General features: G+C 42.4%; 2 protein-coding genes across 2 annotated transcripts; both read right to left on the bottom strand.

Annotated features, from left to right (window-relative positions):
• Window positions 1-3,046: 3,046 nt before the first annotated feature.
• Window positions 3,047-5,011, bottom strand: GJB2 (gap junction protein beta 2). The gene has a single exon (XM_063444904.1). The coding sequence runs from the start codon at window positions 4,960-4,962 to the stop codon at window positions 4,210-4,212; it is 753 nt and encodes a 250-aa protein (XP_063300974.1). The 5' UTR covers window positions 4,963-5,011; the 3' UTR covers window positions 3,047-4,209.
• Window positions 5,012-80,277: 75,266 nt separating this feature from the next.
• CRYL1 (crystallin lambda 1) lies at window positions 80,278-270,558 on the bottom strand. The gene is made up of 8 exons (XM_063444903.1): window positions 270,425-270,558; window positions 214,870-214,977; window positions 209,790-209,916; window positions 116,068-116,229; window positions 110,538-110,732; window positions 104,534-104,639; window positions 98,220-98,326; window positions 80,278-80,849 (listed from the first exon to the last, which is right to left on the bottom strand). The coding sequence occupies exons 1-8, from the start codon at window positions 270,463-270,465 to the stop codon at window positions 80,736-80,738; spliced, it is 960 nt and encodes a 319-aa protein (XP_063300973.1). The 5' UTR covers window positions 270,466-270,558; the 3' UTR covers window positions 80,278-80,735.
• Window positions 270,559-288,358: the final 17,800 nt, after the last annotated feature.

Raw genomic sequence — 288,358 nt, 5'->3', positions numbered from 1 at the left:
TAAATATACATAGGGATTAAGGAGAAAGCGCAGGTAACATTTTCTTTTCTTTGGTTTTTACTATATATTGGGGCTGATGTGTATTGTAGTCATTGCAGCTGGCCCAGCAGTAATGGGACTAAGCGCAGGACTTCTCTTTTTGTATTTGTATTTACTTTGTATCACACAGCCTGGTTACAATGCTGCTGCCCATCCCATGTGTTCCCTATTAAGGGTTAATAAGTATAGGGGTGTGTATAAAAAATACCCCTTTCTGTCTCATTGGAGATATCTTTGCCAGAAGCTCAAGGAAGCAGGCTGAAGGGTCAGTGTTAGGACCCGCTTAGGGGGGTCTGCCTTGACATTGGCAGGCGGGCATTCCCTCCAATGGCCATTGGAGCAACTAAATGACCTCCATTTGTCTAAATATACATAGGGATTAAGGAGCAAGCGCAGGTAACATTTTCTTTTCTTTGGTTTTTGCGAAATACAAATTGCAGCAAATTGAAAAACGGAAGACAGCTGATATAGGGAGATTATTCCTCCGATCAAGAACATAGAAGATCTACACACCCACTGGATCCACCAATGGACTTTAGGGATTAGCCCTATGTAAGGACACAGGGAGGGGGGGATTTTTTAAGGATATGTTTATCTTTGTATTGTATATTGATACATTGCTATTGTTTTAACTGTAGTCCCTGAAGAAGTTCTTACAGAACGAAACGCGTAGGACGAATTCTTTTTTATTATCCATATCCTATGCTAAAATAGTGACTACACTTTTTATTGAATAATAATAAAAAAATATTTTTTTTACCGAACCCTGACCTGTGGATGTTGTTTGGTGGAATAAGGATCCTGAGGTGATAAGAAATACCAGCTAGCCCCCCATTACATCGGGAGAGGCACCCTAAGAGCGCATATACCATCTACATCTTGTGAGTGCAAAAGATTGCTGCGCAAAAATATTGTGTTTTATAACAATATCACACTATGTCATGTTTTATATTTCTCCTGTAGATTTTTACAGCCATATCCCGAATCCTCTTTGTTTTTGGTCTACCATATATGATATAGGTCGCTTATTTGGGTAGCGACCTAGGGAGGCTGTAACACTTCTTTATAAGCTAAGTATTATTGCTTTTTATATATAATTTTCTGTATATTGTTTGAGATATACCTGTTGGCTATTGTTTGTAACCCTTACACTACCTGATCGATACAACATCATACCTGATGTTTTAAAGCACGTTATTCCAAACAATTTAGGAATGTTAGGTGATTTATGCCCTTTATGGATTAAAACCAGACTCTGCATCAACTATGTAATTTTCCATGGGAGTTTTGCCATGGATCTCCCTCCGGCATGCCACAATCCAGGTGTTAGTCCCTTTGAAACAACTTTTCCATCACTATTGTGGCTAGAAAGAGTCCCTGTGGGTTTTAAAATTCGCCTGCCCATTGAAGTCTATGGCGGTTCGCCCGGTTCGCCCGTTCGCGAACATTTGTGGAAGTTCGCGTTCGCCGTTCGCAAACCAAAAATTTGATGTTCGCGACATCACTAAATGCCATCTATCAGATAGCAATGGCATTGTGGTTTCTATGGTTTTCTGTGGAGTGAATAAACCTTGTGGCTTAGTTGCACTTGTTAGTAAATAACATTTTTTTCCAGTCTCAACTTCCATCACATTTTGATCAGTGTGTTTTAAATAGGCAGAATGACTATAAGAGGAAGGATGCAGGTATAAAATCTTTCACCAGGGTGATACACCACCCCCAACCTTTATCCCCCTCCTACCCTCCTACCCCCACAAAAAGAAATGATTTGGCAATATTTGCATATACATCTGTCATAACATAATTTACCATATGATATGTTCCTTAAATAATTCTAAATACAAAAGTTAGTAAAATATTTATTTATTTCAATGAAAACATACAAAAATGATGTGTCTTCACATTGACATTTTGTACATGAACAGCTCCACCTTGTGACCTATTATTGTAAATACAGTTTTAATGTCAGCCTTCTGGTTAGGCTAATCTAATTTCTCATCATTTTCTATATAGTCTTAAATGCATTTACTTCTTTTGGAGCCTAAATACAAAAAAAACAGTCATTTGTTTTGGTATCAACAAACTGTAAGCCTACACACCCTGCCTAAAACATATGAAATAAAAAAAAAAATACACACAGACACACAATAAAAACAAAACAAAAAAAACAGACAAACCTACAATGCAGTGGTTTACTGAGGATGAATGCATGGGGAAGACAGTGTGTACAGTACTCTCATTTCAACCATCTCCACCCCTTTCTTTTCAAAAAATCTAAATATTTACATAAAGAAACATATATGAGATTTAGTTTCAAGTCTAGAATATTGCTTACCTTTTTTGTGTGTGTATATATTATATGCATGCATGTATATATATACACACACACGCAAACACACACCTGTGCTCTGTCTGACATATCTATAGATAATATTGATGTTTTTCTGGCCATTGGGCATGTGCTTAGCAGAGCGACATTGTAAGATAGAAGAGGAATTAAAATGTGCAAATGGAAAATGGTCCCCCGTCAGCTTGTTTGAAACAGCAATGTGTCTTTAAATGTCTAGAATTGTGTTATGACACAGGTTTTCACTAACATGTGAATGTTGCATAGCATTTCTTCATATAGTGTTAGATAGTGTTCATAGTCTTGCTATTAAGGCAGTGTCAAAGTTGAATTCCATTTGCTACTTGCCGCAAAAACAATTTAAGCTGCATTATTCAGTTTTAGAATTAGTTGCAATGTGGGGTTTGTGCAAACACTTTGGCCTAATTTTAAGAAGGTTTCTACATGATTCAATACTGTTAGAATATATCCAAATGATTTATTTTAAAAAACTTCCCATAGGCCTCAGTTTAATATTTTTGGATAAACTTTTAAAATTATTTAATATTATAAAAACATATTTTAATGTTGCAATATTTTGATATTTTTTCGATATAATTATGTTCTTTTTGATGTATGATATATTTTGATATGTAAATATATATAAAACAATTTAAAAAGTTTATCCAAAAAATATTAAATCCTTCGAAAAGTTTACCCAACAATTAAAAATCGAGGACATAGATTTTAATGGTGACTTCTGTAGATACATTACTTGGAAATTTTTCTAACAGTGCCGATTCATTTTTAAAATTTTATTATATGGAGGCTTTTGCATGCTTTGGCTAGTATTTGTTATTTCCTGTGGTTTTATTTGAAAACATCTATAATTATCTCTGACAAATGTGAGAGCTTCCACTTAGTCATAGATTTGATCATACATGGAACGTTGGAGATTAAAAACTTTGCACGTGAAAACTTCCCAAGTTTGATCTGAAAGCTCTGGGTTTGGCAGACGGCTACAACGGCTGGCAGATAAGCAGCCTGAGTCTTTGCCTATAAACATATTTGTCCCAAATCTGAAAAGGTCAAATTTTCTCAACACATGACCATTCTTATCTGGCCAGCCATAGCCTTTGTCCATGAAGACATATACTTCCTTAAGTCAATACAATAAATTTGTTTGTCCATCAGAACATTTTTCCAGCCCCCGTAGGGGAAAATATCTGTCTTCCTCTTCAAATGAAACAATAACTTGACATGTATGCATTTCTTGTGAGCTTGTTCATCAGCACATTGTTCATCTCCAAGCAAATTTCTCTCATAACGTAATCTTAGGAAGACATTGTGAATACTTCATGTAACTTCATACACCTCATATTCAACCCCTATCCATTTAATTGCACATTTCTCAGTTCCACCCATACTAAAAGTGGCAGTGTTTTTATTCAAATAATATCACTACATTTTTAATTACAAGTTTTAATAATTCATTTCCCTACTAAAACATCTTCTTGAACATAAATAATAAAACATAACAACTCATAAAAAAACCTCAGTCAAGTAAGTCCCACTACAAATTTTATAAAAAGTTCCCCAAATACTTTTACAGTGTATAATTCCTCTTGAGAAAACTCTTGAGAACATCTCAAACACCCTACTGCTTCCTATAGAACCTCTCAAATGGTATCAAGCTCATCTTATTCTAAAGTAGCATGGCACAGAAGGGTTACACATTTCAGTCGTTAATGTGCCTTCTGTGTAATCAACACTATATAAATTAAAAGAAAATACATTCTTGGAAGAATATTGTAGTTTGGTGAATGGCAGCCACGGTACCAAATTTATTCTGCGTGAGCCAATTTCTTGTCATTTATTTTATTTTGCTCTTCTTCAGTTCCCATGATGGCTCTCAATTGCTTTGCCCTTTTCCTTGATCTTCTCATAAATGCCTGGATGATCAGATAGCACAATTCCGCAACATTCAGAACCATGCAGATACCAGACACTATGATCATGAAGATAGTAAATACAGTCTTTTCGGTGGGCCTGGAAATAAAACAGTCAACCACATTGGGACAAGGCCAGTTGTCACACTTCACAAGACGCTGCATATGGAATCCAGTGTACAAAAAGTAGAATAAATACATAAAAGTAGCTTCAAAAAGGATTCTGAAGAGAATGCTTGTGGTGTAGGTCCACCACAGGGTTCCAACTATCCTCATTTTTCTATTCTTTATATCTTCCAGGTCTTTTTCCTGACAGTTTCCTTTCCTTTGCAGCTTCCTTTTCTCTTCATGTTTAATATAAGCCACATGCATTGCTACTAAAAGGGCTGGCGTGGCAACGAAAATAAGCTGAAGGCACCAGAGCCTGATGTGAGAGACTGGGAAGTGATGGTCATAGCAGACATTTTTGCAGCCAGGCTGTAAGGTGTTGCAGGTGAAATCAGATTGTTCATCTCCCCAAACACTTTCAGCAGCCACCACCAGTATCATAATGCGGAATATAAAGAGAACAGAGAGCCATATCTTGCCAATACTTGTGGAATGTTTGTTAACTCCTCCAATCACTTCATAAAGAGATCCCCAATCCATGCCTTTTGATGGGGGTTTCTGGAAGATGACAAGAACACATATTAGATGTTGGGTTCCAAAGTAGAATATTGTAAAACATTGACAATATAGGCAAAATAAAAAGTTTTATTGTTCAGTTTATCAGTGCATCTCATACATCTTTGGGGCATTAAAAGTTTAAATATTGTAAGCTAAATTATTATTCCATTAAAAAAATCATTAAAAAACAGATTTCCTACAAAATAGGAACACATTCCAATATATGTTTAGACTGTATGCAATATAAAGGGTCCCCGTTGCCTCATTTATGTAAATGTATGGTCTTCCATGGTCTTCCCTACTTCTGTGCAGGAAGTGAAGCAGAGAAGACCACAAAGACTAACACTGTCCGACCCAACGTGCATGTATATGGCTGAAGGATCTTGTCATATAATAAAAAACGGGAAGAGTTTTTCAAAAATGTTAGTTTTTTACAAATCTGTATACTTTCAATACTTGATGAATGGATCATTACATTAAAAAAATAGTTTAGGATGACAATTGTCCTTTAATTTGAAATATCAAGTTACTTTACAGAACTATTTACTAAATACCATGATGTATGGGGAAAAAGTTAAATGATAAAAAAAAAATACATCTCGCAGGAAACCGAAACTGTTAAATCTTACAATTCTTGCTTTTGTTAAGTATGAATTGTTAGGCATATTTATTGAATTCAAAGTGAATTTCACAAGATAACTGAGCCGAAAAGATAGCTGAATTGGAAGATGTATTTCTAAACAAGCTATTTGGGCTTAAAATTAGAAATTCACTTTGAAAAGTCACAGTTCAGTGACTAACAGTGATCGATGTAGATATTTATTTGTAGAATGTGCACTTTGCACTCCTTTTATCAGCAAAAGAAAAGACGTATCTTTGTCATAAGCCAAGATAAATATATATATATATATATATATATGTGTAGGTATTATTTGCTCAAATATGTTATTTGTTAAAAGATATTAATAAGAAAAAATACATGTAATAATGTTCATCATCATTATTTTTGGCAAACTTTAAACATGTACTCCTGGGAGACAAACCTTTTTGAAATCTCAACAATTGTGATTGGGAGAATATTTGTAATTATTCCAAAACCCTAAATAAATATTTATGGATAAAAATTGTGAAGTAATGTAGATTTCTATAGTTTTAGGTTAAAGGGAATATGCAGACACAGGTGAGCTGGTAGAGTTGTTTCCTGGACACTAGGGGGCGGTATATAACTATGGTGTGGATCTCATCCCTGATGTTAATATTTGACTATGATGGTGGAATTTACCCCTTATAACCTGCGTGTTCAGCAAAGTAAGAACCAAATATATGACTCATTAAAATGAAATGTAATTTTAATTTTCCAGGATTTATTCTCTTCTTTTTAGCCATTGTACAAATAACACAAGTGACACAGGGATGTGTCAGGTCATCTGTTAGGTAATATGTAACAGCAGCAATCTTGCATCAAACTGTTTATATAAACCCGGTGATCAGTATGTAATTATACCACAAAAAAATTGGATGGGAATTTACCAGGAAATGTAACATTTTACATCAAACTTAAAATCCCCAACTTTGCTATTTTTTCCCAACAGCCAGCTTGACTATTTTAAGCATAAAATTCCTTGTCAAAGTAACGACTATTCCCAATTGAGCAAACAAACCTGCAAGTGTGTGTGATGTCTGACATTTTATTGAATAAGACATCAGGCTGACTGAGCATCTATGTGTCTAAGTGTGTGTGTATATGTGTGTCACGTGATTTTGAATAAATGAAATCTGGTACTTAAAACCAAGGTTTCTAGAAACCTGTAGTTTTGTTAAAACCTATAACAACCCCTGAACAGAAGAAAAAAATAATACGTCACTTAAGGAGTGCTCTATCACTTTAAACAATGGCAGACCCATTCAGTTTTTTTCTACTTTTGTGGAATTTTTGTGGCTGGCTCAGAGTGAGTGTGTCTGTGTGGATGAGGGCTGGTGGTATTGTGATATGGAATAAGATGCAAGACTGACTGAACCTTGGGAGAAATAAAGTTTAGAGTCACTTAAAGCTATCGGTCTAAATCAGGCTTCCCCAAACTCCAGCCCTCCAGATGTTGCTGAACTACAACTCCCATGATTCTCAGCCTATCTATTTCATTCATAGAATCATGGGAGTTGTAGTTTAGCAACATCTGGAGGGCTGGAGTTTGGGGAAGCCTGGTCTAAATAAAAAGTGAAAGTCAGGTATACATTCTTAAACTAGACACTTAACTACACCCATGCCAACCCTTTTAAGCTTAAGTTTTTTGTTTTGTTTCTTTAGTGCAAACAGGATAAAAAATACATTTATCATTTCCATAATTATGTATTCATTATATTCCCAAGCTAATTTTATTGTGAGTATTTCTCAAACATTCGGACAGTTTAATTGAAGTTTTGATCATCTTACAGAGAGGATGATCTGAAGGTTTGAAGATTCTTTTGCATGTTATAAAATTATCATATAGAAGATTACAGATCCAGATGCACATAATAATGACTAGGTATGATGCAGCATCTTAAATCAGAACTCACCCAATATATTACAGGATGAAAAACCAGCCTGTCTACTATTACTCCAGTTCACATAATTGTGTGCAATTAATGGAAGCAGGAAGGCAGAGAGTTCTTTTGGGTGTTCTTTCAAAACAAAATAATGCATCACTAATATTTACATCAGATGATTTAAGATTCTATAAATGATTCAGAGAAAACCACTGATTGTTGATAAATGGTTTGGCAAAAACACATAAAAGCAGGAAGCTCCCACTAGAAGTCCTTTAAAGAGTTAACAGGTCACAATTCAGAGAGAAATATCAGCGAGCATGTCTAATAACTACAGACATACCTAATCAGGGTTTATAGGAACTGATGTCACCTCCAAAAGAAGCCCATGCTGACACCTTGATCATTTATGGCTGATCCTAAAATGCTTAGCCAGCCTTTCATTTCATACTTTGTTGTACAAGAATCATGGGAACTGTAGTCCATGGCAGCTGGCGTGGCAAAGGGGGTTGCAATCACAGTATTTGGTTTAGAGATTTAGTCGATAAGCAGTAAACCCTTTTCACTTGCGACAAACAAATCAAATTCCTGTTAATCTATACCCGAACGAATCGATCCGTGCGGAATTTACGTGAACGGATCAATTCATTTGGGCGTTACCAGGAGTACTATTTGTTCGTCACAGGCAGAAACGATTTGTGCACAAGTCTAAAACACAATGAGCTTTAGTGAGGTAACCACTCAACGGAGTCTCAAACAATATGCCAAAATAATGATGGGATTTTTTTTTTTAACTCATTGTTTAGAGAACTAATTAAAACAAATTAGCTAGTTGAGAAAAAAAAATTATTAAATTCGATAAAGCGATGATCGTCAAATGAGCTGGTAATAGGCCAAGCCACATCTGCCCCTAAGGGAACATCATGATTATAATCCACAGAGTATGTCCTAATACCTTTCAGGTTTGGTCCCACTAGGTATATTTCTGTTGGTGAATGAGCTCTACCGCAACATGCACAGTAGCCTACATGAAGAGATTTATACTCCACAGTAGCTGAATTAACAAAAGTTGCTTTACTGTGGCCCTATGCATTATGCCTTATCGGTGATTAATAGTGCTGTAAATCAGGTTTTTATAAGATAAACACGTATGTAGTGATTTTAAAGGAAATGGTACTATGGAGTATCCTTATATGTGCGTCATTGGAGCAGTGTTGTGGCAATTTCATCACGCCAAAGTAAACTGCTACCACAATCTCTCTCTCCCACCCTCTGTGTAAAGAAATGTGCTAAATGGGTATTTCCTGAACACTTTGCAATGATTTCGTATAAATCGATCTAAAGTTATGAGCAAGCATAGGCAATCCCTGACACCATCACACACTGGCTGAGCAAGTATATTGTAAAACATTTAGTTTAGTCTATTCAGTAAAGATCAGTATCAAAATGAATTACATTTAGCGAGCAATATAAAATATATAAGTTACTTATATAGTATTATTTGCTCTATAATTAGAGTCAGTCTCTTTGCATAAAAGGCCCCTTACGGTGGCACTGTCACTATCTGGGGAATTTGCCAAATTTGCAAAGATCCCTGACAGTAATGTCGCTGCAGGGGGTCTGCTGACCTGAAGGGGTTCGCAGGTAAAGGTGAGATATACTTACCGGAACATGTCCCTCATGGGCACCGCCACCTTCCTCCGTCTGCTCCTATTCAGTCCCTACTTTGTCTCTGTATATCTTTTGACCGGGTTCGAATTTCAGTGAAATTCCAACAAAGTCAAAATGAGTATTTCATAAAGATACCATCTCTTCAAAATATGAATTTTTTGTCAAGGGGGTGACAGTTCTGCTTTAAAGTGATCCTGAGATCCAGAAATTTTGTAGATGAGGTCACGTTCAAGTAAGTGTAGATACAATCTATATTGCACTGGCAAAAAGTACCAGAGAGTCTATAGATTAAAATCATATTAAACTGAAGACTGCTCCCGGCAGACAACTACCAGTGTGACCCCCCCACCCCCGAACAAGATAAAGTGATTGGACTTACGTCTGTCTCTTAACACACATATGACACAAACCTCATCATGCAACTCCTAGTGATGGGACCCTGCCAGCTGGGTGAAGCATTTCGTGTAGAGTCAGTGTAGAGGTTACCTATGTCTGAAAGCATCAGATTGTCCTCCCTCTCCCTCCACCATCAAATCTCATGATGCATGAAACTGGGAGCCATTTCAAACAGATGGGGCAAAAACAAGACTTGAAGTTCTGCTAATTGACACACATTCTGCTAATTGTTTAACCCCTTAAGGACACATGACATTTGTAACATGTCATCATTCCCTTTTATTCCAGAAGTTTGGTCCTTAAGGGGTTAAGCATTCACATAAAAAAAAAAAAAAACCAAGGAAAAAGCAGATCAAAGCAGTTTGGTGTGTCAAATGCCTAGGATGGGTTAGACCACGTGACCTGGAAGGAACATTGGATACATGAACCTGTAGTTGAGGTGTGTCTTAAAAACTTTAAGTATGATGGTTCTGTTGGAACATGTAATGAGCTTTTGGGCTGTGATACAATCAAGTGGAAAAGTAATAGATTAAATTATCCTCCTTATAATTGTATACCTCCCGCTGCCAATTATATTTTATTTAGCTGGGGTACAGATAATCCCCATTAGCATACAGACACATAGTGTTCCTCTATGTAATCCTTTGTATACCTACTGCAGGACTGTATATCTTCTCTACTTAATGTAATATGTAAAGTGCCAAGTACATCTGCAAAATGTATAGTTATAAAATAGATGTACATGCACAGGTATACGTACTGCACTTACACTACCTCTCCTGTAACTGCACCTGTACCCCCCAGGTCTAACACATCCATACAACGTATACATTATAGCCACTGTACATACTATATTTCCCATCTACTATTATGTAACATGTACAAAGCTAAGTACACACCAAGTAAACTATACATACTGAAGGGATATGTCCGACAATACTACATAAGCATTATGGCTACTGTACATACTGTATCGCCCCTCTACTATAGTATACTATAAACTATGAGGTACTAAGTACATCTTATAATTCTATCCAAGAAACCGATACATACCACATAAACATTATAACTACTGTACATACTGTATCGCCCCTCTAGTATAGTATAAACTGCCATGTGCTACTTACACCTGTGTTGTTAGTACTATAAAACCAAAATACACTTACATATAACTAATGCACTTATTCTAATCCCCTCCACCGCCCCCCCCCCCACTCCCCTTACTGTAAGCAGTAAAGTGATGATTGCACCGGTAAGGTATACTACACATACACAAATACTACAGACACTTTAATATATACTTTATAACACCTGTGCATAGGGTTTATTATATATATATAATATGTTCTATTAGTTTATACCAGTAATTCTAGTTTGACATCATAGTTAAAGCAGTCCACCCCAGCAAACATGCTATCTCTGCTAATTGATGTTTGATTTTGATGTTTGATTGATGTTAATTTAATTCGAGAAGCGTGCATTGTGCCAACAAGGGTTTCAATAGCGCCACCTGTCTAATTTGCCACATTTAATTACATACCTGATGGTTAGACTGCTCATCAAATCTGTTTTGAAATTATATAACAATACTTTATTCTAAAACTATACCACCATGCAATTTATTAGGCGATCTCTAGCAAATAAAAACATAAAAATCCACACATTAAAGTGAGAATTCAAAGTGAATTTCAAATTTAAGATCAAATTAGCCTAGATGGAAAATTTATGGAAAATGGAGTCAACTAAGCTCCAATTCGACTACTTGGCCTCACATTTAAAATTCCCTCTGAAGTCACTTTAAATTCTCGCCCTAGTGAGTAACCCTGGTTGTGTCTCACTATATCGCAGATCTTTGTGGTTTCCCTATTGTACACCATTCTAGTATATGTCAGTGACTTATTTTACAAACAACTTCTAACATATCAGAAGAGATACAAAAAAAAAACACCATGCATTCCTTTCTCTCATTCCTATTGTATATGCTACTTATAATTAAGCTGTACCAATCATAACACAATGTGATTATATTTAATTAATAATCAATGTAATAATAATGATAATAATAATCACTTTGTAGCAGATTATACAGGAGAGCTTTATGAACTTGTCCCTAACACAAAACTGTGACAAAGTTCGATAAGTCACCAAAGGATCAAATAACTCTGCAAGAGAAATTCCCCTTCTGTGAGGCTATTGACTAAACTCAAAAACTCGCCCCAATTTTCTATCAGTTAACTTTTTTTTCTATACTTTTTGATAAATCTCTCCAATGTGAACGAATGACCACTCGTTTTACTAATCGGATCACAACACGGAATGCCTGTCTCTTTTCACACCATAAGCACAATCTATGACTGTAGTATATCTAATAAATCCGCTGCCGGTTTAACCCCTTCAATGCCACCTACAGGTAAACAGTGCCAGGGTAGCAGTGGGTCAGTCTAACCTTGGTCCAGATAGTGGATTGTTTCTCATCCTCTAGAGAATCCATCAAGTAGTATCTGACCAGATCGCAGGTGAAATATAAATATATAGACAGGTACCCATTTGATCCCTAAACTTCTCCACGTTTTTATCAATGAATACATCTTTACGCATCATAAGGAACTGTTTAATTGGTTTATTCGTAATTTGGTATTTCCTTTCTTATGAACGAACCAAATATTCGAAAACAAGGAACCTCTGCTGCTGACATTAATACACGTGATTCACCACATTATTATGCGTTGAAGGTAAGTGATCACTGGTGCCAGGCACACAGGAGTGTATTCACATTAAATCCAAACAATACCAACAACAATCAGATATTTAGCCATCAAAGTCATAGCACATCGTGCAATCTGTCAGTTAGAAGTCACCATTGGACAAGGTGAGAGGAAGGCTTACCTGGTGCTTCTTTAGTTAGTAAGAAGTTCGAATGGAATCTGGAACTGATACAAATGTAACTCTTTATCTACAGTAGGATCTGGACTGGGCTAGTGATCTCTTCCCCAGGCTGAGTGCTATGGAGCCCCCTGAGAGCCAGCTGGCTGTCCCAGAAGGCACCCTGAAGATAGATTTTCCAATGAGTGCTAAACTTGCTTCCTGCTACTGTCTCGGGTAATCTGTTCAATATATGTCAAAGGGACACGCCCCCCCCCCTCCGTGTAGCCACGCCTTACAGGTAAACAGGGGTGGATTTGGACAGTATTTGCATACAATATGTGACCCTCAAAGCCTTTAATGATGCCCCATTGTTATTGCCCTTATTTATTTTTCTTAGATTGGAGCCTCTTACCCTTGATTGCTAAAATGATTATATACCCAAGGCTATTGTGTTAAAGCTTGATAGTATCTATCTAGAACTGTGTCCTTTATTATGTATCTTTTATGCAATCCAAATATTTTTCTTTTTATAGTCAATGTTCTGTTAAGCCAGCAGAAAGTGATGGGAGTTTTAATCCACTCACTGACAACAGCTAGGGGGTGCAACACACAATAACAATGCAACATTCATTACAAAAACAGTGATTTATTTTTTTGTGAGATGACAGACACCCTGCAAAATATAAGGCTAAGTTAAAATATAATATAAATATAAACTTAGCCGAGAGTAGGGTTTTATTTAACTGCTGAACTTTTGATCTAAATTTTCTAGTGAATTGTTAGCATGACATGAGAGAGTTAATAATCAATGTAGGAAATACTAGCTTTAACATAGTTACAGTGAATATCATATTTTCTTGCAGGGTTATTCGCTAAATGTTATGTTGTCTGGACTCTGGAGTTCATAAATCTGTCATTGAGAACTTCAGATTTTACCCAAAAATATTACATCTCAAAACATACGAAAGATGATTTAAATGCTAATTTTCCCAATTTGGATTTCTGGTCTAAAATTTGAAATTCATTTTGGATTTCTGACAATTCCCACTTTATTAAATAGTCCTTTGTTCTGCACGTGATCTCTGCGCAGCTTTAGTACATAGTATGTACGGCGATTACCTTCAGACATTTTACTGCAGAGAAATCTGTAAGCAACGCCTAAAAAAATTAGACCATGGTTGCTTTGATTTAATTAGCTCTCATGGAATCCATATAAATTAATCTGTAAGAATTTAGTTGGTCCGTCAAGGGCAGAATTTCATAAATCAGAAAATAGGAAAATGTGTTTTCTGCCTGGGAGTGATAGCAGTTGCTAATTTACTCCATTAAACATGTTTTGCAAGTTTATCTCATGGCGCATATTGCACTCTGAATATCGAAATAGTCTTAGTGGACACTAGACTTGCGCACAGCGCAAAACAAAAACTTGGTTTATCCAATCGATTTGTCTGAAAAATAAAATACGGACGTGGCGCTTCGATTTAGACAAATTTTGTTCATGCAATCATTTTGGGAAAAATGATTTGGCCTAAGCAAAAAGCGTGCAAAAATTGACCAATCAGTGTACTGCAAAATTTAAATATTGCATATATATATTTTTTTCCAGTAAACTGATGGCCACATTTTCATTGCATTTGGTTCACAGATCAAGTGAGAAAAAGTAACTAATCGGGAAAGAAAACAAGAAATACTAAAAATAAATCTGTATTTAAATATTTTTACAATATATAATACACAAATATCATTTTTTTTTTTTTTTTTTTTACTGCTGCTCCTTCTACTGTCTCCCACTGTTGGCCACCTTGGACTTGATCTGTAGATAAAATCACACTTACTGTCCCTCCTCTAACAATCAATCAACGTTTCTTCCATCAATCATGATTTTTCTTTGTGGATTATGTACATAGAGCAATCTTATTGATTCATTGTAAAATTGGTCCAGTCAGCAGAGATATTGTTTTGGATTTCATGGCATTGCTTAATTTTTAATAAAATTTCTAAAGCTTTGTCTGCAATGACTGCTGCAGTATATGTGTCTGAAACACTACACGTTATTATAAAGCCTTTTGGCTAAATTCATAATGACACATCTTTGGAATCACACTGGGGTTTATTCACTAAACAGTGATTTGAGATTAATTAAAAACTGAATTGCAAAATTAAGGATTAAATATACATGATGTGAATATAGCTGAGATAGATGATTATTTTTAAAACTGTTTAGCGGTTAAACCATAATGTGAGTCTGTGAATCTGTATTAACCATCGTACATCAACTGGGAGAGGAGAAGGGAAGAGGTCTCTCTGCTTTGTCCCAGTGGATCAAAAGGAAAACAAGATGTCAGATGTGGGGGTAAAAAAACACCAGGGGTCAAGAGTGATGGGAGACCTCTTTGTGTAAAGACCGGATAGCAGGAGTTACCGCAAAGATAGGTACCCCAGGGGGAAAAGGGGGTGATTAGCATTGGTGCCATCATAAATTCTGCCATTTGTTAGGGCTGGGGGAGTGGTTTGAGGTTACATTTATGAAGCTAGTGGTTAAGGAGGATTAAGGTTTGGGGCATCTCGCTAATACACCCTAACCCACTCCTAATCCTAATTTAATGATGTAGGATTACAGCATGAGACACCATTGCTGTATGTTGCGCATTGTAATGATGCACACCACTATACTTTGCACTATAATGGACCTGGCGACTTTTAAAGTAATTTTTTTACTGTGCAATTTTTTAAAATCGCACTGTTTTAATAAAGTAGGGGTTGAATCACTAAATATGAATTAAAGTGAATTCAGAATAAGCAAAGAAGGCCAAAATAAGTGTGAAAAGTGGCAAATATATATATATATTATAATACCCACAATTAACACTAGACTTGTGCATCGGGTTTTTGATCTGAATTTAGGCTGATACTTCCATTTGTCCGAAAGAGGAATGTTCAAATCATCAAACTATTTAGTGAAAAATTGTAATAAATCTAAATGCTTCTGTGCAATTTGTTATTCTTTTTATGTTGTTTAGTTATAAGGAAGGAGCGCCGAACTCGCTCCTTGCAATTTATTTTATTTTTAAAAGAAAGTAAGAGACATCACCGCTGTGCATTGAATCCCAACCTAATCCTTTCTGTTTAGGAATAGGGAATAATTTTTTTTAATATGTAATGATCTGGTGCAGAATCCACCCGTTGGAAGTGGGTGAAAGGTTAAAAAAACAGAGCTCCAGCCACTTCCTATTACCAAAACATGGGTTGTGAGATGGAATCTAGTACAAATTCAGGGTGTATGGCCAAATGTCCCCTGCAGTATTAGGATTGAATAGGCTTCATGGGGGCTATGTGCAAGAAGACTCCACACTAGACTTTCAGATAAGTTTTAGGCCGCGCTGCAATTTGGACGAGTTTGGGCCAATCACTCGGAGCCAAAATGTATCCGAATCACAGACCGTGAAGAATAATTAATTAATAAATCAGTTGAAGCTGATTGGTTGAGATCCACCAATATTCATTGTGTACACAAATAGAAATTTAGTGTCAAATGCCAAATGGTGATTTCATTTGAATTAGATTTTAATATAAATGTTTATTTTGTAATGTTTCCAAGGAGGAAGCAGTATTGCATTTTGTTTGCATTGAAAGGGATTTAAACTTTACACACGATAACTTTTTTTTTTTTTTGCTCTTATACATATAGAGCAGGCCGAATGGTTTTCTTAAAGACACAGTAAACGCTGAATTAGCATTCAATGGTGTGAAGGAACAAGGAACTGGCATCTCTTTGAAAATGACAGTTCCTCTTTAACACAATCATACAATGTACAAATGTCATGGTGACTTGTGTTAAGAAATCAAGGACATAACTTCCTTGCCAAATTCATACTAACACTTGGAGTGACAGAGGCGTGAGCACGGTTTGGCTTAGCAATACCAGCTTACACCCTAGGTCATTTGAATCAGAATCAATATTTCAACATTTCCTGCAATAGTGGAGAGATAATACTTAGTTACTGAAAGGGTTAAGATAATTCATACAATATTTTTCATATTCCACTGTCTGCTTTTTGTCTCTGTCTTTCTATCTGTCTGTGTTTTACCAGTGCCGAAGATGGTTATAATAATGTCTGAATTGTCTCCGTGACTAAACGTGTTTAACATTTTTATTACTCAGAAATAATCCACCATAAGCTCATTTTGATACAAAAATTAGGCGTCTGACATGTCCCTTCATGCTGCTCCTCCTTGTGAATATTTTTTATTTTTCTTAATGATATTAACAGCATTTAAAGTAATAATACTTACACACTGTTCTTCACGTACATCTTATATCCCTTATAATCTGCCCTAAGGCTTAGGCATACTATGTAGAATGGAGTCAGGGGATTATAAGCAATGTATAGACTGTACACCATGTATACCATTAAAATGCACTTTCACCCGTCTGCGTTTTAATAAAAACATTATGCTCACATAGCTCACATCAACTCACTGGTTGGTGAATAAACCTTTATTTAACAATTTATTCATTTGATGCCAGAGGGAAGTATAATCCAGTCTTCAAACCTACAGCACCTAAAGGGTTTAAGTACACTATAGTTAAAGGGAAACTGTAGGCACCCAGACCAGTTCAACTCATTGAAGTAGTCTGGGTGCAGTGCCCCTTTTGCACTTAATGCTGCAATGTAAAGCATTGCAGTTCCATAGAAACTGGAATGTTTACATTGCAGCTCTAGGTCTGCCCGCGGTGGCTGTCAACAAGACAGCCGATAGAGGGCTTCCTGAATTGAAACGGACCTCTGGTCCGGTATCTGACGCTGTACGTCCTCACGCTCTGCATGAGGATCCCCAGAGTCAGATTTTTCCCCATAGGAAAGCATTGATTCAATGTTTTCCTATGTGGAGGTCTAATGCATGTGCTGTTTTTCAAAGAAGTTATTTAACAAGGACTTGACCCAAAATGGTAGATGAGTCGGCCCAAAATGCAAAGATAAAAAAGACACTAGTCGTAACTGAATGGAAATTGAGCTAATGGTTTGGATATTTTCAAAAGCAACAGTAAAGTACCATTGCAAGATGTAAACCAGGGGTAGGCAACCTTCGGCATTCCAGATGTTGTGGACTACATCCCCCATAATGCTCTTACACCCATAATGCTGGCAAAGCATCATGGGAGGTGTAGTCGAAAACATCTGGAGTGCCGAAGGTTGCCTATGCCTGATGTAAACTATACTACACGGTCCAGAAATGACTCGGGATATAACATAGGTGACACTTACATTGACACACTAAAGGTTAGTCGCTAAATAAGGAATTGTGACTGATAAAGAAATTGCTAATTTTAAGCTGAACTAGCTAAAAGGGAAAAACAAATACAATTTTGCGATTTTTCCAGGTTGGGTATTTTGTCATAAAATGTTGCTTTTCTCTAATCAGTTCTTCACAATATCTGGTTAGAGAATAAATCACAGAGAATACGTTTATTTTTAGAAAAATCTGTTTGTGTCCGCAGAAGGCCTATGTGTTCCTGATGTAAAATTCTAGGCTTTGTATCAACAATGAGCAGAAATGAAACTCTTTGTCAGTGTCTGTTATTAAAACTAGCACTGACTTTTGGTTCCAACCCCTTTTCTAAAAGAGTCCCCCAAAAACTACACGGACCATTGCCATTGCAGAGAAATATGGAAATAGAAAAGTGGGGCCTTTGTTTAATGAGTTTCCTTTAATATGTCCATGGATATTCGGTAGAGTTATCACACTGATACTTTACGGACCAGCAAAATAGAACAGATATGTTATACCTGAGTGCTCTGAGTAGGATTAACTCAGACTAGGACTGTTTAATAGTGAGGGTTACTTTTCTAAATCCATTAGTTTTGGCATTGCCATCCACTTAAATGACTAAATGTGACCTTAACACTTTATAAATCCTTTGCTGCATTACTTTGCTAATACACGAAATTGCCAAGTTCTTTACAATAGTGGCACAATGTCTCCATCCAAAGTTTGTCCAAGCCAACAGAGAATCCAAGTCTCCTTTCCTGAACAGGGTGATCAGATGTCTGATCCTGAGCTTGTAACTTATTATCCCGGAGCCAGAATCTGTGATGTGGTCAGCATTATCTGCTTGCATGTTTTTCAATAGCACAAAGACCGCACAGTTTTTTTGCCTCTTTCTTCGTTACTCCAGCCAAGAACCCTTCATGCGGATGGTATCAATTTCCTCAATAGTCAAAGATATTAATCTCTGGTCAGGATTATGGATACAAACTTGCCACAGTGTGGAAATATACAACTATGTGACCCTCGTGTTTACCTCCAATGTCCCTTATATATATTGCTTATTTATTTATTTCAGATTCTTAAAATACAAGTTACTTAAATATATCTAATCAGCAAGGAAACCAGTGGAATGCTGATAATGATTTCCTAGTTTTTTATTACGATTTCTTCAATTTTCAAACTTTGCTTCTTCTTTTTTAACATTTAAATATATTGGGCAACATATTCAATTATCTCCATACCAGTGCTTTACCCACTCATCTGATCCAAATTTTGTTTGTATAATTTAATATTATTTAATATTATTTTAACAATACAAAAGCAAAAACAGTACAGTATATATGACAAATAAAAAAAAGAAGACTATACTGTTTAAATAGTATATGGATATCAATAGCAATGCAGAATATTTAATTTCACTGTTTATCATCCATAATTGGAGAAACTTTACTAAGGGTATGAACAGTCATTCATTCATTTTATAAAATAATAAAAAAAAAAATAATAATAAAAAAAAAAAAAACATATTACACACTAACACAATAAATACCAAAACATTAATGTTACCGACTAACGTGATACAATCTGCCCGGTTATGTGTAGAAGCCATGTCTTCTTATCTCTATTCGTTAACTGCATTAACATTCAGGATAATGTGAAGGCACACACTAGCTGGTAGAGACTGGATGGGTGTTTGTTTTATCAGCTAGTAATCTAGACAAGGCTCTGTAAACCTTCATTGTTCTTTAAGGTGTCCTACAAGGAAAATACAATTTGAAAGAGATTTGGTTGTTATCGTGTAAAACATCAGTTTCTCTGAATGGGCTTAAGTCATCACAATAGCACCTCTGTAAATGTGCTCAGGAAATCACTAAAACTGGGCTTAAAGTACCTAAATTGCAGAGACCACATTTGCACGTGTTTACAGAGATTTCTGTAGCTGTGTAGAAGTGATTGGTAAACAACATCCCAAGGTTGTTTAAACTGGTTAAATGGAAACCAAATGCTTTGTATATTTGAACAAAATTATCGAAACACAATTGAAACTAACAGCCAGAGCAGTTTAAATACAAATAAACGCACATCACAGGAGATATCTGTTAAAATTTCATTGAATGTGTTTTCCTGATAGAGAACTTCCTAATTAGATTTAAAAAGGCTAAAACACGTGGGTTATCCATTAGTTAGAGACATTTCTTTACACTTTGTTATATTTTCTATGTGTGAAATCTCAAACTAGAAACAAGTCTGGATGCTTTTGTCTATATTTTTTTGATGTTCAGTAAATCAGTCCAAAACACTAGGGGGTTACTGTGATTTGTGAGAATTTGTTAATTTTTTTTACCAACATTAATATAAAAAAACAAAAACACTCAGCTATTTTGGCCTGCATTGCAGAAGTCCTTATATAGATATTCCAAACCTATGGTTGATTAGCTTAGAGCAGGTCAGCAATCTATGGCACAAGGGGAGCCTTTGTATGACTCATGAGGCTGCTGAAATAAAATGGGCCAGTGTCTGAGATCAGAGGATCTCCTTAGCCGGCCATGGGGGCCCCAGTGCCGGTAGGGCAAGGCAACCTGTTGTGTGCACCTTCAGTGTGTGCAGACACCTCAGCTTACTCTCCTGGTGACCTGGTTCAGAGCACTGGTGTGGGTTACCATGGCAACATCTCACCAGAAAACCATCAGAATGTGGACAGAGGTACAGGTGGTACTCATGGAAGGTGCAGACCACAATATATACACACTGGACAACCAGGGATTAATGAAGATTCACACATGCAAGTGCTACAATTAACTACATACAAACATTTACATTACAGACAGCCCACACACATACATAAAAAACAGGCAGCCCACATAAACACAAACAATGCTACAAACAGCTCACATACACACAACACAACACACCAACCCATAGAGACACACTTATCTCAGGCAGCCCAAACACATTCATAGCACTAATAGCTTGCACACATTCATAACAAAACAGGCAGCCCACAGACACCAAATACCCACATACATACACACACATAACACATAGATAAATACTGCAAACAGTTCACACACATACATAACATAATAGACAGTCCATACTCACAAACAATACAACAAACAGATCACATACACATGCATGCACACAATACCAACATACACTCGCACAACACAACAGACATCCCCCATACATTTATCATGCACAAACACGATACATACAGCCCCCATACATTCACAACACCATACACAGATTACATATACACATAAAACCTTACAAAGCCACACCCATACATAACACATACAGAATTCTCCTGCATACCTAAATGTTGACTTAAAGAAAATAGGGCTAGCTTTACATCGGCACAACATTACCAAAAGGTGGCTTAGAGATTGCTTAGGAAAAAAGAACTAAGCAATTCTTCAGTTATTCCAAATTTCTATCAATAAGTTGACCTTCAGGCTATATCAGCTTCTAGGCCATTATCAGATAAATAAAATAAACAATAATTAAAGACAAGAAACAGCTTCATTGCAGCTAGGCTACAGGATGTAGAATAAGTACAAATATTAGCAGTCAGGAGAACCAATATACCTACTAGAGATATCCTAAAGATTCCGCCTGTCTCCTCACCAATGTGCTACTAGCGTGGTCATTAATACTTCACCCATGTGAGGTATTTTTTTTTTAAATAAATTTTTATTGAAACATTTTCCTTTTTCACAGTAAAAGACAATTATGCTGGGTCTTAAAAGATTCAATTCATATACAGTGTTACAAACAAATAAATGAATATTTGAATAAATTATTTGAATAAATTATTACACATTATTTGGCATTGTACAGAAAGATAGTGTCACAATGATCCCGTATGAACCAGCATAAATAACAAAAATACAATAAATTAAGAAAAAAAACCATCACCAAATTTTGGAGCAGATAATTTAGAGCACATAATCATATATTAAGATCCACATCTATTTTATATTCTGTTTGATTTATCCCTTAGTAAGGCCAACAAATACTTCACAAATATAATAAACTATCTAGCTAGAAGAGTGTCCGAATAAGCCCTTGTATTTTTTTAACCAATCTTTGTACCATTGTTGCTTCTTCGACATAAAAGTCGAATTGTTGATCAGCGCATATTCCATTGACATTTGGAACATGATCTGGTCAATCAATAGTCGCTTGTCAAACGGCTTTGATGATTTCCAATGTCGCGCAATAATAATTTTAACAGCGACTAGGCAATGAATGGCAAAACAAACATCCTTCTGGGAATTGAAAGTCAGGTTTAGATGTAAGAGGGCCGCAGCGGCATTTTCCTCAATTCTATTTGTCGTCATGGCAGTAAAGATATTAAACGCCCATATCCACAAATATTTAACCGCAGGACAGGTCCACCATATATGTGTATAAGTACCTGGCTGACTTCCACATCTCCAACACGTTGGATCAGTAGAATCATATATTCTGGCCAGTCTGGCTGGAGTATAGTACCATCTATATAAAACTTTAAAATGGCACTCAGACAGGTTAAGGCAGTGTATGTATTTATTTACCATAGTTAGAGAGGAGTTCCACTCCTCTACAGAAATCTGCAAATCCAATTCTAGTTCCCACCTTTTAATCAATCTGTGAGGGGATTCTTTAAGCAGCTCCAACAAGGACGCTGCCACAGACGAAATCTTTCTGATGGCTTGGCTTCGAAAAATAAATTCCAATTTCTTTGCAAATATATTAGATGAATTAATAACATTTTTGTGGATGAAATTTTTTAAGCGAAGATAAGTAAAGATTTCTCCACCTGGAATATGGCAAGTATCTATAATGCTTTGGAAAGGTACGATCTTATCTCCCTGCATTATGTCTGCAATCCTCAGTTTGTCAACATTATTCCAGTGCTTTAACGAGAAATCTTCTATCATTAATTCCAATATATCAAGCGTACATGTTTTCGGTATGGAATTATTTATGTTTAGTTTTTCCTTAATGTTTAGCCATTCTCCCAGCATCTGGGATAATATCAACGAGCTAGTTAAGGGAGAGTTTTTAAGGGAAGTCTTTGTAGTTGTCCACAAAGAATGTTGTAATTTGTCCAAATGAGCCACTTTGGATTCTATAATATACCAGGGCTCAGAAACCTGTTTAGGATCCTGGAGAAGATAAATATGCCTAATAATATTCGCTTGGTAACTATATACAATGCTAGGGAAATTTAGACCGCCATTGCTCAACTTTTTAGTTAGGATCTTTTGAGTAATTCTGGGTTTTTTATAGTTCCAGATAAAATTGTTAAAACTAGATTGGATCATTGCCAACCAGGGTACAGGGACTGTAAGTGGTATCATGGAGAACAAGTATAGCCATTTAGGTAAAATGTATGAGTTTATAATGTTGATTTTGCCCTGCCATGAAGTTTCTAAATTTCTCCATTTTTTAAGTTTAAGATTCATGTTGCGGATGCAAATCAAAATATTCCTCTCCATTATTCCAGCTGGGTTAGCAGTTATAACTAGTCCCAAATAATTTATTTCTGAATCTGTCCATATAAATTTGTAAGTGTCGGCTAGGGTTGTGACTTGTTCACTGCTCATATTCATGAACATTACTGTGGATTTATTAATATTTAATTTAAAATTTGAGATAATGGAATATCTGTCAATTTCAGACATTAAGGATTTCAGAGACGACTCTGGAGAGGAGAGCGTAAGTAACGCATCGTCCGCATAAAGAGATATCTTGACATCCAGAGTATCCATTTGAACACCTCTAATTCGTGGATTGTTCCTGATATTAATAGCCAAAGGCTCAATGGACAAAATATACAACAAGGGAGAGAGTGGACACCCTTGTCGCGTACCATTTTTAAGAGCAAACCACCCTGCAGTAATGTTGGGGCCCACAGTGCGTGCAGAAGGAGCAGAGTACAAAGCCATAATGGCATTGTGTATCCAACCTGTAAGCCCGAAAGCAGTAAGAACTTCAGCTAAGTAACCCCACCCGACCCTGTCAAATGCTTTTTCGGCATCTAAAGACAGGGCCAGGAGGGGCAACTGGTCTCTATTGGCCAAATCTACAATATCTATTATTCTCCTAGTGTTACTGGATGCTAACCTACCCGGTACAAACCCAATCTGGTCCGGATGGATCAGGGTCGTAATTATAGACTTGATTCTCTCCGCGATTATAGCCGCGTATAGCTTCATGTCTACATTAATTAACGCTATAGGTCTGTAATTGCTGGGATCGGTACTACTTTTATTTTGTTTTAGTATAGGAATGATATTTGCTTGTAGTAGTTCGGTTGGAAAAGACTCGTTTATGGCTATTTGATTGAACATATCCGTTAGAGGTTTAATCAATAGAGACTGCATATGTTTATAATATAAATTTGTAAAACCATCCGGACCCGGGGTTTTATTTATGGGTAATCTATTTATTTGGAACTGAACTTCGTCCTCCGAAATGGTTTTATTTAAATTTAATAAATCCTGATACGTAACTTTTGGTATTTGCGTGTCAAGTAAATACTTTTTAATATCATTAACCTTAGGGGACAGTTTTAAATTATACAAATCCTCATAGAATTGGTTAAATCTTTCCCCTATTGAAGAAGGGGTCGAATAAACCTTTTGACCGTCTGTCAATTGTTCGACTCTATTTTTTGCGTTGGAATTTTGTAGTCGTTTAGACAGATTTTTATTTGCTCTGTTCCCCGTATAGTAATTATTTAGTTTTAATTTATGAATATTTGTTATAATTTTCTGTTCAACCTTTAGATTTATTTGTTTTTGTAACCCTTTTAACTTTGTGTTTATTTCTGCAGAGGGATTCTGTTTATTAAGTTTCGATAAATTATAAAACTCAATATACAGATCACTTAAGGTCTTTCCAGTATTGATCTTCATAATGTGGGCTAATTTAATTAAATATCCGCGCATAACTGATTTATGTGTACACCAATTGTTTGCTGGAGATGTATCGGAGGAGCTGTTCTCCTGCCAAAAATATTTTAATAATTGGGTTAGTTCCTCCTTGCTCTTTGGATCATTAATAAGAGCATCATTCAGTCTCCAAGTATTTCGGACTGGGGGAGATTTATTTCCGAGCTCCATTAATATAAAACTATGATCTGACCAAATACTGTCTTTAATTTCACTTGTGTTGCATAAAGAAATCGAATTTGCATCCAATAGACAGAAATCAATCCTAGAATATGATCCATGTACACAAGATTGATGAGAGTAATCTTTGTCGGTTGGATGCAATATTCTCCATATATCATGCAGATTGTATTGTTTGCAGATAGTATGAAGTTTTTTAGCCTGCTTAATAGTTCTTTTATCAGTTAGAGTGCCCAGTGTATACAACTTATCCATTTTAGGGTCACTGACACAGTTAAAGTCCCCAGCTATAATTAGATGGCCTTTTTGCACTTTATCAACTTGGCTCATTATAGACAAAAATGTAGCCATAGGATCTACATTCGGCAGATACACGTTGACTAAGGTATAGACCGTATTATCAATGGCACAGACAATAATTATAAATCTAGCTTCTGTATCCAGTTCAATATACTTAATTTCAACATTGAGATTACTATTAAAGATAACTGCAACCCCTCTTTTTTTATTATTCGTTAATGAAGCATGAACAATGGTGGGAAACTTGTCCCCTCCCCATTTCTGGGTACAATCCTTTAACCAATGAGTTTCTTGTATAAATGCCAGTTGTATATTATGTTCCACTAACGAGGCATACAATCTTCTCCTCTTTCTATTTGTATTTAAGCCTTGTACATTTAACGACATAAACTTAATCATATTTTTCATGTGGAGTTTTCAAAAATATTTGTTGTGCTTGGATCCCACGTCTAAAGTCAAAGAATTGGACAGCTACCATCATCAAGAGTTTTTCCAAAATATCATATGCTCCAAAATAAAAACAGAAAAAACAAATCAAATACAAAGATATACCACCCATAATAAAACAAAATTGGATCAAAATTGATCCAATAGCCACAGACAACATATAACAAATATAGAAGAACCTAGTTCCCTAGTTCTTCCCGTTTCCTTCTTGTCCCTCTTTTCTCTCTTACACTGTGAATTTCAGATGGTACTAGAAATTGACAGAAACGATGTAGTATCACTACACCAAGAGGGGCAACCTCCCAGAGAAGACTAACAACAGCCTCTTAGAGTCTTACGTCCACTATTTCCATTTAAGTCGGGGAAAGCAGGGTACCCTTAAACTAGTCCCGCCTAACGTATTCTGTGTGTTTTAATGTCAATACAGTTAACCAGACAGGGTCATTATATAAATGCAAAGAGGGGAAAAATTTGATATGCCTATCAATTATCTGTATACAGAGAAAGAGATAAGGGTATGATTGGGTCTGGTATGATTTCCAACAACAAGGGCATCGGCCATAGGAGATAAAGTTTACCCGTAGCATTTATCGGGTTCTACTGTGGGGCTAGTTAATTCAGATAAGCCTCCTATGACCAACGCTTATCCAGAGTCGACTTATCCCTTCACAATATATATCACCATTAGGTAATCGTGCCATGATTTCTCAACTTCATATTCTAATCGGCTGCTTACCCGTCTACCCCCACATCTTAATAGAGTAAGATAACAATGGGTATAAATTACATGCTTCAAAAAAAAAAAAAAAATCTTATTTTACCTTAATTCATGTATCCCCACCAGCATTGCCATTTTAAAGACTAGAATTATCATACAAATATAATACCATTGTGCCCATGCAGATTATTTGTGCACATTTATATGAGTGTGCATAGCAGATTTCTATCTAATCTGTCCCCGCGAACATCCTTCCATATTTATTTCCAAATAGTGATAAATTTAAACTTTGACAAATTAAGATTCTTTTCCCTTTACCCATTTTCATATTTACACAGAGTGTTGTCTTGTGGTAGTAAAACAAAATTCAATGACTATAACAATTGTTTGTATTATATAATACCGTGTCTAAATATATTTAGGCCATAGCAGTTTAATTTGCAAATGGCTTATAGAGTTACTAATGTATATCAACTTGACTATACCAATATACCGTGACTTCTTAAGTTTATCTGTGAGTTTACAATTTCTAATGTGAATCTGCATTAGCAGAGTAATTATTAATCTGCACATACAGACAAATAATGAAAAAATAGATAGTGAATCTATATTGAATCATACATTTAAATCATACTTTTCTTCTAATCTAGTGAATCGTCTTAAACACGTAGAATCCCAATCACCTTATCATCCCCCCTGTTTATAGCTATTGAGTAACCATGGCTAATTGTGATAGCTTTATAGTCTGGTCCCCTATGGGGCCGTCAGCCTAGACGTTCTAATAATAGTGAGTATAGGTAAGTAAACGTATCATACAGTATTATCTAATGGTAGTAAAACAGACTACCATAAGTATATCATTTATAATATATATAGGCTGTTATATTCGGGGAGTGGGATATTATCCGTATTGTAATACCATTGAGCAATTGTTTAAGGGAGTTTTTTCTTTTTTTTTTCCCTTGTTGCCCTTATCCCCTCTCCCCCCCCCTTCGCCCCCCTTCGCCAGCGTTACACTTCATTTCTCCCCATATGCGTTGTATTCTTAACCACTTAATGGGGCTACTGCATTAATTTCTTGCCCTTAAGCCATTCAACCAAGTCCATATTGGTATCAAAAGTCTCTCTTTTGTCTTCATATGTCAGCGAAAGTTTCAAGGGGTGTAGCCACCTGTATCTTATATTGTGAGATCTAAGTATTTGGGTTGCAGAGCTAAATATTTTCCTTTTCTGTCTGGTTTCAAAGGAGAGATCCCGAAGCACCTGTACATTTTGATAACAGCCAGAATTGATTTGATTTGTTCGAGCTGACCGCAGAATAGATTCCTTAAATTCATATGAAACAAAACTAGCAATGATATCCCGTGGAAGATTTTTCTGAATTGATTGTGGTTTAGATAATCTATGGCAACTGTCTATTATTTGATCGTGTGGATCAAACACAATACCCAGAAATTCTACGAAATCCAGCAAGGTTTTTTTTAGATCTTCTTGTGAGTCTTTCTCAGGTATATTCCTGAAACGTAGGTTTTTACGCCGACTGCGATCTTCCAAGTCAATTATTTTGAGTTCTAATGCCGAAATCTTGGTTTGGGCATTCGTACTTTCTTGCATAAGACTTTTAACTTGAAAATCCATTGCTTTGAATTGATCCTCTATTCTGTGCATATTAGCAGCAAGAGCATTTATTTCTTGTTTAATTTCTGTTTTAATTGCTGCTGCAGTTGTAGCTAATTCGGTCTTTATTTCATCCAAATTCGCTCTAAGGGTAGTTTGTAATATAGTAAGTGTAACTTGATCTGTTTCAACTGATTTTCTGCCCTCATCCTCGGGAATATCAAGGCTAGTGTCTGTATCATTCACTGTCAATTTAGGCTTTTTATTCTGTTGCGGCGAAAAATAAGTGCTCATTGATTTGTCTTGAGAGAGATCTTTTTTATCTTTTCTTGATGAGACCTTAGTGTCATTAGGTTTTCTTGAAGCCATATTGAAGAAAAATAAATCCGGGTTAAAGTTGCACACCAGTAAATATGGTTGCTCTTTAATTATGATTGTATAGACAAACTTAGCGTTACACTTGAAATTACACAGTGGTATACAATTACCCCGTTTATATATACGTTGGCACACAAAAATATGTATGTAAAAAATGTGTAATATGCCCCACACACGCAGATATATGAAATAATTTGGCTGACTTTGGTGGTGGGGTTTAGTTGTACACTAATACACTAATAGTGTGCATTCCCATTCAGGATGTATCAGTAGACAAATAGAGAAAATAGAGAAAAATATAAATCCTTGGTCAGAGGAGCAGTGTTTCCCATGTGGGAGGCGGCCACCGGAACCTTATGAAGGCATATAGGGAGAGTGTTTCCTCCGGTAAATTACCTTTATCTTTTAGTTAAAAAAGGGAGCGGATAGTTCTCTGTCAAAGCTGGAGACAGGGGGGAATCAGGCAGAGTTTATTCCCCGTCGGCAAACCGTAATGACTCCTCAAAGCTGCAGCGGGAGCACGGACGGGTCATCTCGGAACGGCCGCCTCGCCACCCGCCATCCCTGGTGGCTGCCCCTCCTCCTCCGTCACAACGACGCCGCACGCAAAGTACGTCAGCACGTCATAGCGTCAGCTCGGCCAAATTCCACCCATGTGAGGTATTAATGACCACCAGAGTAGTTAGGCAAGCAGCGCTTGCTTCCACATTTGCCTGCCTTTGATGTTAGGATAAATAATTAAAGAATACTTTATATAGTAGAACTCCAAAATTAAAGATAATTCAAATTCATCTATGCATTTTGCTCGCAGAAATGCAACAAATATATAGATATTAACTTAATTTAATACTCTTTAAAATTTGGCTACACTCACCCACCTGCCAACCATTCCTCAGCATAGACCTCTCTCTTTGCCAGAGGTATGAGTTCAGTTTGGCAATTCAGCTGCAATACAGATAACTTTTCATTAAGATGTGAAGCTAATGTGATTGGTTAGGTTTTTTCAGCCAATCGCGTTGCTTTGCTGCTTTGAAGCACAGGTTTAAATCTCCCATGGTACATCAGGTTTTATTATTCAATTACTCAAATCTGAGACATTCAATACCTTACGTCATAGGATTTGATATAATGTGCTTCTAAAACAGGCATACTAAAATCCCTGATTCTTCCCCCGAAAGTGCCATCTGAAGGTCAGTTTAGCATTAATTGAATTTCTAAATTCCTATAGTTCATCCAATATTTGGATATTTGATGCCTTCATTTTTAGCAGACATTGCTTTGCCCAAATAGACAACGCATTTCTGGTTAATCACCTAGTATACCTCTGAATCGCCTCTAGGGAACTGCAAATCGTTGGCGGAGCCAGGAATTGGTGAATTCCCCCATTCTATGTGCACTGAGAATTTGATGTTTACAGTATGGACGAGAAATGCTAGGCAAAACATGCAAGTTACTGAAGAGTGTTTAAAGCAATGATGTATGCTATGAAAGTAATTACCAAAAGAAGTTAACGAATCCTGCAACATAAATATAGTTTAACATTTTCACCTGTTGAAACAGTTATGTATATAGAAGACATAGTAAACTTCAGCTCCCAATATCCATAGCCTATAGTTGGTAGGTCACAAAATCAAGGTAGCCCATGGGAGATGTAATTCAGACACCATCAGATGGATACTCACAAGTTGGACTTCTTGCTATGCACATTTTAAAGTTAAGTAATCCGTTATGTCCCCAGCAGGGTCTATCTCTCAGGAAATTGGCCTCTCTATGATCCTTCAAAGCTCAGCCCCCCCCTATGGAAGGGCAACAGAGCTACCAAATGTTCCTGTGCACAGATCACTTCTGATGCTGGGCTGTGTGTCATCTATTCATATGAGACAGGAAGGAACTCCATGAACTATCAAGAAAGGTTATCACAAAGGAACTGCATTGATTAATTAATGTATTTCCTTTCAGGATCAGCACATCATCATTTTCTTGTATTTTTAACTCCTATGTGCAGTGCTTTTCATGTACTGTCCATCAGCATGATGTTGTCCTATGCAGTGGTGTATCCTGGTTTTGTGCTGCCCTAGTGTAGCAGTACTTACCCTTCCGGGTGCCGGTCGGGGTCCTCTATTCAAGCCGCGCGCGGCTCAGCTGCTGCACGAGCCGCGCACGGCTCATCCGACGGCTGGAAATGGAGGGCGGGCAGTGACCGCGAGAAACAGTCACATGTCCCGCCTGACAATAAGAGCGCGCCGCGAGTCTCGGGCACGCTCTTAAAGGGACAGTGGGAGCCTAATTAGAAAAGGTCTCCCATTGGTCCCTGTCATGCCATACTCCCCATACAATTACCTTTTGGGGGTGTGGATATGACAGGGACCAATCATAATAGATGTTTGGCTATTTATACTTACCTCTTTCCCTTTGTTCTTTGCCCTATAGTGGTTTCTGCTACAGTTCCCTTTAGCGCTTGTAAAGTTCAGTTGTGTTTCTTCGTTTTGACCTTGGCTTTGTATTCTGACTTCGTTTACTCTTCATCCTTATCTGTTCTGTTTGCCGGCTTGCTGTTTACTGTGTACCAGACCCCGGCTAGTCCTAGTTTACGCTGTCTCTTAGTGCCCTTGACCTCGGATCGTTCCTGACTCTGTACTTCTCCTATATACATCGAGTCCGGCCACTCTAAGGACCGGTAGACGTATCTTCCCTCTGTGTTGTCTTCTGTTTAGCTGGATCCTGCGTGTTGGGGTATATCTCGTTACACCTAGGCAGGACAAAACCCAGGCGCCCCCTCCCCGCGCGCCACCCCCACCCAACCCTTCCCCCCGCCCCGCCTTCTAAATACACACACACATTCACTGACAGATACGCATACACTAACAGAAACACACACTCACTAACAGACACTCACTAACAGACACACACACACACTAACAGACACACACACACACACACACACTAACAGACACACACACACTAACACACTAACAGACACACACACTAACACACTAACAGACACACACACACACACTAACAGACACACACACTAACAGACACACACAAACACACTAACAGACACACACTAACAGACACACACTAACAGACACACACACACACTGACACACACACACACTAACAGACACACACACACTAACAGACACACACACTAACAGACACACACACACACACATTCACACTAACAGACACACACACACTCACACACTAACAGACACACACACTAACAGACACACACACACTAACAGACACACACACACTCACTCACATTAACACTTTTTTACTTTAACCCCCCCAGCCTCCTTACCTTTGGGAATGCTGGGGGGGGTCATCTTTCTCCCTGGTGGTCCAGTGGCTGCTGGGCGGTCGGGGGCGCTGGCAGGCGGCTGGCGAGGGAGCACTTCCCCTGAGCACTCTGCTCAGCTCCCTCGTGCGCCGCAGTGAGGCTGGGAGACGGAATATGACGTCATATTCCGGCTCCCAGCCTCACTCTGCGGCGCGCGAGGGAGCTGAACAGACAGCTCAGAGGAAGTGCTCCCTCACCAGCCACCCGCCAGCGCCGCCAGACCACCCAGCAGCCCACCGGCATGTCTGTTAGCCGCAAGGCTAACAAGACATTTGCCTTGGGCATTTGGGGGCGGCTTTTTTTGCCGCCCCCTGGAAAATGCCGCCCAAGGCAAACGCCTTGTTTGCCTCGCGGCTAAAACGTCCCTGGTCCTATGTGTCGAAGACAACCTGGTGGATCTGGATATCATAGTTGTGTTGCAGCTGCCTGCTTGTTTTCTAAATAAAAAGGGCAATTGGTGCCATAGTACAGAGCCAGATAATTTTCCCTGCATAACGTTTTGACATCTGTCCTGTCTCCACCTCAATCATGCATGAGGAACCTATAGATGCATGAATTCATAGCAAGTTCACTTGAGTGTGTGTGTGTGGACTTTGCAATGATACTTGAATTGACCTTATAGCATGAGAGGAAATGTTTGGAAAATTACTGATGGTTCTGATGAGGGGATCTGTGTATTTTTAGGCCTTTGAATATGTCATCTTGTTATTGCTCCTCTCTCAACAAGCCACAACCTGGATGTTACTGTGGTCTTCAGGATTGCATAAAGCACAATTTATCTCCTTAATGTATGATTTAGGCCCAGTATCTCATAGTCAGGCCTCATCCTCTTGTAAGTTGCTGGGAAGGGGAAAAGCGTGATTTAAAGGACTCTGTAGTCAACAAAACAACTTCAGCTTAATGAAGCAATTTTAATGTATAGATCATGAATCTTAAGTTTAGGAGTAAAATCCATTTGGTTTCTGTTTATGCAGTCCTAACCACATCTCATCTGGCTGTGACTCATACAGCCTACATGAAAAACATATGTTTTCATTTTCAATCAGGTGTAATTTACTTTTAAAGTTTTTATCTCCTGCCCTGTAAATTGAACTTTGATCACACTCAGCCGGCACCTGCAGGGTCTAGCAAGCTATTAATAGAGCATGAGATAAGAAATTGTAAATTAAACAGACTTTGTAATAAAGGAAGTGTAAACATTAGATGACTCTTTACAGGAAATGTTTAGGAAGGCTGTGTAAGACACATGCAGCGAGCTGTGCCTAGGGCTGCATAAACAGAGTGATTTAACTCCTAAATGGCAGATAACAGTTAAATACTGCAGCAGCGTCATAGAGAGTTCCTTCGATATCCACAAGATAAGAGCGTGGTGCAACCTTTTGCAGACAGGTTCCCATTCTCCAGCGACCTGTTTGATCTCCAGGAAGCGGTTTCATACGGATTTGTTCCCCAATATTCAGTTCAGGTCAATCCCTAGCAGATGAGTCATATCTTGCCTTGAACACTTGCCTCTTCAGTCGTAACTTTTCTGGTACAACTTGTATAGAAAAAAGAAAGGAAGTCAGCGCCACTAAAAAACACATAAATTAAAAGAGCATAGAATAGGCAGACTAAAATGCAATATATATAATAGAAAATAAGCAAATAGAAGACCAACAACTTGTATCACAGAGGGTTCAAGTAGCTTGTTGGCTACTGGTAAGGAGGTCTTTAGTCTCCTTGACATCAGTCTTTGTGCCGGACTACTATCCATACCCTCTGTTGGAGTGTTTCTCCAATGTAAGATGGCTTTTTTCCATGGGTCTTTACCATCAATTTTAGCTTTTTTGCATAAATCATTTGTACAAGATACCATTTTGTATGCTGATCTCATCTCTGAACGACCAATATTCCTTCACAATTGCAGGTGCTGCATCCTTTCATCTGGCCACCCCATCAGAACTATAGACTTCAGTGCTTGCAAATTTGCATCACTTTCTGTGTGCTGTATGAACTAATGTAGCCGCTGATCTGTGACATTAAGATAGTCTGCTTGATTGACTTTGGCAAAGAAATTCTGTTCCTGCAGCAAACAAACTGCAAGATGCTCATGTTCACCTCTAGGTACCACGTGTTCCGCTGTAGTTCTGCTTAGGGTGTCACTGATGTACATTTCACATTCTGGCTTGCACACAACATTGAGATTGTAATTCTGCAATGTAAGCAGCATGCTCTGCAAATGCTTTGGAGCACATAAAAGCAGCTTCTTGAATATGGCTATTAGCAATTTGTGATCAGTTTCAGCTATGATTGCATCCCGGCCATAAAGATAATGATGGAAACGCTGAAAGGCAAAAACAATGCTTAAACATTCCATTCAATGCTTAAACATTCCTTTTCAATTAGAGCATAATTTTGCTCAGCTGAAGAGAGTGCTCTGGATGCAAATGCAAATTGCTGACCTTCTTGCAATTGACAACATCCTAGGCCATTTTTGCTTGAGTCGCTTTGTATTGCAACAGGCTTTTTTACATCATAATATTTCAGCGCTGTGATCCTCCACTGCCTGGCCATGCTTGGGAAGCCAATGCCAAACTGCATCTCAATGGCTCATACACCTCAGACAAATGTGGCATAAATTTTGCCAGGTATGTGACAAAGCCAATAAAACGCTGCACTGCTTTGTCAATGCAAAGTCTAATCTTTTCAGGCTTCCTAATAACTACTATAGCGGGACACCTGGTAATCCGACCGGTTACCTCCGCTAGTTCCCTTCCTTCAGCCGATCAGGAACTCTTACATGGTTAGGGGACTTAGCTCTATGCTCTTCCTGGAAGAGAAAACACTCCTGGAAGCTCTTAGTCCCTACAAGGACTTTTCCAGTTGCATCCCCTGCAAGCTGGAACAGCAGACACAGTGGTTAAATATCCCTTCCCTCCAGTAACCAGAGGACACACAGTTCTGGAGGTTTAAACACTGACAATCTTTATTTGGAACACACAGCTTTTATGCAGAGACCCCCTCAGGCTCAGGGGGTCACTATTCAGTTCAACACAATCCCAGGCAGGAGGGGGATGTACCAACATTACACAGGGACACACATTAAAACATATTACATACAGAGGGGTAAACTTTGGGACTCAGTGCCCCGGGGATGCAAGGGGTCACACAGGTAAAACCTAAATCACTAGATAGCCCCAGGTCCCATCTGGGATCCCTGCAAAATGCAGGGTGATTGGATGTACAGAGCCTGAGAAATCTTCATATAACGTTTGGGACTCAAGGCTCTGTACATCCCCGAAATTAGTTCCATGAAGTTACTTGGTTTAGTCCGACAAATTCAGACTTTGTGCCTAAACCACGCAACAACCAATCAGCTGAAAGGTGCGAAACCAAATCGCGCAGTCAGCTCACAGGGAGGAGAGGAGTTTCGCCTCCCAATCAAGCGAAAGGGTGCAAAACTCTATTACACCAATCGGCGCTCGGGGAGCATGTAGGCACCGCCGGGTGGCCGGTCCGGTGGCACACTCTGAGAGGGTCATGTAGACGGCGGCCACATTTCATGTAATGCGTGGAGGTGCCGCCGGGCCAATGGCCAGCTAGCCAGTCCGGCGGTACACTTACCAATACTGACAGCCTTGCAGCTGTCAGAGTGCACAAGAGGACTCTCTCTATTCCCTTTTTTTCTTCCCTCTTCCCCTGTGTCTCTCTATTCCCCCTGTGTCTATTTCTCTCCCTGTGTCTCTCTCTCTATTCCCCCTCTGTCTCTTTCTCTCCCTTCCCCTGTGTCTCTTTCTCCTCTTCACCACCCCCTGAGACTGATCTTGTCTGGAGCTCTGGGAGATGGGCAATGACAGAAATGGGCTGTTCTCTCTCTGTCTCTCTATCAAGCTCCCTCGCGGTTCCCACAATTCCCAGCACAGCCACATCATAGAGTAGTGATCATAGAGTAGTGATTACTCTATGATGTGGAGAGAGATACACAGGGGGACGGGGGAGAAAGAGACAGAGGGGGAAGAGAGAGAGACACACAGGAGGAGGGGGGAGAAAGAGACAGAGGGGAAGAGAGAGAGACACACAGGAGGAGGGGGGAGAAAGAGACAGAGGGGAAAGAGAGAGAGACACACAGGAGGAGGGGGGAGAAAGAGACAGTGGGGGAATAGAGAGAGAGACACAGGGGGAGAAAGAGACAGGGGAATAGAGAGAGAGAAACAGGGGGAGAAAGAGACAGAGGGGGAATAGAGAGACACAGGGGTAGTGGGAATAAAAAAAGGGGGGGAATAGAGAGACATACAGAGGGCTGGAGAAGGGTAAAAAGAGATACACATGGACTGGGATGAAGTAAAAGATACACAAGGGGGAACAAGAAACACAAAAAGCGGCAAGAAATTCAAAAAGGGTTTAAGAAGAACACAAGAGAAGATAAATTTTTTGTGTGTGTGTGTGGGGGGTGGGGGGGGGGGGGGGTGCATTTACACCTGTGTCTCCTGCTCTCCCTGCTGAAGAGCTAATTGACAGGTGAGAGAATTAAATAGCTTTTCTTTCCAATATATACATTTTGCTAGCAATCTTGCTAACACAATGTACAAATAGATGAGATAGAGACATGTATTTTAATGTGTGTATTAGTAATATATAATGGTGCCTATAATACTTAATGTACATTTATATATGCATGGTACACACAGAAATGTCATTAATATATAACATATATGTAATGAGCACGTATTGGCCCAGTCTTGTTGCATACTCCAGCACAATAACCTTCAAAGTGAAGAGCACACTATAGGACTTCAAAATAAACAAGATAACTGAATTTTTTTTTACAGTTGTGCGACCACATACATCCAGCATTTCAGTCCCATTACCAAACTTTCCTTAAAGGACCACTATAGTCACCCAGACCACTTCAACTCAATTAAGTGGTCTGGGTGCCAGGTCCCTCAGGTTTTAACCCTGAGAAACTGCTATGTTTACATTGCAGGGTTAATTCAGCCTCCAGTGGCTGTCTTCCTGACAGCCGCTAGAGGTGCTTCCCCGACGCTCAATGCGAAAATCAAATTGAGCACGCAGGACGTCCATAGGAAAGCAATGAGAAATCCTTTCCTATGGGCGTTTTTAATGTGCGTGCGGCTCTGGCCGCGCATGCGCCTTCGGCTCCACTCGGGAGCTGACATCGGAGGGGGAGGAGAGGTCACCAGCACCGAGGGAGCCCGGCGCTGGATTAATGTAAGTGGCTGAAGGGGTTTAACCCATTCAGCTCGGCGGGAGGGGGCCCTGAGGGTGGGGGGGAACTAAGGATTATATAGGATCAGGAAAACGAGTTTGTTTTTTTCTGACACTATAGTGGTTCTTTTATATGTCATGGTAGTTGGACTGAAACATTGATTATATGCAAAGGCACTTCTGCTTAAAATAAAGCCACTATTTTGAAGCCTTTGAGTGCTTTCTTTCACGTTGGAGTAATGGATTTTAATTGTAAAGTGTCTTTTCCACCTCTATATTTAGCGCAACGCATTATTGGGCTGGTATAGAATATTTTGGGTGGGTTTAAATTAAAATTAAAAAAATAATCATCTGTAAATGTGTGGGGGGAAATGTGTGTGTGTGTGTGTGTTTGTCAGTGTGTGTGTTTGTCAGTGTGTGTGTGTGTGTGTGTGTGTCTGTCAGTGTGTTGGTGTGTGTCTGTCAGTGTGTGAGTGCATCTGTCAGTGTGTCTGTCTGTCTGTCAGTCAGTCTGTATGTGTGTGTGTGTGTCTGTCAGTGTGTGAGTGCATCTGTCAGTGTGTCTGTCTGTCTGTCTGTCAGTCAGTCTGTATGTGTGTGTGTGTGTGTGTGTGTGTGTCTGTCTGTGAGTGTGTCTGTGAGTGTGTGTCTGTGAGTGAGCATGTGTTTGTGTATAATTGAGTGAGTGAGTGTCTGTCACTTAATGTGTGTATGTCTGTCAGTGTGTGTCTGTGAGAGAGCATGTGTGTCTATTAGTGAATGTGGGTGTGTCTGTCAGTGTATGTCTGTGAGTTTGTGTGCCTCTGTCAATGGATGTGGGTGTGTCTGTGAGTGAGTGAGTGTGTGGGTATGTCAGTGAGTGTGTGCGTGTCTATCAGTGAGTGTGTCTGTATGTCAGTCAGTATGTGTCTGTGAATGAGTGTGTGTCTGTCAGTGAGAGTTCACGTGTCTTTCGATGAGTGTGTCTATCTGCCAGTCAGTGTGTGTGTGTCTGTGAATGAGTGTGTGTGTCTTTCAGTGAATGTGTGTATGTCTGTCAGTGTGCATCTGTGAGTGAGTGTGTGTGTGTATGTCAGTGAGTGTGCGCGTGTCTGTCAGTGAGTGTGTCTGTCAGTCAGTGTCTGTGAGTGAGTGATTGTGTGTGTCTGTCAGATTGTGTCAAATCAGTGAGTGTGTGTTTGTGTATGTTAGTGTATTTGAGAGTATGTGCCTGTCTGTAAGTGGGTGTGTGAGTGTGTGTCTGTCAGTCAAAGTGTCTGTTAGTCTTTAAGAGGAAGAGGTGTGGCTTTGACAGGCAGGGATGGGGCAAATTTAAATTAGGGTGTGCCCGAGTTCTGTCATGGCTAGGGCAGCACAGATCCAAGATACACCATTGGAGTGGGGTATAGTAACACAAAAGGTAATGGTAGTATTAGAGAAGTACGTAGATTGGAAGAGTAGTATTTACTGATGACTGAAGATGAAATAAGTAATGTCACTAGGCCTTGTTTTAATAAGCAGTCCAAATGATTCAGTACGGTTAGAAAACTTTCCAAATGATTTATCTACAAATATTCCCATATATTTCAATAGTGACTTCTGTAGTATAATAATTTGGAAAGGTCTTTCTAACAGATATGAATCATATGGAAAGCTTATGAAATCAAGACCTCGATTTTTCATATTTTTATATTACATTTTTAAATTATTTAATATTTTAATAAACGTTTAAAAACATTTTAAAATTAAGTATTAAAATATCAAAAAATATATTTTATATAAAAAATATATCAATAGAGGGGGCGGGGCCTGGCCAGCATGGCGGATGGTCGCAACTCACAGGAGCTCTCAAGCACAATGCTCACACAAGCGACGAATCGAGACTCCTGCGGCTCACAAACGGACCCAAAAAGGGTTATACCCGCCACAGACGACGACTGGAGTGTTCCGGTCCGGAAAAACGGAATGCCGGCTGCCAAAAGCATTAACGAGCGGTTGCAGCCTAGCGTGGGTTACGGGCGGGAGTGGCGGCCGACCTCCTGTCCCGGACTCCCTCTCCCAGCAGTACCACACAGAGCTCCGTTCCCCCCCCCTGGGGGGACATCCCGGTCCGTACTCCACTGCCTACAGAGTTGATCTCCCCACTGGAGCCCTCTGACTCGCTTAGGCGAACCTTAACAAGCACCAGAAACTCCAGTGGTTGCGGCCTAGCAGGCAAGATGCCTACCTTACAAGTAAACGCCGCCACGCGGGCTCCCCGCCAGGAACCTATGGATGCAGAGCCATGGCTAATAGAATTTGATAAAATCTGCGCCCGATTCTGGGCCAAGATGGCGGGGAGGCAAGCGGGGAGGAAACTGGTGGAAAGGCAAGTGGAGGCACAAGCCCTGAGAGAGCACCCACCAAGAACACACTCCCGACCATGAGGTACTGCTCACAGGGGGAAGCGAATGGGAAAATGGCGTCGCCGGCAGCGACCCCCCCAGCCAACACGTGGGCCTGAGCGACTACGACCACGGAAAACAGCCCTCACACGGAGGAACAGACTGCCAACGCGCAAACACGCCTCCAAGCTGCAGCTCCAAACGAGAATCAAGGTCAGGGACATGAGAGACTTCCGAGATAGCCACCTAAAGCAGCAAGCCTGGCGTCCCTCATCCTACCATATTAAGGCAAACCCGACTGCAAACCTAGTGGCTGTGCGGCTGGAGCTAACCCCCATCGAAATTACACACCGGGACTCTGAGAGAGACTTCCCTGCCCTGGGCGTCGGCTAGAACACTCACCACCATACCTCTCAGCGGATGTACCACCTCTGTATGCTGGAGACCCGCTCTTAGCAGTTGCTGTCTGGACTATATTCACCACGTAAATATATAATGCCCAGTTGGACTGGTTGTCACACCCCACTAGCTTACAAACCCCTTGCAAACCTATACAGATAGCACTAAGCGAGATGATAGCTCCCTTATCTTTGGACCCACTGTCTTCGCCATCGACTAAGATAGCTAACACTATAAGCACTGTTTGTACCCAGGGACTCCCCATGTTGTCAGTGAATGCCATTGTACAATCGCATACAAGCTTGAACACCATGTTATTAGCCTAAATCACCCGCTCTTAGTTAACGCTTAAGCGTGAATCGTCTATCAATCGAAATCGAAACAGAATATGCAAATTAATATGTACCTAATCGCATTATACTTAAAAATGTGCTATATAATCAAATGCTTCTTAATGTTACGCTATGCCTGATCAAATTTTTGTCACTACTGTTGGGGCATTGACAAAACGACTGTAATTCAAATGCACTCAAAAATAAAGAATAATAAAAAAAAAAAAATATCAATAGAGCAAAAATATCAAAACATTACAATATTAAAATAGGTGGGTTTTTTAATATCAAATCATTTTAAAAATGTTATCCAAAAATATTAAATAATTTCAAAAGCTTATCCAAAAATATTAAATCAAGGTTATATGTTCTGCTATACTGTATATCATTGAACCGTTTTGAAAAAAGGAAAAAACATCTATCATACAAAATAAAATACAAAGAGTGCCAAAGCAATGCCTATGAACCTTTTGGATTCTTTCAAATAGCCCACCTTGCCTTCACAACAGCATTCAAAATCTAAGCTCTTCAGATAACAGGTTTCAGCGGGAGATCAATGACTTGTCTTTCCAGCTGTTCTGCTTCTATATATAGAGAAGTAGGACATGACCATATCTAATCACTGTGAGCCCCAGTTCTTCATATTCATATAATCCAAAGATGTTGGCCAATGCAGTTATAAATCCTTGATTAATATGACACTATTCTAGTCAATTTAGATAACGTCTAATAATTACAGTTATATTTACACCAGACTTTTAATTGATCTGGGTTTCAGACTGAAATCCTCTTGATTTGGGGTACGATTTATTTATCATTAACAAGTAACATTTTTGAATACATTTAGGATTACATATGATAGAGTGAAATACCATCACATATCATTAGTTCGATCAGTACCAAAGGAATGCTGAGAATGGAATTTTAGTAGAAGCAATACTGGGTCAGAGACTTCACCAATCTGGTGCTAAATATTAGCCTGAACCTAATTAAGAAATGTGAACTTTTGATTTTGGCATCTTAAGTTTAGAAGATCAGGAGCCTGACCTTTGCCTGCAGGGCCGTCTTTAACACGGGGCAAACGGGGCAGCTGCCCCGGGCCCAATTACTCCTGGGGGCCCAAGGCAGCTGTCCCGTGGGCCCCGCTGCCCTAAAAAAAAAAAAAATGTTTCCCGGCCGCTTTAGGCGGGCCCCGCACTGTAAGGAGTCCCACCGGGTGGCCCATGCACTTAGGGCCACCCAGTGGGCTTGTACTAGCAGGGGCCCGGTCGGGCGCTGTGGCCCTTTAACAGCGCGACCGGGCCCCTAGCTTTTCGGCAGCGATGGGAGGAAGTGAGTGCCAAGCGTCACTTCCTCCCATAAAGAGCTGCTGCGCGGGAGAAGAAGGACCTGCACGGGAGGGAGGAGGAGGAGGCAGTGAGGATGGGGGCTGCTCACTCACATCATCCTCAGGCAGCACACTGGATCCCAGGGATGCCACCCTCCAGCAAAAGGTAGGAAACTGGAGGGTGGGCTTAACATGTAAATTTTATATGTATGTCAGTTTGTCTGTCCGTGTATCTGTGTATGTGTCTGTGTGTGTCAGTATGTATGTGTGTGTGTGTGTGTATGTCAGTATGTCTGACAGTGTGTGTGTCAGTATGTCTGATAGTGTATGTGTCTGTGTGTGTCAGTATGTCTGATAGTGTATGTGTCTGTATGTGTCAGTATGTCTGTCTGACAGTGTATGTGTGTGTGTTTGTATGTCAGTATGTCTGACAGTGTGTGTGTCAGTATGTCTGATAGTGTATGTGTCTGTGTGTGTCAGTATGTCTGATAGTGTATGTGTCTGTGTGTGTCAGTATATCTGTGTGTGTATGTCAGTATGTCTGCCAGTGTATTTGTCTGTGTGTGTCAGTATGTCTGACAGTGTATGTGTCTGTATGTCTATCAGTGTATGTGTCTGTGTGTGTCAGTATGTCTGCCAGTGTATGTGCCTGTGTGTCAGTATGTCTTCCAGTGTGTCTGTGTGTGTGGGTGTGTGTGTGTGTGTCAGGCACATACACTGATATACATACTGACACAGGCACACTGGTAGACATACTGACACACACAGGCACATACAATGACAAACATACTGACACACAGATACATACACTGAAAGACATTCTGACACACACACATAGGCACATACACTGATAGACATACTGACACACACACACACACACACATATACAGACATACTGACACACACACACAGGCACTTATGCTGATAGATATACTGACACACACACAGGCACATATACAGACATACTGACACACACATAGCCACCTACGCTGATAGAGATACTGTGTGTGTGTGTTAGTATGTCTGTATATGTGCCTGTGTGTGTCAGTAAATCTATCAGTGTTTGTGCCTGTGTGTGTGTCAGTATACGTATCTGTGTGTCAGTATGTTTGTCATCGTATGTGCCTGTGTGACAGTTTGTGTCAGTGTGTGTGTCAGTGTGTCTATCATTGTATGTTTTCATGTGTGTCAGTATGTCTCAGTTTAGTTTATCTGTGTGCGTATCTGTATGTAGTCAGTGTGTGTATCTGCTTGTGTGTCAGCGTGTTTACCTGTGTCTGAGCACCAACAAAAAAAACAAATACACCCCTCCATTCAAACTTCAACATTACATACAAACACACTCCTGCATTGAAAGTCAACACTTCATACAAACACACCTCTGTGTTAAACACCAAAATTATATATAAACAAACCCCTACATTCAAAAACCAGCACTATACTTAAATGTACACTTGCATTCAAACTCTAATACTACATACAAACACATTCACACAAACATACTCCATACAAAAAAAAATGTTTACATACAAACACAGTGCTAAATACAACCCTGCAAGCATGGGAAATTGGTAGAGCCCCAGCTGTCAATACATTGTTGGAGTTGCACGACAGATAGGGTTCTACCTTCTTTCCAACTTTGCAATTGGGGGTCCAAATGAAATTCTTGCACCAGGACTCTTTCTACTTTAGTTCGTCCACTGCGTTGGGGTGGAGGCATGATTGCATGCCAGGGAGTGGTTCCAGGGGGCCCAAGCAAATGCTTGCCCAGGGCCCAATCAATATTAAAGACGGCCCTGTTTGCCTGCAACTAGATTTTTATGCCATATATAAAACCATTTCCAAGTGCACAAACTGGAAGTTTCAAGTAAAACAAATCCATATCCATATACAGGCTGAGGCACAGATACATCTGGTGGGTGAACAATGGGCACAAAGAGTTACTTCCTATAAGTCATGGGGCACATGGGATTTATCAGTTATGGGGCACAGAGGACCATGGGAATGGAACAGAGATTATTATCAGCAATGATATAGTGCCAACATTCTGCACTGCTTAGATAGGCCGTAACTATGTCAGATACAGGCTTGTATATAAATAGTCAAAGCTACCTTTGGCACTATACAGTCAGGTCCATAAATATTGGGACATCAACACAATTATAATATTTTTGGCTCTATACACCAACACAATGGGTTTGAAATGAAACAAATAAGATGTGCTTTAACTGCAGACTTTTAGCTTTAATTTGAGGGTATTTACATCCAAATCAGGTGAACGGTGTATGAATTACAACAGTTTGTATATGTGCCTCCCACTTTTCAAGGGACCAAAAGTAATGGGACATTTGGCTGCTCAGCTGTTCCATGGCCAGGTGTGTGTTATTCCCTCATTATCCCATTTACAAGGAGCAGATAAAAGGTCCAGAGTTCATTTCAAGTGTGCTATTTGCATTTGGAATCTGTTGCTGTCAACTCTCAATATGAGATCCAAAGAGCTGTCACTATCAGTGAAGCAAGCCATCATTAGGCTGAAAAAACAAAACAAACCCATCAGAGAGATAGCAAAAACATTAGGTGTGGCCAAATCAACTGTTTGGAACATCCTTAAAAAGAAAGAACGCACCGGTGAGCTCAGCAACACCAAAAGACCCGTAAGACCACGGAAAACAACTGCGGTGGATGACCGAAGAATTCTTTCCCTGGTGAAGAAAACACCCTTCACAACAGTTGCCAGATCAAGAACATTCTCCAGGAGGTAGGTGTATGCGTGTCAAAGTCAACAATCAAGAGAAGACTTCACCAGAGTGAATACAGAGGGTTAACCACAAGATGTAAAACATTGGTGAGCCTCAAAAAGAGGGGGGGCCAGATAAGAGTTTGCCAAACAACATCTAAAAAAGCCTTCACAGTTCTGGAACAACATCCTATGGACAGATGAGACCAAGATCAACTTGTACCAGAGTGATGGGAAGAGAAGAGTATGGAGAAGGAAAGGAACTGCTCATGATCCAAAGCATACCACCTCATCATTGAAGCATGGTGGTGGTAGTGTCATGGCGTGGGCATGTATGGCTGCCAATGGAACTTATTATCTTGTATTTATTGATGATCTGACTGCTGACAAAAGCAGCAGGATGAATTCTGAAGTGTTTCGGGCAATATTATCTGCTCATATTCAGCCAAATGCTTCCGAACTCATTGGACGGCGCTTCACAGTGCAGATGGACAATGACCCGAAGCATACTGCAAAAGCAACCAAAGAGTTTTTTAAGGGAAAGAAGTAGAATGTTATGCAATGGCCAAGTCAATCACCTGACCTGAATCCGATTGAGCATGCATTTCACTTGATGAAGACAAAACTGAAGGGACAATGCCCCAAGAACAAGCAGGAACTGAAGACAGTTGCAGTAGCGGCCTGGCAGAGCATCACCAGGGATGAAACCCAGCGTCTGGTTATGTCTATGTGTTCTGACTTCAGGCTGTAATTGACTGCAAAGGATTTGCAACCATGTATTAAAAAAGTGAAAGTTTGATTTATGACTGTTAATCTGTCCCATTACTTTTGGTCCCTTAAAAAGTGGGAGGCACATATACAAACTGTTGTAATTCCTACACTGTTCACCTGATTTGGATGTAAATACCCTTGAATTAAAGTTGAAAGTCTGCAGTTAAAGCACATCTTGTTTGTTTCATTTCAAACCTATCGTGTTGGTGTATAGAGCCAAAAAGATTAGAATTGTGTCGATGTCCCAATATTTATGGACCTGACTGTATGTGTTATGTTCCTAGGCCAATTCGGTTATCTGTGTCCTTCCTGTGATTTTTCTAATAGGAGTTTTCATCCTGTTGCATGGAAATATACTAACTTACATCTTTCTAGTGACAGTATTGATCCTGACTGTTGTTTTAGGATGCCCTTTTATAATCCCCAGGGTTCACGTCACAATAATATTTGGACGTTTCTGCAACTGTTTTGCAACAATACTCATCCACGTTAGGTTATTGAAAATGCTTCCAACCTATAAAAACCCACTTCTCCTACAGTCTTATATTCTGCTTTGATTTTCTGTACCAGAGAGGGCATTTATAATGTGTTCTGGTTATTCGGGTTTTATTCCTGACTAATCTGCTCTTGTAATCCCTTGACTTTTGGTTCGTTTTCTCATCCTTCCGGTGTCCCTTGACCCCAACCTATTCTTGGTTTTATCAACTCGGCTTTGATTTTTGCCCTTTTTGGCTTCCTGTTAAGCCCAGCAACCTCTAAAGACCAGTGATACAGTCTTATCCTATTTCATCTGGTTCCTACTAGCAGTTCCTCTGACCTGTAGCTCTGCATTGGGAAGTCTGTGATTAGACAGCCACAGAAAGTCTTGGCAGGATTTGAAGGGGAGGGCTTGCAAAGGCTGAAGACAAAAGATCTTTTTTTTTTTTTTATTTCTCTGAGAATTTCACGGTATGATCTTGGGGTGAATTTTCTAGGATGTCCACTTCTGGAAAGATTGGCAACTGTCTTAAAATATTTTCCACTTTTGAATAATCTTGCTCACTGTAGAATGATGAACATTAAATTGTTTGGAAATGGCCCTTATAACCCTTCAGATACATTTGATTCTCTAAGATAATTGTTGATGTCTTTCCTCCTTGACATTGTGTTAACACACACCTGAATGCTCCAGACCAGCAAACTGCTAAAACTTCAGCTTTTATAGAGGTGGCCATGCTTGCTGATGATCAATTAATCAAGGGCATTTGATTAGCAGCACATGTTTTCTACTTAGCCTATGAAAGTAGACAGCACTTTCCTAGTTTTTCACACATGGCTTCTCCCTTTTGGCTTTATTTTTACTAAATATATCATCATTTTAAGACCTGCTAATGAACAGGTGATTGCTATCATGTACTGGTATGTAAAATTCTAAGATGGTGTACTTTCCTTTCCTTATGACTGTATGAAAAAAGGATCATTTAACAATAATGAGGATAGCAATAGAAAATAGCCAGTACTATATCCTGAGGTTCAAAAAGGCCCAGATTACACAATCCAGCTCCTAAATCCAAAGGAAAGCAGGTCCAGCATGGTACAGTTGTGAAAACCAGTCTGTTAAGAACACTGGTATAATATATACCCTGTTCGCCTATTCCTCCCGAACGGCTGAGCCTGAGTGATTATAGCTGCAGTTCGGGTACGAATAGTTTCAGACGAATGCAGCTTCCAAGTAGTTTTTCCCCAGCAAGTAGATGGTTACCCAAACATGAGCCTAGACTTCATGAAGGGTACAACAGGAATGAGATTTTAATGGTGCCACACTGGCTTTTATGCAAGGCCCACATGGACCTTGTGGGGGACAAAGACACAAAAGGTACAGCCAATAACAGTACAGTGACACAGATTAACACTCCCAATGCAAACAGACAATCCCCTCCTCTCTACCTGTGAGATAATTGAGTCAGCTAACTTGGTAACTCAATTATCTCTAGGTAGAAAAACATATTTTCCCCCAAACTTGAAAAGTACCCTAAAACACATATCCCCATATAGCCCTGATCTGGGTGACCAACATATCCAAAAATCACCCAGATCAGTTCAGGGGTTTTTGAATTTTATGGAAGTCTCATTTGACCGACCGCACACAAGTCTCCTGCCCAAAACAGTTCCATGAATTTAGGCTGTGCGGACGGTCTATTTCAAAAAGTCATAAAAATGAACAAGTACATGAATGGAGCCACCTGGCTGATAGAAGCGATTGTTCCCTTGGTTCGTGGGAACAAAACTACAGAACAGCGCTCTCCTGGCTGTTCGGGAAAAGGAAGCAGGCGTTCGTATGTTTTGACCGGTGTTTGGGAAGTCAAGTGTCCGATTTTAGTTCCAGACACTCCACGACCAAGTCCCGCTGCCTTCTTTCGTGCAAACAAGATGGCCGCCGTTTTCTCTCACACGTGGTGTTCGGCTATACGAACGGCGACCACACATAGAGAGCGCTCAATAAACAGTTCTCTTTGAAGTTAATGAGCCAGGGGGGTGGTCGGTGTTCGGTAGTTACAGCTACTGAACCAATACAACATAAAAAGTCACAAATGGCAATAAAAGTCTCGAATGAAAGGCTCTTTTCTTCACACAGTCAAATTTAGTAATGGTCAAACTCTAGCATGCAGAAAAATGTTTAACCCCTTAAGGACACATGACATGTGTGACATGTCATGATTCCCTTTTATTCCAGATGTTTGGTCCTTAAGGGGTTAAATAAAATAAATGTCAACTGTCTGGGTAATATGTTCCCAGCCCATCCTGATCCAGCCTTGAGTCCTTACTGATGCGAATGCAAATACAATAATAGATTTAAACTAAAGCCAATCAAATGAATTAGTGATTAGTTTCAAATTATCCAGATTATTGAAATAAAACACCAGTAATAGGTACAGTCAGGTTAGGTGTTTTTATGTAAAGGTTCCACGATCTTGGCAAATATTATGTTTTATATTTTTAGGAATCGTTTGGTCAGTTTTGCATACAATCACATTTTGGAGTAAAATTATGGGCAAGTTTCCAGTCCAAAGCTTTGAACTATGAATGTAAAGAGCTCGGACATTTGTGAACCCCATGTATAGGAGGGCAAGAAGCAGTGATTTCTTAAGAATACCTATATAAATGTATTTTTCTTTTTTCAATCATGTTTTTTTGCTTATGCTTAATCTGTTTGGCTCCTATCAATTACTGCAAAGTATTTCACAATTGAAGCTGCTAAGCTTTGGCAAGACGTGGTGGTTATTATATGCTTCATAAGAATATTGAGTTCCATTGAATTTGATTGCAGTTGTAGACGTGCATTCACTTGTTGCTGAATTGCAGTTAGTCCAAATTTTGGCCAACCTGCCAATCCTCCGAATTTCATAACTCCTAATTGCCATGCTGACGTACAACCGAACAAACTACTTGCACAATGGGTGACCATGGTCATTTGATTTGTGAATCAGAGGTAACTTTGTGGCACAAAAACAAAGGGGGATAGAATGCAGAATATTTTTTTTTTTTTTTTTTACTGAATATTGATTCTATTCTCAGATCAAGTGACAAGTAACCTACAGAGGGTGAAAAATGAGAAGCAGTAAAAACAAAATCTATGCTTCCAAGTAGGACAGTTTCAGACACTTTGATTGCAGATATTGTGGGAGACAGACCACCAGACAGGGATGGCTTGGTTTACCCTTGCTGTGCCTTCATCGGAGGTAGCCTGATCCTAAAATGAGATTGATTAAGTTTAGGTTACTGCTGTATCTACCTATCTATTGCCGTGGCACTTGTACCAACTTTGAGTGGGCGATAGCTTGTTTAGTTATCCTAGTGTGAGACTGGTGGTTAGGTTAGTGTAGTGCTGCTTAACCAGTGGCGGATCCAGGGGGGGGCAACGGGGCAATTGCCCCCCCCCCCCGAGATTCTCCACTGCCGGCTAATGCAGGGCTGGCATTGCCCAAGTGCCAGCCCTGCAATGTGCCTGCGGACCGGGGAGTACCCAGGTCAAGGTCAAGTACCCAGGCTTCGTGGTTCATATTTGATTAGAACAGCAAGCGGCCAAAGTCTAGGTTATGAGTAGATTCAGAGCATAGAACACTTGGGCAAATCCACAAACGCAGTGAGAGGGCAAAGCCAAAGGTCATACATGTTTACTGTACGAGAGCGGTTGTAGATATAAGTTGCTGACTCTGAAGCTTGGCCGAGGAAGTCTTAAAAAATCTGGTCCAGTGGAGTCAGTGCAGGAGACTGTTGTTCCCCATAATCCAGGAGGCATGCTGTGTCCGCCATAGTGAAGGACGCGTCTGTCCCTTGGCTGAGCAGATCGACTCGCCCCTGGGCACTACAGCACCAGTTATAGATGCCAGGATCTCTCCCACTGGCTGGAGGGGGAGGGGTGAAAGTATGCTGCGAAGGACCCTGCTGTTATCTTGGAGTCTCAGGGCAGAGAGATCGTCCGCCTCCCTCTTGCCCATGTGTAGTACACCGCAACCATAGCAAGGTCTGGAACTGCCGGCTTCCAGCAGAATTGCTGCAAGATTAGAACCGCTTGAGCTCACATAATTAGTTACATAGGCTGTTGATCCAAAAGAAGGCAAAAAAAAAACAGTTTGAAGCACTTCCAATTTTGCAGCAAAGTAGGAAAAAAATCCTTCTTGACCCCACAATGGCAGTCAGATTTATCCTTGGATCAAGAAGCTATTACACTACATTGAAAAATTATATCCTTGAATATTCTGTTTTTGCAAGGATGCATCTAGTTGCTGTTTTAACATCTGTATGGACTCTGATAAAACCACTTATTCAGGCAGAGAATTCCATATCCTTATTGTTCTTACGGTAAAAAAAACCTTTAGTTTGCCTTAGACTAAATCTTCTTTCTTCCAATCTAAAGCATGACCTCTTGTCCTATGTAAAGTCTGGTTTGTGAATAGATTTCCACACAATGGTTTGTATTGGCCACGGAAATATTTTTATAATGCTATCATATCCCCTCTGAGGCTACATTTTTCTAAACTAAATAGGTTTACATTTGTTAACCTTTCTTCATGTCTAAAATGTTCTATTCCTTTTATTAATTTTGTAGCCCGCCTCTGCACTCTTTCTAGTGCCATAATATCCTTCTTTAGAACAGGTGCCCAAAATTGCACAGCATATTCAAAATGTGGTCTTACCAGCAATTTATGAAGAGGCAAAATGATATTCTCGTCCCGAGAATTAATGCCCTTTTTCATGAATGACAATACCTTACTGGCCTTAGATACTGCTGATTGACATTGCACATTAATGCATAGTTTGTTGTCTATAACAATTCCTAAGTCCTTCTTGTGTGTGGTTATCTCTAATTCGCTTCAATTAAGGGTATAAGTCGCTTGTGCATTCTTGACACCAAAGTGCATAACTTTGCATTTTTCGACATTAAATGTCATCTGCCATTTGAGTGCCTATCTCTCTACAGCAAAGCAATATCTTGTTTACATTGTATCACTTTACAGAGTTTTGTGTCATCTGCAAACACTGAAACATGACTTTCAATGCTTTTTGCAAGATCATTTATAAACATGTTAAATAGAAGGGGTCCCAAAACAGAATGCTGAGGGACACCACTTGCCACCTCTGTCCAGGTTGAAAATGTACCATTAATGACAACTCTCTGTACTCTATTTTTAAGCCAATGTTTTACCGAAGAACAAGAATTTTAATCTAGACCAACACCCAGATCTTTTCTTCTATTTACTTCTTCGTAGAATGCAATCAAGTTAGTTTGACATGACCTGTGCTTCATAAAACCATGCAGATTTTGGCTGATAACCATGTTTTTCTCAAACAATTCTTGAATATTATCCCTTAATAACCTTTCATATACTCTCCCAGCCACAGAAGTTAAGCTCACAAGTCTATAATTTCCAGGAAAGGATTTTAAACCATTTTTTGCCATAAGCGTTTCAAGCTAGGCCAGCTCAATATTATTAGATAGAATTGGATAGTGTAAGTATATTGCTCCCGGAGCTCATCCGAGATGCGTCCAGCCAGCTCGGCAGTCAGGCTCCTCCCCCCCAATTTTTTTAATCCTGTCTATAACAGATTCCTGTGGGTAAAAGGCATGGCATGTTACCTGTAAGAATGCCATTTTTAGATTTAAAAATTATTTCTCGATTTCCCAATTCCACAGTGTGCTCTTTTCAATTGATACAGGTAGTAGGACTGCATATAAAACATTACAAGCATGAATACATCGACAGGCAGTTATTTTTATTTAGTTTGGTCCTTTATAACTTTATCTAAGCTTTCCATTATATTATTTGTTGTGGATCCCAATATATAAGGCATCAAATTTTGTTGTTACAAACATAGCTAGGTGTATTGAAACGTGAATTATTTTTTCCATTGTAATCTGAAAAAAATTGTATCTGCTGCCCAGCACTGTAGTTCTGCTGCATTGTCCTTTAATTGTGTAAATCAGTTGTGCTGTATTGTCCTTTAATTATGTCAATCCATTTTCGTTCATGCAGTAGAAGGATAAAAGGGACATATTGGGTTGCCTGTGAAATTAATATTTCTCATCACATATGCTGATAGGTAAAATTCTCCATTGTTAAATGTGATATCGTAGAATGAGAGCTGCGGCAATGTAGAACTCAACTGGATAAATGAATGAACTTGTAAGCATCATTTATGATTTTTGGATGCCCAAGTGATACCACAATATCTGAAAAAATGTATATCTTTTCATAATCATTAAAGGGACACTATAGTCACCAGAACAACTACAGCTTAATGTAGTTGTTCTGGTGAGTATAATCATTCCCTTCAGGAATTTTCATGTAAACATTGCCTCTAGGGACACCTCCAAGTGGCCACTCCTCAGATGGCCACTGGAGGGGCTTCCTGGCTCAGGCCTGCACAGTAGACAGCCCTGCCATTCAGCGTCCCCACGCTCTGCATGGAGACGCTGAATTTTCCTCATAGAGATGCATTGATTCAATGCATCTCTATGAGGAGGTCCTGATTGGCCTGATTGGCCCAGTGGGAAAGCATTGGATTGGCTAAAAATAGGCCATTTTGATGATGATGTCACAAAGGGGGAGCAGCCAGCACCGGCGGACCCGCGCGGCAATGGAAATAAGGTGAGTTTTAAACTTTTATAGGGGGGCTAAGGAGGGGCAAGGCACCTAAATGGTGGGTTTAGCACTATACGGTCAAGAATACATGTTTGTGTTACTGACCCTATAGTGATCCTTTAAGGTAGTCAGTTCAAGGAGACTAAATATTTCACAATTGCAACACTGTTTTTCCAGTCCATGGTGTGAATATGAGCTGAGCAAATAGTTGTAGGTGTTCATTGGATCTGCCTATAGTACACTCTCTTTTATTTTTGTTATGGCACTTTTCATATTGCCAAGAGAATGCACAATGCAAAGTTTCATCATATAAATAGTGTAGAATATACAGTTTCATTGTTTGGTAACATTTAAATAGGTAGTACATATATTTGTGATCTATTAAGTTATAGTATCTCATAAGTACTGCAGGAGGATTTCCACACTTAGGATGGAAGTTTGTCCCAATCTATAATGAATGCGAGGCTCATCTTCCTGTCTGCCCACACCTCCCAAGCCTCCCCCTCTGTCAGTGCCTATATTGGCTTCCCGTCAGATATCATTTAAATTTAAAATTCTGGTTCTTGTTTTCAAATCTCTACATAATTCTGCTCCCACCTATCTGTCCTCCTTAATACACAAGTATGTCCCGTCTAGAACCCTGCGCTCTGCCGAAGACCTACACCTATCCTCTGTCCGTACTCCCACCTCTGAAGGGCTGCACAGTTGCTGTTGAACTCCCTCCTCCGCTAGATGCTTACCCAGTCTCCACTCCTTCAAAATCATTAATAACCCACTTCTTCATAAAAGCGTATCAATTAAACTGTTAATAGCTCCTGACTGATTCCTCTCTTGCAACTGTCACTAGTCTAATACTATCCTTACGTTTTGTGTCACTTTACCCGACTCCCTCTAGCATGTAAGCTCATTGAGCAGGGCCCTCCACCTCTCTGTTCCTGTGCGTCCAACTCGCCTGGTTACAATTACAATTACATGTCTGTTCGTCCACCTACTGTAAAGCACTGCGGAATTTGTTGGCGCTATTTAAATAATAATAATCATAATAATAATCCTGTGGATATCCTTCTATACAGATCAAAAGGAAAATCAAGCTACTGATGAGGGTTATTCAATAAACAATAGACAAACACATTTTCTCCTTTTGCAGTATAGGCGGAAGTGAAATAATTTTACTATCATCCAAGTCAGCCTTGCACAGAATATTGTGAACTTCTTCCGATGAAATGTCATCATTCTGGCCAGACATATATGCATTATTTACAGAAGTCATAGCATAAATGCACATAGGAGAGGGTTTATAAGTTCACGCCCAAAGGGCTGCTGTGTCTGGTATGACACAGGTAAAAAGATGATTTTATATCACCATGAAGTGAGAGCATGTAACTAATACCTATAAAATCTCACCTCATGGTGGTCACATTTCTCTCTAGGTTTTAACGGAACACTCCAAGAACCATAACCAATTCAGCATGCGTTAGTGGTTATGGTGCCAGGAGTGCCTTGGCTCTATTCCGCGGTAAGTTGTCAAAACCGTCGTAGTACGATAAGAAGAAGCAATTCAGTTTTCTAATAATACAGGAAATCCATTCTCAAATTGAAGTGTCGGTTAAAGTAACACTGTAGTATGTCCTTAAGCAGGGCTTCTCTTTAAGATTAATAAACCATTCTCAGTCCGTTGCTTATTTATTTCTAGAGTCAACCGTGGAACAGCACATGGGTAGATGTGTATGGGGAGCATTCAGTAGCTATAGAGGGTCTTTGGAGATTTAATTATTTATTTGTATTATTGCATCCATGTTTTAAGAACCAGAAAAGTAAACAGAGATACCTGAATTAGATTGCCATAATGATGGTTTTATTTATTGATAATTAGAGACAGCAAGGAGTTTTACAATGGTGAGATAGCACAAATTATTAGGTTTAGCAGGCAACTGAATAACAGATTATTCTCTGCTGATTTGCTTTATTTTTATGTGAATGATTTTTCGTGGTGGATGCTTTTACTGTTGTCTATGGCTAAAAACGTGTTGTCTCCAGTTTGCAATGGCAGATCTAAACATCAAGCCCTCCGACCTTCGTTAGTTGAACTGCCTTTGGCATAGTGAACAATCCAGTTGATTTTTACATTTTGCCACTGAGAAGGGAGTTGTGGGTGTGTTGTTATAACTCCTAAGGGAGTGAAAAGTTGGCAGTGATTAAAATTAATTTTTTTTTAATTTTCTTGGCATGAACTGCCAACCAGTGAATATCAACAGCTGACAGTCTAGCTAAACTGGACTACTATGCTTAATTTACATATTATCATTCGTACATACTAAACAAATAATTAATTTCTTTTTAGATTTTTATGTATCAGAATACAATTTTGTTACATACTAATTTTTTCAAAGGTGATTATAGAAAAATAAATATGTATAAGAGCAAACCATGCATCCACTGGGAATTCTCTGAACACATCAGGAAGGATTCCAGAATTAAACGTTCCTCTATCATTTTGTGGCTTTCTTTTTTAATTGGAGTCAATGTGTCCATTAGAGGGGGCTTATACTTATATGTATAGCTTTACTAGACATCATAAACTACATTTTATTTCAAGACACAGCGGCTCATATTAAGTTTTTCCTTAATCTTTCTTTAAAGTCGAATGTCATCAAACACAAACAATAGGAAAAACGTGTGCAAACACGTGACTTCATATACCCCACGACTCTAGATGACACCACTATATTAAAATACCCGAATCACACCCCCAACTTCCTCTTTCTTTGCAAAAGAGCAACAAAAGAAACCAAAAACCCAACCAAATCAGAGCTGCAGGAACCATTTCAGTGGTGAGGATGAACTGCATCAAACAGGGTTGAGTGCCACCACCATTCTTAACCAATCGGGAACAAACAAACCTCCCAGAAGATTAAACAAAAATCGCCTCATGCTGAACAACAAATGGGAAGAGGAGGGTACATCTCTCATAAAGAAACAAACAAGTAGAATCAAACATGTAGCAATGACAATCAGAAGCAAATAAGTGCAACATAGGTTTACAGTAACACACCCAAATTATCCCAGGCAATGTAGAAACAATAAAAATAAATTGTTACTTCCAACCAAGGGAAGAAATTGTTGCCCTCTATCCCAAAACAGGCTTGAACTGTAATTAACCAAGACAAATGAATATGAAGAATTCTGGATCCGGCCTAAGGTGGTCCAGAAAGAATAAGACACTGCTCAAAAAAACAGAGAACACAAAGTACAGATGTTAACAGGGAACACCCTGAAATACATACTGACCCAGTACAAGGCAAGAACCCTCAATCAAAATCAGACGAGAAGGGAAGGACAAGAAGACTTTCATAAAATCATGACTTTGCATCATAAACTAGCAAAATCATATAACTGTGTGCACTTAGCGTGTGAAAGACCAGTGATAGGGGGCTTATTTTGTTCTGGTATAGTGAATGGGCACATATAAAAAGGAATTAGGGGCAGTGAGGAGTCACCTCAGTACTTTTTACATTTTATAAAAAACAAAAATAAGCGCTCTCTTTCTGTTAGTGAGCTGCAATTCACCAACAAGGTGTTCCCCCAACCTTGTGAAAAACAAGACAGATATTACAGAATAAAAAAGGTGAACAGCGCTAGCAATAAGGAAGGTACATACGTAATATGGGATACTGATCAGTGATGTAGCTTAAAAGAAAAAAACAAAATACAATAATAGTGCAATATGTCATGGCAATAAAGTGGACAATAAAACAATGTTGAATCCACACTCACACTTTAAAGAGCTATATAAGCTCGATTTCAAGGACCTGGACGGAATAATCCCCGTCTAAGGATTTCTTGGTACAACGTGTTCCTGGTAGGCTTAAAGATGTAGACGTTCGTGATATGGAAAACAGATAAAATACACCATATGGTATAGTATGTAGGTATGAATTTGACACAAAAAAGATTATCCTACTTACATATACTAGAGCAGGGGTGTCAAACTCAAATTCATCGGGGGCCGCATCAGCAGTTTGGTCACCCTCAAAGGGCCGGTTGTATCTGTAGGACTATGTGTCCACTCTTTATTATCATAAATTATTGTCACTGCATTCAATTATTACTGTTTTTTGTAATAATGTAAGTAATAACTAGCTCTGAAAGCAGAAACATAGTCAGAATAATGGCAAGTAGATATTCAAATGTACACTATATATTTTGATATAATACACATATATTAATATACATTTGTGCAAATATATAGATGGATAATACTCCCACAAATCACAAAGATAAAGCAAAATTATATATATATATATATATTTTTTTTCAATTTATTTTAAATAAATAAAAAATAAAAAAACAGACAGACACATGGATTTTTAATTAATGAATACTCACATGCACACACACAGGCGTGTAGTCACTGATGCCCACACATACTGACATATTCTCATCAACAGACACTGGCACACAATCACTAATGCATACACACTCCCTGACATACACACACATTGATCCATACTGACATCACACACACACACACATCGATCCACACTGACACACACACACACACACACACTGATCCATACTGACACACACACACACACATTGATCCATACTGACACACACATTGATCCATACTGAAACACACACACACACACACATTGATCCATACTGACACACACACACACACCATGATCCATACTGAGACACACACACACACACACACACATTGATCAATACTGAGACACACACACACACATTGATCCATACTGAGACACACACACACACACACATTGATCCATACTGAGACACACACACATTGATCCATACTGAGACACACACACACACACATTGATCCATACTGACACATTGATCCATACTGACACACACACACACACATTGATCCATACTGACACACATTGATCCATACTGACACACATTGATCCATACTGACACACACTGATCCACACTGACACACACTGATCCATACTGACAGACACACACATTGATCCATACTGACACACACACACACACACATTGATCAATACTGAGACACACACACACACATTGATCCATACTGAGACACACACACACACACACACATTGATCCATACTGAGACACACACACATTGATCCATACTGACACATTGATCCATACTGACACACACACACACACATTGATCCATACTGACACACATTGATCCATACTGACACACATTGATCCATACTGACACACACTGATCCACACTGAAACACACTGATCCATACTGACAGACACACACATTGATCCATACTGACACACATTGATCCATACTGACACACACACTGATCCATACTGACACACACTGATCCATACTGACACACACACATTGATCCATACTGACACACATTGATCCATACTGACACACACTGATCCATACTGACACACATTGATCCATACTGACACACACTGAACCATACTGACACACATTGATCCATACTGACACACACTGATCCATACTGACACACATTGATCCATGCTGACACACACTGATCCATACTGACACACATTGATCCATACTGACACACACTGATCCATACTGACACACATTGATCCATACTGACACACACATTGATCCATACTGACACACACTGATCCATACTGACACACATTGATCCATGCTGACACACACTGATCCATACTGACACACATTGATCCATACTGACACACACTGATCCATACTGACACACATTGATCCATACTGACACACACATTGATCCATACTGACACACACTGATCCATACTGACACACACACATTGATCCATACTGACACACATTGATCCATACTGACACACACTGATCCATACTGACACACACTGATCCATACGGGCACACATTGATCCATACTGACACACACTGATCCATACTGACACACATTGATCCATACTGACACACATTGATCCATACTGACACACACATTGATCCATACTGACACATTGATCCATACTGACACACATTGATCCATACTGATACACACTGATCCATACTGACACACACACATTGATCCATACTGACACACATTGATCCATACTGACACACATTGATCCATACTGACACACACATTGATCCATACTGACACACATTGATCCATACTGACACACATTGATCCATACTGACACACACTGATTCATACTGACACACACACTGATCCATACTGACACACATTGATCCATACTGACACACACACACACATTGATCCATACTGACACACACTGATTCATACTGACACACACTGATCCATACTGACACACACTGATCCATACTGACACACATTGATCCATACTGACACACACTGATCCATACTGACACACATTGATCCATACTGACACACACACACATTGATCCATACTGACACACATTGATCCATACTGACACACACACTGATCCATACTGACACACACTGATCCATACTGACACACACACATTGATCCATACTGACACACATTGATCCATACTGACACACACATTGATCCATACTGACACACACATTGATCCATACTGACACACATTGATCCATACTGACACACATTGATCCATACTGACACACACTGATCCGTACTGACACACATTGATCCATACTGACACACACTGATCCATACTGACACACATTGATCCATACTGACACACACACATTGATCCATACTGACACACATTGATCCATACTGACACACATTGATCCATACTGACACACACATTGATCCATACTGACACACATTGATCCATACCGACACACACTGATCCATACTGACACACATTGATCCATACTGACACACACTGATCCATACTGACACACATTGATCCATACTGACACACACTGATCCATACTGACACACACTGATCCATACGGGCACACATTGATCCATACTGACACACACTGATCCATACTGACACACATTGATCCATACTGACACACATTGATCCATACTGACACACACATTGATCCATACTGACACATTGATCCATACTGACACACATTGATCCATACTGACACACATTGATCCATACTGACACACACTGATCCATACTGACACACACTGATCCATACTGACACACACTGATCCATACGGGCACACATTGATCCATACTGACACACACTGATCCATACTGACACACATTGATCCATACTGACACACATTGATCCATACTGACACACACATTGATCCATACTGATACACACATTGATCCATACTGACACACATTGATCCATACTGACACACATTGATCCATACTGACACACACTGATCCGTACTGACACACATTGATCCATACTGACACACACTGATCCATACTGACACACATTGATCCATACTGACACACACACATTGATCCATACTGACACACATTGATCCATGCTGACACACATTGATCCATACTGACACACACATTGATCCATACTGACACACATTGATCCATACCGACACACACTGATCCATACTGACACACATTGATCCATACTGACACACACTGATCCATACTGACACACATTGATCCATACTGACACACACACATTGATCCATACTGACACACATTGATCCATACTGACACACATTGATCCATACTGACACACACATTGATCCATACTGACACACATTGATCCATACTGACACACACTGATCCATACTGACACACATTGATCCATACTGACACACACATTGATCCATACTGACACACACTGATCCATACTGACACACATTGATCCATACTGACACACACTGATCCATACTGACACACATTGATCCATACTGACACACATTGATCCATACTGACACACACATTGATCCATACTGACACACATTGATCCATACTGACACACACTGATCCATACTGACACACATTGATCCATACTGACACTCACTGATCCATACTGACACACATTGATCCATACTGACACACACATTGATCCATACTGACACACACTGATCCATACTGACACACACACATTGATCCATACTGACACACATTGATCCATACTGACACACACTGATCCATACTGACCCACACTGATCCATACTGACACACACTGATCCATACTGACACACACTGATCCATACTGACACACACTGATCCATACTGACACACACACACTGATCCATACTGACACACATTGATCCATACTGACACACACTGATCCATACTGACACACATTGATCCATACTGACACACACACATTGATCCATACTGACACACATTGATCCATACTGACACACATTGATCCATACTGACATACACATTGATCCATACTGACACACACATTGACCCATACTGACACACATTGATCCATACTGACACACACTGATCCATACTGACACACATTGATCCATACTGACACACACATTGATCCATACTGACACACACTGATCCATACTGACACACATTGATCCATACTGACACACACTGATCCATACTGACACACATTGATCCATACTGACACACATTGATCCATACTGACACACACATTGATCCATACTGACACACATTGAGCCATACTGACACACACTGATCCATACTGACACACATTGATCCATACTGACACACACTGATCCATACTGACACACATTGATCCATACTGACACACACATTGATCCATACTGACACACACTGATCCATACTGACACACACACATTTATCCATACTGACACACATTGATCCATACTGACACACACTGATCCATACTGACACACACTGATCCATACTGACACACACTGATCCATACTGACACACACTGATCCATACTGACACACACTGATCCATACTGACACACACTGATCCATACTTTATTGCCATGACATATTGCACTTTTATTGTATTTTGTTTTTTCTTTTTCTTTTAACCCCTTAAGGACCAGACTTTTTTTGCGATGTTGTACATTTGCGACCAGGCATCTTTTTGACACTTTTGTGGTGTTTGTGTTTAGCTGTAATTTTCCGCTCTCTCATTTACTGTTCCCATACAAATTATATATTGTTTTTTTCAGGACAAAAGGGGCTTTCTTTACATACCATTATTTATATAATCTCATGTAATTTAATTTTAAAAAAATGAAAAAATATGATGAAAAATTGAAAAAAAAACAAGTTTTTTGAATTTTATGTGAAAAATCTTTTACTCATCTACAAAAGCGAATGAAAAAAACTGCTAAATAGATTCAAAATGTTGTCCTGAGTTCAAAAATACCCAGTGTTTACATGCTTTTTGCTATTTTTTTGCATGTTATAGGGCTATAAGTACAAGTAGGATATTGCGGTTTCAAAACATACATTTTTAAAATGTATCAATAGTGACATTGTAACACTATTATCTGTCATAAATTGCTAAATAACACCCCACATGTACATGTTTTTTTAAAAGTAGACAACCCAGGGTATTCAATATGGGGTATGTCCAGACTTTTTTAGTAGCCACTTAGTCGCAAACACTGGCCAAAGTTAGCGTTCATATTTGTTTGTGTGTGAAAAAAGTAAAAAACTAAATTGAACGCTAATTTTGGCCAGTGTTTGTGACTAAGTGGTTACTAAAAAAGACTGGACATAACCCAAGGTATTGCAAATGGGGTGTCTTCTTTTGCAAATGGTATGCCATCATGGGGGTAATTCTCATTCCTGGGCTACCATACGCTCTCAAAGGCAATGTAACCAACCTGGCCATTTTCAATGTAAAAATATTTGACCCATATATTTGACCCTGTAACTTTCAAAAACGCTATAAAACCTGTACATGGGTGGTCCTGTTCTACTCAGGAGACTTTGCTGAACACAAATATTAGTGTTTCAAAACTATAAAATGTATCACAACAATTATATCATCAGTAAAAGTGCTGTTTGTGTGTGAAAAATGCAAAAAAAGTCACTTTCACTGACAATATCATCGCTGTGATATGTTTTACTGTTTTGAATCACTAATATTTGTGTTCAGCGAAGTCTCCCGAGTAAAACAGTACCCCCCATGTACAGGTTTTAGGGTGTCGTAGAACGTTACAGGGTAAAATACAGTGATAGCAAATTAAATTCTCTGGACTTTCGGCCTGGGTTGGCAGGCAGGTCCCTTAAATTGCAATCAATAAAATAACTTAATTATGTAAAAATATTACATAAATACGCACGTAGAATTTAAATATATATGCATATTTATATATTTGAAGTCTACGTGTATATTTATATAATTATTTATGTAATTTTGTATATGGACATATGCATAGTTCGCATTCTTTTAATTTATTTATATATACATAGATATATATATACAATTTCATTCTAAGTGTATTTTGATATAAATATATATATATTAATATCAAAATACAGTTAGAATAAAATTTCAAATACATATATAATTTTTTTTAATTTTTATTATTATTTTTATTTTTTTTAATTTAATTTAAATTATTTATTATTCATATTTTATAATAATATATATACAATATATATAGTTATTATATATATTATATATATACATGTGTAAATTAATTATAAGTGTATTTTTATATTAATATATGTACATATTAATATAAAAATACACTTAGCATGACATTATATATATGATATATAGACATATATTATATAGGTATAATATATGTCTATATATCATATATATACACATATATAATAATATTTTTTTTAATTAACTTTCACTTTAAATTTTTTTATGATTTTACAGTTGCAGGGAGACTGCCTGTCAGCACAGACAGTCCCCCTGCAGGCAGAGACTAGGACACCTATTGTGACCATGTGGTCGCCCTGTTGGGCGATCACATGGCCCCAGGGGTCCTAAACCGCCATGGGGAGACTGTCTGGCAGTCTCCCCACACCGGGAGCACCGCCGATCGCCGCCGGGGGAACGACGGCGATCGGATAAGTACATTTTAAATTTAGGACGGTTCAGGACCGTCGTCGGTCGGCAAGGGAAAAATGCCGATGACGGTCCTGAACCGTCTAGCGTCCTCAAGGGGTTAAGCTACATCACTGGCCAGTATCCCATATTACGTATGTACCTTCCTTATTGCTAGCGCTGTTCACGTTTTTTATTCTGTAATATCTGTCTTCTTTTTCAATTTTAGTAGTGGTTAGTAGGAGGGCCCTGTCGCCTTGCCTATTGTAAGTAGTCAAACATTTTTTAATTGTATAATGAGATATACTCACAGACATGCACTATCAAGCTCACTGACTGACAATCTCACTGGCAACAAAGACTAGACAAGCTCACAGCACACATCTCTCTACAGAAATCAAGCAAGCTCACTACATAATTCTCACTACACACAAACTCACTGATATACATACACAAGATCAAAGAGCTCACTACAGAAAGCTCACTGACACACACAAGATCACCAAAGAAAGCTTACAACATGTAAGTTTCCAGTTACAAGCTCACTACATACAGCTCACTGCAGAAAAGCATACAACATGCAAGCTCACTGACAGACTCACAATCTCACTACACAGAGCTCACTACAGAAAATGCACTACTCACGCAACAAGCTCACTAAACACAGCTCACTAAAGCAAGCTCACTGACACACACACAAGCTCACTGACATACGCATAAAAGCCTACTGACATACACAGACAAGATCACAAAGCTCACTAGGGACAGCTCACTGACACACACACAAGCTCACTACACACAGTCCCTGGTTGGGGGCAAGCTTACGTGCTGGCTTTCAAAAACACTGGTGTTGTGACAGATAGTACACTACCACAGCCCAGGCAAATAAAAAATTTAGCTGCACATTGAGGCTGGCCTCTTGGGTGAGGACATGTGCACTGGTAACCTCTCTCCCGGGTACTGCACCTGTTTCTTTAATGGGGTCCATCAGGTGCCACTGCCTTCCTCCACTAATAATTGTGAAGAGCTGGAAGTTCTGTTAGTTCTCCTAACAGAGAAGTACATAAGCTGCTTTCTCTAAGCCAATGAGCTAAGTTCTGCACTGCAAGGCTTAGCTCTAGAGAGCTAACTGAAGTTCCTGCACAGGAACTTCTGTTTTGCAGGCACTAGAGGAGGAGGCAGGGAGCAGAACACAGCAAAGCATAAGTGTGATGGGCCACCTGGTCACCTTGCTAGGATAACAGACTCCCCCAACCGTCCACCTTCTCTCAAAAGACTGATATCACAATTTCCCTAACTCTCCAGCTGTGCCACCCAGCTTTGGATGCCCTCTTGCCGACTCAGGATCACCAGTTGTCTGCCAAAGGGCCAAAGAGGTACAGTGCACTTGGCCGAGAGCTACCATGAACTCTTCTGGAACTCTATATCTTATTGCAGAACCTAAAACTTTGAACAGAGCGCTATTGGTCCCAGGACCAACTTTCAGAGTGCTTTTTGGAGGCTTTATAGAGGATGTGGCCAGGCATCGAATGATGCCTAGGGCTTGGGGGAGCTTCTTGCATTTGCAGAAAGTGCCTTGTTTTAAGGTGACTGGGAAACTGTACCCAGCACTCTGGAACTCTGCGCAGGATCGGAGGCTATCCGCATCCCGCTGAACTTTGGACTTCCACTTAATTCGGGCTAGCCAGGTCCGTTCCGGATGCTTTTTGGAAAGATTGGGTGCTCCAGAGAGACCTTTCTGGGGATGTATGGCACATGGGGGTGCTTCTGTATGATGTGTATTTTCGGGGGACTTGTATGCTCAGCTTTCTGTGTCCAGGAGATAATTAGTTTAACCGAGAGCTGATAGATTTAACTCCCAGACACAGAGACGTCTGGGTGGGCTTATGTTACTTTGAATGGAGACCCCATGCTGGCGGTCTGTGTATAAATTCAGTGTGCATTGTCTTAATAAACCAGTTCTTCTTCACCCTTCACTAAGTCTCGACTAGTGTTTGGGTGAGACAGAATTAATTTGTGCAGGGTACAATCACTCTGGAGCTATTCACAACTTGGAAGGGACATTTTAGGCGGTAGTAACCCATCTTCTGGAGACAGTGGTGGGATGGTCCCCTTCCTTGGAGCCTGATTAAAACCAGCAACGGATGGATCAGCACTATGAGGGATTGAAGTGCTCCACTCTTAAAGGGCCACTATAGTGCCAGGAAAACATACTCATTTTCCTGGCACTATAGTGCCCTGAGGGTGCCCCCACCCTCAGGGTCCCCCTCCCGCCCGGCTCTGGTGTGAGGAAGGGGTTAAACTTACCTCTTTTTCCAGCGCCGGGTGGGGAGCTCTCCTCCTCCTCTCCGCCTCCAATCCTCCCTTTCGGCTGAATGCGCATGCGCGGCAAGAGCTGCGCGCGCATTCAGCCGGTCGCATAGGAAAGCATTTACAATGCTTTCCTATGGACGCTTGCCTGCTCTCACTGTGATTTTCACAGTGCGAATCACGCAAGCGCCTCTAGCAGCTGTCAGTGAGACAGCCACTAGAGGATTTGGAGGCTGGATTAACCCTATTATAAACATAGCAGTTTCTCTGAAACTGCTATGTTTATAATAAAAAGGGTTAATCCTAGATGGACCTGGCACCCACACCACTTCATTAAGCTGAAGTGGTCTGGGTGCCTAGAGTGGTCCTTTAAGCAGGGCCGGCGCTACCATAAGGCGGCCCAGGCGGCCGCCTTAGGGCGCACCGGCCCTGGGGGCGCAAAATCAGGCTGACCGGAAGGAGGGAAGCGCACTGCGCTCCCCTCCAACCGACGACCTGTTGTAGCGTGGCCGAGCGCCCGGTTCTGCGGGCGCGCGAGGGAGCACTCTCCCATGTGTGCTTCCTCTTCAGCTCCCTCGCGCGCCGCATACTGATACCGGAGCCGGAAGATGACGTCATCTTCCGGCGCCGGCATCCCTACGCGGTGCGCGAGGGAGCTGAAGAGGAAGCACACATGGGAGAGTGCTCCCTCGCGCCCGCCCGGGAGCCAGCCAGCCTGGGAGCCAGCCAGCCTGGGAGACAGCCAGCCCGGGAGACAGCCAGCCAGAGAGGGAGGGAGCCAGCCAGCCAAGGAGCCCAGGAGCCCAGCAGCACCACTGGACCCCAGGGAATCCCTTCAGCACTCCAAAAAGGTAAGGAGGCTGAGGGATTCAATTAAAAAAAAACATGTGTTAGTGTGTGTGTGTGTGTGTCTGCTAGTGAGTGTCAGTGTGTGTGTTTGCTAGTGAGTGTCAGTGTGTGTCTGCTAGTGAGTGTCAGTGTGTGTGTCTGCTAGTGAGTGTCAGTGTGTGTGTTTGCTAGTGAGTGTCAGTGAGTGTGTCTGCTAGTGTCAGTGTGTGTGTGTTTGCTAGTGTGTCAGTGAGTGTGTCTGCTAGTGAGTGTCAGTGTGTGTGTCTGCTAGTGAGTGTCAGTGTGTGTGTCTGCTAGTGAGTGTCAGTGTGTGTGTTTGCTAGTGAGTGTCAGTGAGTGTGTCTGCTAGTGTCAGTGAGTGTGTCTGCTAGTGTCAGTGAGTGTTTCTGCTAGTGTCAGTGTGTGTGTGTCTGCTAGTGTGTCTGCTAGTGAGTGTCTGCTAGTGAGTGTCTGCTAGTGAGTGTCTGCTAGTGAGTGTCTGCTAGTGTGTCAGTGAGTGTGTCTGCTAGTGTGTCAGTGAGTGTGTCTGCTAGTGTGTCAGTGAGTGTGTCTGCTAGTGTGTCAGTGAGTGTGTCTGCTAGTGAGTGTCAGTGAGTGTGTCTGCTAGTGAGTGCCAGTGAGTGTGTCTGCTAGTGAGTGTCAGTGAGTGTGTCTGCTAGTGAGTGTCAGTAAGCGTGTTACTGTGTGTCTCTTACTGAGTGTGTTTGTGTGTGTATTAGTGAGTCTGTTTGATGTCTGTTAGTGAGTGTGTGTTTGTCAGTGAGAGTGTATGTTTTGTAAGTGAGTGTGTATGTATGTCTGTCGCTGAGTGTGTCTGTCAGTAAATGTGTGTGTCTGTTAGCTGGTGTGTATGCATCTGTTCGTGAGAGTGTGTGTGTGTGACTTCAGCACTTACCTTTCTCTAGCGCCGGACTCCCTTGGCGCTGGGGATCCCTCCGCCTCTCAGCTCCGAATGCTCTTGCCGCGCACGCATTCAAACCGCCCATAGGAAAGCATTACTCAATGCTTTCCTATGGACGTTCAGTGTTTTAGAATAGCGGAAGCTCCTCTAGCGGCTGTCAGCGAGACATCCACTAGAGACTGGATTAACCCTCGGTGAAACATAGCAGTTTCTCTGAAACTGCTATGTTTTCAGCTGCAGGGTTAAAACTAGAGGGACCTAACACCCAGACCACTTCATTGAGCTGATGTGATCTGGGTGTCTGTAGTGGTCCTTTAATTGTGTGTGCATCTGCATGCACTGGCGTACATACCGCGGTCGCAGGGGTCACAGCCCTGCGACCAGGTGCCCGCCGCCATGAGTTGCGACCCCGGCCCGCGCAGACTAAGCGCGAGGGGGGGGGCACGGATCAATTTGCGCACTGGGGCCCCATGGGTCATGTGTACGTCACTGCACCTACCCTGGTGTCTGCCGCAGGCTGTGTGGAGGGGGCGAGGATATGAATGACATCATATCCCTGCTCCCTGTGTACCACACAGCGCGGCTGGCGCCCTGTGATGGGGCTGGGCTGCAGGACAGGACTCCAAGGAGCCAGACAGCATGCATACAGGGGACAAGATTGAACTGATGTAAGTATGTAATTGTGTATGTCTCTGTATGTATGTATGTATGTATGTAGGTCTCTGTATGCCTGTATGTCTTTGTATGTATGTTTCTGTATGCATGTATGTGTCTGTATGTTTCTGTATGCCTGTATGTCTCTGTATGTACAAATGTATGTGTCCGTATGCCTGTATGTCTCTGTATGTACAAATGTATGTGTCTGTATGCCTGTATGTCTTTGTATGTATGTGTCTGTATGCCTGTATGTCTCTGTATACCTGTATATATGTATGTGTCTGTATGACGGTATGTCTCTGTATGCGTGTATGTCTTTGTATGCCTGTATGTATGTATGTGTCTGTATGCCTGGATGTCTCTGTATGTATGTTTCTGTATGTCTGTCTATGTATGTATGTATGTATGTATGTGTCTGTATGACGGTATGCCTCTGTATGTATGTCTATATGCCTGCATTATGTCTCTGTCTGTGTCTGTATGTCTCTGTATGATTATTTCTGTGTTTGTATGAACCTTATTTTAAACGAGGGTGGGGGGCACCAAAATGCATCTTCGCCTGTGTAACTAAAAATCATAGCACCGGTCCTGCCTTTAAGGACCTTCCTGGAAACCCGGGGGAAGTCGCCTAGCAACAAGTCTAAAGCAATCCTGCGAGCTGAACTCATGGAACTCGATAACGCCAGCTTGGCAACCTCGGTCCTCAGCCTCCTCCTCCAAAGAGGCATATATGCAAGATTCGGTTATCCTTGATGGGTCCCAATCCTGGAGATCATTCTGCATGTGATGGCTAGCTGTTCAGGCAAAGTGGCTCTACGAACTAAAGCTGGCTGAAGCACAACGACCAGTACCACTGGCAGATTTACCTCTACCAACTTTGACAGAGCCACGCAAGATACCCTTTGCAGCCTTCAAATCCTTCAGCAAAGCCAAAGAGGAGATTGACGTTTATCTGGTCGACTTCGAAAGACAATGCACCCTACACCAGGTACCCCTCTGTGATTGGGTACCTATTCTTGCTGGCAAACTCACTCAATATGCGATAACCCCAGAATCATATCGGCGCAAATTCCGCAAATTGAGAAAAGCCGAAAAAGACTCTTTCACTGAATAGTCATGCCGACTCCATAGGGCAGCCATGCATTGGGTGAACAGATGCCAGACTACTACCGTAGAGGAGTTGGTACAACTGATACTCCTGGAACAATTTCATTAAGTGGTCCCTCCAGAACTTCGGGAGTGGATAAGACACCGATGGCCCCTTACCTTGCTGCAGCCTGGCAGATGAGTATGTTGATGCCAGGTGGTTAGATCGACAAGTCCAGTGAGCAACCCAACGCTTTGAGGCCCACGCCCTTCTACCATGTCCTCCTCACCGACTGACACCATGACCCGTGCTGACCCCACCCGCACCTACCAATCGAGATGGAAATAGCTGCTTCCAATGCCAAAACATAGGGCACATTCGGGGAGGCTGCCCTAAGGAAGTCCTCCGCACTTTCCACATAAATATTTTGACAGTGTATCATGAGAGAGAAGAGGAAGTGGCTGCCCTATGTGCGCCCTCCTCGGATGACCCAGATAGCCTGCCCCTTCCAGACCTCCTGGGCAAGAGGAACCTTGAGGGAGACTTCAAGCAAGTACGGTCAGGGGAAGGGTTAAACCGCAGAGAAAAGGAGCAAGCCAGGCAGTTGTTAACCAAAAAGGGGGAGACCTTTTTGCAGAACTCCGGGTACACGTGGCTAGCGGTCCACGAGGTAGAAACCCCAGGTCAGGCCCCCCTTATGCAGCCACCTTATCACATCCCAGAGGCAATCCGGGAGGGGATGCAGAAAGAAATCCAAGAAATGCTACCGTTAGGGGTAATATAACTCTCCTAGAGCCCCTGGGTCTCGCCGGTAGTACTAGTACCGAAGCGGGATAGAACAACCCGCTTCTGTGTAGACTACCTGCGCCTTAACAACAAATCATTGACAGATGGACTAGAACGTAAGGCCCTTCTACAACTACAAAAAGCTGAAAACATTGTTATAAAGCCAGCTGATAAAGGCGGAGGAATTGTAATATTGTCTAAAGAAATGTATGAGGAAGAAGCTATGAGACAACTTAACGATTGTAAGGTTTATATGAAATTACCACAAGACCCGACCCCAAGAATCCAACAAGTTTTAAACTCTTTTTTAATTAATGGCCGAGACCAAAATATTTTAAATAAACAAGAATTTGAATTTTTAAATGTTTCTCATCCAAAAATCCCTGTTATTTATTTCCTACCAAAAATTCACAAAGATGCTATAGACCCCCCTGGTAGGCCTATTGTATCAGGGATCAATTAAATTTTATCTAATTTATCTGAATACCTAGATATTCGTTTACAACCTTCAGTTAAATGTATGAGATCATATCTAAAAGACTCAATGACTCTACGCCAATTTTAAATTTTTAAATTATTTTATTTGGAAAGACACATATATTTTAGTCACATGCGATGTACAATCTTTGTACACAATCATTCCTCATGACAAAGGTTGCTCTGCAGTTGAGAAAATCTTAAGGGAAGAAAATAGAATTTCAGATCAACAGATACATTTTATAATCCAAGGTATTAACATCATTTTAAAAAATAACTATTTTTGGTTTTTGGACTCTTTTTATCTTCAATTACAAGGGACTACTATGGGGACCAGGTTTGCACCGAGTTATGCTAATCTCTTCATGGCAGAGTGGGAATCCACAGCCATTTTTGCAGAGCATGACTGGCAGGCAAACCTGGTCACATATTTTAGATATATTGATGATTTATTTTTTATATGGGATGGTACCGAAAACTCCCTCAACCAGTTTTTAACCTTTTTAAATCAAAACAATAATGGTATAGTTTTAACCTATGAATATAGCCAATCTTTTATACACTTTTTAGATCTGGAGATTTTTATTCAAAATAATAAGATTAACACGAAAACTTGTTTTAAGAAAGTATGTACAAATAATGTAATTGACATGTCAAACTGCCATTATAAACCGTGGCTCCATGGAATACCCAAGAGTCAATTACTTCGTCTTCGAAGGAACTGTTCTTTAACCTCGGATTTTGAAGCCCAATCCCAAATGTTATTAAATAAATTCTCCCCCAAAAATTATCCCCTTAACAATTTAAATCAAACCATAAAAAATGTTAGGGAGAGAGAGAGATTAGATCTTTTGAAATATATAGAGAAAAAAAACTCTAAAAATGCTCCAACATTGCCAATCATCTTCGACTTCAATAACAAATAAATAGTGTTATGAAGAAGATTATTAACAAACATTGGCATATATTGAAACAGGATGAGACTAGCTGGTATAATTCCCGATAAACCAAAGGTTATATTCAGAGGAGCCCCCAGCTTCAAGTCCATCCTCACAAAAAACTACACTAAATATAGCCATACTACCTCTTCTTCCCATTCCCCTTCCTTTTTAAGCAAACCCAAGTTTTTTTTTAAATGTAATAGTCTGTAAACGCACGGATGCAACTATTAAATCTAAAACCACTTCTTTTAAATCATGCATTACCCAAAGATCATATCCTATAAAAGATTTTATTCACTGCAACACAAATAATGTTTTCTATTTATTAGAATGTCCCTGTGGGCTTCAATATGTGGGCATGACCACTAGAGAACTAAAAACCAGACTAGCAGAACACTGCAGGAATATCTTAGAAGGTTATGAAAATCACTCCTCAAATGTATAGGTATAGACACTTGTAGTATTCCTTGGAGAGGTGGTGATATTGAAAAGATTTTAGGCAGCAAAGAGATGGAATGGGCATTTAATTTAAAGACCCTTGCCCCACAGGGCCTTAATATAGACTTTGACCTTTTTATAATACTCTTTTATTATTTTAACAGTCCCTCTCTCAGGTTCATTTTTATAATTATTTTTAATTTTTATATTTATTTTTATTTAATTTTTATTATATAGTTTTTTATATATATTTCTTTATTTTTTATTTTATTTTATTTTATTATCATTTATCTTTTATTTATTTTCTATTTATTATTTATTTGTTTTCTTTACATTTTTATCATATTCTGTTTTGATTTTATTTCACTCTGTGCTCACTATTAGGTGTATTCAACAAGTTTATGCATTACATTATACATTACAAGAATTAGCATATTAGGCTACTCAACATAATGTAAATGTATGTTTTATGTTTTTTGTATTTGGGGAGTCTAACATTGTCTGCCTTGTCCTGCTTCAAGCTGTGATCTGCTTCTCCCCCTTTTCGGGCTTTGAACATATAGCCCATTATGGTCCCCTACTGGCTTGCTGTCTGCTCGTCTATGCGAGCAGACAGCACACTGATATCGCTTTGTTTTGCGATCAATGAAGGGGCTCCTCCCCTTCAGTGACGCGACCTGCCCGGCCGGCCTCGCATGCGTTCCACCAATATTCCACTTGTCACGTGACGCGGAAGTAATTTTAGCCGCACGTCACATGACCTTTTTCCAATATCGATTAATACCATTTTAATTAACACCTCGTTTTTCAAATCTATGTACATTTTTAACTTGTAAATATGTCTGTTTATTATTCTTATCAATGCCACTCTATTTTGTTATGTAGTCAAAAACTAAGATTAAGATGACGTAATTTTGGCGGGAAATTTGAAATTTCAATACAATTATGGTCTCTTATATAAAGCACTGTTAGTCAGGTTCATGTCCTTTCATTATACTCTACTTGAAGAAGCCTATTCTTGGCAAAACACATTTAGAGATTGTTTTAAATATTTTATTATTGTTACAATAAAGGAATTTTGTCCCTAAATACTTTAGTTGCCATTTTCCTTTTTTAGTTATCTATTCTATTTTTAACCTGACTTTTTTGATTTTACCATCTCATAAGAACACGCCAAAATAATCCTTAGGTGGGGATTATACCGACCAAACGTCATACACCAAGCAGTATAAGCCTTCTCAACATATTGTGAGTACATTTTATATCTTCTTTTAATATTCCAGTTAAACAGAGAGCACTATATATTTTATCTTTTTATTTCCAGATGAAATCACCGTTGGATCACTGTTACTCCATATATCCTTGAGTGGGGATCATTCCACTTCACGCATTTCACACCAGAGCTGGATATTAGCTCTGGAAATTGTGAGTAATAATTTTATACTCTAATTTATCCATTTGTATTTATGTACTGTACCATTGGATTCCTTTTCTGTTCTTCTCTCCATATGGCGCACTGAAAAATTCAACCCACACCTGAGACGAAAATACCGTTGTCCTACAAGAACCTCTCTCACTGTTGACTATTATTCTGGACTTTATTTGTAACTAAACTTGTAATTTGTAACTTGTAATTAAAGGTGCACCCTTTCTTTTATTTTTATTGTTCTATTTTAACCATTTATAAGGGTTTGGAGGGTATTCCCTTGTTTATAGGTGTGCTGCCTATTATATATATTATTATATTTGTGGCACTTTAGCACTGATCCAATTTTGACTTTTTTTTCTAAATCATTGACAGATACCTGGCCAATGCCCAGAGTAGATGAGCTATTGGACCTATTTTCAGGGGACGATATCTGACCATCTACCTATATAAGAGGTACTGGCAGATTCCCCTTGCTGAAGAGGCTATCCCAAAGTCTGCCTTCATCACCCCATTCAGCTTATACCAATTTTGGGTTATGCCGTTCGGGATGAAGAATGCCCCGGAGACCTTCCAATGTATGGTGGATAGACTCCTCGATGGCCTCCAGGAATTTATGTGCATGTACCTGGACGACATAGCGGTCTTTAGTGATACCTGGGAGGAACACTTAGGCCACATAGGGACGGTCTTAGATAAGATCAGGGCAGCCGGCTTAACCTTGAAGTGGACATATGTCACAAATGTCAGGCATGGCCAAGGTCCCGTACCTAGGATACCCGGTCGTGGGCGGGATGTAGCGCCCGGAGCCAGCAAAGATCATAGATGTTGCTAACTAGCCCACCACCTGCACTAAGGTTATGGCATTCTTGGGGACAGCCAGCTACTACAGACACTTTGTCCTAGACTATAGTGCCATTGCCATACCCCTGACAGACTTGACAGAAAAGACCCTCCCTAGGCAGGTCCTGAGGTTACCTGAGTGCGAACAGGCATTCCAATCCCTCAAGAACATCTTAATCCATGCCCCAGTCCTGGCCGACCCAGATCCTAACAAATGTTTCATTTTCCACACAGATGCCCCAATGTTTGGACTGTGGGCTGTTCTGAGCTATGTCAGGGAGGAGAACACCCCATAGCCTACATAAGCAGGAAGCTCCTACCCTGGGAAGTTAGCTACGCTGCGGTAGAGAGAGAGTGTTTGGCCCTTATCTGGGCTCTAAAGAAGCTTACCCCCTACCTCTACGGACGCTCCTTCACGATCACCCGCTGGTATGGCTAAACTGGGTTGCAAAAGAGAATACACGGTTTCTGCGGTGGAGCTTAGCCCTGCAACCATACCATTTTAGTTTTAGTAGAAGACGCCAGTGTCCATAGGAAAGCATTTAGAATGCTTTCCTATGGACTGGCTGAATGCGCGCGCGGCTCTTGCCGCGCATGCGCATTCAGCTGATGACGTCCAAAGGAGGAGCACAGTCCCCAGCGCCGACGGAGTCCGGCGCTGGAGTAAGGTGAGTGTTTAACCCCTTCCTCCCCCTTCAGCCTGGCGGGAGGGGGGCCATGAAGGAGGGGGGCCATGAGGGAGGGGGCCATGAGGGAGGGACCTATTAAAACTATGGTGGTCAAGTCATTTTTAACCCTGCAATATAACACACTGCAGTTTTTTTAGAAAACATTGCAGGGTTAAATCCACTTCTAGTGGCTGTTATACTGACAACCACTAGAGGCCCTTCAGCTGCACTGACAGAGTAAAGCTCGTTTAGAGGCACATAGGAAAGTAATAGAGTCAATGACTCCCTATAAAGAATTGGATGTGCATGCGCCACTTGCCTCTCCTATACGAGGAGAATTGGATTGTACCAAAGCCTGAGGAGGCCACGCCTCCATGATGGTGTCACGCAGTGGCGTACATACCAGGGTCGCAGGGGTCGCGGCTGCGACCGGGCCCGGCCCACCAAGGGGCCCGGCCGCCCCTGCGACCCGGTATGTACGCACGGGGCCAGCCTCTTCTCCTGGGGGGCTCAGGAGCCGGCCACCTCTGGCCCCCCCGAGGCTGGCCCTGCTGTCACCTGGCGGGCAGGCAGGCTGGCCGGTGCGAGAGGGAGCACTCTCCCCTGAGTGCTTCCTCTTCAGCTCCCTCGCGCACCGCACTGATACCGGAGCCGGAAGATGACGGCTCCGGTATCAGTACGCTGCGCGCGAGGGAGCTGAAGAGGAAGCACTCAGGGGAGAGTGCTCCCTCGCGCGCCCGCCAGCCTGCCTGCCCGCTGGGTGACCGGCCCCCCAGGAGCCCAGCAGCACCACTGGACCCCAGGGAATCCCCTCAGCACTCCAAAAGGTAAGGAGGCTGGGGGGATTAAATAAAAAAAAATGTGTTAGTGTTACTGTGAGTGTTACTGTGAGTGTTACTGTGAGTGTTAGTGTGTGTGTTAGTGTTAGTGTCAGTGAGTGTGTGTCTGCTAGTGAGTGTCAGGGAGTGTGTTACTGTGTGTGTCTGTTAGTGACTGTGTGTTTGTCAGTGAGAGTGTATGTATGTCTGTCGCTGAGTGTGTCTCTGTCAGTAAATGTGTATGTCTGTTAGCTAGTGTGTATGCGTCTGTTCGTGAGAGTGTGTGTGTGTCTTCAGCACTTACCTTTCTCCAGCGCCGGACTCCCTTGGCGCTGGGGATCCCTCCGCCGCTCAGCTCAGAATGCGCATGCACGGCAAGAGCCGTGCGGGCATTCAAACCGCCCATAGGAAAGCATTACTCAATGCTTTCCTATGGACGTTCAGTGTCTTAGAATCGCGGAAGCTCCGAGGCTTGATTAACCCTCAGTGAGACATAGCAGTTTCTCTGAAACTGCTATGCTTTTAGCTGCAGGGTTAAAACTAGAGGGACCTGACACCCAGACCACTTCATTGAGCTGATGTGATCTGGGTGTGTGTGTGTGTGTGCATCTGCATGCACTGGTGTACATACCGCGGTCGCAGGGGTCGCAACTCTGCAACCCCTGCGACCAGGTGCCCGCCGCCATGTGTTGCGGCCCCGGCCTGCACAGAGTAAGCGTGCGGGGGGGGGGCAACGGATCAATTTTTGCACCGGGGCCCCATAGGTCATGTGTACGCCACTGGTGTCACGGGAGGCAGACTGATGGACTGTGCCACGGGAGTCTCTGCGCTGGTAAAGGTGAGTATCAAGCTTTATTTTATTACATTTATTGTCTTGTCTCCTAGGCTGGAGATCATCTGGTATAATCTGATGGTCTTGTGTCCCAGGCTGGAGATCATCTGGTATAATCTGTTGGATGCTCAGGAGTTCCTGACTTGTGCTGGTTTCTGACTTTGGTCTAGTGTTTGTGGACCTGATTTCTATTCCAGAATGCTGTTCTTATTTCCTTTGGTCTTGTCTCCAAGGCTGGAGATCATCTGGTATAATCTGTTGGATGCTCGGAAGTCCAGTGGCTGAAACAAACCTGGGAGCTAAGTACTAAGACAGAGTAAATACTGGTGGAAAAAGACTCCATACAAGTGGTTTGAAGTTGCACAGCTATCGGGGCACTGCTCGACTCTTGATACCCTGCCAGAATATTTTCAGATATTACATTTTGACTTTTATACATTTTCTTGCGGTGATCCTAAGTCAAAAGATCAATCATCATTGTGCACTTTACCTCAAGAGTGTCCTACTCCTCTGTACCCGGCCGCCTTGTTGCTCTGTCTACACGTGTCCCTCTTTTGTCCCTTTTTTATGTCTTTTGGAGTAGAAAGTATAGTGCATAGGGTGCAGTTATAAAGGTGGAAAAGAAAATATAACATTGAAAATGATTTCTCCAATCTGAAGGAAAGCTTTCATAGGATATCAAAGTATACAAAATAACTGCTTTATTTAAACAGTCCTTACATAATTACATAAGCTGGAAAGAGACTTGCATCCATCACATGTAACCATTAGCAATTGCTTATCAACTCCAGATTGGTTGTGTAGTGTCTCTCTGCCCCACGGGAAACTCCCCCCCCCCTCCCCATGTCCCAGATTTGTAAAGGCTCAAAAACTCTTTGAACACTTACCTGATTCCAGTGTTGATGTTGCTGGGTCTGGCTCCTCCTCCACCAACGTCTGAGATGGGGGGATCCTAATATGTATGCTCAGAAAGTACGTGCGCACATTAGCTCTTCCCCATAGGAAATGCTGGACTTCATCTTGGAAAGTGTGAGAGTATGTCCAGCGCCGTTTCACAAAGTCAAACTTTGTGAAACTGCCCGGGGGGGGGGGGGGGGGGAGAAAACACTATGGGACAGGGGAGGAACACTATGCGACAGGGGAGGGGAAAGGGGAAGGGGGAAAGAACACAATGGGACGGGGGTGAAACATTATGGGACAGAGGGGGGGGAGAACACTATGGGGAGGGGCGGGGAGATAACTATGGGATGGAGGACCACTAAAAGAGAAAGGAGAGGAACACTAAAAAGGGGGGGAGGAACATTAAGGAGAATGGGGGGGCATTAAGAGACAGGTAAGGGGAACACTAAGGGACAGGGGACAAGGGAGGAAGGGGAGAGGAACATTAAGGGATAGGGAAGGGAGAGGAAAGGAGAGGAGAGGAAAACTAAGGGACAGGGAAGAGGACCACTAATAGACAAGAAGGGGAGGGTAGAGGACCATCAAGGGGCAGGGACGGGGAAGGACCACTAATGGACATGAGGGGAGGAGAGAGGAACACTAAGGGACATGGAGGGAAGAGTGGCACACAGGGGAGCCTGAGAGGGGAGAAAGACACACAGAGGGACATGAGGGGGTGAAGGAAACACAGATGGGCCTGTGTGTGAGAAAGTTCACAGAGGGGCTGGAGATGAAAGCAACACATAGAAGGGCCTGGGGTGGAAATACAAAGGGGCCGGGGATGAAAGAGACACAGAGGGGCTGGAGAAGAGGAAAACGAGATACAAGGGGCTTGGGGTGGGAGATAGATTGCCTAGTGGTGAAAGAGAAACACACAAAGGAGCTGGTAAGAGTAAAAGACACAAAGGGGCTGGGAGAGAAGGAAGACACACAAAGGGGGGTTGAAAGAGATACACAAGGGAGGTGTAAGACACACAATTGGGAAAAATAGGAGATAAGATACACTAAAGAGGGTAAGACATTTAAAAAAGAGGATAAGAAACAAAAGGCGGGTTGAGAGGCACACAGATAAAATCATCTTCGCCTGTGTACTCAAAAATCCTTGCACTGGCCCTGCTTACACACACACACAGCAGTTTATTACGAGAAGGAGTTCTGGTCTGCATATCTATGTACCTGATATTTAAGGGGCAGCAGTCGAGAGCCGTGCACTATGAGCACAGGATACTTCCTGATTCTTTTGGCTTTTACACTGTCGAAGCAGCTGGGTTACCAGGTCATGTCCAGATATTCCTTGTCCTACACAAGCTGTAGTTTGGTGCTCAAGTGCTGGAGTTACATTACAGTAGACCCTCACACCAAGCAGCTTACAGTTGGTGCCAGGCAGAATATTAACTAGTCACAAGAGTAGGCAAACCTTGGCACTCCAGATGTTATGAACTACATGATCCATAATGCTCTTACTGCAATAATGCTGGCAAAGCATCAGGGAAGATGCAGTCCACAACAATTGGAGTGCTGAAGGTTGCCTACCCCTGAACTTGTGACTGGTGTTTGCTTAGGGACAAAGAGACAGAGAGGGACAGAGAGACCAGCAGGGGATTTCACTGTGCTAATTGGTGGCTGAGAAGTCACTCAACATGCGGAGAGTAAAGCCAGCCTGCACATTTATCAGCCAGCCTCAGAAATGTTCATTTGAGCCAAACTTGCTCTAGAAGTGCAGAAAACCGCACATACCAGCAGGTAGCTATGCATATGGCGAGAATGCTACAGGAGCTTTTACCAGCTAGTCAACAAAAGGGATTTATTTAGTTGGGAATTTGTGGCAAATAGATCAGTGAATTGCAAATTTAAAAACTGTCAAAATTCACCAAATCTGTTATGTTTTTCAATGTGCCAATGTTGGAATTGCTTCGTCAGCGCAGTATAACTTTAAAGGGACACTATAGTCCCCAGAACAACTACAGCTTATTGCATTGCATTACTAGTGAGTATGATCATTACCTTCAGGCTTTTTGCTGTAAACACTGTCTTTTCAGAGAAAATGCAGTGTTTACATTACAGCCTAGTGATAACTTCACTGGCCACTCCTCAGATGGCTGTTAGAGATCCTTCCTGGGTCATGGCTGCCTAAAAGGCATCCATTCATTCAGTGTCTCCACCCTCTGCATGCAGACACTGAACTTTCTTCATAGAGATTCATTGATTCAATTCATCTCTATGAGGAGATGCTGATTGGCCAGGGCTGTGTTTGAATTGTGCTGGCTCTGCCCCTGATCTGCCTCTTTGCCAGTCTCAGCCAATCCTATGGGGAAGCATTGTGATTGGATCAGGCTACCACTTCTGCTGATGTCAACAGGCAGTGGGCAGGTCTACAGGAAGCAGAGACACAGCCTGCAGCTCTAGACTTGAATGCAAGTAAGATTTTACTATTTTTACTATTTTATTTTTAGCGTCAGGAATACATGTTTGTGTTCCTGAGCCTATAGTGCTCCTTTAAGTATAAAATGTATAATCTATTATTCAGCTCATACTTCAGCACCCACTGTTTGTCTTCTGCAAACAGGGAGCCGGAGGGAAGGCTATATGTTACTGTATGTCTGCCTCAGTGATAGTGTGTGTCTGAACACAAAAAACTCATGGTAATATTATAGGGTATATTAGTATGTTATGTCTTACTTAGTAGGGCACAGGATGCAACTATTTGTCCATTTAGTGCCATGATCTTTATTATGTAAAAGTTCGATAAACTCCTTCAGATGATCAGTGGATTCCAAACGTATAGAAAAAAAAAACAAATCTGACCTTTCATTATCTGCCTCTTGTTCTTGGAACATATTACCCAGCATGCAACTCTGGCAGCTTATTCGCTTTTGAATCTTTGTAACTGGTAAAGATTAGGAAACAAGTTTAGATGCATGCTCTGAATGTTCCAAGGTGAATCTGTTCTCAATCCACGTATAATTATATCACTATAAATATAATTAATTACAATATATATAGACTAGCCTTCTGCACTCATAAGAATTGCACAATATCCTCAAAGGGGAAGTGTCGCTTCTCTGAAAAATTCACTATAGGTTTATAAAAAAAATAAATAAAAAAACTCTTTAATTGTGTTCAGCCTTCTTGTTTTCATGTGATGCTCTGCTTTCTTTGAAATGCGTATTACAATGTAGCATTTAATTCATCAATGCGGTTTAGTCAAGGCACAGCCAGGGCACATATTGCATTGGAGAATGAGAAACATTGTTTATCATTTACTATGTTTCCTCCTGGTCAATTGTTATATCTGCCTCCATGGTGATAAGGACATTTTTATGGTTTTTTTTGAATGCCACAAAAGTGGAGTTTATAACAATATTTGACAGGAATTCAAGATGGAGTTACCCAGTTCCAGGATATAGGTAATACAACAGTGTGGCTTTCACAGTATATTTTATTTTGCAAACCTCACAAACATCGATTTATTAACTAAAAGAGATATGTCTAAAATTCCTGGGAAGTGAAAACTCCCTGTTATAGAAAAAAGAAAAAAAAGGAAAAAATAACTCATTCATTTTCCGTTTTCACTATATTAACATTTTTTAATTGGACACATTAGCTTTAATTGAAAATGTTTGACATTAGATAATCAGCCCTCATTAAATTGCTCTTCCCAATATTTCTGTAACTGTATTCATGTACTGCAAACTAGGTTACAACAAAGATACATTCATTTCTATGAACAATAGGCAATCATTGCAAGCGAAGTATGTTTTTTTTTTCTTTTTTTTTTTCTTTTAACTATATCCAGCAAAGCCTCATGTTCCATCACTGTTGGTAGAATTAGTGTGCATAGTAATGTATTTAGTGATATTTGAATTATTTATTTAGAAGGGTGTCAACAGTCCACCTGTGACATAAGAGGTGGGTTGAGTATCCCAGGTTGTAGGATGAGCCTTATGAGAGTTTTAAACAACATTTTAAATAACTGCAATGTTATACTTAATTATCACTTATAGATAAGCATATTAATTTTTCTTCATTTCGTTCTTAAGTTTGGCCAGGTGACTCAGACACGTGTTTCTCCATTCTCTCCGTGCTTCAAGCTGACCATTTTTATCATTCTGTTGATCCCACAGTGCCTGGAATTAGGGAAAAAAAATATATAATTATACTTTCCTGCAATAAATCACTGTATAACCATGGAACTAATGGAATTGTAATGTATGCAAACAAAGTATAGTGCCGGTGAAATGAAGCTATATATAAAACAATATTTAAAAATTCTTCGTACCAAAACATAAATATATAAATATATTTGTTAAAATATATAGAAGTTTTTTCACCAAACTCTGGTTTGTAGTAACTTGAAGCCCAAATGTAAAAATGAATCGACTTGGCTATAGTCACTTGTTGGCTATTTTAGCCTGAATTATAGAAAAAGCAGGAGTTCAGCACATTTTCAATCTCAATAAGGTGATCCATTATTAATGGTGTCAAACAAATTTGTGACGATTTGGCCCCACTGGCCCCACTGAACATATCACTTCTCAAAGCTTAGCCTGGATTATATCTTTCAGGTATCAACTCGTTACTGCTCAGACTTCAGTTAATAATCCCTGTAGTCGTTCCTGTCACTTAAATCTTTTAAAAATAGCCTTGTGGAATTTTTTACACATTTGCAAGGAGGTTTTCATTTTGACCCTTCTTATAGGTTCATGAAATTAACTGTTATTCTTTGTTTACTGAACAGTGAATTATGTGTTCTGTAGAATACAAAAATAATTTATCGAACTTTGAGCAAAACTATGGCTATAATTGCCTAGTGATCTAATGGGCATGATGACACCTTACAAGGAAAGTGAATCTGAGTGCAGGGGATGCAATGGGACCTTTCTTTGTTCAAAAATCTGGAGCTCATGGGGGCGGGGCCGGACCGCCGAGCTGGACGGTTTCAAGTAAGACCAGCTCCAGCAACTTAAGACAAAATAAGCTATGAAACAGAGATTTTCGACACAAAAACTGTCCGGCAGCAGCGGCTCTCACCGGGTGGAGAGTACTGGGTACAGGGAGAAGCTGGCCCAATGGGCTTCAGTCCCGTGGAGGAACAATCCTCACTGGCACAAACGAGGCCTACTCTGGCGGTGAGTGGAGTGGACGGCCGCTGCTCTGCTATCCCGCCCATCGGTGCTCAGCCAAGAGCCAGACCCACGAGGAACCGGCCCCGTTCCCCCCCTTTGTCCGGGGGGAGATCCCGGTCCTCACCCTCAAGCCCCGACCGTCGCAAAGCACCCAAGGCGCATCAGCAAGGCCGCTCCGACCCGCAACTAAAATATTACATTCAAGATGGCGGAGGTCGCATGTGATGGCGCAGAGATCAAACGCACCACAAGCTACTCACCCGCATCTGCAGTAAACAGGACTGGGAGCAGGCACCGGCAGCACAGACTACTACTGCAGCCATCCACCCGCATGCACCCTCGCGCCCTAACAAACCACTCATCTCTAGAAGCTGAGACTTGGCCGAGGCTGTACGAAGAAGGACAGGACCGCGACAGGCAGCAGAGAGAGAAGCATAGCAGGCAAAACAAGCTAAATGGAACAGACCACAGGATCAGGAGCCGCAACTTGCCACTACCCCGACTCACCGAGATCCAGAGGTACCCTGCTGAGAGCCGCACGCTACTCCGGGTCTGCCGCACGGCGCCTACCAGGCGACACTGACGGAGTCACACCACGCATGGGCAGCCGACCTGCAATGGGAACACGCTGAGCCCACAGAAGGCAGACTACCAAGAGACATATGAAGACTCTTTGGAAGCAGGTCTCTCTGTCACACAGATTTAGCCTTAACAACCTTGACTGAACAAGCGGTGGGGGGGTTAGGGGGTGAAATCTAGCACTCACCAGCTGTAGCTTAAACTCAGTTAAAGATATGTGTATGTTGCATATCTGTCTAAGCGTGACACACTAGATTGTATGCAAACCCAGCCTAGCATGTCCATCACTAACGATAATATACTGAACCCTCAAAGCTTGTTTAACTAAAAGTCATGGCACGCTTATTACTTCCTGTGAACGTCTGAAGCCACATAGTATGTTAATCCTATGTTATAGCGCGGTTACTAGGCATGTGCATGGGGAAAATATTCCGCTCGGTTCGGCATTCCGAAATTCGGGACTTCATCAATTCGGGACTTTGTCAATTTGGCACTTCGATGCTTCGGCAACTTCGCCACTTCAACACTTCGGCAACTTCGGCACTTAGACACTTCGGCACTTCGGAACTCCGGCATTTCAGGACTTCTCTTGCAGCCGCTTGGTAGATAACTCCCTAATTCCCACGGTATTAGGGAGTTATCTACCAAAAGGCTGAAAGGCCTAAATTGGTCTTTCAGCCAAATTTACTAATACTAAGTAAAAATTACTTAGTATTAGTAAATTTTGCCCCTACTTGCTATACCGCGAGTAGGGGCATGTCTATTAAACAGTGAGCAGCCTTGACTGCTCACTGTTAAAAAAAAATAAAATAAAAAAAGGGTCCCCCCTCCTATGGCCCCCCTCGACCCCTACCCCTGAGCGACGGGGGCCCTAAATAAAAATTGGGGAGACCTAATGTCCTCCCCCCTGGCACCCACCCTTGAGCAGTGGGTGGGGGCCCTAAACTAAACACAGCGTGGGAACGTTTTTTGGAATTTTCCCATGCTGTGTAATTTCACTCATAACTCTCTGATTAGTTACTTAATCAACCAATCAGAGTGTTATTGTTAAACCGCACAGAAAACACAAAATAAGTACAATATGAGATTCGTAGAAAACTAAACTTACTATGCAACTGGATTACTTTGTAATTCTGTAGTTCAACTAGATTGTGCATTAAATTAGATATAAGTATCATTACATAGTGTATTACGAATATAGCATTATGATGTAAAAAAACTATATTTCAACTAGTGCATATAGTAAAATAATTCCTCTGGGTACCATAATATTATGGGTAGCCTTGCTCAAGGTTTTGGTCGGACCTATAGAGTATTTGTCCACAGAATGAGTTGTACTTGTGAATTGTACTGTCAGTTGTATGTTTCTTTTTACATGAGCACCAGATTTTTTTTATTTCTATTTTTTTTTTTTTTGCTGTGCAAAGAAATATAACAACACGCGTGAGGTACCCCAACGGCATTCCGCACGCCGATATTCATACTTTTTAACAATGGGGTTTTTAGAATTACATGCACATTTTTTAATTTTATTTAAGGAAATCACCTTTAGAGGTAACGATAGGAATTTAAGTAGTATATGATTCTAACATAGCTTAGTAGATTTACTGCACTTTCTCCAAAACTATATTGTCAGAGTAGTAACCGTTAGAATTGTGCAATTCGTTTCGGTCCGAATTAAAATTTGGGCGAATTTCGGGTAATTCGGACATTCGGGTGCTTCCGAATGTCCAAATAGCTGAATTGCCGAAGTGCCGAATTGCCGAAGTCCCGAAGTGCCGAAGTTCCAAGGTGTCAAAGTGCCAAAGTTCCGAAGCACAGTTTTGCCTAAGTACTAATATACTTACCCAGTGAAAGAAGAAGAATTTTACATTGTATACAATTTTAAATAAGAAATATACAAACATAGCCAGGATTCAGCTGTAAGCGTTTGCAACACTTACAACAATCAAGTAACACACATTCATATAAAATGTAAGTTACTTAGCCAGTCATGTAATGACAGGAATGAATAAGTAGATAACTCCCTAATTCCCACAGTATTAGGGAGCTATCTACTAAAAGGCTGAAAGACCTAAATTGGTCTTCCAGCCAAATTTATTAATACTAAGTAAAGATTACGTAGTATTAGTAAATTATGACCCTACTCTCTATAGCGCGAGTAGGAGCCTGTCCATTAAACAGCCTGTGACTGCTCACTGTTAAAAAAAAAAAAACGTCGCGGGTGGGGGCTTTTAAACTAAAGGGGGACCTATAGACCTGAGCAGCGGGTGGGGGCCCTAAAGTAAAAAAAGGGGGGAGGACCTATTGTCCTCCCCACCAGCCCCCACCGCTGAGCGGTGGGTGGGGTACCTAAATAAAAATTGGGGGGGGGGACCTAATGTCCTCCCCCCTGACCCCCACCCCTGAGCGGTGGGTGGGGCCCTAAATACAAATTGGGGGGGACCAGAGCGGTGGGTGGGGGCCCTAAATTGGGGGGGGAGACCAGAGCGGTGGGTGGGGGCCCTAAACTAGAATAAGGGGGGGGGACCTACAGCGTTACAAATATAAATGTGTATTTGTAATGCTGTGGTGCTCTTAGATCATTGAGAGGCAAGTGCACATTAATGGCAAAACACCACGCTGTGCCAATAAGACCATCTGTTAGAAATAGCAGAGTTTTGTCAGAATCACCTTTAGCGGCTGTCTGAGTGACAGCCACTAGATGCATTTAAAAACTGCAATGAAAACATTGCCGTTTCTGCAGAATAACAATGATTTCTGCTGCAGGGTTACAACAATTGGTGCATGGCACCCATTACACTGGAACCAGATGAAGTGATCTGGGTGCCTTTAGCGTTCCTTTAAAATTTCACATTGAATGAGAACATGTCTAATGATGGAGGTTAAATGGTGGATACATTTTAACATAAAGGAAAGAGCAGGAGGAAAACAAAATAATAAACTATTCCATGCACCATAAGCACTACAGCACACTGTAGTGAGCATGGTGCTAAAAGAACCTGGTGACTCACCACTATAAGTAATCATACATTTAATACAGCTTAACTTCTTACTTGAGGTCAACCAGGTACTGCTCCATGCCTCTACAACAGCTACAGTAGAACCACAGGCTCTCCTGAAGCCAAGTCCTGCTGTGGCTAATAGCTATCAGCCAATGAGCTAAGACCTGCACCTCCAGGGTTAGCCCAGCCAGATAGCTTCCAGCTCTCCTGTAGTGATAGTGGAGGCAGGGAGCGGCATCTGACAGACCCTAGGTAAGAAATAGATTGACTACCTACAGTTAGGGGAAGCCAGGACACTCCTGACACCACAGTTACTGCACTGTGCTGTAGTGGTTATGGTGCTTAAAGTGTTCTTTAGTGAGTACTCTGTAGCAATCACTTTCCAGCCGTCTCTTTGGGTTTGAGTTACAGTATAATCATCACACTATATATAATAAAATAATGCACTTAATTCCTATATTAAACATGGTCTCTGTAGCTGTTGATGCTGTACTGGCCAGGGAAAGTGTTGTTGCTCTTGTTGATTTGATTTTTTTAGTAACGTCAGGGTAAACTGTATTGCGTTCTGTGAATAGTCAAAACAGTAATCTCCTGCCTAGGTTATATGCCCTTGTGAAATCATTCTTCCTTGATAAAGTCGCAAAAAAAAAAAAAAAATGTTTGGTGGAGCGTCTCTCATTGTTCTGAAGAATACCTTTAGGAGTCTTCATATATCTAGGCAGTGGCATGTCTTCACTGAAGTGTCGGTGGATTTGGGTAGAAAGCAGGTAAAGTAATCTCTGCACAAACTTTATAGTAACACTCCGAGCACCATAACCACCACTACCTCCCCCTTTTTTTTTTTTCAATTTATAATATGATAGGTAGACTTGCACAACTAAGTACTAACTCCCTAAAAGTGTGTCTAAATCACAAATTAAGCAACAACTAGAAACAGAGATTATTAAATCTAAAGTAAAACAATCCAGGTAAGGAACACCTTCAAAATGGAATCTTTAGTCTAATGATCAATTAAGATTTTATCTGGCAATCAATAAAATTACAAACTTATAAAGTGCTAGACAAGACTATGAGAGATAAATCCACCCCGCAAAAAATGAATAATGATAAAGAGAACAATGGTGATAGGATGAGTAAGTTGTATAGAGTGATAGCAGATTTAGATTGTAGGCATGGCTAATTGGTGCTGTGTACATTGTATCTGCAGCCTGTAACAAGTTTTATTGCTAAATGATGTAGCAATTGTAGACTTTATCTACTTACTCATAACTATGAACCACTATCCCCTGGAGATTATACTGCAGGAAGCAAGCTTGATTTGAATCCAATTAAAAAGTAAATAATAAGGAGGAAATTTGACTATATACACAGCACCTGGACAAACTGGAATATCAAGGTCTATATCTCCCTAAAACAGACCTCAAATAAGTGTATAAATCATCAATCAAGGATCAAGTACACGATAAATGGGAAATAATAGTACAAACTGAGCTACAAGTCTGTAAACGGACACGATAGGCACTCAGATCATTTCGGCTCATTGAAGTGGTCTGGGTTCAGCATCCCAGGTCCCTTAACCTTGCAATTGTAATTATTGCAGTTTTTGATATACTGCAACAATTACATTGCATGGCTAACTCCACCTCTAGTGGCTGTCTACCAGAATGCCACTAGAGGCACTTCATGGTGCTAAGGGGACTTTTGGTCGCCTAATTGATGCTGGACGTCCTCACACTCTGAATGAGGACATCCAGCATCAGCTAAAACCCCATAGGAACACATAATACAATGCTTTCCTGTGGAGGAAGTCCTAATGCGAAGCGGAGGAGCAGAGGCGGAGCCCGAACCAGCGCAGAGGGACATTGGCGCTGGAATCAGGTAAGTGATGAAGGCTTTTTTTGTTTTCAGATTAGTTTTCCTAGCGCTATAGTTAAGCTTCTCGTGATGATCCAAGTCTAAAGCGGATAAATCTCCTATTCAAAATATTAATACACCCACAAGGTGTCAGGTAAGTAGGCAAATTATTCATGATACTACCCTGCTGTAGTGTATCAAGATCAAAGTTAGACTAAAATGGGAAAATGAGACTTTAACAGCAAGCAGCACATCAAGCGAAAGCAGAGGAAATATTAACTAAATATTACTTAAAGGGACACTGCATTAGATTGGCTTAAATCGACAAGGAGGCGGGCTGGTTGGCCAATCAGCATCTCCTCATAGAGATGCATAGAATCAACGCATCTCTATGAGGAAAATTCAGCGTCTCTGTGAACGGCAGTACTGCACACTGTACAACACTGCCCCAGGAAGAACTCCACATCTGAGGACTGGCCACTGGAGGTTTTCATATGGGGCAATGTAAACACTGCCTTTTCCCTAAAAAAGGCAGTGTTTGCATTAAAATGCCTGAAGGGAATGATTATACTAATCAGAACAACTACATTAAGCTGTAGTTGTTCTGGTCACTATAGTGGAGAGGTGCTGTAGTAACTATGGCACTTGGAGTTTTCCTTAACAGCCTACAAACTTTAGCAGAAAATCATGATAGTGTTCTCAGCATAGCCAAAGAGAGATGAGATATAAATGAACTTGATTGTTTCTCTACTTAGAGCAATTTCAATCATTCTCTGAAATCAGTTAATAGAATGCTTTGCATTGCATACATGATTGCAATTCTTTATTGATAATGACAATAAGGGACAATCCAGTGCCAGGAAAACAAACCGTTTTCCTGGCACTGCAAGTATTTTCTCCCTCCCACCACCCATCTCGTGTTGCTGAAGGGGTGAAAACCCCTTCAGTGTCTTACCTGAGACCCCCGTCGATGTCTCTCGGCGGTGGTTTTGGGTCCGCCCATGCTCCTCCCGCAATGCTGCGCGCACGCATTAGACCTCTCCATAGGAAAGCATTCAATGTTTTCCTATGGGGAATTGAGCGATGCTGGAGGTCCTCACACAGCGTGGGGACGTCCAGCGACGCTCAAGCACACAAAACCTGTGCTAGAAACCAGGAAGTGTCCCTTTAAGGCAGAAGGCAATGTCTTACCTCCCACAACCAACCTTATAGTAATAGGAGAACCTGGCATGTGAAACCTGCTTCAGAATGTGACCTTTATCTTTAATCTTGAAACATTCTATATACTCATGAGACTTGCTTTGACTCCGCTGATCTGACAATGTCTGCTAATAACAGAACCATATAGAGTCAGGAACACAAACATGTATTCCTGACCCTTATCACCATCTACCCCAAACCCCACCCCCCCCACCTCCCCGATCCCATGTCCCCCATATATAGAAAAATCTTACTTTATTCTAGTCTGCTGCTGCTGTCTCTGCCCCTGATCTGTCTGCTTGGCTGACATCATCAGAAGTTGTTTTCTGAACCAACACAATGCTTTCCCATAGGATAATCACATCTAGAGGTTTTAATAATTTTAATCCTCCATATGAAGGACTTGTGAAAAACAGCTTTATTCAGCAAAATATGAAGTCTTGTTATCATCATAACTAAATGTCTTTCTATATGGTATTCATACTCCCTACACCAGTGACTTTGCATTTCACCTACAATAGTATTATCTTACTATTTATGTTTGTCTAAAGAAAAAAAAGTAGCTGGCCTGTAACGCATTGTAAATACCACCAGCCAGTAGATGTTTGTAGTTTTCCCATTCAATCTGTGTGTTCGAGATCAAAACATTACTCAAGCTTCCACAGATACCGAATACCATGTAGAGTATATCATTTTGCAAAGTATCATGAAATAAAAGGTGCATTTTTTATTTGTTGCCATAGCAGTTCCATCAGGACACTATAAAAGGTTTGCCTAGAGCAGGCATCGACACACCAGATGTTTTGGACTACACCTGCCATGATACTTTGCCAGCATTACGGGTTTAAGAGCCTTATGGGGGATGCAGTCCACAACATCTGGAGTGACGAAGGTTGTCTATCCCTGGCCTTTATCATCAACCTCTCACCTCATCTTGTCTGAGCAAACTTCCCTCATCGAACATTCCCAGTGCTTATAAATAGGCTTTTTTGCTTAAATATACTTACATTTAGAATAAATGCATTATTAAAATGTAAGATATATTGCGAGTTTGCATTATTAACTTGTCTAGTGTTACATCTGTTTGAGGCATGTACATCAGGAGATACATTTTACTGAATAGCATGGAAACTAGTGTTATTTAGATTTTAGATATTGTGCAAACAAGGGGGTTGAAAGGTGACGTTCACCATCAATCCCTTAAGTGGAGCGCTGTATGAATACACTCACCATTGATTCAGGGATATAGGTAATCCAATATACATATATGTAAAAAATGGGAGAAAGGGAAATCTAATGGTGAAGTATGTTAAGTACTTAAATATATAAAAATATAAAAAACAAACTCACATGTGAAGAGCCAAGTATAGGACTGGCTCAAATCACGATCACTTTGGTGTATTTAGGTGACACACTTCCCTCTTCTTGCTTCTTCTCATATACTCAATAGAAAGCACAGGGGGAAACGGGCTTCTTGTGTAATAAGTCAAACACCATATGTGAAGAAATAAACCAAATAAGTTGTGCTCACCTTTGCCAGAGCCAATCAAGCTAACCTGGCTCTGGGTATAAAATTTTGTTACCCACTAAAGGGGGGTAGCCCTTCTTTGTTAGAGGTAGATGGAGTCTACAGCCGATGGGACTAAAATCCAGTTGGATACATGTATTAATTAAACATAAACACAAAGTGAATTAAACAAAACAAAAAAAAAATGTCCACAATGAAGGTCCACAATGCAGGCTTGCTTCGAGACGCGTTTCGACATTCCCTTGGGCTTTCTCAATCGAAATTCTCAATTTTTCTTCCATCACCACTTTTTAATCCATGTTCTGTTCTTTGATTTGTTCAGTCGTTATTTCCCCATCCAATCACACTCGCGGAGAGTGTGGACGTCATCTCCTCAGCTGATGTTACTCACCATCCCGGTTATAGGAAGTGACGTAGTATCCCGTTCATCACTTCCTTTTCTCGTGCGGCCATTTTATTTTCTGGCATCCCTTCACTTACAGGAGTGATTTGAGCCAGTCCTATACTTGGCTCTTCAATTGTGAGTTTGTTTTTTATATATTATTTTAAGTACTCAACATACTTCACCATTAGATTTCCTTTTCTCCCATTTTTTCCATATATGTATATTTGATTACCTATATACCTGATTCAAAGGTGAGTGTATTCATAAAGCGCTCCACTTAAGGGATTGATGGTGAACGTCATCTTTCAACCCCCTTATTTGCACGTGTTGCTTTATTGCAACTCTCCTACAGTAGTCATTCCGGTAGTCACCATATGCTCCTCTAATACAGACATCGAGGCGACCAGGGATACCAGTTTTTTTTTCCTTTCTGGTTTTTAACGCAGCCTCGGTCTTGCACCTTAATAGCAATTTGAGGCTTAGTGGTAGACATGGTCCAGTGCCAATATTCTTATAACCCAGGGCACAATTAGTGCTTTTTTGTTTCATACCTATGGACAAGGATATAGTATACCTTATAGATATACGGTATTATTTGGTGGACAGGACAGATTTCCCCATCAGTGTTGAAGCGGCTTTTTAAGATTGACATTTCGGACATTTGTTTTATAAGCGCCTATTTTTTATGCACAGAGCACTTTTCACGTTTTATTTAGATTTTAGTTTCTCATATTTATATTTGATGGAGATGTTAAAGCTTTCGGTAATCACTAATTATCTGTTATTAATGAACGTTAATTACTAACAGTAGCAACAGCCATTAGAGAGATTTCTGACTCATATTTTCACGCTTAACTCTTAGTACAAAGAGTAACTGTCCTACAGGAAAAGTGATAGGTGATAAAGCCACATGAACAGCTACCGCCAATAGATTCACAGGAAAATAGCACCTCACTCGTACTCTACCATGCTATAAAGGTCTTCAAAATGTTGCATTTGATAAAATGTTTAAGAACAACATGAAGAATTCCAATGCAACCAATTCCCCAACAAATGCAAAGAACACAGAAATATCCCATGAGATTTGGGGAAAGGAAAATCTTCTTCAAAGACAGAAACATGTTTTAGAAGTTCTAAAATTAAGCATAGTCATTCCATTGTTTCCAGAAGTCCTATTAACGAATTCAATAGATGCAATTTAGTGATGGCTGGGTAAATAAATGTAAATAATTCAATCTTCGTTAAGCTGAATATATTGGTATACTACCTTGCAAAACTTTGTTTAAAGTTTATAAATTGTTGATTCAGTGAGGAATTTTAATGACCTACTAGAGTCAAGAAGAAGCATTCTGTAGAGCTGTATTCTCCTTCTCGATCAATAAGAGCTGACTACGTATGTCTAATAGGTTAGTTATTATATGGAAAATGTCCATACACCTCTTACTGCCTGATGTAATGAATTATTTTTAGCATACCTGGGAAATCTGAGTGGTTTATCCACAAATAAAACGTTAGAGCTAAATAATGGAGATGGGAATTTTTTTCAAGTTTGGCTATTTTGGTGTATAATTTTCAATTCCGATGCCAATTCATTACAATTCCTGGTTAGTCAGTAATCTCCCGGCACTACTAGGTTGTTTGCAAACTCCAGTGAGCTCAGCTACAAGGGTAGGCAACCTTTGCAACCCAGATGCTCTTACAGCTTTAAGATCATCAAGGGAAACGTAGTCAACAACATCTGGAGTGCCAAAGGTTGCCTACCCCTGTAGCTAGACCATTGTGTGAATCAACATAGGATAAGTTAGAGAAAGATGGAGCAGCATTTAAACTAGTGGATTGGATTACTTGATTGAGTTTTACTGGTTTCGCCACTAAGCCACTAAGCCACTAAGTCCTCAATGTATCATTCATGTCTCACAGTCTCTATGTACAGATATAATTCCTTTCTGGTTCTATTACGCATTGTGCACTATTGAACCTTTACTCTAAGCTACACATACTTAAAATATGCTTATTAACCAACAAACTGCATACCTTTACTAATATGCAAACCTAGTATAAAACCTGGCAACCGTGTTGCAGCAAGAAATAAGACAGATGTGCACTCGCTGGTCCTCTTTCATTCCCACATCAATTGTGCTTTTATATTAATGACACGCTTGAAGACAAGTTGGCGAGGCTCAGCCTTGCACCTGCTGCAATTTTCAGGTATGATTCTTGAAATGTGAAAAGGGATACAATTTGACATTGTGGTGGAAAAATGCTTGAAACACAATTATAAATATTAGACTGCCATCTGAGGAAGCGGGGATGTTTAACCCTTTGGTTAAAGTTGATCAATGATCATTTAACATTTCTTTGCCTGAACAGCCATTATTAAAACACAAATGGCAAGCATAGAAATTGTCATCACATTTCATTTGCTGTGGACTAAAAAAAATAAGGATTGCGGATTTGTCAAATCATTTTTTTATTGTGGTGCAAGCAAAATTCACAAGTTATGCAGTAACAATACAATCGTATAGTAGAAACATATGTGAGAAAACAGGCATGTAGGAGTATACAGCACCATTTTTAATTTGTGAAGAGTACTACATGTCTTGGGATAAAAGTCACACTGTTGAGCAGCATACCATAATCACCAAGACCACACAAAATGAACCGTAGGGTCACATGAGTATATTGCCGTAAGAGGCAGATGAGGTAAGCAATGCAGGGTAACAACAACCTAAAGAACATTATGCCATAGAGTAGGGCTATAAATATGCACAGACGTGGTGGTCTCTGAATGAGACCAGAGAAGTGTGTGACTGAGGCTTAAACCACGTGGAGGTCATACGCCACTAGGATAGCACAGGTGAAATTATCAGCTTATTTAAAAAAAAAAAAGAAACAAACAGAAACAAAAATATAATCAGCTATGTAAGCATGAGGCCTGTCTAAATGGTAATTAACAAAGAAGTACCGACCCGTCTCTCTGATGGGGTATAGAAAAATAGAGGTAGCTTTACGAAGGGCATGAAGAGGTATTTAATGAAGGCTTATACTGGCACTCCATTTGGAAGCTGGGGAAGGCTTTGGTTGATTTGGACCTTCACTGCAATGGTTGGCAGCCCCATTTCTCCGATCCCAGGCTCCTATGGAAACCACCACCAGATGTCTGTTGGCCTCTTCACACACAGTGTACGGGTAATGGTCCTGCGAGAGTCTCCCTTGGGAGAAACATTCCCCAGGTCATGTACAGTGGTCTGGAAATTAGTCCATTAGGATTCTCAGCATAGAACAAGAGCAAGGGGCTGATACGATGCCCAGAACAGACACGTCAGCAGGAGGAGTAAGTTGGGTTATACATACCAAGATTCGTGCCTCAAATTTTGCAGACAAGATGTCATCTCACCTCCATTCCATTTCCTGGGCTGCGAGGTGCAGTGATGCACTCATGTCATCCATCTTTATTCTGCCACTAGGCCGCAAAATATGTAAGTGGATGGGGTGTTTCAGGCGGTAGGTACCCGCACAAATAAACTCTTATTGCAAAATATGCCTTTACTGACTCTCAGCTGGCCAGTTGGTGTCACTCCCTCTGAAGGTGCAGTCTGAACCCTCCCATGCCCCCGAGTGACACCACTGCATTATTATATGAACCGGTGAGGATAGGCCAACGGAACCCAGAATGGTCGCAGAATTTGGCTGTCCTTAGGCTGGAATATCGGCCATTTCTCCCGTCCACCAAGGTAGCTAGCTGGGATAGGGCTCAATTGCTCGGGTGCCTTTACCCTTCACACAGGTATAATCCAGTGCTCTCACAAGGTTGCCAGGCTTATCTGCACTGAATCCACAGTAGTTGGAGGCCAGTAGCTATAGTAGATATTCGGATTGGGCTGGGTGTTACTGTCAGCCCGCTGGAGCTACAGAAAAACGCGTCCAGCCATCTTGGCAGTCATACCCCACCCCCCAAATATATAATCAACAAATTATATATTGTTGATATCTCCGATTACAAACTACTATCCCTTCCCTCCAGTAAAACTAAAGTGTACATACTGGAGGTGCACAGGACCCCACATAAGAAGTCATGTCCCCATCTTTAAATAGAAAGAACAGAACATGGGTCTCCATTAAAAAGGCATCCCTCCCACTGACAAATTAATGAATAAGGAGGCTCAATATGTGTTCTCCCTTGTCATCTAATCCATCCTCAGAGAGGAGGAGAGTAATCAGATCAGGGGGCAATGGATGTCATCGGCACTGGGATTATTCAGTGATATATACCATGAGAAAAAACGTGAACCCAAGCTGTGGGGCAGCTTCAGGAGCACTGGAGAGGGGTACTGCAGGGATGATTCTAACCAATATGGCAGACTTAAAAATTCAACTTTATTATGGGCACCATAACCACTGTATGGTCCCAGACAAAAATATACATATAGAGAAAGGAAACTTAATATCCCACAAGAGGCTGGGTAGCCTCTGCTTATACATACTCAGCCTTTCTCTACTCAAAGGCAGTACATAGCAGGGCTAACGTCCACAGGTCCCTATAGCCACTTATGTAGGTACCACCTATTTTGTTCTTGTTTTCCCCGTTTGGTTCATAGTGGTTGTGGGATATTAAGTTTCCTTTCTCTATATGTATATTTTTGTCTGGGACCATACAGTGGTTATGGTGCCCATAATAAAGTTGAATTTTTAAGTCTGCCATATTGGTTAGAATCATCCCTGCAGTACCCCTCTCCAGTGCTCCTGAAGCTGCCCCACAGCTTGGGTTCACGTTTTTTCTATTTTGTACACATACAAGGGTTATGCCCTCCTGGGTCTGCAGACACACTCTAGTTCCCACTAACTGGGAACACTTGCACTAACGTGCCACTTTCTTATATATACCATGAGGAAGCTAGACCCAAGCCCCACACAGCTATCAAAAATAAAAAAAATTAAAAACAGAATGACCAATAAAAAAATAAAATAAACAACAGTGAAACAAATGTAGTCCCTAAGTTCCAGCTAAAAACTGAGAGAGAGAGTTGTCCAAAATGATCTCCTTCTCTACCAAGGGATTTTCAGAAAATAACCAAGAGTAGAATGTTTTCCCTATGTTTATAGTTTTTTTTTCACATTATCATATTTCAATTGTATAGCTTCATATCTTTCTCGAATTATGTTTACAGATGGGAAAAATACTTCAGAATGAATGTATAACATAATGAAGTAAAGAATTAGAAAACAACTATTTATTTTTTCTTGTACTTCTGATATACTTTACTTTTCCTATAGTGACATCCACATAGCAATCTTTTAACATTTGCTAAAACTCCCCAAGGTAGTTATTCAGCACCTTATTCCCCCTTGTATCAAAATTCACCATCTTGTCACCATGCTTCATGTGTATATATATATAGCTCAATAGGTTTTCACAGTATTCCTCTACCTTGCCATATTGCCTTAAACATAATGCAGTGGTGTCACTCGGGGGCATGGTAGGGTTCAGACTGCACCTTCAGAGGGGGTGACACCAACTGGCCAGCCTATCTTAAAAGTCAGTAAAGATATATTTTGCAATAAGAGTTTATTTGTGCTGGTACCAATAGCTGTCGGGGGATGCTTGTATGTACACAGTATTGGTACAAAAGGATTTAACAGCCTCACTGACTACAGGAGTGTTAATATGAGGGGACCAGTGTATTAGAGTGGTGGGAGAGGGGGGACGGTGTGTTAAATTGGGAGAAGGGCAGTGTATTAAATTGGGGGAGGTAGTGGGCAGTGTATTAGAGTGGTGGGGGGGGGGGCAGTGTGTTAAATTGGTGGAAAGGCAGTGTATTAAATTGGGGGAGGGAAGAAGCAGTGTATTAAATTCGAACAGAGGGAGTCAGTGTATTAGCTTGCGTGGAAGAGGCAGTGTATTAGAGTGGAGGGAGGAGGGAGCAGTGTATCGGATTTTTTGTGCAAGGTATTAGAATAGTGGGAGGGGGCAGAGTATTAGATTGGGTCTGCATGGAGATACTGAACGCTCCCCATGGTGATATTGATTGGCCGCGCAGTGTTTTGCCACACATGCACAATAGCCTCACAATGTTGATCTGAGCCAAATTGAAGAACATACTCGTAGGACTTCAAAATAAACAAGATAATGTCATTTGATTTTTTTAGAGCTGTGCAACAGCATACACTCACTATTTCAGTCCCATTACCAAACTTTTCTTAATATGTCAAGGTAGTTGGACTGAAACATTGGCTATATGCAAATGCACGGCTCCTTAAAATAAATGTGCTCTTTTGTTTACTTTGAAGCCCTACGAGCATGAGGACATCCAGTGTCAGACAACTTTTTTTATACTGTACTTTTCAAAATAAACCCCCCTTTCTATGAAAACTGAAGTTGGTTTTTTTTAGTGGCCCACATAAACTTAAACTTTGTTAATGTGGCCCATGCTAGCCTTTGAGTTTGACATGCTTGTTCTAAGTGGTTCCTTCTGGTCTTTGATTACCTAGTTCTGGGTCCATCTAAACACAGTGCATTACTGAGCAAGCATCGCTTTCACAAGTCCTTCCCAATGATCTCATCAATGACATTCCTCAGTTTGTCCAATTCAAAATTATTGAAATATCATAGCAAAATGTCTGCCTAAATACTCGTAAGAGCTCCTTTCCCTCCACCAGCACTAACATTTTACACAGTGAGTTTTGCAGACTCCACTAATAGACACTAAAACCGTCTTCTCTTGTTTTTCCCCCGCATTCCCTGGGTGTCCAAGAAATGACTAGAGCAACAACAGTAGTAATTTTTCCACTAGGTGAAGTTTAAAGGGGAAACAAGGTACATTTTGTATTAGGAATAACATGTTTGTTTTGTTGTTTTTTTCTTTTGTTTATTCGCTTCTTTAGTGTATGTGGGGCTGAAACCGAAGGGATAAAATTGTGTCATTGTTTTGGATCTATTAGAATTATTAGTTCTTTAGACTTTTTGCCTCCGCATATTTTACAGACCTTGCACAATCATTGTCTTAATTGTTCCAGTCTCACCTGCATTATTGTCTCTCCGCATGAAGCTGACAGCTCACGTCAATGTCCACAAATGGGGTGGAATAAATTAAAGGGAAGGAATAAGCATGCAAGCAGTTTATTATGGGTGCATCCTATATGTTAATAACTTCAGGAAAGTGCCTGGTATAGTGTAATAGCAGGCACGATGAACTTGTTACACTGAACACCTTCCACTCTTGTTTTCACAAATTGAATTGTGCCTAGTGCTACAAACCTCACGTTTCACTGTCGATTCAAAGAGTGACATTGTTTCGTATTCAACTCAGGAAGAAAAGAAAGGAAATACTTATGCATTTGCTATGCTGAATTTTGCATTTCCTTGTTATTGCTATTAGTATTCTAGTTGGCTAATCTATCTACTAATTAGTGCCATTCACCCATTGTCCTGTCCAGTGAGTACGGTACTATTTACATGTTAATCTGTAACACTTAGTTTGGCTCTACATTATCTTGTGGTACTGCTGACTGTCTGCAGAGTCAGATTATAAGACATACTATATGACCACCTTTACTAAGATCAAAACCATTTATATAACCCTTATACCCAATAACAGTTAATGTTATCAAAGCATACCTGGTCCTTAAACAGCCCATGTCCTACTCTTTTAGCAAAAGCAGAGCTATAAACAAGAGAGACAGAAGAGGCTTTGAATAATGCGGACAGATCTGGGTCAGCATGGACCAGACTATATTGGTGACACAGTCAGAGATGAAGATTTATGGACTCAATTTATGTACTTAACACAACATGATCCTACGTGGAAACACATAATGCTTACCTCATCGATTTTCTCTGCCACTTTTCCAGAAAACTCTGGCACAGGTCCGAACGTTCCCAATACCCTTTTTATACCTTCTCCGTAGCGTTCGCAGTAACTCTTGAATCCTGAAACAAAGCCATTAACAGACTTTCAACATGTGTTTCCAGGGACAGACATGCATGTGTACTAATTTATTAGATAGAGATGCAGAAACTAATAATTTAAATAACATAGATAAGCAATTGTCAAATGGGTTTTTACAGTATCTATACATAAAACCTGGAATTAGATATTCTGGACCTGGAGAATCCAAGGGTGCCAAACCTGTGTGAAAATGTAACACTAAAATGAAGATACCATATCTACAGTAAACATCTCATTTAGTAGTGAAGTTGATGGATGTTGTTATACCCTGCAGTACACATATTTACCTTCTGATCCATTTATTGTGCAGCTAGTATAATTTGTTGCAATTACCTGGCAGTTATTACTACATTACCGGCTGCTTGAATCGAATGTTCCAAATGGTCCAGGTGGGATTCCAAGAATGACAGCATGGAAATCCGTTCACACTACTATCATGTTGAACTATTTGTCATTATTATAGAGCCAGCCTTGTTAGAGTAAAGGATCTTCTTTATTTTTCTAGTCTTGCCGTTTACAGTCTATTCAGATCTCAGGTTTCTATCTCAGCCCATGGTGCTCTTGATGGCATGTGGGTTGTATTCTGTTTAGGACTCCGTCCAAGTCACCTTTCAGACAGAACATTCCATGGAGTATATTCCATGTTTATTTGGCTTCTGACTGAAGTATAAATGAAATGTTGAGTATTTTAGCAAAAAAAAAGATATGTGCAAAATGAGCAAATTGCAGAAACTTCAATAATAGATATTTTTTTTATTTATTATTTTGTCAATCTTTATTTATTGAGGTAAGTATACAGTCATGACAAGTGATATGACATTCAATACACACTTAGCAGATATCAGATTAGATCAAAGTCACTGAGTAATACCTCATTTTTTGTTTTGTAAGAAGTAACAAACACATGGGAAGCTAGCATGGCTAAAACAAGCAGTTCATGCTATCCCTAAGCACATATGAGCCTAGTCAGGCACGTAGAATGGTATTCAGCTTCAGGAGAGTCTAACATATGACAGGAGGGATCAAGCTGAGTATACATGTATATGAGCATGATAGGTAAATATTTAGTCACTAAAGATGCAAAGAAAAGGCTATCTGGTCATAAATAGGAACTAATATGCTGTGTGTAGAGTAATCATATGGTAGGTATGGCGGGTCTCAGACATTTATAAACATGCTAGGTAAGGAACCTTGCAATATATAGACCAATGTGTCCTGCTTTTACACTGTGAATATTGCACCGCACAAATTAATAGTTGAAAAATCTAAAGTAAATAAGGGGTATATAACACAACAGAAGAAAATAAAAATAAACCATGAAGGCCTTGAGAGGCCCGAGACTTCTGGCGGAAACAGGATGACGTCCATTGATAGATGGGAGCTCGCTGTATGTTAGCCGCATGGCTGCTTAAATGCACACTGACACGGTCATCCTATGCCCACATCTGGGAATTGGGTAAGAGCTGCAGGGAAGTCACTGTTGGCAGCAGCTGGATAGGAGCAAACAGGGCCATTCCTCCCGCTCCAGGCCTGAATGAGGGCCGTCATTGCTGAGCCATGGGCCTGGGGGCTCCCATAGTCCAAGCCCTTCCCTGGCAGGGGATAGCAGGAGGCCTTGGTAGTATGTCGTCTCCGCCTGCGATCGGTCTTCTGCCTATGTGATGGATGCCTCGGGTTTAATTCCATAGGGGCCCTCAGCCGAGACGGGCTAAGGATATGTGAAGCAGGCTTGTGGACACAAGGTTTTCCCAGAGGTGTCCCACTCACCCTCCAGTCACCGCTGCTCCGGCCTCCCTTAGACTTTTGAGGTGATGCTGTAGTCGTGCGAGCCTCAATCGTTGCCCAAAAGTGGTTGAAGACGTGCAGCAGGCCGCAAACCTGTGATCGCCAAACACCAGCCAAACAATCGATGGCTCATCTATGAAGGGGCTTACACAGGTGTCAAGGACACTCCAGGCAATTTTGAACCCAGTTGGGGGTAGTTAAAAAGTAATTTTCAGGATGATGCCCCAGGAGGTCATCTGAAGTGTGTCTGGCCAGCTCGGCTGTCAGGCCCCACACCCAATACCAAGATATTAACTACATATTAAGGGGATTTAGTGTACATAAATTATTTTGTTCTTCCTCATACATTTTTTTTTCAGTTGAAGATATGAGAAGGATATCTGGGTCATTGGTGGCACTACTGGTTCTGCAAGCATGATATAATTTTTTCTTTTTTTAAAAACTGTTTTCCAAAGGTTATAGTAGATAGACTCTCCTTATTCCCAACACAAATTATAAAAGAGTTGGTATGACATTTATATGTTCTAATATTGTCATGGATGAGATAATCTCTGGGCACAAGGTGTTTAGTAAATTAAAACCAGAGGAGTAGAAAGCGTTGCTTAGACCCCGTGTGGGCTTGCAAATAAATATACATGCCTTCTGGAAAGCTCTATGTTATTGAACCTGGTTGCTACATGGTCTCAATTATTTTGTTTCCTTTGGTTGTATTTTTCTTGTTTGCTTTTTTTAGGAAGATAAATTGTATCCCGGGTTTTTAGTTTTTGTTTTTTATTCTTGGCACTGTTTCCATTGAGTGAATTTGAGTAAAATTATGGTTATTTTAAGTATGAGATAATTGTTTCCTTACATTTTTTAAAGGTTATTGAAGATCACTATACTTCCTATGAATAGAGACCTATGAGGGCTTTATTATTTGGTTAGATGTCCATATGCTTCAGGACCTTGGCCATAGCGGTATAATAATGGGGGTGAGATTTAGTCATCTACAAACAGAGGATTGTGCTTTCTCTCAACCTACATTGGGGTGTAAATATGACACCCCCAACCCAACTTTCCAGCACAGTGAACAGTAGCAGTAGCTTACAGCAAGAGCGCTGTTGATGGATCCTAAATTTCTTTTTTGGTAACACAAGCACTAACCTATGCCAACTGATCTTGCCAAAAACTAAATTCTGTTCTGGTATTATTTAGGCCAACTGTAAATATTTTACTGTCTGTTGCTAAAAAAATAAAGCTAAGCTAGTCAAGTTAATAAAAGGTATCCAACGTCTCGATTTTGGCTAACGTAGCCTAAAGCTTTGACACTTTCTGCCATTCCCAAATAAATCTGTGTTCTGTTGTAATAGTCAGTTACACAATAAAAGCCAGATCTGCAATGAACTTTGCCCTGCTGGAGGCTAAAAGGGAGGTATGATGTTATATAGGCTATTATCTGTGTACACTTCTGAAAAACAAATATACCACTCTCAACTTTTCTATATAGTTGATGCAGTAGCTTGTTGGAGACTATGATGCAAACGTAAATGTAAATTGCGTGGACATTGCTGTGGAGAGAATAAAGTGTCTTCTCTAAGTCAGCAAGTTCATAAATGAGATATGACTGGTTGCTATATGCCCATACTTGTCGTTAGATATCTACAGATGAAAAGGCATTGCTTTAACACCCAGGTGTAATATAAACCACTGTACATGCTCTTTATATGATGAAATATATTGCTCATTTAATGGGGACGCAGGTTCTCGCATCTAGAGTAAAACTGCAACTGTTTATTAAAGGGGAACTGACACTGTAAATTACACCATTGATTCGAACATTGAACATAAAGATTTTTTTTTTCTTGGCACTGTTTCCATTGAGGGAATTTGAGTGAAATGATGGTTATTTTAAGTATGAGATTATTGTTTCCTTACATTTTTTAAAGGTTATTGAAGATCACTATACTTCCTATGAATTACACCATTGATTAGAACATTGAACATACCTTACAATTTATTGTGTCATTAAACAGAAGAAGTCACCGATTGCCAGAAGACCCCAGGTTAGTTGTGAAATGGTTAGCAAACTGTTTGATTACTTACTCCGGGAGGGCTCTAGGGCACCATAACCATCTATAGTGGTGCTTTAAGTGTTCTTTTAATATGAAAATTAAATGTTGTGTTGAAGTGCATCCAAAATTCATGTACCCAATTTTTCAGATAAACATTACTCAAATATTTCTTAACAGAAGGAACTTGGTAGTGAAGTTAAGTATAAGTGATTAGCATAGCAATACATTACATCTGAAGTATGATATAGGAAGGTCAATAATGAATTATATCATATGGGTTCTCCATGATACTAGGCCGAGAGAACATTGTTTTGCAGCTAGGATACAGAATGTAAGTCTTTGCTGTGGCATGATGGATTTAAAAGTGTATGCCTCACATCAGCCACTGCCTGTACCTTAGTGCAGCACATATGCCCAGTATAAAAGTTGGAGAGAACTATCCACACAAATCTGTTGTGGCAAACCATGCTTGTCAGAAGACTATTTTTTTACCTGCTACCATTCTCTGACCTCAGTCTAATGCTGCTGTTGTTCTCTCTTAGTCGATTCTCCTTTGCTCCATTTCCCAGTCACTTGAGCTCAAGATTGTGTGTCAGTTGGTGCCAACCACAAACAAACATCTGTAACTCAAACTGGCTTCAGAAAGTCAAGCAAGCCGTAGCAAGTGTGTAATGAATTAACCCTTAAATCACTTGAACAGATGTCAGTCAGTATGTACCAAATTCTTCTTTTGAGGTTTTTGTACAAGAGTTAAAGCTGTTAAAGCTGCCCAATCATTTTTTGTTATTTGTTTACATTTTGTTTATTCATGCCCCCTTGCATGTTAATGATTACTCCCCTCTTCTCCTTGTATTTGCCTTTATTTTTATTATGTTTTCTCCCCTGTACCAGATCTCTATATCTGGGTGAAGCCATTCTGTCCATGACGTCCGGAGTTTGCCCTTCTGTGGGTTTCTTTTGACTGATGGATTGTGGGTAGATTTGTTGGACAACTGTCACCTCACAATTATTCCTTGGAATTGAAATGGATTGGTAGATTCTTTGAACGGAAACACTGTTTTATACTTCATTTAAAGATATTGTGAGGAAAAACCCATCCCTACCTGAAGTATATGACAAGATCCTTCAGCCATAAACATACACCTTGGGTCAGAGAGTGTTTGAAAACTGACAGTAATTTTCTGTCTCCATTATTTCTGTGTGAGGAGTAAAGCAGAGAACACCATAGAGACTAAGTATCAGTTTTACATGAACCGTCTGACCCAATGTGCATGTATACGGCTGAATAATCCTGTCATGGGAATTCGTTTTTCAAATTTTTTTTTACATGTACATAATTTAAAAAAAAAAAACATCAATTTCCTTCCAATATCTGATGAAAGGAGTATTACTTTAAAAATTAGTTTTGAGGTGACAGCTGTCTTTTAAGTTTTGCACATTTTCAAGTTTTAGACAAAGTGGCACTTTCACTGTGAATTGTAAGACATGGTTACCATGGCAACATGAGCACCAGGGTAATTGTACATTTGCTGGGTACATTTGTAACTATGGCAGTCAAGAGTAATGTTGTAGGACACAGAAAATGAACATGTGGCTATGCATTTTATGCCATGACACACTCCATGAACAAAACGGCATAGTGAAGGGCAGTGAAAATAAATATTTGAACATGTACTGGAAGAGGTCCTGAAATATGCTTCTCTGAAATACAGACACATGCAAATAAAGACAGATACTCGCAAACAAATACAGTCATGCACATTTACAGACACAGATAAACACAAGTACAGGCACACACAAATACAGCCACATTCTCAAAGATAAACAGAACCACAGCACACACTCACTGGAATACAAATACAAGTTCAGTTTTAGTTCCGTAACTGGTAAATAAACAACTTGTGGTATCCATAAAGGGACGCGCTAAGCACCATAGGCCAATGAAGCTTACTATAGTGGTTTTGGTACGCGAGGTGAGCAAGGTTCTATGCTGCAGGAGACCGGGGGACTCTCCCGTTTTGTTAATCCCCTCTAAAGTGGCTTCATATAGAACAGGGACGCTGTGGAGGGCATTAGGGCACTATAACCACTTTAGCAGGTTTTAGAAACTATGGTGCTTAGAGTAACCAAATAAACATCAGCTGTTACAGTGATTCATGGAATATCGCAAACTGGAAAATCATCAATGCTCTGATTTCCCAGTAAATGTCACATCGATATTAAAAGGTTAATTCATATCAATATAATTATCTGCACTTTAGGAGGAGTTTTCAGTGATTTTTTTTTTTTTTTTTTTTTATAAATCAGCAGTGGACCACAGAAATTTACTTTTTATGAAGTGATCTCACTTACCTTCTGCATTAAGATGTGCCGTTTCCAGGGGACCGAGGAATGCATATCTCATCCCAAGACCTTCAGACATCACAATGTCCACATCTCTGGGTGATATCACCTCATCCTGCAGGGTAAAAACATGGCTGTTATCTGTATCAAAGAGGAGAGAAATGTTTCCAATAATATAGATCAAACAGAGCTTTTATCTACCACTACAGGCACACAAGATTTAGGTTTCTATATGGAAAGGACTGTTAAAGGGGCCGTGGGGACAAAAACGTTGTCTTTCTGTGGAGATGAATAAAGGCTTTCTTTATGTTTCAAACTATTTTATTGAGCAATTGGCAATTTGAGATTTCAAGTCAATAATGTCAGGCCAGTGCATAATATGATACCAGTGGATCAATAAGAAATGGTGTATTATAGTACAAAAGAAAAAACAAAGAGCGGTATGAGAAATTGATAATCTTGACCATGCCTCTTTTCTTCTTCCTCTCGGATACCATTGCCCGATACCTTTTCTTATTAAAGGTCACCACAAACCTATCAGGACCCTGTTCTCACGTTCAGGTGAAAGGAGTGCTTCTCCCCACAGCCAAGTTACTTATGAAGGGATTAGAAAATATAGATTAATGTTGGTGTTTTTATTATGGAATTCAATATGTAAGCATGTCCAGCGAAGGTCAGAGGAAAGAAAATTCCTTTGGCAAGGACTTTGCCTGTGACTGTTATGAGTTTGGCAATTTTGAGTAATCCGTTATCTATCTGAAACTGATTAGACTGCAATGAACTCTTTAGTACTTGTGCTGTGGGCTTGTTGTACAGTGCCTTCACCACCCCAACTATTAATGGTTTGCATTCTGAATGCTTGCTTAAAGACAAGTAATGCTGAAATAGGGATCCATCATACAGTTGTGTTCGTCAAAGAATGATGCCAAAACTGCACTTGCCTAATAACCCCGGCAACTTACATACATTAAAAAAAATGCTTGCTTATACATGTCATTTCTGCCTCATTCATGATCTTGTATCCTCTCAAATGAATGGTAAAAATGGTCACTGGTTCTGCGGGTTTATTCACTAAAAGGTTAAGTGTGCAAAAATTAATAAGCTAAAAAAAAAAAAAATACACTAATCTGAACATATTTTAACTGGAGATCTGCTGAGATTACCAAAATGTTACACCCACTACATTAGAGCAGTAGTAGGCTACCCTCGCATTAGGGGATCAGCATACATCCTTATTAAAATATCTATAATTTTTTTAAGTTACATATAAAACCCTCTCATATTTACTGATTTCATATGAAAAATATGGTGATTCACATATTCCTAGTGGTTATAACTAGGGTGTATTTTGTAAATAGACTGTATAAGTGGTTGACTACAGGCACCTTTCTGATAGATCCAAACATGGAATGTACATATTTAGAATACTGTTTATAATTTTATGTAGCTACATTCATTTTCCAAACATTACAATAAATGCATGTACTGTATCTTACAAAGGTGAGTAGACCCCTCACATTTTTGTAAATATTTTATTATATCTTTTCATGTGACAACACTGAAGAAATTATACTCTGCTACAATGTAAAGTAGTAAGTGTACAGCCTGTATAACAGTGTAAATTTACTGTCCCCTCAAAATAACTCAACACAGCCATTAATGTCTAAACCGTTGGCAACAAAATTAAGTGGAAATGTCCAAATTGGGCCCTATTAGACATTTTTCCTCCCCGGTGTCATGTGACTCATTAGTGTTACAAGGTCTCAGGTGTGAATGGAGAGCAGGTGTGTTAAATTTGGTGTTATCGCTCTCACACTCTCTCATACTGGTCACTGGAAGTTAAACATGGCACCTCATGGTAAAGAACTCTCTGAGGATCTGAAAAAAAGAATTGTTGCTCTTCATAAAGATGGCCTAGGCTATAAGAAGATTGCCAAGACCCTGAAACTGAGCTGCAGCACGGTGGGCAAGACCATACAGCGGTTTCACTGGACAGGTTCCACTCAGAACAAGCCTCGCCATGGTCGACCAAAGAAGTTGAGTGCACGTGCACGTGCTCAGCATCATATCCAGATGTTGTCTTTGGGAAGTAGACGTATGAGTGCTGCCAGCATTGCTGCAGAGGTTGATAGGGTGGGGGGTTAGCCACTCAGTGCTCACACCAAATGCCATACACTGCATTAAATTGGTCTGCGTGGCTGTCGTCCCAGAAAGAGGCCTCTTCTAAAGATGATGCACAAGAAAGCCCGCAAACAGTTTGCTGAAGACAAGCAGACTAAGGACATGGATTACTGAGATAAACAAGATAAACTTATTTGGTTCAGATGGTGTCAAGCGTGTGGAGCAGTAACCAGGTGAGGAGTAAAAAGACCTTGCCTACTTGCCTACTGTCAAGCATGGTGGTGGGGGTGTCATGCTCTGGGCCTGCATGAGTGCTGCCGGCACTGGGGAGCTACAGTTCATCGAGGGAACCATGAATGCCAACATGTACTGTTACTTACTGAAGCAGAGCATGATCCCCTCCCTTCGAAGACTGGGCCGCAGAGCAGAATTCCAACATGATAACGACCCCAAACACACCTCCAAGATAACCACTGCCTTGCTAAAGTAGCTGAAGGTAAAGGTGATGGACTGGAAAAGCATGTCTCCAGACCTAAACCCTATGGAGCATCTGTGGGGCATCTTCAAATGGAAGGTGGGTGAGCGCAAGGTCTCTTACATCCACCAGCTCAGTAATGTCATCATGGATGAGTGGAAGAGGACTCCAGTGGCAACCTGTTAAGCTCTGGTGAACTCCATGCCCATGAGGGTTAAGGCAGTGCTAAAAAAAACAAATGATGGTGGCCACACAAAATATTGACACTTTGGGCACAATTTGGACATTTTCACTTAGGTGTACTCACTTTTGTTGCCAACGGTTTAGACATTAATGGCTGTGTGTTGTTATTTTGATGGGACAGCAAATTTACACTGTTATACAGGCTGTACACTTACTACTTTACATTGTAGCAGAGTGTCATTTCTTAAGTGTTGTCACATGAAAAGACATAATAAAATATTTACAAAAATGTAAGGGGTGTACTCACTTTTGTGAGATACTGTCCTTGTGCCATTAAGAAGATAAATACTCCATGATCATATCAGATTGTTACAAACTAGATGGGCTATCTGAATTCAACATTCCAGGTAAGCCATGTCTATCCAAGAGATATAATGACCACCGACGTACTTTTCAATCACTCATCATCCTTGTCAATGAGCTATGCAAACAAAAGTATACGCACATCAACGTCTCCTTTCAGCAGGAGAATCCAACTATTGTGTCATAGAGAAAAAAAGCCAATGTTTTCAGCTAAAAAAAGGTGGTCCTTTTTCAATCGTTGGCACAGTATATTATATGTTATGCATATTTTGGGGAGATATACAGGCATGAATCTCTCTCTCGTTGCATAGTCAGCATCTTGTCTTCAGCTCTTGACAGACAAAGATATGAAGAGCAATTCCAACGTTTTAGTTAAAGGAGTTCTAAACTGTTCTGGGGAGAATCCTGTGAGATCCTTTATAGATCTTCTTGAGTTTATCATGCAGTGTAAAGTTGGCTGTTAGTTAGTGATGAAGCAAGGCAAGGTACATCAAGAAGATGTTCTGTCTCCTGCCATATTTTGCCAAAAGTTGTTGCATACATAAGACAAAATACGCCCTACTTTATTGTAAGTATATGTTTCCATTATGTTAGATTTTCAATGAAATGTAACAAAATCGTAACGCAGTATGTACATGAGAGTTTTCATAAGCATTGTATGTTTGTGAAAAACTTGAAAGTGACAGTGTTACTTTAAATGGCACTCTTAAAGGGCCAGTCCACACCCATAAATCAGCTCAGCTTATTGAAGTGCTTTATAGGTTCGAGGTATCCCATTTAAAAAGGCACTTTATAGGAAGTGGAACTTTTATAATTAAACAATGGAAACCCCCCCCCTTCCCCCCCCCCCCCCCCCCCGCCTGGATGTCAATCAAACAACCAGGAAGTTTTGCTTTTGACTTCTGTTAGCTCCCCTCAGATAATGGAAGGGACAAGCATGCTTAATGTGAGTGTACCTGCCTCCCCAGCATATCTCCTCGAGGACCTCAGGTGACATAGGAGCGCATACGCACACATTGGGAAGCTTCAATTAATGCATTTATTCATTGGGGGTATACTGCTAAAGAGTGATTTATTGTTATTTAGCCATTTGCAGTGTGGAGTGTTGCTTTAAGAGTATAAAGACTTCAGAATGTAAGCATGGGTGTGAGTTAGCATTTATTCTTCATCATACTCCCAGTTCATTTAATTAATGGTGGGATTCTTGGTTCATATAATATATAATGAGTTTGCAGTTCAGGCTTTTTTTTTTTTTTTAAATGTCAAAAACACACCACTTATACACTTTAATGTCATACTTAAATATATATATATAGGTACCATTCCACAAACAATGAAGTCTTAATACTATTGTTAATAAAAGGAAATGGGTAGAAAGAAGAAAATGAAGTGAAGCAGTCTGTTTACCTCAAATATCCGGAAGTTGGAACACTCCCTTATATTTGCAAATTAGGTTTAAGAAGCTGTGAAACATTAGTAATGGTGATTGCATTATTTTTTACTGTGTCTTAGGCAACATTTATATTAGTAGGTTGATCCATTTTTCAACCCAGTCAGCCAGATAACCGGTAACTGTATGAACTGTTCATCAGACTGGTGAACTTTCAACTATAAAAAAGGAGTTGTCCCATAGGTGGGCTGTTAAAGATAATTTAGTATGATTGGAAACATAATAGTCTCTGATCCCTACCCACGTAAAGCAACCATAAAACGATGATAGTAGGTAATGATAGCAGGTTACACAAGGTCACAATGAGGATCACAACAACAACAACACATTAAATTGGCCGTCTGACAGACAGGTTGTTGATTTCTGTTGATCAAAGACAGATATTGTGAATTACCACTGTGTCACATCTTTATTCAGAGCCATTGCACCAAGGTGAGTATTTATGTGTGCAAGAGTGATGTTGTTACACAGCGTATGATTTGTGGTTAAAAAAACAGAGATAATGGACAACTGAGGATTTAAAATTCAGGGGGAGGAACCAACTTAATGGTTCCCATGGCTCATGTGAGGAAATTGAAAGGGCCATATCTGGCAATAAAAAAAGGAAATAAATAAAAAAATATTTTATCACAGACAGATTACATGTTTTATTGCACGTATAGCGTACGATTAAGTGTTGGCAGCCATGATTGCCTCCATTCTCCTTCCTATTGCCTGGGCTGTGGGATTTGGGTTAATGAATTGAGAAGACTAGATGGGCCGAATGGTTCTTATCTGCCGTCACATTCTATGTTTCTATGTTTCTATGAATTATAATATCGTAATTTTAATCAGAATACTATTGTTTCTGTTCCACTGTACCTGGGAGGTACAAAAAACAAAGTCCCACCCAACCACACACCCAACATACGCTTGGCGAAAGTTACAATATAATATTATCATGACAACCTTCCAATACACTGCCGGATGTGGCTAGAGAATAAGAGTTATGTGACAGTATTATGGTCAATGGAGAATGGTCACTAATCATGACAACAAAGATTTCTGATAGTTCTTGATAGTTTAAATATATAAAGATCTGTTAACGGACACATTTTCATATTTTTATTACATTTATTGAAAGTTGTTTTTTTCTTTTAAATAATTTTTGATAAAATTTCCCTTATTTATTTGGCTGAGCGGCCATATTGGATCAGATTCTACTGTTATCTGACCAGCCGAACCTGCCTGTTGCTGGTAGTGCTTTCAATGTTTGCAAACCCTAAAGGACACATACAAACACATTCCAGTCTTTATATTTTATACATTGATGTGTTTTAGTTAAACTTGCCCACAATCCTAAGTCACAATGCAATATTCCACATATGCATTCTTGAATTATCACCTGTAAAGCATGTATCATTTTTTATTAAATACTGCACCTCAACAAGTCTCCATGCCTCGCTGATCACTGCGTACTGCAGTCGATTCAACACAAACCCATCAGTCTCTTTCATTAATTTCACAGGTGACTGGCCAATGTTCTTCATTAATGTATACGTCTTTTCAACTGTGGCCACATCCGTCTCCGGGTGGGGAACTAGTTCAACCAAAGGAACGTAATATGGAGGATTGACCTGCAATATATGAAACAAGATATATAATAAGCATTTTTTTTCTTCAAGCTAAAATAAAGCACTCTAAGGATTGTAATTGTTATAAAGGAGAACCACAAACTGTAAATTGTTTAACACACAATGTTGCCATGATCTGAAAAGGTTTCATTTGTAATATTTTCAAAAAAGTCTTATTTTACTTTCTGTACTATAGACCTATCAACCAGCTGATAAGCAGATAGTTTTCCCTCAGGACTTTGGGTGTTTTCAAGATAATAAAGTCTATTTTCACAGTAGTTAGTGTGAGTGTCTAAAATATATGTAGAACACTGGACTGGCTTTCTTCAAATTAAAAAAAAAAATGTAAAAAAATATTCCTGAAACCAATCGCATTAATAGCCATTACAAAAGTATTAGTTACCTTGATTTGATAGCCTAAAAGTTTGACAAAGTTTGCAGCAATTAAGAAATATTAACAATTTTCCAAAACAAATGTAACAAATGTAACAAATGTAACAAATGGACATAAAGCATTCCATGCCGTCCAATATTTCAAATGGACAAAGGGCAACACTTTAATTATAGGGGTGTAAGACAGGATGTGGCCAGGTGTTGGGCTGCTTTAGGTGGCTTACTGAGAAAAATGTTTTGCAATTAAAATGTAATTTAGAACAGGAATATTAGGCCTAATTTTACACAGACTGATTATCAAACACACATGTTTGTAGTTCAAAGACACATACTGTGAGTATTATTGCCACGGAGCTCTGTTGTACACTAAGGCACACCAACAATATGTTAATACAACTCTCATCTTTAGATTTGCATGTTAAAAGTAAAATGTTTAGTAAAAATATATAAAAAATAAAAAAATAAACATGCAACATTTTCTACTTTGGAGTGATGAAGGCACTTTCTCTGTTTCACAGCACAATGACAAAAATGATCTCAAGGTGTTTTTTGTTTTTTTTTGTCAGATCAACAGTAAAGACCGGTGTGTGAAGTGTTGACAGTGATGGAATATGTCACCTCAAAAATCTTCAGTATGTTCATGTACGAGAAACACACAAAGGACAAAATACATTCTAAGTGTTGTCATAGTAATTATTTTTTTTCATGTTAATTAAAATAACTTTTGGAAACAAAGGAACCCAAGAAGCCTATTTTTTATTTCATTGTCCAATAAACTCATTCATTGCGTGAAACATACATTAACAAAAAGGCTGGACACCTTATAAAACATTACAACCAGGAAAATGTGATCATTTAGGGACGTGAGTGACAGCAATTAGCCATCCTGTTAATTCTTGTAATATTTTGGTGGAAAATGAAATCAGCATGAATTGTGTCATCGCTTCTTATTAAGCATATAAACTACAGTAATGCCAAACAAAGTATTATTTGTACCAGATACATGGCTATCATTTTACTATTTTTTTTTTCATAAAACATTAAAGCACATTAATTAGAAGTTAGTTTAGTTACTAAAACTTGACTTAGAAGCTCGATAGATTATTCATTGTATATTATTATATTGTATTTAGATAGTATTTTATAGTTAAATCTTTACATACATACCTGTGCACGGGTGCACGTAAATGGTGCACGTAAACATAGCAGAATTTAAGCTCCTGACTCACAAACATCGTGACACAGAATATAAACATTAATATTAATAAAGAGAGGGAAAGGTGTAATTATACAACAAACATAAATCTAAATAAAATGGAACGCCATTTTGCTAAAATTCACATTCAAGTAATTAAAGAAAAAAATATGTTTATTCCTTAGCGTGTTATATTTGATCAAAACTTCATATGCTGGTCAAAGAGTGTTCACATTCACATGCTGTAAAACCTCTTTTGATAATTTCTTAATCACCATATGGATAATTTGGGTTAACGTTTACCATCTTTCTTAGACTATACCAAATCTCTCTCACTTTTGCTGCTATGTTTGCCTGGTGATCTGGCGGTATGATTCAATTATGTCAAATGTAAAAAAAAAAAAAAAAAAACTAACTTGATACATATCATTAGAATATATATGGGAATCCATTTGAAATTCACTGCTTGTTTTTTTTTTTGTTTTGAATTGTTTTTAAGCAGGCCTTAAAGGGTCATGGATGGTTGGCACTTCCCCTACAGAAATCATTATTGCTTTATTAAAATTATATTGAAATGCACTAACATAGACTCCATACAAATGTACTTCAATAAGTATCTGCTTACCCCACATAATGGTTAGTCTAACCTTTATATAGCAAGAATCATTGTGGCCCAAGTGAAAGGATTACAAGTGGAACATAATCATATATTAGCAAGACTGCGGGAGAGGGTACAGGACAAAAACAATTTTTTTTAGGACATTCTGTCCATAATTTGTGTGTATATTTATTGTACCGTATACAGTTTTTCACTTGGGGTTATAAAAGTGAATGTGGCTTTAAGAACTTTGCTTAATGACAACTGCTGTCTCAAAACAATTTTATATTATAATAGTCCATTGATCAAGTTTTGAAAGGAAATATATATATTTTAAATTAAGTATATGTAAAAAAAACAAAAATATATGACAGGATCCTTCAGCCATAAACATACACCTTGGGTCAGACAATGTTTGAAAACCGACAGTGAGTCTCTATGGTCTTCTATACTTCTGTGCAGAGAGTAAAGCAGGGAAGACCATAGAGATTAACGATCAGTTTTCAAACACTGTCTGACTCCAGGTGCGTGTATATGGATGAAGGATCCTGTTATATAATAAAGGTATTCACATTTGTAAACTTAAAAAGATTTTTATATTATATAAAAGTTTTGAGTTGACAGGTGTCCTTTAAGCAAAGTTCTGTTTCAGTTGTCAGACAAATTTAACACAATCCTTCAGTAAAATCAATCTCACAGAAGGGCAAACAGCAGACATCATGGGCAGAAGAAAACAAATATTGAGATCTGGCATGAGGAGGAACAGATAATAAATGTAAATAAAGCCAAGTGGTGGGGGCAGATAATAAATGTAAATAAAGCCAAGTGGTGGGTTATTGTTTTTTTTTTTTTTAAGTATATATAAGTCTTCCTAGAAGATCACACAAAATATTTGGGGATCTGATCTCTGCATGGGTGCTGCTTTGAAGTTGTATGTCTCATAAATAGTCCTTCATTTTATTGGTTCTACCATAAGCAAAAACTATTGTCTAGTTTAATAGTTTGCCATTAAGTCATCAATAGGTCCATCCCTCGATAAAACTCAACATGCAGCTCTAGCCACTAGTGAGAAAGTGCACAGTATATCACTCATGATAATATGATTTAAAGTGTCTGTCAGTTGTCCTCCTCCAGGTCCCTCAGCCTTTATATGGGACCACCCTAATGATTGTGAGTGGCACCAAGATCATAAAACTTAAACTTTTGAATGTCCTACTGGGTCTTTATTCATGGCAACACCATCTTGGTGTATCCAAGACGGTGCTCACTGGAAGTTCCACCTCTGCCCTTACTGGGGCATACACATTGGAACTCAGGAGGCTTGCCTTGCACTGTGTTGATTCAGGATCCCGCGAGGGTCAACAAATAGAGAAAATGATACAACATTGAAGGGAGGTGAATGAGAAGTGGCCAGCCAATGACAAAGTTGACAAAGGATTTGGAGCGTGACTAAATTCCCCCCATTGTCAACGTTTGCCAATCTGCAAGGTATACATATGGAAAAAATCCTTATGTATAACTTTTGAAATATAAATATATGTTTTTATTTAAAATGAAGCTTCACAGGGAGACAAAATGCACAACATAAAAAAAAAAAGACAGAACCGCTTTAATAGTCATTCAGGGTTCCTAAATACACAGTGATAGTAATTATGGTAAAATAAATTAATATGTCCACAGTCCAGATACTGGGGTGATATCTAGCCTGTGTTACTGGAAGGTGGTTTATTTTGAACGTGTAGTAGATGAGTACTACAGTAGATGAGTATATTTACAATAAAATAACAATATAGGTAGATTTCCATTGTCTGTTTCCTATCCTACTATTCACGTCTATTCCTATCATTATTGTGTACCTTGATTGGAACACGTCTATCAGAACATTCCTTTGTAATGTACCAGAAGCCTTGCCAAGTTAACACACTTAACAAGTAGTTTTTGACAATTAGAACACAGTACAATCTGTGACAGTAGAGTAAAACACAGATATCAACAGCAGGGTTCTTCCTATTTTTGTGAAAGCTGGGTATAGAAGGCATAGATTGAAAGAGTAGTAGATCAATTATTTCTGCAGTTGCAAAATTAGCTCAATTAACTTTAGGGGAAAATGTGGCTATTGGTAGGGGAGCGGAGCTAGAACCATAGCAAGACAGATGAACATTTCCGGAGCTCCGCATTGTATTGCTGTTTTCAGCGTTCTTTTCACATAAATCACTTACCCACTTGCCCACTGTTCTAATTCATGTCTTTATTCGACCGGTTACAGATGGGGACGAAGTGAAAGAAGCACTAGGCTGGTTCTGGCTCTGTGTCCTGTGATATTGGGACTTTTCTGAAACAGGATACAAGGCCCACAGATGCTAAGAGGGTGCCCCTGGAGGCCTGCTCTTCAACTACACATGCCTTATTTTGGGTACCAGCAGCTACACCGGGGACTTCTACACTAGAGGATACTGCCCCTTCAACTAAAACTGACATAAATGCTTATTGTTTAGTTCATGTAATGTTCTGGCCACACAGGCAGACGTTAAGTGCTTACCTGCTTACTTCCCTACACACGTACCACACATGTATCACTTATCTGAGTCAGGCTACATTTGGCATGTTTTTCTAGCAGATTGCACCCTCCATCTATATGCATACTTTACTGAAGTTGAATGACCTTGTTACTTATTTGTTTAACTCTTTAAATTTAAAAAATGGGTATTGTTATATTTCCTAATATCCTACAATCTATGTTAGTTATTGCATAACAATTTGACATGTTTATTGTCTGCTTTTATTTCATGAGATATTTTGCTATAACCTTGACATTAACTTTAATAAAAAAATATATTTTCAATTCTAATGTTAATTTGTCAATGCAGCTACAAGTATCCACTCCAAATATGATGAAGTCAAAGAACATGTTTCTGTTGGGTGATACATTAGGTTTTACCATAACAAATGTCCTATCAACCCTTTTGAGACCATTGGAATGTTAAGACTAACCCTGGTCCTAAAGGGGTTAAGGACAAGGGACCTAAGCTGTATTCATCCCAATTGTGAGTCTCTGGCTCCAGACACATTTTTACAGAAAAATATTACAATAAATATAAAATCCCAATTATGTGGATTATGTACTCTTCTAGCCAAAAACGCTCAAGACTTACGGGATGTGCTACTATGCAGTTCTTGACATGTTTGAGTCCATTAAACATTTTTGTAGGTGAAAGACAGGATGTTGAGCTACTGATTATTGTTGCATCATTAACGTGAAGATCTATTTCAGAAAATATCTTCTGTTTTAATTCCAGGCTCTCAGGAACACACTCCTAAAAAACAATAAAAAGAAAAAAAAAAGCTTAATTAGCTTTTATTACAGGAGTCATCTTGGTTTGCACAAAAATTGCATAGGCTATATAATGCTTTCTAAAACATGATTAGACAAATTCATGATGCAATGACACGAAAAGTCTTCATATAAAATTTCAGTAGCATGATGCAAAATATGTTTAATATATTTGGCCTTTAAAATTGTTGCTCCACATCGAAGTTACCATACATTTTTCGTATTGGCCTTTACGATTCCAGGCATTTATACTGATTATTTTGCAGCAGATTATTTATTAATTAACCTTCAGTCCTTCACCATACAATTTCAAATAATTGTCATTGTTATACTAATCTGTTTGTTTCTGGCTCACGTGAAAATATATACATACACACGCGCGCGCGCGCACACAAACACACACACACACACATATTGACAAATTAGCACTGGTACTGCTGGCTCTCAACAGTTGTGTACAGGGTTGCGAATAACAAGTGCAATCCTAGTGCACATTTCTTCAAGAACATGCTATGTATGGGTCACAAAAAAATACAGTTTATTCATTAACTAAAGAAGAAATTGAAAATTATAGGTCAAAATTGCTGAACTAAAATAAATAAATCTCCAATTCAACTCTTATCACAAATCCTTTGTCAATTTTCCAACATTACTTGTTTAAAGCTTGATATTAGGTAGTTATTCTGGTTATACTCTGTACCTGTCATAGTACTTACCTAAGTAATGCGCTGCTCCGGCAGGGAAGTGGCAACTCCCGGTCTTCTTTTGCCGTCCCAATTGGCGTTAGAATTTGGACTATCCAAACGTGCCATTTGTGGCAATCGGGAGGCGAACACTTTTGAGTCTCCAAGAAGGGGGAGACGCTGCACACTTGTGGCGTCCCTCTACTTATGCCAATATGAGGCCTAGTATAATTTCCGGTTCCAGGAGAGTGACATTATAACTGCAACCTCATTCTTGCACTTTTTGGTGCCGCAGGGGTGATGTGAACCAATGAGTGTCCACCTCAGTGTATAAAACATTTTAAAGCCCTTCAGTAGTTTCCTCTTGGCTCCTCGTTCAGTGCATTATATATATTCTGATTTTCTGATAGTTCAACTTTGGCTTATTCAGAGACCTTGCTGACCTCTGTAATCCTCATCTGGCTAGTTGTATCATACTCCTGTATCTCTGTTATCCCGATCTTGGCTAAAATTATATTGACACTATATTTTGTACGTTAATGCGGGTGATTCTAAGGTCCAGTAATACATTCTGTCTACCTATCTCACTCTGACCTAGATTTGGAAGTTGGATAGTGTATGCATGACAGTACTATAGACTCCCTAACACCCAGGCAAGACAAATCTTGAGCCTTTTACACATTTTTCTGTTGGGTGATACATTAGGTTTTACCATAACAAATGTCCTATCAACCCTTTTGAGACCATTGGAATGTTAAGACTAACCCTGGTCCTAAAGGGGTTAAGGACAAGGGACCTAAGCTGTATTCATCCCAATTGTGAGTCTCTGGCTCCAGACACATTTTTACAGAAAAATATTACAATAAATATAAGACAAGATATCAGACTTGAAGACAGGATATAATTTTCCTGCTAATTTTCAATACACTGAAGTATGTCTTGTGTGTGAACCACCAGTTCCTTTAGCCTGGATGTTCATTAGAAGGAAACTAGAGAATCCACGACTTGGAGTTGTATAACTTCACATACTAGACTTCACCTTCCATGAACTCATACGTGACGTGCCTAGCAGTGCTCTTCAGATAACACTGTATGTTTCTGTCTCACTATCTGTGTTTGTGTCGTTGCCTCACAGGTTTAAACTGACAAACATCACAGAGATGCATCTGATGCCTATGATTTGAGACATGTTACATGTTACGTCTCCAAGTCTTTGTTAGTTGAAAATAAATACGTATGGCAACATTCTGAAGCATCATTAGCAATGAACACTGGCTAGTTTGCAGTAAGAACAGGTCTAAGCAAAAATGCAACGTTAACTGTTTTTATACGTTATGAAGTCAAGAAGGAATCAATATTGGTCAATTCCACTTCCATGCAGCGAAAATTACTTAACTTCATAGCTTGCGTTTTCCAACTTTGCAAAATCACTGTAATCTAGAAACTATAGTCTGAATTTTAACAAAGCATGTTATAGTGAAGTGCAAACAGTATATTTCAGGATAAGGTAGAGTTATCAAAAGGTCTGGATTTCTGTGCAAAGCTATAAAAGAAGTACAGAGAATGGGCCCATTGTGAGCATGGATACTGAAATGCTGTGCCTAGCCATCCGGATCATATGATAACCAAAAGTAAGAGAGTTTAAAGTCAGCAAGAAACTCAAACCAGGTCTGATTATACAAAAAAACATGAATGGGCTTTTTGCTGAGAGTCTCTTTATACTGGGGTGATTGTACTCTACTTTGGATGACTGCAATAAACTTTCTGTCAAACACGGAACAATCCCGCCAATAAGGGGCACATAGTTCCCCGGGACTCAAAGAGCTTTCAGTTTACGTGAACAACAAAACTTTCCAAAGGCATATAAAATGCTGCAGCTATTGTTTGTGCCCTGGGAAAGCAGGTTACATAGTCGAAAGGGATAAAATATAGCAGTTTAGTCAGTGAGATTTTAAAATCTGTAAAAATACAGAAAATAAGTGTTGGGCCTTGAAGACAAGAAGAACTGGCTAGGTGCCTGGGTCCTTTCACTGGATTACACAGGTGCAATTTCCTCTACTAATATGTAAAGTTGGTAAATTCTGTAAAATACTGCTTTAACTATCTTATCATACTGTGGGGAAGTTGTATATCCAGTCTGTTATTTTCCATTCTACGTTAATGGACGTGTTCTGTTAAAAGACTATCCCTATAACGGGTGATGAACTATGTGTAATCAAAGCGAATGTTACATTAAAGACTCCGAGTCCCTGTAGAATGTTGCAATCAAGTGGTCCATGCCAGAGACAATATTTTTTCCTGTCTAGCTGAAGATGACTGGGCAATAAGCTACACTAATTTTAAAACTTTTTAAGTATAACATCATTATTACATAGATTTACCCATTTAGACTAATATCCTCAGAAATTCCTGGATGGACATCTATGTAGTACTGACAATTGCCTCTCGGTTCTACAGAGGGTTTCTTTGCTCTATGGCAGGGGTAGGCAACCTTCGGTACTCCAGATGTTGTTTTTCCCATAATGCTCTTATGCATCAATGAGTTGTAGTCCACAACATCTGGAGTGCCAGAGGTTGTCGACCCCTGCTATTTGGGGCTGCTGTACATTGATAAGCGTTTTGTCTTTTTGTATATGCTATAGAATTTCTCTGGCCATGTCATGGAGAAAATAATGGGGTTATGTCATGGAGAAAATAATGGGGTTGGGAATGGTTAAAAATCAAGAACATAAATGCTTGCCTTTGAACTGAGGCACTTGAATCCAATTGTAGCACTCTTTAAGTCCCTTTCCTGTTATTAAGGCACTGGTTATCCACCTGTGGCGGGGTTTAGGTCATATGCTGCAATGGACAACCCAGACGACCAAGGGAGCCCTGGTATTTATCTTTGCTTAGATACTCCTTACAACTAGCAAACGTTAGTGTTCTTTTTTTTACTTGTTTATTGACCCTACAAGTTACTACTCATCTTATGATGGATGTCTCAAGGCACAGCTATCCATCCCTAACCCATGAGGCTTAGTTTATACTAGATTACTACTTAAAAATATGCAGTTTATCAGATATGCCATGCAAATGTATTATATGCCATCTGAACTACTTGCAGTAGCTATCGTGGCTTTGCAAGTTTGCTTGTACATCTATGCATAACAAAAAAAATAAAGACGTTAAAAAAAAACTAAAAAGAAAGAACACTTAGCATTCTACCAGTTTTGTATAGTCATCTTGAGAGTGGTGTCCTGATTACCCATTATCGTATGTAATCAGGGCCGGACTGGCCCACCGGGATACCGGGAAATTTCCCGGTGGGCAGTCGGCACCTGGGGCCGGGGAGACATGTTGGTGACCTGCGGCCGCATGGAGAGCTTGGATGGCGGCCGCAGGGGAAACTCTTCTGGCGGCCGCTGGGGGAGCAGGCTGTTCTGTCTCTGCTCCCCCTCCCTCGCGCGCAGCTTAATGAGACCAGGGGCCGGAATATGACGTCATATTCCGGCCCCGGTCTATTTCCAGCGCGCGAGGGAGGGGGAGCAGAGACAGAACAGCCTGCTCCCCCAGCGGCCGCCAGAAGAGCTTCCCCTGCGGCCGCCATCCAAGCTCTCCAGGCGGCCGCAGGACACAGGTATGTGGAAGCCAGCTACACAGCAAACTTCAGCCTCCCCTCCGGCACCCCCACCAGTCACCCACAAAGCCTCCCCTCCCCTCCGGCACCCCCACCAGTCACCCACAAAGCCTCCCCTCCGACACCCCCACCAGTCACCCACAAAGCCTCCCCTCCGGCACCCCCACCAGTCACCCACAAAGCCTCCCCTCCGGCACCCCCAGCCACCTACACAGCCCCCAGCACATAAATACTTATATAAATATTTACAGTCCACCCAGCACAAATACAGCCCCCCAAACAAATTTTATACAGCCCCTTAGCACATATATATATGTCCTTATATTGTATATAGTCCCCAGCACATATACAGTCCCCACCAACATATTTTTGAAAACTCCCAGTACATATACAGCCCCCAGCGTATATACAGTCCCCCTACTTATTTTATACGGCCCCCAGCCCATATACAGTCCCCACCAACATATTTTTACAACCCCCAGTCCATATGCAGCCCCCCAGCATATATACAGTCCCCCATCATTTTGTATACAGCCCCCAGCCAACATATAGAGTCCCCCACATATATATATTTCCAGCCCCACAGCCACAGCATATTTGAAACAGTCCCCAGCTAGCTATACAGCCCCCCCCCCCCTGCCATATATACAGCCCCCAGCCTTACCCTTGTTTTTTATATATATATGTATCTATCATTCATGGCTGGTTTATATAATATTTATATTTTATAAATAGTATATAAACCAACCATATATATATTCTATAAACCAGCCATATAATAGTGTTTTTTACACACACACACACACACACACACACATATACACACACATACACACACGTGTGTGTGTGTGTGTGTGTGTGTGTGTGTGTGTATATATATATATATATATATATATATATATACTCAATCATCTGGGGTGGCAAGACATAGCCTTACATATTACATGCGACAATATATGGCGCAATGACTTATGGGGCTGGCATAGATTTTTTTTTTCCAGGGCTGCTTTGTATCCCCAGTCCGGCCCTGTTTGTAATTCTAATTTCTATTCCTGATATGGCTCTATGGCCTAGACATTCTGTGTCTTTTGTAAGGTGCCCACAATTGAACACAGTAGTCACAATTATCATACCTGGTGAGATGTTTCTTTGGTATCTTATTGGTCATTGTTATAGCCACATTGATTGACCATTATCCTTGACCTTGTTAGGATTACTAAAAATATGTATTTTTGTTATACTTATGTTATGATTTTAAGTTGAAAACGGTGAATGTAGGTGTTAAGTACCCTTTTGACGTGGCCGCTAATCCGTGACTACTTTCCTGCTGTTGATATTATGCCCGACGAGTCTTTTGTATATCGCATTCACAATAAAAATTGTCTTTGAAAAAACAATAAGATTCTTCATATAGACTAATGAAAAGGTGGCTGATGAGAAGCTAGGGAAACCTCGCTTTGAGCCCAGTTGTATAATTCTAAATGTAAGCATGTAAAATACACATTTAAAAAAAAAAGAAAGCAATCAAATGCAAAAAATATATATATTGAAATCCAAGTTCTTTTTTATACATTTGGTAGGACTAGTGCACAACCAAAGCAGGTGAAACATCAATTATGTTTGCAAAAAAAGTAAATTTCCTCCATTGTAATAGCTATGCCACGTGAGGTGCAGATAGGGTGTGACAGAGTGCATTGTATGATAATATCTGATCATTTATGGAAGTAGTCAGAAATCACACCTGGCATAGATCAAATTGGCTACTGTAAGAAGAAGCAGAGTAGCCAGTGCTCCCGGCCATGATACTGATTCCGTATTGGCTCACTTTTTAAAATTATTACTGGTCTCCGGAGAAAGCCTTTCAAACATTTTTCTAGATACATTTATTTGCTTTAAAGTTTGCAAATCCCATGCCTTCTCCATAATTCCTGTTTAACAAATACATTGCTTGGTATAGTATTTATCATGCCATCCTAATGAGTTAATTCACCCTTTCAGTGAAGCACTGGACATTTTTTTTTTCAAGTGTTGCATAAGATAATATGTACGAACTGAGATCCAAAAAGAGTAATTTATATCTAAATTCTGCCACCACATGTAATTTGTACAACTATTACAATGTCTCACTGCCAGGTCCCATAATATTTGGCACAAATTCATCCTGTTGCGTGATGGCACATATGGAATTTTACTAGTTCTTGTTATTATATAATTTTTCAGTGTGGGACATATCATTGAAAGGACACTATCCTTCTTGTCAATTAGTTAAGAACATTTAGCAAGTACTCTCACTGACACAATATGTCGAATGTACAGGAACCTGTTAACATGACAGTACAGGTAGATAGATATAAGTTAGATACAATTAGATTTTAAACATGTTATTTGTGAACATTATAGGAACCCTAATGCAGGCACCTAGTGATGTTGGACGACCAGCCTCTCCATTTGCTGTTTTTCCAACATTTGCACTGCTTGATTATATAACATCATAACCCATGTCCTACATAAGTAAGGTATTATATGACATCATACCCCATGTCCTACAAATGTAAGGTATTATATTACATCATACCCCATGTCCTACAAATGTAAGGTATTATATGACATCATACCCCATGTCCTACATAAGTAAGGTATTATATGACATCATACTCCATGTCCTTCAGAAGTAAGGTATTATATGACATCATACCCCATGTCCTACAAATGTTAGGTATTATATTACATCATACCCCATGTCCTACATAAGTAAGGTATTATATGACATCATACCCCATGTCCTACAAATGTAAGGTATTATATGACACCATACCCCATGTCTTACATAAGTAAGGTATTATATGACACCATACCCCATGTCCTACATAAGTAAGGTATTATATGACATCATACCCCATGTCCTACAAATGTAAGGTATTATATGACATCATACCCCATGTCCTTCATAAGTAAGGTATTGTATGACATCATACCCCATGTCCTACATAAGTAAGGTATTGTATGACATCATACCCCATGTCCTACATAAGTAAGGTATTATATGACACCCAGGGGCGTTTTAGCCGCAAGGCAAACAAGGCATTTGCCTTGGGCAGCATTTTCCAGGGGGTGGCAAAAAACGCCGCCCCCAAATGCCCAGGGCAAATGCCTTGTTAGCCTTGCGGCTAACTGGGCTGCCGGTCGGCTGATGGGCTGGACGGGCGGGCGGCTGGCGAGGGAGCTCTTCCTCTGAGCGTTCTGCTCAGCTCCCTCGCGCGCCGCAGAGTGAGGCTGGGAGCCTGAATATGACGTCATCTTCCGGCTCCCAGCCTCACTCTGCGGCGCGCGAGGGAGCTGAGCAGAGAGCTCAGAGGAAGAGCTCCCTCGCCAGCCGCCTACTCGCCAGCGCACAGCAGCCTGCACGCCCGGCCGGCAGCCACTGGACCACCAGGGAGAAAGAGACCTCCCCCAGCATTCCCAAAGGTAAGGAGGCTGGGGGGTAGGTTAAATTAAAAAAAATGTATATATATGTTAATGTGTGTGTGTGTGTGTTTGTCTGACTGTGTGCGTGTTTGACTGTGTCTGACTGTGTGTGTGTGTCTGATTGTGTGTGTGTGTGTGTGTGTGTGTGAGTGTGTGTGTCTGACTGTCTGTGTGAGTGTGTGTGTGTCTGACTGTGTGTGTCTGACTGTGTGTGTGTGTGTCTGTTAGTGTGTGTGTGTGTGTGTCTGACTGTGTGTGTCTGTTAGTGAGTGTGTGTGTGTCTGACTGTGTGTGTCTGTTAGTGAGTGTGTGTGTGTGTCTGCTAGTGTGTGTGTGTGTGTGTGTGTCTGCTAGTGAGTGTGTATGTGTCTGACTGTGTGTGTGTCTGTTAGTGTGAGTGTGTTTGCCTGTGAGTGTGTGTGTCTGTTAGCTAGTGTATGCGTATCTGTCAGTGAATGTGTGTGTGTGTATTTAGAAGGCGGGGGGGAGGGTTGGGGGGGGTGGCGCGGTGGGGGGAGAGGGGCGCCTGAGTTTTGTCCACAAAACCAGGATACACCACTGATGACACCATACCCCATGTCCTACATAAGTAGGGTATTATATGACATCATGCCCCATGTCCTACATAAGAAAGGTATTGTATGACATCATACCCTATGTCCTACATAAGTAAGGTATTGTATGACATCATACCCCATATCCTACATAAGTAAGGTATGATATGACACCATACCCCATGTCCTACATAAGTAAGGTATTATATGACATCATGCCCCATGTCCTACATAAGAAAGGTATTGTATGACATCATGCCCCATGTCCTACATAAGTAAGGTATTGTATGACATCATACCCCATGTCCTACATAAGTATGGTATTATATGACACCATACCCCATGTCCTACATAGGTAAGGTATTATATGACACCATACCCCATGTCTTACATAAGTAAGGTATTATATGACATCATACCCCATGTCCTACATAAGTAAGGTATTATATGACATCATACCCCATGTCCTACATAAGTAAGGTATTATATGATATCATACCCCATGTCCTACATAAGTACGGTAGTGTGCAGCCATTAATGGGAGCAGAAAACAGAGGTCATCCTTCCTGATACTGAATAACAAAGGTGGAACCCTAAATCCTACCGAATACCGAATCCTGGGAGCGGAGGGTAGACCTATGGGTTTATTTACTAAACCGGGAGTCATCAAAAATGAATAAGGGCATTGAACATTAAAGGCTAAAGTAGATTAACTAGAAAAACAGCCTTTTTTTCTAATTTGTCTTATTTGGAGAATAACTACATGTCAGTTCTTCGTAATTTCAATTCTAGTAAATAAACTCTTATCATGATAAAGTTATCCCAAAACAGACCATGAGAAAAAATGAAAAACACAGAGGGATACAACCGTAAAAAGCAGGTGTATCTAGCTGTATAGATCTGGAAAAGATAAAGTAGTCACACAAACATAAACTGATAAAGAATATGTTAATCTCCGTGTGATCAAGAAAAATAAATAGATAGACAACATCTATCCCAGAGCCCTAATATTGGATATGAGTATATGAACAAAATGGAACACCAAAAGTGAGCTTTAATGAGTCATGCTCAAAGGTGTTCTCTAGCATAACCAATGACTCAATATCAATAGGGGAGGGAATAGATATAGGGATACAATCCCATTGGACTACCACTATGTAAATCCTCAAAGAAATATAAATATATTATATCAAATATATAAAGTTAGTAGGAGGATGTAGATATCGTGGAGCTTAGGATGCCCACGGCATATCTATAGACAGCACAGGTAAGTATAAATGTACATGTAGAAAGAAAGTAGCATAAAGGTTGCTAAACCAGCTATGTAACAGTCTGAATAGCAACAAAGTAGAAATGCACTTGCTACATCTACTAACCAGCTAAATAGTGGTAGAGCAAAAAAGTAATAGTAATCCTATCTATTTAAACATCAAACAGGTGTCATCAAACCATTCTCGTGTAGTGAAAAAAAGTGGGCAAACAGTGATGTCCGGAAGACCGGACAGTAAACACGCCTGACGCGCGTTTCAGTGCTCTTAGTAGCACCTTTGTCAGAGGCAAATCCGAGACTGCTCGTCCAGAGCTTCAAATACCCTTAACAGGAAGTCTATTGTCCAATAGGTGTCCTCCACTTCATAGGGGGCGTGACCGAGCGTTTCCCACGCAAAGCCGATCATATTAGCTCAGTCGGCAAAGGCGGGACGGACATAACCCGTCCGTCAGAGCAAGCTCCTTCCACTTTTCTCCGTGACCAGAGAAGTTGTATCTAAACATACAACAGGCTAGATGGGCTAATATATCGCGGTTTCAAAATGAAACATAGATATGTATAAATACAGTATATGTATATATAAACTGCCTGGCAACTCTTATAATAGTGTGTATCTATACATGTGAGTTTAACAGGCAAATTCATCAAAGAATAAACAGTAATAAATAATAAGAGATGGCTATATGTCATTAATAGGCTATACATATACTGCAGTGTTGTGACCAACCCCTTAGATATAAAATCATGTCATCATATATTTAGCCAAACAATGAAGATGGACATATAACATGGATCCAATAAAGGATCAAAAAATGTGTTAAACTGGAAGACACATCTATTATAATTACCGGTAATACTTTACATTCATGGCAACTCATAGATAAAAATATAATGAATATATATGTACACTTAGCCACCGGTCCTTCAAAAATAAAAAATAAAAATACATTAGTTAATGACTATTGGCCATATTTAGTACTTTATCTATTATAGGTTACCATAAAGTAAAGGAAAAATATCCTAGTGCAGGAACTAAGATGATAAATTTAAAGATTAGATATCTAATAAATCTCTATAATGTAAAAGGGTATGCTCTAGGTGTTACAGACAAGCAAAATAGGAACTGATAATCCATAAGATTAAGGAGAAAGACAACATAAATCAAAAAAAGATAGATAAAAAAAATAATGAACGATAATATATATAATATAAAAGACTACTATGATATAATAAATAGTGAATCATGCAATATAGCAGGAAAGTTCTAATAAGAGATAAATGGTGTGGGGGGCGGGGCCGGACCGCCGAGCTGGACGGTCACAAGACAGACCAGCTCCAGCAAAACTTGAGCCTTTCAGCAATTAAACTGAAGCTTTTGCAAAAAATTCCGACCAGCAACGGCGGCCCTCGACGGGCATAGTGCACCGGACCCAGGGAGAGGCTAGCTCGCTGAGCTTTAGTCCCCTGGGAGGGAAATCTGAAATTGAGGCCTACTCAGCGGAGCGGACGGCCGTCGCCCTGCTATCCCGCCGAACAGCGCCCAGACTGGGGCTTAGGCCCTCGAGGAACCGGCTCCGTTCCCCCACCCCTCTGGACCGGGGGTTGATCCCGGTCCTCACCCTGAAACCCTGACCGACACGACTGGGACTGGGACCTCGCGGTACTGCCAGAGGCAGAATTTAAAATGGCGGAGAACACGCACCTAACTTTAAGATCCCAGCGGGAGAAACCCACCCCACAAACGCCGCATCCAAAGTGGCTCAACAGCTCTACGGGATCAGCCACCCACAAGCTCCAGGCGTGTACCCGCAATATGGCGCCCTACTGGGACACTTACCTCGAGGAATCCTCTTTAAGCTTTCGGTTCCGGTAAGGAGAGGGATCAGCAACCAGCGGTGGGAAAAAGGGCACAGCGCACCAAGCCTGCAACTACCAGACTGGCAGAGCACATCAGCCCCCACTCTGCACCACATCTCCTTATGGACACTCCGAGGCCCAGGTCCAGAGAATCGGATGCTGCACAGCACCCCATGCAGCACTGACTAGCCAGCCCACAGATGCCGCAACATGAGCAGACCACCAGACAACAGCGGGAACAAGCTGACTCCACGGAAGGCAGGACTTTCAAGACACAAAGGGACTTTTTAAGCATGACCTAATAGTCTTTACTCTCCCTAGTGTAAACATGACGAAATATTACCTGTCTTAATGTGCTAATTGCATCCATGTATAGCTATAAGTGGCTAGGGGTTGATGGTGTATCTCTCAGGCGTAAGGGGTGATTGTGGCGAAACCGACCTCGCCACGTGTCCTTGGAGGGGGCTGCTTGCCCACCTCTTGCCTTTGGACTATGGACCAGACCTTATGTGAAGGTGATACCCCAGATAGCTATACCATGGAGCCTATTCATATAATGAAAGACTATGGGAAAGACTTTAGCTCCATGGCAATTGTACTGTGTGAATAGGATCTGCGCGCTATTCGGTAGTTTTGTGCGCTCAGATCCCAGCTGTCTGTGTGTTATGGATAAAAAGTAACTTTCTGTATTTTAAAGTATTTTATGTCTTTTACTGTCTTTTTGTCTGCCATGTGGGTAATGGAGTTTTGCCTCAGTCCTTGGAGATAATTAGATTCCTTCCTCAATTATCTCCAGGCCAGAGGGGAGGGATTGTGAGGCATTGTGGGAGGTAACCGGTCTGAGCTGGAAAGTCATGCTGACAGGGGTTTTAAAAGATACTATTACTAACTTTTGAACCCCTGGTCTGATTCATGCCATTTTTTAATATGTTGTTCCCCTGAATGGATTGATTGTGGATATGTATTTTTATGTGAATGTGATGTATGGTTTTAGAGTTATGAAAGTTGGGTAGAAAGTATGTTTTAACTGTATGTGTAATTGGGTTAAGTGTTAATCTAAGGGGAGGAGATGTGTGGGAGGTAACATCTATGCTATTGGATATTTTATGCCTCCCCCTGGGTGTGGCCTGTATGTGTGAGATGGAAATAAAAGCCAGGCTGGATGAGCCAGTCCAGAGTTCCTGTTTTACCCTCAAAGTGAAGTGTCGTCTCATTATTGGGGGAAGGATTTATTGCATGCTGTTCCAGTTGACTGCTAGGAGTGTAAGCCTATTCGTATAGTTCCTATTCAACGGTCTACAGCATTCATATGCTAGAGAGGATTCCTATGCTTCTCTGATTCGGTGATTGTGGTGTCTGCCAGAGTGCTTGGAGTCCTCAGGAAGCGCTAGGAGCATCCTTTAACGGAGGTACCCAGTCGGGGTGCCAGGTGATCCGTTACATTGGTGGCAGCGGTGGGATGGTGTCCTAGTGCGAGGAGAAGCAGCTCGGACACACAGTTTGTTTGGAATTGCAATTTGAGGGCAACGCTAGTATTCGTACAGCGCCCCTATTCACAGCAAACATGACTTATCGCTTTGAGGGCGAGGCTTACAGGAAGGAGGTAGAGAGGCGGTTAACCAGGTATGGCCCGAATATTTCGGTAGAGACGCTCCTGGCCACCGTGCGCAAGTTGGATGAGGAGAATCGAGCGGCATGGGAATTGGAGCTCCGATTTCGGAGATTGGGGCTGTGGCCAATCGGTCTCTCCTCCCTGCAGCAACCAGCATCCCAGGGAGAGGAGATTATTGGTCCCTCGTCCCTACAGCAACCAGCGTCCCAGGGAGAGGAGATTGTCGGTCCCTCATCCCTGCAGCAACCAGCATCACAGGGAGCCGAAGGTGCCGTCCTTCCTCCCCAGCAGCAGTGTGTACCCCAGAGAGCAGAAGGTGTCGTCCTTCCTCTCCAGCGGCAGTGTGAGTTCCATGGAGCCGAAGGTGCCATCCTTCCTCCCCAGCGGCAGTGTGAGTCCCAGAGAGCAGAAGGTTTCGTCCTTCCTCTCCAGCGGCAGTGTGAGTTCCAGGGAGCTAAAGGTGTCGTCCTTCCTCCCCAGCGGCAGTGTGAGTCCCAGAGAGCAGAAGGTGTCGTCCTTCCTCTCCAGCGGCAGTGTGTACCCCAGAGAGCAGAAGGTGTCGTCCTTCCTCTCCAGCGGCAGTGTGAGTTCCAAGGAGCCGAAGGTGCCGTCCTTCCTCCCCAGCGGCAGTGTGAGTCCCAGAGAGCAGAAGGTGTCGTCCTTCCTCTCCAGCGGCAGTGTGAGTTCAAGGGAGCTGAAGGTGTCGTCCTTCCTCCCCAGCGGCAGTGTGAGTCCCAGAGAGCAGAAGGTGTCGTCCTTCCTCCCCAGCGGCAGTGTGAGTCCCAGAGAGCAGAGGGTGTCGTCCTTCCTCTCCAGCAGCAGAGCTGTATAGAAAAAGGGGAGACAGTCGGTCTCCAGCAGCAGAGCTGTGCAGCTAAAGGGGAGACAGTTGGTCTCCAGCAACAAGGCTTCAACCAGACTACTCCCGTAGTAGTGCTGGTACCAGGGCAGAGTACCGCTGGTCTCTGCCCACTCAGCCACCCACCCCGGCAGCCTACCAGTCCCACACACAGCCGTGGTGAGGCACCTGGACATGGACAAGTTTTTCCCTCACTCAGGTGTAGAAACCAGTTATTGTGGGGGGGCTGTACTGCTGTTTCTGTTTTGTGGGTGGGCTGCTGGACTAACAAGGGCACTGACCGGCAGGAGGTCAGATACCCTGTTAGTCCGTTTGGAAAAGGGGAGATGTGTGACAAAATGGCTTTTGTCACTGGGTCTGCATGTGACAAACTGCCCTGCCCCCCTATCTCTTGGAGGAGCCGGATTGCTAGCCTCTTACCCTGGGATGCTGGCCCGTTAAGTCATGGGGTCTTAAGGCACTTGGGACAGAGCCCTCTGTCTCTGGATCACATAATTTGCCTTACTTGCTTGGATTGTACATTTCCCCTGTTACACTCGTATGTGGGTTCGTGCAGTTTAACTTCCATTACAGCTGGTGAACTTAAACCTTACTCGACGTTATTGAGAACTGTGTTCGTGGGATCTGAGCGCTATTCGCCTATAATATGCGCTCAGATCCAAGCTATCTGGGGGGTGTGGAACATGGGGACTTCGTTCAGCGAAACATGAGTTATTGATTTTAATACAGTTTTGTTAAAAGGTAAAAAGCACATGTTTCTCTCTGCCCGGAGATAATTAGGTTCTCTGCAACCACTTAAGTTAATTATCTCCAGGATAGAGAGGAGGGGTAAGTTAATTATCTCCAGGATACAGAGGAGGGGTTACACTCTTCCTGTGGGTGTGTATAAGAATTGTACTGTATACTGATTGGTTCTGCATATTTTGTTACAGTCTTCCACAAGGTCCCATGTGGGAGTTCGCTTGCTGTGAGACCATCATAAAAGGGCTGATTCTGGCCATCAATAAACACATTCGTTTTACCCCTTCATGAAGTCTCGACTCATGTTTGGGGGATTGGAGAACTACACTCTGGGGATTGCTATAATCACTATACTCCCCAGGGTATAATCGCTGAGCTCTGCTAAGAGCTTGTTCCTGTTCCAAAAATACAGAGAGAAATATTAATAGGGTAGATACAAAGCTTCACAAAAAAACACATGCAAAGCATTGGAAATAGTCCTATAAATGGCCTACCTCAGAGCCACAGAGTAGGGGGTAACCCAGAAAGAATACACAGAAAAGGAGACCCTTGAAACAAGGGGATCCTGAAAAGCAGCTCTGGACACAGAAAAGGCACTTGAATGCCAGGTAACAGGAAAGGCAGAGGGAAAAAAATAGGTGGGGGAAAGGAAAAGGATAAAAAATAACCCTATACAGTCCCCCAAACCTCCTTGATGCACAGCTTCTTACAGAGTAGAAGTAATTACTTGCCCAACATAGGCAATAATATAAAGGAGGATCCCAGATCTCAAGATGCCGCCTAAGTAATACTGCTCGTGGATAACAACCACCAGGACCAAAGGCAGGCTGTCCTAAAGACCTGAATAACCTGGATAACTCAAGAAATCACCACATACTAACTGCCTAAGTGCTACCTAGAAAAGTGAAAAATAAACATAAAAAAGAAAAAGTAAACGCTCGACGCGCGTTTCAGCGTGGATACACGCCGTCGTCAGGAGCAGGTCAAACACTGTGTGCCCACAAGCCTCTTAAATACCTGTAGTATCAGGGCGAAATGCCCTGCAGCTGATCGGAGCATATGGGCGTGAGTGAGCTTTGTTCGGTCACACCTCCTCTCCGCGTCATAACTTCCTGCGGCTACGCATTGGCTGTTATGTGGATCAATCAAAGTTGATCCGGCGAGGTCCGCCACTCCCCCATCTTGCTGTCTCTCCAACTCTGACTCCGGTCATAGGGTGGCCGGCACGTCCGTCAAGTATGGACAGGGGGGAGGGAGGTAAGGTGAGTGACTGAATCACCGTCACGCCTAATCTATCACTGGCCGGTCTGTTCGAATGGGGGAGTGGTTGAAACCCATCAATCCCTATGAGGGGCGGGACTATGTCCTACGTCCTACCCCTTCTACAGACCGGTCAGTGTAAGAAGTGCTCAATGAATTGACATATAACTCGAACACCTTTATAGGGTGTTTGTAGATGGCTGATATATAATAAATTTTCAGATACCTGAGAGTGAGGGGTCGAATTGTTTCAATCTCCTCACGCTTCAGAACTGAAAAATCATTAAAGTGAAGATCTTGCAATAAAGATCAAAATGATGTAAGAGGCAAACTCATAACTCCACTGTCCAAAAATTAAATTCTCTTTTGCTATTACATACTGAGGAGAATCCATTAATTGCTCCACTGTCAGCGATAATAGGACTGGAGGGAAGGAAATTAATTAGACTGCAAGTATAAGAGGGGCCATCATGATTTAAAGAGATAGTCAATAAGGGTTGCTGTATATTCAGGAAGGGTTCCGGTGAGGCTATACTCAGTGTGTTCATAAGAACAAAAACAAAAAAACTTTATTATTTACATATAGACAAATTTACAGACAGCAAATTAAAATAAGGTTAGTCAGATGGGTTTCCCACCACTCCCCCATTCGAACAGACCGGCCAGTGATAGATTAGGCGTGACGGTGATTCAGTCACTCACCTTACCTCCCTCCCCCCTGTCCATACTTGACGGACGTGCCGGCCACCCTATGACCGGAGTCAGAGTTGGAGAGACAGCAAGATGGGGGAGTGGCGGACCTCGCCGGATCAACTTTGATTGATCCACATAACAGCCAATGCGTAGCCGCAGGAAGTTATGACGCGGAGAGGAGGTGTGACCGAACGAAGCTCACTCACGCCCATATGCTCCGATCAGCTGCAGGGCATTTCGCCCTGATACTACAGGTATTTAAGAGGCTTGTGGGCACACAGTGTTTGACCTGCTCCTGACGACGGCGTGTATCCACGCTGAAACGCGCGTTGAGCGTTTACTTTTTCTTTATGTTTATTTTTCACTTTTCTAGGTAGCACTTAGGCAGTTAGTATGTGGTGATTTCTTGAGTTATCCAGGTTATTTAGGTCTTTAGGACAGCCTGCCTTTGGTCCTGGTGGTTGTTATCCACGAGCAGTATTACTTAGGCGGCATCTTGAGAGCTGGGATCCTCCTTTATATTATTGCCTATGTTGGGCAAGTAATTACTTCTACTCTGTAAGAAGCTGTGCATCAAGGAGGTTTGGGGGACTGTATAGGGTTATTTTTTTATCCTTTTCCTTTCCCCCACCTATTTTTTTCTCTCTGCCTTTCCTGTTACCTGGCATTCAAGTGCCTTTTCTGTGTCCAGAGCTGCTTTTCAGGATCCCCTTGTTTCAAGGGTCTCCTTTTCTGTGTTGTTCCTGTTCCAGCTCTCTGGATTTCGGAGAGGTCCACCTACTGGAAGCTGGACCCTGGTCTTGGGTCCAGAGTGGGTGGAGTCGGCGAGACCCCAACCAAGCTGCGGCGGTTCGTGGGGTCTGCAGTGGTTATGGTGTCAGGCAGAGTGCTTGGAGACCTCGGAAAGCACTAGGAGCATCCGTCAGCGGAGGGTACCCGGTCGGGGTGCCAGTGGTTCCGTTATAGTGATATTGTATCGTTCATACCTAAGCATGTACCTAACTAATCTAAGCATATTACCTGCATGTAACCGTATACTCACTACTTGATATTATGCAACGCCTAGCAATTACTAAGTGTTATAAGACTCATCTACTAAAACAAAAAAATGTGTCAGTTACTCGTATGCCACTAATATGTTCACGACTTTACGAATACTTCGCTTGTCAGAGCTGCTGTGGCTATGCAAGCAATGCTGTAACCTCCTATGCACAACAAAAATAAAAAATTCAAAAAAAAAAGAGATAAATGCTGTGAATGAAAACCCCTCATTCAGTCCCATAGGGGAGAGTGTTTTTAATCTATATATCCAAATACTCTCTCTTTGTAGGAGTTTTTTATCGAGGTCACCTCCCCTCGGGCCAAGTGTAACTTTTTTAATACCGCAGAAACGTATATTTTCTGCGGACCCTCCATGATGGAGTTTTAAATGCTTAGAGATAGGAGTGTCAATTAATCTCCTCGGGTTGACAGATGTAATGTGTTCTCGGATCCTCTGTTTAAATGCACGACTCGTCTTTCCTACGTACATTTTTTTTACATGAACAGGTTAATAGGTAAACTAACCCTGTGGTTTGACAATTAAAAAACTTTTAATGTCAAACTCTTGTGTATTGGTAGAGTCCACTATCTTCTTAGATGGACGTAGTATAAATTTGCAGGATTTACATCTACCGCATTGATACGTTCCACATACTGAAGATTTAAGCCAAGTGGACTTTGTAGATGGGGAGCTTAAGTGACTTGGAACAAGCATATCTTTAATGTTTCTTCCTCGTCTTGCTGTGACTGATGCATATGGAGTAATAACTTTCTGTAGATGGTGGTCTTGTTGGAGAAGAGGCCAGAATCTGTTGAGAATTTTCAGTGTTGGATGCCATCCTGCATCGAAATTCCCTATACACCTAATCAATTGTGTGTTGTCCCTTCCATTTTTATCTAGAAGGAGAGTTTCTCTGTCCGTCATCAAAGCCCGCTGATATGCATTTTTTAAGCATCTATTAGGATAGCCTTTCATTTTGAACTGTTCCTTCAGAGTCTTTGCCTTGGCCTTAAAATGTTCGACTGTGGAGCAATTACGGCGCAATCGCAAATATTGTCCCACTGGTATACCTCTTTTAAGGGAAAGTGGATGGTAACTCTCCCATTTTAAGAGATTATTGGTGGAAGTAGATTTCTTAAAGAGTGTGGTATTGTCACGTCTACATTAATTGATAAGGAACACAACTGCAGATTTCTTAGGACTTCGATATTTTATTAGGACACTTAGAAGGTACTGAGACTTCACAAGGCTGAAACGATCGTCTGGGGTTGCTGTATCTCTCGTGCAGAGAGAACTTGCTGGCATTTCGGATCTGGACTACCCGTATGGGTGGGACCAGTCTGATATGCTTCAGATATGTTCTCTCTGTAATGGCACAAGATGAGCTAAAACCAGCTTGAGTTCTGAGCGGGGACCTACCGAAGGGCAGGCTATTTCAGTTGCTGTCCGTTCTCAGAATACTCTTGCGACCCGTTTTTTCTCTCCATAAGTTTAAAGGGTAATCCAGACGTGGACCCCTTGCTCACGGTGCCTAGAGAGATATTAGCTATGCCTCACTGATGATGCCTAACAAGGCTGAAACGATCGTCTGGGGTTGCTGTATCTCTCGTGCAGAGAGAACTTGCTGGCATTTCGGATCTGGACTACCCGTATGGGTGGGACCAGTCTGATATGCTTCAGATATGTTCTCTCTGTAATGGCACAAGATGAGCTAAAACCAGCTTGAGTTCTGAGCGGGGACCTACCGAAGGGCAGGCTATTTCAGTTGCTGTCCGTTCTCAGAATACTCTTGCGACCCGTTTTTTCTCTCCATAAGTTTAAAGGGTAATCCAGACGTGGACCCCTTGCTCACGGTGCCTAGAGAGATATTAGCTATGCCTCACTGATGATGCCTAACAAGGCTGAAATGATCGTCTGGGGTTGCTGTATCTCTCGTGCAGAGAGAACTTGCTGGCATTTCGGATCTGGACTACCCGTATGGGTGGGACCAGTCTGATATGCTTCAGATATGTTCTCTCTGTAATGGCACAAGATGAGCTAAAACCAGCTTGAGTTCTGAGCGGGGACCTACCGAAGGGCAGGCTATTTCAGTTGCTGTCCGTTCTCAGAATACTCTTGCGACCCGTTTTTTCTCTCCATAAGTTTAAAGGGTAATCCAGACGTGGACCCCTTGCTCACGGTGCCTAGAGAGATATTAGCTATGCCTCACTGATGATGCCTAACAAGGCTGAAACGATCGTCTGGGGTTGCTGTATCTCTCGTGCAGAGAGAACTTGCTGGCATTTCGGATCTGGACTACCCGTATGGGTGGGACCAATCTGATATGCTTCAGATATGTTCTCTCTGTAATGGCACAAGATGAGCTAAAACCAGCTTGAGTTCTGAGCGGGGACCTACCGAAGGGCAGGCTATTTCAGTTGCTGTCCGTTCTCAGAATACTCTTGCGACCCGTTTTTTCTCTCCATAAGTTTAAAGGGTAATCCAGACGTGGACCCCTTGCTCACGGTGCCTAGAGAGATATTAGCTATGCCTCACTGATGATGCCTAACAAGGCTGAAACGATCGTCTGGGGTTGCTGTATCTCTCGTGCAGAGAGAACTTGCTGGCATTTCGGATCTGGACTACCCGTATGGGTGGGACCAGTCTGATATGCTTCAGATATGTTCTCTCTGTAATGGCACAAGATGAGCTAAAACCAGCTTGAGTTCTGAGCGGGGACCTACCGAAGGGCAGGCTATTTCAGTTGCTGTCCGTTCTCAGAATACTCTTGCGACCCGTTTTTTCTCTCCGTACTGAGACTTCAGTTCCAGAATTACAGGTACTGTATCTTTAAATAATAAACGGTTGCATTCAGTTTGCAGTGAGCAGGTTCTGAATCAATTAGAGTCTGTTATATTAGTTAACAGATTAAATGGAAAGCAGCTATAAGAGATTGTTCAATTCGAAGTTATCAGTAGCAAGACAGGTGCGGCTGAACTTGAATAATAATATGAATTGAGGAACGCTGTAACTGGATTGTTTGATAACTTGATAGCAGACTTTGGTAAAAGAAATAAAGGCTTAAGAGATGGTAACTCTTATCACAGAGGCTATATGTTACTTAGCTTCCAGAAGTAGGAAAACAGGTTCCCAAGCTCTCCTCCGAGGAGTTTGTTTCCTGAGTGAGGTTGAAGAGAGTTCAGGCACTAGTCGAGGACGAGGAGAGATGAAGGGGATTTGAATAGTCTTCCAGTCCGGTCCGGTAACATATGGTGTTCGCAGAGAAGTCTTGAGCCGGTTAGTAAGTGCGGTACGCAGTTCAATAATCCAGCGTCTATCAGCTGGTGCGGTCGCATTAAGTAGGAAGACCGCGTCAAAAGGGGTTGTGGCTAAGCTCCGTCAAACCCGGAAGTACGAGGAGATACCGGGAGGGTTTAAGGCATGACAGTACCCTCTCTGTAATGAGCAACCTCAGGGTGCTATTTAACATAGTTTAGAAGGGTAGCGTTTGTGAAAAACGGAAATTAATTTGTCAGCATGGATCCCAGAGGAGTCTTCCCAAGTATCTTCATCAATTCCATATCCCTTCCATCTAATGAGGTATTGCAAAGAACCACGATGAATCCTTGAATCCAGAATTTTCTGAATCTCGTATTCTTCTTCACCCTGGACTAAAACAGGATCAGGAGAAGTAGTTACATCTCTACGGAAAGGGTCAGGATGATGAGGTTTAAGCAAGGACACATGAAAAACAGGATGGAGTTTCAAAGTAGGTGGAAGCTTCAATTTAACAACATTACGGTTGATAATCGATATTATTGGAAAAGGACCAAGAAAAAGGGAACTTAACTTCTTAGATGGTCGGTTTGTAGAAATGTTTTTTGAGGAAAGCCAGACAAGATCACCAATCTCATAGGCGGGAGGAGGTTGTCTTTTAGTATCAAAAAACTTCTTTTGATTGGATGAGGCCAATTCCAGATTTTCATGTAATTTTTTAAATAGGGAGGACATGTGAGAGATTTGATTCAACACGGAGGGGTTAGACGAAGGAACTGTCTGAGCAGGAAACGAGGAGGGATGAAATCCATAGTTGGAGAAAAATTGAGTCATTTTGCTACTAGTATGATAGGAGTTGTTGTATGCGAATTCTGCCATGGGCAACCATGTTATCCAATCCTCTTGTAAGTGAGAACAATAACATCGTAGATATTGCTCTAAGCATTGGTTGACTCTTTCAGTTTGTCCATCAGTTTGGGGATGATATGCGGATGACAGTTTACGTTGGATATGAAGAGAAGCACATAATGCGTTCCAGAATTTGGAGGTAAACTGAGTCCCTCGGTCTGAAATTATTTCGTCAGGCAGTCCATGAAGTTTTACAATATTGTCAAGAAATAATTTTGAGAGTTCAGAGGATGAGGGTAACTTCTTTAAAGGGATATAATGGGACATTTTCGTGAAGCGGTCCACTACCACTAAAATGGTGGTATGATGTTGAGAAGGGGGAAGTTCCACCAAGAAGTCCATAGAAATGGATTGCCAAGGCCTTTCAGGAATCGGTAGGTTCAATAATTGACCAAATGGTTGATGATGTTCATGTTTGGATCTTTGGCAGGTTGAACAAGTTTTAACATACGATTCAATGGTTTTGTCTTGGCGAGGCCACCAATAGTATCTCTTGGACAATTCAAGGGTCTTTTTTATACCTGGATGACCTGCCAGAGGGGAATCATGAATAAATTTAAGTATTTTATTTCTGAAAGCGGGAGGTACGTAAATTCGGTCCTTGAAATAGTAGAGACTGTCTTTCTTTGATATTTTAACTGATGTAGGAAGTTCAAGGGCATCTTCACTGAGGTCTTTTATGTCGTCTAGAAGGGAAGATAAGATCCCAACGACTGTATGCGGAGGAGGTTCCAATTCAGTGTCTGTATGGATTCGGGAAAGGGCATCTGCCTTTTTATTCCTAGACCCAGGTCTGAAAACAATTTGAAAATTGAACCGGGAAAAAAAAAGATTCCATCGTACTTGTCTGGCAGAAAGAGTCTTGTTAGAGTGAAGATATTCAAGATTTTTATGGTCAATGTAAACAATTAGGGGGTTCTGTGCACCCTCAAGAAGGTGTCTCCAAGTTTCTAGGGCTGCTTTGATACTTAATAATTATTTTTCTCCTATAGGATAATTTTTTTCGGCAGGAGATAATGAACGTGAGAAGAAAGCGACTGGATGAAGAGGTTCTTGAGGAGTTTTATGTTGAGAGAGGACAGCTCCAATTGCAGTTTCCGAAGCATCCGTTTCAAGGACATAAAGACATGAGGGGTTTGGAAGTTGAAGAACAGGAGCTGTTGTAAACCTTCTTTTTAATTCATCGAAGGCATCTTGAGCTTTCTCGTTCCAGTTGAAAGGATGTTTTTTACTGTTAAGTTGATTGAGTGGATGAGCTACCTCCGAGTAGTTTTTAATAAATTTTCTGTAGAAGTTGGCGAACCCCAGAAACCGTTGCAATTCCTTTACTGTAGAGGGAACGGGCCAATTGAGGATACAATCGATTTTTGAATTATCCATGCTTATTGAATGAGGGGAAATAACGTAACCTAGAAAGGTTATTTCATTGACGTTAAAGAGACATTTTTCTGGTTTAGCGAATAATTTGTGAGTTCTGAGTCTAGATAATACCCATCTTACGTGTTTTCTGTGTTCCTCGGGAGTGTTGGAGTATATGAGAATGTCATCTAAATAAATGATAACACAGACGTCCAAAAGATCTCTAAAGATGTCATTTATAAAATGTTGAAAGGTTGCAGGGGCGTTGCAGAGGCCAAAAGGCATCACCAGATACTCGTAGAGGCCGTATCTTGTTCGGAAAGCAGTTTTCCATTCATCGTTAGCCTTTATTCTGATGAGGTTATATGCCCCGCGAAGGTCAAGCTTAGTGTAGATGGTAGCAGTTTTAACTGTTATTTTGTTTAAAGCTCTGTAATCTATGATGGGACGTATAGTCCGGTCCTTATTTCTCACAAAAAATATACTTGAGGCAGCAGGTGAGCTGGAGGGTCTAATGAACCCCTTCCGGAGGTTTTCATTCAGGTATTCTTTGAGAATTTGTAATTCAGAGTCAGAGAGAGGGTAGATGTGCCCGAAAGGTATGGGGGCACCAGGTATGAGGTCTATAGGACAGTCGTAGGAACGATGAGGTGGGAGCGTTTCAGCTTCCTTTTTACTGAATACATCCGAGAAGTCCGAATAACAAGAGGGTATAGCTGGTTCTTTAGTGGTCTGAAAGATTGGAATATGTTGTAAGCATGTTTCCTTACAATAATCGGAGTTAAAGGTGAGAGAAAAGGGAGACCAAGAGATTTGAGGGTTGTGGTTCCTTAACCAGTTGATCCCTATTATAACAGGATAAAGAGGTGATGGAATAACATCAAATATAAGATTTTCAGTATGAGTATGATTGGTGGTTACTTTTAGAGGGATGGTTTCATGAAGTATCGGCCCCGAGGAGATGAGGGAGCCGTCGATCACTCTAACAGGAACAGAAGTGCTTTTACGAACACATGGAATTTTATTCTTTGTTACAAAGGCTGAATCGATGAACACCCCATTTGCTCCGGAATCGATGATGGCCTCGGTCATAATTCTTTCTTTGTCCCACTGTAGTATGAGAGTTATAGGGGAGAACTGAGTAGTTGTTGTAGAGGGGAGTGCATTTAGGATGGAAGAGGCATGGGCCTGCCTACCGCCCTTTGTCCGTTTCAACAAGGGGCAATCAGGGACCAAGTGATCTTGAGAGGCAAAATACATGCAGAGGTTTAATATACGTCTTCGGTTTTTCTCTTCAGGAGTGAGAGGACTTCTTATTACCCCTATTTCCATAGGTTCGGTTGGTAAGGATGGTTTTTCAGAAGTTTTCGAAGGACTGAATGATTTTTTCCCTAATGAACTTGAGAGAGCTTTTTCGGCCTTTCTTTCTCTAAGTCTTCTGTCAATGCTGATCGATAGTTGAATCAGAGCGTTCAAAGTAGTAGGGAGTTCGGTTCTGGATAGTTCATCCTTTACAGCTTCAGATAAGCCAATTCGAAACTGGTTGCGCAATGTGATGTCATTCCATTGCGTTTCAATTGCCCATCTTTTAAATTCAGCAATGTAATCTTCAACGGGTCTATGTTTTTGCTGTAATGTTCTAATTGTTAAATCAGCTGTAGATTGTTTGTTAGGATCTTCATAGAGAAGGGACATGGCTTCAAAAAATTCATCCAGTGAGTCTAAGATGGGGTCATCGTTTTCCAAAAAGGAATGGGCCCAGGACATAGGTTCACCTCTCAGAAAGGAGATAACAGAACAACCCTTAGATCTTTCTGTGGGATAAGATCTAGGTTTTAAAGCAATCAATAATTTGCAGGCATTGAGGAACTCCCTATATTTGGAACGATCACCAGAGAACTTTTCGGGGTTACATACAGCAGGATCGCTAGCTGAGTGTAGAACAGTATGAGGAGTATGTGTTTGTAAGTCTCTGACATAAGTGAGAATTTTTTCATTTGTAACCTGCAGGTCTTGCACACCTTGGGTGAGTGTATCGACTCTTTGATTCAGCATATTTATTTTAGAATCAAAATCTGCTGGATCCATTACAAAGGCTGGATTATTCTGTCACGTCTACATTAATTGATAAGGAACACAACTGCAGATTTCTTAGGACTTCGATATTTTATTAGGACACTTAGAAGGTACTGAGACTTCAGTTCCAGAATTACAGGTACTGTATCTTTAAATAATAAACGGTTGCATTCAGTTTGCAGTGAGCAGGTTCTGAATCAATCAGAGTCTGTTATATTAGTTAACAGGTTAAATGGAAAGCAGCTATAAGAGATTGTTCAATTCAAAGTTATCAGTAGCAAGACAGGTGCGGCTGAACTTGAATAATAATATGAATTGAGGAACGCTGTAACTGGATTGTTTGATAACTTGATAGCAGACTTTGGTAAAAGAAATAAAGGCTTAAGAGATGGTAACTCTTATCACAGAGGCTATATGTTACTTAGCTTCCAGAAGTAGGAAAACAGGTTCCCAAGCTCTCCTCCGAGGAGTTTGTTTCCTGAGTGAGGTTGAAGAGAGTTCAGGCACTAGTCGAGGACGAGGCGAGATGAAGGGGATTTGAATAGTCTTCCAGTCCGGTCCGGTAGCATATGGTGTTCGCAGAGAAGTCTTGAGCCGGTTAGTAAGTGCGGTACGCAGTTCAATAATCCAGCGTCTATCAGCTGGTGCGGTCACATTAAGTAGGAAGACCGCGTCAAAAGGGGTTGTGGCTAAGCTCCGTCAAACCCGGAAGTACGAGGAAATACCGGGAGGGTTTAAGGCATGACAGGTATGCACCTTCCCTTGGTCAGTGATCAAAATAGAGATATCCAAGAAGTTGATGGCTCTGCCACCAATTTCATAAGTCAATTTCAAATTGATATCATTGAGATTTAAGGTATGAACAAATTCTCTAAAGGATTCCGTAGTGCCAGTCCACACAATTACTATATCATCGATATAGCGCTTCCAGATTTTGATGTATTTAGTATATTCCATCATAGAGATTCCAAAACAGACCATGCATGGGACATTGACAATCTCCTGTTCAAGTACCCCTAGTCACCTGAGGGGGAGGGGTACATTTTTATTTAGGGCCCCCACCCGCCACGCAGGGGTCGGGTCCGGGGGGAGGACATTAGGTCCCCCCCCATTATTGTTATTTAGGGCCCCCACCCGCTGCGCAAGGGTTGGGGCCAGAGGGGAGGACATTAGGTGTCACCCCCTTATTGTTATTTAGGGCCCCCACCCGTCGCGCAGGGGTGGGGGCCGGGGGAGAGGACATTAGGTGTCCCCCCTTATTGTTATTTAGGGCACCCACCCACCGAATATCCAGGTGTCCTCTCAATTCTATCAGTAACATATCAGTTCCTGGAGAATTTTTTTTTTTTTTTAATCTTTGAAATTCTAACATTATGGAAAAAAGGATATTTTTTACACTCTCAATTTGACCTCCTTCATTTGGAAACACAGCCCCTCCTCCCCCCCGACCCCCCCCCCCCGACCCCCACCCTTGTGTGCAAACCTTTTAATGTTATGTTATTCTTTCTGTATTGATAACCAGGCAAACAGCACTGATAATTTACTAGTTGCTAAATATATACTTGCCAGGACAAATTCTATGCACATCTTTTTTAAATGCATTCTTGCATCTTGTGCCCTCTGTTGGAGCCAATGCAGCTAAGAGATGCAGGGTAGTTATTATTATTATTATAATAATAATTTATATAGTGCCAGCAAATTCCGCAATTTACAATACAACTGAATATTATAGAGTCTGCAGGGAAATTCGAAACCTCGCAAAAAAGTGTGTAAAAATTCACTGTTTTCTCATGCAAAATAGTATTTAGAGGTTGTTTATTTCCAGTGATGTGAAAAACTGATGGTTGCAATTTGATCTGTACACTGTTTATGGATTTCTTTTGCAGGTGAGGGAGATTACCCAGAAATGCGTTGGCACAATGCTCTCAAGTTTCCCAGTAGAAAAAGTTATGAAAAAGTTAGTAAAGCCCAGAGCAATCTCCTACAACACAGAGCTGTAGGAAAATAAGAGTGTCATAGCGTGCACATCTTAGTCACAGATAGGTATCTCCGGCACTCCAGATGTTGTGGACTACATTTGCCCTGATACTTTGCCAAAATTATGGCTGTAAGAGCATTATGGATAGATATAGTCCACGACACATGGAGATGGAGATGCTTTCTTTAGAGTCTCCTAAAACTAATAGAACAAGCACTACAACATAATACAAACTTTTTTTTATTTTTTTTTATAAAAGCTCATTTTTAAATGCACATGATTATTTAAAATTCAAAGATGCATAAACAATTGTATAAAATGAAGCATTTCTGATCCAAACTGCTAATCCTGGAGCAATCACCATAAAAAGAAATGTAATAATTCTACTAGCTCTTTTAAATGTGGCTGTTTCCAGAAATGTAAAGATTAAATTTGATACAGTTTCAAACCAAAATTCTAACTGCTATCAAACTACATCATTATGATACAAAGTACCATAACAATCACACTATGTAGTAGACAGTATCAACTCTATATGGGACAATACATTGAAATAATATTAATAAACGTGATGTAATGCCTGGGAAGCACAACAGATAGAGACATCTTTGCACCCCAGTTTGCTTTGATATTACTTTATGTGGTCCATTACAGCTGAGAGATTGGCCATCACATGTCTATGCATTGGGTTTTTGTATCTTTTAGATTGCAAGCTTTGTGGTCCACCTCCTGAGTGCTTTCCTTAAAAGTGTTACAAATGCTAAATTTTAATATTACAAACAGGGTTCTCTACTAGTTATATGTCTACTTATGTTTTATATGGCCTGTAATCTATGAAATGTGTTTAATTCACCCATCATGGAACATGGCACAATATATAAGTAAATGTACTACTAATAATACATTTTAAAAAAATAATTCTATTCCACTGAGGTTTTCACAAGCTTGAGAATGTTGCTCTAACGGGAGTTTCACTCTCAAACTTGTCACCTCTTTGCATATGTTTGTAAATAAAGTACTTGAGTTTTCACAGATAGGACAGATAATGCTTGGCCCCGTTGTTGACATTCCCAATTGTTTAAGAAGATCTTGTGTTGTCAAAAAAATAAAATCAATGAAACACACAGGTAGCAGATGATATGCCATATCTTGCCAGCAGAACTGGTTGAGATTTATAAGTTAAGGTTGAATGTTTACAATGTTTATTGAAGATTACATTGTTTTCAAATATTTGGGTAAGATACATGGATCTATTCTTTAAATCTCCAGCCTTTGATCTGACATATTTGTTTAAGAGGTGAAGGTTTACTAGCACTTTTCCCATTTTATTTAGGTGTCCACCATAAAAATCCTAAATATCTGTTCTAGGCTTTAACAATGATTGCTGGGTTTATGACAAAAAATGCATCAAGTCAACAATGTAAATAAAATGGCACAGTGCTGCACTGACTACCCAATAAGGACAGCACCTTATTTCCTCACCCCAATACATTATTGAAGTGCTTACTGGGGTAAGGACTGCATAGAATATGATCACCTCTGCAGAATTTCTCAGTCCTAGTGCCACAACTGTTTAATTATCTGAATGCACTCAGGCACCTAGAAAGTGCACTGTGAGTACATGAGACATTCAGCATTTATCCCACATTACAGTATACGTGCATGTAAACTCATGGAATCCGGGAGCATGGCTCCTGCATTGTATACTTAGACTGTGCCAGGAGAAGATGACATGCATTTCAATAAATAAAAGAAATAGTTAGTTAGAAAAAAATAACACAACCCACAGATAGCTAGCGCAAAAACAACCCACAGACAAATAGCATGTTTCCTTTAAAATGGTGCAGCTCACTATAAGATACTTTTAATAGGGGGGGCGGGGCCGGACCGCCGAGCTGGCTGGTCGCATGCAAGACCAGCTCCTGCAACCTAAAATGAATTTTATACACTAACCTTAAGATTATCGTCTTAAAACAGACCGGCAACGGCGGCCCCCACCGGGCGGAGTATCCTGGAACCAGGGTGAGGCTGGCCTGATAGGCTTCAGTCCCCTGGGAGAGAAAGCCGATCTGACTCCATTGCGGCCTACCCCGGTGGCAAGCGGGGCGGACGGCCGCCGCCCTGCAGCACACCGTCCAGCACTCAGAGTCAGACCCACGGGGACACCGGCCCCGTTACCCCCCCCTATGGACCGGGGGGGTGATCCCGGTCTACACATCCTCGAGACCCGATCGCTACAGCCGATCAGCAGGGAGCCCAGCCTGAGACCGCATGGGACACAAAATGGCCGCCGCGCCTAATACACACCGGAGAAACAGGGGGCATGACAGGCACGACTGGCGAAACCTGCAATCCAGCCACAGACACCAAGTTGGCGGAGGCCAAGCGGTAAGGAGTCCTGGTCAGTGCCCTCTTGGGCTGCTCACCCACAACGGCAGCTCATAATGGGCACAGGCCCAGGCCGTAATCCCACACCTGCTAGCACCCCTGCAACCTAGCATGCCGCCTGCCCCTCGGGGAGTCGGCACCCTCAGAGGCCGACTGAAAGGCCCCGAGCACCCTGCCTAACAGGACCACCGAAAGCACACAAAAAGGGGCGCCTCGTGCCGAATATCACCTTCCAGGGTCTCCACACTTTCCACTGTCGGGAGTCGGCTGATCGCGGTCCTCCCTCCTGCAGCACAAGTCACGCCAGACTTAACCAACCTGCCGGACCCATGTGGCTGCCACATAAATCAAGGACATTGTCCTGAGTTTACCAGCTCTAAGCGCTGCAGAATATGTTGGCGCTACCTTACCTCACCACTCGACCGGAATACAGACCTCGGAGCACAAGTTCAGCACAGTCCACAATGCGACAGGGATGCTTCCCGGCGAACTACACCGGCACAGAGCCCATCCACAACCAACGAGGGAAGATACCCGGCAGTGCTCTGGGCCCAACAGCCTATCCTCCAGAGCTGGTGTTGGCTGACCGAGGCGGACTGACCCAGAGACAATCTGCGGCCCTGCAGGCCCTACAGCAGAGACACTGCAAAATCCCACTGCACAGTAGGTCTCACAGTATGGCCCTGGCAATGCGCAGCAGAGACTTTTCGTTCCATGTAGCAGCAGTGGAGCAAACCATACAATATACTTACCGCAGGCAACTAGCTCGTTAACCACAGATCACATAGCAGTTATTTACCCAATGCAATTGTACTCTCATGCATATTAGCATTGCCTTTAACAATGTGTGGACTCTACTAACTGCTCTCAAATGTTATACCTATTGACCCACTCGAGTTTCTCTAAGCGTCCCACCCTAGATTTTATGCAGGGCATCTTTCTGCTTAGAGAGTATAGAACATGACTACACATCATAGGCTGCCTCTAGCACTGTTAACTGCCGTTTGGCGCTCCATACTTCAGCTTTTTAGTTTAACTTTTATATGTATTTTATTTAGTTACTGCTAACTCAACTGCATAGGCTTCGTTAGGCTGTTTACATTTTTGCATAGTCATAGACATATCCATGTCAGAGAAGCGCCGCCAGCCATAATACTAAATGCATGCCTCGTTACCTGTTGTACCGTTTTCTGCTGTCATACTGCATTTAAGTTTAAAGGTGTTCAAACCTAGACTCCTAATGAAAATGTGCATCGGTATAGCCCATAGGCCATCACTGACCAGCTGACAGTTAGACGACAAGTCATGGCTGGGGCTACCTGCTCCAACACCTATGTCACGACGTAATTGGGCTAGAGTGATGTTAAAACTCTGTTTTAAACATGTTTGTTAATTTGTACACAGTAGTGGAATGTTGAATTAATATATATAGCTGTGCCTGCTATCACATCCACAGACATGTGCATTATGCAACCGTATTCAAAACCAAACGTGAACCTAAACTACAGTTCTAGAGATTACATAAACATTCTAAAAATGTGCCTGTAAATCAAATGCCATAACATGTACCACCAATGTTCAACTATTCTACCGGATGTCGCTGTTGTGGCACACGCCGGCTGTCTGTTCATACCGTGCACAACCAAAATAAAGAATTAAAAAAAAAAAAAAAGATACTTTTAATAGAACAAAAAAAAAGACCTAAAAAAATTACTCCAAGCACTATGATCACTTCACTGATTTGGTATTTTTATGAACACAGTTTCTATAAGTAAGTGAAAGTGGTCAGCTGCCGCTCTCAGCCAAAGACCACTTTATATAGCAGCAAGATCAGCATCCGGCTTCTGCAACTTTGCAAAATCCAGATTTCATAAAGTCCTCCAGCACTGATCCAGGGTACTCCTCCCACCATAACCACTACAGTCGTGTGTAGTGGTCATGATGCTTGCAGTAACCTTTTAACTTATAAAAAAAACTTATGCTCACTCACATTTCTTTTTCTTTTTTTGTCCCTCTATTTCCTCTCATCGTTAATTTTTTGAGATTCCCCTTAACTTTATAGTTATATATAAGATAGTGTTGAGATTACAATTTCTCATGGGGAGTGTGATCTTTGGCAATAGACAGAGCTTAAACAAAGTTTGATTTGAATTGCTAAGCTGATTTAACCACAGTCGAACAGTACAAAGAATCCCACAGAAGGACAAAGTGCAGACTTAATGTATAGAGGAGAACAAAATTGCGGTGCCCAGTATTGTAATTCGGCACATAATATAAATAAGAAATAATATATATACATTAAGGCGAGTAGCCATCGGGGGGGAGGGGTGCAATCCAGAATATATATATAAAAAAGAACCATAATATATAGGGGAAAAACCTTGAAAGTGCTGCATTAAGCTCTAAATCTCGGGTTGACTGAAAAGGTTTACTAACACTAGATCTTGGAAAACACGGACACATAATAGAGACAAATCATTTTGCAAGTTTTTGTTATGCAGTCTACTAACAAAGCAGCAGGATGTGGTGAGAAATAGCTTGTCTTGGAAATTTTATTTAACTTGGTTTCTTCCGCCTAGCCTTTGGATTTTGGTTCTCAACCAGCAAAACTCACTGTTTAGTAAATAGGCATATAGTCATTCCTATTGTGAAAAATGGGCTTTGTGCGTTACAGGGCTACTATTAATTGCTAAAATAGTGCATAGCAGTGGTCACCAACCTTTGACACTCCAGTTAATCGTTGACACTTTGTTTGTCTGAATGTGCATTCATGTAGAGAACAGATAGGCTGCCCAAGGTTAATCATCAAAGGGTCATAGAACCATTGTCAAAGTAAACAACAATCAGAATGGGATTCACAAGGAATCTGGAAATAAGTCATGCTAATATTTTCTTTTACCATGAAATCCCACTGATACACTGATCATGTAATCCCGAGCAACACTTTGTTGTTAAGGAGTGCCTAATCATATATTCATGGGAAGGTCTGTCTGTCTGTCTTTCTATCTGGCAAAGACTTACACATTGCGAAATGCAAACTTATTTTACAGAGCATTGTTTTGTAGACCAACTAAACATAAGAGTAAATTTTTCACGTTACGAAATATATTGTTAGTCAACCAGAACAAACTATATGCTAACAAAATATATATTTGTGGCCCTTGTAAAATCAAAAACTGCAATCAGAGAAAATGTATAAAATCAAATTTATACAATGGGAAAAACACGTTTGCTAACTAATCAGGCAGTCAACACATGATATGTTTATTTATAGTTAAATTCAATCAATATGTTTCCCCATGTCTTTCCATCTCATTGTTCTGTGTTCTTTGAGACATCCTCAGACTGACACTCTTTTACATCCGTAAGTATAGCAGTCTGGTTAATAATAATGTTGTTGAACAAGGTCCTAACACAGTTCTATGCTACACATACACTGATCAGCCACAACAATAAAACCATCTGCCTAAAATCATGTAGGTCCCCCTTGTGCTGCCAAAGCAGTTCTGATGTGTGGAGGCATGGACTCCGCCAAACCTCTGAATGTGTCCTGTGGTATCTGGCACCAAGACATTATCGGTCAACCTTCTTCCATTGCTTCAAGGTCCGGTTCTGATGCTCACGTTCCCATTGAAGGCACACTTGGTGGTGGACAGGGGTCATCATGGGCACTCTGACCAGTCTGTGGCTACATAGCTCCATATGCAGAAAACTTCAATGCAATGTGTGTTCTGACACCTTTCTGTCATAGTCAGCATTAAGTTTTCAGCACTTTGAGCTACAGTAGCTCTTCTGTGTGATCGGATCAGACAGGCTACACTCGCCCATGATCCTGATGATGGTTCACCAGTTGTTCTTCCTTGCACTACTTTTGTACTTTGGTACTAACCACTGCATACTGTGAACACCCCACAAGACTTGCCATTTTGGAGATGTTTTGACCCAGTTGGTTTGCCATCACTATTTGGTCCTTGTCAAAGTCATTCAGATAATTTCTACAAAAAAATAGGTGCGCAGAAAAATTGACAGTGAAATAAAGATACAAAGTAAAATATAAATGGGCAGAACACAAAAAAAGTATTATTCATTAAAATATGGAAATGACACTTGAATATTTTTTATTTAATCACTCACTCACCAATTCCTTCAGGTATGTACGGTCCGCAATTATCTCAACGCATTGATGGAGTTATGAAGTGCTGGCCACCTTTGTTTCAAGGGTAGACCAAACTTGTTTTCTGTTTTGTTTGCTCCTACCAGACATTATATGAATACATGAATTTGTTACACCTTAATCATCATGCATACCCATATCAGTGGCCTCGAAATCGCACACTAGTGAAATGGCAATTAACTCCTATCAAAAAAGTACTTCTTACAATTGCCAAAATATCCAATATCCAAAATATCTAATGTTTGTTATTTTATCAAATTAAAATTCTAAATATTTTAAAGCTACCCGTATAAAGTAACACTATGGAAGACCATTCATAAATCATTTATTTGTAAACAAATAGCAATTTTTAAAAAAAAATTTAAATTCTTTATTTTTGCGAGTATTTGCAAACAGTATAACAGATTTTTGCGAGCAGCAGGTAAAATATTTGTTCAATACAAGAGTACATGTGCCACCTAGCTAAGCCTACTCAGTTTTTATTAGTGAAGGCAGAGTCACCCTAGTTTCCCTGTCGGTGGTCCTTGGGCGTGCAACTAGGGGGGTGCTGGAGTTGGGCTATATGTGCCTTGTGGCCAATATGTGTTGTGCACTAATACAGAAGCGGTTACAAGGCACCGTGGGTGTACCTCTAATTGCCCCCATAATAATGCCCCGGTCAGCGTCTCTCACCAGTTTGAGTAGTACATCCCTGGGCACCTCCTGGGTTGCGTTGGCCGCTTTATTACTGAGTCTGAAGCAGGAGTCCACCACCAGCTGCTTGGATTGTTTGGGCCTGAGGAGGGTAGCAAGGAGTCTCCTGCAGTAGTGGGGGAGTTCTGCGTCTGATTTAGTATCTGGCACTCCTTTTATCTTTAGGTTGCGTGCCCTAGCTTTGTCTTCTAAGTTGGCTAGTTGGGCCTGTGGCTGTCTGTGCAAGCTTGTGGCCTGCCATGCCTTCCTCCACTGTGTGCATGCGGGCAGTGAGGGTGGCTACCGCCTCCTGTATTGGCGCCAGGTCTGTCTTGAACATACCTTGAATCTCTGCTGCCAGGGCTTTAATATCTGCCCTTGTGGCCGGGGCCAGGTCCCCAAGTGCTGTTGTCACTAGTGGTTCTCCTCATCGCCTCGGTGGAGGGGAGAGGTCGGCGGTGCTGCTGTTCTCCTCTGAGGATAGGTGCGTACATGGCTCTGTGGGCGCCATCTTGGTATGTGCCGGCCGCGCTGCAGTGCGCATATAAGCGCCAATATCCTGGGAACCCAAGCCCGGGTCTGGACGACGCTTCTTATTTTTTTTGCCCATACCGTCAGGGATCGATCGGGCAGCTTCCAGTATTGGTCTTTTATAAGGGTGTTCTCGGTGTTTAGAGACCTTATCTCGGACTGAATTACGGAGCAGCTCCGAGATGCGTCCTGCTCGATTAGGCGCCGGCTCCGCCCCCCAACAAATAGCAATTTTAAAGTTAATTTTTAGCTTCTTCCCTAGATCCAATTTACTTTTTTTTGTCAAAGAAATTAGAAATACTATAACTGGAAAATTAAGATATTTATGTATGATGTTATGATGTTCATGATATATGATGTTTATTTACTAGATTACACAGCAAATTATTAATTTAAACTAACACCTTTATATCAATGATTAATATTTGTTGATTGAACCAACATCAAAAGATAATATACAAAACTGAGAATGTTGGCATTAATACAAAATAACTCTAATTTCAAACAAGGAAAGACTTTAAGGGAGGACTATAAAAATAACGCTATACTTTTAACACATTTTGTCTAAAATCCTTTACATTTCCAGCAACTTTGTGAACTGTTGATATTTTTTTGTAATATCCAACAACCATTGTATACACATCAACACTCCATTCATCGTTTTCAAAAAGTTAATTCATTTTTTAGTCTGGAAGAACATCATGGCAGGTGTCCTTTTACAACATCTGGGGATCTCCTTTTTTTTCTCGGCTCTGCTCTTGGGAGTCGGGACTTAAAAATGTCACATTCAGCAAATTCATTAAACACCCTAGTGTAAGAGTCACTATATTTTCTTCAAACATAGAATGCTTTTGGAAAAACAAAAAATCTAGTTCTGGAACCTTATTTGTTTAAGCCCACAGTAGTTGGAAGAAATATTTGTTAATTTTTTTTAAAAGCTGCTTTTTGATTAAAAAAAAAAAGATTGTTTGCATTCCAGAGTTTTGTTTTTTGTTTGATAAGTTGTCGAAAAAGTAGATTTTTATTTGGTTATACATTGATTTCAGGAGCACTAATGCATCGTAGACTCCTATGGTCAGCTGCCAACAGTTTTGAGTCCTGCAGTTTCAAATCTCACACACATACACACACAATGTATGTGCCAAACAACCTCTACTCTGTTACACAATCTTCACAGAACAAAATCCTTGCCTGAAACCGCGTTCGTGACGTTTCTGGGGCAATCACATGTTCATTATCACACAAGAGTCACAGCCATCGTTTATACAACTGAAATAGAAAACAATATTGTACAATAGAAATCTGAGTCTTATCTCAGGTTACTATCTAGATGTACACAATGGATGTTAGAACACCATGCTCTGCAATCAGACAAAGTACTTTGACACAAAACATATGGAACCATAAAAACGGTGCTCAATATATATATTTTTTTTTTAACTACAGCCTAAAAGACAAGAGTTTATTGAAAATCTATTTTACTTTAGTTTTATCCATTTTTATTTTAAGGCAAAGTGACAGCTCATTACTAACAACAAACCAATGTTAATAATATTCTAAAGGGAAACTCCAGACCAAAAAATTTTTTTTTTTTACTAATATACAAATTGTTATATTGATTTTTTTCAAAACATGAAAAGTCAAAAGCCAATATGTTTTAGATGGTATCATTTTTTTAATGAGGAACATGATTGGCTGATAGATCTCAGCTACTTTCTGGTTGGGAAGAAGTTGAAGATGTAGTAAAAGCAGCAGCAGTATTTGCTGTTGCACTAACAAGAACCACAAAAGGACACAGAGCTGTGGAAAACAAGGATGTAGCAAATGTAATTTACAACTGCAAAAGGTCAGAGTGCATACACGCGCATTTTACGTCTGTGTATGCACTTTGTGTCCGGGATTCGGTTTGTGTCAGTGTTTTGTCCACATGCCTGTGTCTTAGTTTGTGTGTGAATCTGTGTCACAAGGTTTCTGTGCCAGTTCATGCGTCCGTCTGTCTCGGTCTGTCTCTCGGTCAAAGTATTGTCATGCCTGTTTGTCTCAGTGTGTCACATACTGTAGTGTGAAGATGTGTCTTCCATTTTCTCTCAGTAGTTTGTAAACTAAATAAAAATGCAGACTATATTGAGAAAAAAATACATAGTTACGCAGCAATAATTTCTATTTTTCTCACAAAATGCACAAAAATCTTTGACTCCAAAAGGGCAATTAGATTTCTCTAAAACTGCTATGTTTATAGAAGAAAGGGTTAATCCTAGAGGGACCTGGCACCAAGACCACTTCATTGAGCTGAAGTGGTCTGGGTGCATATAGTGGACCTTTAAGGACCAAACTTCTGGAATAAAATGGAATCATGACATGTCACACATGAAATATTTTTTTTCAAAATAGTAAAAAATATCAGAATATCACAATTTTTTAAATATTTTTTATTATATTAACTCATTTGAAAAGCTTATCCAAAAATATTAAAATGAGACCACCGTGTTTTAGTTAAGATACAATGTATGTAGACACTTGCTTAAACACCTTGTTCCAAACAGACATTAAAGGGACACTCCACAGCCGGAATCCCAACATATAAAAATCACTGTTTAGTAGATATACCCACAATGAAAAATAATGCATTTTTTTCATTGGGGTTATATCTAAAAACAGCTTTCTAAAACTGAAGATCTTTTGTCTGCAGTCTTTGCATGCCCTCCCTTTCTAGCCCAGCCCAGTCTTTCTGTGGCTGTCCAATCACAGACTTCCCAATGCAGCTCTGCAAGGCAGGTGCTCCGAGCAATTGCTGCATCTTGAGTTTAGCTCCACTGAGATAACCAAACCAGAAAGTAACAGGACTAATTCTCTAATTGACAGCCAGGAGGGTGTAACAAGGTTAATATATAAAATTGCCAACTCCAACTGAAATCTGCACAGTTTGTAAAATGGAAAAAAAGAGGATACACTCTTCACACTGAAGTGCTTTAAAGTTTTGGAGTGTCCTTTTAATATGTATTCCTTTTAAGATTGTAACTGATTTTGCACCAAGTAGGAAGGTTTTCCTCCAGATCAGGGGTCAGTAAGCGTTGGCACTTCAGATGTTGTGGACTACATCTCCCCGATGCTTTGCCAGAATTATGGCCAGGGCCAGATAAAGAGCCCAGTTGGCCTGGTGCTATCAATTATGATGGGCCTAATTACAAAATCTTATCGACCAAAAACACTAAAACAGTCCTACCTCCTAAGCGTCATGTATCTGATGGAGATGGTGTTGGAGGGAAACTCATAGGCTGCAGCTATGAGAAAACACATACCCTATGCTAATCTCACGCTTTCATCTTTCAAGTAAACCCATACCCCCTAACAGCAGTGTCCAGTAAAGCAGGAAGTCAATGGATGGGGTAAAAGGGTGGGCCACTGACACAAATCACATAACCAGAACTTCCGAAAGGGGTGAACATACACAAAAAGGGGGCCTGTCTGTGTCCCCATGTCTCCCAATCCCTTAGTTTCTGTGTCCCCATGTCTCCCAGTGTCCCCATGTCACTAGGACACTAGGGGACGTTGGGAGACATTGGGACACTGGGAGACATGGGAACACTGAGATACTAGGGAACGCTGGGAGACCTGGTGACTTTGAGACATGAGGGACAATGGGAGACATGGGGTACTGAGACACTGTGATACATAGGGGACACTGTGATATATAGAGGACACTGGAGACTTGATAAATACCTGGTTACAGGTCAAAACGTTGCAGTGTCCAATAAACCTGCTTAAATCTATCACAGTGAATGCCTGAGATTTTTTTATGTTATACTAGGGACACTGAGACACTTGGGGGCACTGGGAGACATGGGGACACTGGGAGACTGGGAGACTGGGAGTGCCCCATGTCTCCCATGTCTCAAAGTTGCCCAGTGTCCCCAGTGTCCCCATATCTCTCAGTGCCCCCTAGTGTCTCAGTGTACCCATGTCGCCCAGTGTTCCTTAGAGTCTGCGTCCCCATGTCTCCCAGTGTCCCTATGTCACTAGGACACTAGGGGACACTTAGAGACATCGGGACACTGTGAGACATGGGGACACTGAGACACTGGGAGAGACATGGTGACACGGAGATACATAGTGACACTGAGAGACTAGGGGACTCTGGGAGACTAGGGACACAGACACTAGAGACACTGAGAGACACCAGGGACACTGGGAGACATGGAGACACTGAGAGAGACCAAGGACACTGGGAGACATGGGGACACTGGCTGGGAGACATGGGGACACTGAGAGACTAGGGGCCACTGGGAGACATAGGGCAACTGTGTCCCTAGTGTCTCAGGGTCCCCATGTTCCCCAGTATCCCTATGTCTCCCAGCATCTCCAAGTCTTTCACCGTCCCCATGTCTCGCAGGCTCGTAGCTGCTGTCTGGACTCTCTTTAAATCAATGGGCCGATTCCATGAGCCTGGGCCTGGAGCTGCAGCTCCATCAGCCCCTATGTTAATCCGGCCATGATTATGGCTGTAAGAGCATTATGGACGATGTAGTCAACAACATCTGGAGTACCAAAGGTTGCCTACCCCAGCTTTATATGCTGGATCTCTGCTGCCTTTATTCCACCACTCTGTTGAAGATGGACCCTGATATTGGTTGATTAGCCAGTAAACCAGAATCAGGTTAATCCTTAACATGTTCATTAAGGCTGTGGTTAAGGGTTTGGGTAGCTCAGTAAAGTTCCCTTTCATCAATATCAACAGCCAGATACTTTTAGCAAATCTATTTAACCAAGAACCCAAAGATCTTTCTTGATCTGTAAAATATGTAAAATAATCAGCCTACAAATAAATAGCTCTGAGGTTATCATTTGTATTCCATAACTAATTACATCATTTTAAAAACAATACAAATTACCAGTTCAGAATTAAATAGATTAAAGGCATACTGCTTTATAATATTTACAATAAACAGACATGACAGCACAGTACCGTGCTGAGAATCCTATTTTAATGTTCCTTATGTGCAGAGGCGTATATACAAGCCATGGGCCCCAGTGCAAAAATTGCCCTGTCCCCCCCCCATGTGTCTTATCCCCTCACCCCCAGCCCCTCCATGTGTCTCACCCCCCTCTCCAGGTCCCCATGTATATCATTCCCTCTCCCCCTCCCCCCTCCCCATCCATGTTTCCCTTTATCCCCTCTCTACCACCCCCCCTCCATGTGTCCCATTCATCTCTCACCTCCATGTGTCCCTTTCCTCCCTCATTCCCCACTCCCCTCCATGTGTCCCTTTCTTCCCTCTCTCCCATCTCCCCTCCATGAGTCCCTTTCTACCCTCTCTCCTCTCTATGTGTCCCTTTCCTCCCTTATTCCCTCCTCCCCTCCATGGGTCCCTTTCCTCTCTCTTTCACCCTCCCCTCCATGTGTCCCTTTCCTCCCTCATTCCTCCCTCCCCTCCATGTGTACCTTTCCTCAATCTCTCCTTCTCCACTCCCTGGTCACCGCCACGATTCCTTATCTGACAGGAAGTGCTCTTACAGTGAGCACTTCCTGTCAGACCGCTAGGCCACACTACACACAGGCAGGAGGGGAGCAGCACAGTACAGCTCTCCCCTCCTGCCAGCATAGGGAACCGCGGCCCATGGTATGCCAAAAGGTATGCAAGGCCCACAGACACAGGGGTTGCCACTGCGGCCGAACCCCCTAGAGTGACGGGCCCAGTCGAAGTGACGACCCCTGTGACCGTGAAAGGTACACCACTGCTTATGTGGAAGGCATTCGCTTTGCTTTCCTGGCTGCAAGCAGAATGGCCACGTGTGTTCAGTTTTATTTTTAGGTAAAATACACAATGGTAAAATAAGAGAACACAAGAGAAACTAGATTATAAATTTAACTCCTTCACTATCAAAGTCTTTCGTCCTGAGCAAAAGTCTATTTGAAATATATACCTAACACATAAACAGGACCTAACACATAGTTATGTAAATTAACAAAATTTGTTCAACTATCACATAAATATTGGGGGATAAACTGCTTTTGAGAAGCAGGAATTCTTTTTTTCACCATGTAGGGTAGGCGTCTCAAAAAGTGATAAATAAAAAACGGTGAAATAGCATGTTTATAGGTATTCATAAGAAACCATTAAGCATCGAGGAATGCAACTTACTCAATGTAGATCCACATACCGTAAGTACATTTACACTAATGATTAGCTCAAAGTAGCCAGTTGCAATGCTGCTCTTGACGAGGACAGGGTCAAGCTGGCTTTCCTTGTGATATATCACATACTGTATGTACCACTGCAGGGTTGTTACGCATGTGGTGCTCCACTGGATGGCATTGTTGGTATCTTCCAGGTCATGAGCATGCTTTACATATTGTGGTTTTTTTTGTGTCAGTTAATATACATTTTACATCATCTGAGCATTATTGGCAGATTGCACTTTCAGACCCTATATTGCACATTGGAAGATGTAATATGTGAGCTATTCTCTGTAAAGCACAGTTTGACCAGTGGCGTACATACCGGGGTCGCAGGGGTCGCGGCTGCGACCGGGCCCGGCCCACCAGGGGGCCCGGCCGCCCTGCGATCCAGGTATGTACCCACAGGGCCAGCCTCTTCTGCTGGGGGGCCCAGGAGCCGGCCACCTCCGGGCCCCCCGAGGCTGGCCCTGCTGTCACCCGGCTGGCGGGCGCGCGAGGGAGCACTGTCCCCTGGGTGCTCCCTCTTCAGCTCCCTCGCGCACCGCACTGAGACCGGAGCCGGAAGATGACGTCATCTTCCGGCTCCGGCATCAGTACGCGGCGCGCGAGGGAGCTGAAGAGGGAGCACCCAGGGGACAGTGCTCCCTCGCGCGCCCGCCAGCCGGGTGACAGCAGGGCCAGCAACACCACTGGACCCCAGGGAATCCCCCCAGCTCTCCCACAGGTAAGGAGGCTGGGGGGATTAAATTTAAAACAAAAACAAAAAAACGTGTGAGTGTGTTAGTGTTAGTGAGTGTGTTAGTGAGTGTGTGTTAGTGTGTGTGTGTTAGTGTGTTTGTTAGTGAGTGTGTGTGTGTGTGTTAGTGTTAGTGTGTGTGTTAGTGAGTGTGTGTGTTAGTGTGTGTTAGTGAGTGTGTGTGTTAGTGTGTTAGTGTTAGAGTGTGTGTGTGTTAGAGTGTGTGTGTTAGTGTGTGTGTCTGTTACTGAGTATGTTTGTGTGTGTCTGTCACTGGGTGTGTGTCTGTCAGTAAATGTGTGCGTCTGTTCATGAGAGTGTGTGTGTGTGTGTCTCTAAAGCACTTACCTTTCTCCAGCGCCGGGCTCCCTTGGCGCTGGGGATCTCTCCGTCCCGATCCGCCTCTCAGCTCCGAATGCACATGCGTGGCAAGAGCCACGCGCGCATTCAAACCGCCCATAGGAAAGCATTACTCAATGCTTTCCTATGGACGTTCAGCGTCTTCTCACTGTGATTTTCACAGTGAGAATCGCAGAAAATCCTCTAGCGGCTGTCAATGAGACAGCCACTAGAGGCTGGATTAACCCTCAGTGAAACATAGCAGTTTCTCTGAAACTGCTATGTTTTCAGCTGCAGGGTTAAAACTAGAGAGACCTGGCACCCAGACCACTTCATTGAGCTGATTTGATCTGGGTGTCTGTAGTGGTCCTTTAAGTGTATGTGTTTATGCATGCACTGGCGTACATACCGCGGTCGCACGGGTCGCAGCCCTGCGACCAGGTGCCCGCCGCCATGTTTTGCGGTCCCAGCCCGCGCAGAGTAAGCGCGGGAGGAGGGGGGGCACACGGATCAGTTTTCGCACCGGGGCCCCATGGGTTGTGTGTACGCCACTGAGTTTGACTAACATTACACAACCTTGGGGGAGCTTATCTCAGTAGCCCATTAAGGATTTGCCTGTTATCTTCCAAGTCTGCAAAAGAGCTTCTTCCAAGCTCAGGTTGCAGAACATGATCGATTAGTGCTTACTATAATAAATATCCAAGGTGTTAATTATTTCGGAAATGACCTGAGAATTTTGATATATTTATTTTAAAAATTTTCAATGAACAATATGAGCAAGTGATATCAATGGACGGTGTTGAGCGAACATTCATGTGATATATAGATACTATGTATCAGTCCCTGCCTTGTAGGATTGAACCTCCACTCTGCCAGCATTCTATAAAAGGTCTGCTTTGTGGAGAACACTCTAGTATTTTGTCATTGACAGGACCACCATGGAGTCCACCTTCTCTCTTTCTGAAAATAGATCTAGGTAGACAGACTAGAATGATTCCAACCATGCTTGCAGCCCAGAGGTAACCTAACTCCACATAGGTATACAAGAAGAAGAGAACTGGACACAGGTATGAGGTCTAGGGCAGATTTATTGGAGATACATCAACATTTTAGCTCAAGAAGAGCTTTTATTGAGCTCCTCTTTAAAACCATCATAACTGTCCCCAATCCTCTTCTTCATTCACACCTTTTTTATTATGATGTCGTTTTATCAATAAGGATATGGAATCTCTTGTACTCAAGAGGCAGTCCTACAGATACAGTGGACTTTAATTATAGAATATCTTTGCAGTCTTAAACTAAAAAGATGGTTGGTTGTTTGGTTGAAAATCATGAGCAACTTGGCCTGCAAAAGTTGTCCATTAGTGGAACAGAGGTAGTTTTGAGCATAAATCACTAGAGAGGTTATGCCCTAGTATTAGTCTTTTCATGAATACTCTTGCTTAAATGTACAGTATTACTTTATAGAATAAACACTAGGATAATAAATATAAGGAAATACAGTCTCTGGTCTGGTACATCATTACTAGAATTCAATGTAAATGTGTCAAAGCTTTGCTAGGGTGTGAGATGTCACGTTTCAACTTGCACTTGACGCCAATGCACCACTGTGATAGAGCATTGGATATTTTCTCATGTTAAGCAGTATTCTGTGCCAACTGAGACATGGTAACAAACAACAGCATGAATCACAAACAGTATACACAGAATCATGCTACAGAAAGTGAAACATAAAAAAGACATTTGTTTATTAATAAAAATTCATAAAATCTCAAAACAGTTCAAAGCAAGGTACATTTAAATAAAGGGCAATTTTCGCACCGGGCCCTGTGGTTTGTAGTCACACCTCAGATTGCTTAGTATACATTTTTGCCTATTAATCCGTCTTTTACCAGATAGCAAGTTTATCCAAGATTTGAAGCCCGTATGGGCCAAACTTTTCAACAATCTAAACGTCAGTCTCACCATCAAACAGTTCTGTTTCAGAACACATTTCGACTGTGTAGCTGGTTGGCACGCTGTCAGTGGCAAATATTAGCATCTTGATATTTGCTCACACAGATCCCACACAGTCAACACAGATTTTACTGTCATTGCTGTTGAAGCGCAATTCTAAAAACGCTGATTGGAGCGGAGATCTGCTATCAATCAGGCTAAATTATACTGTCACGGTTTTACAAAATAATTATTTATCCCCCTAAATGTTCCTACATTTTGTAATTAAAAATTGATTTTATTGGGATTTTTATCATTTTATTTACACAACTTACCTATCATTTAAATGGGCATAATGTTGTTACACTAAAGTTAATTCAATTTGTAAAAAAAAAAATACAAAGATATATTGTGGTTTTGTGGTTGCATTCAGCCAACTGAGTTAGTACCAGTTATGAGTCTTTTAGAGTACGTATTTCTCAATTTTTCATTTGCATCCTGGAATTTTATTAATATTCTTCTTGGCAAATTTACTCCAGATCTGTCAGCTAGAATGGGGCCCCCTAGGGAACAGGTCTCTCCAAAGTGTCTCGGTTAGATTAAAGTCTGGACTTTGACCATTATAATATATCCAGCTTCTTTTTAATTATCTTCGTGGGAGGTATAGTTCTGCCCCAGTCCTAAGTGTTTTGTAGACTGAAACAGGCTTTCCTCTAGAATGTGGGTTTATCCAATTTGTGCTCAATCGTGTCTAGTTACCCCACCTCTGCCAATTAGAAGCACTTCACAATACTTGTGAGCAAATTTATAGTAAGATAAGTTTCGTTTTGGTTGCACGAGACAGGAGAACCCTTTTCCAAATGTGTTGTGTTCCCCACATTTGGCAAACTCCATACAGGGTTGATATGTACTACTTTCTTTTCACCTAACTTTCATGAAGCCCAACTTTGGGGAGCTTCTAAGTTCTAGATTTTCATGAATGTGTTTTCCTAACGAAACTGCAGATTTAGCTAGCTTTGTTAGAGTTATCTTTTGGTTTTCCATTTTTGTGGCACATTTGGCATTTGCTTAAAATTGTGTTTTTTCCTTCTTTTTTGATTAGCAGCATAAAAAAGATGTGAGAAGAGTTGAATTTGATGGACTTTAGTCCTCTTTTGAATGTAGATTACTATGAGCCTATGTACTATTAGTGCTACGGGCAAAGAGTAGCAATTACTTATTAGCATTTTTTTTTTATTAGTACATGCCTCAATCTGTATGTTTACGCTATGCCTAACCCTGCATATTTGGGCTATAGTTCAAATCCTTACTAACTTGTGGATAAAGCACACGGAGACCATATTCACAGCGCAAACTCTTTAGGATTTAGGAAAGCCTGTGAGGTACCCCTTTCTTTCATGAAACATACTGCCCAAGTGTCCCTATTTAGGAGGGACACTTCCTTTTTTGGGGGCCAAATCCCCCTGCCCCTCTTTTTTTTACCTAATGTCCCTATTTTCTAGGTGCTCCATATTGTTGTTCAAGAAGAGTGTATAAAAAAGTTCCACCACAATAATACTCAGTAATATGTTTTACAACTACAATAAATGTTTTTAGAAATCGCTTTGGGTAAATAAGGTACATTCTTCTTCTTCTAGATTCCATTTTAGTAGCATAAATTGTTACTAATAAATTACCTAGGATTTCTCACAACATCCCTGGCCTCAACCCCAATCAGGCACCTAAAAATAAAGTGACCTACTACATCCATTTGGAATGTTGTATGATGAATGATTAAATCTGTAAATCGTTTCCCTATTTTTGTTGAGAAGACACCAAAAAATATAAACATGCAGATGACAGCCAATCGCTTCCTGAAATGCAACTGACTATTTTAAGTACTGGAAACCTCCCAGATTGCCAATACAAGAACTGCCCATGACTTTGAGGAAGAAAACAAAATCCATACTGCTCTTCCAATATAGTAACGTTTATTTAACATAGAGTCATGACACCATTATTAATTTTTTTCCCCATAGCTAATTAATTCTACTTTAAAAAACATCTTTCAATTTACACGGACCCAACTGAGTGATTCAGATGTGACTCAATCGTTACTTCACCATATATTGAGAAAATACTAGATTTATAAACGATTCTCCGTGTAAACCTGTGGAATACAAGCACTGACATTGGGTGTAACAGTCTGTGTCAGCTATATCCTGGTGATTCATTCTATAGAACAGATTTCCGTGCTTCAGATAGAAAGCTTGGATTGATCACTTGCTGTAATGTCATTTTGCAAACAAAGCAAAATTTCGTGTTGAGGTGTGGTAAGGTGATAAGCAACATCTGAGTCTTGGGCAAAAAAAGTTGCAAACATTTTGGTGTGTCTATTTGGTAAATTAGGCATTGACCGTGAGTTTAGGCTCTGTTGGGGCACCCTGCCACTTGATGGGACAATAGAGAAAGATCTCACTGATTGAACACGCATGCCTCTGAATGTTCTGAGTGAGCATGTGTGCTCCACCTCCTGTGGATGCAGATCACTTTAAATGAGAGGCAATGAGAGTCCTCCTCAAAGATGTGTAGCAAGGTCATGAGGCACCCAGGGGCAAATATCATTTGTGCCCTCTAATCCCCTCCTCCCATGACAACTTTAGGGTTCCACAGTACCCAAAGCCCACCAACCCACTTTTGACTCATACGCTCACTGACATACTGGAACTGGGAGGCAAGCGCATCGGAAAAGCATTGACTCACTGTTGTCCTATGAGGATTTTGAAGACGCCGGACAGGGTCATGTAAAGTGTGAAGACGTTCAACGACGTTTCACAAAGTCAAACTCGTAAGCGCCTCTAGTGGCTGCCTGGTAGATGGCTACTAGAGGCAGTCTTAGAACTGCAATGTAAAAATTGTATTTTCTCTGAACCTGCAGTGTTTTACATTGCAGGGTTATGAGGACAGTAACACTTCACCCAGAGCACTTCAATGAGATGAGGTGGTCTGGGTGCCTATAGTGTCCCTTTAACCTCTGTAAAATGTCTCTGATCTGAACCCAGGACTGATCGACTGCTACCAAACCCACTTCTTCCTAAGTGCTTCTTTAACCCACAGCCGCATGATTAGATTGGAAGTTGAGCAGCCACAAGGCATTCATTACCCGCTCCGGACTTGGGCATCCACCTACTGTCGGTCTCCCATCCACTGACATTGGCCAAACGACATTACCCATGGGATACCTTTAAACGATGGACGAGTGGTCACTGAACTTTGCGACAACATGGCCGAGCTTGTGAGGTTCCTGTAGAGCACACGGTTCTTAATGATAAGCTTCTGTTATTATTTCTAATATACAGGGAGTGCAGAATTATTAGGCAAATGAGTATTTTGACCACATCATCCTCTTTATGCATGTTGTCTTACTCCAAGCTGTATAGGCTTGAAAGCCTACTACCAATTAAGCATATTAGGTGATGTGCATCTCTGTAATGAGAAGGGGTGTGGTCTAATGACATCAACACCCTATATCAGGTGTGCAGAATTATTAGGCAACTTCCTTTCCTTTGGCAAAATGGGTAAAAAGAAGGACTTGACAGGCTCAGAAAAGTCAAAAATAGTGAGATATCTTGCAGAGGGATGCAGCACTCTTAAAATTGCAAAGCTTCTGAAGCGTGATCATCGAACAATCAAGCGTTTCATTCAAAATAGTCAATAGGGTCGCAAGAAGCGTGTGGAGAAACCAAGGCGCAAAATAACTGCCCATGAACTGAGAAAAGTCAAGCGTGCAGCTGCCAAGATGCCACTTGCCACCAGTTTGGCCATATTTCAGAGCTGCAACATCACTGGAGTGCCCAAAAGCACAAGGTGTGCAATACTCAGAGACATGGCCAAGGTAAGAAAGGCTGAAAGACGACCACCACTGAACAAGACACACAAGCTGAAACGTCAAGACTGGGCCAAGAAATATCTCAAGACTGATTTTTCTAAGGTTTTATGGACTGATGAAATGAGAGTGAGTCTTGATGGGCCAGATGGATGGGCCCGTGGCTGGATTGGTAAAGGGCAGAGAGCTCCAGTCCGACTCAGACGCCAGCAAGGTGGAGGTGGAGTACTGGTTTGGGCTGGTATCATCAAAGATGAGCTTGTGGGGCCTTTTCGGGTTGGGGATGGAGTCAAGCTCAACTCCCAGTCCTACTGCCAGTTTCTGGAAGACATCTTCTTCAAGCAGTGGTACAGGAAGAAGTCTGCATCCTTCAAGAAAAACATGATTTTCATGCAGGACAATGCTCCATCACACGCGTCCAAGTACTCCACAGCGTGGCTGGCAAGAAAGGGTATAAAAGAAGAAAATCTAATGACATGGCCTCCTTGTTCACCTGATCTGAACCCCATTGAGAACCTGTGGTCCATCATCAAATGTGAGATTTACAAGGAGGGAAAACAGTACACCTCTCTGAACAGTGTCTGGGAGGCTGTGGTTGCTGCTGCACGCAATGTTGATGGTGAACAGATCAAAACACTGACAGAATCCATGGATGGCAGGCTTTTGAGTGTCCTTGCAAAGAAAGGTGGCTATATTGGTCACTGATTTGTTTTTGTTATGTTTTTGAATGTCAGAAATGTATATTTGTGAATGTTGAGATGTTATATTGGTTTCACTGGTAAAAATAAATAATTGAAATGGGTATATATTTGTTTTTTGTTAAGTTGCCTAATAATTATGCACAGTAATAGTCACCTGCACACACAGATATCCCCCTAAAATAGCTATAACTAAAAACAAACTAAAAACTACTTCCAAAAATATTCAGCTTTGATATTAATGAGTTTTTTGGGTTCATTGAGAACATGGTTGTTTTTCAATAATAAAATTAATCCTCAAAAATACAACTTACCTAATAATTCTGCACTCCCTGTATTAGATTCTGTTTTCCTGTTCCTTTATATTAATGTATATCGTATGCCAGTTGCTACGCCTTGCAATGTCGATCACCTTAAGAATTTAAGCATGTACTAATCTGCAGCCCTGCGCTTGGAGACTAACTAATAGACTAAGCTTGTTCCCCTTAAATATAAAGATTAATAGAGCGTTATAAGCATAGAGCACCATCACAGGTTAACGAACATAACTTAACAACGACCTGCATACCTTTAACAATGATCGAATGTACCCAACTATGTGTCCTCATATCTACACTAAAAATGTGCAGCTTAACCATGTCATGACAATGTTTGCGCTGGCATGTATGTAACCCATATTGCACAACAAAAATAAAGAATATAAAAAAATAAAAAAAAACTTGGAGTCTGTGAGTTCCACAATTAGTGGTGGCACCACTCTTTTATTACCAACAGTGTTGCACTATTATTTCTTATTCTTTTTTCTTAGATACTCAGCTGTATCCCAGTTTTTATATTGTATCACGTTATGTCAAACAAAACCAGAATTATGATATAAAGATGTAACATAGAATGCTTGGCAATGCTGATAATAAAAGTGATATCTGAGAACACTGGTCGCAAATGTTCTAACCACAGAATTCTGTACATTATAGCAGTGTCAATGCATGAGAATCTTGGAGACGGGTTATAAGCCGTGAAATGATGACGATTATGATGATGAAAGTTGATGTGCGACAAGGTACGTTGAAGATGGCAGTGATTTTTGAAATCACAAGAGTCGGACCTTAATAAAGTTAGAGGTGATGTCACCAACACCAGAATACAAATAAAAAAAGAGAGTGCACCAAATATAGGCTATAGATTTGATGTTGGAGAAAATGTAGCTGTTAATCTCTGACTAAGAAATTCTTTGTAGCTAAAGTGGAAATGTCATTTGTGTGTTGTTATTTTTTTTTGCAAAGATCTTGCAATGTGACAAGTCTGCTTAGAAAATGGAGCCCTAGGGATGAAGTTGAAATATAACATATATAGCATACTGAACTATATATATTTCTACTCCAAATCGCTATCTTCTTTGGCATGATCTTTAGCTTGGAGTCATGTCTCTGACAAACTCGCCAAAGGTTGTCCAGCTTAAAAACAGTACAATATTGTGCAGACCGAACACAACTCAATTAAATATGACTTTTTCCTATTTGCAATAGTCTCCTACCTGACCACTCCATCAGCCCAAATAATGTGTTGCCTCAATCTTTCTCAGATGATCTAACAGGACTTGTTCCTACGACTGTTTCCTGCCATTACATTAATTCTAGGTATGAGCCTTCTGCAACATATGATGAAATCCATGAAATATATTGTCCTCTAAATTAACATTAAAAATGTGAGCATATATGAACCATTTAGAGTTATATTTAAATTGGAAATATGAGGAACAAAAATGATTTTCACATATTGTATTTAGAAATAGTACAAATCATTTAACTTTCAGCATGGTCCTCATTAAGCTATTGTTCCTGTAACATTTTGTAATTGTCTTCTCTATTGTAAAATGTCCCCCTTTTTATGACATTGTAAAGCGCTGTGGAATAAGTTGTCGCTATATAAATGCCTAAAATAATAATAATAATAATAACCGTTAAGTTCTATATTTCCTCCAGCATTATAAAGATTGGCGTTCTTGGATTATGACAGAACACACACACATGCAATGGAAGAGGGCTGGGTATCTTTGAGGTCATAGGTTAAACTCACATGGTGTGTCATGTCTTATCTTGAACAGATGCAGATTTCTAAATAGAAACCAGATGATGAGTAATGTAACACTGCACATATGAACAGTTTGTAAGCGCTAATGTTAAGAATGGGTAGCCGATCCCTCCCTTGCAGCAGAAACAACCTGTAAGGCACAATTAAAGCAGAGTTCATGATTATTTACTTTGATGTGGAATAGGTTGACCAAAAAGGATATAAATTAAAATTAAGTGTTTGTGTTTATTCGTGTGCGATAGATTAAGCAATATTAACCCCTTAAGGACTGGACTTTTTTTGCGATGTTGTACATTTGCGACCAGGCATCTTTTTGACACTTTTGTGGTGTTTGTGTTTAGCTGTAATTTTCCGCTCTCTCATTTACTGTTCCTATACAAATTATATATTGTTTTTTTCAGGACAAAAGGGGCTTTCTTTACATACCATTATTTATATAATCTCATGTAATTTAATTTTAAAAAAATGAAAAAATATGATGAAAAATAGAAAAAAAATACATGTTTTTTGAATTTTATGTGAAAAATCTTTTACTCATCTACAAAAGCGAATGAAAAAAACTGCTAAATAGATTCAAAATGTTGTCCTGAGTTCAAAAATACCCAGTGTTTACATGCTTTTTGCTATTTTTTTGCATGTTATAGGGCTAGAAGTACAAGTAGGATATTGCGGTTTCAAAACATACATTTTTAAAATGTATCAATAGTGACATTGTAACACTATTATCTGTCATAAATTGCTAAATAACACCCCACCTGTACATATTTTTTTAAAAGTAGACAACCCAGGGTATTCAATATGGGGTATGTCCAGACTTTTTTAGTAGCCACTTAGTCGCAAACACTGGCCAAAGTTAGCGTTCATATTTGTTTGTGTGTGAAAAAAGTAAAAAACTAAATTGAACGCTAATTTTGGCCAGTGTTTGTGACTAAGTGGTTACTAAAAAAGACTGGACATACCCCATTTGCAATACCTTGGGTTGTCTTCTTTTGCAAATGGTATGCCATCATGGGGGTAATTCTCATTCCTGGGCTACCATACGCTCTCAAAGGCAACGTAACCAACCTGGCCATTTTCAATGTAAAAATATTTGACCCATATATTTGACCCTGTAACTTTCAAAAACGCTATAAAACCTGTACATGGGGGGTCCTGTTCTACTCAGGAGACTTTGCTGAACACAAATATTAGTGTTTCAAAACTGGAAAATGTATCACAACAATTATATCATCAGTAAAAGTGCTGTTTGTGTGTGAAAAATGCAAAAAAAGTCACTTACACTGACAATATCATAGCTGTGATATGTTTTACTGTTTTGAATCACTAATATTTGTGTTCAGCGAAGTCTCCCGAGTAAAACAGTACCCCCCATGTACAGGTTTTAGGGTGTCGTAGAACGTTACAGGGTAAAATACAGTGATAGCAAATTAAATTCTCTGGACTTTCGGCCTGGGTTGGCAGGCAGGTCCCTTAAATTGCAATCAATAAAATAACTTAATTATGTAAAAATATTACATAAATACGCACATAGAATTTAAATATATATGCATATTTATATATTTGAAGTCTACGTGTATATTTATATAATTATTTATGTAATTTTGTATATCGACATATGAATAGTTCGCATTCTTTTTATTTATTTATATATACATAGATATATATACAATTTCATTCTAAGTGTATTTTGATATAAATATATATATATATTAATATCAAAATACAGTTAGAATAAAATTTCGTATAGATATATAATTTTTTTTTTTATTATTATTTTTAATTTTTTTAATTTAATTTAAATTATGTATTATTCGTATTTTATAATAATATATATATACAATATATATAGTTATTATATATATTATATATATATACGTGTGTAAATTAATTATAAGTGTATTTTTATATTAATATATGTACATATTAATATAAAAATACACTTAGCATGACATTATATATATGATATATAGACATATATTATATAGGTATAATATATGTCTATATTTCATATATATATACACATATATAATAATATTTTTTTTTTATTAACTATAACTTTAAATTTTTTAATGATTTTACACATGCAGGGAGACTGCCTGTCAGCACAGACAGTCCCCCTGCAGGCAGAGACTAGGACACCTATTGTGACCATGTGGTCGCCCTGTTGGGCGATCACATGGCCCCAGGGGTCCTAAACCGCCATGGGGAGACTGTTTGGGCTGCAGGCAGTCTCCCCACACCGGGAGCACTGCCGATCGCCGCCGGGGGAACGACGGCGATCGGGTAAGTACATTTTAAATTTAGGACGGTTCAGGACCGTCGTCGGTCGGCAAGGGAAAAATGCCGATGACGGTCCTGAACCGTCCTGCGTCCTCAAGGGGTTAAATAAAATGTTTAAGAGGACAACAACAATTTACAGGACAGTAAATTCTGAATTTGGAAATTGGTACACGTCCGAGCCCGGGAAGCAAATTGCAGCCTGCCTGCCACCCTACTATTAAAAGCGAAGATTGTGAGTTACAGCGTACACTGTTTAAACTCACCACCTGATCCAGTAAGGGGCCAACCACCCTTCCTTTTTATTTAATTTATTTAGTATCTATACTATTTTTATATTTTAATTGTATTGATGTTTTTCCCTGCATGTAGCAGACAATAAATCTATGTAATTTTGCACATATATTGAAAGCACTTTACTATGAAAAGGTTGCAGCAAGTGACATTAAGTTCTGTTGAATAGATGAGAAACACGGTTTCTGTCAGTGTTAACCATCTGCACTATTATTGTATATTTTTTTCTTTTTTACATATAACTACATCGTTTGGAGGAACCTGCATACCAATATAAAGTCTGTATTGTACTTTATTTTTTAATTTTCCTCGTCCTCTCTATACTTGGTGTTTTTCTTTGCTCCACTCATCATTGCACACTATTTCTTGTTGGTAATACTTGGGAAATACACCAGAGTGTGAAGCAATTTTCCTATTAAGCACCCAGTTTTTGTTTTATTTTAATATTAAATAAAATGTTTAAGAGGACAACAACAATTAAAGGACAGTAAATTCTGAATTTGGAAATTGGTACTGTTATCAGCACAACCAGATTTATTTTATTCTATTCCACTTGATTTAGAGTTTTAGCATAGCTTGTGCAATGAACAAGGAGCACACAAAAATATGACTACCTGCACAACAAAGGGTATCGTCAGTTGTCAGCTGTATTTGTATACCTCCTACGAATACCTCCTGCTAGTTTAATCCACAGACAAATGGTGTGAGACCACAACTCCAGTATACCAGTAACTGAGAGAATATTTTAGGGCATAAAGTTTAAAATATGCCTATGGGTATTTGCCAAGGTAAGTATGCATGCCCAACATGCAGTGCTTAAAGCAGCACTGTCACGGTCTGAGGGTACGGTGTCTGGGGGGACAGGCAAAGGTGAGTTTTACTTACTTGAACCGGTCTCTCATGGGAGCCACCATCTTTTCCAGGCAGGTCCTTTTCATCTTTTCCGTGCCAGTAGGCAACATCACTGCTGAACTCTTGCGCATGTGTGAGAGTACAGCATTGAGGTCTACAGAGAATCCTGCGAGACTGCAGGATCTTCAGTAGATAAAGCCAATACATTGCACTTATGACAGCTGGGAGAACTGACACTTCTAGACAGCGGTAGCTCCATCCAGTGTCTAGAATTCTCAAGCGTATGAAATGTAAAGAACCAAGAGAGATAACCAGGACATCATAGATAATCAGAAATGCTCTACTGGAATAACAAGGAAACTGCAGCAGGGCACTAAACTGATGGAAAGCTCAAGTATGTATAGGTCTGGGTTTTTTCCCTGGCAGTCATGCACCTAAAACATGAGTGGTCATCTGCAATGATACAATTTTGCATCAATGACATCATAAAAAGGGGCTACAGCATGTAATGTCATAAGTGCGGCAGTGGTGTCTGAGGGTGAGAAACTGATGTGGTGCCTAGTTGGGGATGTAGGCGTACCAGGTGAGTGTCATAGCACAAACGTATGTATCTTTATAAAATTCTTTAAAAATTTTACCACATGACAGGAGGCTTCATATTTGCATATCTTTCTTTACTGAAAACTCCAGCAGCATAGAAACAGTAACAACCAATCAGAGAAAAGATATGGTGCCCATAAAAGGCCCTGTCTATGACATCACTTCCTCTTTCTTTGCTGCTCCAGCCATCAACAGGTCAGAGTAATTTTACCTCTCTGGTTTATGTACTTATATTGTCTTTTTATTGTATTATTCCTGTTTTTATTATATTTATTATTGTATTGTTATTACTGTTATATTTACTATTGTATTATTACTGTTTTTCCTTATTCACCCCTATCTACCTATACCTGTCCCCCTCCTGTTTTTCACTTCTCAGTCGCCCTGTTGGTTTCTGGTGCCTCTGTTACTTTGTTTTTTTCGGACTGCCGGTCCGCGGGCGTCACGGCTGTCCGTGCTGCGTTCGCCGCGCGGACCTGCCCTTACTGACACAGGGGGCTGGGTGGGGACGGGTGGAGGGTAGCGGGGGTTAAAAAATTTTCTGTTTGCCGCCCTTTTATTCCCTTCCCGCTCGCAGCCGCGAGCGGGTAGCTCTCTCTCTTACTCACGCGGCTGGCGGCCATCTTGGTTCTCGCGGCAAAATCGCGAGACCCGCGACGGCTGCCTCTCCTCACTCGGCGGTCGGGGAATCACCCGATCGCCGCAACGGAGTTGGGGGACCCCCCCCTCAGGGACCCCCCCCCCACCTCTTCTCAGTCTCAGGAAACCGGACAGCTGGGATGGCTTAGGTGACTTGCTGTTTTCCTGCAAAGCAAACAGACAGCTATTCCAACTATATGAAACTTATAGTTATGAAACTCATAGTGTATATAACTTGAAACCGCAATGGTTCTATTTAGACTGTTTACATAGGATTAGTGAACTTTTCTTCTATATATATACCTAGCAGGTATGGTGGCTCAGGAGATAAGCTGTCTGCCTGTATAAGCAAGCAGACAGTCGGTCCAACAAAACACAAGTTCGAACCCCAGCATGGGTACCCATGGTAACTTGAATTTTTCCTGTTCCCAAAACCAACAATATATAAGGACCATTTACCAAATATTGGTAGATAACACTCTTTATCTATGTTAAATGTTATCAATTAGTTTAACCCCTTAAGGACACATGACATGTGTGACATGTCATGATTCCCGTTTATTCCAGAAGTTTGGTCCTTAAGAGGTTAATAAGTGTCCTATTTTACCTATGTACCAGTTTATAGGGTACAAATTGAAGTTTGTGGCAGGCTTTACTCTCCACGGTCCTGTTTTTTATTGTTCGGTACAAGATAGTCAATGCAGGCACAATTGAGCTCTCTTTGGTATGAAGGCTGTACTATATACGATATACATACCTTAACCGGCATACTGCCTCGCTGGTCCCTGCAGGGACAGATGCAACATTATTTCCCCTCAGGGGATCATATTCTGCTATACCCTTCAAAGGGAATATTATACTGATTACCCGGCACAGGGTTATATTACATTACTGTACCCAAGGGTGCAACATTTATGTGGGTGTCCTCTGGGTATTTTTTCATGGCACACCACCTGGGGTGACCCCCAAATATGCATGCAAGGGCGCTGACGGCCCATTTCAATTGATGTGGGTGTCCTCTGATTGCCACGGCACACCACCCGGGGTGAACCCCGATGATATGCACAAGGGCCTGTATTGTCAAGAGATAAACGAATACAGCCCTGATTTCACTGACTACGTGCATATACAGCCCTCTCAATGCCTGTCAGTTTACTTTAAAGCAACAGTACCATGCTGGATACGGTGGACGGCAGGGCCACTAAGGAAACTGAGTGTACTGCGTAGTACCCTTCACAGGGATACATATATATATATATATATATATATATATATATTTATGGTGCCTAGTGTACATATTGAACGTGGGTGTCCTCTGGGTTGTTTTTACATGGCACACCACCTGGGATGACCCCCAGATATGCATGCAATACTCGCAAGGTACCAATAATTATAATGTGGGTGTCCTCTGGGTAAGTTTTTCATGGCACACCACCTGGGGTGACCCCCCAGATATGCATGCAAGGTCACTGACAGACCATTACCTTTGATGTGGGTGTCCTCTGGGTTTCCATGGCACGCCACCTGGGATGTACCCAACCTAACAGTCGTGGGTCCTGCGGTTGCAGACCTTTTGGAGACAGGCCCCACGCGCCTCTATAATCAGCCTGTATAATTTAATACCGTACATACAGCTCTGGTGTACATTTGTGGTGGCCCGGCTAACCTGACCAAACACCACTACCAGTCGGTCGCGCCTGCACCGCGGCCCTCAGTAGCCAGATTTAACTAATAGAGGTGACCCTTCTACACTTGGCACAGGTATTCATACTCTCAAACAAACTAAACAGGCAATTCAAACCATTTTACCCGGGTGATCCACAGTTCTACCTGGAGTCTAACACCCCTACAAACATTACTCCCACTGACTACCACTGTCTCCAAACAGGACGGGAATGAGTCATGGTGGACACTCTCAACCTTCCCAAGATTTCTAGGCGGGGACAAACGCCGCTGTAGCGGCCTCAGTAGAGAAGTTTCTGTTATGGGCTCTGCCCCACACCGCTTGATGGAGGACACTTCCTCAAAGTACGTTAGGGACACCTGACTCTGTGACAGCGGCCGAGGCAGGGATAGCAATAACGGCACTAAACCAGAGTGACCGAAGACGGACCGTTCCTGGATGAACACTATTGGCTGCGCAACCCTCTGGGGATGAAAGTATGCGCACGCCTCAAGGCCAAATACCCCAGACCACTGCTTCCAGACAAAGTGGTAGTTGCGCCCGAGCTCAATAGATGACGTACCATGCGCCGACAGACACAATCCTGTCAACAACACATTATGGGACTTGGGAGCGACAAGAATTCGGCCCAAAAGCACAAGGCCTACTATTTGACGTAGTGTTCATGGCAGAACTCAAGGTGCACGTCAATCTATTCATGTCTCCCCTTCGGGGAAAGATGTATTTGGGAGGACTGATCGGTAGCGGAACGAGCCGCCAGCCGCTTCTGGGCGATAGTTTCCAGATCGTATACACAGTCCTCATATAGTTTCTTACTCGTTTCTCTACTAGTGAGTCGACCTACATAGCTAACTGTTTCCAATTTTACGACCGGCAGCCTCTCTCTGTATTACGGAATTGGGAGACGATCACCAAAGTCACCGGGGTTCTCCAGACACTACAAGGCTAGGTCATAGAATTTGTTTATCACGGCCGTTCAGGTCGCCCTTTCACCCCATCACACATGCTGGCGGAACTGGAACGCCTCGTGGACCAAGAAATCCACGACCTTTTTTCAAGAAGGACGCACTCCAATATGCACCGGAGGGGAAGGCTTCCTCAGCTAATGTTTTCCCTGGTCTAGCAGAAGCCAGGAGGCTACATCAATGGAACTCCTACGTGGTATACAAACACTTCAAGATGGGGGATAGTCATCTTCTACAAGACCTCCTATGCGATAACTACTGGTTTACACATTGGGTGGTACACAAACATAGATCGCTTCTCCATCTGAGTTGGGCCAATTCCTCGGTTTCGACATCGGCTTGGAGAACCACGTTCCGCGTCGGTCTAGGGCAAAGATCGCCTCTATAATGATAGAGGTCAGACTCACTCCAAGGTTGGATACGATTCCTCTCGGGATACTCGCCGGATTGAGGGATTCCTCTCCTCCCTCATACAAGCGATATTCCCTGGCCCACTACACTACAGGCCATGCAACAGCTGATGGCGAGATACGTACGCACCGGCCACTCTTACGACCACTGGATCTCACTGTCAGCAGAAATGAGGATGGAATTTCCATGGTGATTATTTCACATACAAACTTGAATTGGCTGACCGGTCCTTGACTCTTCCTCCGGATACGAAGCGGTGGATGTACCCTACAAACGTGTCCCAGCCGTTCCCCACAATAGCAAGGGTGCTTCGATACACACGTACCCACAAGATATCGTTCCTGCTCATGACACCCCTCGGGCAGATCAACCGCGGTTCCCGGATCGCCTGGGGATGTCTCGCAAAGACCATCTACTACTCCCTGACTTTCCTCTTCTTCCGACGGGATCGCAAGGGGAAGCTCACTCCCTTGTCAGGGAAGGACAACTGGCACTAATGGCCTGGACGGTTTCAGGGGCTCCTGGTCAGTCCACGTCCTATTGCATCATCTGAATCCTATGGGGCTCCCGACTCCAGGAAATGCTATATTTCTGCCTGGTCGGCCTGGAGTGATTGGTGGGTGGAAAGGGATTCCGACCCCTTTACCGCACCTGTCACGCTGATCCTTACTATCTGTCACTCCTGGTCTCGTGGGGCGGTCATATCGATCCCTCAACGTGATCGGATCCGCCATATCGGTGGCGCACGTTCCGGTACAGGGCGGACCAGTAGGTCAAGATCCACAGGGTTGTCGACTACTACGGGGTGCCGAATTATCGAGACTCTGCACCCAAGTATTCACACCTCTGGCAGGTGGATGTGATGCTGTGATTCCTTGAGGGAATAGCAGGACAATCCTTGTTTGTCACGGAAACAACTTTCAGCCAAACTAGCCCTCTTGTTATGCCTCGTCTTATTTAGACGGGTGATGGACGTTAGGGCTTTCGATATGAATGGTTTTTTCTCTATTACGCCAGATGGGATTACTTTTTCCATATCGAGATGTACTAAGTCCAGTTCATCTTCGGTGTCATACCCATACTTTGTGTCAGACACCAAACTAGGTGTGGTCGGAACGCTAATACAGTATACCGAAATCATTCCCCCTTCGTATTCATGCGACGGGTCTACTCCTGACTTCTTACGTGGACCCTCATGGAGAGGTGCCTACTGCTACACTGGCCAGATGGAGCTGATAGCTATTGCATCTGGCGGGCGTCGAACCTTGTTTCGGAGCCCACTCGGTCGAGGGAGCGCTGGCCCCACAAGTCTTTTTCGGACGTCGCCTCCCTAACCGACACTACGCGATGCGCAATTTGAGCGCGAGAGGGTACGTTTAGAACGCTCTATTTCGGCAAACATCTCGTACTTCCTTCACACTGGTCAATTCTAAGCTTTAAAAATGCAAATATGAAGCCTCCTGTCATGTGGTAAAATTGAAGATTATACTAGCTTTAGTGTACTAATAATCTTAATTTTAGTAATGACAGGAGGCGAATATTTCCCACCCTATAGGATCCCTCCCATGTTTTTTCTCGTGTTGAACTGAATATGCCCTCTATGTTCAGGAAGGTAAGTACGTTATGGTTGTATGGTTGTATGTTTGCTACTTAGATATGTGGCTTGAGAGACTATAGGTTGAATAATTAGACATGTACCTTGAATTACGTTGTGTTTACAGGTTCTTAATTGTCAGTGCTTTAGAATTAATATAATTAATAGAATTAATATATATTGATATGTTACTCATTCTAGTATCCATTGGTATATCAGATTCTTAATGTTTGTTGTATGCGGACAAGTTATCACGCCAGAGTCCTTTCACCTTTTTCTTTTTCTTACAGCGTGAACGTCTTCTCCTCAAGACAAAGACTCACCTCCCGTAACTCTACATCACGGAACTACTGGAGTTGATTATTCTAATATGTTGTGGAACTGTTGACGTAATATGATTATGTTTATTGTTGCTATTTATTGTTTCGCTTCAAAGAAAGAGGAAGTGATGTCATAGACAGGGCCTTTTATGGGCACCATATCTTTTCTCTGATTGGTTGTTACTGTTTCTATGCTGCTGGAGTTTTCAGTAAAGAAAGATATGCAAATATTCGCCTCCTGTCATTACTAAAATTAAGATTATTAGTACACTAAAGCTAGTATAATCTTCAATTGTTGAGACTAAATTCTAACCTTAATTTCTTCTAATCCAAAAAATGATGAAGAGAAAATATACCACTACCATATAGACTTTTTTTTTTTCTCCAAATTTACTCAAACACCTTCAGTATCCTTTATTTTATCATTCATCCACGTTTGGACATCCTGGTCTTGATTTTCACCATGCCGTTACTCAGAACAGATCTGTCTAGAAATGTTTGACTGTTTTGCTTTATCCATCTACTCCCCATAGATATATACGAATGCTTCATCTCTATACCTGAACATTTAGGTGCTTTCTATTACACTGCTGGATTTCCACCTTCTTTTTTCTTAGGTTACCATCTGATAATTTCCCAGTTTCTCACCTAGTCCTGTTGTTTTTTTTTTAGATTTCCTTATTTCGAAGTCCCTAAATCTGGTTTGGACTTTTACATTCCCTGAAGTCTGTAAGCCTGACTTGTGAGTCTGTCCCAATTTATGCAATACTGTTACCTGTTGCCAGTTATCATCTTCTAGGAGGTGTCTGTATTTTGTTAAGCCCAGCCACGTTAAGGTTTGGCAATACACCATGCTACCTCTATTTTATTTTCAGTTCTATTTACAAGGCTTAAGTTGCATCAGGATACCATTACACATCCAACACTGTGAATAATGTGCTAAAATAAAATCCACTCCATAATCTTCCATCAGAATTGGTCATTTAACATTAACATCATCTGCCTATCATCTATAAACCAAAGAACAAACCAAGATAACCAACAAGATAACCGACAAAAAAACAAGACCTGAAAAATATGAAAAAAAAAAATATGGAAATATATTTCACCTAACAAGATATATGGTTCCTGTAGCTGAATTGAGTTATGGTAGTACTCTTAATAAGACTGGTAAGCAATGTCCTTTTCCTCTATCAGTATCATCCTAAATTCATCCCTCTCACATCTTTCGCTCCTTAATGGTAAATGTTAACAAAATAGAATAACCTAATGCTAAAGTCTGGTTATCTACTTACACTTTAAGCTGCAATGAAACACTTAAAAATGTTATGACAAATGTATGGGTTCCTATCAAATCATTGATAAATTGAGTCCAGTCTCTTTAACACTAGAATTTCTCAGGCAGATAATCCCACATCCTTATTGTTCTTACTGTTAATAAAACTCTTTCCTTTGCCTTAGACTAAATCTCATTTCTTCCAGTCTAAATGAGTGTCCTCTTGTCCTATGTATAGTCCAATTTATGAAAAGATTTCCGGACAATGGTTTGTATTGGCTCCGAATATATTTGTATAACACTATAATATCCCCTCTGAGGCGCCATTTTCCATAATGGAGATTTAAATTTGTTGACCTCTCTTCATAACTAAAATTGCTCCATTCCTTTTATCAATTTTGTAGCCCGCCTCTACACATTTTGTAGTGTCATAATATCTTTTTCCTTAGAACAGGTGCCCAAAATTGCACAGCATATTCAATATGTGGTCTTACCAGTTATTCAAAAGTATATTTCCATCCTGAGAATTAATGCCCCTATTTATCCATGACAATACTTTACTGACCTTAGCAACAACCGATTGACATTGCATATAGTTGCCTCGTTTACTGTCTATGATAATTCCCAAATCCTTCTCATTTGTTGTTATCCCTAATTCACTACCATGTAAGGTGTAAGTTGCTTGTGCATTATTTACCCCGAAATGCCCAACTTTGCATTTCTCTACATTAAATTTCATCTGTCATTTGAGTGCCCATCCCACCAAACTGTCTAAATCCCTCTGCAGAAAAGTAATATCCTGCTCACACTGTATTATTTTACAGAGTTTTGTGTCAAGGGCAAACACAGAAACATGGCTTTCAATGCCTATTTCAAGATCACTTATAAATATGTTAAAAAGAAGCGGCTCCAGAACAGAACCTTGAGGGACAACACTTACCACAATTTAATATTGGAACAAGAGAAACACAATAGTGCAATATGTATATATAAACAAAAATGTAATGATACTGTCAGTGCATTCTATCATTAAATGTGTGTTTTTATATACATATTGCACTATTGTGTTTCTCTTGTTCCAATATAAAGGATATATCCAAGAGGAAGATTAGGTTTTACCAGCTTTACCCCAAGGTGGGGAGATACGCCTGACATTCATTCACTCCTTGTGAGTTTTCTACCATCCCTTCCCTCCATATCTAATTAATCATTTGGTTTTATTTTCTATTTATAGATTCCTTTTCATATAAGGATTTTCAGATATATGAAAACACCTTTCCTGTGTACATTGGGATTCTACACATAGGCGTGCGCAGCCTATTGCATTAGGGTGTGCACCCTAAAGCACAAACACACGCCGCGTGTATATGTATGTGTGTGTATATATATATATATATATATTTATACACACACACACACACTGCTGTGTGTGTGTGTGTGTGTGCGTGTAAGGGCGCTGTGTGTGTGTGTGTAGGGAGGGGGGACCATGCTACCACCATCCCTGGTGGTCCAGTGGAGAGTGAACTCTACCCTGCGGGGCTAGAGTTCACTCTCGTGAGATTTGAGCGTTGCTGCGGCAACGCTCAGATCTCGCAAGAGGAACCCGGCGGAGCTGCTGGTTGAGCTCCCCGGATCCTCTCCTGCCTCCCTCCCTGCCTGTGTGCCGGTGGGGAGGGAGGCTGAGAGCAGAGCCGGCGCTCGGATAGCGCCGGCTCTGCATGAGCCGACAGGGGAGATCCTGAGATCTCCCCTGCCGGTCTCAATACATAGGCGTGCCGCGGGCATTAGGGTGTGCCCAGGCACACCTGGCACATCCCGTGCGCACGCCTATGATTCTACACCGATATAAATCTTGTTAGGCATCTTAATGAGGTCTTGCTAGGTAGAGTGATACATCAGACTTCAGGTGCTATCACAACTGTTAGCCGCGATCATAACCTTCTCTCACGCAAGTTTGCAACCACAACTTCTGTCACTTAAGCCCGATGCTGTCATCTCCTGAATACTATATATTTTTTGGCAATAGCATAGTAGTACTACTGATGTTATTCTGTCCACAACTGGTGAGCGTGTGATCTGAAATTTATTTCTAGAAATTCTCATTATTATTGGACAGTTCAGTAATGACCTTAATTGTGCTGTAAATTATATATAGATATATAAATAAAAGTGCCGTCAGAAGTCTACATGGCCAGACCTGCTACAGGCCACTTCTAAAGACGATGCTTTGGTGGTAAATATTATTCTCAATAGCTACAAAAATGAGGAAACTTGGTTTAGCCACTGCATGGAAATCCACCTTTGTTAAAGATTATGAAAGTGAACGTATCATTTAATTGAAGGGTTCTGCACATATTCACGTTAAGAAAATGGTGATTATTTGGTATGCGCAAAGTACCCTTAATTGCAAATAAATCAATTGTTAAACAGTCAAATAAATCTCCTGAGTAATTAGGTTAATTCAGGAGATTAGAAAAGCATGTAAGGGCACAGAATAATTATTTACCTACTTATGCAGGCACCAGGAAGCACATCACGATGTGGATTCACTATGCATTGTAAATGCACCACCCTTGGGCGTAGAGATTTTGCCACATATTGTTAACTGGTCACATTTCAAAATATGTTTTTTTAACAAACATGTAGACCAGGGATGATGTTGTTCCTTGGTCCTTCAGCTGTTTGGCTACATAAAGTAAAAAATTGGCATAAATGTAGTTATCCCTGATTTGGATCTACAGAAGGTATCTTGATTACTATATGCTCCATGTAGCAACGGAACCAGAATTCAATAATACAAACAGCAATTACACAACGGCACCTGTTCAGGTGTTCAACAATTCCAGTTACTCCTAGACAGCTGTTTGCTAGCCAAAACCACTCTTAATGATGGCAGCTGGATAGAGAGCCACAACTAAAGAAAACCAAACACAGTCAGCTCACACATCAATGGAAATGTGAATGTGCAAAACATAAAATCTCTATTCTAGACTTTAGGATATACATATAAGAGCAGGTAGCAGGGCTGGGTTTTGCAAGAAGTAATTTTCTGAAATGGTGCCAAGTTTCACAATGTTTCATTTATACATCTGTGAAGTCCAAGAGCCACTTGGTTACAAATATATGAACGCTTTTATTGACTTGTCCAATGAAAACCACCTTTGTTAGAGACAAATAAAACAATTGTATCGTAACAATATTAATGATATACTATAAATATCAGGGTATTTTAACTCTTAAAGGCAATTGTCCAAGTTCTGAATCAAAACAAAACCTAGAATGTGTTTATTCAACCGTAAATGAAGGGTTTCTCTTTTAGTGCTTCCATCCATATTATATATTGGGTTTTTTTAAGGACAAAAGGGGCTTTCTTTTATTATTATATATGTATAGCTAGTGCAACATTAAGTGTGATTAAAATGATAAAAACAGGGGGGAGAAGAAAAAACAAACAAGAAATGTGTACTTTTTTCTCATTATAATTTTTACGCATCCATTGCAATTAAATTAAAAAAAAATGTTTTTATGAATTTACCAGTCCTGATTGTTAAATGAGTCATACGTCTAGGATGTAAATTATTTCTGATAGTTAATGCAATCCAATACCAATCCCTCCCCAACACTATACCAACCATACCTCTTACCCTATGCTTAAACTAGCATTAACTCTATACCAACCCTAACCTTACCCTTAACCCTATGCTATCCCTAACCCTAATACAGCTTTAACTAAATCCAGCATTAACACTTTCCTTATCCTAATACTAACCCTACACTAACTCTAACCCTATACCTGTAACGAGTATATACCCCTACACGCAGGATCCAGCCCTAACAGATGACAGTACAGAGGAGAGATATGTCTACCGGACCTTAGAGTGGCCGGACTCGACGTAATAGGATAAGACAGAGTCAGGAACGATCCGAGGTCAAGGGCACAAAGAGACAGCGTAAACGAAAACTAGCCGGGGACTGGTACACAGGAATCAGCAAGCCGGCAAACAGTACAGAATAGGATAAAGCGAAAACGAAGTCAGAATACAAAGCCAAGGTCAAATACGGAGAAACACAACTGAACACAACAAGCACTAAAGGGAACTGTAGCAGAAACCACGATAGGGCAAGGAACTAAGGGAAAAGGGTAAGTATAAGTAGCCTTCAAACTAATGTGATTGGCTCCTGTCACTTCCACTCCCCCAACAGGTAAGTGTATGGGGTGATTGGCATGACAGGAGCCAATGGGAGCCTTTTTGCAATTTAGGCTCCCACTGTCTCTTTAAGAGCGCGCCCGAGATTCGCGGCGCGCTCTTAGCTGCAGGCGGGACACGTGACCGCTTCTCGCGGTCACTGCCCGCCTTCCTGTCAGAACAGTCGGACGAGCCGCGCGCGGCTCGTGCAGCCGCAGGACCGCGCGCGGCTTGAAGAGAGGACCGCGTCCGGCCCCCGGATAAGGTAAGTACCGCTACAGTACCCCCCCCTGAGGACACGCCCTCCGGGCGGGCAGGACCAGGCCTGGCAGGAAAACGCGAATGGAAAGAACGTACAAGGCGGGGAGCATGAACAGCATCCGCAGAAATCCAACTGCGCTCCTCAGGCCCATAACCCTTCCAATGTACCAAGTACTGAAGCCGACCCCTAAGAAAACGAGAGTCAATAACAGCAGATACTTCGAACTCCTCATGACCCTCCACAGAGACAGGAGGGGGAGGGGGAGTATGCCGGGTATAGCGGTTGTGTACGTAAGGCTTCAACAAAGAGGTGTGAAATACATTGGGTATACGCAGATTCTTAGGCAGACCCAAGGCATAAGAAACGGGATTAACCTTATGTATAATGCGATAAGGACCAATGAAGCGGGGAGCCAATTTCATAGAAGGCACCCGGAGGCGAATATTCCGTGTGGAAAGCAAAACCCTGTCCCCCACAACATAGGAAGGAGCCGCTCTGCGATGCTTGTCAGCCTGAGCCTTCTGGCGGGCAGCAGAGTCCACCAAAGAACGCTGAACCTGCTCCCAAGTATTACGCAAACCAGCCAAATGCTCATCCAGAACTGGCATGCCCTGAGAGGAGAATGCAGCCGGAAGAACAACGGGATGCTGGCCATAGACAACGTAAAAAGGGCTTTTGCCGGAAGAATCATGAGTGGCATTATTCCGAGCAAATTCAGCCCAAGGAAGCAGGTCAGACCAATTGTCCTGATGGTGAGACACAAAACAACGGAGGTACTGCTCTAGAGACTGGTTGGCACGTTCAGCAGCTCCATTAGACTGGGGATGGTAAGCGGAAGAAAATGAGAGGGAAATACCCATCTCTGAACAAAAGGCTTTCCAGAACCTGGAAATAAATTGGCTACCCCTATCGGATACAATAGATAAGGGAATACCATGTAATCGAAACACTTCTCTAGCGAAGATAAGAGCCAATTCCTTGGAAGTGGGCAACTTGCGAAGAGACACAAAGTGAGCCATTTTGGAAAACCGATCTACTATCATTAGGATGACTGTGTTACCATTCGAAGGGGGTAATTCAACAATAAAATCCATTGATAGATTAGACCAAGGTCTCTCGGGAACGGGCAACGGATGCAACAGCCCACAAGGAACTCTACGAGAGGTTTTCATACATGCACAAGTAGTACAAGCACTTATATAGTCAGTAACATCCTTACGTAAGGTATCCCACCAGAAATACCGAGAAACGGCTGACACTGTTTTGGAAATACCAGGATGTCCAGCAGTCTTAGTATCGTGATAAAGTGACAGAATATCCCGTCTCTCGGGAATGTCAACGAACAATTTATCATTAGGCCTCTCGCTGGGTGCCATGCCTTGTTTCGCTTGTATGGCCTGCAAGAGGGACGAGGAAATAGACAATATAGTAGTTGCTATTATCCTGTCTGGGGGAATGACAGGAGTGACATCAATCTCCTGTTTGTCAATAGTCTCGAATTGTCTGGACAGAGCGTCCGCTTTAGTGTTCCGGTCACCTGGCCTATAGGTGATTATATAATTAAAATGAGACAAGAACAGTGACCACCTAGCCTGCCTTGAAGACAATCTTTTAGCTTCGCTAAGGTAGGATAGGTTCTTATGATCTGTAAATATGAGAATAGGATCCTTAGTTCCTTCTAGCAAATGTCTCCATTCTTTGAGTGCTAAAATGATAGCAAGGAGTTCGCGATTACCCACATCATAATTCCTCTCTGCCTTGGACATTTGTTTAGAAAAGAAGCCACAAGGATGCAATGGCTTGTCAGGAGACTCTCTTTGGGATAAGACAGCACCTACCCCTATATCGGAAGCATCAACCTCAAGTATATATGGCAATGAGGGGACAGGATGCTGTAAAATAGGGGCAGAGGCGAACGTAGTCTTAAGAAAGTCAAAAGCCTGAAGTGCCTCAGTAGACCAGACACGTGTATTGCCATCCTTTTTAGTCATACGAGTTATAGGCGCTACTATAGACGAAAAACCTTTGATAAAACGTCTATAATAATTAGAGAACCCCAGAAAACGCTGGATGGCTTTCAGACCTTGCGGCAGAGGCCATTCTATGACTGCAGCGAGCTTCTGGGGATCCATCCGAAAACCCTCGGCGGAAATCAAATACCCTAAAAACTGGACCTCGGACTGGTCGAATAGACATTTTTCTAATTTGCAATAAAGACCATTAGCAAGAAGGGTCTTCAGAACTGTTGTAACATGTCTGTGATGAGCGTGAATGTCTGTAGAATATATTAAAATGTCATCCAAGTACACAATAACAAATGAGTGAATAAAATCCCTTAAGACATCATTAATAAATTCTTGGAACACTGCTGGGGCATTGCAAAGCCCAAATGGCATGACGGTATACTCATAATGACCTGACCGAGTGTTAAAGGCTGTCTTCCATTCGTGGTCCTTTTTAATACGTATCAAATTGTATGCTCCTCTAAGATCTAATTTGGTGAATACCGTAGCATGTTTGAGCCTGTCAAACAATTCTGTTATTAGAGGTATAGGGTAAGCATTTTTGATGGTGATCTTGTTAAGACCTCTATAATCAATGCAAGGTCTTAAATCACCTTCTTTCTTTGATACAAAGAAGAACCCCGCTCCAGCCGGAGAAGAGGATCTTCTAATAAATCCCTTGTCTAATGACTCTTTAATGTACTCCTCCATGACACGGTTTTCTTGAACCGATAGGGGGTACACCCTGCCCTTAGGAGGTATAGTACCAGGCAACAAATCAATAGCACAATCGTAGGGTCTGTGAGGCGGTAATTTGTCAGCCTCTCTTTTATCAAAGACAGTCTTTAAAGTTAAATACTGAGAGGGTATAGTCGTAGATAAAGGAGGAACAGTAGGAACGTTAATAGAATTCACAGGCGTGACTTCAATAGTACATGACTCATGGCAGGCTTCACTCCATGATTTTATCTGCCCTGTCTCCCAGTCAAAAATGGGATTGTGGGCACGTAACCATGGATACCCTAACACCAACTGTGAAGAGGGAGAGGTGATGACCTGGAACCGAATGGTTTCATAGTGTAGAACCCCTGTGTACATGTGTAGCGGTGCAGTCTCGTGAGTAACAACAGGAGATATCAATGGTCTACCATCTATGGCCTCAACGGCCAAGGGTATCTCCTTCTCTCTGATGGGAATATTGTTTCTCTTTACAAAACCAGAGTCTATAAAGTTCTCGGCTGCCCCAGAATCAACCAGGGCGTCTATGTTTTCAACTATACAACTCTCTCCCATATGTAAAGAAACAGGGAGAAGCAGTCGGTTAGGAGGCAAAGTAGGAGACTTAGAAATCACACCCAAGGCCAGTCCCCTATAAGGTCTTAGGTGCGAGAGTTTTCCGGGAGCAGAGGACACTCCTTTACCATATGGTCTCTCTTACCACAATATAGGCAGAGTCCCTCCCTTCTCCTATGTAATTTCTCAGTATCTGAGAGTTTGGCAACCCCTAATTGCATAGGTTCCTCTTCAGGTACTTTAACACTCTCCGGTATATTAACTCTGGGTTGAATAGGTGTAACAAAACGTCTATTCCTGTTCTTAGTATAGAGCCTGTCACGAATCCTATTATCTATATCGATGAGGTAGTCAATAAGGTCCTCTAAGGCAATAGGAAGCTCCTTAGCTGCTACCTCATCCAATATAGAGTCTGATAAACCTTCCATGAAGGCCGTAGTTAACCCATTATTGGTCCAATCGACCTGTGAGGCAAGGGTACGAAACTGTATAGCGTAATCAGCCACAGACCTAGAACCCTGTTTAACCCTCATTAATGCTCTAGCGGCATTCTTAGACCTTTTCATAGTATCAAAAGTTCTGCGAAAAGCTGTTAGGAAACTGTGAAAGTTATGCACCATAGGTCCATTAGCCTCCCAAATAGGGTTTGCCCATTCAAGTGCTTTGTCGGTAAGTTGGTGCATAAAGAACCCAACTTTAGACCTCTCTGTGGGAAATGAACGTGGATACATTTCAAAATGAAACTCTATTTGGTTAATGAACCCTCTGCATGTCTTAGAATCCCCTCCATACCTAGGAGGAGGCGTTAAATGTGCTGTAGCGTTAGGCATAGTCGATACTTCAGGAAGCAGGGGTGCAGGAGGGTTAGGTGCGGTTGCTGGAATGGTTCTAGCTAAGAGCGTCTGGAGAGCCTGAGCTATTTGATCCATACGGTGATCCTGCTCTACAAATCTAGCCTCATGGGTCGCCATCTGTTGAGCTAAATCTGCGGGGTCCATGGCCCTATCGTAATGTAACGAGTATATACCCCTACACGCAGGATCCAGCCCTAACAGATGACAGTACAGAGGAGAGATACGTCTACCGGACCTTAGAGTGGCCGGACTCGACGTAATAGGATAAGACAGAGTCAGGAACGATCCGAGGTCAAGGGCACAAAGAGACAGCGTAAACGAAAACTAGCCGGGGACTGGTACACAGGAATCAGCAAGCCGGCAAACAGTACAGAATAGGATAAAGCGAAAACGTAGTCAGAATACAAAGCCAAGCTCAAATATGGAGAAACACAACTGAACACAACAAGCACTAAAGGGAACTGTAGCAGAAACCACGATAGGGCAAGGAACTAAGGGAAAAGGGTAAGTATAAGTAGCCTTCAAACTAATGTGATTGGCTCCTGTCACTTCCACTCCCCCAACAGGTAAGTGTATGGGGTGATTGGCATGACAGGAGCCAATGGGAGCCTTTTTGCAATTTAGGCTCCCACTGTCTCTTTAAGAGCGCGCCCGAGATTCGCGGCGCGCTCTTAGCTGCAGGCGGGACACGTGACCGCTTCTCGCGGTCACTGCCCGCCTTCCTGTCAGAACAGTCGGACGAGCCGCGCGCGGCTCGTGCAGCCGCAGGACCGCGCGCGGCTTGAAGAGAGGACCGCGTCCGGCCCCCGGATAAGGTAAGTACCGCTACAATACCTAACCCTAACCAAACGCTAACCCTAAGAAATACGCTCTGCTAGTATCCGCACTGATCTCAGCATATGGCTTTCCTTGGTAAAACATTACAGAACAATATCTTACTACTATCTAATGGCTGTTTTCAGCATTACAGGGATATCTCCCTGTAATCCTGAAGTTTAAAAATGCTGTTGCTTCTGACTACACAGTGATGGGCAACTGGCAAAGCCTTGCAGGGGGCATACAGGGAGATACTTTCAGGATCTGTTCAGAAACCCTGGTGTCGAGGGGCAGGGCCTGACCGCAGAGCCGAGTGGTCGCAACCTCAAGGGCTCCTGTACTAGCCCGCATGGAAAGCCATTTTACACTACCCAAACGGCGACCGAAAGGGCACAATAAGCGGAGTACAAAGATACCCATCAAGCAACGGAACAAGCAATATTTGCCGGAAAAGCAACTGAGGCCTACTCGAAGGCGGAAGCAGGAGAGACCGCCGCTCTTCCTGCCACGAAAGAGGCTCCTGTTCCCCCCCCCCCCCCTCTGGACCGGTGGGGGTCATCCCGGTCCACCAGCGCACAGAGAGCCCCGACTCCTGGGACACTACTCGACACGAAGCCGTTCAGACGGCCCCACGAGGCCTAGCTAAGATGGCCAACAGCGGGACCACTGACCTGAAGCAGCAGACCACTGACTAATGGGCAGCGGCCTTCAAGGCCAAATTGGATGCAGTATGCCTGAGATTCTGGGAGCGACTGCGGGTAAGGAGCTCACACCCAATACTAGTATCAGCCACAACGGCAGCATGCCGCCGCACACCACCTCACAAGCAAGCAAAACACCCGAGCAAAGCGCCACCACCGCTAGAGCGAGCGCAGGGCAATGGGACTCGGTGGCCGAAGCAACGAAAGGGCATTAACCGCCCAAAGAGCACAAATGGTGACCAAGAAACGGCACCGGGGACCCCCATGAGAGGCTCGTGTGGTTCCTCCTCCACCCGACAGGGTCACTGCGGCCCACAACGAATGAGGCACTGCAACCAAAACAATAGCCTGCAGATATCACCCTCCCACCGCACCGCCAGCTCCACTAAGACTGACCTGAGGAGCAGAGGTACACAGCGACCCGTCACATACCTAGCCAAAGATGACTCCTTGCCACAGCTGAACAGCACCCGCATGCACGAGGCTCAACACCGGCAGCAGACACATAAGATGGCGAAAGGGAACACCGTGAGGATTTTAACCCCTGGAGTGCTGGCAGTCAAGAGAGACCCACGGCAGAGCGACCAATGACTTTCCCACAGACTGGGCATTGGGTGAACGGGTGAGAGGCCACGGACTGTCTTTCGGTACAGGCTCAGACGGCATTGCAGACCCGGTTTATCCTAGTGAACTACCGATATGCTTTCTTATATGCCCCTTACATGCCACCACCTTTACATTCCTCGGTCAGGCATTGGGTAAACGGGATACTTGCCACTAAAGATGAGTCAATAGCCCAATCTCGCATACTGACCCCAACAAGGACTGTTGGTGACCGATTGTTAATGTTTAAGCTTGAATCCACGTTCTTTTCATATACCTATGCATAGTGTTGGTTAATCTGTACATAACCTGCAATTTATCTTGTTTTTGATATACCATAAGAAAGGGTAACGTTCTGCTCTACATTGTAGTTAACATTAGGTAATCTTGCTCTTGCATAGACATTTACATTGGAAAGGTAACACTCGCTCCATAGAATCTTAATCCAGCTTGTTAAAAACATGCTTCCACTAAGCGACTCACAAAACTGAATCCAACTACACTAGTTTGCTGGTATAGCTACCACTATACTTGACACAGCATCTTAATTTGATCTCATGAGCAGAAAGCTAAGCGACGTGATTTTATTTTATGTTATGTATATGCTTAAGTAGGGACAATCGATCTGCATAACCCAACCTTATAAAAATGTGCTAGTCTAACCAGGTACCTCTATGCTTAAATGTTTTATAATGTGCTGGGAGATTACCTTTGGGGTACCTCACAAGTGACTGTACTAAGCCTGTGCACTACAAAAATAAAGAAGAAAAAAAAAAAAGAAAAAAAAAAGAAACCCTGGTGTCTCCTTCAGACAAGCTGTACACAGAGATTCACTGATTCTATCACTTTGAGCACTGCATACTGGTCATCGGTCCATCTGGGGCCACATATGACAGAGGAGAGCTGGAACCCCAGGTATTGATTGATATCTGGGTCTCACACCACATTCCTGCAATAAGAATTGCACTCCATACAGCTTCTCTGTCAGCCTGAAACCACTATATATAGCTATAGCTGACAGAGGTAAGCCTCAGATATATAGCTACAGCGGACAGAGGTGAGCCTTAGATATTAATTGATACCAAGGACTCCCAGGTATGAGCAGGGATTTAACTATGTTCACACAAAATGTTCACAACATTCCATGCCACCGTAACAGCTTTAATGTTGAGAATGGATGAATCAAGATATATTTATCTCATCACTTGTTTCATAAAGCAGTCTGGGGTCTAGATATCATTATTCTTACTATTATTTTGCAGCGTACTGGTACTCATCTTATTGACCTTGAAAGGATTAAAGGCTGAGCTAGCCCTGCTGACTCTGAGACATTGCAGCTGGAGTTCTAGGCACTGAAATATCTCACCAGAAGGACTAAAAAAACACCAATCTGGGTGCCAAAAAATAAAGTAATGAAGCACTTTGCATACAATGAAGTCTCCTTTCCTAAAGAATCGTAAATTATGTTCCATAGCTCTGTTTTGAAAGTGTAATAAAATGAAGAAACAAAGCCCAACACTCTCTGAGCATTGAAGATAGAGACAGCACACAGCAGTAAAAATCCATTAAATAGTATATTGAGCAAATATTGCTCATTGGTGGAGTAATACGGCTGCTAACATATGGTCTGTCAGCACCTTCTACTAAGAGAGTATGAAGGGAAGTGGACATCGTGAGGACGTTATAAACCACGCCAGACATTATAAAAGCAAATCAGACTATTAATGCAGAAAATATATATATACACATGAAACCATAAAACAGTCCACACCCTGTACAAATAAAAAGACTAGTAGTTTAATAGAACTGCTTTCTAGAAAAGTGATGATAGGAGAGTTTAATAAAGATAAATAATTCGCTAACTGAAGTTCCTTTGAGGAACTTTCTTTAGATGCACATGGACTCAAGAACTGTGTAATGCATGTCCTCCAGGAAACAAGAAACCCTGCACACAGGTTCCACACTATGATCCGGCTATCAAACCATGAGGTGCTCCATACTGAAATGGATACCGCAACTCCAAACAATCACAAGAGAAAAAGAAAAGTTTAGGTAACACTCCTGAATCCTGATGGTGCAAGCTTTATTCAAGGGTAAGTTACCCCACTAAAATAATGTGACAATTTGTCTCAAATGAGCCTTCATCATGTATGATTATGACTCATTTCAGCTGAAACATCGCATTATTTTAGTGAGGTAACTTACCCTTGAATAAAGCTTACACCTTCAGGATCCAGAAGTGTTGCCTATACTTTTTTTTTCTCTTGACGTGTAATGCAGACATCAAAGGTTGAGCTCCAGGCATCTACACTGAGAAAAACTCCATAATTGTGATGGTTGTAGCATTGCAGGATCTGGGTATCTACCATTTTTACCCTTGCCATCATCCATAACAAGGGTCCTCCAATAGAGGAATAAGGGACACTGTTGTTTTCCAGGTACCAAAGTCTTGTCGTGCACTGTGCCTCTGTTCCTGGTGATCTCAATTAAATGCCTCACTGGGCTCTTACCCAGAAAGCTAATAACTGTGCAGTGCTTGGTGAATGCACTGAATCATATCACTTGCGTGATCGAAAAAAATATTGTTTATTCAGCACACGGCAAATGACAGCCTGGTTTCATCTGATTCTCAGAGCAAAGCTAAATGACACACAATGTTTTATTGCATCATACCTGTGGCACAGTCACTCGAAGCTAGGAGCAGAAGCCAAACATTTCAAAACACTTCAAACACATATGCCACCAGATACAATTTACTGTGCTGGAAATTCCACACTACTGACATGAGACTTGGTGGGAATATGCTTCTTTGTGCGCCTTGGGTTTAATTACTAAACTAGGGATTGAAAAGAGTTAACTAAAAAATTGTGTAAATTGTGTACCAGTGTAAAAAAAAAAATATATATATATATATATATATATTTTATATAATCTACACCCCCTCCAACAACTCTCCATCAAATCCAATGGATCTGTTTAGTTACACAACTATATAAGTTACACCAGAAAATGTTGTTCCACGCACAAAACAAACATTAAATCAGACGTGTCTGGTATTAGGTTTCTTTATTTATTAAATTATTATGCAGTAACAGGGTGCAGCACAGCGGTAAAAGCACACTTTATGTCATTCATGCCATCCAGGTACTTAGGGTACTTATGACTAAGTACCAGGACAGTATGGAAGTGCTATCCTGCAGGCTGTTAGTGCAACCTGTTAATGTACCGTGGAAATTGATTAAATGTGAAGTGCATACAATACCACACAAGACTGATTTATTTTGCAAATAAATTTTACTTTGTCATTTGATTAAGACAACTCAACAATAAGTTAACTTCAGGGAAGAAATGAGTAACAGACACAATACAACAGGCACCACAAATTACACAACTAAAAAGGTAAAAGTGTTGCTGTACAAAAACCTCTTAAACAAGAGGAATAATGTGTAATTAGTCAGAAGAGAAAAGAAGGTAGGAAAGAAAGAAAAAAGGAAGGACGGAAGGAATCAGACAGTATAAGAAAGGGAAAGACGTTGAGAAGAGGAAAAGAAAAAAAAATCACCACATCATAGGCCACGTCTGTTCACCCATCGGAAGCCTTCCAAGGAAACATCAAGGGACCTCCATCCCAGATGGACAGAAAACTGATGTAAGTTATTCCTAATTAAATATCAAAATAAAGTATCTATTTTGGCTTGGGGGAGATTTTCAATTTTTTGCAATACACATGCATATTTCCATAGAAACCCTAAAATTAGCTTTTTTTTGTGCATTTATAATAAATCACTGTAAATTTTATTTATATAAATTATATTATTTGTAGTTTCTGATTGCTTTATTTTTCAGTGTTTATTATTTTAAATAAATATAGGTTATAAAACAAAATGATATTACAATTGAATTTTTACTCCTTTAAACAAAAATCACTTCATTGTACCTTTAAAAAATTGTGGTACTTTTAGAAGTGAGACATTTAAAATTGTGTCTATTATATCAACAGCTTATGTTTCATTTTTTTGTTTTGCTTTTTCTTTTTTTACTTACTGTCAGAGACTGAATTTGACAGGTAACTGGCATGCTTTTGCTGCTTACGTGAGGTTTTTGGGTTAAATACCTATATATATTTTTAATTCTCAACATGCGTAAATATTATATTATTCAAAACGTGACCAATTACATTGTTCATTCTATCTCCTACAGTAATGATAGTTTTATACGTGGCATGAGATGAGACATTAAATAAATATTTGCTTAAGCGTTAAATCAAACTCAAATTTTCTGGTTAAAGACATTTGGCAACTGTCACAAGGGGCAAACAAGGTGATTCTAATTCTCTAATTCTTATTTCTATTGTGTATGATGTCCTGGTGAGATTATTTTTTTTTATTTTTTTCTGAATCTTTATCCCAAAATGGCATAACAGCAGGTAACTGTCCAAAAAGGCTTCTGAGACAATGCGGCCCACAAGGGCCATCTTTGCGACCCGGCAAACCGCGGGTACATGCTGGTGTTATAGCAGAGTAGGCACCTGCTTTCCCCACATTGCAGGTGCCTACTCTGCTGAAACTTACCCGGCCGGGGAGGAGGGCCAGCGAGGGAGCTCAGTGTTCCTGCTCCTCACTGCTCCCTTGCGCGCGCCATCTGTAGTGAAGCCGGGCACCGGAATATGACGTTATATTCCGGCACCCGGCATCACTAAACCACACAAGGGAGCAGTGAGGAGCAGGAAGGAGATCTCCAGACAGAAGATCCCAACACCAGCTCCCAAAGGTAGGGAACAATAAATTAAATTATGTGAGTGCAAGAATGTGTAAATGTGTGTGTCTGTCTGTGTGTCTGTCTGTCAGTGAGTATGTGTGTGTCTGTGTGTGTCTGTCAGTGAGTATGTGTGTGTGTGTCTGTGTGTATATGTGTGTGTCTGTCAGTAAGTATGTTTGTGTCTGTCAGTGAGTGTGTGTGTCTGTCAGTGAGTATGTGTGTGTGTCAGTCAGTGAGTGTGTGTGTGTCTGTCAGTGAGTGTGTGTGTGTGTGTGTGTGTGTGTGTGTCTGTCAGTGAGTATGTGTGTGTGTCTGTCAGTGAGTGTGTGTGTGTGTGTGTGTGTGTGTCTGTCAGTGAGTGTGTGTGTGTGTGTGTCGGTCAGTGTGTCTGTATGTGTGTGTATGTCTGTCAGTGAGTATGTGTGTGTCCGTCAGTGAGTATGTGTGTGTGTCTGTCTGTGTGTGCCTGTCTGTGTGTGTCTGTCTGTGTGTGTGTGTGGGGGGGGGGGTCAGTGTTGCATTGGCTGCGACTGGACAGTGGAGTACCTGGAGGTGCATTGAGGCACGCAATGCCATGTTACATCGACGTGCTCCACCTTCACAGGGTTTCAAGAAGTAGCAGGAGGATCAGATTTGGCACAGGGTGGGAGAGGGGTGCTGTGGTTTAGTAGAGGGGGGGACTGGAATTTAGTAGAGGGAGGTGCTGTGGTTTAGTAGAGGGGGATGCTGTTTTTTTTTTAACTGTACTTTTTATAATAAACCTAAGTTTCTATGAAAATGTAAGGTTTGTTTTTTTTTGCGGCCCACATAAACTTAAACCTTGATTATGTGGCCCGTGACAGACTTTGAGTTTGACATGCTTGATCTAGCACATAGTATCTGGGTGCAAGATGCTAGCAGGGACAGAATACACTGAGATACACAACCAAGTCCAGATGGGAGATTTCACAAAGGGTAGTTGGAAATGACAAGGCTAAGATCCTGTGGGACTTTCAGATTAAGACAGACAAGCAAGTGCTGGCCAACCAGCTCGACATTGTGGTGGTAGACAAGGAATGGAAGATTGCAGTGGTGGTGGATGTGGCAATACCCAGTGACTATAACATCGGGAGGAATTAATATGAGAAGACAAACAAATACCAAGTACTGAGAGAAGAGCTAGATATGATTGGAAAGTGAAGGCAGTAGTAGGCCCAGTTGTGATACCTGGGTGCTGGCTAAATACTCAGCTTTAATAGTATATGTAGGTGATGGAAGTGCACTCAATCCTTCGTCTGGAATTCAGGGTGCTCTAGTGGACAAGTCCCAGTACCAAAAAAGGACTAATTGTAGCATGTAAATGTAAAAAATAATCCAAGCACTCCAGCATATTCAAAAATGTAGGCAATTTTTATTGGAACAAGGAACCAAAGGGCAACGTTTCGACCCCTTAGGGCCTTTGTCAAGCTTGAACCAAAGGGCAACGTTTCGACCCCTTAGGGCCTTTGTCAAGCTTGAACCAAAAGGCAACGTTTCGACCCCTTAGGGCCTTTGTCAAGCTTGACAAAGGCCCTAAGGGGTCAAAACGTTGCCTTTTGGTTCCTTGTTCCAATAAAAATTGCCTACATTTTGGAATATGCTGGAGTGCCTGGATTATTTTTTATATTTAAATACTCAGCTTTGTGATTTTTAGCTCCTACTATTCTATCTTGCTCCTCTATTTTATTCAACAGAAGTGTGAAGTGCAGTGTGCTATGGATTTTATTTCCAGTGGTTAATTCTCCTGCTGGTTATGTATATAAGCCTGAGTTTTATCTTGTTTGTACCAAATTAAGCCCTTTACATGACCAGCCAATCCCATGCTTTATTATTCCAGCATGTTAATCAAGGCTTTTAATAACGTTATTATTAATGTTACACACTTTACGCACCTAGACATGTTTACTTACTTTATTTCCTTATTAATGCAACTATTCAGTCGTATCCATAGGCCTGGTTTTCTTTTCTTACTTTTCTCTTAAAAAAAAAAAGTGCTATTTGCTGACATTTCATGTTATCCATATATTAGAACAATTTCATTTATACTCTTGAAAAATGTCAACTGTTATGCTATGCACTAACTAAAATAAAGAATAATGAAAAAAATGACAAACCCAGTAATACAGACAAGGAACCATTTCTTTGGTGTATATAAAGTGTTCAATCACAGACCAATACGCACAACTTTGTTGATAAGAATAAAATAACATTCTGAGATATGATGTTTGTTAAGAGGTTAAAATGAGTGTGTACTCATGAGTGTGTTCATGTATTGTCCACATGCAATTAAACAACAGAAACCAAAAGAAGGTCTGAGCTAAAAAAAAAAGTAAATTATGGTCATGTTTATTTGTCAACCAAGAGCAATGTAGCAGAACAGGAAGTGAAAGCAATGGGAATTCATATTTAATATGAAATGTTAAAGAAAATATATTGCTGAGATATTGCTTTAAGTTTGAGGGAGGTTGGATGGTATTTCACTTTGCTCACTGTGCCTGGAGGAATATATTGATGATGAGGCCAAGATAAATGACCAAAACGATAGGCCGGGGGTTGCTGTATCTCTCGTGCAGAGGGAACCTGCTATCAATTGAGATCTGGATTCAGCACAAGTGAGCAAAATATGGATCGCAGCACAAACAACTGTTCTGTTTTGTTCGTATCTCCCCTTTTATCTACATTTTTTTTTTTTTTTATTCTTTATTTAGGCCGTGACATAGCATATTTATCGCACATAGTTAAGGCTTACGCAGAAGCCAAAATTGGCATAGTAAAATTTTTGCGTATCTTGTACAACAGGTACTTTCCATACAGGTACTTTTTCATTTTCCATTTTATAAAAACACAAAGAGAGAGAAAACAATACATAAGAAGTGCATGGTACATTTCGTATTACATGAGTTTCAAGAGGTGGTCATGCTCATCTGTGGAGCGGGTGTCCGTATAGTAGCTCTAAGATACGTGCCTTTATCCACATTTTTGGCACATGACCGTATCATGTTGGTAGTATGCAAACTTTCATATTTAAGCACTTCAATCTAATCCAAATGTGCAGGAGAGAGAAGAAAGAAAGAGAAGGAAAAAAAAGGAGGAGATGAGGATGGGTGGGTTCTGCCGCAGGGGGGGTGTTAGTTAGCGTTAATGTAGTCCTCCCACGGTTCCCACACTTTAAGGAAGAGGGGGTACGTGTCCCGTACCTGCGCTGTGAGCTTGTCCATTAGGTGTGCTTCCTTGATATTACAAATTACCCTGTCCATGTGCGGGGTTTCCATTTGGAGCTACGTCTGTGCTAGGGCACGCCTGGCTGCCAGGCTGATTTTATTCAATAGTTTTTGTTCTCTATTGGGTAGGCTGTCAATCGGTTTTGGTATCAAGAAAGTCCAGGGGTCAGGCTTGATTGGCTTGTTTAGAACTACCGTCTGAAGTGTGGCTATGTTGTCCCAGAATTGGACAGCTTTTGGACATGTCCACCACAAGGATATGTGCCTTTCTCCCCACACCCTCTCCAGCATATATCTGTGGGTGTTTTGCCCATTCTGTGCAACTTGACTGGTGTTGCGTACCATCTCATGAGCGTTTTGTAACACTGTTCTTGGTGAATGACACATACTGAGGACTTGGCCGCAGCCTCCCATATGTCCTGCCACTCCCCGCTTTCTAGTGTCTGTTGGAGGTCAGTTTCCCATTGTAAGATATAGGAAGGTGTTTGGGTCTCGCTAGTCAGTGCGCTCAGTTGCGTATATAGGTGAGTAATGAGGCCGGTACGTGATCCCTAGTAGTGTTTCATAGAATGTGGGCCTAGTTCTAGCTGCTTCAGCAATGGTGGGCTTCTTGGCAAAGTCCCTCAGTTGTAGATATCTAAAATGGTCTTTGGTTGTGAGAGTAGAGTGCTTGGACCGCCTTAACAAACATGGTGGGGAGCCGCATCTCCTCAAGGAGGGCAAGCATGTACAGCCACTGAATTCTGTCGAATGCCTTCTCCGCATCCAAGGAAAGGACCAGAGAAGGCGCTCATTTTTTATTAGCCCACCATATCAGGTCTGTTGCTCGTCTTGTGTTTTCGTAAAGTTGTCTGGTTGGGACGAAACCCACCTGGTCTGCGTGTATGAGCTTTGGGAGGATGGGGTTGAGTCTGGTGGCAAGTATCTTAGCAAATACTTTCAAGTCAAAATTGATAAGGGAGATGGGGCGGTAATTCGTTACATTAGAGTTGTCTCTGTCCGGTTTGGGGATAAGGGCTATGTCTGCCGTTGAAAGGTCGGAGTTTGGAGAGTCATTATCCGTCCAGGTCTTGTACATGTTGGCTAGGTGAGGTATAAGTTCTTCCCGAAAGGTTTTATAGTAAGAGCCATCGAACCCATCTGGGCCCGGGGCCTTTCCCCCCTTAAGATCCGTTACGGCTCTATTTATTTCGCCATGTTCGATGGGTGCCCCTAAGTGTGAAGATACTTCTGCCGAGGGTCGCTGCAGTTTAGCATTCTGCAGGAAGGCGGCAATTTGCGCCATGTATGCGCTGTTTGTATTCGTGAGTGTGGGGGAGTGGTCATATACCTGGGCTAGGAAGTTCGTAAATTCCTTGCTTATGTCCCTGGGGTTGGTTAAGACCTTTTCTTGAGAGTCTTTAAAGGCCGTGATAATCGTGTCCCTGCGTTTGGGTCTAAGGGCCCGGGCTAATAGTGTATCCATTTTATTGGATTTTTCATAAAATAAGCGTTTGGTGCGGATCATCTCTTTGCTCACCTCATCTATCATTACTTCTCTAAGCCGTCGTCTGATGTCAGTCACTGCCCTGGTTGTGTCCGGGGTCGCTGTCTGCTTGTTTTGCATTTCAGTCTTGCGTAACAGTTTCTGGAGTTCAGTGAGTTGTTCAGCTTTTTTCCTTTTTAGGAAGGTGGCAGTTTTAATCAATAATCCCCTCACCACTGTTTTGTGGGCTGCCCATAACGTTGTGGGGGATATGTCAGGAGTGTTATTTTCTAGGAAGTAGCGGGTTAATTCCTGCTGTATCGTCATCTTTATTTGGGGATCTTTAAGCAGGGAGGCATTCAGTCTCCATTTCCAGGGGGCATGTGGGCCAGGGAGTTTTAACCCCTTAAGGACCAAACTTCTGGAATAAAAGGGAATTATGACGTGTCAGACATGTCATGTGTCCTTAAGGGGTTAAAGTGAGTGCAATGTCAGCATGGTCAGACCATGAGATTGGGGTTATTTCTGCGGTTTTGATCCATGGCATGACTAGTTGGTTGACAAGGAACATATCTATCCAGGAGTACGTTCCGTGTACCGCCGAATAGAAGGTATAGTCCCGCTCACTCGGGTGTTGGATCCTCCAAGGGTCCCATAAGGGCTCTCACGGGAATCAGCAGTGCCCGTGAAGTGCTTGGTCTAATGAGCGGATCAGCAGTTCCCGCGGCACAACTGTATCCTGCAGGGGTCTATTTTATAGTTATTGTTATCCTTCCCAAGTGGCAGTCGGTACCCGTGTTTCAAGTAGTATATAGGGCGTTATGCACTATCCGAGGGTCCGACGCCAGTCAACTCCCAGCTCACAGCCGTGTATAGGCATCAGTGGGACTGTTCCCCAAGTGTACACCTAGGAGCCAGGCCCACCGGCATACCAAGTGGGCCAGGAATAGGCTCCGTCGCGGGGAGGTGACCGGCCAGTAGTTCAGATAGGCCCCGCTTGCGCTGTTGATACGTTAGCCTATGCCCCTAACTCGCTGCTTCTGTGAGTGTGGGTTCGGTCACTGAGCATTTGTACCTTTAGTTATGCATACTTGTTATGGCCAAAATCACCCACTCAGGGCCGAAAACCCATAGAATTGTGTTGTTGAGTGGGCCACCTGGGCCCCCGGGGGAACACACATAGTCGGTCCGCGCACCCCTCTGGGAGACATATCGGGGAGGGCCCGGTCGGGAGAGCCACAGGGGGTATATCGTAATGCAATTACAGTATTGTCATTCACTTCTATTCCCTCTCTCATTTCCCTTGGCTGTGGCGTGTCCCGGGGCCCACACCCGCCCTATTACCCAGTTCTCCTCGTCCCCTGCTTTATGGTCAGGACCCCCGTACACCCGCACACCACCCCCCTCCCCCAGCCCCGTCCCCAGAAACAGAGCATCAATCACTGGCACTGCTGCCATTTTTCCCCCATCCCCCTCCATCGAACAGACTATATGTGTGTCAAAGACACTTAACAGTGCTAATCAAAAAATAAACACCAATGCCCTCATATCATCAGGCAGTGGGTAATAACTTGCGTGATGCCTGGTCCCAGGCCACAATGGTGTAAATTTGTCCGTGTCAGTCCTGCTGCAGGTGGCTCATGTCACCGAGCTCGGGGAGCACGGAGAGTGACTCCGAGCCGCAGGCCGGGGCTCGGAAGTCTGCTGGCAGTTAAATGCCCAGATCTGACAAGAAGGTGGGTATATCTGTCAAAGGCAGCAGCACCGCTGGTTTTGGGCCCTTAAAGACGAGTATCTCTGGGCTGTTCTTCGGCCCTCTGGCCCGTAAAGCTCGGTGGACTCTGTCTACTAGCCAGAAGTGGTCGGGGATACCTGGTAGGCTCTTTGTGAAGCAGGATATCAAGGCCTCCTCGAGGTCTGCCTCCTCCACTGTCTCCGGCAGGCCGCGGATGTGGAGGTTATTGCGCCTCGAGCGATTGGAGACGTCCTCGAGCTCCAGCTCCAGCTCCATAATTTTGTGGAGGAGTTTGTTGGTCAGACTGGTCGCTGTGTTCTGGGCTGTCACTATGGTACCCATTTGTCGTTCAATATGGGTAGTGTGAGCCCCAATGGCGGCTATCTCAGCCTTCACCTCAGCGGCTGTGCGTTTGATTTCTTCAGCCAGGTACCCCTTTACTTCGGCCAGTGACTGCAGGATGGCACTGGCGGATGCCTCCGATGAGGAATCTCCCATTCTCAGTGGGTGTGTGGGATCCAATTTGCCAGGGCTCGGGTCCGTGTGTGCGCCACGTGCCGTAGGCCTCTGGGCTGTAAGCATGTCTGCTACCGATGGAGCTTCTTTGAGGCTCTTCTTAGTGGGTCTGCGACTGGACATCCGTTCCCGCGGGGATCCGCTGTCGGTAAGGGGTGATGCAGGATAGGATCTGTCGCTGAGTATATGGGATTATAGCGGGTTACAGTGCATTTCTTTGAGCATAGGGGTGCGGAGCTCTCGCTCTATGCGGCCATTTTCAACGGCGTTCAGACCACGCCCCGCTCTTTATTCTTTATGTTTTGCTTTCCCTCCTTTCCATGTATTGTCAGATCAGTCACAACATTAAAAACACCTGTCTAATGTTGCATAGGTTAAAATTGTATTTATTAAACATTATTCGTAGCATTATTTCTTTGTGTAATGTGGCAACATTACCCAACTCCTAGTAGGGCCAGCGCAACCGTAAGGTGAACTAGGCATTCGCCTAGGCCGCCGGCCTGCTGGGGCACCCACCGGGATGTTTCATGGTGGGTTGCCCCTGTCTGGGGCCGCAGCATTGGGCGAGCACCTCTTGAGCCGCCACCAGCTCCAGGCCAATCCTCAAGATGCCCGAAAGTGGGGGCGCCGAGAGGAGCCATGTCACAGGGGAGCCATGAGGTGGCCAACTGGCCACCTCAGGACGCCCCCAAAGCTTTGCTAGGTAAGGCAAAGCAGGCACCTGCTTACCTTGATGGCCGGAGGAGAGGGGGAAGGAGAAGCCAGGCGGCGAGGGAGGCTGTTCTTGCAGCCTCTCACTCCTCCCTCGCACGCCCTCTGTGATGCCGGGAGCCGGAATATGATGTCATTCCGGCCCCGGCATACTAAACAGCGCACTGGAGGAGTGAGGAGTTGCCCCACAATGGACCCGAGGGAGGTAAGGAGGCTGGTTGTCTGAAGCTGTGTCAGTGAGTGTGTGAGTGTTTGACTATAAGTGTGCGTGTGCATGTCTGTCAGTGAGTGAGTATGTATGTCAGTGAGTGTCCGTCTGTGTGTGTGTGTGTGTGTGTCAGAGAGTGAGTGTATGTCTGTCAGTGAGTGTGTGTGTGTGTGTGTGTGTGTGTGGGGGGGGTGTGTGTGTGTGTCAGTCAGTGAGTGAGTGTATGTCTGTCAGTGAGTGCCTGTGTGTGTCTCCATCAGTGAGTGAGTGTATGTCTGTCTGTAAGTGTCTGTGTTGTGTGTGTGTGTGTCTATCAGTGAGTGAGTGTCTGTGAGTGTGTGTCTGTGTGTCTGTCAGTGAGTGAGTGACATGAGGAGGCGGCAAAATTGATCTTTGCCTAGGGCGGCAGAAATCCTTCCACCGGCCCTGACCCCTAGTGTGCACAAAATGCATCTTCGCTTGTGTGTTTCTTTTAGCCTATATTTACCATTGATTTTGCTAGCACGGTGTATATATCAAATGTACAAAAACCTGAAATTTTATTTGTCCGACATGTTATGTGGATGCCAGCTTCACATTAAATTTGTGCCCCAGCGATATACAATGATCAGTCATGTCACAACATTAAAACCACCTGCCTAATATTGTGTAGGTCCCCCTCGTGCTGCCTCGTGCTGAGGTATGGACTCCGCAAGACCTCTGAACATCTGACACCAAGACACTAGCAACAGATACTTTAAATGCTGCAAGTTGCGAGGTGGGCCCTCCATGCATCGGATTTGTTGCTCCAGCAAAATCCACAGATACTTAATTGGATTGAGATGTGAGGGATGTGAAATCCAAGATAACCCCTTGAACTCCTTGTCATGTTCCTCAAACCATTCCTGAACATTTTTTGCAGTGTAGCAGGGTGCATTATCCAGGTGAAAGAGGTCACTGCCATCATGCCATTGGCATGAAGGGTTGTAAGTAGTCTGATATGTGCTAAGTGACATCAACAACAGAGCATTGCCCAGAGCATAACACTGCCTTCGCCTGCCTGCCTTCTTTCCATAGTGCATCCTGCTGCCATCTCTTCCACAGGTAAACAATGCACACAAACCCGGCCATCCACCTCATCTAAAAGAAAATGTGATTTATCAGACAAGGCAACCTTCTTCCTTTGCTCCATGGTCCAGTTCTGACACTCATGTCCCCAAGATGCTTGCGGTGGTGGACAAGGGCCATTATGGGCACCTTGACCAGTCTGCAGTTACTCAACCCGATATGCAGCAAACTCCAATGCACTGTGTATTCTGATGCCTTTCTATCATGGCCAGCAGTCGTTTTTTTCAGCAATTTGAGCTACAGTAGCTCTTCTAAGGATGTATGTTTTTTTCCTAATTCCCCTTTTCTGTATGTTTTCCCCCTCTCCTGTTTGCCTGTTTGACATTCCCCTTTAGTGCTTTTTTTTTGTATGGCCTCGATTTAATATTGTTGGGTTAGCTTTTCAAATGATCTAATATTTTTTAATAAAGTTATGTATAAATATATCAAAATATTACCAAACTAAAGAGACCCTCTGGGCATCAATAACATTTAAAAGGAATTAGATAGATTTTGACCTCAGTAGTATTTTGTTTGCATGCTGAAATAAATAAATGTTTTGCAGAATGTTGCACCATAAGCCGGACTCTGTCACAACCCTCAGAAAGACTTCTTACTAAGTATATGCACACCGTCCCAGCTTTTAAAGCACTGAGTAAGCTGTTTTTAATCACAACCTGGCCGCAGACAGCTCTGACTGTTTTAACTGATGGGTCATTAAAAAAAAAGGGTTACATTTACGCTCTTACTTAACCATGCATATTAATATTACCACTTTTACCTATTTTACTTGATACCATGAGGACATGTCAACAATTATCACTGTTTAATTCATTGCACAAAAAAATAAAGAATTATAAATAAAAATGGAAGCTCCTAACAACTGTACTATAATATATGTATCACGAATAACCACCATATATTGTGGAAAGACAGAGATCAACTTTAGCTTAATGGAGCAGTTTAGGTGTATAGATCATGCCTCTAAAGTTTCACTGCTCAATTCTGTGCCATTTAGTAGTGAAATCACTTTTGTTTCCATTTCAATCAGCTGTAACTTATTTTAAAAGTTTTTATCTCCTGCTCTATACATTGAAATTTAATTACATACAAGAGGCTCATGCAGGGTCTAGCAAGCTATCAACAGAGCATGAGATACGAAAGTATAAACATTAGGTGACTCTTTACAGGAAGTGTTTAGAAAAAGTTGTGTAAGTCACAAGCAGGAAGGTGTGCTTAGGGCTGCATAAACAAAATGATTTAAAGGGACACTTTAGGCACCAAAACAACTTTACAACAATGAAGCCATTTTTATGTATATATCATGGCCCTGCAGTCTCACTATTCAATTCTCTATCATTTAGGAGTTAAATCAGCTTTTTAAAGTAGCCCTTGTCACACCTCCCTGCTTGTGACCTACACAGCCTTCTTAAACACTTCCTGTAAATTGATATATAATATTTAAACTTTATTGCAGAGTCTGTTTAATTTAGAATTTCTTATCTCCTGCATGGTCAATAGCCTTCAAGACTCAGCATGAGCCTCCTGTGTGTAATTAAAGTTCAATGTAAAGAGCAGGAGATAAAAACTTCTAAAGTAAATTAACATCTGATTTAAAATGAAACCATTTTATTTCATGCAGACTGTCAGTCATAACCAGGGGAGATGTTTCTATGGCTACATGGACAGAAAGAAATGGCAGAAAATTGAGCAGTTAGCTTGCAGGAGCATGATCTATACACCAAAACAGCTTCATTAAGATAAAGCTGTTTTGGTGACTATGGTGTAATTTTAACACTGTTCTGTGACTGTTTTGTAGATGCCTTATTTGAATTGATATTTTAGAACAGTCTGAAATTTAAAAATGAAATTATACACAAAGATTTCAGGAACGACATAGCTGCACATGACCTGTACTACTGTGAAATAATATTATTGGCGTCAGTTTTAACCATTTTTGGGTGTGCAGACATGTTGGGAATTTGTAACCAATATAAGGTATTGCTCATCAATATTAAGGTATTGTTCATCACCTAGCATTCAAAGCGTTAAAGGGGGAGGTTTCCAAACATCATGAAACATGGCTTTTGTTGTTTCATATGATGCATTCAAGTAATAACACATTCCGGGTAAAATTGTCAGTGAGAATCTAGAGCATTAAAACATAAAAGAGAATATGGGAAGAGTATGGATTTGGACACTTAGACCACACCTAGGCAGCAAATAAATTAGCAGTGTAAAAGGATTTCAACTCTTTTTTTTCTTTTATTAAAACCTGTCTGTAGGATTTACGGGCACGTCTCTTTAACCTTGATTCTCCAGGTAATGCACCATAATCCTCCCCATTATCCAACATGCTTGAGGGGAGACGCAAATTGCGTATGAATATTTTTAAAGGAAGTGGAACAAGTAAAATCCACAGTAATGAGAATTACAAAAGTGGGAATAGTCAGGAATCCAAACAGGTTTATTAACTAAGGTGAGAATTCACAACAAATGTTAAATTTAAGGTCATATGACAAATAGGTAACTAGTACTGGATAAATATTGTCACCAACATGGCACAAATTTACACACTTTATTTAAATAAATTTAGTTGTCTCTTATTTATACAGCACCCACAATTTCTGCTGCACTAGCCAGAATGGGGCCTCCTCCTAGAGCCATGGGCTATGTTCTGTGATTGCTGGGTATGTGTGTGTGTTGGGTGACTGTTTTTGTGTGGGGGAGACTGAGTGTTGTGTGAGTGTGTGTAATGGTTGATTGTGGTCTGTGTGGAGAAGACTGGGAGCTGTATGGGGGGTGGAGGTAGAGTGTGCTTGTGGTGGGTGAATTTTGAGTGTGGAGGAGTTTAACTGTTCTAGTGTGGTCTGGTTGTGGAATATTGTGGCCTGCAATGTTGAGTGCAGACCTCTTTAAGATCTCCCTAAAGGGAGTCCGTGGTCCGTGGCTTTGTCAATGACTCAGCGTGCTGGCTGTGAAAAGGCAAGGGAGCTCTTTAAGTGATCTGCACCTGATATTGATGAAGACCACAATGCTCCCTTATGGGGTACAGGTACAGGGCCAAGGGGAGAGATATATTGATTTCACTGCCAGCTCCAGTCCCCTGTCTGAGCCTGGGCCAAACACGGTTGTCTAAGCCATCTTATGGGTAATCCGGCTATTTTTTCCAAGACTTGGAAAAAGTCCCACAAAGAAGGGAAATGTTGACACAAATGTGGTGTATCTATATTGTACAATAAAAGAATTGAAAAATCCTCTACAGAGTCCTGTGAGTACACTTTTCTTGGATTATGTATATTTTGGCTGAAGTAAGCACCTAGGCAAGGACAAGACTGTGAGAGAGTGCTGAACCCTAACGAACATATATACAGTCAGCGTTTCAGTCCGACTTTGACTTTTTTCAAGACAAAAAAAAAACATCGACTGTACCGCTGCACAAATAAAGGATATATTGCACAAGACTACAAGCCCTCTGAGTGCATTTCTCTGGGACGTTGTATTGGGGCACGAAATAGCACTGAGGCAAGAACAGGACAGGAATGTGAGTGCTAAACCCACGTTATTTATAAATTGTGACCGAGTGATATCACATGATTTAATACCCAAGTATGGCATGATATTAAAATATTAACGGTTTCTTTTCTTGATTGAAAAAAAATCAATAAATAAAAAAAATAATTTTAAATCAAATTGTATTTAATGGGTCACGAATGACAAATTATCCACACGTTAATCAAGACACAAAGTATATAGTTTAATTCTATACTATGGAACATTAACTAACTTTAACCCTTTTGAAGAGTGGTGTCTCCTCTATTAAGGGCTCTGGGTATGTGCCTGTTACGGGGTGGCGGTCCAGTGCCCGGGTCCCAGACACTGTCTGGGCGGCGGTGCGTGGACCGGGACCCAGTATGCCTGATATTCAGAGTAGGAGTCATAGTGTGGAAGTGCCTGGTGCAGGGTAACCACACGCCCTCTGGTGTTGAGCACCAGCATTTGTGCGGCCACATACCAGAACCCTGATGCAGCTACAGCGGATCCCAAGAACTAGGAGCTTGATATGCAGACTTCCCAGGAACTGGATAGGGGGCTCTGCAGCAGACATGTATCCAGTACAGAAACAAGGCAAGACTAGAACAGGCACCAAACATGAAAACAAGACAAAACTGGGAGAACCCAGAACCGGAGGAGGATAGGAAGCTAAACCCAGAACATGTACACAATACATAAGGGAACATTAACTAAACAGGGGCAGGACAGGACAGGACTGTACATGGACTGGGATTACAAAATAAAACAAGAAAATATATAATAGGCAAAACAAGAGGAGACATAACTAAACACTATATATGAAAAGTATGGGGATTTAGTTACATTATATGATCATACATTGCATAAGCCTGCCACAACGCCAATATACCCCATATTCGGCAGGTCCTTCACTGCCTAATATTCGCTAAAAGAACCATACTAAACCACAATAGCACTGACCTGCAAGAAAGGGCAGAGGGCTTGAGCAGCTGCCTGCAGGACACTGAAACAAAAGGAATGATGGAAAACAAAAGGGTGTGGCAACATAAAACAAACATTTAAATTAAACCAAGAGACTGGGAAATCCAGGGACGGAATATAAGAATGAACCAAGAAACCCAGCATGAAGAAAACCAGACATAGAATAGAAAACCCAAAAAACTAAAGAAATGTAAAAAGAGTACTGGATACCAGAAGCCAAGACCAGACATCTCCACAGAACAGAGCAGGATGTGACAGTGCCACAGTGCCTGTTAGGACCCCTCCTGCTGTGTGTTATTTTCCCCCACACATTCCACTGACATGCCTCATTTTGACGTAATTTCAGATGCTGCAAACCTGCGTCATTTTATGGAGTTCAAGTCCCATGCATCAATCACGATGCACAGTTACCTGCATTATTTGTCCGACATCACCCTTGTACCATTTGGAGTCACAAAAATTACGCTTACAAAGGCTATTTAAATGTGCTCTCTAGGGCTATTTAAACCATCTCTGCATTTTATGCTTTGCCCTATCATGGTTTCCCTTTGTCACACAGATGGTAACCCAGAAATGGACGTATACCGGACCTTAGGGTGGCCGGACTAAACGTCAGAGAATAGTCAAATAGAAAAGCCAAAGATCAAGGGAGTACGGAAAACGGGATGAACGAGAAAGCCAAAAGTCAGGGAGCCAGAGAGGAGAATCGTCAGTACGGAAGCCAAGGGTCAAAATACCAGATAGACAGATAAATATGTATAAGAGCCCAAGAGGGAACAATCAAGAACCACACTAGGGCACTGAGGGGTGGACAGGGATGCCCTTTTATACTGATGTGTGTTTCACTTTAAGGCCACGCCCCCAAAAGGTCCGGGAGCGTGGCCATGTTTGAATTTTTGCGGCAAAATCATTATGACGTCGGCGCGCATGTGCCGCGTCATAAAAGTGATTTTGCTGCGAGTGGGCAGCGTCCGACAGGCTGCGCCGCCTCCCCGAAGCAGCCGGGTGAACCGTCGTGCTGCGCGGGCTCGGCGGACACAGGTAAGGTATCGTCACACCCTCGTGGTCATCCATGGGTATTTTATAGGTCATTATTCTGTACTGGTATACCATGCTTGCTAGTTTCTCACCATTCTTCATTCTGTTTTTTATGACTTGTTTCTGTTTTCTAAGTAATGCACGAAGGGCAAGTATCGTTACAGTATGGCCCATTTCAGGCTGGGTTGTCCACATGTTCTTTTAACTTTTTAAACATATTTTAATGCAACTAAGAACCCAGCTGCCAAAACAAACATTTGCAGCATGGCCTTAGCCGAGATGAAGATGTCTATTATATTTCTATTCTTCCCTTTCCAGTGGTATTCTGTGCAACTAGAATACACCCGTCACTGCCTGATCTTAGTGCTGTCTGATATAGTCCTATAGAGGTGGATCAAGATAATTATTCATATGAGCTAAGCGAGAGAACTGTGCAAAGAAACCATTAAAATACATGAGTTTCCACAAGACATCAACGGTAGGTGTAGAACCAACGGTAGATGTAGAAGCAACAGTAGGTGTGGAGGTTGGGATATAAATTAGGGAGGGGGGCATCTGAGTGTTGGAGGCAGTAATAGAATTGTGAGGAGGAGAGATGAATATCATTCTGAATTAATTTGGGGGGAATATAAGATTAAGAGAGGAATGAGAGAAATGAGAGAAATATGGATATCGGAGGCGATATGGCTGTAAAATTTGGAGAATATGGTTGTGAAGGTCTAGTGATTAGTAGTTTTTATATATTTGCTCGCAATAAACAGGTAGACAGGTTTTTTAGATGTGTGTTTTATGTTTTTTGTTTGAATGATTTAGGTGAGTAGTAAGGCACCTGAGATTTAAACCTGTCTCAGTCCAAAGGTTTTAGGTTAGATTTTCCCAGAACTTATTTTGCCTATGAGTGTCATTAATAATATTTCCTGCCTGAACATGAAATGTATAATTAAACAGACATAGTCAATTCAGTAATTCAGCTGAGTATTATGCAGAATAGTTAAATAATCCCAAACAATGGATTGCACTATTTTCTTTTCCAAAACATCTCTCTTTTAATTTTTATTTTCATTATATGTAAGGCTATAAAGACGCAGTCTTATATGCACCGTATATCACTGTTGTCTCATCATGCCCTTTGGGGAAGGGTGAATTCACACTGAAGTCACCATAGGACAATACCTGCTCCGTAACTAGGAAGTGAGCGTTTATATATGTTTAATTCCAGTATATGACGAGTTTAAAACTGGAACTTCCACCAATTTGAAAGAAAGGAGTTCCACTTAAAATGTAGTGTTGGTGAAATATCTTAATTGTGAAAGAATATTTCACTGTGGTTGTGAATCAAATCCATTTACTGCTTTTTTAGTGTTTAATTGAAAACCCGTAGTCACATGAATATATGTATATGGCGAATATCCTTAAAGATCCAGTAACTTTACATTTATACACATAGGAGAAACTATTTCCACCAGAAGGCAGGAGATACACTGAGTGCTCACCCTCAATTATCATTAAAATAATAGCACAGCTTTTTGACATCCTGCTAGACTACTAGGTAATGGGTATATCACCAGGCATTGCAGAGCCCCTAGGCATCCCTGACACTATGTATCCTGATCACACTTATTACATTATTGTTTATTTTATTATTCTTACTATTTTATTACGTCTAGATTAAAAAAAAAAACTCTTCAGATTACTAGCTGCTATCTAGATTATAATGTTTGTATTTCATATTGTGTTTTAACCTTGTACTAAGTGCTTATCATTTTCTTAATATTTATAAGGGGTGGGAAATCATCTCTTACTTGAATGAATACCGCGCCCTCTAGAGCTGTCTTTAAGTCACTGCTACCACTGATTAATGCCATTTGTTCATTAACGCTCAGAGTTCCTCGTAGCATCCCTGATTTTTTCAGGTCCTCCATTTGTTTTCTGGGGGGAAAAAATATTTTTTAAAAAGCTTTAAAAAAAAAAAAAAAAACAATAAAGTATGAACAACTCTCTCATGTCATGTCTAAACTTTACATTTGAAATTACTTAATGTTACACAGGGATCAACATTAAAATGTTCAGATGGCAGCTGTCTACATGTGTCTGTCTACATGGAGAGCCTATCCTGAGCATAGATGTGCACTTTTTCCGTTTAAGATCCTTTTCAGATACTTTTTTATTTTGCTACATGGTAACTGCATTATTTATTTGTCGAGAGATAAAGTGAAGGATCCACTTTTTAATTCCATTGTGTATCCTCTGAATCATGAAGCATGTAAAAGGGAATCTATCTGAACCAATGGCAGGGCCAGATTTACATCTCACATGCCACACCAGCATCCATAGAACTCATTTCAAAATTAAAAATAATGTTAATAAAGGCAGATGGGGTCCTGCTTTTGGGACTGTTGGCACAGATGTAATAGTGCTTATGGTTTTCAAATGGGGCCATCTTTTGGTTGGCTAAATGACTCTGGACATCCTCACACTATGCATTAGGACTTCCAGCGTCACCAGAATCCCCATAAGAAAGCATTGAACAGGGAAATCCCTATGAGGAAATCCTAATGCGAGCGCGGCCATTGCCACGCATACGCATTAGGTTTCCCCCGCTTGCTGATGTAGCAGCACTGGACCCAGGTAAGTGACAGAAGGGGTTGTTCACCCCTTCTGCACCACAGGATGGGACCTTGAAGGAGGGGGAAGATATAGTGCCAGGAAAACAAGTTTGTTTTCCTGGCACTATAGTTTCCCTTTAACAAAATTAAGTGGGAAACTCATATCCCATGAGATTACAGAAAACAAAGTACTACCCTCCAGATTTCTGGTGATTATAATAATTTGCCCATTACCATCATGATAACAGAAAATGATCTGAACCCAACCACACATTATGTAGGCATCAGTGATACACAGCCAGTACATCTTGACTGACTATGCCACATGCATAGCTGGCAGACTCAGTATTTACCACCTCTGCACCCAGTGATGGCAACAGGTTTTATTTGCTTGGAGGTCTGTGATGATCTCTAACATTACTGTGAGTTACTGCTAAAGAATTCTATGATACACACATATACCACACACGGTAATATGTACTGCTGTGGAGGTCTATGGTACATTCATACACCACACATGGTAAGATGTACTGCTGTGGAGTTCTGGGATACATTCATACACAACACATGGTAAGATTTATTGCTGTGGAGTTCTGGGATACATTCATTCACGACACATGGTACGATTTATTGTGGTGGAGTTCTGGGATACATTCATACACCACACATGATAAGATTTATTACTGTGGAGTTCTGCGATACATTCATACATGACACATAGTAAGATTTCTTTGCTGTGGAGTGCTGGGATACATTCATACACCACACATGATAAGATTTATTGCTGTGGAGTTCTGGGATACATTCATTCACGACACATGGTACGATTTATTGTGGTGGAGTTCTGGGATACATTCATACACCACACATGATACGATTTATTGCTGTGGAGTTCTGTGATGCATTCATACATGACACATGATAAGATTTATTGCTGTGGAGTTCTGGGATACATTTATACACGACACATGATAAGATTTATTGCTGTGGAGTTCTGGGATACATTTATAAACCATATATGATAAGATTTATTGCTGTGGAGTTCTGGGATACATTTATAAACCATATATGATAAGATTTATTGCTGTGGAGTTCTGGGATACATTTATAAACCATATATGATAAGATTTATTGCTGTGGAGTTCTGGGATACATTTATACAAAACACATGATAAGATTTATTGCTGTGGAGTTCTGGGATACATTTATAAACCATATATGATAAGATTTATTGCTGTGGAGTTCTGGGATACATTTATAAACCATATATGATAAGATTTATTGCTGTGGAGTTATGGGATACATTTATAAACCATATATGATAAGATTTATTGCTGTGGAGTTCTGGGATACATTTATAAACCATATATGATAAGATTTATTGCTGTGGAGTTCTGGGATACATTTATAAACCATATATGATAAGATTTATTGCTGTGGAGTTCTGGGATACATTTATAAACCATATATGATAAGATTTATTGCTGTGGAGTTCAGCGATGCATTCACACACCACATATGTTAAGATATACTGCTGTGGAGCTCTGAGACACACTCATCAGCACTATACTTTCTGAACTCATGAAAATACAGACACCCAGCAGGACAGCTGCATATGGATCTGAGAATAAGTGCACAATATAGTGTTTCAAATATACTATTGTTATACATGACTCCATCCCCCCACCCCCTCCCTCCTCCTTTTTTTTTTCTCTCTTTCTTCCTGTTACCTAAACTATTCCCCTCTCACTCTTCAAACACTAGAACACTTTGCTGGAGAGAATATTAATGGCATGTCATATTGAATAGTATGACGAGCTGTACAATCTTCATATCTCTGTCTAGAAATTAAAAATCCATTGTTTATAAATAAATAACTGAACAAATAAAGAAAAAAAATATCTTTTTGTTTTCCCATTCAGTGCAGCAAATTTTATATCCAATTCCACAACCAATGCCAGCAGATAGATTCCGAGTTTGTCCTTTTCACAGTAATCCTAACACTGTGACTATTTCAAATGACAGGTTTCAGTATATTAGGAAAAATAGAAATTAATTGTATTTTACACCCAGAGTTCTGTTCACTGGCTCAGTACACAAATAAAAATATATTTCAAATCACTTGATATGTCTACATGTGATTAAAATAAATCATAATAAATTAATGAATTGCTTGGTAATGCCAAGAAAACAAAAAATCAATGTGAAATAAGACAATATGCAGGTGCTCCAATCTTCTTTTTCACATACAGTAGATGGCGCTATTCACCTATCTTCTGTCCATTTCAACCGAGGTTGCTGGATAGTTACAGCTGGCAAAAGTTCAATGGGTAGTTTGGCTGGAACTTTTTCTGAATAATACAATGTACACAAGCCATGATCATTTGATTACTTTCATATTTTATAGGACATAGAGGTATTTGATTAATGGTTGTAGTTTCCACAAACATGAGGATTAAGAAATCCGCTCGGTGCCAACTCCCATCACACTTAAAGGGACACTATAGTCAACTTTAGCTTAATGAAGCAGTTTTGGTGTATAGAACATGCCCCTGCAGCCTCACTGCTCAATCCTCTGCCATTTAGGAGTTAAATCCCTTTGTTTATGAACCCTAGTCACACCTCCCTGCATGTGACTTGCACAGCCTTCCATAAACACTTCCTGTAAAGAGAGCCCTATTTAGGCTTTCTTTATTGCAAGTTCTGTTTAATTAAAGATTTTATTATCCCCTGATATGTTAATAGCTTGCTTGTCCCTGCAAGAGCCTCCTGTATGTGATTAAAGTTCAATTTAGAGATTGAGATACAATTATTTAAGGTAAATTACATCTGTTTGAAAGTGAAACCAGTTTTTTTTCCCATGCAGGCTCTGTCAATCATAGCCAGGGGAGGTGTGGATAGGGCTGCATAAACAGAAACAAAGTGATTTAACTCCTAAATGACAGTGAATTGAGCAGTGAAATTGCAGGGGAATGATCTATACACTAAAACTGCTTTATTTAGCTAAAGTGATTTAGGTGACTATAGTGTTCCTTTAACCCTGCAAGTGTAATTATTGCAGTTTTTGCAGCCACTACAGGGACTTCCGGCTTCTTAGACAACTTTTGGTTGTCTAAACAACGCTGGGTGTCCTCACGTTACGCATGAGGACCTCCAGCGTATCCGGAAACCCCATAGGAAAGCATTGAATAATTCTTTCCTATGGAGAGATCTAATGCATGCGCACGCTGCTATTGCTGCGCATGCGCATTGGGTCCCCCCGCCGGCAGGCCTACGGGGGGGAGTAGCATGGGCGGAGCCTGACCCAGCACCGCGGGACATCGGCGCTGGATTCAGGTAAGTGTCTGAAAGGGATTTAACCCGTTCAGGGACATGGGATAGGGGGCAGGAGGGAGGGGGGCACTGCAGGAGTCTAGCATGCCAGAAAAAAAGTTTTTTTTTCTCCTGGCACTGGAGAATCCCTTTAAGATGAGCTGTAAATGCAATCTATACATCATGCTAGCAAAATTTACACCAAAAAACTATGAAAAATAAATTATAGATTAATAGTAATACTTCCTAAAATGTTTCTTTCTCTGGCACCAATATTGTCATCGTAGTGAGTGTGCATTATCTTACACAGTTCTAGATGTGCTTGTACTAGCATACCGGCCAACACTTGGGGGCTTGGAACTGGTTCAGTGGTGGGCGGACAGGCAGGGGGCATGCCACTGACACAGCTTCCAGCACGGATGATGCCCAAATGGGTAGACCCATCCAAAAGGGATGCATGCCAGAATGCATGCCAGACTGACTGTCCATTGTGCTGACCGGCCATACTCATGGATGTGCATAGTTTGTGCAACAAAAGTGGATTTCACGACACACTTGTGATAGCTTTCTCACTGGACGGATATTTCACTCAATGGGTGGTAAATGACAGGCTAAGAGCATCAGCTTACACTCTCGACCTATAACAAGCCATCTGGAAAAACCTTTCTCATACACCAGTGGCAGACAGGAAGGAAGTTGGCGGGACAGCTGTGTCAAGCATTGGAAGACCAACTTTGGGGTTAAATTGTTGGAAATGGTTTAACCCGCTGAAGGGTAAGAAATGCCCAGACACTCCTGCCCCCATAACATCAGTGAGCTTCTCTTCTCCGCATTCTCCCGACATGCTCACAGCCTGTGATGGAATACTTTGTATATTATATACATGCAACAATTGTAACTTTGTGATATGTGCTATTACAGATTAAGAGAAGAGCTGGACAACCAGGCAGATCATATAACCTACCGTATATCTTCCAAAGCTGCTGTTACTTGCTCTTTCACAATGTCATACAGTTTCACTCTGAAGCCACCACTGGCAAATACCATTGCCCAACTCCGACCAATAAGGCCACTGAAAAAAGAAAACGAAGAGTAATAAATTAATCAAAATACATTTGTCAATATTTATTCATGTGTATATATATATATATCTTAGTTGATATAGTAACAAGCAGAATTAAATTATTTTCGCCCTCATTATTGAGGCCTACCATTCGTCGCTTTTGCAACACCTCAACCGACTTGCATTCCTAAGTTACCATTTGAACTTTATTAATAAAACACGACTTTGGTCCTCTACCACAAATGATATATTATATACATGTACATACATACACGCACACACACACACACACACATGTTCATATTATCAGTACAGCCACAATTTCTCGATTTTACATTTTTATTTTTAGAAAAACTATGTTGTGTCTGTCTCTTTATCTCTTTTATAGTTACAGTTTTCCCTATTTTCTTGTTTGCAAAGCACAGACTACTTACTGATTAACAATGATTTATGGGTGGTTGGCAGGTAGCCAAGAGACATTACTCTGTCTGTGTACTACTGGGCATGTCAGAGTCTAGAGTTGTTTATAGAAAATGCCCAGTCTGAGAATAGACCTGCAAGATTTTCTGTCTGCTCCAAGAACGGATGTGTGTATGTCATCTATACACTTATGCTAGGGGTACTGGAGCTTGGAGACCAGAGAAAAGAGGGTACATCACATTTTGCCTAAATCAGATTGACAGCAACTGTCACACCCCATCCCTTCTCTACATGCTCACAGTGTCCAACTCCTTTAACCTCTTAAGGACCAAACTTCTAGAATAAAAGGGAATCATGACATGTCACACATGTCATATGTCCTTAAGGGGTTAAAAGCCTTTTTTTCATATATTTAAAATGGGGGTTCTTAACCTACATATGTACTTCAATAGCTTTACAGTGTATTTCATGGTGATTTGGGTAGGGTACATTGGCTTAGGATGTAATATAAGTCAGAAGGTAGTTTTCCAGAGATAAAAGAAATAGCTGAATTCTAAATTATTAAAAGTGGGCCTTGGTGTATAGTGAAGGACAAGGTTAGAGGTTACATGCAATACCTCTACACCACTCTTCTTCCAAGCAAAACATTTGATTGAGGCATATTAAATTACATATTATATTTCACATGTGTTTAATATACCATATTTTCTAACGGCTGTTGCTCTGATGGAAATTTACGCTTTCTTATAAAATTCCAAACTTTATTTCTACTACATTAAAAAAATGTTCCAAAAATGCTATAAGCATTTTGAGTTAGAACAATACTTTTTTTAAATAGTCCCTGTTGAAGAAGCTAGTGTTTAAAATGCATTATGGTGTCTACCCCCCTCACTGTTGGTGGTTTTAATGGAGCAGAAATAGTGTTTGGGAAAAAAATGTATTCATACCCCCTTTGAGATGGGGTATTCTTTCTAAAGTAAACTAATGCAGTGTTTATTTTTCATAACTAAATTCAGATTTTCCCATATTAGTTTCATAGCTAACTTTTGTACTTTTTCCAGCACTATAATTTCCTGCTTTAAAATCTATGTCCACGGGGGCGTGGCCTGACCTTCAAGGAAGATGGACGCATCTCACTAGTGCTCCGCTCCGATCCCGCTGGAAATAGCCTACGATAGCAAGTACAATTAGCTGTATACCCTAATCATGGAGAAGCGAAACTCAAAAAAGGTTCCCAAACGGGGCCCGGAGGGCAACAACTCAGTGGCGAGCCTTTTCGCGGCTCAAAGAACCGGCCAACAAGAGAGAGAACTCCATCGCAACCGCCTTCGCCATGCGGGGCATACAATGCCGACACACCGGCCGACAATGCAACACAGATTCTAGCCAGGTTGGCGGAGGTCCGATCTTACCTGGCTGGGGAGATCGAGAAATCCACCGCCGTCCTCCAGGCAGAGATACACGCACTCGGAGCGAGAACGCACCGCCTGGAGACACGTCTGGAAGCCACTACTACTGCACATAACGCAGTGGTGTCCCAGGTAAACCGCCTTACTCACCGCCTGACTGAAGCGAACTACAAATTGAAGACATGGCCAACAGATAGAGGCGTAACAACCTCCGACTGAGGGGCCTGCCAGAGAGGGAAAATGAGGGCCCAGTGACAGACCTCATGCTGAAGGCCCTGCGGCCTTTATTGCCCGACATTCCCAATGATCAATGGACCATCGAGCGGGCCCACAGAGCGTTACGTGCCCGGAGAACAGATGCAGCCTACCCGAGGGACATAGTAATACGTCTCCTCCATTACCAAACCAAAGAGGCCCTACTACGCAAGAGCCGGGAAGGTCCCATCAAGTTCGACGGAGAGGAGATCTCCATATACCAAGTTATACCATATACCTTGGCCCCCAGCACCTTACAACGCAGACGAGAATGGAAACCCATAACAGAGGCCCTGCGCTGGGCAGGGATCAAATATGCCTGGGGATTCCCGTTTAAGATCCTCGCTTTCAAAGATGGCCGCACACACGTGCTTCAACATGGCGGAGACCCTAAACAACTGTTCCGGAGCCTGGGACTACAGCCACCGCTCAACCTACCTACTGTGCCTACAGAGCCTGAAGACCTCAGCAGCCTTCCCACGGAGTGGCAGGAGGTTGGGGAGGCCCAACACCGGAGACAGTGAGGGTATCGTATGAACAGGGACTGAGACCGAAAATTGCCCATTAGAGACAGTCTATTACCGCAGGCGACTTGGGGGGGTTGGGGTAGTCTTGTTGTGGGGGGGGGGGGCCTGTGGACTTTGAGGCTATGCACGGGGACTGCTCCCCCCCTCTCTTTCTCGTTGCTCCGGCTGGGCAAACACTTTAGGCATCTGGACAATTGGGGAGGGGAATGGAGGCATTAGCCGCAAAGCATGGGGCCCGTTTTAACTCCGAGCACTAAGGGGGGACCAACCATAATCACTGGGACACAGAATGACTCTGGCTGGGCCGCGGACCGGGGTAGCAGTTCCACCCCTCTAGCAGCAAGCGGCTCACAGTCACTCCGGGTGTTGGCTACCAGCCTCCCTTATTCACCTGAGAGGCTACCGCCATATTCCATCGTTTTTCAGGGCAACTATAATGCCACGTGTCATTCACTACAGCGACAGACGGGGATTTGCCCCCCCTCCCCTACACTACCTGTAGTGGAGATAAGCACACGTTGGGGGGGCGTGGGGTGGGGGATGAGGGGAATAAATAAATAAATAATTGAGGGGGAAAAAAAAATTACAAAATATTCCACTTAAAACACAATGGTACACACAAGGACGTCCCCCCCAGCTTCCAAAATAGTGCACCTACAAAACAAAAGCCCAAACTAATACCGCGTCTCCACGCCACCCTGCTGGACCCGCGAATGCAGTAAAATTGCCCCCAAGCGGGAGATCATGTGGGAGATAGCATATAACAATAGTGCACCAACATTGGAACACTCTGACTGACCCACCTGCTCCACAGACCCCTGGGCATACACACCACACCGTAGTGCCCACAGGGACCAATGACCACCGCACAGGGGCAAGAGCAGCCACCTCACTGGCCCCTTGCCGGGCTCTCGACACTTGATCCCCCCCCCCCCCCGCCAGTCGGGGGTTTTCCCCTTCTGGACACCCCCTTTACGCTATAAAACAGAATTCCAGAATATGGGCAAGACATCGGTCCACACCCCTGTAACAGTGGTAGAAATGTTAAATGTTGAAATGTTAAAAGTTATCATTACTCTGTATTTTTATATGTATAATTGTGGCCTTAAAGACACTGAGACTTGAATAGGGTTGCCGACTGCGACAAGACCCCCAGGAGGTGGGGGCGCAGACCTTTAGCCATGCAGTGGGATACGGTCATGGCTCATGGGCCCGCTTCTCTCACGAGCGCTGGTCGCGGTGGGGGAGCGATCCCATGTACCCATACTGTGGCTGGCAATGGATAAGACCAGGCCCGTATCACCTCCCCAAGGAGGTGCACTATTTTCTTCTCTTCTAACCCCCTCTCCTCTCTTTCCTACCCCTCCCCTCGTGGTACTGGGCAGACCCACTGGCGCACTGAGAGATGGGCTGACGCCTCAGCTGGGGACGATTTCTTGTGATGTGGGCGTCGTGGGGACTCCTTTGGTGGAGATGGGCGTACAGCATACTAGCACACTTCCCCCCCCCAATATGGCTCTACATATAACATCACTAAATGTTAAGGGTCTGAACTCACCAACAAAGAGACGCCTCCTATTCCGCGAATTGCGGAGAATGAAATCCGATGTGGCGTTTATACAAGAAACCCACCTCCCCAAACACTTGCAACTTCGACTGCGCGATCACACGTACAACACTTCATATGAGGCCCGCACCCATAAAAAACACAATGGTGTAGCGATACTAATTCGCAATAGCTGCCCTCTACGCGTCTCCAAAACCACAATTGATCCTGAGGGACGGTATATTATTCTAACCGGCACAATACTCTCACATACAGGGAGTGCAGAATTATTAGGGAAGTTGTATTTTTGAGGATTAATTTTATTATTGAACAACAACCATGTTCTCAATGAACCCAAAAACCTCATTAATATCAAAGCTGAATATTTTTGGAAGTAGTTTTTAGTTTGTTTTTAGTTTTAGCTATTGTAGGGGGATATCTGTGTGTGCAGGTGACTATTACTGTGCATAATTATTAGGCAACTTAACAAAAAACAAATATATACCCATTTCAATTATTTATTTTTACCAGTGAAACCAATATAACATCTCAACATTCACAAATATAAATTTCTGACATTCAAAAACAAAACAAAAACAAATCAGTGACCAATATAGCCACCTTTCTTTGCAAGGACACTCAATCCATGGATTCTGTCAGTGTTTTGATCTGTTCACCATCAACTTTGCGTGCAGAAGAAACCACAGCCTCCCAGACACTGTTCAGAGAGGTGTACTGTTTTCCCTCCTTGTAAATCTCACATTTGATGATGGACCACAGGTTCTTAATGGGGTTCAGATCAGGTGAACAAGGAGGCCATGTCATTAGATTTTCTTCTTTTATACCCTTTCTTGCCAGCCACGCTGTGGGGTACTTGGACGCGTGTGATGGAGCATTGTCCTGCATGAAAATCATGTTTTTCTTGAAGGATGCAGACTTCTTCCTGTACCACTGCTTGAAGAAGGTGTCTTCCAGAAACTGGCAGTAGGACTGGGAGTTGAGCTTGACTCCATCCTCAACCCGAAAAGGCCCCACAAGCTCATCTTTGATGATACCAGCCCAAACCAGTACTCCACCTCCACCTTGCTGGCGTCTGAGTCGGACTGGAGCTCTCTGCCCTTTACCAATCCAGTCACGGGCCCATCCATCTGGCCCATCAAGACTCACTCTCATTTCATCAGTCCATAAAACCTTAGAAAAATCAGTCTTGAGATATTTCTTGGCCCAGTCTTGACGTTTCAGCTTGTGTGTCTTGTTCAGTGGTGGTCGTCTTTCAGCCTTTCTTACCTTGACCATGTCTCTGAGTATTGCACACCTTGTGCTTTTGGGCACTCCAGTGATGTTGCAGCTCTGAAATATGGCCAAACTGGTGGCAAGTGGCATCTTGGCAGCTGCACGCTTGACTTTTCTCAGTTCATGGGCAGTTATTTTGCGCCTTGGTTTTTCCACACGCTTCTTGCGACCCTGTTGACTATTTTTAATGAAACGCTTGATTGTTCGATGATCACGCTTCAGAAGCTTTGCAATTTTAAGAGTGCTGCATCCCTCTGCAAGATATCTCACTATTTTTGACTTTTCTGAGCCTGTCAAGTCCTTCTTTTGACCCATTTTGCCAAAGGAAAGGAAGTTGCCTAATAATTATGCACACCTGATATAGGGTGTTGATGTCATTAGACCACACCCCTTCTCATTACAGAGATGCACATCACCTAATATGCTTAATTGGTAGTAGGCTTTCGAGCCTATACAGCTTGGAGTAAGACAACATGCATAAAGAGGATGATGTGGTCAAAATACTCATTGGCCTAACAATTCTGCACTCCCTGTACAGTCCACCTCATCAATGTCTACGCACCCAACCAACCCAACCCGCGGTTCTGGCAACAAATACAACGGATAGTACAGGCCCTGCCGCACGGTATGATCGTGGTGGGAGGGGATCTCAACGCGGCGCCGTGCCCTGCGGCAGACAGAAGTGCCCACCGGGGAATACCTAGGTCCCACAACCGAGGAGGCCAGGATAAACTACTCCACGAGTTTATCACGCACACGGGCTTGGACGCTTGGAGAGCGCATCACCCAGACACAGTTGATTACACTTTCTACTCCGCACCACATGGTACTTACTCCAGGATAGACCTGTTCCTGGTCAACGACCACTGTATGGCTCGAGTAACGAACGCAGCGGTCGGTACCATTGCATGGTCTGACCATGCGGACGTGACCTTGACCCTGGGCAACCTGAGTGGGGCAACCCCGTGGACCTGGAGGATGAACACATCCTTACTAAGGGACGAAGACGTCACAAAACAGGTCAGACAGGAACTCTTGGAATACTTCCATATAAACGATAGTCCAGACTTGACAGCCAACACAATTTGGGCGGCCCACAAGACGGTGATACGGGGCACACTTATTCGCCTCGCCACTAGAAAGAAAAAATCATAAATACCAAGCGCTTGAACGGCTCTTGACAGAGCCCCGCACGCTGGAACAGGCCCACCAACTACACCCAGACAGACCGACCTTTCAAAGACTGGACGCCAAGAGACATGAGATCAAGACGCTACTAATAGATGACACGGCTAAAGCCATGACCCACTCAAGACGGACATTTTACGAAAAGGCCAATAAAATGGACACGCTACTTGCCAGAACCCTCAACCCCCGACAGAGGCGCACACACATCACCTCGATTAGACACCCAGACGGAACGACAAAGACAGCCCCGATGGACATAGCCGCAGTGTTTACAGAATATTACAAACAACTATACAACCACACCCCTAGCGCAGAGGGCGACGAAGCATCCACCGGGGCAAACATTGGCAACTTCCTCAAAGACTTACATTTACCCACACTCTCCCCCCGAGGCCAGGGAATCCCTTGCGTCGGAAATTACGGAAGAAGAAAGACCACGCCATAACGGCACTGAAGGGCAACAAGGCGCCGGGCCCAGATGGCTTCGACGGCGGATATTATAAGGCATTTAGGGAAGAACTAACACCCTACCTCCTACGAATGTTCAGAGAGTTTAGAGAGGGACGCGTCCCGACACAGGACATGGCCTTAGCCACTATAGTGCTCCTCCCCAAACCAGAGAAAGACCCTATGTTGCCAGCGAGCTACAGGCCAATTTCCCTAATAAATCATGACATGAAGACCTTAGCCAAAGTATTAGCGACCCGCCTTAACCCTCTTCTTACAACCCTGATCAACGCCGACCAAGTGGGCTTTGTCCCCGGTAGGCAACTTTTTGAAAATACCAGACGCAACATTGACCTTATATGGAGACAGGCAACCTTACACACACCCTCACTATTTGTATCACTAGACGCCGAAAAGGCATTTGACAGAGTAAATTGGACGTACCTATTCAAGGTCCTGGCCCACTTCGGCCTACCAGGGGAATACATAGCGCCCATCAGGGCGATGTATAGCAACGTCCGAGCCCAGGTGCAGGTCTCGGGGGCCCCAGTCATCCCTTTTAAGCTCCACAATGGCACAAGGCAGGGCTGCCCACTGTCCCCACTCCTCTTCATCCTGCCCCTAGAGCCCATGTTACAGGCCATCCGGCAACACCCTAGAATACACAGAATCACAGTTGGGGGCAGAGAGTTCTTAGTCTCGGCATATGCCGACGATGTCCTTTTGACTCTGACGGACCCACCCCAATCTTTAGCAGCCCTGAAAGAAGTTCTTCTGGGCTATGGGGAAATTTCGGGATACAACATCAGAATCGAACACACATCCATCAAATACTTAGGAGTCCACTTAACCGCGAACCCCGACAAACTGTTCCAAAGCAACTACACCCCACTTTTTAAAACTCTCACAAAAGACCTGGAAAGGTGGCTGGATAAGCCAATATCATGGGTAGGCCGGATGGGGCAGACTAACCTACACGGAACGATGGGAACAGGACCTAGGGGAGGCTCTGGAAGGGATTGAGTGGCAGGAAATATGGGAGGCAAATGCCACCACCTCGGTATGCGTGACCCTACAGGAGCAATCCTTTAAAACAATGTTTAGATGGTACACTACCCCCGTAAAACTGCTCCGAATGCACAAAACTACGAGTGACAAATGCTGGCGAGGGTGCGGACTCAAAGGGTCATACCTCCACATGTGGTGGGAATGTCCCAGTATGGTCAGGTTTTGGAATAGCGTACAAAACATACTCAGGCGAGTGTTTTCAAGGACCTTAGACTTGGATCCCTGGGTATACTTACTCAATAGACAAATATTGGGCTGGACCAGAGCGGAACAAAAACTCTTGCACAAAATTACGTTGGCAGCTAGGAAGGCAGTAGCCACCTCCTGGCTGAAACCCTCTACCCCAGACAGTGCAGAAATTGTAGCTAGAATCAAAGACATAAGACTAATGAACGACCTGACGGCCAGGATTAGAGGGTCCACCAAAACCTTCCACAAGATCTGGGACCTAAGGGACGCCAGCGACTACGGCTGAAGGGCGACACTTCCTGCCCCCCCCCCTCCCCTCTCACAAAAGACCTGGAAAGGTGGCTGGATAAGCCAATATCATGGGTAGGCCGGATGGGGCAGACTAACCTACACGGAACGATGGGAACAGGACCTAGGGGAGGCTCTGGAAGGGATTGAGTGGCAGGAAATATGGGAGGCAAATGCCACCACCTCAGTATGCGTGACCCTACAGGAGCAATCCTTTAAAACAATGTTTAGATGGTACACTACCCCCGTAAAACTGCTCCGAATGCACAAAACTACGAGTGACAAATGCTGGCGAGGGTGCGGACTCAAAGGGTCATACCTCCACATGTGGTGGGAATGTCCCAGTATGGTCAGGTTTTGGAATAGCGTACAAAACATACTCAGGCGAGTGTTTTCAAGGACCTTAGACTTGGATCCCTGGGTATACTTACTCAATAGACAAATAGAGGGCTGGACCAGAGCGGAACAAAAACTCTTGCACAAAATTACGTTGGCAGCTAGGAAGGCAGTAGCCACCTCCTGGCTGAAACCCTCTACCCCAGACAGTGCAGAAATTGTAGCTAGAATCAAAGACATAAGACTAATGAACGACCTGACGGCCAGGATTAGAGGGTCCACCAAAACCTTCCACAAGATCTGGGACCTAAGGGACGCCAGCGACTGCGGCTGAAGGGCGACACTTCCTGCCCCCCCCCCCTCCCCAGCGGCGCAAAACAACCACACAAAGCAAAATGCTCAGTACCACATTCCCCTGGATTCCCCCTCCCTCCCCCCCCCCGCCTCCATTGGCCACCCTCCCGCTTCTCGTCTACCTCTCTCCCCCACGCCAACTCCGAACCACCCCCTACGCCTACGGTACAGATCTATGGGAAGAACTGTACACTTGCGCAGGGGATTACCACAGGCGAGCATCAATTGATAGATCCCATGAGCACAATCAAAAGGTACGCATACCCCGCCAACACTGTTAGCCCGGCGGACAGGTGTAAACATAGGGCACATATCGAATGGTTACTGACAACAGTTCTCAGTGGTTTCCGAGCCTGTAATTAATCCCAATGTCTAACACACGCAGAAGTCATGCGTCAACCACAGTGAGAATCGATGCACACTCCATAGACACGCAGACGGATGCAAATTTTGCTTCAAACATGTCCGGAACACCCAAGACACATATAGAAATATACCACTCCTCACACGGGAACAATTGTCATCCCAGCCAATGGTAGAATACCCCCAAATAAAAACGACCCCTGAACCCGGGGCAACTACCAAGGGGACACACAGCGGAAATGACGCAAGAATATTCAAACCCAAGAAGCATAGTTGTAACCCACTGGCAGGTGAATGGTACCCCACAGCACTGAGGCATAGCCTGGAGGTGGGATGCGGCACATACCGCTCGTCCCTTAGCCCTACTCCCTCCCCCCACCCCCCACCCCCTTCTATCTTCTTCCCTATCTTCCCTCTATCTCTAAGTTTTTTTGGCCCTTGGACCACAAGGGACTCCCCCCTAAATGAAATCCCCAGAAAAAGTATGGAGATGGATCTAGCCAGTTAAGCCTTACGTAAGCCTCTAGACAGTCCACCCATATGGTAACCTAGTAATGCGTTGAAAATGATATCGGACAAAATGTAAATGGGGCTTCTGCGTAAGCCAGAACTATATAATGCCTGCTACTACCATCCCTACTGTGTTAACACCTTACTAAATGATCTGTATTTAAAATGTGCACAAATTCTTGCCACTCCAATTGCTTATGAAACTGAATACCCTTATGTGATGTTGTACGCAGTTATGTACCTACCTGCACGTGGAAAATAAAGAATTTAAAAAAAAAATATCTATGTCCACAATTGCTCTATATTTTTAACTTTGGAATTTTAAGAGTATAGAAAATACTTCTTCTATATTTCTCTTCTTGTTTCTTCTTTGTGTCAGTTAGAAATATCAAAAAGCTTCAGACTTACATTTTCTGTAGGTTTATTCTTACAATTACTAATTTATAATAAAATAACAAAGGAGGTTACAGGATGGTGGATATTCAACCGCAAATGTCAATGTCATGAAGAGAGAAATATAGTCTTCAAAGTCAGAATACAGACAGACTAACAGCTATCAGGGTCCTTTATCCACTATTCTATATAGATATGACAATGATGACATCAGAACTTTTAGCTAAAACTATGGCTATAAAGGACCCATATGAAGACCCTCTTGATATGCACCAACATTCCAGAATTCCCAGACAGCCATTTGAATATTGATACTATTTGTGACTGATGCTCAACCCAGACATCCATGTCCAATGTGGATGTGTGAATAGAACATGCAATATCCTACAATGAGAAAGAGTCACTGTCTAATTGATTATTAGTTGTTGCACTTAGAATTTTAGGGTGCTCTAGGGGTTGTGGTGCCAGGATTTCCCCCCCGCCGTAAGCAATAAAACGGTTTGCTTAAAGTTTGTTACCTTAACTGGTGTAGGAGGTTATGTTAGCTCTCCAAAGGTAAGTCCTGCTGTGCAGAGCCATTGACTAAGTGATTCCACAAGAGAGCTACTGGCAGCAGCAGAGGTATGGAACAATGCACAGTGGCCCACAGGTAGGAAGTCATGCCAAAAGCAAATGATGTGACTACTTACATGGGGGGTTTGCGCCAGGGCACTCCTGGTGCTACAACCACTACAGTGCTTTGCACTGTTAAGGGTGCATGAAGTGTTTCTTTAAAGAGGTGTCTGCACAGGGTGGATTTAGTGCCAGAAGGATTTTGATGGGAAGGAGGGAAATGAATAACAAATGTTATGGCTGTGCAAAATCAAATTACTAAATATTATATGGGATGAAAGCAATGACTGGGAGGCACCAATCTGGAACCATAGCTGAAAAGAGAGTAAATGCCAATGCCGTTGACATAAGCAATGTAGTTTTACTCAATAAGACAAGGTTCAACAATTAATAGCAAGTGTAGCGTTAGTCATGAGAATGCATTATGAGAGTTAGGTGTCTTTTCAGAGGGAAAATACTTGTCGTACTCCACAGAGAGAGCAAAACACAAGAGTTTCACCTGAGAAATAGTCAGACGTGGGTCATTCAGAAATGCATAACTGGAATGGGGCAATAGACCATGAAGTGTTTCACACCCACATATCTGAGTAAACATTTTAGTTTACAAATCTTTAGATTAAACTTTGATCTTCCACTAAGTTTCCAAATGAAAGTCCACTGACCTCTGGCAGGTAGAGGTTACAATAGAGCAATAAAATGTTACGGTTTATCAAACATTGCACAGACACCAATGTATCATTGGAAAAAAACATCTCTCCGTTCACTGTTCTGCCCTTTGTTTATGGTATAAATAATGCTGAGATTCAGTTAAAGTTTGCATTTAATTCCTATATTATTTGATCTCAATGTATGGGAATACAGTTTCACCTCTATATTATGCTTACAAAACTGTATGTATGAAACTTTATATGTAGCATAATTTTTATGTGTGATGTGACAACATTCCCCAACTCTCAGTGTGCACAAGATGCATCTTCACTTTTGTCTATATTTACAGCTGATTTTGTCAACACAATGTATAGATTAACTGAACAAAAACGTGAACGTTAACTTGTCGTCTGTTATGTGGATGCCAGCTTCACTTGAAATGTGTGTCCCACTTGTAGTATGTGATCACTGATTGTAGTAAGTAAACACTGATCAGCCACAACATTAAATCCACCTGCCTAATATCGTGTGGGTCACCGTCATGCTGACAAAACAGATCTGATGTATCAAGGCATGGACTCCACAAGAGTTCTGAACATGTTGTGATGGAACACTGGTACACCGTCACTTGGGCATCAAGGGCTCCTTTGTTTGGGTGGGCTCTGGTGGGGAACGGCCATTTAGACCGCACAGACTTAGGCCTAGTTACAACATGGAGCGACAAGATGGCGCCGAACCAGAGACTGTGTGACCACATAGGTGGGGGATGGGACTTTCCCCTTTGTGATTCAGGGAGCTGAGTCACCTATTGTTGACTGTGTGTTAATCCCTTTACCTAGTGCATAATGTTTTCCTGTGTATGCAAAGTAGGTATTCAGTGATGGTGTGTCCTATTGGTTAATAATGGGCTTAGTGTGATTGGCTGTTTGTTTAGGCCCAGTTTGATTGGTTGATGTTCCAAAGCTTTGTGTGTTTACTAATGAGTTTGCTTGTATACAAATACCTGGTTGTGTTTAATAAAAGTTAGTTCCTGTTCTACCCTCAAGCTCTCCGTGTGTCTGCTGTTCTTGGGGGAGAGGTATTAGCTGACTGGATCTTCGTGAATGGACTGACATCTGTGGTTTGGTGGCGGGAGGAAGCTGTTTGGACAATGTGTGCTCAGTCGGGGCACAGGGGCCCCGTCAAATTGGTGGCAAGTGGCGGTATCTGCTTCTTCCAGCAAGGATCCAAACCACAGCAGAGAATAGAAAGTGTACCCAGACGAGGAAGAGTCAACAGAGAGAGCCATGGAGTGCGAATTGACACCTGGATAGAAGGCGATGCCGAAAGGAGCAGAAAAGAGGAATTGCAGCAGAGTACAGAGAAGGCTGGCAATCTACGGAGCCAGCCCCTCTAAAGTGGCCGTCCGAGTAACTTGGAGGTGTGGAAACAGACCACGCGGTATAAGGAGATTCAGATGGCGGAAATGCTGGGGACAGATACCTCTAATTGGGAAGAGTGTAGAGTTGAAGTTGCCCTCGCAGTGATAGGAGGGTTAATGCCAGAGCAGAAGTGCCTGGAATGGAGGGCCTTGATTAGGCTAGAGCTGTGGGAAGATGCTCGCGAGGAGTGGCACAGACGCCGAGGCCAAGTCCCACCCACCCCAGAACAGAGCTTCGGGGACCAGGTCAATTTGCAGCTCAACGTCCTCGGGGATCAACCTATGAGCAGCGAAGCAGCCGAGTTATGGAGGCTAGTGAGAAAATAGAAGCAGCTCGAGGAAGGATACCAAGCATTATATTGGTTTGTGAACCAACAGCAGGTGAGGTCAGGGACACCCTATTCCTCGGAAAGGGACGACCTCAGCAGCAGCGGCCTACTTTGGGAGGCGTTTGCAGAAAAGCAAGACTCTGGCAGTCCTGAAGGATATAGGTTCTGGGACATTCGAGCCAAGAGGCAGGAGAGACTGCCGCTCTCGCAGGTACTAGCCCTAGGTCAAGATCTTGATTGGCTAGTGTACCATGAGTGGTACCTCAAGGCAGACTATCTAACACTGTTTGAGCATAACCTCTCACTGCCACTGGAGTACATGGAATCAGGAGACAGGACACCTGAAGCTGACGAGGCAGATGGGACTGTGGTCTCTGTACCTGGAGAGCTGGGAGACTGGGTGGCCCCAGACCTGCAATACCCTGGTTTAGAGAAGCTGCTGTACCACCTGCCTCACCACCAGCTCCAAAAATAGGAGATCTAATAAACAGTTCCTGGGAAGACATGAAGTTGTGGATGGGGAAGGGGAGGTCTCCACACCAGCCCCACAGGGATGCTGGGCAGCCTTCCCAGATCCCCAGCAGCAGGGTAAGCTCCAGGGAGAGGATGCAAGTATTATCTCTCCCCAGCAGCAGTGGGAACACAAGGGAGAGGAGGTAGTTGACCCTTCTCTCCAGCGGCAGGTTACCGATCGGGTTCCAGGTGTAGTGGATGGGACTGCGGTCTCCACTGACACCCTCATAGCAGAAGAGCTGGCATCAGGGCAGAGCGCAGCTGGCCTCTGCCTTTCCCTTCTTCCTGAACCAGACTGCAAACTGGCTAACCCAGCTGAAGCGCTGGCTACGGGGCAGAGCAGCACTGGCCTCTGCCCACCAAACACAGATGGCCCCACAACTGGGAACAATGGAGACCTGGCTAAAGTGCCAGCAGTGGGGCAGAGTATTGTTAATCTCTGCCCTCAGGTCGTGGTGATGCTGGGCAGTCAAGTGGTGGTCACCAGGGCTGACAGCTTCACACCAGCAGAAGAGCTGGCATCATGGTAGAGTGTTGCTGGCCCCTGCCTTCCCTCATCAGAAGCTTGGGAGGAGTGGGACTGTACAGACCCAGCATTCAGGGACTTTTGCCCAATACAAGTGGATGAGACTGTGGTCACCACCTGTGGTCCCCGGGGATGCTGGATAGTTGGCCCTGATCTACTACTCTTGGGCAAAGTGGGCACCTGGGGTTTGCAGAGTGTTTGGTATCAGGTCCTGGTTCCAAACTCTGCGGGGCCTGTTGTTAATTATGGGTGGGCAACTGGGGACAATCAACGGATCCCACTCTTGCAAAGCACAGAGGGCTTAAAGCGGGTAAAGGGGTCCTCATGCAGGCTGGGGAAGAAAAAACCTATTGAACTGCTGGAGAGGATTGGAGGCGGACCTCTTGCCTAAAGACTACGGGCCAGTTCTCCGGCAGCCTCTTACCCCAACAGACTTTATGTGGGCAGCCTGGGCAGCCTCTGGCAAATCCGTTAGGGTGACGCCGGGTCTGCCGCATTTGATCTGGGGGGAGATATGTGACGGAACACTGGTACGCCGTCACTTGGGCATCAAGGGCTCCTTTGTTTGGTTGGGCTCTGGTGGGGAGCGGCCATTAAGACTGCACAGACTTAGACCTAGCCACAAGATGGAGCAACATGATGGCGCCAAACCAGAGACTGTGTGACCACGTGGCTGGGGGTTGGGACTTTCCCCTTTGTGACTCAGGGAGCTGACTCACCTATTGTTGACTGTGTGTTAATCCCTTTACCTAATGCATAATGTTTTCCTGTGTATGCAAAGTAGGTGTTCTGTGATGGTGTGTCCTATTAGTTAATAATGGGCTTAGTGTGATTGGCTGCTGTTTAGGCCTAGTTTCATTGGTTGCTGTTCCAAACCTTTGTGTGCTTACTAATGAGTTTACTTGTATAGAAATATCTGGGTGTGATACCTGGGTGTGTCTAATAAAAGTTAGTTCCTCTTCTACCCTCAAGCTGGATCTTCGTGAACGGGCTAATATCTGTGGTTTGGACGGGTGTGCTCAGTCGGCGCACAGGAAACCCGTCACACATGTCCTGTGGAAACTGGCACCAAGACATTAGCAGCAGATCCTTTAAGTCCTGCAAGTTGCGAAGTGAGGTCTCCATGGATTGGATTTGTTGCTCCAGCACAACCTACATATGCTCAATTGGATTGAGATATGGGGATTGTGAATGCCAAGGCAATAACTTGCCTTCTTTGTCATGTTCCTCAAATCATTCCTGAACAATTTTTGCAACAAGGCAATGTACATTATCCTGCTAAAGGAGGCCACTGTCATCAGGGAACACAATTGCCATGAAGGGGTGTATGCGGTCTGCAACAATCTCTAGGTAGGTGGTATGTTTCAAAGTAACATCCATATGAATGCCAGACCCATGGTTTCCCAACAGAACATTGGCCATAACACTGCCTCCGTTGGCCTGCCTTCTTTCCATAGTGCATCCTGCTGCCATCGCTACCCCAGCTAAATAATACACACACCAAGCAATCTAACCGATCTAAGAGAAAACATTATTCTTTACACCAGACAACCTTCTTCCGTTGCTCCATGGTCCAGTTTGGACTCTTCCCCATTGAAAGTGCTTTTGGTGGTGGACACAGGAATGGATTTCCCATTACGCAGAATGGGCACCTGCTTACGGGTGCCTGACCCAGGGGACATTGATTAATCAATTAGAGGCTGCTGTTTTCAGCACTTATATGTTTTTCTTGAATTTAAATGGGATGAGAGAGATAAGTACCAGGAGGCTTACCTAGTCAGTGTCCTCTGTAGTCCAGTCAGCCTTAAAGTTGTTTACCTGGCACTATAGCTCCCTGTCAAGCCTCCCCCTGTGGTGCAAAAGGGTTTTAAAAACTCTTCTTTCACTTACCTGATTCCAGCGCCAATGTCCCTCTGCGCTGATTCTGCCAGAGGGGGAGAACTAATATGCATGTGCGCCAATGGTTTCGCTTGCAATATTACTTCCCCAAGGAAAGCATGACACTTGATGTCACCATGCAGAGCATGACGACGTCCAGTTTTAGTTAGGCAATTAAAAGATGCATAAGACCCAAAAGTCCCTCTAGTGGCTGTATGGTAGAATAAGAGCTCAACTCTAACAGAAGTTAGAAAAAAGATATAATAGAAATAAATATATATATATATATATATATATATATAAAAAAAAATATATATATATATATATATGTGTGCACATAGGCCTATTTATATGAGAGTGCTCACACTAGTATTTTGTCCCTGATAAAGGTGAATGTGACTTGGAACAAAACGCGAACTGTCTAAAGGGAGAGAGGGATTTCTTAAATACCTTTCCTGTTTCTGTTCTTATGCCTATATATGTATTTCGTCTGTTATGGCTGAGCCCTTATTTATTGCATTTATAGGCAGTGTGCAGTATACCATAAAAGTGCCCCCAGAAACAAATATATATTGTTGCATATAAAGTAGATATGTAATATCCCACAGTGATACCAGTTATACATGGATCTCAACCCTTTTGAGGCCATGTGTTGACCCTGGATTCTTTAGACCCAAGCAAGAGCCACCACCAATGCTTTTTTGGTAGATGGAAGTAAGCTCTGGGGAAGTCTTTCACCGAACCCCAGTTCTGGAACATCTGTGACCTGATTCACCACTGTTCATTATCTAGTAAGAGGCATAAAACTGTGTATAAGTTCTTCTTTCAAATGTTTTTTTATTTTGAAAAATATTATGTTAATTAATAAATGAAAATGGTAATGATCTACATAAGATAATATAACAGGTAATGGTCACAAACAGAAATGTTTACACATAACTAGAATACAGTGGCTGAGATAATGAACTAGAAGTTATTAACTTAAAAGTGTTAATGTCGTAGTGACCAATAGAAGACTTATAATATTGAGAGAATAATAATAAACTGGAGAAAGGGGAGGTAGGAGGGAACAAAATTGCATCTGCAATGCAGCCCAACAACCATCAACAATAAAAAAAGAAAACAAAAGGAAAAAATAGAGTATATACAAGAAAAAAAAGGTTGAATTAAAAAGATTAAAAAAAGGTGAGAAATATAAAAAATTAGATTCGACTAGATGGATAATCAAACCAATTTAAATTTATTTCTCATCGCCTTTTCCCATTCAGACCAGTCGTGTCATAAGAGGACACCACTGGCTGATGGTTGGCGGAGAACAAGCTTGCATCTCTTACTTTCAAATAGATTAATAAGAACAACGGTGATAGATGGAATAGCAACCGATTTCCAAAAGTGGGGAATAGCTGTGGTGGCCAAAATAAGGAAACGGCCCAGCATAAGCGTTTATGATATGCTAAGTCATCTGGAAAACACTTAAGGAGACACAAACTAGGGGTCAATTCAATTGAGAATTATGTAATGGAAATAATTAAATTTAATATACTTTGCCAATAAGTTTGGATTTTTGGACACGATCAGAAAATATGAAATAGAGTACCCGTTTGGCCACATCCTCTCCACCATAATTTAGATTGGGAAAGATTTAGACGATGTAATTTAAAAGGGGAAAAATACCATCTATACAGTTGCAAGAAAAAGTATGTGAACCCTTTGGAATGATATGGATTTCTGCACAAATTGGTCATAAAATGTGATCTGATCATCATCTAAGTCACAACAATAGACAATCACACTCTGCTTAAACTAATAACACACAAAGAATTAAATGTTGCCATGTTTTTATTGAACACACCATGTAAACATTCACAGTTCAGGTGGAAAAAGTATGTGAACCCCTAGACTAATGACATCTCCAAGAGCTAATTGGAGTGAGATGTCAGCCAACTGGAGTCCAATCAATGAGATGAGATGGAGGTGTTGGTTACAGCTGCCCTGCCCTATAAAAAACACACACCAGTTCTGGGTTTGCTTTTCACAAGAAGCATTGCCTGATGTGAATGATGCCTCGCACACAAGAGCTCTCAGAAGACCTACGATTAAGAATTGTTGACTTGCATAAAGCTGGAAAGGGTTATAAAAGTATCTCCAAAAGCCTTGCTGTTCATCAGTCAACAGTAAGACAAATTGTCTATAAATGGAGAAAGTTCAGCACTGCTGCTAGTCTCCCTAGGAGTGGCCGTCCTGTAAAGATGACTGCAAGAGCACAGCGCAGACTGCTCAATGAGGTGAAGAAGAATCCTAGAGTGTCAGATAAAGACTTACAAAAGTCACTGGCAAATGCTAACATCCCTGTTAGCGAATCTACAATACGTAAAACACTAAACAAGAATGGATTTCATGGGAGGATACCACAGAGGAAGCACGTTTACAGTTTGCACAAGAGCACCTGGATGTTCCACAGCAGTACTGGCAAAATAGTCTGCGGACAGATTAAACCAAAGTTGAGTTGTTTGGAAGAAACACACAACACTATGTGTGGTGAAAAAGAGGCACAGCACACCAACATCAAAACCTCATCCCAGCTGTGAAGTATGGTGGTGGGGGCATCATGGTTTGGGGCTGCTTTGCTGCATCAGGGCCTGGACGGATTGCTATCATCGAAGGAAAAATTAATTCCCAAGTTTATCAAGACATTTTGCAGGAGAACTTAAGGCCATCTGTCTACCAGCTGAAGCTCAACAGAAGACGAGCGTGGCAACAGGACAATGACCCAAAGCATAGAAGTAAATCAACAACAGAATGGCTTAAACAGAAGAAAATACGCCTTCTGAAGTGGCCCAGTCAGAGTCCTGACCTCAACTCGATTGAGATGCTGTGGCATGACCTCAAGAAAGCAATTCACACCAGACATCCCAAGAATATTGGTGCACTGAAACAGTTCTGTAAAGAGGAATGGTCAAGAATTACTCCTGACCGTTGTGCCCGTCTGATCTGCAACTACAGGAAACGTTTGGTTGAAGTTATTGCTGCCAAAGGAGGTTCAACCAGTTATTAACCCCTTGAGGACGCAGGACGGTTCAGGACCGTCATCGGCATTTTTGCGTTGCCGACCGACGACGGTCCTGAACCGTCCTAAATTTAAAATGTACTTACCCGATCGCCGTCGTTCCCCCAGCGGCGATCGGCGGTGCTCCCGTTGTGGGGAGACTGCCTGCAGCCCAGACAGTCTCCCCATGGCGGTTTAGGACCCCTGGGGCCATGTGATCGCCCAACAGGGCGACCACATGGTCACAATAGGTGTCCTAGACTCTGCCTGCAGGGGGACTGTCTGTGCTGACAGGCAGTCTCCCTGCAACTGTAAAATCAAAAAAAAATTTAAAGTTATAGTTAATAAAAAAAAATATATTATTATATATGTGTATATATATGATATATAGACATATATTATACCTATATAATATATGTCTATATATCATATATATAATGTCATGCTAAGTGTATTTTTATATTAATATGTACATATATTAATATAAAAATACACTTATAATTAATTTGCACACGTATATATATAATATATATAATAACTATATATATTGTATATATATATTATTATAAAATATGAATAATAAATAATTTAAATTAAATTTAAAAAATTAAAAATAATAATAAAAAATTGAAAAAAAATTATATATCTATACGAAATTTTATTCTAACTGTATTTTGATATTAATATATATATATTTATATCAAAATACACTTAGAATGAAATTGTATATATATCTATGTATATTTAAATAAATAAAAAGAATGCAAACTATTCATATGTCGATATACAAAATTACATAAATAATTATATAAATATACACGTAGACTTCAAATATATAAATATGCATATATATTTAAATTCTACGTGCGTATTTATGTAATATTTTTACATAATTAAGTTATTTTATTGATTGCAATTTAAGGGACCTGCCTGCCAACCCAGGCCGAAAGACCAGAGAATTTAATTTGCTATCACTGTATTTTACCCTGTAACGTTCTACGACACCCTAAAACCTGTACATGGGGGGTACTGTTTTACTCGGGAGACTTCGCTGAACACAAATATTAGTGATTCAAAACAGTAAAACATATCACAGCGATGATATTGTCAGTGAAAGTGACTTTTTTTGCATTTTTCACACACAAACAGCACTTTTACTGATGATATAATTGTTGTGATACATTTTCCAGTTTTGAAACACTAATATTTGTGTTCAGCAAAGTCTCCTGAGTAGAACAGTACCCCCCATGTACAGGTTTTATAGCGTTTTTGAAAGTTACAGGGTCAAATATATAGGTCAAATATTTTTACATTGAAAATGGCCAGGTTGGTTACGTTGCCTTTGAGAGCGTATGGTAGCCCAGGAATGAGAATTACCCCCATGATGGCATACCATTTGCAAAAGAAGACAACCCAAGGTATTGCAAATGGGGTAAGTCCAGTCGTTTTTAGTAACCACTTAGTCACAAACACTGGCCAAAATTAGCGTTCAATTTAGTTTTTTACTTTTTTCACACACAAACAAATATGAACGCTAACTTTGGCCAGTGTTTGCGACTAAGTGGCTACTAAAAAAGTCTGGACATACCCCATATTGAATACCCTGGGTTGTCTACTTTTAAAAAAATATGTACATGTGGGGTGTTATTTAGCAATTTATGACAGATAATAGTGTTACAATGTCACTATTGATACATTTTAAAAATGTATGTTTTGAAACCGCAATATCCTACTTGTACTTATAGCCCTATAACATGCAAAAAAAAAGCAAAAAGCATGTAAACACTGGGTATTTTTGAACTCAGGACAACATTTTGAATCTATTTAGCAGTTTTTTTCATTCGCTTTTGTAGATGAGTAAAAGATTTTTCACATAAAATTCAAAAAAACGTGTATTTTTTTCAATTTTTCATCATATTTTTTCATTTTTTTTAAATTAAATTAGATGAGATTATATAAATAATGGTATGTAAAGAAAGCCCCTTTTGTCCTGAAAAAAACAATATATAATTTGTATGGGAACAGTAAATGAGAGAGCGGAAAATTACAGCTAAACACAAACACCACAAAAGTGTCAAAAAGATGCCTGGTCGCAAATGTACAACATCGCAAAAAAAGTCCAGTCCTTAAGGGGTTAAAGCCAAGGGTTCACATACTTTTTCCACCTGCACTGTGAATGTTTACATGGTGTGTTCAATAAAAACATGGCAACATTTCATTCTTTGTGTGTTATTAGTTTAAGCAGACTGTGATTGTCTATTGTTGTGACTTAGATGATGATAAGATCACATTTTATGACCAATTTGTGCAGAAATCCATATCATTCCAAAGGGTTCACATACTTTTTCTTGCAACTGTATAATAATTTTAAGTGAGATTCCAAATGAGTGATGTTACTAGTGATTCCCCTCAAAGCCGATATTTTAAACTATGCCACTCCGATAAGAAAACTCCACACCCAGGTCACTCTCCTACTTGAGCATGTATGGCTGTTTCACACCCAATTCACCCGCAAAAACAGTGTAACACTGAGAGATGGTACGTTTCCGGACGGGATCCGAAATAATTATTTTTTTATAGATTTAGTAATTCCAGTTGCCTATAATTTGGGTCCCGGCGGTAAATCTCAAAATGATCAATAATATGTGCATCAGTGTTACTGAAGTGAGATTTTTGTTTAATTTGAGAAAATGTTAAAAGTTTAGGGATGAGAATAGATTGTTAATATAATTAATAGAATGGGAGGACCAATAATTTGTATCCAAATTAAGTATTTTTAATTTTAAAACTGATAATGGAGTTGCCCTAGACCAAATTGAAGAAGGACAAAGTTTTTTTGTAAAGGGTATTCCAAGCTTTGATGGAAGTCTTGGTTGATAAAAACATATCAGCCATCCTTGTGCGCTGAAACGGAAGCAGCCAAAAAATATCTTTAATTGAGTAAGGAGAAAGCTTGCTAGCCTCTATCTCAAGCCAAAGAGAGCAATCATTATCTAAGTTACATTTTAAAGCCATTGCAGCATTGGTAGCATAATAGTACTGGGCAAAGTCAGAGAAATCCACACCTCCACATTTACTAAGTTTTTGAAAATGGATAATTTAATCCTTGCAGGTTTTTTGTTCCAGATGAGAGACAAGAGGGCCGAGTGTACATTTTGAAAAAAAGAAAGGTATCGAAAGGGGGGTGGCTCTGAGATAATATAAAATTTTGGGAAGGAGAGTCATTTTGATCGAATGAACCCTACCTAACCAAGACAATTCAAGACTACACCACCTCTCTAGTTCATGCCTAAAATCGGAGCAAAACTTACCCAAATTATAATGATGCATCTAGGACAGGTTCTTGCATAGGTTTATGCCCAAGTAGCATAAGCTCTTCTAATGGCACAGGACACCCCTGAGGAAGCAAGCCAGGGAACTGTATTTCTTGCGGCTCTGCTGGAGGTTCCAATGGTTGGAGGGCACAACATTACATATTACATACATATCTGGTGGAACTGCCTTCTTATACAACCATTATGGAAGCAAATGCACACAGTCACTACAAAATGCTATGATAACCCACTTCCTTTTGACCCACCTGTTACGGAACGCAGTATATTAGTCCACGATATCCGTTGGTATCCTCAGGAAATCCACAGTCGAGACAGAAAGCACGGCAATATTCCCCATCCTCCCAATAACCGGACGAAACACAGTTTGGGAGTCAACTAACTCGGTTTATTCACAGGTAGCATATTTATACAGTTCCCCATGCAAGGGGTTTCCAGGCAGTAATTCCAGGGGATTTCTCCCAACATACCCTGCGACTTTCCCAACAGGCATTGCTGCACGAGAAGGATACTCCTACCAAAATGGACGCTTAAGTGGATTATCTCCTCGTGCAGCAAAACCGACAATTGACCTTAAAATACACAATTCACACAATACTCGGTACTTTATAATAATGGAACGTTCGGTAGATAGCTGGGGTCGGGGCGCACACCTTGGGAGAATACCGCTCCGATCCCAGCTGAATTGACCGAACGCCGCACATAATACGATAAAACATTAAAGTGGTTTTAAAAGTACCGAATAAGTACAGGGCATAGAATGCACCGAACGCGGGACTCCCGAACGCTCTGAAAGTCCAGCGGTGTTCACTCATCGAGTAGCCGTTTTCCGTTCCAGGCTCTCGACGACCGAACACCGCTGCAGAGACAAAGGATCCAAGATGGCCGACCGCCGCATGGTCGGTAGCCGATCGGCGGCCACCTAGGAGAGCCTTGAAATACCGATTGCAACCGGGATGCACTCGGTTACTTGGTGCCACACGACTGGTGAAGGTGTGGTCTACCTGGGGAGCCCACATTCGTACGGCGAACGGCTGTACATAGCATTATCACAGGTAACGACTTGCAGTATACATTCAGCCTATGGACAACCTACGATACATATAAGTCAGAAGTGGCTGGGTTTGCCACAATGCTCCCCCAGAACCAAGCCGGCATACACAGTCTGATCCCAACGGATCGGCTTGGGGATGTCCGGGGGAGTACTCACAGATCATTTTTCTAATTCTGTTTGTCTGGATAACCCGTCGGCGTTACCGTTTTGTTTTCCTGGTCGGTAGTGGATGGTAAAGTCAAAGGGCTGCAGCGCCAAACTCCAGCGCAACAGCCGGGCATTGTCTCCAGATACACGGTTTAGCCATACCAACGGGTTATGATCTGTGAGTAAGGAAAAAGGTTGTCCATACAAATACGGCTGTAACTTTTTAAGGGCCCACACCACGGCCAGGCATTCTTTCTCAATGGCGGCGTAGCTTACTTCGCGGGGTAATAACTTGCGGCTTAAGTAGGCTACGGGATGTTCTCCGCCATCGGCTCCCACTTGGCTCAGCACTGCCCCCAATCCAAACATTGAAGCGTCTGTGTGGACAAGAAATCTTTTAGTTGGATCAGGAGCCATTAACACAGGAGCATTAGTTAGTGCGGTCTTGAGCTGTTGGAATGCCTGCTCACACTCTGGGGCCCAGACAACCAGTCGGGGAAGGTTCTTTTTGGTCAGGTCCGTCAGGGGTTTGGCCAGGGTACTGTAGTCGGGTACAAATTTCCTATAATACCCTGCAGTCCCTAGAAACGCTAGCACCTGGGTTTTGGTCCTGGGGGTAGGCCACTTGGCCACGGCCTCAATTTTGGCTGGCTCGGGTCTCTGCTGCCCACACCCTACTCGGTGTCCTAGATACTGCACCTCGGCCATCCCTATGTGGCACTTACTCGGTTTCAGCGTTAACCCCGCTCCCCCAATACGATCTAGGATCGCCCCTATATGTTGGAGGTGATCTTCCCAAGTCTGGCTGAAGATGGCTATGTCGTCCAGGTAGGCACAGGCATAGTCCTGGAAGCCGTCCAGTAGTCGATCTACCATCCGCTGAAAAGTAGCCGGAGCGTTTTTCATCCCGAAGGGCATGACCTTGAACTGGTACAGGCCAAACGGGGTGACAAACGCCGACTTGGGGATGGCATCATCGGCTAAAGGAATCTGCCAGTATCCCTTACATAAGTCAATTGTAGTGAGATACTGGCCCCGTGCCATTTTATCTAGCAGTTCGTCTATACGGGGCATCGGGTAGGCGTCAGACACGGTCTTGTCATTCAGCCTCCGGTAGTCAACGCAGAATCGGGTCGTGCCGTCCTTTTTAGGCACCAGGACTACCGGTGATGCCCAGGGGCTATCTGAGGGTTTGATAACCCCTAACTGCAGCATTTCATCCAGCTCGGCCTTCATATGAGTCCGGACTGATTCCGGGACCCTATATGGTGCCTGCCGCATAGGTAGCTGTCCCGGGGTTTCAACTCGGTGGGTGGCCAGCGGAGTGTACCCAGGTAAATTAGAGAACGTAGCCCCTTTAGCTACGATCAGCGCCTGTATCTGGGCACGCTCGCGAGGGCTTAGCCGCTCCCCCAGTTGAACCCCCCGGGAGGGCTCTACCGGCTCTTCCTGTTCTAGCAGATCAGGTAGTGGTAAGTTCTCCTGATCTTCCATGGCTGAGGCACAGATTGCCGTCACATCCTCTATCCGCTCGTGGTAGGGTTTGAGCAGGTTGACGTGAAGCATGCGTCTCTTTCCTACCCCAGAGCAGGGGCCAATCACATAGGTAGTGTCGCATCGCTGCTCCACTACCTGGTATGGGCCTTGCCAGATGGCCTGCAGCTTATCTGTGCGGACAGGTTTTAAAATTAAAACCTTCTGCCCCACTTGAAAGCTGCGGTCTCTGGCTCCCCTATCGTACCATCGCCGCTGACGTTGTTGGGCCGCCTGGAGGTTGGTGTGTACGGCCTGGGTTAGCGCCTCCAGTCGGTCTTGGAACTCCAGTACATACGATACTATAGGGGTTTCGCTAGCGATACTCTCCCCCTCCCAGTGCTCCCTAATTAAGTTTAAAGGTCCCCGTACTCTTCTCCCGAACAGTAGTTCGAATGGGGAGAACCCGGTCGATTCTTGGGGAACCTCTCTATACGCAAAGAGCAGGTGAGGTAGAAATCTCTCCCAGTCTTTGTGGGTTTCCCCGAACGCCCGAAGCATCTGGTTCAGCGTCCCATTGAAGCGTTCACATAGTCCATTGGACTGGGGGTGGTAGGCTGAATTGACTATGGGCTTAATGCCACACACTTTCCACATCTGTTGGGTAACCTCAGCAGTAAATTGGGTGCCCCGGTCAGATATTATCTCCTGGGGGAACCCTACTCGGGAAAATACTTTTACTAGAGCTTCCGCCACGGTTTCAGCGTGAATGTTAGAGAGGGCTACCGCTTCGGGATATCGGGTGGCGTAGTCCACCACAGTTAAAATGTATTTCTTCCCAGAAGGACTGGGTTTTGGCAGGGGCCCTACTATATCTACTGCGACCCTGCTGAAGGGTTCGGCGATAATGGGAAGGGGGCATAACTTGGCCTTGTGGCGATCCCCTCGTTTTCCTACTCTCTGGCAGACGTCGCAGGACGTGCAATATTGTCGCACATCCTGTGAGATTCCGGGCCAGAAAAACGCGTGCGTTAGGCGGTACCGGGTACGGGTCATCCCTAGGTGTCCTGATAAGGGGATATCGTGAGCAATTCTGAGCAGCTCCTGCCTATACTTCCGGGGTACCACTAGTTGTTTGTTCGTCAAAGTGACGGACCCCCCCACGTCTTTGGCCGTGATACGGTACAGTAACTCTTTCTCCCACGTGTAATGCTCCCCCTCTAGCCCGGCCTGGACAGCTTGTGCCCGGTCCCTATAGACTTGTAGAGTGGGATCGGTCTGTACTTCGGTGATAAAGGTAGTCGGGGTATCCCAGGATATGGAAGTCGGGGGAGGGTCGTGGTCTCTTACCTGAGCCTCAGAGTGTATCGGTGTAGCCGTGGTGCGTGCCTGTTGCCGTGTGGTTACTGGATGGGCTTCCTGGTAGGGTGCCTGTGGAACAAAGGCAGAGGTCATCTGACCCAAATCATTCCCTAACACAACATCTGCTGGTAAGTTCTGCATTAGTCCCACTTCTACTGTCCCCTCTCCCGCACCCCAGTTCAAATGTACTTTCGCCGTGGGTAGTCGGTATACAGCTCCCCCGGCTACCCGAACGGCCACAGATCCGCCGGTATGCGTGCCCTCCGAAACCAAATGGGGGGCTACCAGGGTTAAGGTAGCTCCCGAATCTCGCAGACCCTGCACTTCGGTTCCCTCAAGAGTTACCAGTTGTCGGTGATGTTGCCGGTTATCAGTGGCTCGGACCGACATGACTTCGTGCAATATGCCCAGAGGTTCCTCCGCCTGCACACTCCATAAATCCTGAGTGGCGGGGTCCCTCTGGTAATGGTGAGCAGCCGCCCTGGGTGCGGGGTTTGGACGGCCCTGATTCCAGGTGGGCCTGCTGCGATTCTGGGTGCACTCTCGGGCCATATGCCCCCATTGTTTGCAGGAATGGCATTGGATGTTGGCCCGCCCGTTGTATCTGGACGGTGGCGGTATCTGTCCTTGGGAGGGACGGAACGGGGCAGCGGTGGGCGCTAGGGGTGTGGTAGCGCTAGGTAGTCCTGGGGGTCGGGAGTAGCTTTTGGCTACGGGTCCCTGGGGTCTCCGGGCATCAAAATGTTGATCGGCCAATCTAGCCGCTTCCGTTAGGGTAAGGGGTTTCCTATCCCGTACCCATTCTTGCGTCTCCGGGGATAATCCATTAAAAAATTGTTCCAGCAACATCAGCTGGCGTAATTCCTCCATGGTGGTGGCGTTGCTGGCCTGGATCCACCCTTGGGAGGCTTGATCCAATTTGTGTGCCCATTCTGCGTGCGAATCTCGCTCTGGTTTGCGTAAGTGTCGGAACTTGCGCCGGTATGCCTCTGGGGTAATGGCATACCTCTCCAAGATTGCACGCTTTACTTTGGCATAATCTTTGCTGTCCTCACTGGGTACAGCACGGTACGCTTCGGCTGCCCGACCTGCTAGTTTGCTTGCTAGCAGTTGCACCCATACGGACCGTTCTAGCTCATGCAGATCACACAGTCTTTCAAAGTCCTGCAAGTACCCGTCTATCTCGTCCTTTTCCTCGCAAAAAGCCCTGAAGGCCTGGTACGGGATCTTGGGCTTTACTGGGTTGTAGAGGGACCCTGGGTTTGACTCGGTTCGAGCCAGGGTGTGTTGCGGGCTGTGTGCCATAACATATTCCTGCACATTTGCCATTACCATATTTAACATGGCATCTGATATCGGTTGCGGCAAAAACGCTAGCCTGGTCCTCATTTCTCTTTCATAGAGCGTTTCCTCCATAACTACCGGGGGGGGTAGCGCTGCGGGCTTGGTCTCCCTCCATCAGCTCGGCAATGATTGTCGCCTTGTTTTTGCTGCTGGCTACTTTCCCTCTGGCTTCCAGTAGTTCCTTTAACGTCTGTCGCTTCAGTATGGTATAGTCAATCTCCATACGAATTGCCTTTGCTTTCCTCGTTCGGTAGTTCCAGTTACACGAACTCCGTTTTTCGGCTGTAAGGTTCGGATCCCGTCGCTTGCCACCAATTGTTACGGAACGCAGTATATTAGTCCACGATATCCATTGGTATCCTCAGGAAATCCACAGTCGAGACAGAAAGCACGGCAATATTCCCCATCCTCCCAATAACCGGACGAAACACAGTTTGGGAGTCAACTAACTCGGTTTATTCACAGGTAGCATATTTATACAGTTCCCCATGCAAGGGGTTTCCAGGCAGTAATTCCAGGGGATTTCTCCCAACATACCCTGCGACTTTCCCAACAGGCATTGCTGCACGAGAAGGATACTCCTACCAAAATGGACGCTTAAGTGGATTATCTCCTCGTGCAGCAAAACCGACAATTGACCTTAAAATACACAATTCACACAATACTCGGTACTTTATAATAATGGAACGTTCGGTAGATAGCTGGGGTCGGGGCGCACACCTTGGGAGAATACCGCTCCGATCCCAGCTGAATTGACCGAACGCCGCACATAATACGATAAAACATTAAAGTGGTTTTAAAAGTACCGAATAAGTACAGGGCATAGAATGCACCGAACGCGGGACTCCCGAACGCTCTGAAAGTCCAGCGGTGTTCACTCATCGAGTAGCCGTTTTCCGTTCCAGGCTCTCGACGACCGAACACCGCTGCAGAGACAAAGGATCCAAGATGGCCGACCGCCGCATGGTCGGTAGCCGATCGGCGGCCACCTAGGAGAGCCTTGAAATACCGATTGCAACCGGGATGCACTCGGTTACTTGGTGCCACACGACTGGTGAAGGTGTGGTCTACCTGGGGAGCCCACATTCGTACGGCGAACGGCTGTACATAGCATTATCACAGGTAACGACTTGCAGTATACATTCAGCCTATGGACAACCTACGATACATATAAGTCAGAAGTGGCTGGGTTTGCCACACCACCAACCCATCTACTCCACAATACCAACTTCAATGTGACTGCCTACGAAAAGTCTATGAGAGTTTGCAAATATTATAGCCATGTGGTGGAACCATGTCCTCATAAATAAGTATGGCGATTTTTATTTACCTTGAAAGTGTCAAAATTAGCATTGAGTGTGTGTGCTTTTTTTTTCTTGCATTTTTAATTATTTCATGGTTCCTTCAGCAAAATCACTATTAAATAGTAGGTGTGCTTATCAGTTAGTGTTTTTTTGTTTGTTTTTCTGCATATTAGTTGAAAAAATATATAATATATATTTTTTTAACTTATTTTCAAAAAATTTATGTTGTTTACTCAGATGTATTTAACCACTCAAGAAAAAAAATGGAATGTAGGTAATTTTAGGAGTACTTCATATAAAGTAAATGAGTTCTCATTTACCTCGTTGCCAAACACATACCTTTCCTAATTTATCTCATTCTAATGCTGTAGCAACCTAATGCAGGTATGTCATAGGTGAAAAAGTTCAAACATGTAGTAAGTGCAGTTAGGAGCTTTTGACACCAGCCTAAATTATCTTGGTTTGTTTTTCTAAGATAGTCATAGGTCTAAATCTGAGATAGTTATAGGTCAAAATCAGGTTTATTGTCAAAATGTGCAGACTTTCAGCTGTTTGCAATGAACAAATCAAACAAAAGCAATTAAAATAGCTCAACACAACAAATGCTTCTAGTGGATTCCCCAAACTAAACTGAAAATGCAACTTATAATGACTTTTCCAGTCTCAAAATTATTCAAGGGGCGGCGCCTGACTTCCGGTACGGATGGCCGCACACTGAAAGAGCTCCGTATCACAGGGCCCTAATTTAGCTAATTTTAGCACGCACCACCGCCCGAAAACAACCGAAACTTACCCCCCTACTCCCCCAAAGCACACTCCAACCCCAGGATGGGAAGAAAAACGAGAACCGACCCGATGGTAGCGCCGATATTCCGAAACCGCACTGACAAAGGCCGCACAAGCGCAGAGGAACGGCGGGAAACTGACTCTGAGTCCGAGACAAGCGAGGTGGACAAAGGTACTGAAGACCTCACCCCAATCACCAAAGGGGACCTGAAGGGACTTTTGAGGGACATTAAAACCAACATGGCTGCAGAATTAGCCAGACACATGGCTCCCATTAGAGAAGGCCTGGAAGACCTAACCAGGCGCACTCTAGCAGTTGAAGACAAAATGGAGGACATCTCCACGACGACCAGCAGACATGACACAGCTATACAAGACCTCCAAGCACAGGTACAAGCTCTCGAGAGCGCGCAAGAGGACCTAAACAATAGGTCGCGCAGAAATAACGTCAGGATCAGGGGACTCCCTGAATCCATCGCCCCTGACACCCTAAACACCACCCTCAGAGAAACATTCAGTGGAATGCTCCCCGAGGCCCCCCCAGCTGAACTCATCATCGACAGGGCGCACAGAGCTCTCAGAGCCCAGCCTCCATCGAACACACAGCCTAGAGATGTCATTGTCCGCCTCCATTATTTCCACGTGAAAGAGGCACTGATGAGGGCCACACGGGACTCCCCCGTCCACGTAGACGGTGTCAAGATCGGGACAGGGATCCAACACGCAGAGTACAAACAGTAGCCAGATACGTATACCGGACCTTAGAATGGCCGGACTAACGTAAGTAGTACAGTATAGAATGGTCAAAGACAAGCCGAGGTCGAGGGTAACAGAAGACAGGTAAGCGAGAGACAAGCCGAATCAAGGGTAACAGAGATAAGCAGAGTAAGGTAAACAAGCCGGGTCAAAACCAAAAGGGATAATAGAATACACAAGCACTGAGTGACTAGAACAAGCTAGAACCACGACAGGGCAATGAGCTAATGAAAGAAGCTCTGTTAAATACCCTGTTCAGAGCAGTAACCACGCCTCCGAGGCGTCCTGATTGGTCCTGCAGCAATTGAGTGACAGGTCGTTCCGGAGGAGTGTCCTGATGACAACTTCCTGCCTAGATGCTGTAAAAGGCAGTCACTCCCTCGCGGCCGGCCTTGCATGACCGGATAGACCGTGGAGAAGGGAGCCATCAGGCCGTCTGGATGGAGGAACAGCTAAGTCTCTACCTCTTTCAGAGGTAGAGACCACAGGTACCCTGACAGTACCCCCCCTCTCAGATACGCCCACCGGGCAGAATACACCAGGGCGAGAAAGGAATCGAGAGTGAAACGCCCTGCGGAGACGGGGAGCATGCACCTCCTCCTGAGGTACCCAACTTCTCTCCTCAGGACCATAACCCTTCCAATCGACCAGATATTGCAGTTTCCCCCGGGAGATTCGAGAATCAACGATGGAATTGACCTCATACTCCTCCTGACCCTCCACCTGAACTGAGCGGGGAGGGGCGATCGTGGAGGAGAACCTGTTACATATTAATGGTTTTAGCAAGGAAACATGAAATGAATTAGGAATGCGTAAGGCATTAGGCAACGCTAAACGATATACGGGTTAATTTGAGACAGTACCCTGTACGGTCCAATATATCGAGGAGCAAATTTCATGGACGGCACTTTTAACCGAATGTTTCTAGTACTTAACCATACTCTATCGCCTGGAACAAACACCGGTGCTGCCCTTCTACGTTTGTCAGCGTGTTTTTTAACCAGCGTAGAATTGTGCAGAAGGATTTGTCGAGTTCGATCCCACAACTTTCTTAAATTGGCAACATGAACATCCACCGACGGTATCCCTTGAGAAGAAGACTCCGAAGGAAGGATGGAAGGATGAAAGCCATAATTCAAGAAAAAAGGGCTAGAATGCGTAGAATCACAAATGAGATTGTTATGTGCAAACTCCGCCCAAGGAATCAAACCGACCCAATCGTCCTGGTGTTCTGAAACGAAACAACGTAAATATTGTTCAACTTTTTGGTTAGTGCGTTCAGCCGCTCCATTGGACTGAGGATGATAGGCAGAGGAGAAATTCAATTTGATGCCTAGTTGGAAGCAGAATGATCTCCAAAAACGGGAAACAAATTGGGAGCCTCTGTCAGAGACAATTTGGGAAGGTATCCCATGCAAACGGAAAATCTCCCTGGCGAATATCTCCGCTAACTCGGGCGAAGATGGGAGTTTAGGTAAGGGAATGAAGTGAGCCATTTTAGTAAATCTGTCTACCACAGTGAGGATGACAGTCTGCTTTTTAGAGATAGGCAAATCAACAATGAAGTCCATTGCCAGGCAGGACCAAGGCTTTTCAGGAACCTCTAAAGCAGTGGTAGTCAACCTTTTTTTACCTACCGCCCACTAATGCAACTTTTTGGTTGAAAAAATTTCCTTACCGCCCACCAGTTTTCGCGCAAATGCGGAATATTTTTTAGAAAGGAGGGTGTTTTACAAAAAATAAATGTACGTACATTTATCTTTTTATTTCTACTTAATGCAGGTTTATAAGGTTTTTAACTTTATAAAGTTTAATGAGAAAACAATAAAGTAAATTGAAATTACCTTTACTAGTGATTAATGAGATCCTTGAGGTTGATGCTGCGAGACTAAATATTTGATATCTGGTTCGATTTTCGTAAGGAACAAACGAAGGTCTCTTTCAGTGATATTCAGACGACTTCTCTGTTTGCGCATAATATGATTTCTCATATTATCTCTCTATGATTTTTCTTGTGCGTCAGCTCATCTCTTCTCCCTCCTCAATTCCCCTCCCCACCTTTTTTTTCCCCCTTTTTTCTATTTTTTAACCTTCCTTGTAGCAATGCCCAGTAGGAAGGCTGAGCTAGGTAGCCCACTTACTATATAGTCCACTATAACAGACAGACACACGTACAAGACACACGTACAAGACACACATACAGACACACATACAGACACACACACGACACACATACATACACACACACGACACATACATACACACACGACACATACACACACACACACGACAAATACACACACACATACACACACACACGACACATACACACACACGACACATACACACACACACGACACATACATACACACACACAACACATACATACACACACACGACACATACATACACACACACGACACATACATACACACACACAACACATACACACACACACACAACACACATACAGACACAAATACAGACACATAGATACACAAATACAGACACATAGATACACACACACACGACACATGCATACACACACACACGACACATACAGACACACACACATACATACATACATACACACACACGACACATACAGACACACACGACACACACACACGTACATACATACACACACGACACTTACATACACACACACACACGACACATACATACACACACACACACGTACATACATACACACACGACACATACATACACACACACACACGACACATACATACACACACACACACACACACACATACACACACACATACACACACAACACACATACAGACACAAACACACACGACACATACAGACACACACGACACATACACACACACATACATACACACACATACATACACACACATACATACACACATACATACATACACACACACACATACACATACACAAGACACACACGACACATACAGGAACACAGACAGACACACATACACACAAGACACATACATACAGACACACACAAGACACACATACCAACAGACAGTCACACATACATACACACACACAAGACACACATATATACAGACACACACACACACACACACACACACAAGACATACATACAAAGACACACACACACACACACATTATATTTAAGTCACCCTCCTGTTTCCTACCTTTTAGATTCAGGAGGGTGACTTTCCCTGGGGTCCAGTGGTGGCTCAGGTGGATGGGAGTCAGAGTTCCCACTCTGACTCCCTGGTCTTCCTCCCGCGCGGCTCTCAGGGTTAGCTGGGAGGAGTGATGTGCAGTCACTTCCTCCCAGCTCTGCGATGTCATCACAGGGGGCCCGGTCGCGCTGTTAAAGCGCCCAGCGCTGACCGGGCCCCCTTACAATCCACATCCATCGGGTGGCCCTGACAGCATGGGCCACCCGATGGACCCCTCCATATGCGGCCCCGGCGGTTTGCCGCGCGGGCCGGAGCCGCAATTTGTCACGGCGGTACCCAGTCGCAGGGTTCCGCCGGCTCGCACCCGCCCCCCGTCCGCCCGGTCGTCAAAACCTGGAAATCCCTACCGCCCACCTGAAATCCTAAAACGCCCACTAGTGGGCGGTAGGGACCAGGTTGACGACCCATGCTCTAAAGGGTGCAGAAATCCGCATGGAAGCGAATGGGGTAGCTTGGTCTTGGTACAAACTTCACATGCCCCAATGAATTCTTTAATATCCTTGCGTAAGTCAGGCCACCAAAAATCTTTAGAGACCAGCGCATAAGTCTTGCGGATGCCAGGATGCCCAGCCACCTTGCTGTTATGGAGACAGCGTAGCACCTCCAGTTGGAGAGCGGCAGGAACGAAGTGTCGATCCCCAGGGGTCTGTTTGGGTGCCAAATGCTGAAACTTCATGATCTCAGAAAGCAATGGAGAGTGAATCCTGAGATTCGTGTTCGCGATGATATTCCCATTAGGAACTATGGAGGACAGAAGTGGTTCAGTTATAGTGGATGGTTCATATTGACGAGACAAAGCATCGGCTTTAGAGTTCTTAGAACCAGGTCTATACGTAAGTACATAATTAAAGTGAGTGAGGAACAAGGCCCAGCGAGCCTGCCTGGCAGACAAGCGCTTAGCCTCCCCAATATAAGACAAGTTCTTATGATCCGTTAGAATAGTAACAGGGTGTAGTGTCCCTTCCAGTAAATGTCTCCACTCCTTTAAAGCCTTAATGACCGCTAACAGTTCCCTCTCCCTGATGTCATATCTGCTCTCAGGCCCAGAAAATTTTTTAGAGAAGAAAGCACAAGGGTGTAACGGTTTATCCACCCCTAACCTTTGAGACAGAACAGCCCCAACTCCTGTCTCAGAAGCATCGACCTCGAGCAAGAAAGGCAGAGTCGTATCAGGATGAACTAGAATGGGAGCTGAGGCAAAAAGTTCCTTGAGAGTCTTAAAAGCACCAAGAGCTTCCTCAGACCAGAACTTAGTATCAGCCCCTTGTTTGGTCATATTGGTAATAGGCGCAATGATAGAGGAGTAACCCTTAATGAAGCGCCTATAGTAGTTGGAAAAACCAATAAACCTTTGGATAGCCTTGAGTCCTTTGGGCAAAGGCCAGTCTAAAATAGATTGGAGTTTACCAGGATCCATTTTAAAACCTTCCCCAGAAATCACGTACCCAAGAAAGTCTACCTGAGACTGATCAAAACTGCACTTCTCCAATTTACAGTATAGACCATGTTGCAGAAGTTTGTGTAACACCTTTCTGACCTGTCTATGGTGAGTCTCAATCTCCTTAGAGTGTATTAGTATGTCGTCCAGGTAAACAATAACACAATCATGCTGAAACTCCCTAAGTACCTCATTAATCAAATCCTGAAATACTGCAGGAGCATTGCATAGTCCAAATGGCATAACAGTGTATTCGTAATGGCCATACCGGGTATTGAATGCTGTCATCCACTCGTGACCTTGCTGGATTCTCACCAAATTGTAAGCCCCTCTGAGATCTAACTTGGTGAAGATTTTGGAGCCCTTAAGACGATCAAATAACTCGGTAATCAGTGGGATAGGATAGGCATTTCTGACAGTTATTTTATTCAAGCCTCGGTAATCGATACAAGGTCTCAGCGTGCCATCTTTCTTCTTAATGAAAAAGAACCCCGCCCCGACCGGAGAAGAAGACCTCCTGATGAATCCCTTTTCTAAATTCTCCTGAATATACTCCTCTAGAACCGAGTTTTCCTGAACAGACAAAGGATATACATGGCCCCTCGGAGGCATAGTCCCGGGTAGAAGCTTAATTTTACAGTCAAATGACCTGTGTGGCGGCAAAGAATCGGCATTCTTCTTGTCAAACACTGCCCTTAAGTCTAGGTAAAGGTCTGGTATTTGTCTTTCTGTGGACTGAGTAGGATTCTCCTGTATGTTAATGTTAGCTAATGGAGAAACCTTGCACAAACACCGATCCTGGCAGCCCTGGCCCCACAAGAGTATCTCCCCTAACTCCCAATCGATAATAGGGTTATGTTCTTTCAACCATGGATACCCCAGAACTATGGGAACGGAAGGAGACGAAATGAGCAGAAGAGATAACTTCTCCACGTGTAGGATACCAACATTTAAATCAATGGGTACGGTCTCACGAAAGATAACAGGGTCTAGTAGTGGTCTACCATCTATGGCCTCAACGGCCAAGGGTGTCTCCCTTAGCTGGGATGGGAAATTGTTTTTACTAGCAAAGGCTTGGTCGATAAAATTCTCAGCAGCACCGGAATCTATCAAAGCCATAGCCCTTACTACTTCCCTCCCGCAAGTTAAGGAAACTGGTAGCAGAAGCCTGTGATCTTTATAATTAGGAGTAGAGGACAATATAGAAACACCCAAGGCCTGTCCTCTAGAGAGACTTAGGTGCGAGCGTTTCCCGGGCGGTTAGAACAGTTCGAGAGTAAATGACCCTTAGCTCCACAATACATACACAAACCCTCTCTTCTCCTGTACTGTCTTTCCTCCTCAGAGAGGCGGGTATACCCTATCTGCATAGGTTCAGGAAGCAAAGATACCGTGGAGTCAGGACTTGGAAAAGCGGGGGCTAACCTAAAAGAAGGTCTCCGGTTCCTCTCTCGAGTGTTCTGTCTCTCTCTTAAACGTTCATCTATACGAGAGATGAACGAAATTAAATCCTCTAAATTCTCGGGGAGTTCTCTGGTAGCAACCTCATCAAGGATTACTTCAGATAAGCCATTCAAAAATACATCCATATACGCCTGCTCATTCCACTTGACCTCTGACGCCAGAGACCTGAACTCTAGTGCATAATCCACCAGTGTTCGGTTCTCCTGTTTCAGACGCAACAGTAATCTGGCTGCATTAACCTTTCTACCTGGAGGGTCAAATGTTCTTCTAAAAGCAGCTACAAAGGCGTTATAGTTATAAACTAATGGGTTATCGTTCTCCCATAATGGGTTGGCCCATCTCAGAGCTTTCTCAATAAGTAGGGTGATAATAAATCCTACCTTTGCCCTATCTGTAGGATAAGAGCGAGGTTGCAATTCAAAGTGGATACTAATTTGGTTTAAGAAACCACGACACTTCTCAGGAGCCCCACCATAGCGTACTGGGGGGGTAATGCGAGAAGAAGCACCCACTGTGGCTACCTCTAGACCTGAACCGACAGGAGAAACAGGGGTATTACGTATCTCCTCTGGTGGGTTATTGGCACGAGATAATAGAGCCTGTAGCGCAAGCGCCATCTGATCCATTCTGTGATCCATGGCTTCAAACCTAGGATCAGGAGAAGCCAGCTGACTGTTTGTACTTGCAGGATCCCTTGGCCCTGTCGTAATGTCAGGATCGGGACAGGGATCCAACACGCAGAGTACAAACAGTAGCCAGATACGTATACCGGACCTTAGAATGGCCGGACTAACGTAAGTAGTACAGTATAGAATGGTCAAAGACAAGCCGAGGTCGAGGGTAACAGAAGACAGGTAAGCGAGAGACAAGCCGAATCAAGGGTAACAGAGATAAGCAGAGTAAGGTAAACAAGCCGGGTCAAAACCAAAAGGGATAATAGAATACACAAGCACTGAGTAACTAGAACAAGCTAGAACCACGACAGGGCAATGAGCTAATGAAAGAAGCTCTGTTAAATACCCTGTTCAGAGCAGTAACCACGCCTCCGAGGCGTCCTGATTGGTCCTGCAGCAATTGAGTGACAGGTCGTTCCGGAGGAGTGTCCTGATGACAACTTCCTGCCTAGATGCTGTAAAAGGCAGTCACTCCCTCGCGGCCGGCCTTGCATGACCGGATAGACCGTGGAGAAGGGAGCCATCAGGCCGTCTGGATGGAGGAACAGCTAAGTCTCTACCTCTTTCAGAGGTAGAGACCACAGGTACCCTGACAGACGGCCACCAGGTACAATTATTCCAAGACCTGGCCCCTAGCACGCTACTCAAAAGGAAGGCCCTCAGACCCCTGACTCAAGCTCTAACGAGACACAACATCAGGTACGCATGGGGGCACCCCTTTAAACTAATGGTCCGCAAAGGAGACAGGACCTACACTCTCCACGACGCAGCGGACGCCGAAGACTTTGCGGCCCAACTAGGCCTACCTCGCTTAGAACCGGACCCAGACAGACAACGAGAACAAAGAGAACAACAAACCACTGCAAGAAGAAACTGGCAATCCCAACAGAGGGGTCGCAGACCCTCCAGAAGAGAACAGCCCCAGCATTAATCCCGGGCTCCGTCACCCGCCTCCCACCCGGCCGCCTAGCCGACCAACCAGGAACTACCCCATTTGCAATTACCCCTCACACTCCTAAACAAGCTCCACTTGCTAACCCCAAAGCGGCAAGACAACGCATCACCCCGAACAAAGACCCCGAAGACATGGACATGAGCTGAACAATCAGACTAACACATAATACACTGGCAACTAACTCATCGCCGGCACATGAGGACTTACCCCCAACACCCCACTACCTACATCCCTCCTTCACAGAAAACCATCTATGGGACACTAACCACCGACATGACCACCAGCAACTAGACCACCAGCTGCCACGCCACAGCGGACAGGAGATCTAAACCCGGGTGCCGCACATCCACCAAGGCCCACGAACTTTTTCCACCAGCTCCACAAAACCGGGACATTGCCTTAATTAGCCCACCCAACACTCATGAAAATGCTCATATCTACATACGGGAGGGAGAAAGGGAAAAGGGGGATAACACATTGGACAGACATAGACCGAAGCCACAGCCTCACATTCACCACTGGGGAGGCCCCAAATCCAGGAAGGGCCCTCCCAAACCAGAAATGCCCCCATGACAAGGATGCAGAGACCCTAAGGACGCCACAAATGCCACGACCCAAGGACCCCCCGAGCACAGATACCAGCTCTTCATTCCCCCTATTAGATACCCCCATAGGCCCACATCACCACCAATCAGCAATCCGCAGGTCCTCTCACGAGAGACCGAACCTAACAGACGAGATAGGGGGACCTGAGGCAGACTCTAAGAATCTAACACCCCCTATTGACAGCCCGAGAACCACGGACAGGACGCCCACCCCAAGGGCCCATAGCACCGACACCTTAGTAGACGACAACAACGACAACACAGGGGAACCTTGCTGAGGGATCCGGTCGGGCGGAGGGAGGGAGAGCGGGGAATGTCTGGAATTGTCAAACTTATTGCATAAAATCTTAATATGTTCTTTTCTTCTTATGCTCATATATATGCTCCAGTTTACAATATGTTTTAACCTACCAATCCATGTATGCCACCTTTAACGTTCGAAATGTTTTGTTCCCACAAAGGGGGAGGAGGGGGAAAACCCAGATGGACAAACGACAGATCAGACGGGCAGGGGTGCCCAGAGAGGCCCCATGGAGACCTCCACTGCGGACGACACACCTACTAACTCCACCACACCACCACCGAGAATAACCCGACTGTACCTCCTACGGAACGTTGGACGACACTCCCCACCGCCTACTGGCCTAAACTGTAAGTCCAGCAGCAACACACACACACACACACGAACCCGGCTGGTCCGGGTTGCAGGGCCCCACGCCCCTCCGAAACCCCCAAAACCCCCCTACCCCACTTCAACACCAACCCAATCACCCACCCCCAAAGGGACACCTCGCACAGACAGCCACGCAACATGCCAACCCACCTCAAATGCACTTCCATCAACGCAAAGGGCCTCAACTCACCTAAAAAACGACACGCACTACTAAGATGGGCCCAGAGACAACAAGCAGACATTCTCCTAGTCCAGGAGACCCATTTCACCACACACAAACACTTCCCCCTCACGAACCGGACATACAAGACTAGCTTCCTAGCCAACTCTCCAACGCCCAAAACCAAAGGGGTAGCCATTATTTTAAGAGGCACATGCCCCCTGACAGACATAACCGCAAACCCTGACCCCTCAGGCCAAGTCCTCACAATCACAGGGAGAATAGGCACCAATCATTACTCCTTTTGCTCCATATACGCGCCTACCCAACCAGACCCGGACTTCTGGAATAAATTCTCCGCACACATAGCCACACTATCCAACACCCGCCTCATCATCGGCGGGGACTGCAACGCAGTACACTCCCCACACCTGGACAGGACACACCGCGCACAACCTCCACACCGACTTACCAGAAATGACACACTGTTCCAGCAGTTCCTCTCCTCTCGAAACCTCATAGACATCTGGCGCGCCCAACACCCCTCCACCAAAGACTTCACTGTAGCGGATTGGTACCGGGCTGTCCCACGACATGTATGAGAATAAGTGTATTTGGTCATATGGCTGGTTTAATGTGTATGTACATGTATAGAAAGCATGGTATCCGGGTATAATGACAGTTAAATGTATGTAAAGAATTGTATTCCTCTAGTTGTTCGGTAGAATCATTCAAATAAAACAAGGGAATGAAACTACCGAACAACCAGACCACCCAGGAATGAGTGTGCCTCCAATTACCGTTTGCAACAATGTTGCAAACAGGTAATTGGCAATCAGTGCAGTGTGGTCTTTGTCCTCTGGGTGGCCGCCATTCGGGAAACAAACACGTGGCGGCGGCCATCTTAAACTACCGAACAGCGGTGTTTTGCCGTCGAGTGTCTGGAACTAAAATCGGACACTTGACTAGGCAAACACCGCTGAGACCTCCATACTTCCAGAAATTCGTATGGAAACTACCGAATGACCCGCCGTTCGGTAGAAAGAGCCCCATAAACAAGGGAATTCATTCAAACCCTCTCCAGGCTCTATAACACAGGCAATTCGCCTGTTTTCATTCCCTTGTTTGTGACCGACCGCAGGGCCAAAATGCATGGAACTGTTTTCGGATACTTTACCCATGCGGTCGGTCAAATCTTTGGAACCCCATATCTCACGAACCATTCATCCGAATGGGCTAATTTTTAAGTATGTTGGTCCCCCAGAATAGAGCTATCTGGGGATGTTGGATTTGTGGATGTACCCCAAGTATTTAGGGTACATCCAAAACTCGGGGAAAACTGTGTACACAATAAGGGGATTATGATGCTAGAGGAGGGGAGGAGATCTGTGGGAGGTTACTACTTAGAGATTGGATAATGTCTTAAGTGATAGAACCTCCTCCCTTGCATGGGAGAGGGCTTTATAAGGAACTGTGGAATAAAGCTTGTCAGACTACTCCTGAAACTGTGTGTCGTCCAGTTATTGGGATTGCGATGGGGATACTGCTGTATTACTTTACCTGCTGGAAACCTTGCCTGTGGACTTAACATCACCTTGTTCCTGAGCCTCACTGGAATCTCTAGTGGAGAATAGCTGTGCAAGATCGGCTCTCCGCTACATTGGTTGGCAGCGCTGGGATCCAAACTCACAGAGGAACAAGCGTAAATGGAGTACGGATGGAGATTGATTTTTCTGCGCTAAAACGCTCCACGCTAAAGGACCTCCTAGAGGCAAGGGGTATACAAGCCAGCAATAAGAAGAAAGCAGTACTTGTTACAGAACTCATGGCAGAGTACAGAATGGAGGGCGATTCAGTTCCGGCACAGAGGGAGCCGGGAGGAACACCACAAGGATCGGAATTCCAGAGGCAGGTTCAGTTCAGGCTATCCTTTTATGGGGAAAACCCCCCAACAGAAATTGTTACCAGGACAATGGCCGAGGTACAAGAATTCATCCTAAGGACACAGGCACCAGAACAAAGCTCTGCAATTAATGTGCCACAGGAAGGTAAGCCTAAAATACCATACCAGGCTTTTAAAACATATGTGGAGGCAGAGGAAGATATAGACGCTTTCCTGCAAGACTTTGAAAGACTGTGTGCACTGCATAAAATTAACGCAGAGGACTGGGTACCTATTTTGGCCGGAAGGTTAACCGGGAGGGCAGCAGAGGCATATCGGACTGTACCTAATGACGAAATAAGGAATTACAGTAAAGTGAAAGAAATTATACTCGCCAGGTATGCTATAACACCCGAGGCATACCGGCGGAGGTTCCGGGATCTAAAGAAAACAGAGAAGGACTCGCACGCAGAGTGGGCATGCCGATTACAGGGGGCAGCGCTCGGGTGGGTGCAAGCTAGCAAGGCACGTTCTATGGAGGATGTAATACAAATGTTGCTGATGGAGCAGTTCTATGAGGGAGTAACCAATGAGGTCCAGGAATGGGTAAGGGACAGAAACCCTACTTCCCTTACCGAGGCGGCTAGGAAAGCGGATGACTACCTGGATGCACGCAGGTCACAAAAACCTGCAGCTCCAAAAGCAACCTTTAAAACATTCGGGGGAAACAACTACACCCCAGCTCCACCGAGACCGCTACCACCACCTCCACCACCCGCTGCACAGCCCCGGTTCCGACAACCCACCGCTGGCCCCTGTCATCACTGCCAGAAGTGGGGACATTATAAAAGGGAATGCCCACAGCTACGGGACCGTTCCACCTGGATTCGTCCAGGCCCACCTCCACCCAGGGCGGCCGCAGCCCACCACTACCAGGACCTAGTCACCACCCCATATGGTTCCGCAGTCCCCATTACTACTGTGGAACAATGGGAGGTACTGCACGAGGCAGATCCGGTCCAGGCCAATGTGGATAATCTACGGCACCATCGACAGACGGTATATCTGAATGGTACAGCAGTCCGGGGATTACGAGATTCGGGAGCCACCATCACTTTGGTACAGAGCCACCTGATTTCAGATCAGGCAAAACTGAACAAAACTGTTGCCGTCCGGGTAGCTGGGGGAGCAGTGTACCGGCTACCTACAGCAAGGGTACATTTACATTGGGGAGCGGGGGCAGGGGAAGTAGAGGTGGGGTTGATGCCACATTTACCGGCGGAGGTTTTATTGGGGAACGATCTGGGGAGGCTCACTTCTGCTTTTGAGCCCCAGTCACCCACCACAGGAGAGGTCAACCCTGTAGTCACCCGACAACAGGCCCGCACCCAGGACCACAACACACTGCCGTAGGTCCAGGTAAGCAACCCTACCCCCCCTCTAGAATGTGTCCCCTGGGCTCCACCTAATGAATTTGTAGCTGAAGTCGCAACAGACCCCACGCTTCAGGTGTATAGGGACAAGGTTGGCACTGGTTCCCCCGGGGCGGAGGGAGAGAAGTTTATCTGGGATAAACAACTTTTATACAGGGAAACAACCAAACAGATTACGGGGTTAGACCCGATAACGAGGAGACAATTAGTGGTACCACAGCGGTACCGGGCTGAATTACTCCGGATAGCGCATGATATTCCGCTATCCGGACATCTAGGGGTTAGTCGCACCAGGTACAGACTAACCCAGAGTTTCTTCTGGCCAGGGATTAGCCAGGAAGTACGCAGATATTGCACGACCTGCGATACCTGCCAGAGAGTGGGAAAAAGGGGGGATCGCAGGAAGGCTAAACTTCACCCCTTACCCATAATAGAGGAACCTTTTAGCCGAATAGCGGTGGATCTGATAGGCCCCCTCAATAAAGTTAGCCCGTCAGGAAAACGGTATATTTTAACGGTCGTAGATTATGCCACCAGGTATCCAGAGGCAGTGGCTCTGACCAACATCCACGCTGAGACGGTCGCGGATGCCCTCATGCGGATATTCTCCCGGATGGGATTACCCAGGGAGATTATCTCGGATCAGGGTACCCAGTTTACCGCAGAATTCACCCAACACCTCTGGAGGATCTGTGGCATTAAGCCTATTATCAGCGCCCCTTACCACCCCCAGACGAACGGGCTCTGCGAACGATTCAATGGTACCTTGAAGCAGATGCTCCGAACCTTCGCAGAGACCCACAAGGACTGGGAACGATTCCTGCCGCACCTCCTATTTGCATACCGGGAGGTGCCGCAGGAATCCACAGGGTTCTCCCCGTTTGAATTATTGTTTGGAAGGAGGGTCCGAGGCCCATTGGATCTTATTAGAGAGCATTGGGAGGGAGACCGGAGCACAGATGGCACTCCCATCCTACCATATGTGTTGGCCTTTCGGGACCGCCTAGAAGCGTTGACCAAGACGGTACGGGAAAACCTTCAGGAGGCCCAGACCCGCCAGCGTACATGGTATGATCGGGGAGCCAGGGACCGTAGCTTTCAGGTCGGGCAGAAGGTACTAATTTTAAAACCTGTCCGACATGATAAGTTACAGGCCGCCTGGCAGGGCCCATATAAGGTGGTGGAGCAAAGATGCGATACCACCTATATTATCGGCCCCTGCACAGGGACTGGGGGGCGACGCATGCTCCATGTGAACATGCTGAAGCCTACCACGAGCGTATTGAGGAGGTAACCGCCATCTGTGCCCCTAACACGGAAGAGTTTGACAGCTTACCCCTCCCCGATTTGCTGGGGGATGGGCAGCTGTCTGGAGATTTAGGGGAGGTTACGCTGGGAGATCGGCTGAGCCCACAGGAGCGGATCGAGGTACAGCAACTATTGGAAGAGAAACGCGACACGTTCTCTAATGTACCTGGATACACGCCTCTGGCAACTCACCGGGTCGAGACCCCAGGGCAACTACCCATGCGCCAGACGCCATACCGCATTCCAGAAGCGGTACGGGCAAACATGCGTAAGGAGATCGACGAAATGCTCCAACTGGGGGTGATTGAACCCTCAGACAGTCCTTGGGCATCTCCTGTAGTCCTCGTACCAAAGCGAGACGGTACGACCCGCTTCTGCGTGGACTATAGGAGATTGAACGAGAAGACTGTATCTGACGCCTATCCGATGCCCCGGATAGACGAGTTACTGGACAGAATGGCCAGGGGCCAATACCTCACCACTATTGACTTGTGTAAAGGGTATTGGCAAATCCCCCTGGCCCCAGACGCCATCCCGAAGTCGGCCTTTGTCACCCCATTTGGCTTGTACCAGTTTAAGGTCATGCCATTTGGGATGAAAAACGCCCCAGCCACCTTCCAAAGGATGGTGGATCGACTCCTAGATGGATTCCAGGACTATACATGTGCCTACCTGGACGATATTGCTATTTTTAGCAATACGTGGCAGGAACACTTAGCTCACATCGGAGCTGTACTAGATAGGATAAGGGAAGCAGGTCTGACCTTGAAGCCGGCCAAGTGTAGTATCGGCATGGCTGAGGTACAATACCTGGGACATAGAGTAGGGTGCGGTAAACAAAAACCCGAACCCGCCAAAGTAGAGGCTGTAGCCCAGTGGCCCACCCCTAGGACTAAGACCCAGGTTTTAGCGTTTCTAGGGACAGCAGGGTATTACCGGAAGTTTGTTCCCAATTATAGCGCCCTGGCCAAACCCCTCACTGACCTGACCCGTAAGAACCTTCCCCGCCAAGTAAACTGGACCCCGGAGTGTGAGCAGGCATTCCAACAATTGAAAAATGCACTGATAAATGCCCCTGTCTTGGCAGCTCCCAATCCAACTAAACGTTTTCTTGTTCACACAGACGCTTCTATGTTTGGATTGGGGGCAGTACTGAGTCAAGTCGGGGCCGATGGCGGGGAACATCCAGTGGCTTACATCAGTCGCAAACTGTTACCTCGAGAAGTAAGCTACGCCGCCATCGAAAAGGAATGCCTGGCTGTGGTGTGGGCCCTAAAGAAGCTACAACCCTATTCATATGGACAGCCCTTTTCCTTGCTCACGGATCACAACCCGTTAGTCTGGCTGAACCGGGTGGCTGGAGACAACGCCAGGCTGCTGCGCTGGAGTTTGGCGCTACAGCCTTTTGACTTTAATATCCAGTACCGGCCGGGTAAGCAGAATGGAAATGCTGACGGGTTGTCAAGACAAACTGACTTAGAGAAATGATCCGTGAGCCCCCGGACATCCCCAAGCCGATCCGTGTTGGATCAGACTGTGTATGCCGGCTTGTGGGCAAGGGGGAGCAGTGTAGCGGATTGGTACCGGGCTGTCCCACGACATGTATGAGAATAAGTGTATTTGGTCATATGGCTGGTTTAATGTGTATGTACATGTATAGAAAGCATGGTATCCGGGTATAATGACAGTTAAATGTATGTAAAGAATTGTATTCCTCTAGTTGTTCGGTAGAATCATTCAAATAAAACAAGGGAATGAAACTACCGAACAACCAGACCACCCAGGAATGAGTGTGCCTCCAATTACCGTTTGCAACAATGTTGCAAACAGGTAATTGGCAATCAGTGCAGTGTGGTCTTTGTCCTCTGGGTGGCCGCCATTCGGGAAACAAACACGTGGCGGCGGCCATCTTAAACTACCGAACAGCGGTGTTTTGCCGTCAAGTGTCTGGAACTAAAATCGGACACTTGACTAGGCAAACACCGCTGAGACCTCCATACTTCCAGAAATTCGTATGGAAACTACCGAATGACCCGCCGTTCGGTAGAAAGAGCCCCATAAACAAGGGAATTCATTCAAACCCTCTCCAGGCTCTATAACACAGGCAATTCGCCTGTTTTCATTCCCTTGTTTGTGACCGACCGCAGGGCCAAAATGCATGGAACTGTTTTCGGATACTTTACCCATGCGGTCGGTCAAATCTTTGGAACCCCATATCTCACGAACCATTCATCCGAATGGGCTAATTTTTAAGTATGTTGGTCCCCCAGAATAGAGCTATCTGGGGATGTTGGATTTGTGGATGTACCCCAAGTATTTAGGGTACATCCAAAACTCGGGGAAAACTGTGTACACAATAAGGGGATTATGATGCTAGAGGAGGGGAGGAGATCTGTGGGAGGTTACTACTTAGAGATTGGATAATGTCTTAAGTGATAGAACCTCCTCCCTTGCATGGGAGAGGGCTTTATAAGGAACTGTGGAATAAAGCTTGTCAGACTACTCCTGAAACTGTGTGTCGTCCAGTTATTGGGATTGCGATGGGGATACTGCTGTATTACTTTACCTGCTGGAAACCTTGCCTGTGGACTTAACATCACCTTGTTCCTGAGCCTCACTGGAATCTCTAGTGGAGAATAGCTGTGCAAGATCGGCTCTCCGCTACATTCACCTTCTATTCTAACCCCCACAACTCATACTCGCGGATCGACCATTTTCTGATCACCCCCAATGTCCTATCCCAGACAAAATCCACGAGCATAGGTACGATATCATGGTCAGACCACGCCGACATCAACCTAACACTATGTATCGCAGACATCACACGCCCATGGACGTGGAAACTAAACCCCATACTATTACATGACCTCCCCATCACGGACACCATCTCCAAAGACCTATCAGACTACTTTGAACTAAACTCAAACCCAGTAGAAACATCCCCCACAACCCTATGGACGGCACACAAAGCGGTCATCAGGGGCAGACTCATAAGCTTAGCCTCGGCCCGGAAAAAACATAGAACACAACAGATCACAGACGCAATAGCGGAGATACACCGCCTCGAAGCCATACACAAAGGGACCAGAGACCGCAACACCCTAGATCAATTGACCGAAGCCCGAACCCTACTAAAACGCCTCACCATGGAGGACACCGCAAAAGCCCTCCAATGGCTCAAACAAAAATACTATGAAAAAAGCAATAAAGCCGACACCATGCTGGCAAGGCGCCTAAAACGCCGCATTGAGGCTAACAAAATCACAAGCATACGCGACCCAGACCGAAACATGTGCACCCAACCTGACCAGATAGGCTCCATATTCCAAACTTACTACCAACAACTCTACAACCACACGGCACCACAAGGAGACTCCACGCAGGACGTCTCAACTCTCACACAGACATTCCTGAACGCACTTAAGCTCCCAAAACTAACCACAGAGATTAGCCAGACACTAACAGACGACGTAACAGAGGAAGAGATGACTTTGGCCCTCCGCGCATTTCAGCCCAATAAAAGCCCAGGCCCTGACGGATTCGGGGCAATATACTACAAAACCTTTAGCCACCTCCTACTCAAACACCTTTGCCCGGTATTCAATGCCATGCTATGCGGCGAGAAGCTGCCGACAGACATGGTAGCAGCAAACATTTGCCTCCTCCCAAAACCAGGCAAGATACTAGACGAACCAGGACATTACCGACCTATATCCCTCCTAAACGTAGACCTTAAAATCCTTACAAAAGTCATGACCAACCGCATAAACCCCCTACTACAAGCCCTAATCCATCCCGACCAAGTGGGCTTCATCCCCCACAGACAAGCGGCAGACAACACCAGAAGGGCCATAGACCTCATATGGTACACCACTCACAAACACACCCCCACGGCAATAATTTCCCTAGACGCCGAGAAGGCATTCGACCGCCTCCTATGGCCCTTCCTCTACCAGACCCTAACCCACTTTGGATTCCCCACACAATTCATCTCATTCCTAGAAGCAGCCTACGCATACTCACAGGGCTCCCTCCTCCTCCCTAGCATTGCCCCCCCCCCCACATTCACCATCTCCAACGGGACGAGACAGGGATGCCCGCTATCACCTATACTATTTGCCCTATCACTAGAACCCTTACTTGAAGCAATACGATCTGACCCAGACATAAAAGGAATCACCATCAGAGACCAGACCTACAAGGCATCCGCCTATGCGGACGATATCCTCCTTACCCTCACAAACCCAATCACCTCCATCAGCCACCTAATGAAACTGATCCACTCCTACTCTCACATATCCGGCTACAAATTGAACATCACAAAATCCGATCTAATGCCGATACACATATCCCCACACGAACTAGCCAACATCAAGGACCAATTCCCATTATGCATTCGCCCAACGGCCATCGACTACCTAGGCATAAAGCTCACCGCCGACATCTCCACCATATATCAAACAAACTACACACCCATACTTGAACGGGCACACGCAGACCTGCAGACATGGGCCCCACTAGGGATCTCGTGGCTAGGCCGAGTAGCCTCAATCAAAATGAACCTCCTACCACGATTACTGTATATCTTCCAGACACTACCCATAGCAGTCCGAACAGCAGACATAAAATCCTTACAGAAAGCGGTCAACAACTTCATATGGAACCACCGCAGGCCCAGAGTACGGCGTGAAACACTATATGTCCCTAAGCGATCAGGCGGCCTTGGATTACCCAACTTCATGCATTACCTATACGCTGCCCACTTATCCCAAATCCAAATGTGGCATCTCCCGCCCATGGAAAAAAGGTGGGTGGACATCGAACACTCGATCTTTGGACATGACCACCCCTCCCAATACATGTGGACCCCCAGACAACACCGACCACTGCCCCCCCCAACCGCACCCACCATAACACACTCACTCGACCTCTGGGACAAAATACACCTGAAATACGATCTCTCCTCGGAACTCTCCCCAATGACACCGATTCTCCGGAACAAACTCTTCCCCCCGGGAATCACAGCTCAACATTTCGCCCAATTCGAGAGGAGAGGAATTGCCAGACTAAGCCACCTATACACGAACAACCAGCCCATTACCTACGAGAACATACCCGAAGCCACCACACTCACAACGTTCGACTACTTTCGCTTCATTCAACTCCGCAGCCTGGCAGCAACACCCTGCATCCAACAAGCAGGCAAATCCCAGCCCACCAAGTTCGAACGAGACTGCACCACAGCCCCGACCAGAAAGGGACAAATTTCTGACATATTCCTCTCAATAGCAACCCACACAACCCACATCACCCTCCCATACATCAGGGCCTGGGAGACAGACCTAGGCGCACCAGCAGACACAGGAGATTGGGCCGAAATATGGGAAGCCACAGCATCACTAACGATATGTGTAACATTCAAAGAACAGGCCTATAAAATGCTGTTCCGCTGGTACCTCACCCCCCAGACGCTAGCCTGCATGCACAGACTACCCACAAACCAATGTTGGAAGTAATGTGGAGAAACAGGCACTTTCCTCCATTGTTGGTGGACGTGCCCAAAACTCCAACCCCTCTGGCACTCCGTAGGAGCAATCCTCACCAGAGTCCTGAATAACCCATGCCCCCTAGACCCATGGACCATGCTCCTATCCAAACCAATGGACACATTCACGAGACCCGAAAATAAATTGATAGCGAGAGTGGCCCTAGCCACACGTAGAGCAATTGGCGAAGTGTGGTCCACAACCACAACACCCAACCAACAAACAATACTTCGGAAAATCCAAGATCACATAGACATGGACAGGCTCACTGCCCAAATCCACGAAAACACCAAACAGTTCCACAAAACATGGGACCCTTGGCTCATGGCCGACACATCTTTACCCTGGTAAGACAACACAAACCACAAATCACTACCAGCAGAACATGAACCACGATTCTCACTTAACCTGAGCTCAAGCCCACCAGCACTACCTGAGACACACATCAAAGTGCACCCACCCCCCACCTACCCTCCCCACCCCCTCCCCGGGGGGGCCGTGGGACCCTGCAAAAGAACACTCACTCACCACCGACAACCTGACCCCACCTGACCGACGACCCTCCCTCCACAGTCCAGACGAGGACACCCCACCCACCCATCCCTGACAGACGTACCCACCAGTCACACCCCTCCTGTAATCGCAGGAGCACTCACGACGCAACTCATCACACCTACACTGACGTGGTACCCCCCACGAGACTACCACTACTTACCCCGAGGACCATCCTGACATGACGATGGAAGGGGCCCTACACGGCCAAAACAACTCGGAAAGAAGCTGAACCAACAACGAAACTAAGACTATGTAATTTATGTATGCTGATCCAATACTTGCTGTTACAATGCATGGACCCTCCAACCTCCCCCCCCCCCTTTTTTCATTCTGTACCCCTACCCTTGAATACCAAAATTCTACAAATAAAGAATTTAAAAAAAAAAAAAGTATTCAAACCCATTATGGCAAGCATCTTTAGTACTTAGTAGAGCAGTCTTTTGCCATTATGACCTGCTGCAAGTGAGATGCATATCCAGACACCAGCTTCTTGCAGAGTTCCTGAGGAATCTTTGCCCATTGCTCATGAGCAATGGCCTCCAGTTCAGTAATGTTCTTGGGTTTGCGTGCTTGAACCACCTTCTTCAAATCCCACCAGAGATGTTCTATGGGGTTCAAGTCAGGTGACTGTGATGGCCACTGTAGAATTTTACAGGACTTCCTCTGTAACCAAGTCTTGGTAGATTTTGGGTTTTGCCTGGGACCAATGTTTTGTTGGACGCCAAAGTATTTCAGCTTCCTCACAGACAGCATGACATTTCTTCCATCTTGCCTTCCACACACTGCAGGTTTCCAGTGCCAAATGGTGCAAAGCAGCCCCAGAGCATCACCTAGCCACCATCATGCTTAACTGTAGGCTAAGTGTTCTTTTCAGCGTGTGCTTCATTCTTCTTCCTCCGAACATACCGCTGATCCATCAGTCCGAAAAGTTCCAGTTTTGTTTCAGCGTTCCACAGAACAGAATCCCAAACCTTTTGTGGCTTATTTGTATGATTTTGAGCATATTTAAACTGATTTTGTGCTGTTTGGTCAGTAGTGGTGTACATTTTGGAGTTCCAGCATGAAAACATTCTGCGTTTAGTACGCACCTTACTGTGTTCACTGAAACCACAGTGCTTGTTGCCCCCTAGTCTTGCTGCAGGTGTTTTCACAACCTGCCTTCTCAGACATCTGGTTGCAGCCATTGATAGCTTCCTTTTTCTGCCTTGTCCAGGTAGTGTAACCACTGTTTCTTCAACTTTGAACTTGTAAACTATGCTTCCAATGGTGTCTCTAGAAACATTCAGTGCCTTCGCTATCTTTTTGTGTCCTGTTCCTTGTTCATGAAGGGCAATGATCTCTTCTCTTAACTTTGTTGACCATTCTTTTGACTTAGCCATAGTTCTAACATGCAGTCAAATGTGACACTCAACAAACCCCTTGACAATTCAGGTATTTGAAGGGTACCAGCTCAAGCACCTGGTGCATCTAATGAAGCCCTTGATTAGTTGCATCAGGTGTGCCTGAGACAACACCTGTTTTGCATATTTGGGTTGTTGTGAGGGATTCAAGAGGTTGAATAATTTTGAAACTGGAGAAGTCATTATAAGTTGCATTTTCAGTTGAATTTTGGGAAACCACTTGAAGCATTTGTTGTGTTGAGCTATTTCAATTACTTGAACTCTGTACATTTTGTCAATAAATCTGATTTTCAATGGGGGTTGAATAATTTTGATTACAACTGTATGAGGATTTGAGTTAGGCAGATTAACAAAATTGCTTTTAAAAAAATGCGTTTTATAGTTAAGAATTATTTTATTTTTGTTTTTTCAATTTGACAATTTTTATTTTGTCATGGTTCCAAACGTCAAATCGGGGATACAGATAATAAATCCTAATCAACAGTGGATACAGCACGTATAGGTATGCAACAGTCATTACAGGATTTGTCGCTCAGTTTGTAGTGTAGTGTCTGTTATCTGTAATCTGTTCTCTCGCTAGCAATGTCACATCTTTGGGTGTAGGCCCTGTATGCTGTTTGCGTTGTTCATTGTGGGTGGATAATGTGTATTGCTGTAGCACTAGCTTGAATCGGGTTGATAGTGCCATGTGGGTTATAAAATAAGATTATATTAGAATAATAACGTAAATAATAACGTAAAAAAAGGTGGGGACATAGAATCAAGGTCTTTAACCTATAGTAACTATATACAGTGTGGGTGTTTACTCCGTCTTTCCCCTGGATATGCTTATTGGTCAGTTTATTGCCAGGTCGTCATCTCGCGGTCTATCCCTACGTGTATTTATTCCTTGTGTTGGTGAGCAGGTAAGTGCCTGGTCCTTTACTGTGTACTAGTCTCCCCATTGTTCATATGTCTAGTCCTTCTTCTCTCCGTCACCCGTCCCTCATCCGAGGTATGTTTCCCATTCATTTCTGGCCTCCACCATGTGTTTTGCCGGGTGTATGGGCATGTTAGTCTTGGTTTCATAGTCTAGGTTCAACAATAGTTGTTGAGTCAAACTAGTTCTCTCGGGGGCTTGAACCCTTTTCCAATGCATGGCGAGAATTATTTTAGTTTTTTGAGCTTTTTGAGGCTGTACACTGGCACATCTGCATGCCTACGCACATCTACACCTCCCACCAATAATATGACCAGCATTCCATATTTCTAAGAGTGTGTAGCTACTTTGTCCTGACAAGTTGGCAATCAGTGTGTGGCATAAGCTACCTTCAGCTACGTATATCTTTCAATGTGCTGGGTTTTTTTTACCATCACAAACTAGAGACAATAACTATACCTACCTAAAGGTGAATTTGTTATACATACAATCTGCAGATGACAGGTCCACTTTAACTGCCTCTGCAAGGACAGAGCACCAAGGCAAGATTTCACCTACCTGTGATGGGCAGACCCCCACAGAAGATACTTGCAAAAATATGTGTGACTGTGGCCCAGTAGCTACAGTATTTAATGCCTCAATCCTGCTACACACAAACCCACACGCACTAAATACTGCATTAAAAATATGCCAAAAAATTAGATCACCCAGCCAATCCTGGTCCTCCCATTGGGAACCCATCATGGGTTTGTGAGATATGTAGCTCTGCACGTCCAGTAGTTTAATAAAATAAAGCATTTTAAGGCTCACAGAAGCCATGAGAATGGATTCTAATACGCTACGTCATATCTTCCTCCATGTTTTCATGAATGGAGCTGGAAGAGAATAAATCCATGCCCCATTGAAGCATATTTGCCTTCTTTGGGCAATACAGTAAAAATGTAGGATCCTGTCTCAGTCCTATGTTTAAAGTGCAGAGCAAACACACTCTCGCCACACAGATTCAGCCCATTGGAAAAGCACTTTAAATACTCTGTGGATTTGTAGCCCCGGGAGTGACTGGCCTGTATTGTATATGTACACCTGGGTCATCTCAAAATACACCAGACTATAGCATTTAACGGTAAAATACCAGACGTGTAAACAATACCGTAGCCTGGTATTCAGAATGGTTACAGGCAAGTTAGAACATTCTGGGGATTAAAGTTCAATTGCAATTGGAGGTCCAGTGTTAATTATGCGTTTCAAGTTAAAGCTATCTTCCAACTAATGGACTGCAACTCCCATTGTACTTAGACAATTCTCATTGACTGTCTGGGCATCACGGGAGGTGAGGTTCTCTAATACCTACATACCTGCGCTATGCTCGCCCACAATTTTAAAGAGCTTAGTGCTACATGAATGTGATTTTTGCAAGTGATGCATTAGTGTGATTTTTTTTAAGGCGCCAACATATTCTGCAGCGCTGTACACTCGATGTGTTTCTCTTTTCTATTTCATGTTTTCATGAACAGAGCTGGATGAAAATAAATGTGTGCCCCATTAAAGCACATTTCCCAACAGTCCCACTTTGGTCGAGACCGTAACCGTTTAGGATCTATACTGCAGCAGGTGAGTTGTTGAAATCTCCATTCCTACCAAGCGTTATAATCAGACTGCTCACCTCAGAGGGAATGCTGGGTAATCACATCAGCAAACACAATATTTAAAAATGCTGACTAAGAAATTTTCACCAAGACGGATTTCCTTTTAATTCTAGAAGCGACTTGGGAATATGTATAACATGACAGTGCAGGCAGTGTGTGTGCCCCGTGATTTGGAAAGTTAGCCTGAATCTGCTTCCTGTTTTTTGGAGGGGGAGGGGGACACTTTTGGGACAATGCATTTTTTTTTTCTTAAATTCTATCCTGCATGTGTGATTATTAGTATACATAAAAATTAAAGCAAGCAATTAGCTAAATGCATGTATCTAGATATGTATATGTAATTAGATGTAAAATTAGTACTGTAATTATTAATAATATTTTATTTTAATAAAATAATAAAGTTATAAAAAAGCGTGGTATATTAATGTTTACAGAAATATTAAATCAATTTAGTTGCAATAATTTACCTGCCAAAAATCATAATATTTCCTTTCTGCAGGTCAGTCATTTTCAGCAGGAGTAACTGGTTTGCACTATTAATGCAGAATACAGGAGGAGTTGAGCTTCAAGTGTTAATGTAGTCGTACAATTTCCTCACTCAACTATATAGCTTTTGTCGTGTGGAACTCATATGTAAACTTGTTCCTGATTGGCTGCCCAGAAAAGCTTCTGCTGGAAATATAAGTGCTTCCCTTGGATTGGTCTGTGGTATTCCTCCAACTCCACGCCTTTATTTTATACACATTGCAATGTTCCACTTCACTGCTTCTTAATTGAGTTCCCCAGGGCTATAATGTAACCATTTTATAAACAAATGGGGCAGTAGCAGGGACGTGTAAAAGGTTGAACTTGATGGACTTGAGTCTTTTTTTCACCCTAAATGATTATGTAACTATGCAACCATACGACATTGTCATTGTGTATTTACAAAATATTTTAATGTTTAATTTGTTAGGTTTTTTTAAAGCATTTGCGATACGTGCAAAGCAAAGTGTCACAATATCCCTTTATAAAAACAGCTATCAAATATAAAAAAAATTGGAGAGTTAGGCACCTCCGGTTACGGATTCCTTCATTATTGGCTTCCTACCCCAAATACCTAACTTGTATTCTGTACTGGCAAGTGGGCATGGTAATGTATGTCTCTGGCTGTGCCTCTTGTCTCTCCTTATCTCTGAAAAAGAGTTTTTAAAAAAGGAAAGCCGTAAAGAAAGAGGCATCTGTTTGATTATAAGAAAAAAAAACACAGCCTGTTGCGATTATGGGCCAGTCTCAGCTGCCCCTTGTCACGGTTCTCACCGCGACATCCAGACTACCAGACGAGGTCGCCCCAGAAGTGCCCAATAAGGGATTTTGAACCTGGGTACTTTTTAGTCCTGGGCCGGCTGTTTCTCCTCTGAGCCACCATACAGCCTGAAGTTTGTATCTTGCCTTGTATCCAGCACTGGGGGCTGGACGCTATTCTGTGGCTGTTCCAACATTCTCAGCACACCTGTAGCTGATGGCCTCATTATAAAACACTGCCTCTCCCAGAAGGCAGTGTCAGTTCCTTGACTCTGGTGATCGGTTTGCTGTTTCCTGTTCTCCAGTTTGCTCTTGACTCCGGCTTGTGTTTTCGTTTATTCTGACTTCTGGCTTCCTCTGACCCTTGGCTTCCCACGACTATTCTCCTGGTTAACCGTTCCTGTACCGCGACTCGGAATTATACAGCACAGCCACCGTGCACCGACTCACAGGCCAGGTGAATTCTTGCCTGACCACCTCGGCCTGTGTTTTCTTGTAAGGGTGAGCATACATCTCTGCCTGCCGGACTCCAAACCCAGGTAAGCCCTGACAGTAGGAACTGACCAATGGAGTCAGCAGAGATGTGCTCACCCCTGTCCCAGCAAGTGTCCAGCCTGGCCCAGATTGTTTCGGAGCTGCAGCGAGAAATTGTATTTCTTAAAGGCACAGTACGCCCAACCCCGGAACCTGCTTATCCAGAGCCATTTGTTGTGATGCCTGACAGATTTGATGGTTCCCGTTCCTTCTACACAACATTTAGGATGGATTGTGAGCTCCTGTTTGCCCTGAAACCTAGAACCTACGCCACCGACTTTGTCAAGGTCCGTACTGCTATTAATTTACTTTCTGGGCGGATTAAGGAGTGGGCATACCAGAAGCTGCAGGGGAAAAGCACTGTCTTGGACAGCTGGGAGTCGTTCATGACCGCAATGGACTCTCAGTGTGTTGCCTCCAGGAAAGCTACTCCCAAGCCTGCTCCATGTACCCGCAGATCTCGGTTACCTAGAGAAAAGGACTTTAAACGCACATACCAAGTCCCCATCATGTTGCAGCGTGGACCCACCTTCAGTGACCTGCCTTGTCACTCTGATTGTACTCAAGCAAGCCGTGAAACTCCAGTGGACAGGGAGGAACCCATGAAGATTGGATTTACCCAAACTAGGTTGTCGTCTAAGGAGAGAGACCTAGGAGAGGGTGTGGCCTATGTTTCTACTGTGGAGAAAGAGGGCACTTTATCTCCCTCTGCCTAAAACTGTTCAAGTAGGTACTGTCTGTACCCGTCCTTTCATCCCGGCAACACAGCCTGGAATCTGCCACGGTTGTTGTCTAGCCTGTCCTCGTTCTGTGACACAAAAGGGAACCCAGACCATGGTAATCAACACAGCCAGTACTCCTGAGAAAGTCCCTCCTCCAGCTCCAGAAACCTTTATCCAAAGAAACACATGTTTCTTTGGATAAAGCACCATCACCACTTCCTGCCTTGCCAAAGAAGTTCTTTCACCTGACTGCACATATGCTTCTAATAGCACTGTTGTATGTAAACAGGATCTTGAGGTGTTCGAGAAAGCATTGCAAGCTGTGAATGCCTCCCCTGTGAGAACTACTAAAGCAATGGCTACTGTGTTTCCCAAATATCTGGAAGAAGACCGTACATATGGCATGGATGCCTGTGGAGAATGTACCTCCTACCAGAGAATGTTTTTGACCTTTCAGAGGAAGAGGGTGAATCCAACCTCTACAAAGACCTACCAGACAAGGTCGCCCCAGAAGTGCCCAATAAGGGATTTGAACCTGGGTACTTTTTAGTCCTGGGCCGGCTGTTTCTCCTCTGAGCCACCATACAGCCTGTATCTTGCCTTGTATCCAGCACTGGGGGCTGGACGCTATTCTGTGTCTGTTCCAACATTCTCAGCACACCTGTAGCTGATGGCCTCATTAGCCAAGTATAAAACACTGCCTCTCCCAGAAGGCAGTGTCAGTTCCTTGACTCTGGTGATCGGTTTGCTGTTTCCTGTTCTCCAGTTTGCTCTTGACTCCGGCTTGTGTTTTCGTTTATTCTGACTTCTGGCTTCCTCTGATCCTTGGCTTCCCACGACTATTCTCCTTGTTTATCCGTTCCTGTACCGCGACTCGGAATTATCCTGCACAGCCCCCGTGCACCGACTCACAGGCCAGGTGAATTCTTGCCTGACCACCTCGGCCTGTGTTTTCTTGTAAGGGTGAGCATACATCTCTGCCTGCCGGACTCCCAACCCAGGTAAGCCCTGACACCCCTCTTGCTTCCCATGTTATTAAAGGGGAATTGACATTTTTCTGAATGTTACACCTCTTAGTAAAACATTGAAAATCACATGGAACTTGTTCTCATGTCATCATAAATTATTTTTTTAAATGCATTTATTAAAATTTAGTAAACTAACAATCCAGGCACAACCAGGGCACACACTGTGTTGGAGGACAAAAATGTTTTTTCCCTTTCTACCCTCTCTCTGTGCAGCTGACAGGTGCAAAGAACAGAGTTTAGATCAATGATTATCAGATGGAGGCATTCCGTTAGTCTTCAGACCTCATAAACACATATAAAATATTTGTCAAATATAGAGGATAAGCAAACATACAGGGTTATGCACTAAAGTGAGAATTCAAAGTTAATTTCAAATGCAAGGCCGGAGCAGCCGAACTGTAAGCATAGCTAAATTAGAGAATTATTCTAGTTCAGCTATTTTGCCCTTACATTTGAAAGTCACTTTGAATTCTCACTTCAGTGAACAGCCCTGTAAATAATAAAAAAATCCTTTTAACGGAGTAGCCCAGAATGAGGTTTAAGCAAGGCACCAGCGGATGAGAGACCTAGTGTCTGAGTCAAGTCACGGATTGGATAAAGACATTTTGGAAACTATATCAACCTGGCAGGGAACATGCTCAAATATTACTGCTTCTAGATAAACCAGCCATCAGAGGAATGCTCGTGTATATCTGTGCATTTGTATCCATATATTGGATGCACAGTAATGCCTCGTTTCCACTGAGCGGATCGGTTCGGGTTGGTACAGTTTGGAAGGTTTAGAATGGACCAGCCCATTCTGGTGAGCGTTTCCACTGCAAGTCAGACCTTCAGGGCCATGCAGGGTTTAGAAAAAATGCTCTTCCTGTCCACCAATCAATGGATTGTCTAGTAGTTCCGCCCTAACCGAACCGTTCCATTTTCTATGGCCCTACATCTGAAGCAGGACCCTGAATGGATCGGTACGGTTCGCTTGCATGGACCACTTTCCTAATGGAAACACCCAAAATAGCGAACCGTACCGAACTGAACCGAACCGATCCGCTCAGTGGAAACGAGGCATTAGATATTAATGCAATATCTTTGCATTCGGCTTTGTACCTGTGCGGGCATCCTGCTGACATATTACAGATGCTTGTCACATCATTGAATGGCGCACAGCCTTACTCTCAGAATCACGGGTATGTGTTAGACTTATATTTTGATGTATTGACTTTAAGAAGTAAGACCATCATAATGGTGAGTTCAACATTTTGAGAGTCATTAGAGAGTCAATAGTTCTGCATTTTTAAAGAGCAGTTACAATGTACAATGTAATTGCAACACCTATCGTAAACGCACAGTTTGTTACAAATTGCGTAACATTGGATTGATGCTCCATGTACTGTAATCTCTTGTCCTGGGTGTAGGAGTACAGCAGTATACCCACTAACCCTAGGTAAGAGCCACAAACCCAATTATGAAACTTCAGATACTGTGGACTTTAGCTTTATCTATGTCTGTCTAAAGAATTGGAGGGTTTATTCACTAAACTAGTTACATTCCAGAAAATTATGGAGTACCTTCAAGTGAATTGCAATATTGGCAAGCAAGAAAAAAAAATAGTTCTACTACGGAATTTTTTAAGATTCAATTATTTTTGTCTAAAATTTGCAAATCCTTGGGGATAAACCCCAGGAAATATCAAAACTATAAAAGTATACTAGACCAAGGTTACATGGCAATACAATGAGAGGTTATTATAAACACAGCATAAGGTTCAATACCAGACTAGTTTGCACGCACATATGTCTGTAGTAGTATCCCTTTAAGGAATATATTTAGCCATATAGTTGGGGAAACAACTTCTCATTACTCCACTGTGAATGTGAGTAATCATAATCCAGAGGTAATCAGAAATCACATGTACCTAGTAATGGGTGTTCAGTAGACCAAAACAAACAGATATTTATAGATCAAGGCAAAGATCACAATGGCAGTACTAATACCAATATATAAGTAAACATAGATTGTCGTTGCACAGGAGAACCAATCGCCCAATCTAGTCTGCTCACAATTAAATATTAAATAGATTTTGATCATTTATTCTTCAGAAAAGCATTAGGTACATCCCAAACATTCTTTGAATTGACACACTACGATACAATCTTCCCCCAAAACATACATGCACAGACACTCAATCACACTGTTCACACATTATGCTAAAGGATAAATGCAACGTTCCAAACCAAAAAACAAACAAACACATGACTTTTGAATGTTGATCATTTGCTGGAAGTCATTAGGATCTGCGTCAGCATCTCCAGTGATTTTTATTGAGACTGTTAAGTGATTCTATGGCGTACATAATTTTTCTATACAAAAAGCAGTGTTGATATGCTGCTATAGAACGAACATGCAAGTAATTGTATGCATTCGAATTTGCCTTGTCCTTCCTATTGAAAGAAGACAAGTTAGGTAGTGCTATGGTAGTCCTATGATATACGTGTTTTTTTGCTGTTTCTGGACAGAGCTGAATTTAGGACTTCATGGGCCTAGAGCTGAAGATTTTTATTGGGAGAAAGAGAGAAGTTGATTTTTTGTTGTCCAGTACATTTGCAACATATAGCAAAACTACTGCTATTAAATGCAACATTTGGACTATCAGTCTTCTGTGTTTTTGATGCCTAGTTTGATAAAAGTGGAAAACCGCAGCAGCCTTTTTTCATAATAAATACACAGAGAAAACAATTACATATATATTACCACAGTTTTAGGACTATTTCAAAGCATGGTTCTGCAGCTACCACTCCAATAGCCCCTATATTAATCTGGCTGTGTTTCTGATATCATGTTAAAAGTAAGGATGTTGGGGGCGGAGCCTGACCGTCGAACTGAGTAGAAGCAGGGGACATGAGCTCCTGCTTAACGGGCAAGAAAAAAGGCATAATCGAGGGCTAAATTGCCCAAGGACCCACCAGGGTGCATCACCCACGTCGGGGGTGCACCCCTGAACAAAACAAGACCTTTTTGGAGCTAGAAAAGCGGGACTCCAAGCACAGCCTACAGCAGTCGGAGTGGGGGAGAGGCGGCCGCTCTCGCCGACACCGGATCCCCTAAGCAACTAAGCAGGTCTCCAACCCCCCCCCCCCCCCCCCCACACACACACTTTGGACCGGTGGGCTGATCAATGTTCTGTACAGACTGGTAGGGAGGTACTATGGCACAGTAGTCTGTCAGTTGACCTGTGAAACCAGTCATTAGATGAGCCTCTTCAATCTAGACACCCGAGACTCTTAACCTGGATATGTATGCATTGTTTACTTCAGTAAAGGAAGCCGCCTAGAGCCTAGATATGTTTTAATATTTCGAATTCCATTGTTGCATAGCACTTGACAGGCTCCATTAGAAGTCTAGCATGTTACAACTTTACCACTTGCTTTACCAAACCCTGTGAGATTTTGCTATACGTAATATGACCTGTGGCCGCTTAAGTCAGGTTAAATTTTGCCTGTTTCAACTTCCCTGCCTCCTTACCGAGCGGTACATTTAAGTATCTCAACATGTTATTCAAAGCAGCTAACGGCTCGTTATTGTCTTAACACTGTACTTAAAATTGATTGCATGTTAGGCTCTATATGCATTTACGTTATCAGTTTAAGCTATATTTTTTTTGGTTGTTAATATGTCTAAGACCTGGTTATCTCACCATAACGTGACCTATCAAGCGTTAACTCTAAGGCACTTATTGTATGCTCCTGCGTAACCCAAGCCACTACTATAGTCTAAATTTGTCTGGACCACCCCTCCTTATTAAAAATGGTCCGACAAGTCTCTATCAAATTAGCATGTAATGCGCACTGTTCCTCATGGCACGTACTTGCTAAAATTCTACTTGATACTACGCTTATGTTTAACTACTTTCACTATTCTCACGCTAAACTCGTTAGTAATACTATGAAATGTCTAATTACCAAAAAATGTGCAAGTTCTCTCTATGCCACATAAATGTTTATCATGCTATGAAAATTGCGCTTGTGAGAGCTATTGTGGCTATACAAGCACTGTTGTAATCTCCTCCTATGCACAACAAAAAAAAATTAAAAAGTAAGGATGTTTAAAAACACAATTTGCATTGGGTGCTTGAATGTGTCTTGAATATTAGATTTGTGTAATAACCCACAGATCACAAAGTTACAAACAAATAGATGTGTAGCAAGAGGAGACTTGCTAAGATGAAGCTCTAAAATTAAGCCCACTACAAATATACTATGACAAAGTATTTCTCTTAACTTTACAACAACTCCTATCCTCCAGTGAAGCAATGTGACAAGAACGAGAAACTACATAGAGCAAAGAGGTCACTCTGGCCAGATATTGCATTAACAGACCCCAAGATGTGCATTCCTGTAATGACACTGGCTGCCTGACATTAGCGCTGTTAATATGAAGAAGAATCGAATGAGCATCACAGCCTTACCCCTTTGATATCCTGGAGAGTCCAACAAACCACTAATTTAGATACATCTCCAGATGCTAAAGGAAATAGTTTGCTTGTTCACCAAGTTCAAAGATATACAGTATGAGATGGAGCCATTGTTGTGGTTGAGGTACAGAAGGGAACTCTCAAAGCTAGTCTGTCAGTAACTATGCCCAGGTGGACGGGAAGGTACAACAGATCCAGATGGTTACCCAGATTTGGTTTCTCTTGAATCAAGAAACATAATGAATTTATTTTCCAAGTTTATCTATACTGCTGTCTGGAATAATGATGGTGTCTATTCTCTGTGCTATATTGATTACTGAATAGAAAACTATTGAAGAGTCTTGGTATGTCACATCACTCATGCTGGTATATCAAGAAAGGATCAATGAATTTTGCCAGGGTTAAACATGCACAATTTCAAAATTGACTGGTCATCAACTCATGAACTGACTTAACATACTCCATAAAAAAGAGGGTAAAAAAATACTAGCATTGTGGACTTGATGCAAGACTTATTTGGTATTAAAACATAGCCACTCCACTATCAACATTGTTGTTATAATTTACTTGGCCATTTCATTTTTTTGATTGATCCTTCCATGTATGCCATGTCGATACTATCTTGCATTCACAATAAAAAATTTATTTGGGACCTTTCATTGTGATGAATTAAAATAGAATAGATCCTATATATTTTTTCACAAAATAGTTTCATACACTCAAAACATACGCTATCTTCACCAAAGTGGATGTGAGAAGGTCTTCAATCCCAATTCAAGTTTTTCTAGAGTTGTGTACTCCCTTCTGGTCATGCATCATGTTCACAGCATATTTCAAGAGTATACAAATAATGTGTACTGAGCAGTTTCAGTAGATCTAACGATATCTTGATCTACTTTTCTGATCTATGACCACGCCAAACATGCCTGGCTAGTACAATAAAAAAAACTGATGGAGAAACAGCTTTATACAACAGACGTCTAATTTGCAGTCTTTTTAACACATTGTAAATCTGGTCTTGCCAGACAGGAATGGCCTGAAATGACCTCAATTCAAATGATCAAAGCGTATTCAGCAATTTGCTGGCTGTGTTAAATATTACCAACATTTCATTCACAACTTTTCTCAAGGTATTGCTCCTTGGTCTGTCTTGCCAAGAAAAGAGTAGAAACTACTAGTTGGTCACTCAAGGCAATCACAACCTGTGGAAGACTAAAAAGTATATCCCATTGCTGAGGTTCATGTCCATCCAGATACTTCCCTTTACTTGAATTGATGTATAATTATGTACAACAGGCAAATGAGAATCCCATAAGGGATTAACTTAGGCAAGTCTTTCCTCTGTCAAGAGGCTTATAAGGTACCTGAAGTTGATTCAATCAGAGCAGAATGTTAGCAAAGGCTCCTCAAACTATATTGTCATCTGATTAAGGAAAGCACAGCAATTTATCGGGATTCCCATCATAACATGTAGGAGCAGTACAGAGATTGTTACAAGGAGGCAGTATGCTCTGAAGGGCTTGTTTGAGTGTAAGTTGTCCAAGCTTTACACACACACAATTATTATAATAAACTCATACATACAAAGGTAGCAGCAGATTTCGCAATTATGTTTCTTAGTCTTAAAAAAAAAAAGGGGGAATAAAAGTACAATGATAGTGCAGTATGTTATGAATAATATGGTGATAAAGATTTATTATTATTATTGCCATTTATATAGCGCCAACAGATTCCGTAGCACTTTACAATATTATGAGAGGGGGATTTAACTATAAATAGGACAATTACAAAAAACTTACGGGAACGATAGGTTGGAGAGGACCCTGCTCAATCTAACTTACATTCTATAGGAGGTGGGTGTAAAACACCTTAGGACAGGAATTTGCAGTCAAATAAGGTGGGCTGCCCTTTAAGAGAGAGCAAGAGACAGGTATGTGAGGTAGAGGTTAGTCTTGGAGGCCATAAGCTTTCCTAAAGAGATGGGTTTTAAGGCACTTCTTAAAAGATGCAAGACTAGGGGAGAGTCTGATGGCGGTAGGCAGGCTATTCCATAGGAAGGGAGCCGCCCGCGAGAAGTCCTGCAAGCGTGAGTTGGCCGTACGGGTGCGGAAAACGGACAGGAGGTGGTCATGGGCAGAGCGGAGAGACCGAGAAGGGACATACCTATGGATCTGTGAGGCGATATAAGAGGGGCTAGAGTTGTTCAGTGCTTTATAGGTGTGAATTAATACCTTGAATTGACTCCTGTAGCATATAGGAAGCCAATGTAAGGACTGGCAGAGGGGTGAGGTGTGAACCGACTAGAGAGGAAAATCAGTCTGGCAGCAGCGTTCATTATGGACTGTAGTGGTGCAGTACGGCTTTTGGGAAGACCAATCGGGAGAGGGTTACAATAAACCATGCTGGAAATTACTAGAGCATGGACAAGCTCCTTGGTAGTATCTGGTGCAAGAAAGGGGCAGATGCGGGCTATGTTTTTAAGATGGAATCTACAGGATTTGGCAACATGCTGGATGTGAGGCTCAAAGGTGAGGCCAGAATCAAGTATGATGCCAAGACAGCGCGCCTGCAAGGATGGACTGATGTGGGTACCACAAACTTGAAGGGAGAACGAAAGAGGAGGATCAGTATTAGGAGGAGGAAAGACAATTAGCTCAGTTTTAGAGAGATTGAGTTTCAGAAAGCGGGAGGACATCCAGTCAGAGATGGAAGAAAGGCAAGCAGTGACACGTTGCAGGACAGCAGGGGAGAGGTCTGGGGAGGAGAGATATAACTGGGTGTCATCAGCGTACAGGTGGTAGTGGAATCCAAAAGAGGTAATAAGTTTGCCAAGTGAGGCAGTATAAAGAGAACATAGAAGGGGACCAAGTACAGAGCCTTGGGGGGCTCCAACCGAGACAGGACGAGGGGAAGAGGTATCATTAGAAAAGGAGACACTGAATGAGCGTTGGGAGAGATGAGAGGACAGAGTCACAGAGACCAAGTGATTGAAGAGTTTGAAGAAGGAGAGCATGATCAACGGTGTCAAAGGCCGCAGAGAAGTCAAGAAGAATTAGTATGGAGTAGTGGCCTTTGGATTTAGCTGCCATTAGGTCGTTAGTAACTTTGATAAGCGCGGTCTCAGTAGAGTGGAGAGGGTGGAAACCAGATTGAAGAGGGTCAAGGAGAGAGTTGGAATTGAGGAAATGAGACACGTGGGTAAAGACAAGTCTTTCCAGAAGCTTTGAGGAAAAAGGGAGCAGGGATATGGGACAATAGTTAGAGGGGGTGGACTGGTCGAGGGATGTTTTTTTTTAGTATAGGTACTACAGTGGCATGTTTAAGGTCAGCAGGGACAATGCCAGAAGAGAGAGAGCAGTTGAAGATGTGCGTTAAGGAAGGCACGAGACAAGTGGAGAGAGATCTAATAAGGTGAGATGGGACAGGATCGAGCGGGCAAGTGGTGGGGCGAGAAGAAAAGAGAAGAGCAGCCTCCTCTTGGTCAGTAGCCAGGGAGAATGTCTGAAGGGTAGGAAAGGCATGATCTATGTGTGGTTGAGAAACAGAATGGCAAGGAGGGGAGAATTCTTTCCTTAGCTGTTAAATCTTGTCAGTAAAGTAACATGCAAAGTTGTCAGCAGTAAGGTTAGTTTGGCGGGTGGCCACAGCAGGGTAAAGAAGAGAATTAAAGGTGTCAAAGAGACGCCTGGGATTGCGGGAGCCTGAACTAATGAAAGAGGAAAAGGTGGACTGTTTGGCAAGGGCAAGGACTGCGTTGGATGAACACAATATGAATCTATAATGGAGAAAGTCTGACTGGGTGCACTCACGTTTTCCAGAGCTTAAAAAACTTTTAGGAGCCTGGACGGAACAATCCCCGTCTAAGGATTTCTTTTTGCTTGTATCAGATTCCCAAGGTAGTGCGGTTCATCATATGAAAAAAATAAGTATGTATACCAATGGTACAGTACGTATGTAAAAGTAGGATAAGTAAATATTAGACCTACTTACATATGCTAGAGCAATGACCATTACATAATACTAGTCAGTCTAAAATGCGTCTCGTTCCTTGACCCTACTTGCCCTTCTAATAGAATTCTGGTTACTTATTAATACTGGCACTAGACAAATCAGGCAATACTGTATGTGTTACAACATGCTTAAATAAAATCTATAATCATACAAGTGTGCAAAGCCGCCCAAAGGGCATGTTAAAAACAAATAGTTTTATAATTTTTTGCCAGTACCTAGCATCAATTATCAAAGCATTCACAATCCAAATTTCACTACCCACTTTTCTGTTGGTAAAACTGCAAAAGAAAGAACATTGTTAATGTTGCAATGTTGACATAGATAGGTTGAACTTACAAGGATAACAAAAATAAATTGTGCATTTGCATTCTTTTCTCCAATACCTTACAGGTTGATTGAAGATGTTATTAGGAGGCATTTGTGTCATTTAACCCATTATGGTATGAACATTGCAGTAAGTGTATATTACTTTATAGGAACACTTGGGTACCATAACATCTTTATCTCTTTGAAGTATTTATAATCCTTGGTGGTCTTGGACACTGTCCTATCTTACGTGGTTAAACCATTTGTGATTGGATTAACCCCAAAGTGTTTCAGACAGCAACTATCTTCCAGAAACCTTGGAATGGGCATCAGCTGACCCACTCAGCCTATCACCGGCTTTAGAAAAGTATGTACGGTACTTTTCCATTTATTCCAAGGAAATTTTGTCAGAGGCTTTGACTGCGTCACAACTTAAAATCAGATTATCTGGAATTTTTTATCAATCTCCACAAATGAATTATGTTCAAGTGATCCTCAATAAACTGGATTCCACACAATCTGTCCACAATGGTTGTATACACTGAAATCTCCTCCAATTATCAAATTTGTTTGGTTGAAGACAAAAGCAAAGTACAATTCTGAACATTTGGAGTATAAAAAGTTAATAAAGACACATTTTGTATAGATAGAGTACCGTATATACTCGAGTATAAGCCGACCCGAATATAAGCCGAGGCCCCTAATTTTTCCCCAAAAAACTGGGAAAACTTATTGACTCGAGTATAAGACTAGGGTGGGAAATGCAGCAGCTACTGGTAAATTTCTAAATAAAATTAGATCCTAAAAAAAATATATTAATTGAATATTTATTTACAGTGTGTGTATAATGAATGCAGTGTGTGCGTATGAGTGCAGCGTGTGTGCGTATGAGTGCAGCGTGTGCGTATGAGTGCAGCGTGTGCGTATGAGTGCAGTGTGTGTGTGTATGAATGCAGTGTGTGTGTGTATGAATGCTGTGTGTATGAGTGCAGTGTGTGTATGAGTGCAGTGTGTGTATGAATGCAGTGTGTGTATGAATGCAGTGTATGAATGCAGTGTGTGCAGGGCCGGTGCAAGGATATTTGCCCCCCCCATATGTCCTGACCTCCCCTCCTCCTCCCTCAGTGGTCCTTACCTCCCCACCCCCGTGTTCCTTCACCCCCCTCCCCCAGTGGTCCTGACTCACCCCTCCTCTAGTGGTCCTTACTTCCCCCTCCCCTCCCCTAGTGGTCCTTACTTCCCCCTCCCCTCCCCTAGTGGTCCTTATCCCCCCCTCCCTCCCATAGTGGTCCTTATCCCCCTCCCTCCCATAGTGGTCCTTATCCCCCCCTCCCTTCCTCCCATAGTGGTCCTTATCCCCCCCTCCCTCCCATAGTGTTCCTTTTCTCCCCCCCTCCCTCCCATAGTGGTCCTTATCCCACCCCCCTGCCTCCCATAGTGGTCCTTATCCCCCCCCTCCCTCCCATAGTGGTCCTTATCCCCCCCCTCCCTCCCATAGTGGTCCTTATCCCCCCTCCCTCCCATAGTGGTCCTTATCCCCCCCCTCCCTCCCATAGCGGTCCTTATACCCCCCTCCCTCCCATAGTGGTCCTTATCCCACCCCCTCCCTCCAATAGTGGTCCTTATCCCCCCCCTCCCTCCCATAGCGGTCCTTATACCCCCCCTCCCTCCCATAGTGGTCCTTATCCCACCCCCTCCCTCCCATAGTGGTCCTTATACCCCCCCCCCCCTCCCACAGTGGTCCTTATACCCCCTTTTTTTATTATTTTTTTTTTATTATTATTATTTTTTTTTATTATTATTATTTCTTATTTTATTTTTTTTTTCGTCCCCCCTCCCTGCTTGATACATGGCAGGGAGGGGGCTCTCCTTCCCTGGTGGTCCAGTGGCAGTTCAGTGGGGGGGAGAGGGGGGCTGGCAGAGCTGTACTTACCTGTTCTGCAGCTCCTGTCAGCTCTCTCCTCCTCTGCGCCGTCCGTGCAGCTCCTTCTATCAGCTCACACTGTAAGTCTCGCGAGAGCCGCGGCTCTCGCGAGACTTACACTGGGAGCTGACCGAGGTGCTGAACGGACGGCGCGGAGGAGGAGAGAGCTGACAGGAGCTGCAGAACAGGTAAGTACAGCTCTGCCAGCCCCCCTCTCCCCCGGTCTGTATTATGGCAATGTAAATTGCCATAATACAGACCTTGACTCGAGTATAAGCCGAGTTGGGGTTTTTCAGCCCAAAAAATGGGCTGAAAAACTCGGCTTATACTCGAGTATATACGGTAAGTCAACAGCATCTTCTCATAATATCTCTTTCGCCATACTCTCGGTCTACGAGTGTGGCGGCCACCCTGAGAGAAGAGGGGTTTCCACCACCAGAAACTTCCTTTCCCCCTAGTTCGAGTAATGCAGTAGTATTCCCAAGTAGTAATCCAAGCCGTAATAAAGCGAGTATAGCTGTTCCCTACAAGCATGAGACGAAGTTCTATGTTGTAGGTGAAGTAGAAGTGAGTTTAATGGGAACCACACACAGCCTTTTATGTGAATCCCCATGCAAGGGGTTTACTGTGACATATTTCATGGGCATTCCCCACTGGACCTGAGAGGGGACTGCTACAAAGTACACAACTTAATTACATGTCCAGGACATGTACATTAATAATGCCCCAAAATACACCTTTAACAATAAGGTACCCCCTCAAGTCCTATATCCCCGGATAGACTGGATCTGACCGTCCAACATATCCCGAAATCATTCAGGTCCCACAAACACAGCCAAAACACCATTGGGGTATAGTTTAGACCAACAGCACACGATGCGCCTGCCCAAAAGGGTTCCATGGATGCAGGCTGAGCGGTTGGTCTCTTTCAGGAGTACAAAATACAATAAAACCACGAATATAACAGTTTGTGCGTACGCTGGTTGTGTGCCTCTTGTTTGGGAGTATGTTCCCACCAAACACCACTCTTCCCCGAAGAATATAGCCAAACATGCATGGGAATGGAAGTCTCAGCTGTGTTCGCGCGGTCGACGACCAAACACCGCTGTATGTGTTCACGGCTAAAGATGGCCGCTGCCACATGTTCCTCCATACGAACAGTGGCCACCCAGCAGACTGCATAGAATGTCGTGGTAATTGTGGTTTACTGAGGTGATAATGAGGGTTAAGAAGGTCAATGAGCGGCACACGTTCTCGGTGGTCTGTCTGTTCGGTACTTTGTTCAGTATACGAACCAAATAGGGTAATCTGTTCGGTGACGTTCGTATACCGAACCATCCATGTAGAAAATAGCTGTTCAAATATCCAGGGACACATGCACAATAGATTCCCAATGCTTTCCTATGGGAAAAGTGAAGAACACACTTATTGAACTTCAAAATCAACAAGATAACATAATTTGTTTTGTTACAGCTGTACAACAGCATACATTCACCATTTCAGTCCCATTACCAAACTTTTCTTAATATGTCAAGGTAGTTTGACTGAAACATTGGTTATATGCAAATACACATCTCCTTAAAATAAATTAGCTCTTTTGTTTACTTTAAAGCCCTTCAAGCGTGAGGACGTCCAGTGTCAGTTAGGCAACTTTTTTTTATAATGTACTTTTCAAAATAAAGCTATATTAATATGAAAACTGAAGTTTTTGGTTTTTTTTGCGGCCCACATAAACTTAAACCTTGTTTATTTGGCCCATGTTAGCCTTTGAGTTTGACATGCTTGCTCTACACAATGCTGCTCTAAACTATCTATCCTCCCTAACACACAAGTATGTCCTATATAGGCTGCCAAAAACCTACATCTATCCTCTGTTCGTACTCACACCTCTGATGCTCGTCTTCAAGACTTCTCTAAGGCTGCACCATTTCTGTGGAACTTCCTATCCTCCTTCAATAGACACTCATCCAGTCTCCTTCAAAAAATCATTGAAGACTCACTTCTTCCAGAAAGCATATCAATTAAACTTTTAATAGCTACCACCTCTGCCCCCTGCACACTGATTCCTCTCCTGCAACTGATATGAAAAATTAAAAAATTAAAAAACAACACTAAGTCTTTAGTGAATACTATTCTACCAACCTACTTTTCTAACCCTGTCTTTACCTTTTGTGTCACTTCACCCCACTACCTCTAGCATGTAAACTCATTGAGCAGGGCCCTCAAACCCTCTGTTCCTGTGCGTCCAACTCGTTTTGCTACAATTAAGTGTTTGTTAGTCCGCCCATTGTACAGTGCTGCGGAATTTGTTGGCGCTATACTACTTATAATATATCTACCCTCTGGATTCCTAGTAGAGGAAGTTCTAGATAGAAGATCACTTACTGGTTTTATAAGAAAAAGGGAAATTATGCACTTTCCAACCCAGTGAGCTATAAGTTGGAGAAATCTAATGAATGAAGATATGTTTTATCATTTAAATAATTCTCCACATCTGCAGCTTCTGTTTGATAGCATTCACCATGATGGTGACTGTGACAAAATCTAGGTATTTTATCTAACGAACACCGACCACCCCCCTGGCTCCTTAACTTCAAATAAACCACAAACTTAAGTGCTCTCTCTGTGTGGCCGCCTTTCGTATAACCGAACAACATGTGCTGGAGAAAACGGTGGCCATCTTGTCGCACAAAAGCAGGCAGCGGGACTTTGTCGTTGAGTGTCTAAGTCAGACAGGCAGAGCCCCCAGGGAGATATAGAGCAGGAGAGGTTTTAATGGGAGTAGGGGTTATTATACAGCGTTACAGGGGGAACATTGGATGGGGCTGCACAAGTGGCTAAACAACAGCTGGTAGTGCCCCGTAAATATCGGGCTGAGCTACTTAAGCTAAGCCATGACATTCACCTAGCCGGATATCTGGGTGTCCGGAAAACTAAGGACCGATTAACCCAGACCTTCTTCTGGCCAGGAATCACACAGGACCTGCAGAATTACTGCAGGACATGTGATGTCTGCCAAAAGACAAGAAAGAGGGGTGACCATCCAAAGGCCAAGTTACACCCATTACTCTTAATTGAGGAACCTTTCCACCGAGTAGTGGTAGACTTAATATGCAACCATCTTTTCGCAGGAAAGCAGACAGCGGGACTTGGTCGTTGAGTGTCTGGAACTTTAAGTCGGACAGTCGACCTTGCAAACAGTGGCAAATTCACACGAACGCATACTTCTTTCTACGACAAGCCAGGAGAGCGCTGTTTGGTAGGATTGCTACCTGTGCTACCTATGAGCCAGGGGAACCATTTGTCTTTTTGTTTGTTTTGGAACGCCTGAAATTGACCTACCACTGATTCTCTGGAACTAATCTGGGCAGGTGCCACGTGTGTGGTCAGTTAAAACTTACCCCGGTGGCGATTCGGCTGTGTTCATGACATCTGAGCGCTATTTGGACAACTTGGGCACTTAGATCCAGGCTATCCGGAGATATAATATTTGTGGGGGGTTCCTCTATGTATTATGTGTATTTTTAATATTTTATGTTTTATGTACCTCTAGTGGGAGATAATTAGTTTAAGTAAAGTACACTAAATAAGTACACAAAGACGCCTGGGAGTGTTTTGGCGTGTTGTGGGAGTGTTTTGCTATGTCCTTGTTTGAGACCCCCTGCTGATGGTCTGTGTATATAAGTGGGCCACCTGGCCATAATAAAACATTCCTGTTGTACCCTTCATCAAGTCTCGACTGATGTTTGGGTATGCGAACGACGAACCATTTGATTTGTTCTCACGACTAGCTTGGATTTCGGGCTATAATCACTAAGTCCCTAGCATTTCGGTTGTGTGTGAACGAACGTACTTCACATATGGTTCGTTACAGTGTACCAATTCTTTATCCTAAGATAGAAATACAGCTTTAAGTGTACAGTTTGACCAAAAGTGACCTTGTTTTTCACATATTAACAAAATCAATGAGGTGATAAGAACTGGAATGAACATTAGGGCACTATTATAGCAACACCTTGTTATATATTATGGAACGCTTCTATAATACAGTTAACAAATACTGCATTCTTGAAGTTTAAAGGGCCTGTCAGCAATGCCATTTCTTGCCAGTCATCTAGTGCCTCCTA

This window comes from Pelobates fuscus, chromosome 1 (genome assembly GCF_036172605.1).
Source record: "Pelobates fuscus isolate aPelFus1 chromosome 1, aPelFus1.pri, whole genome shotgun sequence".
NCBI classification, from domain to species: Eukaryota; Metazoa; Chordata; class Amphibia; order Anura; family Pelobatidae; genus Pelobates; species Pelobates fuscus.
Note: the sequence above shows the minus strand (reverse complement) of the source record. Positions and strands in the feature narration are given on the sequence as shown.

Bases quoted from the DNA above. Each gene is read 5' to 3' on its own strand.
- CRYL1 (XM_063444903.1), bottom strand. From the start codon at position 270,465: ATGACTGACCTGCAGAAAGGAAATATTATGATTTTTGGCAG. The intron at 110,733-116,067 runs GTAAGTCTTGAG...CATATATTGCAG, and splicing joins ACTGCATAGTAGCACATCCC to GTCAATCCTCCATATTACGT. The intron at 98,327-104,533 runs GTAAGTGAGATC...GCTTTGTTTCAG, and splicing joins GGCACATCTTAATGCAGAAG to GATTCAAGAGTTACTGCGAA.
- GJB2 (XM_063444904.1), bottom strand. From the start codon at position 4,962: ATGGATTGGGGATCTCTTTATGAAGTGATTGGAGGAGTTAACAAACAT.